The 217600-nt window shown below is 41.5% G+C and overlaps 18 protein-coding genes across 35 annotated transcripts; 12 read left to right on the forward strand and 6 right to left on the reverse strand.

The window, feature by feature from the left end:
* Positions 1-4041: 4041 nt before the first annotated feature.
* Positions 4042-6333, reverse strand: LOC129182617 (claudin-4-like). Its single transcript, XM_054778987.1, has 2 exons — positions 6107-6333; positions 4042-5849 (listed from the first exon to the last, which is right to left on the reverse strand). Exon 2 carries the CDS (start codon positions 5713-5715, stop codon positions 5053-5055), a length of 663 nt encoding a protein of 220 aa, XP_054634962.1. The 5' UTR covers positions 5716-5849; positions 6107-6333; the 3' UTR covers positions 4042-5052.
* A 252-nt stretch (positions 6334-6585) lies between these two features.
* Positions 6586-13645, reverse strand: LOC129183230 (GTPase IMAP family member 7-like). Of its 2 annotated transcripts, XM_054780246.1 has the most exons (3): positions 13102-13645; positions 12866-12937; positions 6586-12082 (listed from the first exon to the last, which is right to left on the reverse strand). In XM_054780246.1, the coding sequence occupies exons 1-3, from the start codon at positions 13109-13111 to the stop codon at positions 11151-11153; spliced, it is 1014 nt and encodes a 337-aa protein (XP_054636221.1). In that variant the 5' UTR covers positions 13112-13645; the 3' UTR covers positions 6586-11150. The 2 variants fall into 2 exon arrangements, with proteins under 2 accessions (XP_054636221.1, XP_054636220.1); XM_054780245.1 differs by lacking the exon at positions 13102-13645 and having other exon boundaries at positions 12866-13065.
* Positions 12003-31149, forward strand: mycbpap (mycbp associated protein). 4 transcript variants are annotated; one of them, XM_054780243.1, is made up of 14 exons: positions 12003-12120; positions 21594-21734; positions 21855-21952; positions 22040-22223; positions 22810-22925; positions 23902-24052; positions 24869-24987; positions 26862-26983; positions 28843-28951; positions 29021-29213; positions 29287-29474; positions 29671-29781; positions 30183-30278; positions 30928-31149. In XM_054780243.1, exons 2-14 carry the CDS (start codon positions 21641-21643, stop codon positions 31039-31041), a joined length of 1695 nt encoding a protein of 564 aa, XP_054636218.1. In that variant the 5' UTR covers positions 12003-12120; positions 21594-21640; the 3' UTR covers positions 31042-31149. The 4 variants fall into 4 exon arrangements, with proteins under 4 accessions (XP_054636218.1, XP_054636216.1, XP_054636215.1 ...); XM_054780241.1 differs by lacking the exon at positions 12003-12120 and adding an exon at positions 19063-19649; XM_054780240.1 differs by lacking the exon at positions 12003-12120 and adding an exon at positions 20007-20223.
* A 2416-nt stretch (positions 31150-33565) lies between these two features.
* On the forward strand, positions 33566-49437 carry epn3b (epsin 3b). Of its 3 annotated transcripts, none has more exons than XM_054780028.1 (12): positions 33566-33805; positions 37048-37269; positions 37366-37524; positions 38258-38341; positions 38547-38874; positions 39052-39173; positions 39935-40021; positions 42228-42351; positions 42434-42601; positions 45896-45988; positions 47054-47332; positions 47421-49437. In XM_054780028.1, the coding sequence occupies exons 2-12, from the start codon at positions 37201-37203 to the stop codon at positions 47717-47719; spliced, it is 1812 nt and encodes a 603-aa protein (XP_054636003.1). In that variant the 5' UTR covers positions 33566-33805; positions 37048-37200; the 3' UTR covers positions 47720-49437. The 3 variants fall into 3 exon arrangements, with proteins under 3 accessions (XP_054636003.1, XP_054636002.1, XP_054636001.1); XM_054780027.1 differs by having other exon boundaries at positions 37138-37269; positions 39055-39173; positions 47421-49436; XM_054780026.1 differs by having other exon boundaries at positions 33567-33805; positions 37138-37269; positions 47421-49436.
* A 1746-nt stretch (positions 49438-51183) lies between these two features.
* On the forward strand, positions 51184-72515 carry b3gntl1 (UDP-GlcNAc:betaGal beta-1,3-N-acetylglucosaminyltransferase-like 1). Of its 2 annotated transcripts, XM_054779743.1 has the most exons (13): positions 51184-51490; positions 52131-52247; positions 52342-52441; positions 54382-54446; positions 55074-55139; positions 56694-56789; positions 61473-61568; positions 62346-62470; positions 63291-63426; positions 63506-63574; positions 64433-64507; positions 65203-65315; positions 66955-72515. In XM_054779743.1, exons 1-12 carry the CDS (start codon positions 51281-51283, stop codon positions 65281-65283), a joined length of 1236 nt encoding a protein of 411 aa, XP_054635718.1. In that variant the 5' UTR covers positions 51184-51280; the 3' UTR covers positions 65284-65315; positions 66955-72515. The 2 variants fall into 2 exon arrangements, with proteins under 2 accessions (XP_054635718.1, XP_054635717.1); XM_054779742.1 differs by having other exon boundaries at positions 65203-72514.
* Positions 72516-74283: 1768 nt separating this feature from the next.
* On the forward strand, positions 74284-79530 carry metrnlb (meteorin like, glial cell differentiation regulator b). Its single transcript, XM_054779744.1, has 5 exons — positions 74284-74596; positions 75862-76045; positions 76125-76350; positions 78213-78272; positions 78376-79530. The coding sequence occupies exons 1-5, from the start codon at positions 74502-74504 to the stop codon at positions 78693-78695; spliced, it is 885 nt and encodes a 294-aa protein (XP_054635719.1). The 5' UTR covers positions 74284-74501; the 3' UTR covers positions 78696-79530.
* Positions 79531-81979: 2449 nt separating this feature from the next.
* Positions 81980-88756, forward strand: tekt4 (tektin 4). The gene is made up of 7 exons (XM_054780459.1): positions 81980-82981; positions 85103-85173; positions 86601-86744; positions 86813-86899; positions 86969-87104; positions 87182-87336; positions 87431-88756. Exons 1-7 carry the CDS (start codon positions 82457-82459, stop codon positions 87642-87644), a joined length of 1332 nt encoding a protein of 443 aa, XP_054636434.1. The 5' UTR covers positions 81980-82456; the 3' UTR covers positions 87645-88756.
* Positions 88757-89847: 1091 nt separating this feature from the next.
* Positions 89848-115255, forward strand: LOC129182798 (lysyl oxidase homolog 4-like). Its single transcript, XM_054779330.1, has 15 exons — positions 89848-89947; positions 90661-90923; positions 91008-91570; positions 92001-92212; positions 100793-100831; positions 100926-101133; positions 101883-102063; positions 106470-106624; positions 106703-106870; positions 107303-107465; positions 107542-107785; positions 108661-108776; positions 109031-109167; positions 111655-111766; positions 113646-115255. The coding sequence occupies exons 2-15, from the start codon at positions 90662-90664 to the stop codon at positions 113714-113716; spliced, it is 2631 nt and encodes an 876-aa protein (XP_054635305.1). The 5' UTR covers positions 89848-89947; position 90661; the 3' UTR covers positions 113717-115255.
* Positions 115256-115792: 537 nt separating this feature from the next.
* r3hcc1l (R3H domain and coiled-coil containing 1-like) lies at positions 115793-122447 on the reverse strand. Its single transcript, XM_054779333.1, has 7 exons — positions 122238-122447; positions 121456-121945; positions 120639-120841; positions 120060-120130; positions 119538-119633; positions 119290-119430; positions 115793-117911 (listed from the first exon to the last, which is right to left on the reverse strand). Exons 2-7 carry the CDS (start codon positions 121924-121926, stop codon positions 117859-117861), a joined length of 1035 nt encoding a protein of 344 aa, XP_054635308.1. The 5' UTR covers positions 121927-121945; positions 122238-122447; the 3' UTR covers positions 115793-117858.
* crtac1a (cartilage acidic protein 1a) lies at positions 122302-132310 on the forward strand. Of its 2 annotated transcripts, none has more exons than XM_054779332.1 (14): positions 122302-122334; positions 123394-123602; positions 123713-123909; positions 124185-124321; positions 124391-124547; positions 125158-125292; positions 125457-125593; positions 125670-125806; positions 128631-128713; positions 128872-128972; positions 129034-129202; positions 130994-131139; positions 131213-131252; positions 131323-132310. In XM_054779332.1, exons 2-14 carry the CDS (start codon positions 123406-123408, stop codon positions 131328-131330), a joined length of 1644 nt encoding a protein of 547 aa, XP_054635307.1. In that variant the 5' UTR covers positions 122302-122334; positions 123394-123405; the 3' UTR covers positions 131331-132310. The 2 variants fall into 2 exon arrangements, with proteins under 2 accessions (XP_054635307.1, XP_054635306.1); XM_054779331.1 differs by lacking the exon at positions 122302-122334 and adding an exon at positions 122377-122664 and having other exon boundaries at positions 123397-123602.
* On the reverse strand, positions 132281-136032 carry golga7ba (golgin A7 family, member Ba). 2 transcript variants are annotated; one of them, XM_054779334.1, is made up of 5 exons: positions 135885-136032; positions 134169-134294; positions 133943-134095; positions 133520-133621; positions 132281-133412 (listed from the first exon to the last, which is right to left on the reverse strand). In XM_054779334.1, the coding sequence occupies exons 1-5, from the start codon at positions 135894-135896 to the stop codon at positions 133308-133310; spliced, it is 498 nt and encodes a 165-aa protein (XP_054635309.1). In that variant the 5' UTR covers positions 135897-136032; the 3' UTR covers positions 132281-133307. The 2 variants fall into 2 exon arrangements, with proteins under 2 accessions (XP_054635309.1, XP_054635310.1); XM_054779335.1 differs by having other exon boundaries at positions 132281-133416.
* A 6083-nt stretch (positions 136033-142115) lies between these two features.
* On the reverse strand, positions 142116-151624 carry zfyve27 (zinc finger, FYVE domain containing 27). 4 transcript variants are annotated; one of them, XM_054779411.1, is made up of 14 exons: positions 151354-151624; positions 149997-150234; positions 149631-149701; positions 149366-149552; positions 148508-148603; positions 147322-147434; positions 147108-147226; positions 146322-146393; positions 146036-146056; positions 145830-145850; positions 144267-144408; positions 144131-144177; positions 143950-144031; positions 142116-143064 (listed from the first exon to the last, which is right to left on the reverse strand). In XM_054779411.1, exons 2-14 carry the CDS (start codon positions 150230-150232, stop codon positions 142994-142996), a joined length of 1278 nt encoding a protein of 425 aa, XP_054635386.1. In that variant the 5' UTR covers positions 150233-150234; positions 151354-151624; the 3' UTR covers positions 142116-142993. The 4 variants fall into 4 exon arrangements, with proteins under 4 accessions (XP_054635386.1, XP_054635388.1, XP_054635387.1 ...); XM_054779413.1 differs by lacking the exon at positions 146036-146056; XM_054779412.1 differs by lacking the exon at positions 145830-145850.
* Positions 151625-155127: 3503 nt separating this feature from the next.
* slc25a23a (solute carrier family 25 member 23a) lies at positions 155128-162255 on the forward strand. Of its 2 annotated transcripts, none has more exons than XM_054779410.1 (11): positions 155128-155322; positions 156470-156680; positions 157295-157418; positions 157518-157605; positions 158080-158191; positions 158325-158483; positions 158583-158735; positions 158809-158922; positions 159032-159199; positions 159282-159429; positions 160925-162255. In XM_054779410.1, exons 2-11 carry the CDS (start codon positions 156486-156488, stop codon positions 161134-161136), a joined length of 1473 nt encoding a protein of 490 aa, XP_054635385.1. In that variant the 5' UTR covers positions 155128-155322; positions 156470-156485; the 3' UTR covers positions 161137-162255. The 2 variants fall into 2 exon arrangements, with proteins under 2 accessions (XP_054635385.1, XP_054635384.1); XM_054779409.1 differs by having other exon boundaries at positions 155308-155451.
* Positions 162256-162440: 185 nt separating this feature from the next.
* khsrp (KH-type splicing regulatory protein) lies at positions 162441-171397 on the forward strand. The gene is made up of 19 exons (XM_054780297.1): positions 162441-162577; positions 162650-162807; positions 164670-164772; positions 164856-164909; positions 164995-165031; positions 165112-165170; positions 165253-165324; positions 165398-165455; positions 166250-166397; positions 166965-167063; positions 167154-167255; positions 167662-167764; positions 168112-168236; positions 168322-168612; positions 168695-168804; positions 168883-168971; positions 169062-169262; positions 170105-170301; positions 170414-171397. The coding sequence occupies exons 2-19, from the start codon at positions 162718-162720 to the stop codon at positions 170420-170422; spliced, it is 1947 nt and encodes a 648-aa protein (XP_054636272.1). The 5' UTR covers positions 162441-162577; positions 162650-162717; the 3' UTR covers positions 170423-171397.
* A 1577-nt stretch (positions 171398-172974) lies between these two features.
* Positions 172975-181517, forward strand: dcaf15 (DDB1 and CUL4 associated factor 15). 2 transcript variants are annotated; one of them, XM_054779234.1, is made up of 13 exons: positions 172982-173189; positions 173651-173748; positions 173865-174003; positions 176448-176554; positions 176654-176769; positions 176834-176995; positions 177203-177412; positions 177496-177587; positions 178452-178574; positions 179578-179654; positions 179730-179834; positions 179919-180034; positions 180895-181515. In XM_054779234.1, the coding sequence occupies exons 1-13, from the start codon at positions 173094-173096 to the stop codon at positions 180948-180950; spliced, it is 1497 nt and encodes a 498-aa protein (XP_054635209.1). In that variant the 5' UTR covers positions 172982-173093; the 3' UTR covers positions 180951-181515. The 2 variants fall into 2 exon arrangements, with proteins under 2 accessions (XP_054635208.1, XP_054635209.1); XM_054779233.1 differs by having other exon boundaries at positions 172975-173189; positions 179578-179834; positions 180895-181517.
* Positions 181518-182288: 771 nt separating this feature from the next.
* Positions 182289-196803, reverse strand: rfx1b (regulatory factor X, 1b (influences HLA class II expression)). Of its 4 annotated transcripts, none has more exons than XM_054779232.1 (18): positions 196664-196803; positions 195207-195585; positions 189861-189958; positions 188846-188935; positions 187624-187700; positions 187262-187544; positions 186991-187172; positions 186792-186911; positions 186593-186714; positions 184609-184727; positions 184407-184510; positions 184187-184338; positions 184014-184111; positions 183792-183941; positions 183510-183721; positions 183283-183436; positions 183153-183198; positions 182289-183062 (listed from the first exon to the last, which is right to left on the reverse strand). In XM_054779232.1, exons 2-18 carry the CDS (start codon positions 195556-195558, stop codon positions 182887-182889), a joined length of 2535 nt encoding a protein of 844 aa, XP_054635207.1. In that variant the 5' UTR covers positions 195559-195585; positions 196664-196803; the 3' UTR covers positions 182289-182886. The 4 variants fall into 4 exon arrangements, with proteins under 4 accessions (XP_054635207.1, XP_054635205.1, XP_054635204.1 ...); XM_054779230.1 differs by having other exon boundaries at positions 187624-187703; XM_054779229.1 differs by having other exon boundaries at positions 188846-188938.
* Positions 196804-197671: 868 nt separating this feature from the next.
* On the forward strand, positions 197672-198909 carry rln3b (relaxin 3b). The gene is made up of 2 exons (XM_054779235.1): positions 197672-198446; positions 198531-198909. Exons 1-2 carry the CDS (start codon positions 198272-198274, stop codon positions 198797-198799), a joined length of 444 nt encoding a protein of 147 aa, XP_054635210.1. The 5' UTR covers positions 197672-198271; the 3' UTR covers positions 198800-198909.
* Positions 198910-201346: 2437 nt separating this feature from the next.
* LOC129183083 (transportin-2) lies at positions 201347-217389 on the forward strand. The gene is made up of 24 exons (XM_054779925.1): positions 201347-201552; positions 202197-202296; positions 202468-202543; positions 202657-202806; positions 203000-203106; positions 203201-203334; positions 204209-204290; positions 206326-206448; positions 206529-206647; positions 206770-206830; positions 206910-207081; positions 207290-207442; positions 209858-210083; positions 210167-210338; positions 210417-210611; positions 210735-210893; positions 211521-211608; positions 211732-211830; positions 211926-212021; positions 212616-212691; positions 213118-213217; positions 213320-213394; positions 214036-214165; positions 215860-217389. Exons 2-23 carry the CDS (start codon positions 202198-202200, stop codon positions 214141-214143), a joined length of 2670 nt encoding a protein of 889 aa, XP_054635900.1. The 5' UTR covers positions 201347-201552; position 202197; the 3' UTR covers positions 214144-214165; positions 215860-217389.
* The last annotated feature ends 211 nt before the right edge of the window (positions 217390-217600 follow it).

The following is a 217600-nucleotide window of genomic DNA, read 5'->3' on the forward strand; positions in this document are numbered from 1 at the left end:
TAAAATAGCAATAGCATACCACATAAGTTTAGATCCCAGTTCTGATTAAATGGCAGGAGCTGATCAATCTGTCACCCGTCATCAGTCGTCCAGTCAGCACTAATATCCAACACTAATACTGTTGTGGCACTGAGCACCCATCAAAAGTGTCTGTCCTCAATTTGTTTGAGAGAAAGTAGGCAACCTTAGACATAACATTGGGATACCACGTCAAGGACACATTGTTGAAGACATCCTAACATCTCTCTCTCAAAGACTGTTTCATTCCACAAGAAGAGTGGCCACTAACAAGCTGTATTCCCAGTCAGGTGAAGGACCTATTGTTCTGCAGGATGGTTGCTCAAAAGCCACACCTGTCAACAACCACAACAACAACCCTATTGTGACTAGCCCCAAGGGACACATCCACCAGAGACATACCACAAGCCATGCTGAAGAAGCCATTTGGATTGAAGGTAAAATGTATTCAATGAACAAGAACAGTCCCGTTGCCTTGATTCAAACCTTTGCGGATTACCATGACCTGAATGACTGACAATCTACACAGACACATAAAACAGAGGAGTCAGAGATGATACACCAATCATTTAGCCCAGTGGCTAGGTCTCCCCTGGGAGACACAAGATGCAGCTTGATAAAATTAAAATATATTCTTTAAAACTGCTAAGATAACTTGAATTATGTTGGTTGTATGGTTGTAATTATGTTGGTGTATTTTATTTGGTATGTCACCAACATTGCACACTGTTGCAGCAAACTTCGGCTCTCTGGCCCCCTTTTTTAAACCTGATGTCAAAAATCTTGGGGTCATATTCGATAGTGGACTCAAATTCGACAAACAGTTCAGCTCTGTCATTAGGACGAGCTTCTTTCAGCTCCGTCTTCTGGCTAAAGTGAAGCCTTTTTTAAGTCAGCAGGATCTTGAGAAAGCGATCCATGCTTTCATCAGCACAAGACTGGACTACTGCAACGCACTTTACGTTGACCTGAGCCAGACCTTTCGCGTCTGCAGCTGGTCCAGAACGCTGCTGCCCGGTTTTTAACAAACACGCCCAGACGTGAGCACATCACCCTGGTGCTGTCATCACTCCACTGGCTTCCAGTTCACTTTAGAATCGATTTTAAAATTTTAGTATTTGTTTTTAATGCCATTAACGGCCTTGCTCCATCGTACCTGTCGGAGCTTTTAACTATCCGCAATCACGGCAGGGCCCTGCGTTCCTCGGGACAGCTTCTGTTGGAAGTCCCACGGGCAAAATACAAACAGTGGGGCGAACGCTGTTTCTCCGTCGCTGCTCCCAGACTGTGGAACAAACTGCCCACTGATATTCGCACCACTACTGAAGTCGGCCTTTTTAAATCTAAATTGAAAACTCATTTATTTAGACAGGCGTTCAACACCAACTAGGGCGGTCTTGTATTTATGTTCATTTTATGCATATTTAGTTCTTGTTGACTCACATTTTATGTACTTTTAAAGGCTTTTAGCACTCTGCAGCACTGATGCATTTTCTTATAGAGTTTTTATTCTGTGTTTACTTTATGTTCATGTTTTATGTATCGGCTTATTGTAAAGCACTTTGGGAGCCCGTGGGCTATTGTAAAGCGCTATATAAATAAACTTTGATTGATTGATTGATTGATTGATTGGTTAAAGGCCAGTTGAATTGCTTTTGTGTTCCTGCAGTCTGGGGTGAGCAGAAGATACACAGACTGACTGAGTGTGTGAATTTTTCAATTTTATTCTCTAATTTGTGACGGAGCCTTGGACCGATTTGACGCTGTATGCACGTGTCACGGCAGTAATGAGCATCGTTTGCACATATGGCCCCCTTGCAACACCTCGCGCGTGGATCACGGGACCCTACGCACAGCGCTTGTTCTGTGTGTTGGGAGGGCTGGCTCAGACTGTGCCAATCCACCTCTGTTGTGTTGCGGTTGCAACTGTGTGTTCCCAGCCCCGCCTTGGAGACAGTTACCGTAGTTGCCAAGGAAAGGTGCAGCAATAAATAAATAAACTAGTGTCAATCGGTTAATCGATTATTTCTGTTTTTTCAGTGTTTGGATGTTGCTGCACGGTTTCTGCAGTCGGCCACCGTGCTGGCTAATGTGAACCTTTTTTCCTCATTACCAAAACAAAAGTAACATTTAAAAGAAATCTAGCAGGTTTTGAATACAATCCGTTTGTTAACCATAACTCTTCCAAAATAAGAGTAGGTTGCGTTGCTCCACCAGGACTTGTTTTTGCATGTTTAAGAAATTCAGGAAGTGCACCGTGTCTTCCTCGCTCTCATAACTTTATTTAAATTGCCAACATTAAACACTCACTCTTAAGGTTGTACAGTCAAGATACTGTTTGAGAATTAAGCCATGTTAGAAATATACAGTACAAAGTTGTTTACAATGTTGTGATCCACAAAAGTTTAATCGAAGGCATCTGGAGCTCTTCTAGGTAGACCACAATGCCAGGAAACACTGGGTCTCCTCCTCAGTCTACTACTGCTTGGTTTTGGATTCATTTTTCGCTTCACTTTTGTAACTTGTGTTAACTAGTTAGCTCCAATTAAAAAGTACAATTGTCCAATTTTCTTTAATGATCTTTTGTGAATTACCATGACCTGGATAACTGGCAATCAACATATTCTTCTCATTCTTATGAATATCTGCAAGTCCCTTTTTTTATCAATAAGAGTTAACATGTTCACAGCCTGTGTGGACTTGAAAGCAGGATTATAGTGCTTAATTTCACTAGTTTTTTTCATGAGAGAGTAGAATTTGAGTGCTTGCTGCCCTCGTGTGTTTGCTGTTACTAATTACAATGCTAGTGTTATTTTATGGTCCTTCTGTGGTTCCAAACATTTATTTACTTAAAATACTGGAACAAGCATTGCAACTTACGGTATATGCTATTTTTTATCTGTGGTACAGGGTGTAGTGATGTGATGCTAAACGATATGGTATCATAACTGCATGAATATTTATAATATTTTAGTACCCTGACCACTGGAGTGAAAAATAACTGATAACAGTACAAGTCCAAATAAGACATGTGTTTTTACATATCTGCAGGTCACATACACTACAGGTCAAAAGTTTGAGAACACCCCAATTTTTCCAGTTATTTATAGAAATCCAAATCGCTCAAGTCCAATGAATAGCTTGAAATGGTACAAAGGTAAGTGGTGACACTCCAGAGGTTAAAAGAAACTGAAAAATAATGTGTATTTCTGAATTATATAATTATAAAGGCCTGTTTCAGGGACCACCAAATAGGTCAACAATTTAATGCTGTTCTGCAGAAATGGAGGTTGATCGAGCCTTGACAGTTGGTGCAACTAATTCCTACAGGTGACCCAAGTTCTGGAGTACCTACTACCTCCTCTGTCTGCATAAAAACAGTGTTCGGAATACACTGTGGGACTACACATTAGTTGAACAACATTGTAGAAAGTAATTTGTTGCTACAAAAATGACCGAGTGGTCGAGTGGTTAGCATGTTGACCACACAATCGGGGAGATCTTGGTTTGAATTTCCGCTTGGAGATATGCTGGGAGTTTGCATCTTCTCCCCGTGCGTGTGTGGCCTTTCCCCAGGTACTCTGGTTTCCTCCCACATTCCAACATTCCCACATTCCACATTCCAAAAACATGCATATTAAGTTAATCGGAGACTCTAAATTGTCCATAGGAATGAATGTGAGTGTGAATGAATGTGCCCTGTGATTGGCTGGCGACCAGTTCAGGGTGTACCCCGCCTCTCGCCCGAAGTAAGCTGGGATAGGTTCCAGCATACCTAGTGAGGATAAGCGGCATAGAAGATGGATGGATGGAAAAATGAATTAACAATGAGACAGACCATCTTAATACTTAAAAAAATACTCTCCTCCAGAGAAGTTCTAAAACATTTGACAAGTAGTGGACATGCAGGAAAAAGTAGAAATGAAAAGCAAACATGTTTATTTTTATTGAGTGAGCTACTAAAACATTCAGACAATTCATTGTCACTCACATTATAAAATTATTTTATGTTAGAAAGTCAACTGTTTACCCCAACAAAAATTGTATTAAACTTTCCAACCAAGAAAATAATCTGAAATTAAGAAATGCATGATAAAGTGTTTTAAAGTGTGTTGTATTGTGTTAGTAAAGGTAGTAAGCAACACATAAGAAAAAATGATATTCCTCCAAAAATACGAACAGGAATCAAAATGAATTAAAATCATCTTGAAAACTCAAATACACAGAATAAAGATTCACAGATAAACAATGGTGACGCTTTGTCTTTCTCATTCTTACACACACGAGCATACACACGCACGTTTAGACTATGTACAGTGGTTCTCTGTGTACATACCACCCACTATCTCACACACACACACACACACACAGGGGGTTGAGTGGAATTTCAGAAATGTATGTACACACATTAGTAATCATCACAGCATTTAACACCCTCCCACAATTTCCACCTACAATGACTTGAAGAAAACACATATTAATAAATGAGATTTCCCTAACATGAAAAACAACACTTAAATACTGTATAATTCCTATTGCAAGTGAAGACATTTTTACAATCTCAGCTTTTTTGAATAAAAAAAAAACAGAACAATCTGGCCTGAATAGCTAATGATTTGTCTTTCTTGAAATTTCCAGAGACTTCATACCTGTCAACATTTGCATTTGAAAATAAATCTATTTTTTTGGAAAATAAGTAAATGGAAATGCCATAATCACCATCGTCACCAGCAGTGTTGATGTTCCACTCTTTGTTGTAATGAAACCTAATAATGTTGTAACGAAACCTAATAGTAGACACTAGATGGCAATAAAAGCACATTCTCTGAACCTATTGTCAAGTTATGCCAACATGCAGTACTGGAGGGGATTTTTTTAAATTAATGTAGAATAGGGGAAATTTATAGGAAACTATTTAGGCAGGCAGGCAATGAGAAAGAAGGGCAAAATACAAAATTTTCTCTGGGGAAAAGGGAGGGTTGACAGGTATGAGAGACTTGCCACCGAATCCTACATCACATGTCCCATTAAAACTTACACAAAAGATTTTTCTTGTGTCTTCACCTCTCCTGCAGCCCCAGGGTTGTCTTTCGCTGCTCTTCCAATAATCGGCAATGTTCCTCCCCCTACTGCAGCAGAGCCAACATGCAGGAGAGCGCCCCCTAACAGGAGCAGCACACTGGCCCCCCAGCCTAGATACAGTGCTGGTCCCAACTCTCTCTTTAGGGGTGCTGCAACATTCGGGTCATAAAAGTCCCTAATTATTGCATAGGCAGTCCAAGAGATTGGTATCAAGAAGGCGAGACCAGCCACAATAAAAAGCGCCCCTGCTAGCCTGCCGAGCCGAGTCTTGGAGGATTGATTAGCTTTGCCCATGCAGTGGGTGCATTTGGCCCCAATCACCCCAAGTAGGAGGGCCAGTATGCAGAGCATCAGGGAGAGAACGGTGAGGCCGCGGGCAGCTTGGGTGGATTTGGGCAAAGCCAGCGTTGAGTCGTAGGTTTTACACTGGATCTGACCCGTGGTTTGAGACAGGCAGTTCATCCAAAGTCCTTCCCATGTCACCTGGGCGATCACCAGCTCCCCACCCACGAAGGCAGACACGCGCCACAGAGGGGCTGCACACACCAGCGCCCCACACACCCAGCCCATTACCGCCAACACCAGGCCCAGCAGCTGAAGACTCGTCGACGCCATGTTTGTTGAAGAAGCTGCACGACCCAAAAAGTACAAAAAAAAAACTTCAAGAGCTGTTGCGTGAAGAAGTCCTGGGAGGACACGAAGGCTAAATGTTCTGTGATGAATTGAGTCCTCTTCTTCAACTCAGTGATCTGCAGAAATGACATTTTTAGTGCATTGAGAAATCCCTCTTCATTCATAAATTGCATGGAAATACTGTGACATTCTGTTGCTTGGTGTTCAAAATGCCAAGAAATGAATGTAACCCCCAAGTACCACCCCTTACAGTTGGCATCATTGGTTGTAGTTTAGTAAATGCAAAGACATTACTGCCATGTACTTGCGTCTGTCCCGGATATTGTCTATGATTTACTTGCATAGTTATGAATGCAATAACAAAAACCCTTACCAGTTTTGATGTTGTGAAATGTCAGTGGGTTTCCTCAGAGAGTCTTTCTTCTATTATGACTGTCCAAATTGTCTGTGCAGCGTTCATATAGTGGCGTGTAGGTGGTTCGGCAGTGTGTCATACTGCATACTCGAGACTCACACGCAGATAGTTATGCCACAAATGACAACACAGGGACACTTTGTTGCAGACGTTGAAAGCAATGCACGATCCAGAAGAAAATGCTAATGATTCACTTACACGCCTGATCAAAATTTTAAAACCAGTTGAAAAATTGCACTTTGCACGGTTGGATCTTAAGGAGGTTAAAGTAGAGCCTCAAAATGCAAAAAGAATAAATGGGAGTGAGACAAAAACGTTTTTGAGTAAGCAATTTATTGCAAAAAACTATTCAACTGAAATGGGCGGAATATCAGCTGATAAAATGTTTAAGACCATAACTAAAAAAAAGAAACCAAAAACCCATAAAATAAAAATGAGAAATACAAATGCAATTTTCAAAAAATGACTCAGTAATGAGTAGCTGTCCCAGCTTGTTAATCACCTCAAAAAATGGTTTGCGCATGCTTGATGCCAGTGTTTCCAGGAGGCTAATGGAAATGTTGCCTCAGGTGGTGAAGATGGCTTCACGGAGGGCATCCACTGTCTGGAACTGATGCCCCTTTTTGTAAACTTCCCTTGCCATCCATCTCCAAATGTTTTCAAATGGATTTCGATCAGGGGAACACTCAGGATGGTCCAAAAGTGTGACGTAATTCTTCTGGAAGAATGGGCATTGTGAGCTGCAGCGTTGTCCTGCTGAAAAACCCAGTTATTACCACACAGACGAGGATCTTCAGTCATGACGGATGCCACTTGCAACATCTCCACAAAGCCAGCTTCCGTTTGACACCCCTGCGCAACCTGAACCTCCATTGTTCCATTGAAGTAAAAAGCACCCAAGATCACGATGGTGCCCCCTTCACTGTGCCGTGTGGAAAACATCTCAGTTGGGATCTCCTTGTCATGCCACTAACATTGGAAGACATCTGGACTGTCAAGGCTAAATTTTTTTCTCCATCCATCCATTTTTGATACCACTTCTCTTTAGGGTTGCGGGGGCATGCTGGAGCCTATCCCAGCTGACTTGCCAGCCAATCGCAGGGAACATATAGACAAACAACCATTCACACTCACACTCATACCTATGGACAATTTAGAGTCGTCAATTAACCTAACATGCATGTTTTTGGAATGTGGGAGGAAACCGGAGTACCCACGCATGCACAGGGAGAACATGCAAACTCCACACAGAGATGCCCAAGGGAGAATCGAACCTTCGAATCTTCCCAATCTCCAGACTGTTACTGTGTTGGCCAACATGCTAACCACGAGACCACCGTGCGGCCACATTTTTTTCTCATCAGTGAATAAAACTTGCTTCCACCTTTCAGTGTCCCATGTTGGTGCTCTCGTGCAAATTCCAAATGAGCAAAAGGAGACGAGTCCTTTGAAGACATTTTCTGTTCTGAAAACCCTTCTCTTGCAGATGCTGTCTAATGGTTATTGGACTGCACTCGGCACCAGTAACAACCACATTTTTGTGACTATTTTGGCTTTTAAAGACTACGGTCTTAAACCTCTGATCGACTGATGAGGCCTATTTCACTTTAATGCTTGTTTGTAATAAATTGCTTCTAATTTTTTTGGCTCACTCCTATTTCTTTCTTTTTCTTTTTCCGTTTCTTTTTTTTTTCTTTTCATTTTGAAGCTCTACTTAGAACCTCCTAAAGAGCCAACAGTGCAAAATGTAAATTCCTGCCATTTTTCAGCTGGTCTTTTGATCAGGCGTGTATTTGATCCCAAACTGAGGCCAGGGATTGCAGTAAATTATTAAGTGCATAGTAAAATTTTGAATGGTATCTGTGAATTTGAAGCAATCCAAATGTTTTCCATCCAAGAAAACACGGACAAGCACAAGGAAAACATGCAAACTCCACACACAGATGTCTGGCCTGAAATTCAAACCCAGAGTAATCTGGCTATGTGGCAGATGTCCCAAACACATGCTGTCGTCAATCGGAGATATGATTTTTACTTGCTAATGTGTAAGCAGGAAAAAATTAGTTTAGGAAAGTTCTAGCAATACCCCTAGATAAGTACAAATAAATGGTCATCTTGCAGAAATACACCTTTTTTTCCACAAATTTGTCTAAATTTGTTAGTGAGCACTTCTCCTTTGTTGAGATAATCCATCCACCTCACAGACTGTTTGGAGCCGGTCGATCCTATGTTGTGATAAAGGATAAAAAGCAAGGCCAAAAGCAAGTATAATAGACGAGTCTGCTCTGGTCATGCTATCTAACATGTGCCACGAGAGGCTTGTACATCTACAATTACATCTAACAATATTTTTGTAGAGTACAAGACGACCCCTCTTTTTCAAGATTGTTTTTTGGAAAAATGCACAAAATCAAAGGCAAAATAAATCTTTTTTTTTTTTTTTTTTTACTGTATATTCATGGTTGTTTTATATTTGTGTCAAAATGGTACTTGGATTCAAGATAAGGTAGTATTTGTAATTGCATTTGTCTTCATTTTAACATTTTCGTGGCTGAAGAAGAGGAATCAACATTTCTAAAGTCTACAACGATAACAGTGCTCCGTTTTGGTAATTAATTTAACACCATCTCTAATATTGTGATCACACTACTAAGTTACATGTAGGTCAAAATGTTACAACTACCCCTCCGTGCAAAATACTGCAATTCTACTTTCGGAAACAATAGCCTTTTTATTAACAGTGTCAATAAACTTTATATTATTACCTTTTTAATGCAGAATTTCTGCTACAGGTCCTGCATTGGATCTCGTTAGATTGTGCAAGGTGTACTTAAAGTTGTGGCTAGTGTGCTTAGATTCATTGATCTAGAGCAGGGGTGTCCAAACTTTTTCCAGCGAGGGCCACATACTGAAAAATGAAAGGATGCAAGGGCCACTTTGATATTTTGTAAACCAACACATTGAGATATGCTAAGAAGCTATATGTAGCTCAAGAAAAAACTGCATTTCACCTTTGTAATATATTTGTAATATAGGTGAAATGCTACTAAAAATGACATTTTTTCTATAATAATATGAGTTTATTCTTGTAAAATTGGCACTTCTGTTCTTCATTTCTGCTAATTTTTTTTTTTTATTTTCCAACTGTTTCATTTCATCCATCATTGTTTCCTCTTGTAAATTTATATGCAATTATGCAATTATATTTTTTTCTTTATTTCAACATTGTTACTGAAATGAGTTTATTCTCATATTTTTTCAAATTAGAAATCGATTTTTTCCTCGTAATATTTTGACTTTACTCTGGTAAAATTTCTGCTGTTGATTTTTTTAAAAATAATTTTCCAAATATTTCAACTTCTTTTCTCCTAATATTTTGACTTTATTTCCATGTTATCAATTTCCCCCCAACCTAAGTTTACAAAAATTGCAACTTTATTCATTGTTTTTTATTTTAAGAAAAATAACTTTAATAATTCAACATCATGCTGCTAATATGACATTTTTCTTCATACTATTACCTAAAAAAAATGCTTCTTGAGAAGTTATGACTTTTTTTCCTCGCTAGATTACAACTCTTCTCTTAATATTTTTGACTTTTGCTTGATTTTCCCATTTTGCTGCTGCTGTTGTTGTTTTTTTTTTAAGTTTCCTTGTTAAATTACATTTTTAGACTGTGCGGCGGGCCAAAAAAATCACAGCCGCGGGCCGCAAATGGCCCCCGGGCCATACTTTGGACACCCCTGATCTAGAGTCTTGGATAAGATTTCCAAAGAGCTATGGCCTCTCTCACAACACACATGCTGGCTCAATCTTTAACAGCTGGAAAATGGTGACATTTCAGGAAAAACATTTTTTGGTTGAGGATACCATGAAAAATGATGTGCTGAGCTAGCAGTGACATCATCGGAGTATAGAGTAAGGTTGCGCCTCAGGATGTTTCCTTTCTTAAATGGCTGGCGTGCAGACATTTCCCATTGTCTCTCATTTCCTTTCGGGAAGTGACCCCGTAATGTTTCTAATTATATAGACAGCGCATGACACCTACAGTAAAAAATACGACTAAAATCATCACTTGGGACTGTTGTGGCACATTTATTCTACTGTAATTAAGAGTCACACTGTTTGTAAATGAATCTCCATGTGGGAATCTCCATAATTAGGCTGCGTATTGGTAGAAAGCCCATCTAATCTGACACTGGAAAAGCTCGAGTCACACAGAACAAACATCAACAAGTGAATCAGCTTAATGTTTACACTTACACACATCAAACCAACAAGAGCTTATCAACCCAAATGCCTACCTCACTCTCAGTGCAACCTAAAATAACACGACAAGTCACACATATGGAAGATGTGTGTATGAGTATACCCTATCGAAATAGACGCTTACACACTAATATACATGCAAAACAATACTATTTCACACTTATACCCCGTAAAGCATGATGGAAAGCTCACACGCACACTTCTCCAACAGGAAGTTACCCAGCATGCCCTGCGGATTATGAAATTAGTATAAAATAGTATTGCTTTGCATGAATAATTAGTGTGTAAGCCTTTATTTTAATACCCACATAGTCTGTGTGGTGCAGTTACATTGTGTGTTCCACATGTGCTACTTTTTGTTAAATTTTTCTTTCACCGTGAGTGAGCGAGGCGTTTGGTTTGATGACCTCCTGTTGGTTTGTGTTAAAGTGTTAAAATAGGCGTTTATATGGTCATCTCAGTTACTTGTTTTCCTGCAAAAAGGTGGGACCAGCTGTATATATTATTATTATTATTAAAAAGTCAGCATCATGCCGTTGGAAGTATAAATGAGAGCATGTTTGTTGTTGGTGCTGCATACTTCTGCGGAAATGGTTTAATTCTGCAAATAGAAGATTCCAAAATGACATAATTCACTGATATAGAGTAAAAACAAATACTGTGTTTGCTGAACGTGCACACTGGGGGTCATATTCTGCAGATGGTACAATATGTCCTTAGCAATGACCTTCATCTATGCAGGAAAATCCGATTTAGCTTTGCATCTCACTCCTTTCCACAAACAAAAAGCAGCTAAGCCACATAACACTCCCAGGAGAAGTGTTGGTGCTCCAAGAGCCAGCGCCACTGTGGTATCTGCCCCCACTGCTATAACCACGCCAGCCAACACCAGCACCACAGCGGCCGCCGATGCCACGCGGACGTTCTTTCTTTTAACCTTGTTCTGCTTTTCCCTCTCCTTCTCTTGCCTCTCTCTCTCTGCATTCCATATTTTTCTCTCCTCCTGCTTCTTCTCTTCCTCCTCTTGTCGCTTCCGCTCCTCCTCCTCTTTCAGCTTGCTTTGCGCTTTCTCATACATTTCATTGGTGTAGTGTTTGCCGCCGTTGTCTTGTATCATTTCTTTGATCATGGTGACAAGCTGCTTGACCTGGACTCGATCGTCTGCGTCGTTGTTGTTGAAGGCATGGTATCTGCGTCCGAATGTAATGGACAGTCTGCGCAGTTCCTTGCACTCCTTCAGGGCGTTGTCAGCTTTGGCCTGGTCTTTGCACGTAAACAGCATGATGGTGTACATGGATGCATCATCGCCAAAGTTATCCTGGATCCACTTCACAGCATTTCTCTCCTCCTCGGTGAACCTCACGCCAAGCCTGATCACTAACAGGAAAGCGTGAGGGCCCGGCACTGACATCTTGACACATTCCTCTATCCTGGACTTCAACTCTTCTTCTGTGATGGCGGTGTCAAACAGGCCTGGCGTGTCAATGACCTGCACTGCTGTCCCATCCACTTCCCCGCTCTGCGTCTCACAGTGTTTGGTCACAGACACGGGGCTGGGATCCTCTCTGAAGGCAGCTCTGCCAAGTATGGTGTTTCCTGTTGCGCTCTTTCCTGATCCAGTTTTTCCCACCAGGACTATTCTCAGGCCTCCAGACAGATCTAGAGCTGGAAAGACGAGATAGATTCATCAATTAAGCTCGAGGGTATGTTTGCATGTTTGTCTGCTGTGAGTGTTCATTTGTGTAGTTAAGGATAGCCACGTTTTATCGCTAACTAACTAAAGAATTAGACTTGAAAAAGTATGATACCCATCTGCTGTGTACTGTGCACTTAAACTTTTGCATTGATCACTTTATTCAACTATTAAATAATCATCAACACACACTGACCAGCCACACCATTACAACTTGCATAGACGAATACAATCCAGTCCAGACAATGATCCTCCGTTTTGACTAACGAAGAGCTGTTGTAGTATTTTGAATCCCACGTTATGTTAAAACAGATTCCAGTTATTAGAAGCACTTCTTTGTACGCTACTGCAAATTACAACTACAATATTAATCATATTATTCAATAAATACCGCTCTAAAAGCGTAAACCAAAACTGAGCATTATTATCATTCAACTCTTGCACTGCAAGTGGTTATAATGTCAGTGAGTGCAGGTTTATTAAAATACACAATTCCGTCATTGTCAAAAAACAAGCTTTTTTAGTCAGCTCATGTAAAGTAAGTATGAGAACGCATATAAGACATATACTTACAGATTAGCTGTTGTGACCGTTAGGTAAGAGTTAATAGCCCATTTTTCAGTCTAGTAATCCCTCAAGCTAATAATTTAAGATAAATAATGCAAGTGTGTTTGAGCATAAAGTCATTAGTTCACGAACTTTTGGCTCACAAGAATTATACTGTCAGACGGAAAACAGACAATGAATGTACATACCATCAAAGTTATTCAGACCACACCCATCAGGTCGAGGTAGAGTTTTCTGCTTCTTTTCCCGCAGAGGTATTGCTGTGATAATAGATAATAACATGGACAGAGAAAGGGAAAACGCCCATAACATCATCATGTTTCTCTGTTGTTCTCTCGCCATTCTCACATTAACTGACGTAACTTGTCTCTTTCAACGTGCAATCAATTCCAATTTCTTATTTAGGATTAAATCCTTGTCTTACCTTCAGCCATTACTTTAAATTTCCAGTTAGCAGGTGGCCAAGTGTCTTATTCCAGGTCTGAATTGAGAATTTATTCAGCTTCTCAACTCAGCTCTCCCATTTGTTTGACTGGGAAATTTCTGGAAGTGCGGGTCCTGCACAGGGTGCTTCCTATTTCCACGTATTGTCTTTACATTGAATCTGAGACTGTGAATCCCCACACCGGCAATCTTAGGCTCTCTGTATACTGAGCTGTTTGGATTATGAAGACAATTATTTTAGAGAAACGAAAGGCAACACTTCAGCAGCATTCCAGCTCTTTCAGTAATTAATATTAGTTGATTTTCCCAGAGCTTTTGCTCGGACAGATTGTTTAAAGAGCAGGGAGGAGACATCACATCCTTTGTTGACATCGCCTTTCCTCAGAAGTGAGACACCTATTTGCATGATTGAGAGAGTCCACCTGATTCATGTTTTTGTACTTAGTTTCTTCTTCTCTTCTTCATGAAAATGAATAATCAGTCAATAACCTTGAGTGACACGCCATGGCCGAGTGGTTAGCATGTCAGCCACACAGTCAGGCGGGTTTGAATCTCCTTTGGGGGCATCTGTGAGTGCATGTGTGGAGTTCGCATGTTCTCCTCGTACATGGGTTCCTCTCACATCCTAAAAACATGCATGTTAAGCTAATTGGAGACTCTAAACTGTCCATCGGTTTGAATGGTTGTTTGTCTGAGTGCCCTGTGACTGACTGAGGACCATTCCAGTGTGTATCCCACCTCTCACCTGAAGACAGGTGGGACAGGCGCCCACTCACCCGCAGGTACAAGCGGGTTTAATTTTCAGTTGCAGCTTCACAATTACTGGCATGTTACATGGAGCATCACTACTGTTTGCTTTATACAACGGAAAGTCCAAAGTCAACCAATGCATTGGTTGACAATCTTTCCATAACATGTCATGTAAAGTGATTCAGTTCATGCCAGACTCGAACTGTTGCCATCATAAGGAGTTTTATGTAACATTTTAATATTCTAAACTGTCATGCAAATATAAATAGAAGTTAGGCACTGTACTGTACATGACAAGTAACTTTTACCCTTGAAGACAGAGCGATACTGCCCTCTTGTGGTACATTTCTGGTATTGCCGGAAAATATATATCCTACTGTATGTGTGTGTACTACATACAGTCGGTACTGGAGGCAGATGCACAGTGGAAGAAACAATTATTTGATCTCCTGCTGATTTTGTTTGCAGTTTTACAAAGACATTAACTGTCTGTAATTTAAACAGACAGGACATCAACAAAAGAATCCAAAAAACACTGCGCGGTTAGAATTTCGGCTTCACTCTTTCACGTTTTTTTTTCCAGAAATATATCAATCAATGAATTGTGCTGTTTTGTGGTTGAATACCGTCTATTATTAGTCAAACAATATGCATATTGAAGCAAATTTTACATATTTTCTGCCTAAATTAATCATTTTCACGCATAAAAATGGCAAAATGAACTAAAATATATATAAGGCATTCAGAAAACGCAATCAAAAAAGCTGTGAATGATATGTAGTATTCTACATAACAGTAATGTAACTGTAATGTTCAATGAGACACACAAACGCCAGACTTGATTGGAACAACACACTTGTAGGGTTGAATTATCTCAGAACAGGTACAATAACCCTAATAAAAACACGGGCTATTGTTTCTACAGTAACCCACGCTAAGCTAAAACTCAACTCTGAACCCCTGACATCATTTCCTGTCCTCCCACCACTCCGCTCCCCCTAGGGAACACATTTATAGCGACACACAAGGGCACAAGTCTTATTTACGCCTTACTGTAAATGGCTTATTTATTCATATTATGTCTACTACATTGGTAATACTACTGTAAAGGTGACTAAAGCGGTGTTAGTGCATGTCTAAAGGGCTCTAATAATGTTAGCAACTGTATTTACAGCTAGAATTTTAGTGATATAGTGACCACTATTGGCTCTATAATTAAAAAATGGAACAAATAAGACATAACAGTCAGTTTGGAGTTCCTTTGAATAGCTCACCTTGCAGGGTAAGGATGGGCATCTTCCATTTGCACATCTCTGTGTGGACTCTGCATGTTTTCTGCATGCATGCATATTTTTTTTTTTTTTTTGTCGTTGAACTTTGGAGGTTCCACTGTGTTATTTTATAGCATTGTAGGACCAGCCAGGACACCTCATGCTGTGTTAGTGACAGCAATAAGTGCAAACATTGCTGACTTGCGTGTAGTTCTAAAAAATGTCATGCTCCTGTGACGCATCTAAGCCATATACTATCCTAAGGTATATTTTTTACCTTTAAGGGCCTACAGTATGTCTGAGTATCTTTGCTGTAATTTGTTGCTGTTGATTTGGATTTAACACAGTGCCCTTCCAACAGTAGGGGGAGTCTAAGAGTTGCACGACCCCTACTATTGCTTGCTGCTGCTATGTTCACTAGAACCACTTTTAAGGTGCGTTCACACTTGTCATTTTTGGTCGAGTTCAAACGAACTCTAGGCCGTTTGCTCTGCTAGAATGGTTTGTTTGGCCAAGTGTGAATGAAGGTAGTCCACCGACCGAGATTGCCTGAGAGATGGGTGCTGTGTGAGTCAAATGTGAACGCAGACCTCACAAACGTATCAAAATATGACATATTTTGATGTCACCAAATGCAAGTGAAACCAGGTGATGTTTAGCAAAACCCAACAGAAAGCTGAGTGAAAATCATCCAAAAATAACAATGAAATGTAAGAAGCGTGAATACAATAAACAAATGTGTTTTGGAGGCTTGAGCCCCATTTGCATATCCATACGCTTTTCTGAAAAGCCAAGTGTGAATGCTAGCTGAACCACACTAAAGTGACCACCAAGTATCTTTTTTTTTTAACTTTTGGCCTGGACTATATGTACAGTATATGCACACGTACTCTGCAGTCGCATCAGCATCATTGTGTGAACCTGGATGACTGAAAATCTTCTGGTTCTCTTCTAACATCAAAAAAATGCAAGTAGAAAATAATTGTAATAATAATAATCTTGTGGAACCATATAGCGAATACAGTGACAATCGGCTAGTGGCAGATGGCAGTCTGTGTGTTTCCGTATGTTCTTGCTCCCTGCTTGTCATTTAGCTGCCCTTTCATGGACCTGCGTGACAAACTGCCTACATCCTTCCAATCATATCTCTGTTGACTGATCTCTCCCGTATGCCGTGAACTAGTGACTAATTACACTGTTGACAAACACAACTGGCCTCACAATGAGGTGACATGCTAACATTTCCACCAGATGTCTGAGGTAACGCAGGCACCCACAATAGCGCAATGACATGAAACCGTCATAAATGTTCTGAGGTGCCTGGGTATTGAAAGTAAGATGATATACAAAAATGGTGATTTAAAGATAATTACATGTAAAATATTGCAATGACATAAGCAGGATGTTGTGTTTCTCTGCCTCCAAGCTCAAAAGGTCAATTTTGGTCTCACCTGAGCACATCACATTCTCACAAGCCTTCTCTGAGTCATTCAGGTGTTCATTAGCAAACGTCAGGCGGGTCTGTCATCTGCCTTCTTCGGCAGGGGGAACTTGCAGGCACTCCAGGATCTCGATACTTTATGGCAAAGTGTGTTACCTATGTTTTTTTAGTGACCGCGGTCCCAACTTCCGCAGCTACAGTCTAAGCTCCTTTCGTGTAATTCTCGGCTGTTCCCTTCACCTTTTTCAGAATCATCCTCAACCCACGAGGTGAGATCTTGAATGGACCTCCAAAGCAAGGGCGAGTGACTGTTTTTCCATTTTTGCTGTGTGTTTTTTTTTGTTTTGTTTTTTTTAGTTTTCTTGTTAAATTATATTTTTAGGATGTGCCGCGAGCCAATAAAAAAAAGGCCGCAAATGGCCCCTGGGCCACACTTTGGACACCTCTGGCCTAAAGGAAAAAGTCATCCATCCATTTTGTCTCATGCTCAAGGTCGCAAGTGAGCTGGAGTCTATCCCAGCTAACTTTAAAGCAAGAGGAGAGGTACACTCTTGGACATGTCACCAGTCAATCACAGAACACATATAAAAAAACAGACATTCACACTCACATTCACACCTATGGACAATTATGGGTCTACAATTATCGTAGAAGAAACTACACTCGCTTGTACATTAAATCACCACATTCCACAGAGTTCCATAACAGTTATCCAAATAGAGCCACGTGAGAACAGAGGCGGAGTAAGGTGTAAAGAATGTGCGTGAGCTAGCAATTCATGACTGTTTTGTGGTGTTAGAAATCTCAATGATTCCATATTGCCAGCAGTGTTTTGTTTTGCTTTTCATGACAGTGTTATTTCACACACAGCCTTTTGCTTGTGGTTAACATCTAAGGCACAGGTGTCAAACACAAGGCCCGGGGGCCAGATGTGGCCCGCCACATCATTTTATGTGGCCCGCGAAACCTCGGGAATAATGCATATCAATAATGCACTTCACCTTTGTCCTTCTAAATGTATTTGATCCGTCATTTTGACAGAAAAATGTTGCTGCATGCAATTCTTCTGAACGCCAGTATTGTCTAATCATGCAGCAAGATATTCCACGCATTTTTCAAAAATGAATACTTGAATGCCTGCTTGTCACCATGAATTTCTCACTTTACTTCTCATTTCAAAGCAAGTTATCCATCAATTTGTTAGTACTAATATAATAATCTAATGCATGGGCAATTGTGTAATAATATCATGAGGTTGTATTCATATTTATTTTCATATATACTGACAGTTACAAGTGGCCCTCTAAGGGCAGCCGTAACTGCGATGTGGCCCTCAATGAAAATGAGTTTGACACCCCTGATCTAAGGTATTTTGAAACAAAGCTGATGAAATTAATGTCATCATTTAATAAATTAGGTTTTGTTGTTAAAGCCTGACAGAATATTCTGAAAATGTACACGCAGGGCTGTCCAAAGTACTGCCATTTTTGTATTGGCCCTCTGCATGCTGTAAAAATTAAATGAATTAATTCTTAATAAGACATATTATTAGATGTAAAACTAATTTGCTTTGTCACACAAAGCTAATATGTGGATGTTTTGTTGAGATAGGTTAACTTATATTGACCTACTGTACATTGGATTGGTTTTAGCATCTTTGATGTACAAAATGCAGCCTTTAGTTTTTCTGTAAGCGGCCCACACAGGACACACACACACACACACACACACACACACACAGTCATGCATACATACACAAGTAGAGAAAGGTGTGGGTGATGAGCAGTTGACTTTTGATTTCTGTGGGATTGATGCAAGAGATTTCTGGCAAGCACGGCGGCATGGTGGTTGCCACGCCTGCCTCGCAGTGAGGAGATCCTCTGTGTGGAGTTTGCATGCACATGTGCATGTCCTCCGATTTCCTCCCACATCCCAAAAACATGCATGTTAGGCTAAGTGGAGACTCTAAATTGTCCATTGGTGTGAATGTGTGATTGCTTGTTTGTGATTGGTGTAATCCGCCTGACTGGGATAGGCTCCAGCTCACTAATGGGGACAAGTGGTACAGAAAATGAATGGATGGACTCCATCACTTCACACACACACAAGGAAAGAGAGTAATGTGTGGGTGCTGAGAAGTAGACATTTGAATGCACAGTCGGTTATGCAACTGTCATCACAGTCAAATAACTGACTCAACATCCTCTCACAGTCTCCATGACACACACACACAGGATGGGTTTGAAATCAAGAGTTGATGAGACGACCACTGAGGGGACTATTAATAAGATTTATTTCAATATCATACAGTATGAAGTGCAATATTTACAGAATTCCATTATTGTCTGTTCGGTTTTTTTCATTAAATAAAGTAAGACACCAAAGCATTAGATTCACACTGCCAGTATCAGTCTCTCATTGAATGTGACATCTTTCTTGTGTTTTGCCGCCCTTTTGCGCACTTTGTGTGCTAATGACATGTCGCAGATCCGCGCTAAAGCTCGGCCTGCGGGCCAGTGGATACAGGACTCCACAAGCATCAACTTGTCCAGGCGACTGGACGCGGATGCGCCCCGTGCGCATTGCCTGATAACTACGGAGAGACACTTTGCGGTGCTGTGACGGCCGCGTCTCAGCCGGAAGTCCACCACGCTTCGCCAAAGCCTCGAAGACTTTATCTAGATTGGTGCTGTCCTTTGCAGACGTTTCAAAGTAGGCACAGTTGTCACCGAGAGCTTGGAGTACCTCCGCCGTTGAGACATCTCTCTCAGACTGCAGGAGATCCACTTTGTTAGCGCACACCACCAAGGCGAGTTCAGAGCGTTTTCTGAGTTTGGATTTGGCTGCCAGGATCTCCTGTCTGAGGGCGCAGACCTCTTCGAAAGAGCTTCTGTCATCCAGACTAAAGACCAGCAGGAAAATGTCCCCTGAAGCAACAATTACACATTTAATTTATATCTCACACTTTCCACCATGCCAAAAATAAAGGTACGCACCTGTAAGGATGGATAATCGCCGCTTGGCTGGGAAGTCCCTCTCCCTTGATGCATCCAGGATGTCAATTTGGTAAGTCTCCCCGCGGATACGGAACAGTTTACGGACAAAATCCTCGGATGTGGGCTTGTATTCCTCCACAAATCCATCTCGGAGGTATCGTCGCAGGATGGAAGTCTTACCGACCCGTGGCGCGCCAAGAACCACGATGCGCTTACAGTTCTGCGGCTTGGTGGAGAACAAGTGCTCCTGTCGGGGTACTTCACCTATTTGGCGACGCCAATTTTGGCCGTGGAGAACCAGAGCTGCCAGCTGGTCCAGAGGGGATCTCGTGCACGGATTGGTACAATGAGTGAATTCCCTCATGGCTGCATCTGGATCCGTCTTCTTCTTGTCCTGTTTCCACTGAGTCGTGGTCACTCTGAGGATGCCCACTTTGATCCCCGACGAGTTTAGGTGTTGCGATGCGTTTTTGTACGCCAGCAGGACTTTCGAGGACACGGAGCTCTGCGCCCCTCGATTGCCAAGAAGCTGGGGGCAATGCAAGGAGGAGCATCTGTCTTTGTGCGGGATGGAGGTGGTCTGTGCAGCAGTAGAGATGCTCCCAACTTCCATCGTGTTCTGATGAGTGTTGTGCGAAACTGTGGTGAGTGGTTGAGTGTCCATACATAGACGATCCTAGACCACGTGGTCTGATCTGCGTCATCCAGATTGACCTATCACTTCTATGAGGACATCAAGGCCCTTTGGTTAATGCTATCATTCTAGAATCGTTATTTCTTCCGCTATAGTCATTATGTTGATATTTGTATTTTAATTTTAAACATAAATGTTTAGTCAAAATGCACTCTATTTCTCCATAATATGTGAACTGATCTTTCACAATGACTTACAAATATATACCGCCCATCATATAATGTCGGTAAAATATTTTTCTAACATGTTTACTTTTATAATATATTGTCTGTGCAACCTCACTAACAATGTTATTGTTTTACTGTTCTGGCACTACTTCCTCTATATTCAAATTCTTATAATAACAAGATATTGTTCTTTGGCAAGCGCCACGTTCGTTTATTAATGCATGTGCATAAATATATAGCCACAGTAGGCTATCGGCTACAAGTAAATGTATTACGTGTCATTTCAAATTGGCTGACGTATTTAAAATCTGTTTTGTTAGTGTAAGTGTGCTTTGCAGTGTGAAAATCTAGCGTCGCTGCAATGCTAAGCATTACGGTAAGTGTTTGCATTGGTTGCTAGGCGCCGACTGCCTGACAAAAAAGTTGGCGTGAAAGAGGTACGTAACTGTTGCCCTTGTTCTTGTATTTTGTTTTTATGAGTGATGAAATTAACTATTCAAGGAGATTCCAAGTGAGTGTTTATCAAATCAGTAATATTTATTTAATTGTGGTTACAGGTCCACTCGATATCCCCATAAAGCTAAAAAGCTAAACAGTGGCAGGACACAATGACGTCATTAATACAAGTACTATGACAGAGTCATCATAGACATAGATAAACGCCGCATCGACCACTGAGCCTTTCGTCAACGACACCGCCATATTGGATGTGTCATGGCAGCGCTATAAATCCATCCATCCATTTTCTATGCCATTTTCTAAGTCCTGCGGGTATGCTGGAGCATATCCTAGTTGACTTTGGGCGAGAGGCGAGGTACACCCTGGACTCGTTGCCAGTCAATCGCAGGGGACATATAGACAAACAACCATTCACACTCACATTCATACCTCTGGACAATTTTAGAGTCGCCAATTAACCTAAAATGCATGTTTTTGGAATGTGGGAGGAAACCGGAGTACCCTGAGAAAACCCACGCGCGCACGGGGAGAACATGCAAACTCCATACAGAGATGCCCAACGGAGATTCAAACCTAGATATGACTGTGTGGCCAACATGCTAACCGTGTGTGTGTGTGTGTGTGTGTGTGTGTGTAGTTGTTGGGAAACATACTCCTCTGACACACTTTTTAACTGATGTTATTGCCATTGCAGAATACTACATCAAAGCCAGCCACCAAAGACCACAAAAAACAGCGTTCATGGCCCATGTGCTCAAAAATCAGTCAAAGGATATGAGCAAAAATGCTCATCCGGGAACTCTGCGCCTTGGATCTCAACCCCTGGCTCATACAGGTGTGTTCTTGTTGTTCTTTAACGATGACATGCTTCTCAGTGGTCATGTATGTCATTGATCTAGAAATTGTATTCGTGGAGCTTAACATCATGTTGTTTTTTGTAAATCTTTGGCTTTAGGATCTGAGTTTGATGATGGAAGGATGCTTCTTCCACACAGCATCCTGGGTAGTTTGGATGACTTTAGAAAGTATCTGGTGATGAGAGGAGAGACAGAGGTGAATTCTGAAAATAAATGTTCTTTTTGTCTGCATGCACCATTCCCAAACTATCCATCTAAGCACTGAATTACTTCTTTGGTCCAGTTGGTGAAGCAAGTACCAAATTCCCAAAGAGACCCTCCATCACAGGTGCTTAGGAAGAATCCTTCTGAAGAGGCTCAGAACAAGCAAGACATTTCTTTAGGTCACAGAAACTTTCAGGCAAAGGCCCTGCAAAATTGGGATGCATATATAAGACAGCGAAGGCGGCAGCAGAACATGTTATCTGGTGAGTTTGCGTATCAAGACACAGTCTATTTGGAAGTCATATTTTCAAAGCATAATTAATGCTGCAAGAGATTAAAAAAAATTAATCTAAAACTAATTAATCTCTTTAATTTCACTTAAAAATTGCTGAGAAAAGCCCTCACTTTGAGTTATTTTCATTAATTAATGCAGTCCTAGCGTTTTACCTTCCGCTGTATTTGAAACTATTATGACAATTGATGCTATAATTTGAAAAAAACATAATACTACACAGATGCAGCCACTGAAAATTCACATTTCTTAAAAACTTACACAGACAACAACCGGCAATCAATTGTTATTATTCAAGAACACTCTAATATCAAACACCTAAATACCAATATGGAAAGCTACTAAAGGCACTTATGTCAACTCTAATGGAGCCCTGCACTCTGGCAGGGGCTCTCAAACCCACATTCACAAGTCCCCGCTAAATGAGAGTTAAGTTCAGCAGTGAGCTGTCACCTTGTTCAGCACGGCCCTTTTGAGGCATCAGGCACTGCCCAACTAGCTGGCGTTCGTTGCACTTATGTGTTTTTCTGCATTGTGCTGGTTGCATCTCTGTCAAGGCCGGCTCCAAAGGCCAGTGGAGAACTTACTGATGAACCGAGATTACAGTTTCAAAGAAATCCAGGAGCAGAGAGAACTTCTAAGACGGGTCATGCCACTCATCCAGTCAGGATATGTATGAGCCTGTGTCATGTTTTCTTCTTTAGTATTATAACCTCTAAAGCAGGGATTCTCAACTGGCGGGTGGGGACCGAAAAGTGGGTCGCAGAGTTTTCAGTGGGTCACCGGTCTGGCCAAAAATGTCTCCATGTCCCTGAACGCATCTTGCCTCTGTGCTATTTGCTTACTACGCCACCAAGAGGTGCGTGCCATGTTTATGGCCGACTTGGCCAAGCTTGAGCAGGAGGGGAAGAACATCGAGTGTGAACTTAACGTGCCACCCAATCCGACACGCCGTTAGATCGCCTTTACATCAGATGGAGAAGAGAGCGTTATAAATATGAGACGAGGGTATCACCGCCCCAGCTCAGGTTGTGATGCGTGGGAAATTCCGCCCACAATGGAGACTTGCATGTACAGTTTCAGGCCCAGTTCGATCTATTGACGCAGGCAGAGGGATAGTCTACAGAAGAAATGGACCTCCTCTTATTATTAAACGTACCTGCTGAGTTAATAAGAAAATAAATAAATAAATAAATTTGTATATTTGGAAGTGTACTTTTTGCTTATCTGAGGAGTTGGATCATAGCTTGATTTTCTTAAAGATGTTTCACCTCATCCAGGTCCAAGTCCAGGTGCTGTCATTCAACTCCTCAGATATTCCATGTACAGAAAACCCTTGTGCACACTTTTTTGTTGAAAACATTTTTGAATTTGTGGATAAAAATGTATTGTTCCTGAGCAGGAAGAGGACAGGATATAATGCTTCCAACACATTGGAAAGTAAGCACCCTCTGCAAACTTGTTGCAAACAGGCCGTTTCAATATAAGATATTTCAGAAGTTTTTGTTGAAAAATATCTTCAATTTTGGTCTCCGCTTGTCATTGAGGAGCAATGTAAGGCCCGGAGCCAAACCAGTTGAGAACCGCTGCTCTAAAGCTTTGCTGTCATTGTCTTGACACGATCGTCACTCTGCTGTGTTTTGCCATAGGGCCACCGTGTGGGAAGTGAATTTTGGAGTCTCCCCCAGCACTATGGGGATGAAATAAGTGGCATCAGAGCCACACTGACGCAGACAGAACGAGGCAAACAGAAACCTGTCACACTTATCAGACAACCACGCAGCATACTCCAGGAATCAGGTATACTCAAACACGCATAACCAGACCCTTCAGTTTCGTGGTGCTTACTTTGCGCTGTTTTTAAAAATAAAGACAAGGCATGCTCTCAGATGAACTAAAAAAAAAAAGACTGTTAAATGATGTTTCCGATCACTTTAACTAGATGTGATGGAAAGTGTTCAGAAACTGTTTGAAAGTGAGTTTGGCCCTCGGAGAGAAATTACATTCTGCGCTCATTGGTTTTTCATGAGGAAACCACCCATCACAGTGTTTCCTACAGGACTGCAGTTAGATGACACCAATGTCTAATATGCATCACTGCCACATGACACATAACTCTAGCCATAGTGGAGATTTTCAAAAAATCAGACACTGTTTGTGTGTGGACGGGTAAAACTGAGCTTTTTGCTTTGTGTAATAAAAAATTTGCGACATTAGCTCATGTTTTTAAACCTTATTGAACAATAGAACATGAAGTTATTGATTTACGGGTGTTGTTTAATTTTGTCCAGCGGCTTACAACACGCTTTACAACACGCACGGGCAATTAAAAAAACATTGATGATGTTTCCTGGGGTCCATGGAAATGTGTGCTGATTTTAAAAACAATGTACATGTCATTGTACATCTAATATCGCACTATATTGATGAACAGATGCGTTGTAATGCACGACCAAGTCAGTTGTGTTAATGTGCATATGAGGTTTTTAAAGTAGAGTTGTAATGACAAGCTACATAGACCCATTATAGTGTGTTTGTCCCAAGGCAAAATGTTCCAAAGACTCTCAATAAAGAACACAGGTATTTATTTTTCTAATCCTTCTGGCCAATGCTTAGGAATCGCTTGTGCTGAGATGCTGCGTCCAGCCTCACAGATTTGGGACCCAAATACGAACCTGCATCGCCATCGTCACATCATTAAAGATCTTCTACGCGGCATAGACATCAACAAAACGGTAATGCGAACTCAATTTATGACTAAACTTCACTTTACACAATATGTTCCTGAATGCAAATGATGAGTAGTGATTGTACACTTTATTAGCTACGACATATATAGGAACTAAATCAGAGCAGCAATATACAGTATTAGCAACAACTCTCAATACTATATATTACAGTATATGTTAAAGCGTATCATTCTTCTATGTAGAGGCAAAATATTTCAGCTGCAGTTGTACCTTTGGTCTGAGCAGCCTGTAGTGTTTCAATTTTTTTGTAGCTTTGTGCAGCTTCTCAATTTTTAGATTTACTGGTGGTAGAGGCAATCTTGGGATCCTATTGCTCTCAGTTTTATGTTCTCTAATTGATCTTTCAAATATAACATACAACATTGTTACAATATAACATACTATAACATCATTTTATTTTAATAATTTTTTAAAAAATATTCTTCGGGGACCACAATGAAACTCAGGGCCGTTTCTTGCTATAGGCGAACTAAGCAACTGCCGAGGGCCCCCAAGCCAACAGGGGGCCCTAAAGCTGCATGTTCTCCTCATCTGAAGAGAATGAAAATGTCCTGTCTTTGTCTGTAGCTATCTCATGTGTTTATTGCATCTCTTGTATGCTTTGTCCTACTGTGATCTGGGTTGTCCAGTTGCCCTGGTTTGTGTCCACGCTAACCGTTTTTAAGCGCCGTGTCTGATTTGGGTGCTGCGTTCAGGTGCGCTGTGAAGCAAACACCACAAATGCTTGTGGGTTCAGACAGGGACTTTGGTAATCTTAATTTTCACTTTTAATACAAATGTACAGTCATTTTGGTGGCTTAGATTGCTTAGATTTGATTTTGTGTGTTTGTTTGCTCTGTCTTGCTTTGCGTGAATTGTTTTTGTAGGTTAATTTGTGGATTTTTCTTTTGCACGCACCTAGAAATGGCCCTGATGATATTAACCACAATAATGTTATAGAGGCATAATGTCTGAATTGAATAGTTATAAAAATACTAAGAGTTGAAACAAATATTCTTTGACCATTTGCCGGTCGGAGACCCCTGATATAGTGTATCCTAGTCCTCAGCAAGGTGCCAACAAAATGAGTCAGGGATGTACAAAATGTCAAAAAAAATTTTGAAGTGAAATTGGCCATGTAATAAAGTGTCATTGTGGCCTATGAGCAGAGGTGATTCTAGAGTCTTTTTGGGTACTAAGCCGTAATTCACAGGGAGCCCCTCTGCATAGCGCCACTGCTGCAGAAGTTCAAAATTTGTCAGCCCCCGGTCGCCCGCAACAGTTGCCTGCCTTGCCTGGTGACAAGCAGCGCCCCTGCCTGTGAGGTATCAGAACAAAAGGTCCATTATTAATGTTCTACTTTGCAATGATTATATCAGCATGGGCAGCCAGACAGGCTAATTTATTCATACTCTGTCCTTTTCAATTACCTTTACGGATGACATAAGCAAAAATGACAGCAAGGTGTTATGCTGTTGTGTGTGTTATGGTGTCATGCTGTTGCCTAATATGTTAATTTTGGGTGTGAAGGTCCTTCTTGCAGACCACACACTGTCAGAGGATGAAGTCAGATGAAAGCAAAGCAGAAAGAAAGCAAGTATTTGGATTGGCATTTAAAATCCCACATTAAAGTCACCACTGTCTGTCTGCCCAATTACTGTTCAAATAAAAATCAGTTACTATAAATTACACTGCACAACAAATTGTTTCACTTACCTAAATACAGTGAAGGTGCACCTGGATGAATGCATTATAGGCCTACTGTCAGACGGACGGTTTCAAAAGATGAATTTTATGGACACACTTTACTAGGTGCATTTGTGACTTACTCGTGTAGGTTGTGTAATAATGATGACCAGAATGTGCCACTTTAATTTTAGGACTTTAGCAGACTGGAGGTCATTGGCTCAAGCAAACCAGCTGCCAAAATGTGCCCCAGCCCCTTGTTGGAGGAGGTGGCGGTGGAGAACAAGCAGAGCTGCAAGATTGAAACTGAGAATGTGTAAGAAACATGATCCTACTGATATCTCTCAATGTAATAAGTTGACAATGCTGTTCTTTTAAAAGGAAGTTGTCATTTCATCAAAGTTGCATTTATTCTGTAGTTGCAGTGAAGAAACGTTTTGTTTCACTCTACCTACAGTTGTAAAGAGTGCTTAACGAGCATACATCAGATGTAAAATACTTTTGATGACAAAATTGACCCAGGTCAATTGTGTTGGATATTAAATTACTGACATGTTTTCTTAGCTTTCTTTTTGTGGTCAGAAGCTAAAGAAGCTCAGTCAATGAATGCGCATGCTAAATATGTACAAAACACAACAGGAGAAGTGCGCACCAAAGCAGGGGGATCGGAGATGCTGCTGTTGTCATTACAAGTCAATGTAGAAGCTAATTTGAAGTTGTTTTATTTTGTATTATTTTATATTGTTGTTATTGTTATTTATTTATTTAAAATGGGACAATGCATATTCATTGACATGAGGACATTAAAATTCCACATTTAAATATGCTAGATTTAGCCACAAAAGCTAATTTTCATCTGCAGTCCCATGACAGGTTGATGTAAAAGCATGACAGCACAACATATCTTATATGCAGGACATATAAAACAATCAGCAATTAAAACATACTTTTGCAGAAAGGTACTAAAAACAGTTTTACAATGAGTACAGAGACAAACATAATTCCCATTCCATTTTCTTCTGCTTATCCGGGTTTGGGTGGCGGGCGCAGTAGTCTCAGTTGGGAAGTCCAGACTTCCCGGTCTCCGGCCACCTCTTCCAGTTCCGCCAGGAGGACACCAAGGCGTTCCCGGGACAGCTGTAAGACATAATCCCTCCAGCATGTACAAGGGCTGCCTCGGGGCCTTCTCCCAGCTGGGCATGCCCGGAACACCTTACCAGGAAGGTGTCCGGGAGGCATCCAGACTAGATGCCCGAGCCACCTCAACTGGCTCCTCTCGATGTAAAGGAGCAGGGGTGCTACTCTGAGCCCCTCCCGGATGACCAAGCTTCTCACCCCATCTCTTAGCCACCCTACGGAGGAAACTAATTTCAGCCGCTTGTATCCGCAATCTCGTTCTTTCTGTCACAACCCAAAGCTCATGACCATACGAGGGTGTGGGAACATAGATCGACAGGTAAATTGAAAGCTTTGCCTTCCGGCTCTCTTCACCATGATTGTCCGATACAGCAACGGCATGACTGCAGACGCTGCGCCGATCCACCCGTCAACCTCACACTTCAACCTTCCCTCGCTTGTGAACAAGACCCCGAGATACTTGAACTCCTCCACCTGGAGCAAGACCCCACTCCCAACCCGGAGGGTGCAATCCACCCTTTTCTGACTGAGAACCAATTTGTGATTTTAAAAATAAAGGGTTTGTATGTTCTCTGTATGATGTGAGATTTTTTAATCTATTATGATCATTTATTTTCATTCACCCTTTCAATGTCCACTCCGGTCTATTTGTATTTGGTCATACGTATCCTTTCTGCTATTACCAAATAGCAATATTACCAGTCTTGTCACACTGGTCATATTAAAAAATAATAATAAAACTAATTCAATATTCATTCGTTGTATTTGTCAAATGCGTGTTACATTGTTAAAATGGCATTTTATTTGGGAGACACTGAACAGTGCTTATGACTCAAAAATTTCAAGCCTATGACTTCGTACTTGACTCGACCTGTCTTGTCCTGACTTGAGAAATGACTTGGACTTGTACGTCTTTACTTGAGACTTGAGATTAAAGACGTGGGACTGAGTTGAGACTTGCAAAACACTGACTTGCTCCCGTTTATGCCCACCACCTACCACCCTTCTCAGTGTTTGTTGTTTAATTTTCCTCCACAGTGATCCGTCGACACATTGTGATGATGATCAGTCTGATTTATCAGTCATTCCTGCTTTGATGTTTGCCGGGCAGCTTGCCAGCTGGACTGGAAACTCTCCTAGTCAGCAGGTACATTAAGGTTTTGCATTATTTGAGTATTGTGGTATCACCTTCATATCTTGTTTTTTTCTTGACCAGGGAGAGGTAAGAATCAACACAACAGTAATATTTGAGGCTCTTGTCGGCGAACAGGTCTCGTCTCAACTTAAAATACACAATGTGGGCAGCACAGCCATCCTCTTCAGCTGGCAGAAGCTTCCAATCCCACAGAGTTTCTCAAACCTACAATCACAATCAAACAGCCCACACTTCTACTTCAACACCTCTTCTGGTATAGACGCCAACACAACCATTATACGCTGCTTGTCTCTGTGTGTCATAACTTACGCTTTTTAATTCTCCAGGCGTCATCTATCCAGGTGGCACCCAGCAGATTGAGTTTATATTTAAGTCAGAGAGACCGGGCCTCCTAACTGAACGTTGGCAGCTCAACACCCACCCTTTACTGCTGCAAGGAGCCTCCATTCAGGTCACACTCAAAGGGGTGTCACTGTACCAGGACACAACTGAAAAACAGAGGGAATTCATACAGGTATGGCATACTGTCAAGAAAAAAAGCACCTCATATCTTCACAGGTATAGTGTGGGAGCATAGAGTCGCGCTGTACATTGGAGTCCATGAATTAGCTTTGTAGTAGACGTTGATGGGCCGAGAAACTGACTCATTCTCTGCCCCTTTTCCTGACAGTGTTTACTTTAATCTGACATTTTTTGTTGGATGTTCACAGCAAAAGTTGGAAGAGACAGTAAGTCAGGAAATTTGCCAAATGATAATGTACGATGTGCTTCGGGGGATCCGGACTCCAGTGAGATGCAACTCTCCTGCAGAGCCATTCAAGGTAAACAAGCAGCCATTCCGCCTGAACCTTCCCCTGAGTCATTCCATATTTAGCTTCATATATACTTTAATAGTGCATAACTGATAATATCTTCAACTTGTCCCAGTTGCTTCTACACTATAAAAGGACTGATGTCGCATGTTACCTAACTGGGTCGATTGAGAGGTTGATTAAATTGTATCAAGCCAATGTAGGACATTACTGTCATTCTCCTGTCCATTCTTATGTCCTGTCCGACAGGAAAGTCTGTCATGGAAAGGGACATTTTAATGTAGCCAAACATCATCAATCCTATAGCGGTATAGAAAATGGATGGATGGATGTTTGTTTTTGCATACACGTTAAATAAATGTGTTACATTTATCCAGGGCGAATAATGTTTTATCCATCCCTTGATTTAGTTTCAGTACCTTGATCAGTCGGAAGAGGAGCTAAAGAAGCTTTTGCAAGAAATGAATCCAGAACGCATTTGGCAGCCCTCTGAGTCACCTACACAGGTACAATGTTGATGATGTGCTGCAATTAATCTGTGAGATTTAACTTTTAGTAATGCGTTTAAGATTGTGCTTTCTTAGAGCAATGAAACTGAGCCATTACTAAGATGAATACTTTATTTGTGGTGACTTACTTTTCACCTCATGAGAAACACCGTTAGATGTGATGGGTCCGTTACACCTTTATTTATAATAGAAAATATACTGAGGAACACAGTCATGCATATGTGACTACATACGCTTCTGAGTGTGCTTCTCCTCTATGTAATGGCTGAGTCACAGGTAAGTTATGACTTACTGCTCATGAGGGAAGACCATGGTAAGATCAGACTTCTGTGAAAAAACTGCCCTGCCCACCGGGTTGTTGCTCAACCTCCCCCAGGGCAGGGCAGGACGGAAATATACACTATGTAATACAATACATATAATACATATATATGTATATATATAAAAATATATAAAATAAATATATATATATATATATATATATATATATATATATATAATCAGTATACCTTGTCCTTATTTTAGAAAATGGCATGTCTTTAATAAACTGTTTGGAAGACAAAGGTTGATTATCAATTACCTTGGACGGTTTCCTCATTTAAGCAGTTTGTAACAGTTCTGTATTCTGTCAATCTTTACTTGTCAGGACGAACCTCAGGTGGATGACCAAATGGACAGCCTGCGTGTGTCAGTGGATAAGTTCAATGATGGTGATGACCAAGACACCTACTGCGATGACACAATAGACACAGACGACTGAATGTACTGTACAAGTTGCAACATTAGGTACACCAACTTAAAAGAAATTCAAGACAAGAACTGTAAGAACTTGTTATGGATATCTTGTTATTGATATGGATATCTTGTTACAAAGATAATAAATAATATTATTTACGGTACTCACAAGACATTCATTTTAATGTTTATTAGTATAGTTTGAACTGGTTTGCAAATTGTCCTGCTTTATCTTTCAATGAAAACTGAGCAATATTTTCTTTGTGAAGGCAGAATTTAATACAGCTTTTGTAATGGAAATTATTGTGTGAATATAACACAATATGACAGACCCAAGCCTTCACACCAATATTCTTGTGCAGTAATTTTAAACTTCTTAATAGTAAAACCATTTCAAATAACTGATATCCCTGCTTTTTCCTCAGTCCAATCACTAATGGGTTCAAAAGTATTTTACATTTTTCTACAATAGGATCAAAGTTGAGTTAATGGAGAGGATGCCTGAAAATGTGGCAGAACATCAGAACATTTGTACTTATTAGTCATTACTATCCTGCCCATAGCCTTTTTCATTGTATCTGTGCATTGCTATGATATTTGTGAGCAGGCAGGAGAATCGGGAACATTCTCGGTGGGGCACGTCACTTTGGGGACGGCCGAAAAAAAAACACTGACGCGAAAGATGTTGACGCAATACATGAGATACTGTACTGTGAGAGGTTTCCCACCCTCTCAAACAGAGTTGGTTGCGTCCGTATAGCTTGGGTTTTCCAATTAGTTACATTCCCGGCAAACAGCTATACGAATCAGTGATGATGGACAAAAGGAAGATGCTAGAAGACGTTGAAAAGGCCATCACTGCAACCGCTATTCAGCCGGGGATGCGCCATTGGGACACTGCCAAATGTTCTACGTACAGAACTTTTTTTTTGTACAAATCAGACAATTAACTGATGATTAGCATTGAGCAGCAGAGGTAGGGATATGCGGCTGGCCCCAAAGTAAAGAAAAAATAGACAAATCTTTTTTTTTCCTATTTTCTGGGGCCCCCTGCTAGTCATGGGCCCAAATCATTATTTTCTTCCTGTATTTTCGTCCCTGTATAGGCAAGCTAGATTTCAAATTTCTCCTCTTCTCCTCCTCTATTTGTGTAGCCTTGGACCAGAAAATAAGTCCATATATGAGGAGGCCATGACTAGATAAGGGTTCTGTATAAGAATATAAGAGTAAAGAATATTAAGTTAGGGTTAGGGTTAGGGTTTCAGATCTGAACACAACATGTAGTTTTTAAATGAAACTTGTTATTATTAAGGGAGAAAAAAAACTAAAAACGTACATGGTCCTGTGTGAAAAAGTGATTGCCCCCTAAGCCTAATAACTGGTTGGGCCACCCTTAGCAGCAACAACTGCAATCAAGCGATAATTTCCAATGAGTCTCTTCCAGCGCTGTGGAGGAATTTTGGCCCACTCATCTTTGTAGAATTGTTGTAATTCACCCATACTGGAGGGTTTTCCAGCATGAACCGCCTTTTTAAGGTCATACCACAACATTTCAATAGGATTCAGGTCAGGACTTTGACTAGGCCACTCCAAAGTCTTTATTTTGTGTTTTTTTCAGCCATTCATAGGTGGACTTGCTGGTGTGTTTTGGATCATTTTCCTGCTGCAGAACCCAAGTCGGTTTCAGCTTGAGGTCACGAACACATGGCCGGATATTCTGCTTCAGGATTTTTTGGTAGACAGCAGAACATGGTTCCATGTATAACAGCAAGTCCTCCAGGCCCTGAAGCATAAAACTGAAATGCAGCCTCACCCTGTTTAGTCCTGACTCTGGACACCCGCAGGAGACCACTCCCTGAGCCTCTCAGAGTCCGAGATGGTTTATGTGGCTCTAACATGTCAGAGATGTACTTGACCATGAAAAGACTTGTACACAAGCAGAGCTGTTTTAAAGTCTATTCTCTGAGCGACAGGAAGCCAGTGAAGAGACCTGAGTACTGGACTTTTATGTTCATATTTCCAGGTTCTAGTCAGGACTCGAGCAGCAGCATTCTGGATGTACTGCATCGACACCGTTATGACGTGTCAGTCTGATCCTGTAGGTCAGAGGAGACGACCAACTGCATCCATTTGGGCCGGTGCTCAGCACTGCTTGAAGAGGGGAACAGGGGCTTGTGAGCCCCACCGAGCTGGTCGGGGAAGAATTCCCACAAGAACTCAAATATATGCCCCATCACATATCAAAACATACTGTATTTGGAACTGATGAAAGAGAGTAATTTTTATTCTTTCATGATTTTTTTAATTAGGCTTCAGCAGAAAGGGCACTTTGCTCATGCAGGGCAAAAGGGCAGGAGCTTTGAGCACCACTAGGGGTCTCTATAATTGTACAAACCCTTGCTCAAACGTCCTCATGATTACGTTCAGAAATAATACAACTCCAGTCTCTTAGCGTGGTTGATCCTGACTCACTCATTCCACGCAACGCGTCACTACCGCTGACATGGCAAAATAGACGCCCCCTTCGCACTCCCTTTACTCCACGCGCGCGCGTGTGTGCGTGCGCGCGCGCATTGGCGTGTCTCGGCGAGTGAGGTAAGGAGAGATAGAAGCAGTGGGTGTGCTTAAGCACGTCCTATGCGGATTCCTCGCCTCACAGCCCGGATTGGAGCACTACGATACTGTTGCATGATATCATCATTTGTGAGGATCGTTGTGCTCACGCGGCAGGAGGACATCATCCTGACGGAGGAGAGGCAGTTGCGGCGAGGAGATGAGCAATGGGAAAGGTAACCGGAATGAGATGATGTCATTGTTATGTGTGTATAAATAGGTTAAACCTATGTATGTAATACACATGACCTCGCACATTGGAAATACGCTGCATGAGGGGGCGTGTGTGTGATGTGGAGGTGGTGGGTGGGTGGGAGGTTGGCTGGCCGGCCGGCCATGATCAAGTATGATGTACTTTCTGAGGTTCAGCGTGGTGACGTATGACCACCATCAGTCCCTGGACTATACTGTATCACACTGGGTCATGGTGAACAGGTTTGTAAGGTCAAATCTGCCAGCAATGAAAGGATATATAATATACAAGGTGTCAGGAGGACAGACATGACCAATGCAGGCAAGATTTGACTATGGTTTTTAACTGACTGGCTTTGGTTATGTTGATTTGTGTTGAAATAACGTGTTCTTTGAGTTAACTTTCTAATGTGAGTCTCTTGACCTGATGAAAACGTGTGCTATGAAGTTCAGTACACGACATAGCCGTATGTGAGTGCAGCCTGTGACCAAAGGGCGCAATGCATGTAAATATGTTTTTAAGGATGTGATGTCATTGTCATGTCATTGACCCAGAGAAAGATGATCCCAGCCCAAGGGTCACCTTGGTAATCGTGCCTTTGAGTGGTTCTGTCTCCTACTGCACACGTTCTGAGACCACTAAGGGTGTACTCACATTTAGCCAACCCTACCGTGCGTGGACACATGTTACACCGAAGGCAACTTTTATCTGTGATCCGTGTCCAAGCTCGGCACCTCGTTTGGATCGATTGAAAGAGGCGGGAACGGCACAGTTCCATGCACAGACATACACATGCGCTGCTTATCCGAGTGATAGAATGACTGATGTACTCGCTCCTCGCAATTTCTTAATGATAATGGACACGATCCATAATAGAAAAACAATGACTCAAAATAATCCAAAAGTCAAACCTACCGCATGCTCGTTAACCCGTGACTACATTCGACATGTCATTTAATTAATGCTGGCCAATGTAATTGATGACAGCTGCCACCATGCACAAATTAAACACTCGAAATAAGATTGGAAATAATCCACAAAGTCTGGAAAATTGCAATAAAAGAGCAGGATCGAAGTGCTAGGAAAACACATGAGCCATAGCACGAATGCTCGGTGTGAGTGGAGGCCAAGGAGAGGGAGGGAGAATCACCCCCGAGTGTGAGGATGCCCTAAGTCACATCCTGTCGGCTTTGTCCGTACATTTATTTATTCCTTCGAGACAAGCTGCTGTGATAGTCTATTAGGTTGAGGAGGTTAAATAGGCTCTGGTTGGGGAGTTTTCCCGCAGGAGCACTTCATGATCCGATCCCATGTGTTCTCCCCGAAACAATTTTAGTTGGAAAAAATGTGTTGTGTGTTGACCTCAAAAAGCGAAGCTATGAAGAAGCTTCATCAGACACCTGAGTGCCTGGGATTCTGACCTACTTCTTCCTGAGTGTGCACCAAATGTGAGCCACCATTCAGCCACTATTCTCCCTCATTTTAGCAGCCATTAGAGAAATGTAAACCCCCAGTGTTCCACACCAGTTGGCTTGGGGTGTTGAATAAAAATGTTACATTAAATTCTACCTTTATATTTTCACTTAAGCTTTTCAATTTATACGGGATATATGCAACTCAGATTTCTTTTCACGGACCTGCCTGTTAGGCTAATGGAGACTCTTAATTGTCTCTTAACCTAACCTGGGCATGTTTGCTACTTGGTTTCAGTGGTGTGGTGCATTCACAGAATTGTCATGTGTTCCCCATGATGCCATAGGCTTTCAACTGCACAACTGTACAACTGCACCATTTTTGGTGTTGAGTCCTTGTCTGCTGCAGTGTTAACTTGCATTTGTGTGCAGTCACTAGCTGTACTTTACTTTTTTGCTCCTGAGATGAAGTACAGTGGAACCTTGGTTAGCGTCCGCCCTGGTTAGCATGTTTTTTGGTTAACATTGAAATTTTAAGCCGCTATTTTGCCTGTGTTTGCGTGCATTCTCCAGTTAGCGTACAATATGGCGCGTGTCTTGTCGTGTTATTAATACACTGCGTGAGTCCATCCGTATTCCTAACACTTTTTTTTTAAAATCAGAAAACATCCTTCCTTGTAAGCAACCTATCAGCTGGTGAACAAAATGTCAACCGGAAGTTATGTCACCCCTCTATGATGTAAATTCATTTTCTCCAGGTCAAACTATAATTGTAAAACTATAGAAACGTGTTTTGTGTTCACTTATTTGGCTTTCTGGAACAGATTAATTGGATTTACATTATTTCTTATGGGAAAAATGTATTCGGTTAGCGTCCATATTGGTTAGAGTCAGACCTTCTAGGACAAATTAATGCCACCAAGCAAGGTTCCACTGTAGTTGTTTGCAGGGCCGATCCTGGCGAAATTGGGGCCCACTATATCACGAAAATGAGCGCTGCCAGGAATTTTGGGCCCCATGAAAAAAATCACATTGCGCCTTCCCTGGTGGCTGTGGTCACCACATCTTTAGGACCCAACTGACCCATTATAAGCTATTTTTATACTATTTGGCCTGAATCTGAATTTAGTTAGATACATGTTTTGGGGTGCCCTGCGATTGACTGGCGACCATTCCGGTGTGTACCCCACCTCTCGCTCTAAGTCAGCTGGATAAGCGGCATAGAAAATGCATGGATGGATTGATGGATGGCATGTTTTGGGGTAATATGAATTCATGGGAAACAAATTTTTCAATAAATTATTTTTAGTGTTTAATAACAAATGAACTGGGCTGAACCCACACCCTCTGCCTTAAAAGGCAGCGGCTGTACCGTATCCTGTATCTTATCCTATGTGCTGTCATTCATTGTGGCACCGAACGCAGTGTCACATTACTTGTCTCTTTTTTTCTCTCCTCTCTTGGGCTGACTTGGTGCTCGATGTCTCACGGCAGCAATGCGCATTTGCTGAGAATGCGCCCCCTTGCGCAAAATGGGGCCCCCCGTGGATCGTGGGGCCCTACGCACAGCACATGTACTGAGTGTAGTTAGGGGCAGCTCCGGTTACTTGCCTATCAAGTACTCCTGCAAATGTATTTAAGGTTTACATCAAATGGTGAGTTGTGCTAAATAACAACTAGTGACATGCCAGCACCCTGAAATAAGATTGCAACCATCTTTAAAATCGTATCTGTTTGAGTTCCTACCATATGTACAGTCAAAAACGGGTAAATATAAATATGTCCTCTTCTGGCTTTCATTTCTTTCTAACAGGAGTCTCTAACATCTCCTGACAGAGACGAGGATCATTCTTTGCCCTAGTTGCATCTCCTCCTCTTCTTCAGTCCATGTTCTCCTTTTCAGCTTCACCTGTTGAAGGCCTGCTCTTCACTTTCTGTCACGCTGAGTCCCCCATCACCTGTCACCATGACAACATCAGCCCTGCGCAGGCAGGTGAAGAACATAGTACACAACTATTCCGAAGCAGAGATTAAGGTATCATCACTCAGCCATGATGTCTTCATGGGTCAGTGAATGTTACTGTTGAGAGTGGTGAGTGGAAGTCATTGTTCTACTGCTGTTGGTCTGCAGGTCCGTGAGGCAACCTCAAACGATCCATGGGGGCCATCCTCGTCACTCATGTCAGAAATAGCTGACTTGACCTTCAATGTTGTGGCTTTTGCTGAGGTCATGGGGATGGTGTGGAAGCGCCTCAGTGACAGCGGCAAGAACTGGAGGCACGTCTACAAGGTGAAAGACGCGCCTGCCTCTTGTTAAATGTATTTGTTAGCTGCCTTATTTTCTGTCTTCCCTCTGCTTGTTCGCCACCATTCCCCTACTGCTACTTCCCCATCTTATGACTTATTTAACCCTCTTCACTGACAATATTCCCTGCCTGCTGCTTGCTGTTCCAGTCAAATGCCTTTCTGAAGCCACTTTCTGAAGCAATCAGACGCTTTATATACTAAATATATTCCTGTTCTGGCACTGAAATATATGTGACATATTTGTTTATACAGGGCAGCACAGTGGCACATGTGGTTAGCAAGTCAGCCACACAGCCAGATGGTTCTGGGTTTTAAATCTCTGAATTTGAATCGCTGAGTGAAGTTTGTATGTTGGTAATGGTAACCAGTCAAGGTTTATACTTACTGTAAAGAAACAATACAACAGACTTAATGATAGTAATAAATTGATAATAGCTGATCAAATAGTTGACAGAGACACAGTTTGTATGTTTGCCCCGTGCTTGCATGGGTTTACTCCAGGGACTCTGATTCCTCCCACAGTCCAAAAACACATTTTAGGTTAATGAGAGATTAAAAATTCTCCTTAGTGTGAATGGGTTATTGTTGAGATGTTGCTCAGGAGAAGCAGAGTGAAAATTGAATTTCCCTTCAGGAAAATTCGAATAATAATTTAGCAAGTAAATATCGAATAGAAGTGTAATGAAACTAAGCAGTGTCTTATCACTTGACGTCAGGCGCTGACTCTGTTGGACTACCTGCTGAAGACAGGATCAGAGAGAGTGGCTCAACAGTGTCGGGAAAACGCCTTTACTATTCAGGTACAGTGGAACTTCTAAGCAGAGCCAGATGGCCCATTAGGCAATATAGGGAGATGCTAAGGGTGCTGTGGTTAAGGTTCACCACTACTGTAAGGAAAATGCATCTCATACAACTCATTCTTAATTACAAGAATTACAAGTGTAATATCATAACTAAACCAAGGTAACACAAATAATCCTCATCAGCGGCTTTTTCCTGGTTCAGACGCTTCGTGATTTCCAGTATGTCGACCGCGATGGCAGAGACCAAGGGGCTAATGTTCGAGAAAAAGCACGCCAACTGGTTTGTCTTCTTCGGGATGAAGAGCGTCTACGCCAAGAGAGGAGTCAAGCACTGAAAACCAAGGAGCGGATGGCAGGGGGAGGCAGTGGAGGAGGAGGAGCAGCAGGTGAAGGAGGAGGAGGAGGAGGGGGGATGTATGGAGGAATACCACCGTCCTACCACCCAGGTAGACGAACAAGCCAGCCCAGCATGGCTGTGCTGTACGGGGAAGAGTTCAGTCGCTCCAGAGGTTCTCCGTCGTCCTTTAATTGTGAGTGTTGAGTCGAATTTGGATATCATAACACTTTGATGTGCTCCTTCAACAAACATTCAAGTCAACTTAACCCTTCTGTCTTTGATTCATGCCTCCGAGCTGCTACGATTGCACACCTACTGTGCATGAACCTCACATAAAATTTCATCATCATCCTTCTCCATTGTCCCTCAGCAGCATCATCCTCATCTCCTCGTGGTGCCTCGGACCTGGAGCAGGCTCGACCACAAACCAGCGGGGAAGAGGAGCTCCAGCTCCAGCTGGCCTTAGCCATGAGCAGGGAGGAGAGTCAAAAGGTACAACACACTCACTCACACACCTCAATAATCAATACGGTCCAATACAGGTGGTGTGTCAAATATGATACAGTACTATTAGATCTGTATTATTTAACAGCATGTTTTGTCATCAGATTTGCATGAAAATATAGTGTAGTCTTAGGCCACCACTAATTATATTCTTTATATCGTAATTATATTATTTTGACACAGTAAAACAGTAAATAGAAGGGTATTAGCAGGAATACATTAAAATACATGTATTCAATTAGATTGCTGGCACATGGGCCGAAGAAGAAGCCGTAATATTTTGGTGAAGATCAGGGTAAAGGAGCTAATACAGGAACTTATTATTAGTTAGAGTCCCAATCAGCCTTGGTTAAGGTCTGCGGTCTGACATTCTTGTCAAGTAGTAAGACATTTGCACAGAGCAACTAAGGAGCCAGGTGCTTTGCCGTGGTGACAAACACATAGTGTTTCTATCATTTTCCAGCCAATATTTTAGTTGCGATTTGCGATGTAGAGCTGCATTGCTTTATACCGAGGTCTGTTTCTCGTAGCGCACCACTCTCATGTAGCTAAATAGCTAAATTGGCAGATTCGAGCCCCAGCGTGTACAGGGCTGTACTGTGCGGACGATCACTGTTACACCTGGTCATTTCTGCCTAAATGTCGTATCAGGAAAAATAATTGCCTTCATTTAACAGAGTTAAGTTCAAGAACATTTCACAAAGTCGTGCTCACGGCTGTAGTGATGTTGATGATGCTTCCCCCTGCAGGAGCAGCGCTGTCGCCAAGGAGACGAGTCTCTCTTACAGAAGGTCCTGGATGAGAGCAGGAGAGAGAGCCAGTCAGGGACGCAGGAGGTGAGTAAGAAAACATTTGTGCCTGTTTTACATATGTGGGTGTATGCAATATGAGCGTGTGTATTAGCATGTGTGTGCACTTAGTGCAACGTTCACTGTGGACTTGATATGAGGCAAAAATACCAGGATCAGCATAATGAGGATGGTTGGCAAGAGAAAGGGGAGAGAGGTGCCTGCTGAATGATAACAACTTTGGCGTTTTTAACCTTGAGCTCAGCATGACACTCCCCTCAACACAATCTCCATCTCTGCCTGAGCAGCAGCCACACGCTGATGTGCATATTGGTTTACGTGCATCCTCCTGTCGTTCACCTGGTTGAATGGCATTCATTTTTTTTATTGTAGGCAATGTTTTGAGAGCACTGTATGTCTTGTATTTGAATTAACTGGCAGTGAACCACATCAGACTATGATAATTGATGCCCAATGCAGGAAGTGTCAGTAGGTATACATTCCAGCATTAGATAAAGAATGCTTGAATCTCTGCTGTTATGGAACACCCACACAGAGGTTTGAAGCTTGGATACTGTTGCTACATGCCTAAAAACGGTAGATTCCTGTTGTAATCGTAAATTTAAAAAAGTGGCACTGCAGTAGAAGTGGCCGCTGTAATGCAGCACTTTCGAATTTTGTTAATGAAGTGAGCAAAGAATGCGTTACTCCTTTGTCCCCCAGCCTGCAATTGCTGCAAACATCATTACACTGCAGAACCTCTTCTCAAGGAGAGCTCAATTTTCTGTGTTAACAATCAATTGCTATGGCTCCCAGCAATAGTCACTTCACCGTGCTCAGCTGTGTCCTTACTGCAGATTCATGTGTTTTCATTTTGCTGCTCCACTGCAGAAAGGTTGGTTTCAATAGCAGGGCTGCTGATGCCAGTTGGTGCCAGATGGTACAGAGGAACGCAAGTCCAATTTAAATGACTTCCATTGAAAGCATGGATAGAAATCCAGCAATGCACACTGTGAAACAATGCAAATCTCTAAAAAAAAAATATCACAAAGATAACTAGAAAGGCACTCAGTAGAGACTCAGCAGACTTCCATCAAGGTGGAACGATTGTGGTCTGCATATCATTACCAAGGATTCCAGGCAAAGAACAGCTTCAAATTCATAATAAAATGATTTAATCATAGACAATCTAGCGTGATAGCACATTTTCTATTTTATATTATATGGGACAATATAAAAGTACAGTAGTCCCAATATTAAACATTTATTATTATTTAAGTAATGCTGGGGTTGTGAAAATGACAATAGATGATGTGAAAGCACTCTTTTAAGTCTTAAGGTGATGAAATAAGCGAGCACTTTTCACACCGCAGGGTGCCATAAGCAGAAGATACATGGAACATGTGAGGTGTTGTCGACTCCACAAAGTAACGCTAAGTGTTGTCAATAAGAAATAATTACATTTTTAGCACAAAAATATATAGAGTATATGGTATATATCCTCAGCTTTATGCAGCTCCTCACCAAAATGTAATAATGAATCTTTCTTGCTACAAGAATGAATTAATTTAGTAATTAATAATTGGCATAATTCAGAAGTGTTGACTTCATCCAACATCTTTGTTTTTATCTTAAAATTAAATGAGGAACCTGAAGATTCATGTACAGTATGATGAAAATTTTGGAAATCAAAAACCTTTTTTGCATGTACAGTGGTGTAAAAAAGTGTTTGCCCGCTTCCTGATTTCTTATTTTTTTGCATGTTTGTCACACATAAATGTTTCAGATCATCAAACAAATTTAAATATTAGTCAGTGACAACACAACTGAACACAAAATGCAGTTTTTAAGTGAAACCTTTTATTTTAAAGGGAGAAAAAAATCCAAACTTACATGGCCCTGTGTGAAAAAGTGATTGCCCCCTAAACCTAATAACTGGTTGGGACACCCTTAGCAGCAACAACTGCAATCACGTGTTTGCTATAACTTGCAGTGAGTCTCTTACAGCTCTGTGGGGGAATTTTGGCCCACTCATCTTTGCAGAATTGTTGTAATTCAGTCACATTGGAGGGTTTTCCAGCATGAATAATTAATTAATAATTAATAATAATTAATATTTAAATTTGTTTGATGACTGAAACATTTAAGTGTGCAAAAAAAAAGAAATAACAACAAGGGGAAAAACACTTTTTCACAGCACTGTACATAACCTGCAAAGAATGAAAACATTGTTGACTGTTTACTGCTTCTATAGTCGACCATGTTGGACCTAGTAGACTTATTTGGCTCAGCATCTGAGAGGCCACCTCCACCTGGTGATCCGTGGAACTCTGCCCAGCCTTCCTGTAACGTCACCTCTGACCCCTGGGATTCTGTAGGTGAGTGTGTCATAATGTCGTCAAAAACAAACGCCAAGAGGGTAAAGCGCTTAGCACAAAATATGTTTATACATCTGCACAGCGGCCAACTCCAGCACTCCTGTGGTTGGTAGCCCCTGGACAGCCCTGCCCCCTCCCGCCAATGCGAGTAATCCTTGGGCTCCATGTGCCAACTCACACAGAGAGTTTTGGGAGGCGGCGCCCATCCGCAGCCCAGCCAATCACATATGGGACGCAATGTCTGAGCAAGGTATCTTCCAAAATCCCTTGCCTAATTAACTTTGCATTTGTTACAAAATTAAAGGAAAAGGCTTCTTGAGACGTCATCTGTACTTCTGTGAAGAAGGTGTCGGACGTTTCGCTCCTCATCCGAAGAGCTTCGTCAGCGAACTAATAAGTGCTGGTAGCTTAGGCCTTAAATACAGTAAGAGTGGGCGGAATTGGTGTGCCAACACCCTCCTCCTATTGGTTCGTCACACTAAGCCTGGGCGGAGTAGTGGTATAATCCTATCCTGTTATTGACACCTCCGATAAAAGGGAAGTGTCGCTCCCTGAATAGGGTATGAACGACTCTGACGAAGCTCTTCGGATGAGGAGCGAAACGTCCGACACCTTCTTCACAGAAGTACAGATGACGTCTCAAGAAGCCTTTTCCTCGATGGACAACTCCTGTACGACTGAGAGCCTACACAGACGCATTGCTACCAACTTTGGGAGAGACATCCTTCTGCTGGTACGTAGCTTAGAAAAGGCCACTCTTAAATTAGCAGATTTAAGGAACCACCTCAGATTCAATCTTAGATGCAGGCAGAGTAGGTTAATCCCCAAATGCATGAGGCAAGCGTCCCTTGAGCAAGGACACTTGGCAAGGAAAATGCAACTAAACTACATCAGAAAAATACAGAATTTGAGAATTAGGAGACTTAACATAGAGATAAAAAATAAACAGTCTGAAGTAGAAACCTTCTATCAGAGATTGCAAACCAAGCTTACGCACGAAACCTATCAGGAGGTTTGTGAATTTACCAAATCAGGTTATATGAAGCACCATAGCAAAACCAAAGAAAGGCAGAAGGGAAAATTCCAGAAACTTCTATTGGAAAATCGACCACAGCTTGTCGTAAACACTAAGGATGGGGGGAATCAGATCAATACTAAAGAAAATTGGATCAAAAATCTGTCAGACAGAAGCCTCTCGGAGACAGAGAAGGCAGTATTAACCAAGGGTCTCAACTTCTCAGTGACTCCTAAAACGATACCCACAGTAGACTATATCACAGCAGCTGAATCGGCCATCAGGAACAATAACCTTTCTAGAACAGAGGCAGGGGACCTTCGTCTGAGAATATCGGCCCTTCTCAGTAGTGCCAAACCACCACCGTCCAATATCACGTTAGGTGAGAGGAAAGCATTAGCGGCTCTGCAGAAAGATGAGAGCATCACCATCTTACCAGCTGATAAGGGCAGATGCACAGTGGTTCTCAACACATTGGACTATGAAGAAAAAATAACAAGTCTAATTAGTGATGCCAACACATATGAGCAACTTAAAAGGGACCCATCCAGTAGGTATAAGAAAGAAATCATACACTGTCTCCAAAAGTTAGAGAAGGAAGAACTAATTGACAGACAGATGTATCATAGGTTATACCCTGGGGAGGCTACACCATGTATCCATGGCCTTCCAAAAATCCACAAGGAAGGGTTTCCCCTCAGACCCATTGTCTGTAGCATTGACTCTACCACGTACAATGTAGCAAAATATGTAAAAACAGTCTTATCCCCATTGGTAGGCAACACTGATCATCATATAGAGAACACAAAAGGGTTTGTGGCGAGCATCAAAGACCTCAGATTGGAGCCAGAGGAAACTTTGGTGTCTTATGATGTGACTTCACTTTTCACATCTGTCCCCACCTCAGCAGCAGTCTCGGTGGTGAGGAAGAGACTGCTCGAGGACTCAACTCTGCATCGGAGAACAAAACTTAGTGCTGACCACATCTGCCAATTACTGGAAATTTGCCTTAACACTACATATTTTCAGTTTAGAGGGAAATTCTACAGACAAATTCATGGTTGTGCTATGGGCTCACCAGTCTCACCCATAGTGGCGAATCTGTACATGGAAGAGATGGAGAAACAGGCTCTCACTTCCTTCTCAGGGACAAAACCAAGGCACTGGTTTAGATACGTGGATGACACCTTTGTCATAATCAAAAAACAAGAAATTCAGTCTTTCACAGATCACATCAATGCGGTGGACACCAATATCAAATTTACTCGCGAGGACACTAAAGAAAACCAACTAGCCTTCTTAGACTGCAAGGTAATTATAGGAAAGGACAGACAGCTACTTACAGAGGTCTTTAGAAAGGCCACACACACTGACCAATACCTGCTTTTTGAATCAAACCATCCACTACAACATAAACTAGGGGTTATTAGGACCCTCCAACATAGAGCGGAACAAATACCAACTAGTGCTGAGGGAAAGAAAAAGGAGACACAACATGTTCAGAGAGCGCTCTCAACCTGTGGGTACCCACGGTGGGCTTTTAACAAATGCCAAAAGAAGAGAGTAGGGAAAGAAACCCAAAAGCCCACAGAAGCAAAAAGGAGAGGAGTGGTAGTCCCTTATGTAACGGGGGTCTCCGAAAAACTCCAGAGGATCTTATGGCAACACAAAATTCCTACCTATTTCAAACCAGTAAATACCCTGAGACAAAAATTAGTGCATCCGAAAGACAAGGCTCCAAACCAGAAACAGAGCAATGTGGTCTATTCCATCCACTGTAAAGATGAGGAATGCAAAGAGCACTACATTGGGGAAACTAAGCAAATGCTCCAAAAAAGGCTTTATCAACATCGCAGGGACAATGCTAGTGGTCCTCAATCAGCAGTACATCTACACCTGAAAGCTACCAATCACTCTTTTCAGGACAGCGAGGTAAAGATTTTGGCCAAAGAAAACAGATGGTTTGAAAGAGGAGTAAAGGAAGCTATTTTTGTCAAACAACAGAACCCATCATTGAATCGGAATGGTGGTTTGAGGTTTAATTTGGACCCTGTGTTCAGCAGGTTACTGAGACCAAAACCCACAGCTCTTAGTCTTGCAAATGAGGTGAAGGCAGGGCCGAGCCAGAACAATAGATGCTAACTAGCCAGTATCAGAGTCGTTCATACCCTATTCAGGGAGCGACACTTCCCTTTTATCGGAGGTGTCAATAACAGGATAGGATTATACCACTACTCCGCCCAGGCTTAGTGTAACGAACCAATAGGAGGAGGGTGTTGGCACACCAATTCCGCCCACTCTTACTGTATTTAAGGCCTAAGCTACCAGCACTTATTAGTTCGCTGACGAAGCTCTTCGGATGAGGAGCGAAACGTCCGACACCTTCTTCACAGAAGTACAGATGACGTCTCAAGAAGCCTTTTCCTCGATGGACAACTCCTGTACGACTGAGAGCCTACACAGACGCATTACAAAATTAAAATAAACTGTTTGTTGTACCATTTTATTAATGAGATGCGTCTCATGCAGGAGGTGATGGAACAGATGCATTCAGTGCATACGAAGAGGAGAGGCAACAGGACATTCCTCAACTGTCTTCTCCTCAGTCTGCTAGTCCGACAGGTGTATGACCAGCACAAGCTGGCGTGTTTTCTTATGTTCTCCTGTCTCACACTCACACTGTGTGTGACCCCTATTCCAATTCATGAATTTACAATTACAGTATGTTCATTTTAAAATGCCTCCTATGATTAATATACAGTCAATCTGGCCTTGAAACTTGCAGCAATGTGAACACAAGTTAATATATGATCATAAGTTACTGGAATTACAACAGGCAAGCAGTGTGAATTATGTAGAAGCAGCTTAGAGAAACGCCTTCTCCGACGTGTCGCCTGATGACCAGGCTAAAGGTGAGACTGTGACACTGATTCATCTTTCATTATCATTCATTAATGGTCAGTATTGATACATTTTATAATTTAAAATGTGTTTAATAAGTGTGTGAAGCATATTAAGGGCTTAAACCCTGATGTCACTTTTTTGCATTTTAAACATTTTTGCATTAAAACAATGGCAATTGAAGCGTGAAGGGGAGGCCTCGGGAGCTGAATCTAATCTTATAATTAGAACTTTCATTTTTATTACAAATGTTGATCCGAAATTGCAGGAGATTGTCAACGTCAAGCTAGCAGTAGGCTTTGGGGGGTGGCAAGCCCTGTGTCAAAAAGAGACATTTTTATGGGCGTCTAAATTACTCACTTTTTTGTTATTTGATTGTCTCGGATTGTAACCCCCACCAATTGAATCTACTGGTACTGTAAACCCCATGTTAACTTCCATTCAATAATGCATTAGTGCAATTTAAACTTGTGAAACAATGGAAAACATTTTGATTGTCTACAAGCATGCGCTTGTTGCTGTAAAGGCAGAATTTGTATTGGACCGTGGAGGATGCCAAAATAACCTTGTGAAGTTTGTGGTCGTTGCATGTTTAGTACAGCAACACCATCCAAAACCAGTGAATGGGCATGACAAGAGAGCATGTACAGTGTACTTTTGGGGTTCGGATAGTTCTGGTTCTCCCTTGATGAAATGCTTGGCTTGCTTAATTTGGTACAAGGGTGAAAATGACATATCGCAGCTTATTAACCACCCTCATTTAATAAGATATCTATCCTCCTGCAGATTCTGAGCTACGTAGATCAGCAGATATGTTTTCTGGAGCTGATCCAAGCACAGATACATTTAGGAATGAACCTCTGGTGAAACCCCAGGAAAATGGACGTGACTCGACCAGTCCGGAGATGTTTGATCTATCTCGGCTTGCACCCCCTGTCAGTGCTACACGTGTGTGTCGAACCCCTGAGGCCTTCCTCGGACCTACTGGGGCCTCACTGGTCAATTTGGATGCCCTGATACCTGCAACACCCCCAAGCAAGACGCAGAACAACCCCTTCCTCTCAGGTAGCAGCTATTCCAAAACATGCTGACTGTATGAAATGATGCCATCATTTGATGTGGTTTTCTAACTTGCTGAGTGGCCTCTCCACAGGTCTGAGCGCCCCATCTCCCACAAACCCTTTCCACTGTGACCAGCCTCGCCTCACCCTCAACCAAATGCGTCCATCCTCTACATCTCCCCTGCCCCCCCACATGATATCCTACAGTCCGTCGCTTCCACTCCCTCTCCCTCACAGGGGGGCCGCGCTTCCCTCATCCCTCACGCAACCTCCCGCTGGACTCATGGACCTTCCTTCCAACCTCCCTCAGCCCCTGCTCCCTCTTTCACCCAGGCCGGTGGCCCATACTCAATCCCAAGCACAGACACACAGCCACAACCCTTTCCTCTGAGACTCTTCGTGTGGACTGTGGACTACCGGCCTGAGGATCTTCGTGCACACATGAAATAGGTCAAAAGTGGACCAGATGTACTTGTGTCTGTCAAAAGACGTATCAGCTGCTATATGTAACCTGAACTCTTGAAGAAATGCACACACACTGACCCATCACAACATCAACTGCACTGTTAGGTTAATAAGGATACAACACAGCAATAAATACCCTCATGAAGATCTCTTCTGATGGATTCATATAAATGAGGCCAAGGTGTTGCTGAACTGTACTATTCTTTAATGAGAGGGGCTGCTAATATATTGTGAGTGAAAGTCATATAGGATGAATCATGATGAAGGGAGATTTATTGCCAGTGTTGTGTGTGTGTAGCTAACACTAGTCACACTGAAAAAGTCTGAGCAAGTTTAAATATCTAAGTTTAATGAGTTTCAATGTGTTTTTGACACGACATTTTTTCTTCCTCCGTTAGACTAATTTGCTTATCTTAAAGGTCCCCTATTATGTAAAACTGGCCTTTCAATGGTGTCCCTAGAGCTGTTTATTACCACCAAAGGTATAAAAAAGAAAAAGCTATCACGTCCACATGATACATGATACTAAAAACACTTTTAAACTGTCGAAATTCCAATCAAGGCTAGATTTTGGCCAACACACTTACTGTATATATGAAGGTGTCACCTTTGAGACTTATTAAAAATGTTGAAAAGTAGTATAATATGGGACCTTTAAGTAATATGTACAAAAAATCTGAGGTATACTAAAAAAAGCAAAGTGCCCAGCAAGATTTTTTTTTCATTTGAGTTTTTGCAGTTCGCTGCTGTAATGTTGTACACTTTCTGTGCACACACAATGTCGGATGTCACATCATGCACAGGCATACACCGTGTCTACACGTATCTTAAACTCTACAGCCGCCACCCTGAGCACCATCTGACATCATTTGGTTTGATAATTAGAAAAGTCATACTTTTAGCTGTCTGCCGTTGTAACATTGCTGCTTCACCGACAAAAGAATGAATGCATATCTCCCCCATGGAGAACCCACTTTCTCCAACACCTTTTTTAAAAATTTCTTGATCTTAATTGAACTATATGTACGTAGGGTCCAAAAGCAAAATTGCTTCCAGCACTATTAACGTACTGTCACATATATACATATCTACTTTGCATTGCCTTATACGTAATTTATTTCCCTGTTAGGCTGCCGTGGCAATTTAAAACTGGACAAAACCAGCCAGATCCCACAAACTGATCACTGACTGTATCTAAATGGACCTGTGTGCATGCCTCTGCAGGAGGCCAGCAGCACATACTGTAATTGGTTTTGTTTATGTGGTTAGGTTGGATCTCAGGCCTGCTCATCTGGTGAATCGTACTGCTATTACAAGGGACCGTCGGGTCGGCTTTAGGGAAATCGTGTCAAGCTGTTGTGTAAGTGTTTGCCCCTATCTGTGCTTATACAGCATGTGAGGAGAATGTGTTTCAGAAAAAGATATTTGACCATCACTGCACAGAACCTGGATGTGAATGTGAAAAGCCTGCTTAAAGTCACTCACACAGGCTTAATACATCTGTATTTATTACAGTCATACCTATACGACATTATGAAGTAATATGCCAATAAACCAATGGTGTATGGATTATAAACATGAGTCATGTGAGTTTATATAGGAACGTGTTTGGAGTTCATTCGTGGCTTTTGAGGCTTCCCCTTGCAATACCGGCTTATACTGTAAATTTGATTACCGCTAGATGGCAGAATAGACCCAGTGAGTTGTTTTGAAGTCCATTCTAATCCATGAGCAAAAACATCAGCTCTTTTTTGTTGGGCTGCGACAATATAAAGACATACAATTACATCCCAATTGATCGATGTTACATAAGAATACATTTTGAAAATTATTCATATCAGTAATCTGTCCTTTGTGAAGTACTGACTGGAAGCCTGTGGGTTTAATCGCGTCCACGCGTCCAAGTGCACATTGGATTTTGTTTTGTACCTCAGTCAATGTTGCTTTTTTTAATCCATGACAATTATTGTTAAATTCGGTTGCAGTGTTTTGTGCTAAAAGTTACATCCCTGCATAGTAATGAGGCCAAGACACACTTCATGAAAACCCTTGACCTAATGATGGCTACAAAAAAACACTTTGAGTGTGCGACATACTTTTTTTCCACATGGGTATAGTTTTTCATTTGTATGGGTTTTGCGTTTCTCATTGCACTGCAAATTTTGGAATTTCAGGGTCACGTTTGGTAAATATTGCAACTTTTACTGCTAGCGGTGACACAATGATTTGTCTTACTGCTAAGTAACTCCCGTTTGCATGTGCACATTTCCTTAAAAACCTGAAGAAACTGAGAACGTTGAGTCATTCACTTGCAATCACAAGCCCTTTTCCTAAAACCCGGTTCAGTCTAAGTAAATAAATAAATAAACAGGTGCAGTCTGACCCCAAAACTCTACAGCTGCAGCCTGGATTGCATGCATCAGTGCTACATAGTGATAGTTTGATGGAAAGAGTGAAGAGAACAAACAGCAAGAAAAGACTTTGAGAACACCTGTGAGGCTTGAAACTTAATATTTTGTAAAGTTAGAGCACATCCGGTGAGCATTTTAAAGGCTACAATCATAATGAGAACAGGTTCGTAACCTAAAACTGAACCTCTGAGACAGAAATGTGAACAATATAACAATCACAGAAGTCCTTGTTCCATCTCTGTCTGCTACTGTCCATCTCTATTAGTCTAAATTAGACATCTGGTTTGCTTCTCTAGCCGAGAGCCAAATTCTAATGGTTTGTCTGGACTGTTGCTGTGTTTTCAAGGCCAACCAGCAGCACAGCTCAGCCAAAACTTCTCATGATTACACTTATCATGCATGCATGAGAGTATATTTCCTCAATTTGGCTTCAGTCCTTTGTCCCCTGGAGCTGTTTTTTCTGGCTAGCAAGAAGATGAACATGAAAAGTTTAAAGAAGCACTGTGATAAAGGTCAAACTGATCAACGTGGAAACAATTAGCCTCGCTCACATACACATAAACATAGGGCTTCTTTGTTAATTAAGTCTAACTCGAATCTCAAAGTGATGCCTTGATTTAGGTGGATTGGGTGTCCCAGTGCATATGGGGAAAGATGTTAATGAAAAACACTCGGAAACAGTAGAGAGGGTGCATGGTTCTAAATTGGCTCAGCCATCCTTGAGGACCTTTAATTGCACAATACTTGTTTTGTTATTGTTGGTCATTTCATTCCGCAGCTGTGAGCAAAGTGTACTTTTAAGTGCCAAGATTAATTCAATGATGGATAAAAGTCACATTCTGACATAACACTCGGGAATACTGTATACCGTAATGGAACTACGCATTATATGATTGACATTAGCAACGTCGAATCAGGTGTCGCAGGCTGTTTTCGATTAGCCAATCAGCATATGATGATGTTTGTTTGCGGAAGTCATGTCACCACTGTCTCAGTACATGAGGAATGAGCTCTCCGGGTCTAAAGCTGTCATTTTGACGCTTATTGCGGTTTAAAAAAGAACTTAAAATGATTCGATGAGTTGTGCATTTTTGACGTCAAAGTTACCAAAACGTCTAGTTTGGTGGTCGTCGCCCGTAATCGCCCAAATGAGCATGGAGTGTCCGGAGGGTTCAGAGCAAGAGTCGGGGGTGAACATGAACCCACCCAAGCGACTTTGCACCGCACACAATGGAGCAGAAACGGTATCGTCGGAGCAGAAAGAACGGTGGAGTGCAGTGGACGTGGTGGGTGCCAACACGCACGACTTCTTTTATGTAGTAGCTGTCATCAGTAGGAATAGCAAAAATGTTTCTTTTGTTGATAACTAGTTTTGGCAATAATGAGAGTCAGATATCCTCGCTATGGCAATGGTTTGCTTTATTTCTAACGTAATTACATTAAAGTACATCACCTGTTTACACTTGCAGTAATTTATTTAGTCCTACCCGTTCTCCATGTCATAGTAATTGAATTGTCCACTACCTGTTTCAGTATGTGTCAGTTTACCTATTTTTTTAAGAAAAAGGGTAAAGCTGTATAGAGTTTGTAGATACATACTGTATATAATAATACAAATAAATAAAGAAGTATATACAATAAACTACAGAATGTGTGATAATACTGTGCCTTATTTGATAATAAAGAATGAAGAGTAAATCACTACAGGAGCAGAACGAACATGAACATTGTATAATTAATATACAGTACTTGGCATAAACTTATATAATAAAAAGACACATACAGTATATAACAGGGGACACATAATAACTTATTTAATAATTAAATTCAGGATAATGGTATCAGACACTGTTCCTCGGTTTGCTAGGTATGCTGCCTTTTTGTTAACTATGCTGACTGAAAAGCATCAACTCTTGTGTATCTCAGAGTATCATCATGCCAGTGTACAACGCTTCCTGTTGGTTGGACGAGTGTCTGCAGGCCATATTAGACCAAGACTTCAGCGGGTCCATGGAACTTTCTGTTTTTGATGATGCCAGCACTGTATGTTTGACTGTGTATTTGTATAATCCACACGTGTACATTGTCTTGAAATCTGCATCGCATTTTAGCCTGTATTTTTTTTTTCATGCTTTAGGATGACTCCAGGAAAGTGGTGGAGGTTTGGAGGGAGAAGTTGGAGCGGAGGAGCATTTCAGTGGTGATCAGTGGCCACAATTCAGACCAACCAAGAGGAGGTCTGTTGTGTTGTGATGAGCTATCAGTGCTCTGCTGAAATGGAAATTGCCAAAAGATAAGAGATAAGATAAGCTCAGATTTAGGATTCAACCAGTTTTATTTTCCATGCTTGGGCCTGCATGCATACGCAATTTACGCTTACCATAGTCGGGTCACAGAGTGACCATAATGCAATCGCTCTTCGCATGTTCTCAATGATAACGGACACATTTCCAAATAAAAATAAATAAAGGACTTAAAATAATCCAGATTGTAATCCCACGGCACATGTGCTCACCTGCGACTATATTTGTGTGCGTAATAAAGACGTATCGTTTAATTCATGCGATCGTACCGCTTTCAAGTAGTTAACTCATTCAATCCCAGCCATTTTTCAAAAGACAACCCCTTCAGTAACGGCCATTTTAGACAATTTTGACTGATCTTTCAAGGCACAAAGAATAATGTGTTCTGTGGCAGAAAAAAGTTTGTTTCTGCATGTCTCCGTTCTTTAGTAATCAGCAGTAGAACATAAGTAAGTTTCAGAAAAATATCAGTTGCCGACTAAAAAAGGGAGAAAAACAGCTTTTTGTGAAAAGATACATTTCAAGCATAACTTTCACTTTTGACACAAATGTTTGTTGCTTTTGTGACAGCTGAAATATCTTAACTATGCCAACATAAACAACACAAACAAGGGGTTGCTTTACATCAAAATAACAATTTATTTACAAATGTAACACCATGAACTATTTACAGTTTTGACATTTGGAACTGAACCATGTGTGTGCACGTGTGTACGCTCATGTGTGTGCTTGTGCATGCGTTAAAAGTTCCCTACAATGTATAACCTACTGCACGCTACACTCCTCCACACTCTCTCACTTCCTCCTTCCTGTCATGTGTGATTCTTCATTAAAATTATCCCTGCCAAGCTCTCATCAAACGCACTTCTGCCACCTTCTGGCCGTTTTTATGGCTTAAAAGTGCTCTGAAATGTTAGCGCATTAGTGCAAACTTGCATCATCACCTCTTTCTGCCTCTCGTGCAAAAAAAAAACGTAAAAGACGTATAAATACGTCTTTGGGACCGGGCGTTTGGGATTATAAAAACATATAAATACGTCTTTGGTATTGAAAGAGTTAATGACAGACGTCATCTTGCACAATATAATTAATCAGAACAACTCAAAATAGTACTGGAAATAATCCACAAACTCGAGGAAATTGCAATAAAACAGCAATGTAGAGGTGATGGGATCAGCAAACGGGTCGCAGCACGAATGGTGTTCGTGAAGACCCTTGGGTGCCAGGAGAAGGAGGTGGACTAACACCCAAGTTGAGCACGATAGGAAAATGGCCTCGTGCGGTGGTTCTCCATTATTTTTACATCATTTTTTTCACACCTCCCTGATTTGAAATACTATTGAGAACCTGTCATATTAATTTATTTATATGTACAAACCACTGTATGAGTTGCTGGCACCAGCATGAGAAGCACTGGCCTCGTGTGCGTACGCCCTTAGTGGCAGGTGTCTTTTGATGTATATTTTTCCAAAATTTTGTTCCAAATGAAATGACCTTTAGGGTGTCAAATTTGGATCTGTGCATTGTTAGACAGATGTTGTGTATTTGAACATATGTACACACAATCTACACACAGAACACTTATTAAAATCACTGAAGGTATGAATCAGCAAAGACGTAGACCCATTAGTTGATCCCCAGAAACTTCCTTACCTGACAAAAGATCATACTTACGAATAGTAGAGTTACATTTCTTTTTCTTTTCTGAACTACAGAGGTCTGCAACCTTTGCTTTCTGTTTTTTTAATGGTAAGAAAAATGCATGAATACTGTAACAATACTGTAACAATAGTGTGCTCTGTGTCATGATTGCGTTTTAGATTGAAAAGCGCTTAAATGGAAACATGAAGAAACATTGTTCCTTTTTCTTTCAGTGGGATATGCAAAGAATAAGGCAGTAGCACAGAGCTGTGGAAAATACTTGTGCTTTCAGGACGCAGTAAGTGTGTGCATGTTTTTGGTAGTTGTATTGAAACGTCAGTAGTCTTCTGAGGTCCGACCTGTGAAAACTTAGAATCCAAAGGCCGCCCGGAGCCTTCTGACCTAACCTACAGTAAATTAAGTTAACCTCTCGTCACGACGTAGTTTGGCTTTCTAACTGCATGTCAAGGAACTGATCTTCTCTCCTTTCCAATCGAGCGTTTCCAGCATAAAAGAGTGCATGACAGCCAGATTGCTTTCTCAGAAAGCAACGTCCTCTATTAGCTCACTTGTACTTGTCTCTGCTCGGCTGCCTGGTCCTCCTGCAAAGTCCAGAAGTAGAAGAAGTAGTGTTTCTTTTGGATGTTGTCTGGCACATGTTAAATGTTTTTACAAGTGTGATCTTTTCCTCCCACATGCATGATTACATACATACAGAGACAATCAGTTCCAGATGAGGAGATGGGGAAAAAAAACGTCTGCTCTGACTGATTCCTTTATGTTAGGTTTCTGTCTTCTGTGACTAGCATGCTCTCACAAAAATATTTTCGATACGTAATAATACCTATAGATTATATTCTGTTTGCTGATTGCGTCTTGCCTCTCATTTGGCGTGAGTAATGAATTGATACTGCGTGTTTTGCAGGATGACGTCATGCTGCCCCAAAGGATTCGGCTGCAGTATGAGGCGTCTGTTCTCCACTCAAACTCTGTAAGTTATTTTTATTTTCACTCACTTCCTTTCCTTTTCCTTGCCCCGCCTTTCTTTTTATTTACTCTCCTTTCACTTTCCATCCACATCCTTCACGCCAACCCCACAGCCATACTGCTTTATTTTTATTTCTTTGCATTACGCTTTAATGTGTTTTGCAGACCTGCGCGTTGGAAGCGTATCAGACCCAAACATTAGTAATACATTAGCACAATGCGAGCAACTGTGTTGGCTGCCATGATGTTGGCACGCAGAGCGGTGTGAGTATCCGGTGTTGATGCTTTTTGTGGCCCTGTTGGGTCAGGGGTCCAGGGTCATGTGTGTGAGGGAAGTGAGAGAGACAGCACAGAGACAGCAGGCTTGCTGCTCTGCACAAACAGCCTGTCCCTTTCTGTTACGCCTGTCATTTTTCACTAGACGACTCTGAGTCAAAACACAAAACATCTTTTTTTTTTTTTTTTTTTTTAGTTGTGGAAGCTCGCCATTAATTAGCAGTAAGAACGGCACTCAGTAAAACACGGTTCTCTACCAAGGCCAAACAATCCTAATAAGGAATTGAATCAAATTGTACATCCTTTTAAGGTACTCATCTGCTTCAGAGGTGGCTGAAATTTGTCATGAAGCGTCACAAAAAAATTCCATCGTTCATGTAACCACGTGATGTTCCTTAATGTAGCTTGGTAAGCATGTTTGAAACAAATAAACCATACCACACAATGTTTACAAAAGTGATTATTCCTTATTATAGCAATGATTTCCTTGGCCCACGCCCCTCTTATCCACTAAGTTTAGTACATAAAGTAATAAGGCAACATTGATGAAAATGCATACCTCTTTGGCAAGGATGAATCTGTGATATGCACACATTCATTCATTTTCTATGCCGCTTATCCTACTAGTCACTGTCATATATAGGGTGTCCCATAAAATTTGACATCATTTGAAATATCAGTGTCTGAGTAACTACATTCCCGAGGCCGACGAAATCAAAATAGGCTTCATGTTGAAAAGTATTCATTTATTTTTCACAATGTAAACATATTCACGTGCAAGTAGACGTAATTACCAATTTGAAAAAGCTTCACAAATGTTTTGATATGCGCACCACCTGTTCGGGCATATTCGAACACACTAAATCTTTTCATTGCTATTGAATGTTGTACTTCACCCTGAAATAAATGGAAAAGGTAAAATATTAACCGTTGTTAGTTTTTACACATTCCGTTAAAATATTTGGCGATTTAAATCATTTGACTACGAAATTATGTCAGTTTTTATGTCAGAACTCCCAGCTCTTTTTAAACTTTCTGTTTCATGTATGGATTTGGAGGTTTAGCTAGACTGTTTTTTGAATATTTCTGAAGGGGAAAATGTATCAATGAATATTAATTTGGATTATTTACTGTACTTGTTGAGTCATTTTTTTAGGACACCAAAATCTTTTTGTTCTCTTCACCAATCACGCACCAAGGGGCCATGTTTCAACAATTGCTTCAGATGTTTTCGCAGGTTATTGAAAAGAAACCCTCTCATAAATGTGTGTTTTCATTATAGCTGATCGGTTGTAGAGTCCAGAGGCTTCCTGAGGGATCCACGGAACGTTATACCCGCTGGATCAACACGATCACTCAGGATCAGCTCCTAACACAAGTAAGCACTCTAGGCATGGTACACTACATTGTGTGTGTATATGTGTGTGTGTGTCTTTCTAAGGGGTCATGTGCCAGGCTGCTGACAGGTCAGCCTGAAACAGGATATGTACCTTCCCCCCTGCCGTTTCCACGGAAATGTGACAGCGGACTGGACGTACATTCAATAGTGGAAAGTGTTGGCAGTGGAATGGTTAGTTTTGCAAATGGAACCGTACTGAAAGTTTACTAAGCAGACGGATAGTCTTCCAGCTGGAGGGGCCATCTGGGTATGCTTACATGCTGCAATAGTACATGACGTTCACATCCACCGTGCCAAATATTCAAGTTTAATCCAGCTGGTGTGTATTTGTCTTGATGGATACAGGGTGAGCGCGGTGAGCCAATTAAACTAGAAAACTGTAAAAGACCAACCCTCCAACGCTGATTAGTAGTGAAGACATTCCGTGAGGAAAAAAACACAGGCAGTATTGTGCTGACGGTATAAACTGCTAAGTAGGGTTCATCTAAATAAATCCTGTTTTTACTCTGGCAGAACAATCCCAGAAAGAATCCAAGAAAGTTTGAAAGGTAGGCGTAGAACTGCGATTGGAGGGCCTTGGCCGTCACATATCCAAGATATTCTATCACAGTGAAGGTCCAGTTATTGGCACTATCAATTGGAAGGGTGAATTATGGGTCAGTAAGGTCGGAAATGTTCCTTTGTTTAAGTTGTAATAGTTTCTGGGTGTATTTTATGTCAGGAAACACAATTCAGTAGTAAATTTATGATGACCCTATTTTAGTGCAATGCTTAATTTTTGGTGGCCTGCACCGCCGGGTTCACATGTTGCGCAACAAATTTTGTCCCACATTTTTGCGCAGTCACAATAAAGGCGTACTATTTTATTCTGTTGTGTTATGTAGTTGTGTACATTTGTCAAATATTTACAAAGCAGCAAACTACCTATTAAGTAATGCGGCAATAAACAGTTTATAACGCTTTGAAATATTGTTTTGGTGAATGTACTGTTGCTCCCTGAACCACACACACTAGTGTCACCAGGGCTACAGGTCACTCTCTTACACAGTCTGCATAACTGGCTACCAAGCGTTCCAGGATATTTATATGATATTACATTTCATGGGGAATGAGATCATTCCTTGATTCTGGAGGCTTTAAAGCAGTTCATTTTCCTTCCTCTCCTCTTTCTTTGCACTCCATGTCTTCACCTCCACTTGCTAGGTAAGAAACGGAGCCGAGGTAGAGGTAAAGCAGAGTTTTACGGAGGGTGGTTCTTGTTTAACGTGATCCAGGCAGGACTCTTGAGTGTGCATCTGCAGGACATTAGGTATGGTTATCAATAACCTTCCAAACCCAGCTGACTACTCACATCCACAGTCTCTCTCCTGCTTTCCCACAGCATTCTTATTTATCCTATTCATGGTTTTGGCCATAGCTTACATCTGCAAAGTGTTGAAATATTGCGACAGAAGAACCACATGCACGTAGGTGGATGCACACACACACACACACACACCGATTTAGCAGATTCCGTCCAGCCGACTTGCAGAGCCCAGATGTGTTTTTGCAGTGTTCCGCATCTGTGATCTTTTTGAGTCATGCAGTTGTGTGTGTCCATAAAAGTGAAGCACGCATACATTCACACATCATGTGACATATTGTGATGCAGCGGAGGAAAGACGAGATTAACCTGAAACGACCCCCACACACACAACACGACCGTCACAGGACACCCGGAAGATGGAGGGAAGAACAAGGAGGGGTTGTGAAACGAAGGAAGGTGGGGGTGTGTGAAGATATAAATATAGTGCTAGTAATGGGGTCCTGGTGTGTTTTAAGAGATGCGGCCAAAGAGAAGAAGAGGCCAAAACAAAGTCAGTCAGAGTGTGCGTGCCTGTGTTTGTGTGTTTCCCTTGCACACTTCAGGAGGCATGCTTTTTAACGTGGGGTGCGGGGATGAAAATGATCCCAGCAGTTCCTTATTTTATTTCTTTGTTGAGCTGGCCCTTGCAACAATTAATATCGAGGTCATTGTTGTTGAATGTAGTCCTTCTAGCTGCAGGCTTCTCTCTTGTATGTTATATCCTCCATTATCATTATTGCCATAGTAATGTGATCTTTAATATGCATCCAGATCGCTGATATCTTGGACAGCAAGCACCCTTGCTTCTCCTGGACCTCCATTTAGTTTGATGTAGATTGTGCTTTCTATCTTTCCCAGCTTCCTGAAGTTTGGTGCTTTCTTGGCGATGTCGGCATTGCGTTTTGTCAGACGCTCATTCATGTAGACGCCTCTCAGCTTCTTTCCCTGTTTCAGCAGTGCAGTTTTGAATTGGTGAACTTAACAATGATGACAGGTGTGGTGTTGTTTCTGCCATATAGTGGGAAGCAAGTGTGGATGGTGTTGATATCTACATCCACTTCCTTTGATTGAAGGAAGTTAGCAATCTGTTGCTTTGTTGAAGGAACATATCTTGACCTGGGTGTATTTTGGAGCCCTGTGAGGACCACATCATTCATTCATTTGTGCATTATGATCCATCTCATCAGTTAAGTTTTTCATTTGCTTAGTGATATTCTCCTTTATTTCTTTCTCGTCGTCAAGGGTGGTGCGAAAGGCAGCTTTATCCATCAATAGTGCCTTGATATCATCCTGTAGAATGTTGATATCGTTGCATAATGCTCTATTTTCTTCCGTAGGGTCTTTAACTTCTTTAAGAGCAGCACGCAAGACAGCTTCCAGAGGGATTATAGCCTCCTTGAGGGCAGTGCGCAAGTCAGCGTTGTCTTCCAGCAACGCCCTGATATCATCCTGCAGTACCCAAACATCCTTGCATAATGCTGTATTTTCTTTAGGGTTTTTTGCTTTCTTAAGAGCGGAGCGCAAGGCAGCATTGTCATTCAATAATACCTTAATACCGTCCTGCAGAGCCTTAATATCTTCCATAGTGCTTTGATAGCTTTGCTCAGTGCTCTATTTTCTTCCATAATGTATTTTATAGCCTGGCTCTGTGCTATATTTTCTTGCATAATGTATGTGATAGTTGTGCTCTGTGCTCTTATTTCCTTCCATAATGCTTGTGACACCATTATTGACATCCGTGATGAATTCATAGAGGCTGCTGTAATTACTTTTAATTTCTGATACCAGAGGCGATATATCCATTCTTATATTTGAATTTGGTTTACAATTTTTGTCTGCTTTTAATTGCAGATTGTCAATTCCTTGCATTATTTGTAATAGAATAATCTGTGGTGCCTTTTTCTTGAAAAAATCTTCGAATCCTGGAGCTATTTTTTTGTCCGAGTCTGCTTTCTCTTGTGTCGTCTTCTTGAGAAAATCTTCGAATCCTGGAGTTGTTTTTTTTATCCGTAAATCCAGTGCCAGTATCATTTTGCTTTGTGTATGCCATTGTTGCTAGGCAACTGCTTTGAACTTCAGCAGTTACCCAATGAGCTTGACTTACTAGCAGGCATCGACACTTGTAACTACTTTATTTCAAGGAATCTGTACCCCTCGCTTATCCAAGTTAAAGTTGGGGGTTTCAGCAAGCAGTCCTCATCTTGTGTTCATGAAGTGTAGTCAGGAAATCACCAAAATAGTTACAATTTGCAGTCTTCAACAGAGCTCCTGCCATGCACGTCTTTCCCAGTCGAGGAAGAAAAAAAAAATTCACCTTACAATAATAGAATAATCATGTTGATAGCATATAGGCTTGTATGTGCCGCGCTCAAATCAAACATAATCAGTGTGGTCAAAGAGCAAAGGATGATCCTGGATTGTTGCCTAAAAAATGTATTTGTTAAACAGGAAACTTATGAAACGCAGCAAGTTGCACTGTCCAGATGCAGATAATTTAGCACCCACAAGTGATTCAGTCTGTTACCGGGTCCAAAGAGAGCGGCTTGCCATCAAAATTTCCAGCATGAAAGCGAAACTGTGTGTGAACACAGAAAATCCCACACTAAAAAAAATACCTATGACTGAAAAGAGAAAACATCCAAATGGCTTTGAGTGGATCAGGAACGTATTTGGGGGACAAAACACACATTGAACATACCATTTCTCCGAAAAGCTACGTACAAAAGAGGTGTCATGTTTAAAGCCAAGGAGCCACCTAACTTATTTCGATTCAAGACTGACAGAGTGTATGTTCAGTCTATTGTGTTGTTTCCTTAAACAGTGGGGCCTTTTCATTCTTAATTCATTCCAAAAGGTGATTAACATCACTTTTACTTGTATTGAAGACTCTTGTTGGCGAAGACGGCAAGGAGCGGAGGGGTTCCACACCAACAGCAAGTTCTCAACATCTTTGATCATCGGTGGTCTCTGTTTTGCTAACACCATTATCCCTTTCGCAACATTAGATTTCTTGTTCATTAGTTCTTTCTTGGATTCAATAGTGTTTCTCACCATCTTTATCAGACTGCTGGCACTCGAAACTCTCTTTGGCCCCATGGCGGGTTATATTGCAGTCACAATCAATGCAAAATGCACGGACAGTGAGTCAGCAATGCGTAGGGTGCTCTGTTTGGGAATGATACAACAGGGCAGACTAGTCTGTTACGCGCAATATTGTACGACTACCGAGGCAGTGGTCGACAACCGAGGCGAAATTTGGCGGAAAGTTCCGTCAAAACCTGAATCATAACATTAATGATAATGTCCGTCTGTCTTAGGTGTACACCTCCCATGGACCAACAGTCATCATGCCAACATGGTTCTGCTCAAGACGTTGGTTCTCAAATGTTGGATGGTTTAGTGAGGAAAGCAGGGTAAGGGAGCTCTTTACTTCATATTTTCATTCTAGAAAGTAGTCAAAAACAACAGCAAAAGCTTATTCCATAATCCAGATGCATTTTATGTTATTTTATGTTATATTATTACATTTTTATAATACAGATCAAACATACAGCATACATGCACCACTCTTAGAAAGCTCACAATCTGTACGTTTATGTCTTTATGCTTCGCTGGTCATGTTTTTTCATCAAGGGTTGAGATTTTGTACTTATTCGGCTGTCCGTGAACGTACCAAAGTCGTGCGCGTCTTACATTATCATTCATTAGTGGTGACTTCCTATACATATTATACTTTAAATGTGTTTAATATGTGTGTGAGGCTTATTTAGAGCTTAAGCCTGGATTGTGTCACAAGTGAACAATGGCAATTGAAGAGGGGGAGGCGGCTGTGGAGCTGAATCTAATGTAATAATTACAACCATCACTTTTATTGTAAATGATGATCCGATATTGGAGAATGTCATCGTCAAGCTAGCAGTAAGATTTGGGGCAAGCCGTGTGTCAAAAATAAAAATGTTCATGGCCGTATCAATTACTTGCAGTTTTTCGCCTTTCACTTGTGGTCCCAGAATGTAACCCTCACAAAAAGCAGGGATCTACCGTGTGATAATACCCCAGGAGTTAACTGAACTGTTCTGTTTGATCTGACGGGAATTTTTACTCCTAATATTGGAATGTAATCAATTGTATACTACCTCCTCCTATCACTTCTTCTTACATTGATCACTTCCACCTTTCTCTGTCTCCAGGGAGTCCCCGAAGATTTGATCTTCTTTTACCAGACTCTTCGTCAAGGAGGGGGTGTGGCAAGAGTCGACCAGTGCCTGGTGGTGTACCGTTACCACGAAAAGGCCACCACACACTCCGTGAAAGAGTGAGTTTTACTGCGCACCCCTCCTCCTCTTAGCCACACATGCTCAAGCACGCGTACTTGATCACGGTGTTGATCTGCCACCGGCTCGCAGCTGCCCACCGACATCCCGGAGTCTCTCAGTTCGAAACACACAAACGCACATTATGAGATGCTTCAAATTGCAGCTCCGTCACTTTCCCAGGATGTGAATCAGGGATTTCAGACTCATTGTGTCGCAATACGGTTGCAGTGTATGTGTATTTCCGAACGGATGCTTATCATATCGTATATGCGTGTGCAAATGTGTACAAGTGTGTAAAGGGAAGATGACAATCCTGCTGCTGGATCAGCAAGGTCATGTAGGGAACAGAGCGGTATCCTGTCTCCTACACCTTCTTTCTTTTCATTCCCTTTTTTGCCTATCCCTTTTCCACTGCTCCCCTTGCGCTTTACTGTATCTCAGTGTTTTAACACAGTCATAGGATTTTACCAATCATCTCCTTTCTGTCATCATCTATCATCCGTCTTATTCCTGGAAGCCTATTTAAAGCTCGCCTTGTCTACTTTCCACTCTCCCCCAGCTCCTTGACACCCTTTTCTATCCACTACTTGCTTGGAAAAGTGAAACCAACATCTTTGTCAGCCTTGCACACAAAGTAATTATAGACCATGTCTGTGAAGTAAGAAGTGCTTCTAAAAACTTCAGATGGTGCCAGATACTAACTGAGATGATTGTCTGTAATGACTATTTATGGAATGGGATGCGTGTCTGTTATGTGAACGACTTTCTTAACAAACATGCGCATACTGCTTAGAGTTCATGTGGTCCTCTGCTTATCAGGGAAACCATTTGGAACCTGCGAGTTGGATTCCTCCAGGAGAGGGTCATTAGCCAATGGGAGAGCTTCACCATATGGAATGCTGGGAAACAAGGCCGCAAATTGTACCGTTGCCTCGACGCCACCAATCAGAAGAAAGTATGTTTTCCTGCTAATTGCCTGAGAACTTCGGTGGTTGACATGAGAGCCACCATTTATTATGTCATGTTTTTTGGAGGTCAAAGCTTTCTGCGATGTGGACAAGAACAAGATCAGTAAAGGATTTTACACATATGAGCACTCTAAGGTGAGGTCAACACCAAACACTAGGGAGGACACACATTTTATAAACTATACGACTAACTACCGTGCTCAAAAAAGTAAAGGAGCACTTTAATCAGAGTATAGCATCAAGTCAATGAATCTTTTGGGAAGTGGTCAGTTAAGTAACAGAGGGATTATAGAACGTTATGCTTGTTTTGGGCGGCAGTGGCTCAGCAGGCAAAGCAGGTTGTCCAGAAACCAGAAGGTTGGCAGTTCAATCTCCACTCAGTCACTGTTGTTGGGTCCTTGGGCAAGACACTAAACCCACCTTGCCTCCAGTTGCCGTCAGTCTGCGCAGGGCAGGGTTACGGATGTCATACCACTTTTTTTGATATTGTAGAAATAAAATTAAACCAGAAAACCCAGCAAAAATGCGTAAAATAGAGCAAAAAGGCAAAGTGTAAAAAGAAGAAGCTAAAGGGTTGATACTAATAACTAATAATAAAACAAAGCTTTGTCTTTAAATTTTTTTTTTTTTGCAAAATTAAAAAAATACAAGTACATAAAAATATCAAAGTGGCTCCCCCGCATCCTTTGATTTTCAGTATGCAGTATTTTCAGTTTGGACATCCTGCCGTAAAGGGACACACATTTCTCTTCAGGCTAGACAATGGCAACCTGACTGCCATTAGGTATTGGGATGAAATCTTCAACCCATTGTTAGACCCTACGCTGGTGCAGTAGCTCTTGAGTTCCTCCAGGTACACAACAACACCCAATCTCATGTTACATTTATGCATACAAGGCATACATTCCCGATTATTTTTGTTTGAATTCCAATGCATCCATGTGCTTTCAATAATCTGTGATATAAATCATCCTTTGCTGACCCCCCCTTCAGGAACAACCGAAGCCAAAGATTCCAATTCTGCACTACAAGGATGCATCCCCTCCTTTTGTCATCTGTGTCAAACTGGTAAGAAAAAAGTGTTTTTGTGTGTTTGCTGTTTTGCAGGTCGCCCCGCTCTGCAATCTGCATTAACGACATAATGAGCGAGGGCGTGTGCCCGGCACAGGACATAGCTCACAGGAGCCCTGCAGGAAATGGGTAGAGACAGCAGCCTGATCTTTGATCACATTGTGCTTGTATAAACATCAACAGACCTGCTCATTTTGTTTCGTCAAAATATGCCCACATTGAAACGATCTCTTTAGCAATGCCTTGGAACGTGCACACACAGCCATTCAGGCTGCCAAATTGCAAATGGTATCCCGGTCATACAGATTGAGACAGCCAATCAACGTACTAATACCATACTAATTGCTCAATTATAGGAATTAGACCTCGAGTAAGTGTAATTTTCTTTGACAAACACCTGGACTCTATCCCGCGTTTGTCAGCCAAATGTCACACCACTCAAAGCAACAAAAGGATGTCTTTCAACTGTGCTCACAAGCCAAGGTTAAACCTAATTACAAGTTAAGGCCAAATCAGCTGATGTTTCTCACTGAAAAACTCCACAGAGATCACTAAAGGTACCAAGTGGTCGCCATTGCAGAGCTGTAGGAAAATATTGTCAAGCTAATAAAAGAAATAGCAATACTTCTAATGAGGAAACATTTTCATTTATAGTCTTTTTTTCTCCTCCTTGATGTTTGTGACGTGTGTAGGACATGACAGACGGCATTCTGGAGGAAAACCTCAAGTCACTGCAGTTGAAAGAAGGAACAGATTTCTTCCATTTCAACTGACGGTTAGGAGGATACTTCAGAGACAGAGACTGGTGCATAACTTGCTCTTTTCATTTTACAATTCAAAACACAAAATTACGCCGCTTTAGTTACTCTGGAGCTGTTTTGCTTTTCACCAGTGCCTCGACTCGGTTTAGTCTTAGGTGTTGATGTCAAAAGGTTGCGTTAAATTGTCTGCCAGACTCTGTGACAGGTGACAGACGGGTGGCCGGTTTTCCTTGTCGGACGTGCAAGTCACAGAGGGATATTTTATGCTAGGCACAGCTGAAGGCTTCAGTCTTGTCTAGTATCTCAGCTCTCGGGCAACACTGCAAACTGACTCAAAGCAATCATCCTTGAAATATGCCAGGCATGACAACAACCACCTCACTGGCCCTTTTTTTTGTCTTGTTCGTCCTTCCGCCATTACTTCACCCTCCCACGACACAAAGTCTTGGCATTCTCTCCAAAAACTTCCAAAAATTTGCTTAAAACTCTTGTGATGTACACAGAAAACACTATTCCTCACTTCATCCGTGTTTAAGAATTTAAGATGACCTTTTAAACAGACTTTTTACTAGGTTTATTTGAATAAGTAATTTTTCCGGAGTAGCTGTTTCCTGCAAACGTGGAGTGATGACACTTTTGGCGGGTTTTGTGCACATGCATGTAAGTTGGTTTACTTTTTGGCAGAAGCATGCCAGCTGTTGCCAGTGTTTGCCTCCAGCTTGGCTAACATGCACATTCAATTCAAGAGGCTTATTGTCATGTGCAACAGTAGAAACACAGTGGTAACACTGAGCAATGAAATTCTTAAGCTGCGATTTCCCGACACTAAATAAGAAATATGAACAAATTTAAAATATATATTGGGGCTGTCAAAAAGTGAACGCATTAATAACGAGTTAACAGAAATTCCCTTTAACACCACTATTTTTTAAGCGCGATTAACATGTCCTGTCGTCAGTCAAGGAATCACTTAAATAGCACCTGCCTGACAAAGTGAAGTAGACCAAAAGATCCTCAAAAGCTAGACATCATGCCGAGATCTAAAGAAATTCAGCAACAAATGAGAAAGAAAGTAATTCAGGTCTGTCAGTCTGGAAAAGGTTATAAAGGCATTTCTAAAGTTTTGGGACTCCAGCAAACCACGGCGTGAGCCATTATGGATAGATTATATACTTTATTAATCTCGAAGAGAAATTATCTACAAATGGCAAAAAAAAATGGAACTGTGGTGAACCTTCCCAGGAGTGGCCATCCAATCAAAATTACCCCAAGAGTGCAACGACTACTCATCCTAGAGGTCACAAAAGACGCCACAACAACATCCAAAGAACTGCAGGCCTCACTTGCCTCAGTTAAGGTCAGTGTTCATGACTCCACCACAAGAAAGACACTGGGCAAAAACGGCCTGCGCGGCAGAGTTCCAAGACAAAAACCACTGCTGAACAAAAACAACATTAAGGCTCCTCTCAATTTTTCCAGAAAACATCTTGATGATCGCAAAGACCTTTGGGATAAAACTCTGTGATCTGACAAGACAAAAGTTTTACTTTTTGGAAGGGGTGTGTTCTATTACATCTGGCATAAAAGTAATGCCACATTTAAGAAAAAATCATCGAAAAATCATACCAACAGTAAAATATAGTGGTGGTAGTGTGATGGTCTGGGGCTGCTTTGTTGCTTCAGGACCTGGAAGACCTTCTGTGATAATTGGAACCATGAAATCTGCTGTCTACCAAAAGATCCTGAAGGAGAATGTCCGGCCATCCGTTTGTGACCTCAAGGTGAAACCAACTTGGGTTCTGGAGCACGACAATGATCCAAAACACACCAGCAAGTCCACTTCTTAGTGGCTGAAGAAAAACAAAATGAAGACTTTGAAGTGGCCTAGTCAAAGTCCTGACCTGAATCCTATTGAGATGCTGTGGCATGACCTTAAAAAGGCGGTTCATGCTGGAAAACCCGTGGCTGAATTACACCAATTCTGCAAAGATGAGTGGCCCACGGTGCTGTAAGAGACTCATTGAAAATGATGACAAACGCTTGATTGCAGTTGTTGCTTCAAAGGGTGGCCCAACTAGTTATTAGTTTTAGGGGCCAATCACGTTTCCACACAGGGCCATGTAGGTTTGGATTTCTTTTCTCCCTTAATAATAAAAAGTTTCATTTAAAATCTGCATTTTGTGTTCAGTTGTTTTGTCATTGACTAATACTTAAATGTGTTTGACAATCTGAAACATGTAAGTGTGACAAACATGCAAAAAATAAGAAATCAGAAAGAGGGCAAACACTTTTTCACACCACTGTGTGTCCTTTTTTAACTCTGATGGCCTGTGGGTAGAAGCTGTTGTTTAGTCTTGTTGTTTTGGCTGCAACGCTCCTGTAGCGTCTGCCAGATGGAAGAAGTGTGAAGAGTTTATGTTGTGGGTGTGTGCCGTCTTTTATGATGTTCCATGCCCTCTTTGTAGCATGGCTGTCATAAATGTGCTGCAGCAGTGTGAAGGCTACTCCGCAGATGTGCTGTGCTGTTTTCATGACACGATGGAGAGCCTTCCTGTCCTGTATGGTACAGTTCCCACACCATACTGTGATGGAATTGGTCAGGATGCTCTCCACTGTGCATCTGTAGAAGTTGTTGAGAAGCTGAACTGTTCTTGCGCCCGATATGCTGGTGCCACCTCTTGACTTTCTGGGGTCTGTCTGCATGCATAGACGCATGGCCCATATTTTGTATGTGCGGTGTTGATCTTCATGGCTCCGACATGGAAATATTCGCCAAACCCCCACCCTCCAAAGTCGTTCCTTATCTTAATGTTGGACAAACATTGTTTCAAGGAGACACTATAATTACAGATGTGAATTATTGAAGGGAGCAAAGTTCAGCGTTGACCTTCACACTTAAACTTGTATAGACGTTTATTAAAGATGTGAGGGAGTGAGTACTGTATATCATCACAACATTGAGGTTATAATGGGTGTGGCATTTACACAAGATTTGCTACACAACACTGTCTGATGCAACCACACACACACATCTGCTCCAAACATGGACACTCTGTGTGCTTGTTCGGTGTTCTCCTAGCGGCCTATGAAACAATGTTCTCTCCGAGAGAGTACAGCTCTGATACATAAACACTCGCAAAAAGTTTATTTTGCCTCACGGAGCGTGACACTTTGCAGCCTGCAGCCAAACAGACCTTTAACCACAAATCTCTCTGAGTGTTGCTGCCTTTCTGTAAATCTTCACTCTGCAGCTTGCAGGAAGGCGACAACGACAATACAGAATTGTGTTCGGTGAATAGCTGTGATACTGCTAATAGTTTATTACATGAAAAAAAGCATGGATGTGTGATCCACAAGTGGCATCAAGCCTCCGCACCTATGATCGCTTTTATTGTTTTCAACAAGTTGATTCTTTGTTTGGTCTCTGAAACCAAAACTGACCAAAGACTACAAGTACAAACATTTGTTAAGAATAAATAAAATCAATTCTTACGATATTTACAATTTATTGTACTTTGATTATCCGTCACTGAGCCAGTCCACATTCCTGGTCCGGTATGATGCATTTCAACATCTGCAGGACGGATATCTTATCTGTTACGATATCTTATCGAGGGAAAGTCCTGGAAAGAAAAGCGATGACAGAGTGTTGTCACGGCGACGGTACCAGCTCAGCTTGAGTCACCTTTGTTTTGGAACAATAGACGTAGTTTGCAGGAAAGTGCAAAAAAACAAGTGGCATTGATCAGTCAGAACGACATACAGTAGGAACAATGGAGGAGATAAAGCATCTCCTGAATTTACTAAGACAGATGGCACTGAGGGCAGCAAGAAAATAGACTGTGGAGTTTAATACTGCAGGCACAGCAACAGAGAAACTGGCTTTCGAATGACCTGAGAAAATACCATGCGGTGGAAAAGGGGGAACATTGACACACAAACTTGCTAAACCTGAGATTTCTTTGACTTAACTGCTGAATTAGCTCAAAGCACCATTGCAACTTGCTGTTATATATGAACAACCCCCACCCCATTACTGAATATTTGAGTGAAACTACACTGTTGACGCGCCTCCTACTGCAATCTCCCAAGGTCAAAGTGTACAAAGTGAAGACTAAGGTGCCTTGGATAAATGCCTCTGCCAAAGTGACACAACAAGTAAAAACTAAAGCCAGCTGTTTGCTGAAGACCTTACTCTGTCTAAATACACACTCACCATGATAAAGCACTTGGTCGATGATCACAATGAACCCTAATGGAGAATTTATGAAAAGGACTCAAGTAGAAAGTAAACAGAGCTTTACTGTGTGTTTACACTCCATCTCTGTGTAGATATCAGTCGTGATAACACACACACGATAAATGACACTGGCCCCAGAGGCCGCTTGCCAAATAAACCTGCACCAAGCAGGACAGCAGATAAGAGTTGGGTGTGTTTGGGTGAGGAGAGTGTGCAGAGGTCAGACACCGAAGGCCTTTTAACACATTCCTTTGTGTCTTCATCCCCCCCCCCGTTGCTATGCTAACCTGCAAGACCAAAGTACACAACTGCATGGTCTGATAAGAGGACATCTGGCTCTATAAAGACCCTTCATGTTGGATATCGGACAGAAAGTAGTTCCAGAAAAAGAATCATTTGGATCTATTGGTTGAAATTCTGTTTAAAGACACTCCCCACAGAGCATGCAACCTTTTATGTTGCATTTTCGGCCCTGTCCGCACAAACACGGATTTTTTTGAAAACATATTTTTCTATGCGTTTTGTCCTCTCATCCACATGCAGACGTAGGTCTTTGTCTTTAAAAACTGAGCTTTTGGAAAACTCCAGCCAGCGTATGTGTGTGGAAGACGAAGACGGAGCTTTTGGCTTGTTGCTGACAGGTGACGTAACAATTATGTGTCGTTATTTCCACATTAGATAAGGATAATTTAATGTGTGCAATGGCAAACATAACATTGCTGCTTTTAAGCATACTGAAATGAATTTTAGTGTGTATTTTTGTAATATACTCAAGGAATGTGACCAGTCGACGGTGTACCCCGACTCTCTCCCAAAGTCAGCTGGCATAGGCTCCAGTTCGCCGGTGACCAAGTGATGAAACGCCATTTACGCCATTAAATTAAAGAGGCTGCCAAGCACCCGGCGTTTTGAATTACTGTTGCCAAAAAGCAAAACAAATGCACACAGTTAATCCTCTGATGCTTGCCGAGTTGAAGTCTCGTAAAACTGGGGACGTCACGCACAACGGCTTTCCAAATTCCCAAATGACTGCAACTTTAGAGGGCACATTTTCTCTGAAAATATAGGTTACATTCAAAAACTTCACAAGCATTTGACCTGAGGTTCCTCTGTCGTTCTGAATGTTCCTCTGTACGTTCCTTCTTTAGAATTTGTGTCTTTGGTTATAGATAGTATTTTGTAATAAAACAATATTCTATCCATACAGAGAAGGCATATGTTAAATGTATTGAAATTATAAGGCATGTTTGAGCAAGCTAAACTATAACTAAGGTATCATTTGAGCATCTCATTGCCCAGCCAAGTGTTTTTTCCGGTAATCAAAATATGGTTTCCGCAAATTTCCATAATGGGGACAAGCAGTATTGAAAATGAATGAATGTGAATTGCAATGCCATTTTTGGAGCATGTTCATATTAATCTTGCTGTATTTCAACCATAAATATTTTTGGTAAGATTTACACTAAATGCACCTTATAATCTAATCTTAATGCATCTGCAAGCACTGAGCACAACTTTGAACAGTAGCGCCAACACTGGTGCTCACACACAGCTGTTGTCTTAAGATAACATTATGGTACTACATACTGGTACTTTATCATTGAATTATCTAAAACCTGTTACATTTTGTATAATTTAAGAGTAAAACTTGATATATCTGAACCACCAACTGATGGCGATACAAGGCAGGCCCACCCAAACGTTGGAAGTTGGATTGTGTGGAGGTTAATAGTGCTGCTAAAGTACTGTCAAGGTGTCCTTGAGCTGGACACTGCAGACCAGCACAACTCAGATGTCCTCCTGGGTAAATAAGGTGTTTGCCAGGGAAAGAGTGTGCATTGAGGAAGTTAGGACCATGAAGGTTGAAATCAGAGATTGAGGAATGCGTGCGTGCGTGTGTGTGTGTGTGTGTGTGTGTGTGTGTGTATAACACCATCAGGAAGTAGTGTGCGGACAGACAAAGAACAGTACAAGGAGAGCGGGGTGGTTACGATTGAGCCCAACATATTCTGCTTAGCAACAAGTGGCCGCGCAAACTTGTGTCATGAGAAGGGAAAATAATCCAAGCAGTTTTGTTGATTTATATCACAGCATATGTTAGATATCATTTCGGTTGTGATGTTTTACTGTATAACGGGCAGGGCAGTGGAAATTGGTAAGCACATCTGCTTCTCCACCAGGAAGTTCTGGGTTTGAATCCAGAAGCTCGGACCTCTCTGTGTGGAGTGTGCATGTCCTCCGGGTTTAGTCCGAGTGCTCAGTTGTTCTCCCAGATCCACAAAATATGCATGTTATGTTCATTGGAGGCACTAAATTGCCCATAGGTGTGAATGTGAGTTTGAGTGGTTGTTATATGTGCCCTGTGACTGACTGGTGACGAGTGCAGGGTGTACCGCGTCTCTTACCCAAATAATGAATTCTTTTGTGATGAATCACAAATTGTTTTGTTGTCTGTGTGATTTATAACACTGCTGTTGGATAATGAACAACCATGATTGGTGCTCCAACAGAAGGGTGCCAAAGGGTGACAAAAATATATCATTTTGGGATTCTGTGCAACTTTTGATGATTCTAAAATGTGTAGATTACCAAAGTGAAAAGCAGCATTCTGGACGACGTCTTATTAAGTTCTCAATGTTCTATGAGTCCTCTGCTATTAAAGAAAGTTGCTTTCTGAGAGGGCTGCCTCCTTGATTGAATCAATGATAGATTTTACCAACACATGGTTAGCGTGTGTGTGTGTGCAGGGGTCTTAAAGGTCATCCAAATTCAAAAACATGGATAAAGTGAGGAAATAGCACACATTTTTGCATAAAATACATACAAATTTCATAGATGTAAATCAATACATTTTCAAGATAGTAAACTTTAAAGACAGCCCCTATACTCTGTAGACCCTTGAGTTGTGACATCATACCAGAAAGGCACCCTGCAAGGACACCTCATACCCAGAAGAACAATCTGGTGTATGCTGTCCGATGCACCAATGTTTACATTGGGGAAACCAAGCAGACACTTAGCGGGCGCATGGCACAACACAGACGTGCTAACTCTTCAAATCAAGACTCTGCGGTCTACCTTCACCTCAAAGAGAAAGAGCAGTCTTTTGAGGAAATAAACTGTACACATTCTGGACAGAGAAGACCGGTGGTTTGAAAGACAGTGAGGGAAGTAATCAACGTTAAGGTTGAGAAGCCATCTCTGAACAGAAGGGATGGGAAGGAGGGTTTACGACACCACCTTTCTCCCACATCCAATGCTGTCCTTTCATCCCTTCCTAAAGGATTCAGTCATTTAGCCTCTAACAAATAAACAAGGCACAGCCACCTTGGTTTCAGGTGGGTCCATGACCATCATTACATCTGAATGGGATGCTAACGAAGGTGATACCACCCAAACGACCATCGTTGGCGGGCAGAGGCCCCACTGCATTGTATCCTAACGATCGTCATTTGACACCACTGAAGAGCCAAACCATTCCTGTCTGGACCTGCCTCCTCCTTTAGAGGACAAATAGATCGGATCTTGCACCGAGCGTTCAGACTAGAGCTGTCCTACTAGCTGGGACTGGTGTCTGAACTGATGAAGCCAGATGAGAGGCGAAACGTCCTCGAAGACAACCTGAACAGTCCAGTTGCGATCAGTGAAAATATTCACAGGCATATCCCGCACGATCGCCTGTTGCCATATTGTTTTCTGTGAAATCGCATGGAAACAACACAAGAGTTTTAAGCAAATTTTGGGAAGTTTTTTGAGAGAATGCCAAGCCTTTGTGTCACGGGAGGGTGCAGTAATGGCAAAGCTCACGGTATTCGTCTTTTTAATTGGCCGAAAGACAAAAAAGTTGCAAAGAGCTGGACAAAATTAGTCAGGAATGCTCCTCTACGAAGTCACAGCTCTACACCAAGTTGATGAAACCCACCAACTTTGACATTAAATTAAAGTTCCCTGCAGCGTACAACATTTTGGAACCTGCTTACATACACGTGGGGATGTACGCTACACGTCCCCAGTATGTGTTTAAAGAAAGAAATCCTGTTTGGGATAACCTTTAAGGTATTTTCTCGAAATGCAGTTCATTCCTGTGGCACTCAGTGGGAATGTGACGAGAGAGCAACATGCTTGCCGTTCTGACTGTTTTCTCACGGGAAAACCAGAGACGTTTAGAGCACACGTGTGACTTTTTCTTGGGTCTTTTTTCCCACCGGCCCTCATCGTTTTGAAGGGAGTCATCACAGCAGCCATGGTGTCGGATACTGTATGTGCAATTTGCAAGCATTGACGGCTAGTTTTATTCACATAGCTTTATTCACCTGCTAGCTGCACTAATGTCAATACACGTAGTCCCTTCACTAAACAGTACCACTAATTTGTTGTTTACAAGACATTTTTTAAAAGCTAAAAAATCTGACATCCTTTTTTGTTGCAATTGACTACCAGTTGACATACTTTTTTTCTATGGTTAGTACATCTCACATTCAGGTGAGCCGGAGTTACCCTTTTCCACAGCAGGGTATCCACTCAGGTCATTCTAATGCCAGTATTCTAACAAACACACTTGCATGTTTTTCTCACCTTCCTCGTAATGTGGGGCTGATATACTACAGTATTGGTGATTTTCCGTCAAAGAACACTGGATAGTGCTGCTTGTTCTGCGTCGGCGTTCAAATTGCACGCAGGCGCACATCTTTCGGATGAAAGCGTGGGCGTGGCCTTGGAGCAACCGATCGCGTGTCCAGTCAGCTTTCTGGCACGCGCCCGCCGTGCACGTGCAGGAGGATGTTATTTAAACAGCCCCGTGGCGCGCGCGCACCATTAGTTGACAAAGTTCTTGACAAACTTCTCCGCCTTTGTTTGTTCTGCTGAAACGGAGCCAGAGCCTCGGCATAACCCGCCATGTAGGCTCCGCGGGTCGTTACACTATACGTGGATACTGGCTGTTGTGTTTCGGGGTCCGGAAAGCGCCGACTCCAGGGACGGACAATCCGGCATGATTTGGCCGTGGGCAGTGCACTGGGTTACGCTGGTGTTGGTGTACCCGGCCGTGGCTCAGTACTCCAGCGACCTGTGTAGCTGGCGAGGAAGGTAAGGATGGAGCCCAACAAAGACACGAACACGTTAACAAACGTTTAGCTTTTGTCTTTTGTTCATAGTTAGTGCTAGCAAAGTATTCATTTTCAAACAAGGACTTGCCTCCAAATGCTCCGTTATAAAGAGGTTGCCGGCACATAGAAGGTCTTTTTTATTTGCTTCTTTGTCTCCTAAGATACAAATTTGGCGGGCTGGAGGAACTTTTAAACACATTATGGAATATGTCATGTGTGCATATAATATGATTTGATGCAGTATAGTCAGAGACACTTTGTCTTCCTTGTGACTTTGTTATTCTTCACAATATTAATTCACGTAAACATCAATTCAGTTATTATTATTTCTGCAATTCAATTTACTTTTTGAGGGCTTTAACATACTGTAAAACTCACCAAATCTTGCAAACTTATGTATCCTAGCATAAATGTACAAAACTGCTCATTAGTGAAAGTGAGAAATACCCTCCTCCTGTGTGTGATTGACAGGACATGTGGTAGACGTGTTCATCATGACAGGACGTATGAAAGCCATCAAAGAGCCTTTACTGTAAGACACACAGGTAGTTGGCCATTTTGGTTTGCAAGTGCCATTTTTGGAGGCTCTGTGTTATTTCCAGCTTTTCTCTGTTTTCCGTGTAATGTTCTAATGCGGACAGCTACATTTTATGTGCAGAATATGCATCAGGCTAATAAATAAATTTTAAAAAGCTCCTGGCCGCAAATAGCCTCCAGGCCACGGTTTGCACACCCCTAGCTTAAACCAGTAATACATGATACACCTCAGAGATTTGACTTTCAGAAACTGTTGCGGTTTGCATCTAAAATAACCGAATCTTGTCTCTTATTAATTCAAAAGAAATGCATAAGAAAGCATGTCTCAGAGTCTTGAAACTGTTAGTTTTTCATCAAATATGCTTGTCTGTTATCATGTTGAAATGTAATCCACAGTGCCCACGACTGGAATGTCTAATCTCCAGTTCCTATCTTAAGTAAATAAAGCCACATGGAGTCTTTGATCGCTCCTCCACCTCCTAAAGTTGTAACAAATGACAGGCAGGACTTCACATGTGGCGCTGTAAACTTTATCTGTCTTCTAACAACTTAATAACGCCCCCATCGTTTGTGGGTGTTGAGGTGACCCATGCACATTGGTAACACATAGTAAAAGACAGAAGGCGTTTAGTTTTGTTGAAAACAAACATCATGAAGGTCTTTCTGAATTGTTTGCATGATTAACTAAGTGTATTATTTTTCCTACAGCGGTCTGAGCCACGAGTCTCATCGCAGAGATGTGGAGCAGATCTACTTACGTTGTTCCCAGGGCTCGATGGAGTGGCTCTACCCGACCGGCGCCATCATCATCAACCTGCGTCCAAACACAGAACCCTCACCAGGACACATGGCGGGTCTCCATGTGTGCATCAAACCCCAGCTTCACTCGCAGGTAGCGTCTTTACTTTACACAGAAAGCTCACAATCAATGTATCCGTGGATTCATGAATCCTGTGTATGCATGTATGAAGGGTTCACACTTGTATTTGGAGCGAGCTGGTGATCTGAGGCTGCTGATGGCTGAAAGTGAGCACCCTCAGGGGGGTGTGCGCTGCTTCAGCCACGCTGATGGAGCTCTGTTTGTGGAGGCCGTTCCTCAAACAGACATCAGTCGGAGGATTACCGCTTTCCAGTACGAGCTGGTGCCCAGTCAGGGTCCTGGGGCACACTTGTACCCACACCTAGAGCCTGGTTTTGGTAAGGAAATTCCACCATGTTGTCTTGGACATCTACATTTACATCTAAAATATTATATGTAAATCTTATGCCCCTGAGGTTTGAGTCCCATGTTGTCTACGTGACCTATTAAACTCCTAATGTGTGCTTTAAAGGTTAATTGCATGCAGTGAGATTAATTTTAGACACCATGTTTCATTGGCTCTTTCAAGTGATACAGTATGTTTGTTTCCCTTCATGGCAGGCGGGAATTGTATTCATTTCTATAGTATTGCACAAAAGGCTTCAGCCACCACTGGCTTTTTGGTTTTAATTGTGTGACATAGTGAAATAATAAATTATAGAAGAGATATTTTTAAACTCATCAATAAGGTACAGCAAGGGTCTCCAAAGTCAGGCTAAGGGGACATTTGCAGACTACAGGTGGACCTCGGGTTATGAACGATCCTAGACTGAATTACCATTTAAGTCACTCAGGCAGTACACATAACACACAAAGGACATAAAATAAGTCATAAAAATAGTAAATACAATAATTAAATGAAGGAGGAGGAAGCTGAAAGAGGCAAGATAAGTATTGATTCTGCTCTTCCAGCCAAAGCACTAGCAACTATTCCATTTCGATAAGACCGCTAAGCTGCATAGTTATTACTGTCGCTTTCGGAGGAGCAGATACGTTAACATGCACAAGGATACTGTATCGACCTGGAAGTTATGTGTAGCGTTTAAGAGTTCCATGATTTCAGACTGGCTGTGAGTCCAGAAAATGACAGACTATGTCCTGACTCTGTGTGTGTGTGTGTGTGTGTGTGTGTGTGTGTGTGTGTGTGCGCGCGCGCGTGCGCTCGTGCTTGTGTGTGCGTGTGTTTATTTTTAATAATGCCCACGAGCGTCCAGTGTTGAGACAAAGAGCGGCCAATATTGAGCACATAATTTTGTGCGTGTGCGCTGTTAACTACTTCCCAAGCAACTCTCGTTTTTACAGACCAAAATTAAGTTTGTAACTAATTATATTACAAGATGTTACACTAATACTAAACATTTGGATTTTTTTTCCTTTAAATCTACTGTATTTGCTGATAATATAACTATAACAATTATCGGACCAATATGAGGAATTATGACATCATACCAACAAAGTTGACAACATAAAAAAATAGCTCAGATAACCGAAAAAAAAAATAACGCTGTAATGAGGTAAGATTACCCGTACTGCGGTGGTGAGCAAATCAAGCGCTCCTTTTTTCCTCCTGCCCGTGACATTAATGGCCTGTTGTAACTCCCCCTGAGCTCACTTGTGCACAAACATTCACTGTTTCAGAGGAAGACATTTCATGAGATAGTTGCACCAAATGCTCTGCGATGAGAGAAAGACAAATCACCCCACTTCAGCACATCAAACCTTATTAGCCACCTGAAACGCCAGCATGGCTACGAGGCAATTGGTTGTTAAACTGCTTAGCATGGGCCCGTCTAGTCGGTGACCTGAGTGGAGGTGACAGGCCAGATTTTGGCTGTGAAGAAAAATTGCCCTCTCAGCCAACATGAAGCGCGCCCCTCCCCCGCCTGTTCTTGGCCAGACTTAAGAAAACAAGCAGGCCAATCGAAGGGTCATGCCGGTGTCAAGCACAAGAGTCAGCCAATCGTCTATCGGCTGTCAATCAAGAGCAGATGCCCCTGAAAGCAAGGCATTTTGGGTAGGCCACCCATATGAGTGAGGCAGTTTGGTAGAAAGACAGGAAGTGTGCCGTTTCCTTACACCTGGTCTTCCATTTGTCCGCTTAGCAGCACTTCAAAGTACTCGACAGACGAGCAGAGATGGAAACTGAGGTGTAATATGTTAAAGTTACAAGCAATGTCATTTATAATTTTTTCCTCTGCAGTCACATGTGAACCTTGTTCAGATGAAGAGGTCCTCATGGCAGTTTGCACCAGTGACTTTGGTAAATGCAAACACCAGACACACACAAACCATAAGACTGTTACACACATCAGCCAACTGATGCATGAAGAAAATGTCCCATGTTGTCGTTATTGTCTCTGTAGCAGGCAGAGGTGTCTTTCAAGGGGTGCTGCCAAGCACTGACGAACACTCTCAAACTGCCGCCGTGGTTCTGAGTCGGCTCCATCATCAGAAGAGCGGGGTGTTTACCGGTGGTGGGGGAAGAGTGCGGCACTGGACCGGACGGGTTAATGTTCCAGTACAGTGCGGCGTTCCCCCCGGTGGAGATGACTACCTTTTTACCGGCTCGATCCATTTTGGAGAGGCGTGGCTTGGCTGCGCACCTCGCTACAAAGACTTCCTGAGGCTGTACGTTGGAGCACAGAGAGCAGGAAGCAACCCCTGTCACATAGACGCTGACTGAAAACACAGTGGACAGTTTAAAAACTGTTAGAGAATGAAGCTCATCATCATCATGAAAGGACACTCCTGCAGGATGTGCCACCTATTGTTGCTGTGCAGCAAAACTGTTACAATGGACCTCTGCCAAGGCTTTGTCACCTGAAAAATCAATGAGTGCCTGGCTTCCACCGACAATGTTAAATACGGAAAAGCAGGTTCCTCCTTCAGGTTCCAACAGAAGCATTTATCCTTATAAACGACCTACACGGCTGCTTAGGACCCCTTGGCCAATAGTGACATCATCAGTCATGAATTAGCCATGGACCTGCACATGTCCAAAACTGCTGCTGGGTTTCAAGAGAATAAAACGTACAAAGGTCCTGCATACGTGCAACAAATAACAGCCTGCTTCTAAATGTTACTTTAGTTCTTTACTTTATTTCTCATGGTATTTTTAATTACTGACAAATGCGCAACCTTTGACTGTATTTGGCTGTCAATACACAGATTTTTATTTTTTTTAATGGCTTCATCAACGTTTGAGAAAAACATAACAAACTTGGTGGAGGAAACTGGACAATTAACTCCTTTGTCATATTTGAATGTACTCATTTGGCTGTTCACTCTTTTGTTTTTTGTACAGTAGAGACCAGCGGATGAATGTTGAATTTAAATTATTTGCCAAATTTTGGAGGGGCCTAATGAAATGAAAGTTTGCTTTGTAAAAAGCTTTCTGTAAAAAAAACAACAAAAAATCTTCTGACAGAAGTGAACTGTATGCAACTCTGTGAGTTTATATGCTGTTTGTGTTTGCTGGAGTCTTTATATTTACAGAAAATAAATGGAGTTCATTATTATCGGTTTTGTTGTGAAACAAACAATTTATCGGAAAATAGGCTCATCTGAGTTTGATCATTCAAACGGCAAAATGACGAATGTGCTAAAAGTGACAGCAGCAGCGTGTTGCCCGGTTTGGCATCTTTGATGGGTCTTTTAAGTGACGTAAACACGTCTGTTTTCCAAAACAAGTGTGTGTCCCACCCACCCCCAACACTTTTTCAACATTTTCCGTGAAATGAAAATTCCAATTTACGTTAGTCGGAAGTGCTTGCACCAATTTAATGAGGCTTTTTGTTCTGTTGATTTGTGTGAGTGGCAGACAAGTGACCGCTGCTGTTATGTTTTAGATGGAAATCGTGCAAATGCAGCAGAATACGGCTTCAACACCACCACATGACTGCTGTGACCAAGCAAAATCATCAAGACACATTCCAAATAATCTTGCCACAAAACATGGCAGATATGGTGCAAAATCTTGCCCAAAAATACATTAAATGCAGGAATTATTCATGAAATGAAATTGATTCATACATGATGATTAGTAGTGTAGTAGTTCACGTAACTGGGATAGGCTCCAGCTCCCTGCAACCCTGAAAAGGGAAAATGAAATCGGAAACTGATGGACGGATGAAGCAGATGTCCATTAGTAGCTTAGTGCTTCACACAACTGACTTATATGGGACAGACTCCGGCCCCTGATCAGAATGAGCGGTAATGATGGATGATGAAGAACCTGGTGAGTGTGGACAGTTGTTTGTGCCCTGTGATTGACCAGCGACCAGGTCCAGGGTGTGCCGCGCCTTTCACCCAAAGTCAGCCGGGATAGGCGGCAGGTCACTGGTGACCCTGTACACGACAAGCAGCTGTAAATGAATGGATGGATGTCAAAGCATAGCTACTACAGTCAATACTAAGCACTTACAAAGACATTTACCATCTGTAATAGTAGAATAGTCACATTTACCGTGGTGTTTTCTAATCATAATCAAGTAAAAGTGACATCTTGGTGAGACAGTGAATGGAACCCACCAAGAATAGACATAACACAGCTTGAAGGTTGCAGAAAGGCCCTGAAGACTTGAGAGGATTATCTATAAATAAGAGCCCCCCTTGCACACACTATTTGGCTTCATGTTGGTTGGTGTGTGTGCGTGTGTGTGTGTGTGTGTGTGTGTAAGTCTTGGCTCATCATTCAAGAAGACCATTGCACACGTGTCTTGCGTGTTGCCCGCATGCCAGCAGCAGAGAGCCAAACACTGCCTGACCAGAAACCACCTTTGGCAGCTCCCTCCTGGCAACAAGCCCAGCTCTCCTCGGCATCCTCGCTAATTCGGGACACACTTATCCCTCTGCTCAGGGTTCCTACTGTTAACCTTTGGGTGTGTGAGATGTGGAAACAGTTTGACATGCAGTATGCGAGAAGCACAGCTGTGTGGTCAGCTGGAGCGGCGGGAACGGTTGAGCTCGGGGAAAATATCAGTGCATGCTCTCAGCCACCGCCACCGCCACCACGCTATTTCATGATGCACTGCCCAGGCCAGGGTGGGGTCAGCAGTTTTAAAAGGTGGCAAAATATTTTAGGCTGTAAATATGTCTGGTTTCTACAGCGTGACCGAAGTAGCACAGGAAGACAGATGCACGCAATTAACTTGATGTTGACTTCCACAGAATGATTTAGTGCTGTAAACGTAGACGGGCTGAAATAGCGAGAGATATGTGAAATACTGTGGAGAGGCCGGAAGCAGTCGAATCATTTTTGCTTGCCATATTCAATGAGGTCCACAAGTATTTGGACAGATACTGGACAAAAAATGCTTCAATCACTAAACTCCAGTGAGACCATCCATTAGCAGCCATACATGCCCATGCTAGACCACTACATCCACCATGTTTGACACATGATGTGGTATGCTTTGGATCAAGAGCTGTTCCTTTTGTCCGCGCAACAAAAATCAGCTTCCGCATATTATTCATTGCAAGTACATTGAGTACATTGAGTGTGTCTAGACACACACTGTAAATATAACCGTTTTAATATGAAGCCCATGAATATATTCAAATTCTGAGCATTAAACATAATGTATACATATTCACATTTATGTCAGCTGAGCCAATGAAAATAGAGGTTATCTACATATCTACAAATTAAAGCTGAAAGTCTACACTTTAATGACAAGCTGGTTTATTTCTAATACATTGTGGTAAAGTAAAAAATTATTAAAAAAATATATATATATATATATCAGTCATCCAAACGACTGGAAAGCATTTTCATATTCATTTTCAACATTCTTTATTTTGGGGCATACTAAAATGTAATGAAATGGTGTATCGCTGGCATTTAAACGCACCAGGAGAAGCTTACTTGGTCCAGTTAGTATGTTGACGTACTAACGCTCATACCGTTACTGTATGTAAGGCCGCCCTCTAGTGGTAACTGCCTGTCGTTGCTTCTTTGTGCTTGAATTCACCAGGTTATAAAAATAGATTACTTATAAATGTTGAATTTTGCATTAGTGATGAGTGCAAATCGTGGACAAACGTGGGCTCCAGAGGCAGGCGCAGCGCTTCAAAAGCATCTCTTTGGTTGTGTAACGTCGTATGAAGGCAGAGAGGTTCGTGACAACATGTTACGTCGTTCATAGCAAATATAAGTGAGAAGTGTTTTGCTATTTGGTCCATTTTTTGTTGCTTACGCACACTGCATTGTGAAGTAATGGCCACCGACAAACAAAAGAACAAGGTCATCAGGTCAGAAAACGCCACATGTTTCAGTTTAATATGTGAATGATTTAGAACGTACATGTCTGGAATTCAATCCTCCTCGATGCTTCTGTATCTAAGCAACATGTCAACAAACGCTCACCTGTTGGACGAGTAGGCACTTATCTAGCTCTTACTATCATTTGTATTTCAATTGTTTGTAGTTGTCGTTGTAAGAAAATGAGCTCGGAGGTGTTAGTGTCAAAGCCGCAGTATGACAGAGCGGTGGTTCCGGGGCTCCTGGACGAAGGGGCCCCGCGAGAGCTGGAGGCCGCGCAGCCGTCCTCGGGCTTAGTTACCGCGGGCTTCCGCTCCGCTAAATACACCCCAGCCGAGTGGTTCTCCAGCTACCGTAGCCTCCTTCAGCAGGCCGGCGCCGACCATCTCTCGGCACAGACCATCCAACAAGAGTCTCGTATCCTCTGCGAGGACACAGAGACCACCACTGTCCACAACCAGACCAATGGGACGCGCCTGCTGGGGGAGAGGCTCCAGGACATCCATCGCTGGAAGTCCGAGCTGCAGGAGCACATAAACCGCCTGGTGGCCGACACGGAGGCCCTGCAGGCGATGAAAATGCGGCTGGAGAAGGCGCTGGACGCCACGGAGACTCCATATGCCATCGCCACGGATAATCTGACCTGCAGGAGCCGGAGACTGGGGCCTGACCTGGTCCTGGACTGTGTGGAGGAGGAACTGCTCAAGGTGAAAAGGATGTGTTCTTAAAGATGTACTGTACATGACTTGCAAGTCAAACTTTCAAAACATAATATCAATTGATTCATTTATTGATTAGACATCTTTGATTAGACCAACCGCAGTTGATCATGTATTTCAACAGTGTTGGGCAAATTACTTTTAGAAAGTATACTTTGTACACAGGCACACAACATTGAATAAACATTCATGACGCTGAACATTTCAACTTGAAACAACGCTGCTGACAGTGAATAAATGGCAGCAAATGCACATTGTTTCCACGTTGTGTTTGTGCTGCTCAACATGAGGGTTCAAATTTGGAACACGGGTTGAGAAGTGACCATGACCCAACGGTCAAATCAACGTCAGCAAACGTACGTTGTTTCAACGTTGTATTTGTGTTTCTCAACATCATGACCTAATTCAACAATTTATCAACGTTGTTTCAATGTCGTGTGCCTGCTGGGAATTAGTTAATAGTTATTAGACCAGACTAGATTGAATTTGTAACGGGATTCCTCCTTAGGGAACGTAATCATGTTACTTGTTTTGAAAAACCTTTAAATATGTAAAATACTGTAATGCGGATTTAGCTTTGTGGCGGTGAACCGCTGAGAGATACTTCGTGAGATTTAAGGCCACAACGCTAGGGGGCAGTGTTTTCCTGAGAAGGCGCAACCGCAACTTGTCGACGAGCTATTTAGCTCCCCTGTGCAGCGGTAGTGAACAATGGCGACTGTAGTCACATCCAAATCCTTGATTTAGATATCGATGCTGAACAACGCACCGATTTTCACCGTCCGGTGTTCGTAACACGGTTATTTTTAACGCCGTTACTCCCAAAGCTGATCTTCAACTCATTACACAGGTTGGCCACGGTGTTTCTGTTTCCAAGATTGTGAATGAAATCGGAGTGGATAAATGCCTGATAATGAACACGACAGCGGAACCTGCTTAAGTCGGGCCGGCTTAAGTCAACAACTCGTCTATGTCGAACGACTCATCAAGTCCCAGTCAACCGTGTCGTTGTTACGCATATACATACATACATGGTCGACCAGGTTTGGGTATCGTTTACATGTTATCCAACAAGGTGCCAAGTCGGTACTTTGAAAAGGTGCCCCTGCTTAACAGATACTTTAAAAAAAATGAAGAAGTACACATTTTGTTAAAAAAAACAATCTTATTTCTTATCTTTACAGAATTTTGTCCCACGCAAGTTGAACAAAATTGTACTTTATATACTTCAATAATGTAAATAAAATGATAACTGAGTAATAAATTCACTTATACCAAATGAAATCCACAATAAATTGACATAATTATCACAGCAAAACCAGCAGCAGTAAAGTACATATAGGGAATGTGCAAAAAAAAAGCCTAATTACAATGCTTTAAGTGCATACATCCCGCTGTTGAAGTGCATACATGCCACACAATCTGAGCACAAATTGATAATTCATACTCCATTCTGGCAACTTTTTGGTGTGGTTACTACCGTCTACATTGGTATCTGCACCATTACACTACGTAGAGTTTGTTTTTCTATGCCACTTGTCCTCACTAGGGTCGCGACGTGTATGCTGGAGCGTATCCCAGCTGACTTATGGGCGAGAGGCGGGGTACACCCTGGACTGGTCGCCAGCCAATCGCAGGGCACATACAGACAACCATTCACACTCGCATTCATACCTATGGACAATTTAAAGTCACCAATTAACCTAACATGCACGTTTTTGGAATGTGGGAGGAAACCGGAGTACCCAGAGAAAACCCGAAGAGAACATTGTTTATAAAATGGTTCCGTATATGTCGACATGTGTTGTAGTATTGTCAGCTTAGTGTGCCACAACATAAATGCTGTCTAGTCTAGTGACACGGCATTACAACGTGCACACAGGGACTTCCTGTTCAGTGCAAAATGAGTGGCTTGGCAACTCTTGTTCTCTTAGACTGCCAACTAGCAGGCAAACGTCACTGCCCCCATAGCCCAACCTCTGAGTTCTAGTCTCCGTTTCGATTTTGGCGATGTCGACAACTGCTTACGTCGACGTCGGTCAGCCAGTCGGAGGGGATTTGTCGAGATAAGCGGGTTCCACTGCCGTAACCATTTGTGTGTTTGAGTAGGAAGTGGACTTGATCAAGAGTGTCCAGGCTCTCCTGAAGAGAACCATGGCCCAGGTTGCCACTCAGATCAAGTGAGTGCCGCTTCTGTTTCCTGAAAGTGAAACTGTTGGTGATATGAAACAAATGGTGGGGAATAAACCACTAAGGTAGGCTTCACGCTCATGTGTTTCTTCTGTTGGATTTTACATTTTACGTTTTACATTTATTTGTGGTGGCCCGCCACAAATACATTTGGACCGCCGCAGATAAGTAACATTTCTACTGTTGATTTTTTTTTTTTTATAATTTTCCAAATAGTTCAACTTTCTTCTTGTATATTTTCTTCTCTTAATATTTTGGCTTTATTCCCTTTTATAAAATTTCCCCCAACCTAAGATTCCAAAAATGACAACTTTATTCATTGTTTTTGACAATAAAACTTTTTTCTTTAATATTTCAACTTCATGCTACTAAAATGACATTTTTCCTCATACTATTACTTTATTCTTGTGATATTATGGCTTTTTTTTCTTCTTGCTAGATTACAACTCTTCTCTTAATATTTTGACTTTTGATTGATTTTCCCATTTTTGCTGCTTGTTAAATTCAAATTATTGACTGTGATGTGCGCCGATAAAATCACAGCCGCGGGCCGCAAATGGCCCCTGGGCCGCACTTTGGACATCCCTAATGGAGATGGTCCTCCTAACATTCAACGCTAGCACTCACCTCAGCTCCTTTGGATTTTGCCACTGAAGTGGGTGATTTTATTAATGTGTGGTAAATATAGGTCTTCTGTTACAACACACATCATTTTCAATTCGTATTACCACAAATTAGGCTGTTTTTGTATCAAAACAGGCTATTTATAAAAAAGGCTATTGTAAAAAAAATGTATGCTCAGCAGCAGCCGTGGCCCCCTCATGCAGTCAGAACGGTACAATCTTGATGACATGACGTGTTTATCTGATTCGACGGGGAGATTGCCCGTCAAGACTCCTCCGAATCGAATCGGACACACCCCTAGTTCTGTATTAAGGAAGGTTGAAAAACATGAGATAATGGCAAGACATTTTTGAGGACACAAACTAAAAAGCTCTGTTTAACCCAAGAACTCAGTTTTTTGAAAATATCCACTCTGGCCAGAGTTTTGTGTCACATACATGCAACACAACGCCACAGCTAGATTGCAGTCCTGTGGGAAACACTGCAGCCATGTGACATTTATTATAAAACTTTAAATCAAAGCAGACCGCATTACATGCATGCATGGTCACTTGTTGCTAGGCGGAATACTGCGGTTTCCGCTGTATCTCAACAAAGAACCGGGAAATTTGGTAGGAACACCAAAACAATACTAAAAAATATCTAAAAAGCTTATTTATTTACAGTTTGAGCATTTTGTAAATGAATCACTCCTCCGTATGTAACATGAAGTGCAAAACAAAGTATTAAATATATACCTTGTTGGTGTTTCTAAGAGTTCAGAAAAGCATCTAGCATCCTTTGTTTGCGTCAGGCTGAACAGAGAGGCCAAGCAGACGCTGGAGTTTGATTGGTCAGATAAGTATGAGGCCTACACGCTGGACAACCAGTGTGGACGATACAACAACAAGAGCACAGACACGCAGCATCACGCTGTCTCCACCTCCATGCTGGAGCAGTGAGTACCAGTACACATCATCGACATTACTATCGCTTCGAGCCTTTCATGTTGATCTGGTCTTGCAGGATATCTAACATCCCGTCATGGGTCAACTTCACTCAAGACAACATCAACAAGGCCCTGAGGGAGGAAAAGGCCACACATAACCTCAGGTTAGAGTGCTGTTTGGATCAGACTGTTGGGAATCACAGGTACTAAATGTTGTTCTGTGTGCCTGTCAGAGAGCTGGCGGAGCAGGTGCTACTGGATACCACTAAAGACCTGAGAGTCCAGTGCTACAATGTGGACCAAGCCTTCCTGCAACGATGTGCAGAGCAAATGGACGCCAAGATCCAGCTGGAAATGAAGCTTAAGCAGGTAGACGAGGATACACAGACAATAACGTTGAGATGGTTTTGGATTATATGTGTGTGTGTGTGTGTGTGTGTGTGTAGACTTTGGAGCAGATTGGAGCTCAGGAGAGGAACATTGTGGCTCTGCAAAAGGCCATCCAGGACAAAGATGCCCCGCAGAGAGTGGCAGAGTCCAGGCTGTACCATCGCTCTCTCAGACCCAACATGGAGCTGTGCAGGGATGAGCCCCAGCTTAGGTGCACGCACGCACACACATACACACATACACACACACACACACCATTTATATCCGCGAGTCGAGTCTCATATAATTACCTGTCTTGAGTGCAGCTTGGAAAGGGAGGTGAAGCAGATCGGCGCCACCTTGGAATCTCTACAGCAGCAGCTCAGCGATGCCCGCCGATCACTGTCCCAACTAGAGGAGTCCCGCATGGCGCTGGAGAAAGACATCATGTGTAAAGGCCACTCGCTGTTCATCGAAAGAGAAAAATGCATGACTCAGCGCAAACTGTACCCGACAATCTCCACCCTCTCCGGGTATTGAAGAACTTCAAACTTTGATTTGAAACAGTACGTGGTGTGTTTACGCATTTGCAGTGTTACGTTGTTGCGAACCATGACCTCGTCCTGTACTCATTGATGAAGACGCACACTACTGTGTAAAAGTCTCGGGCCACCACTAACTTTATCGTTTTACAGTGGATTCCCGCATATTCACAATCGAGCGTTCGCATCAAAACATTTTTTATGCACACACATGCACACTTCCCCAGCAGGAAGTTGCCCAGCATGCCTTGCGGGTTACAAAGTAGTATTGCTTTTGATACCAGCATGTTCAGTGTGGTACGGTTACATTGTGTGTTCCGTTTTTGGCTGCACCGTGAGCGAGTGAGACGTTCCGTTTGATGACCTCCTGTCGGTTTGTGTTAGTTTCAAATAGATATCTTTATGGACATCTCAACTGCTCGCAGTTTTTCGGCATTCTCACGAGGCGCCGGAATGTGACCGCCCGTGAAAGGCAATTCAGTAGAAATGCATTCTGACACATTAAAACACAATTAGCAAGATTAGAAAGTAATCCAGAAATCCACACATTTTGGTGAGGATCTGGACAAACTGCAAGTATATGGGGAATCCACTGTACTCCTATTTTTTTGAGCCAAGTATCCCCTTACCAGTGAAAAACATTTTGGGTTGAAACGCTATCTGATTCATCACTTGTCAAAAAGAAAAGCTCATCTGTTGTGTTCTTTTTTTTAAACATTTGAAAATAAAAGTTGTAAATAATTACCTTAATTACGAAAAATGCTTTTAAAAGTAATTATCAGAGTTTAAAGTGCCCTCTTGAGATTATGAATACATGTTCTTAAATCCAAATACAGATTTATAAACTGTATTCAATATTGTTTTTACATTTTTTTTTTTACATTCCACACACCACAAAATACCACAAAAGTTATGTTAATATCTTTGCAAACATACAAAATCAGAGGGGATATTTTTATCACTACATAAAACAATCTACAGTAGGCACTGTAGAATCAAGGCAACCTATAAAATGTGAATGTGTTATGGATAACAGCTACAAATCCACCATACTACTGTGAAAGAGTTGTTTGTATTAATGAGGTTTCTTGACTGCTGTGCTTGTTTTAAATAAATGTGTCAATAATTGCCGCATTGATTTTATTTGTAGCTCCCCAAGTCCAAGCAGTCTTTTAAAGTAGCTTTATTTTAAGACAGATTTTATAAACAAGCGTTGAATGTTTTATATTGGTATTTATTTAGTCCACTAGAGGGAGCACTTGAGCCACGGAGCATCATCCCAATCTCAATTGCACATTCAAGCAGCGGCGAAGTTGCAAAAATGCATTTAAACTGCAAAATTCAAACATTCCATCTGTTATTTTAAGAATTTATTGCAAAACAATCTCTTGAGATTCATTTCAAGAGTTATATTAAACTTGGACTTTTACAAAGTAAAGCGCTGTTTTAATGAGAGGCGTACTTAAACATTGCATGAATTCTCACACGTGTACAAATTTGATTGTAAATACAGTACAATCATTTCAAATGGAAAAATGCCTGGACATTACATAAGCTTTGTTTACACCTTTCCCCGGGTGTTTTTCAAATCCAGATCCATTTTAAGTGAAGAAGTGCCACGACCGAGCATTTTAGGAAACTCATCTTGATGTTCTAGTGGTAGTGCACAGCACAACACACACACACCCTGGTCACAACAACACATACATCTTACTGTCCATTGGACCCCTGATGTGACACGTTTACATTGTGTATACGTGCACATATGCATTGTGTGGGAAGCACACACATCCTGAGAGTAGTATTTAAAGGTTGACTTGAGTGATTTAGTGAGGATAGATAGGGATTATATACAGTAGGGGTGCATGGAAAAAAAAACACCTCTTACAAAATCACGGACTTGTGTAAGTTGAATATACTCACGTGTACTCAGATCATGTGACCAGCCTGAAAGGGTGGGAGGGACCTTCAACTACCTACAGAAGAAGAGCATGAATATATACATAGTATGATACGCACATGTTGGCGAGAGCCAATTATAGAACAATGATTGGAAGTGGGGGGTGTCACATGTCCATATGTTTTCCCTTTGTTGCCACCAACTTAACCATTTGAATAAATGAGAATGAGTGTACAAATGGGAGGGATGGATAAAATCTCTCATGTGAGGGAGTGACAGAAAAGGAAAGAGGGAGGGAGATGAGGAGAATAGAGGGACAGCAGGAGCAAAGTCCCTGCTTTTTTTCCCTCCAGTGCTCCCTCACTCCTTCTCTTCCACCAACTCCAGGTTGAGAACAACAGGTAGGAGTTCATCTTCATCCATATCTGCTCTTTAATGTCTTCACTGTGCGTCTTCAGGGACGTGCGACTCCTTTTTAACAACGTTAATCCCGTTTTCTCTATAAGGGTGAATTATGCTAAATGTATATGCATATGCAGTCATTTCAATGCTGCAGGCAAGAGGTTATTCCCAAATAGATGGGAAAATAGACAGACCTTTGACCTCGCCGCCTCAGTGTGCCTCTTTTAGAGTTTCCTGTCACAATTGCCCATGGACCAGATGCATACCTGGTGTTTACTACAATTTCACGATGGTGTTTATTTGCTTTTGTGTCTGCTGGCTAAATGTGTGCAGCCAAACTAGAGGGTTTGCGGAAAGCCAAAGTTTCCTTTGGCTGGATAGAGGCGCTACTTTTAGCGCTGCTTCCATTGGTTCAAACTGTTTTTGCACCGTTTCTCAAGCTTCTCACTGTCCTTTAAACAACTTTGACTATCAATAAAGTTAAAAAAAACACCTATAAATCCGTCGCTCCGCCTCGGAATGCCACATTAGGGAAAGAGGAGCAGTTTCTAATTATACGCTGTGTCAAAGGAAGGAATGTCAATATGGCATGATTTGCATGATTTCAGGGAATTTTGTGGTGTTTTTATTCAAGGATAGCTCCTTCACATTCCCCTTTTCATCCTAATATGACACTGCTTCTCTTCTCCTCGTCACACTTTGCTTCCCCCAGGATGCTGTTCCTCAGCTCTTTAGCCACTCTCCTCCTGCTGCTTCTTCTCTACGCCGCTGAGCTGTCTGCGCAGGAGGTGCAAGTGCGGCTTGCAGGCAGTCGCAAAGTCAACGAAGGGCGTCTGGAGGTGTTGTACAACGGCGTGTGGGGCACGGTGTGTGACGACCAGGTGGATCTGAACCTGGCTAACGTAGTGTGCAGACAGTTGGGCTTTCAACACAGTTTCACCTGGGCGCCCAGTGCCAGGTTTGGCCAGGGACAAGGTATGTATCACTCAGATAGTCAGGTAAGATACTCTCGGACTCCTCAGTTTGTGTCAAATTGTCTTCTCACTCTCTCTTTCTTAGGTCAGATCTGGTTGGACAATGTGAACTGCAGAGGCAGTGAGCTCTCTATTGCAGAATGTGGCTCCAATGGTTGGGGAGTCCACGACTGCACCCACGTTGAGGACTTGGGGATCATTTGCAGCCCAGAAAGAAGGCCTGGTTTCTCCTCTGCTTCAGGAGGAGAGGCTCATTCCTCCTCCAGAAATGAGCCAAGACAATCAAGGCAGGAGTCAGGGAACCCACCACCACCTCAAGCCCCTTCTCACATTCCCTCTTCTTATGGCCGAGGTCACGAGATCGCACTCCATCGCAACCCACCCACTTCCCGTCGCAACAGGATCTCGCCGCAGGAGAACGGTCACGAGATACAGATCCTGCGACGGTATCGTGGCCCAACAGCCCAGATATCATCAAGGCCGGCAGCCAGTACAAACCAAAGACAGGAGCAGGACACGTCGAGAAGAGGAACGCCTGCATCAAGACGCCAGGCTGAGCGAGAGACCAACAGGCAGTCTGAGAGGCATCAACCATATAGTGGGAATCATGTCGAACCAGAGCCCGTGACTGATTCACACTCCATCCAGGTAAAACATACACTATACTCTAATAGGGATACAATGGTATCCTCCAAAGGAATGTCTTGGCACCCTTGATTTTTACATTTGTATTTCACACATTCTTTATCAAATTGCTGCCACTCGCAACTTTCGTTGGCCCCATGACGGGTTATTTAGCAGTCGCACTTAATAAAATGCATGAACACTGAGTCACCAACACCGAGGGTTGAGAAACACTTTTTCGAAAACCAAATCATACTGGGGTGTTTGACTGTCAAGAATCAGATAAAACAGCTGCTGTTTTCTTTCTGTTACCTTTTCTGAATACTCAGCCCAAAGCTTCCTGGTTAAGCTTTGGTGTCCCCGAGACGTAAGCCCTTTCAAATTTAAAATTTGTTCAGGATAAATGCAGCAGCCTATAAATCCTCACTCCGTGTCTTCAAATGTTCTGTGACAGAGTTCTGACAGTGTTCAGCTGACCGAGGCTCGCCTCAAGGCCGTGCTGTCCGGCAGCCGCGGCGGTTTGGTGAACGAAGGAGTGCTGGAAGTCAAGTACGCCGGGAAATGGCGTCATGTGTGCAGTCACGGCTGGGACCTCACCAGCAGCAACGTCGTCTGTGGCATGCTGGGATTCTCTTCTGCTGAGGCTTTTGATCAAAACGCCTACAGGTGAGTGCGTCAGCGTGTGTGAGAGAGCAGGCACGTGCATGGACACACATGTGTATAGCTATGAAAGGGATGGAAAAGTGTGGTCGGTGAACACTTCCTTTTGCGGAATGGTTGCTCCAATGCCTGGATGGCTGTTCCATCCTTCTCGGGAATGGTAACCTCAACTGCTACCGTTAGCGCGACCACACTTGGCATGACATTTGTTCACTGCGGCATTAGCCAAACCCAACTGTCCACCAGAACTGTCTGCCCCATTGGCTGAATGGTCCTCAATGCGTGTCTTTAAAATAGCCCAAGGGAGTGTATTATTAATGTCTGACCCAGAATACAAGATCCTTCTCATGATGTGTGTTAAGAAACTCTGACATTTGGACCACATGTAATTGAAAGGGAGAACTGTTTGAAAAATGTAGAAAAACACATGAAATAGCCATTTTTTAGGGCAAACAATCACCATAAGGCAGTGGTAAGCAGCAAAGAAAGCCAACAATACTCAGGAAAATATACAGGGTGTCCCAAGAAAATGTATACCGTCTGTCATGCCAAGTATTGGAGAAGACTTTACAGATGACGACTTTTATTTTCAGCAAGATGGGGCGCGCCCACACTACCATCGCGATGTTACATCCTTCCTTGATGAGATCTTGCCAAACAGGTGGATTGGAAGGAGGGGTTTCGTTGGATACTCTCCGCGTTCACCGGATCTCACGCCACTAGACTTTTTTTTTTATGGGGATTCCTAAAAGACAAAGTCTACGCTATGAGAGCTGCAACAGTCGCTGAATTGAGAGCAGCCGCTGAACTTGAATGCACGCAAATACCAAGGAAATTGTTTGCTGATGTGTTCTGTTAGACTTTGAAAATGTAACACATTATAATAATGACCTAATTTACAATTATTTAAAGTGTGTATACATTTTTTTGGGACACCCTGTATATATAATGAAATATATTCCAAGAAACTTATACAGTGAATCCTGGCATATTCGACATTCGCAACCCCACAAATTTATAGGGGTTTGACGAAGAACATTGTTGTTTTTTTTTTTCTCCAAACGAAGGTGATTTTTTTTCCTCAGAAAGCATTCACCCTAAGTCGGTAATAATTTATAAATACGTGATAATACAGGTAAAATGTAAAGCATACATGTATCACATTTTAAAAAGCCCGCAATGGTTCCAAGTGTCTTTATGCACTGATGATGGTTTTTCATCAAGCGTTGAGATATCGCACTTTGTTTGGCGGTCACTGAACATACCATAGCTGCTGTGAGGGCTGGAAGTGAAACTCCTAACTTTCTCCGACACTGGCACATCTTAATAGACCAACCAGATAGATAGTTCAATAGTTCTTTAAATTGAACACACACACCTAGAACTTTGCTACTCTAATGCTAAACCAGTTAAATCTTGTGAGACAAGTAGATGGTCTTGGAAATGAATTATACCAATATTTTAAAGGTAATACCAAGTCTTGTACTGCACTACAAAAATGTCTGATGATCATAAAACCCATTTGATTTGTCTGTGTTGTTAATTTTAAGTCCTTTCATGATTAACAGATAAAGCGCAGTGCCCTACAAAGTATTACATTTATATCACCTAACATAAACAAAGTGCTCTTATTAGCCAACCATTACCGTCTGGGCCCCATCAATGCAACTTGTCTTACTTCAACCCTGTGAACACAAACCTCCAAAACCCCAACACACACATACTAACACCCCTTGACTCCCCCATTGCAAAGCATCCTCCAAGACTTGACACAAACCGAATCCATGTATGCACACAAACAAACATGCAAACCTGCACATGTAAACAGTCGTCTGTGTGGCTGCCCACACAGTCTTTTTCTGGCCCTGGCTAGCCGGACAACTAGACTGACCGCCGGTCCGATCTGTGCCATCTGTCTCAAATGTCTCCAATAATTACCCCTTGTGTCCTGCTCGTCAGCTTAGCTGAGGGACACAGGCTGAGCCTTTTCTGGCGCCAATAGCCACAAGACTACCAATAACCACCTCACTGGACGTCTTCACAGCTGATCTATCATGATGACAAGGTTATATAATTCTACACTTTTTTTTATGATGGATCCTTATTTTGCTTCGGCAGTGGATAATTGGCACAGGTTTTTAACTTAAAAAAAGAAGAAAGAAAACACGAGGTTGAAGCAAGTGGTGTGGTGCGCTCCTTTACTAAGTGACAGTGCCAACTACTGGCCTGGCATGCATATTACATTTTTCCATGTCTTCATGAATGGGGACTACACTCCCTGGCAAAACAAAGGTCACACACTAATATTTGGTTGCACCACCTTTAGCTTTGACTATGGCACACATTGTTTCCACAAGATTCTGCAATATCACCTTAATTTCCAAAGGTGTGGCCTCGAGTCACGCGACTTGGACAATTTTAATGACTTTGGACTAGACTTGGCAATATTGTCCAAGACTTGCAATTTGACCTGGACTTTCACATCAGTGACTTGGGAATTGACTCTGACTTTAGTCTGATGACTTGAAAATACCCTCATCATAGTTCTGTGCACTGACAAAATCTTGAGTGCTACGTCAGCACTCTTTTTCTGTGGCTAAGTCTTGCCAGACTGTTTTTAATTCATTTAAAAAATAAAACAATTCCAAATTCATTCATTGTATTTCTCAAATTGAATCGTGTTACATTTTTAAAAAGGCATTTTATTTGCACTAAAGAGTGCTTCTGACTTGTAAGGACTCAAAAATTTCTTTCAGACTTGACTTGACTTCTCTTGTCTTGACTTGAGACTTAACCTGGACTCGTCTTTACTTGAGACTTGGCTCGAGACTTGCAAAACACTGACTTTCTCCCACCTCTGTTCATTTCTGTTCAAAGTTCGTTCTATTTTTGTCAAGATCTTGTATCGACGACGAGTTTCCCCGACTGTCCTTTTACCTTTTAATAGCGCGGTTCTTAACACGACTGCAGTTGTTTCAGCAATCGCCTTACATGTTTTCTGTGTTTGATGCGTGCCAATAATTTGAGCCGTCTAAAACAGACTTGTCGCCTCCTGAAACATAATCAGCCATGCAGTAAGGCCCTTATCTATTTGCTAAGTTAAATCCAGGTGGGGTTTTTTTGGCCAGGCAGTGGATTTTGACAATGTTGCATTTATGATGATCTGAAAAATGTTCCCCGCTTTTACTTTGTCGTCGTCTTGTAAATGTATTCTTCAGGCATTTCCGTGGCATTGATCAGTGTGTACGATGCCGTGGTCAGTTTGCCTGACAGTAAACAAGACAAACAAGACAGGTTAGATTTAATACATTCAGAAATGCAAATCCAATTAAATAATGCTGGCAACGATGTCATTTGAAAATGCACATTTCTATGTGGCACAAACATCCGTGTGAGAACAAAATAAAGTGTAAAGTTTGAACCTGGACTGATACAGTCAGTGAAATTATAAACCGGGCTCCTTCAGCAGGCCTCCAATCGCTTATTATTTTGTATTTAGTGTGCTAGCTGCGTGTGACTCTTGGTAATATTGGTCGGCTGATTTTATCGGACGTCCTTATTTTTTGGGGAAATAACTAGTAACTACAGTGATTGATTACTCTCAGTGAACCGATTACTTTCTTTAAATAGTTTGCCCAACACTACTTGTGACTTAACTTTGACTTTAGATGCTTATAATTTATATTTTATTTGTATTATTGGATTTCCAGTATTACAAATAATTTTGATATTTGTCAAATAAAATAAAATCAATTTTCATCCCTTTCATTTAGCTTCTCAACAAGAACGTTCATCAGTACCTTCTTTTATTTGGATTTTTTATGACATGCCCATTTGAGTTTGCGCTTTAATTAGAGTCTGAGAAATCCTTTAATCAAGAAATCTTCTCTCAAAGGAACATCTGGCTGCAGTGTCAGCACGATGTGGTCGTTTGGTGGCTTTTGCATGTCTTGCAATGTTGCAACGCTTCCAAAAAGTTGGGATGCCAAACTATTTCCAGCGTTCTTCCATAGCCTCCATAATCTGTTTGGCTCCTCTCTTTTAATTTCACCGAGCAGGTACATCTTCTTCAAGCCTTTCATGCCAATTATGTCTCTCTGAGTTGTGTCTGTCTGTGTGGAGTCAGTCAGACCTGCCACCACTTGACACAGCCAGTTGTTCAATTCTGGCAGCTTTCTGCTAACACAACATAATATCAGGTTATCTCTCCTCTGTTGACACTGAGCAACTCTTTTCCAATCTTGCCTTTGGGATTGTGGTAGTCGGGTTTGCACAGAAAAAAAGCCTGCTTCAAAGTAACCTTTTGAAACCACGGGACCCAAGTACAGTGGACAGAGTGGTTGCATTTGTGTTACAATGGTGACCATATGCTATACATCCGCGTAAACGGAAGAACGTCAGCTAAAAGCTCAACCAAACCAAGTTTGGAAAAGTAGACAGTTCAAAACAGATGCAGTTTAAATGGGTAAATGTTAAAAAAAAAAAAACAAGCAAGCAGTCCGAGACCAACATATGTCATGACTAACTTTATAAAACAAACCACAACATGTAACAAACCTAGCACCATTTGAAAGCTAACGCTTAGCCCTTCCAAATACAAGTACCATTCCTCTACTGCTTAAAGTCACTCATCAAGCAGCTTCATTTACTCGTATCCAAGAGCAAATATACACTTTATGTACATTTTCACATCTACAGCATCAAAGTCTCACCTTTATTTTGATACCAAGATCATCCATGTAGACTTGGGGTGTCCAAACCTTTTCACAGAGGGCCACATACTGAAAATCAAAGAATGCGGGAGGCATTTTGATATTTTTTTGTATTTTTTAATTATGTAAAAAGGCTTAAAAAAGTTAACTATAATTAAAAACAAAGCTTTGTTTCCATCCATATACCGCTTCTCTTTAGGGTCGCGGGGGTATGCTGGAGCCTATCCCAGCTGACTTCGGGCGACAGGCGGGGTACACCCTGGACTGGTCGCCAGCCAATCGCAGGGCACATATAGACAAACAACCATTCATAATTCACACTCACATTCATAATTTAGAGTCGCCAATTAACCCAAGCTGCATGTTTTGGGATGTGGGAGGAGTACCCGGAGAAAACCCCCCCACACACACGGGGAGAACATGCAAATTCCACACAGAAATGCCCAGGGGAGAATCGAACCCTGGTCTTCCCGACATCCAGACTGTTACTGTGTTGGCCAACACAGTATCAAAATGTCAACTTCTTCTCTTTACATTTTGCCTTTTTGCTCTATTTTTCCCATTTTTACTGGGTTTTTTGGTTTAATTTTATTTCTACAATGTGCCTCAGGCCAATAAAAAAACAACTGCGGGTCGCACTTTGACACCTTGTAGATGCAGAGAACATCATTATTTATTTTGGATATGCATTTTTCTATGAAGCCTCTCAGGCCCAGAGTCTAAAAGGTTAAAGAATAAGAAAGTCATTATTGTTCCCTCTTCATCAAATCTGCTACTTGACTAAGATCTCGACAAGCAACATGCCTTAGGCCCCAGATAGCGTGATTTTTGTTGAGGTTGGACGATGCCTATGAAAGTTCTGAGAGATCACCAGCCTCATGTTTCCAGCTATGGAGTCTCGACGCTGCGTAACCATGTCGTTTTGAGCTTTAAAGGCCTTTTACAGAGGTGGCAAAGGGGGAGGGATGATATGTTGATATGTACGTGCATATTTCCATGTCTGCTGTGTATGAACCAACATGCTACTGCTCGACCGCACAGCAGACACTAGCAGGCACAGCAGGCAATTATACGGGTGACACTCAACTCCTCCTCCTCCGCCTCCCTAACCTCACCCTGCAGAACTCCGTGAACTAACTCTCCACTTACTGTCCTTTGCTTCACTGCCGAGTTATGAAACATTTACAATAGTGCGGATAGGCTACGCCCACACACAAACACAGACACACACAAACACACACACACACACAAGTTGGCACGTACTGCAGCTTCCAAAAAGTAAGAGTTTCATTTGACTCCTATAATAGCTCTTCTGATTCCATAATATAATATACTGTACAATATACAATAATGGAATGTACAAAGTATTTCCACCAGTAGGGGGCACTAAATAAATTGCCCGTTCATTTTCAAAGGGAAAAATTGTCACAGAAAATGTTAAATTACTGTAAATGTGGGAATGTTTTCTTATAGGTCCTTATAGGTAGCCAACGTGTTCTGAATGAGCTGAACATTTTGACGTTGGAGTGGTTTGAATCGGATGAGAAATGTGGGAGGAGTTAGCGAGTAAGAAAAAGTAGAGGAATACTGTAAACATGCAAAAAATGATGTAGAATTGTATATACCGTAATTTACAATTAAAGTAAATGAAATCGTATGATGTATCATATCATATCGAACCAGAACGGAAAGGATGGTAGTACATAAGTCCATAAGGACTTGGCTTTAGGAACCATAGTGTGAGTCCTCTTACTGTCCACAATAATTAAACTACTACTGTTGTTGTTGGAAAGATTTTAGTCGACATCCTGACTGTCGAGGTGCCGTTGAGCAAGGCACCGACCCCCACAGTTTCATGTCAAAGGTGCGGTCACCGTTTGCATTGCTAATAACTCTGAAATCTCTGGCACACCATACAGAGATGATTGCCCTGATTGTCCCCTGGAGGGCTTCTAATTAGCGCAATACATTAAAAAAGAAAATGTAATGAGTGAATTAAGTGCAAAAGAAGTTGCAAGAATAAAGAATAAGAACAAGAAGAATAAATGTTGTAATGTTGCATGAATAAAGTTGTTATGTTACAAGAATCAAGTCTTAATGTTGGGAGATAAAGTCAAATAAAAATGAAAAAGTTGTAAAGTTACAAGAGTAATGTTGCGATTAGGAGAATAAAGTCTTAATATCACAACAAAAGTAATGTTCTTTTCGGCAAAACGTACATTTTCAAGAGCACGGCTGTAATGTTACAAAATAAAAAGGTTTTATTACGACATAATCAGAGAAAATAAGCCAATTAATACATAAATAATACTCGTGCTCGTGTGTGTTGCAGTAAATGTGTTCCGGATGTGTGGACAGGAAGTTCAGAGTTGTGTTTTAGCTTGGAGTGGCCTGTGTTATTATTATGATTATTGTTATGATGATTATTATGTTATTATGATTGTGCCTGTTGAGGGATAATTCAAACCTTCAATCTGATGCTTGTGTGCCTCACCGAACATTACGGGAACATTACTGACATCTGTTGACCACTGTAGAATACTACATGGCATCACATCTTTAAATGCGTCTTATATTTGAATTTGACATTATTTAGCCCCCCCGCGACCCTAATGAGGAAGAAGCGCTATAGAAAATGGATGGATTATTTAGCCATTTTTATGCTTGAAAAGGCATAATTTGCTGTAATATGACATTTTTTTTTACTAATAATAGGCCATATTCAACCACGAGACAGCATGATTTATTAATAAATATGTCACAAAAACCGTGACAGAGTAAAGCCACAAAAAAGTTGATCTATTCAACTTAAGCTGCTCTGGCGTTGATCTGACAAAACATTCATTATTTAATTTTTTGAGAAACTAAAGTGTAACTTAACATCAACAGTCCTCAATCTAACGCGTATATCTAAGGGCTCTACTTTATTGTTATACAAGTACTTTATTGTTATACACGTTCTCTTACATCTTGAATACGTATCTTGCATTCATTTTCCTTGCAAAATGAGGACTTTATTGTCATAGTTCATCATTATTTTTAGCGTATTTAGTGTGCTTTTAATACTCCTTGGTAGCGCTTCCGCTCTTCACACAGCACAACAGCAAACGTAAACGACTTTGGAAGAGTTTAATCACCTTTGTCGAAGATAGTACAGTACTGTGCAGAAGACACCATTACATTTGTTGCTTTAATCCGCTTTTTACAGCAGTTATGTTGACATGGAAAAAGAGTCCATAGTGGAACAGATGCTGTGAACAGGATTACATAAGAAATATGTAGAAAGCTTTGTAGAAGGATGGCCCATAGGCCAAAATAAAAGCTCTAAAGAAGCCCAAATCTATAATGGTACTTTTGCACAGTACTGTACAGAACAGGTTTTAAGCTGTCAGAGCCATCATGGCGTCTGCATAGGCGTTTGTCTGCCTCAGGATTCCTTATTTAGTAACCCTCACGTTCCATCCCTCACTTTAGTTTTCCCAATATTTACATTCGCATCATGAATATGCTTGTGCAAGTAACCACCTCTCCATGTGAGGTACACAGTGTGTCTGTTCCGTAGTCTTCTTAGTCGTGGAATTCACGAAGGGGCGTCCGTTGGGTTGCACCTGCTTGCGGTCACACTGGTTGATGCAAGTGGTCAGCTTTAGTGTAAGTGCGCATGACAAAATGCCACCCTCCAGACTCTCTCTGGTCTGTGAAACTTCACTTATCTTGAATGCTCTTTTTTTTCTCAACACTGTTTTGGTTGGGCAGTTTTTTGGGGGTGTTGTTTTGTCTACTCAAATTGAGTAGTTGAAGAGCCTGCATGTACTGTAAGTATGTGCTTAAGTTTTCAGTACTCATCCATTCAGTAGTTGCTGTTGTCTTTCAGGAAACTGTGGGACTCCAAATTAGCTGATCCATCATCCAGGTAAACTCAGTTCTTTAAAGCTTCTCATTCATACGTCCCTCTATTTGACTTTTAAACTATCCTCTTTCTTTTTCTGTGATGCCTTTTTGTCCAGACTGAGGACACAGATCACTAAGAAGGCCTACTGGGTGGAGAAGGTGCAGTGTCGGGGCGGGGAGGTCTCCTTGGCTCAGTGCCCTGTCCAACTGTCCCTCCGCAGGAGAGATGGGCCATGCAGGGGGGGCATGCACGCCGTTGTACGCTGCGTTCCTGGACCCCAATTTGCACGTAACGGCCGAGGACGTGCACCACCCACTGTGTCGGTCAGTGTGGAGCTAGTATTATACACTCACCAAGAATATAAACCGAACACTTTTTTCTTTATGCTTCCATCTTTCATGAGCTGAACTCAAAGATGTAAAACTTTTTCTAAGTACACAAATCTCTAATTCTCTCAAATATTGCTGCCAAATCTGTCTAAATCTGTGTTAGTGAGAACTTGTCCTGAATTCATTTACCTCACAAGTGTGGCATATCAAGATGCTGATTAGGCAGCATGATTAATGCACAGGTGTGTCTTAGGCTGGCCACAGTAAAAGGCCACTCCAAAATGTGCAGTTTTGCTGTACTGGAGGGAGCTCGGGAGGGGTCAGAAAACATGGCATGCATTAAAAGCCGTAGCGCTTTCAATACTTAGTGAAATCTTGCTAGGTGCTGTCATGCAAACTCTTAGCATTTTAGCCATGAATGGACCATTTTTCTCCCCTAGCATGCTCTATATTTCTCAACTGATTCAAACTATTCCATCATTAAGTCTACATGTCAACAGCATTTCAGTTCAGCTTCCGCTCGTCACCATTCACACGCAATTTTTACAGGAATTGCCTTCTCGAGTTGCCAGTTGCCATAAAACAGTACCTCTGCTAGCCTAACACGCTCTGACGATCTTCTCTCTTTTGTAAGAGATTTCCACTTGCATTCAAACAAACTCAATAATGACCATCATCTGGATGTAAAAGAACATGCTTCAAAACAGCAAATGTGTACTCATCTTTTTTTCTTTTCCTTCCAGAACAACGTGCGTCTCAAGGCGGGGCCCCGCGTTGGGGAGGGTCGCGTGGAGGTGCTGAAGGACGGGAAATGGGGCACCGTTGCAGACCACCTGTGGGACATCACAGACGCCAACGTGGTTTGCAGAGAGCTGGGCTTCGGAACGGCAAAGGAGGCCTTGACCAGGGCTCATCTAGGACAGGGTGAGACAGGGCACGGAAACACAAATGAACAAAAAAGTGTACAGCAGCACACTCATATAAGATCCATCCATTTTCTAGACTGCTTAGGTCACAAGGAAGCTGAGCCTATCCCAGCTGATTTAGGGTGAGAGGCGACAATGACGAGGCACATCTTGTCACATTGTCCAATTTTTCTCGGCAGACACTGTGAGGGCCAGATAATATTGTTAAACACACTAGCTAAAATATTTTTCTATTAATTATTCATCCATCCTCTACCGCTTGGGGGCAGCAGCATAAGCTGGGTAGCCCAGACTTTCCTCTCCCCATCCACTTCGTCCAGCTCCTTACGGCGGATCCCGAGGCGTTCCCAGGGCAGTTGAGAAACAGTTGAGTCTCTCCAAGATGTCTTGGGTCTTCCCTGAGGCCTCCGACCAGTCAGATGTGCCCTGAACACCTCCCCAGGGAGGAGTCCAGGAGTGCATCCTGACCAGATGCCCGAGCCACTTCATCTGACTCCTCTCAATGCGGAGGAGCAGCGGTTCTCGTCCGAATTTCTCCCAGATGACAGTGCTTCTCACTTCATCTCTAAGGGAAAGCCCAGCCACCCTACGGAGAAAACTCATTTGCTCAAGTAAACTCGCTTGTACCCGTGATCTTGTCCTGTCGGTCACTACCCAAAGTTCATGACCATAGGTGAGGGTGTCAAGTGCAAATGTAGACACCCTTATGCTTGAACATGGTGTTTGTTATGGACAGTCTGTGACGGGCACAGACGTCCAATAACAAAGCACCGCTCGGTTTCAGAGGAAGGCCTCTCCAGGTCTCACTGTCGCTGCCAACGTGACCGTTGACGTCCCCCAGCAGAACGAGGGAATCCCCCAAGAGAGCACTCTCTAGTGCTCCCTCTCAGGGTTGCTGTTTGGCGCATAAGCACAAACAACAGTCAGGACCCGTCCCCCCAACCCGGAGGCGGAGGTTACGCCTGCGCCCCCTGCAGAGCGGAGAAACAACTGCATGAATGAGCACTTCTCTCGTGAAACTGAATGGTTTATATTGTTTGGGTTGATGTTAGGCGGCCAAATGAAAAGCTTATTGAAAACGAACATACAAACTCTATCAAGAAGCCAGGATTCGAACCAAAAACATTTTTCCTTAGAAGCTTCAGTGTTAACCACTCAACCACCTTGCTACAACTTCATCCCTAATTGGCAGTTTTTTCACAAACATGATTATTAAAAGCACTATACAGTATTCTCTTAATAACAAGACAAAATTCCCGCATGGAGCGCTGTCGCTGTGCCTGCATGAGCACACACACACACGCACGAGCATGGCACACATGACAACCATGCTGTGCTGTTAACACTATATTTTGCCAGCATTTCAAAGTGGTTATGGTTAGGGCGTTATGTTTGGGGCATACTATTTTTATTCATTAATGTAAAGAAAAAAGAAGTAGGCAACCCCAAAATATGTTGGTTTTTGACTAATTACCCTTCATTACTTTTTTGTGTGAAATCCTACAAAATTCTCATGAGAACCGACTCAGACCAAACACCAGTCTAAATTTGTGCTTCTAAATGGTCTGATGCACAAGTGCAAGAACTGTGGGCCCATGCGGACAAATAAACACGTTTACTGTGGAAGCACAGCATCTATCTGAGACGCTGATGGTTGAGTACATTTTAGCCATGACCAGTTATTTGAGCCTATTATCTTGGAAACCCGTCCATGCAATTGTCCAACGCAAACAAAAAACCTTTTCCAAGCAAAACCTGACCTTCAATTGTTGAGTTATTGTCCTTTTTTCCCCTGTGTACTTCTGCAGTAATTCCATAATTACGTTCATTTCCTGCCATTATCTTTCTGCCTGAATGAGAGCAGAGCTTGACCCGTAATGGCAGCTGCATTTCCGTCTCTCCACTTGCCTTAATGAAGTAATTCATGGAACCCTTTCAGGGTTCTATAAAGGTAGGTGCTGTGCTAGTGTTATGTCGAAATAATGACTATGGTAAATGTCAGAGTGAAGCCTTGCGGGTTTTAATGTTTCTCGACAAAGTTCAGGCCTATTTAACAAGGTTGCGCAAACACAGGAGAGCGGTCTGGGCCTTTCTGGAGTCCTGTGACGGCTCATGGGTGGTGCAGTAAGAGAAGAGTGACCTTACTCAAGACTTGATGACATCAGTGGCTATTTGAGTGCAAAAATACAGGGCTTAATAAAGCTTTAGCCTCATACACCTTCACATGCTTACGCAAGTTCAAAGATTTTTGGCTGCGGTGTGCTGGACGGTGTGCAGTCATTTGGACAAAACGCTCTCTCTCAAACTGAGTGTGAGCCACATCAGAGGTCTGTGCATGTAGTTGGGCCTTTTAATCAAAATACACATCTGCAAAGCTATGAGGTTTTTGACTTTTGCCACTGCGCATGACTTTCTTTTTTTAATGTAACTTCAGTCCAAGTGCTGCCACATTCCAGCTTGTGCGGGTACCGATCGGGTTGTACGGGGGTGGAAAATTATAGTTAATTCATTGAATCTTTACAGAACCTTTTTTACTTTGACTCATTTTTTATAATGTTGTTTCACTGAGTAACAAATATGTCTAGTAAAAAATAAATGTACAACAACAGCTTAAAGCAGGGCTAATCAATGTATTTGTTCAGAGGGCCAGACTTTCAGAAATCTGCTGGAATTCCCCCCTTCATACACTATTATTTGCTTTTTTGTATATTATGTCAATGCAAGGGTCATAAAATTGTGAATTAAAACAAAAGCAATAAGCTTATGCTAGTCAGAGATCCTCTGTTTCAGTGGTTTTTAACAGGTTTGGCTGCGTGACCCACCATCACCCCTCAGTGACAAGCGGTGACCCAAATTGTTGGAATTTTCCAACTCAAACTTCTCATATAGCTTATATTTTACCAGACTGTTTTCAATACAACGTGAGCTGCAGTGCTGAGATGCTGTCTAGTGCATGTTAGGGCATGTTAAGTCCCCACTCGATGTCCGTCCTGTCCCACTCAAGCTTGACAGTCACAAAGAAACTTGACATGCACCTCACAGCGGTGTAGTAAGCAAATAGCGCAGACAAGAACATGAGGTGCATTCAGAGTCTCTTTTTTTCCAAGGCAAAGATCCACGACTCATGAAAACGCCTCCGCGACCCACTTGAGAACCACTGCTCTATTTGCTAGTCTGTTGTCTTTAAGGACGTACTGCGGAACACTAGTCTTATGACAGGACTGTGCTGTTTTTGTTAAGGACATGCTGGTCAAAGATCCTCTCTCCATACAAAAGAAGTGTTCTGTTGTTTTTAAAGGCATATTGCAAAAAACGCTGGTCAAAGATCCACTTCGTGACTAAAGTGCTTTTTGCTGCAAAAATGTTAGTCGCTCCAAAGTTTTGAATTGAACTCACAGGCCACACTGATGTCATTCATGGGCCGGATTTGGCTTGCAGACCACCAGTTGAGGAGTTTTGCCTTAAAGAATAAAGGCAACACATCAAAGGTTCATCCAACATCTGTCAGTGTCCTGAACACAACTCACAATGTGCCTCAGTAGTGTGTACAGTATGGCCTCCATGTGCCTGTATGTACTCCCTATACACTGTCGTGTCTGGGGACGCTTCTGATGAGAAGGCTGATGGTCTCCTGCTTGATCTCTTCCCAGAAATAAGTCAGACTCGCAATCAGTTCCTGGACAGTCTGTGTTGTTATTGCATGTAACAATACATGATGTCCCAGATTGGATTCAGGTTTTCGGGAACTGGCAGGCTAGTCAGTAGCATCAAGGCTTTTGTCACCTAAGAACTGTGACATATTCTAACTGCATTGGGTTGGGCATTGTCATGCACCAGAAGGAACCCAGGGCCCACTGAACCAGCATACCATCAGGCAATGGGTCTCATCCTGGGACGTACCAGCAGTTGTGGTACCTCTGTCCATGAATGACTCATCACTAAACCGGTCATGCTGTATGATATTCCCCACCTATGGCCACTTTCCACTTCTTCTGATGTACTGCCCTGTCTCCTGGTATCACATTCAAGTTGTTGACACCTTCTGGCCAAAGCACATGTGGATGTGCCACATGTGCCATTCTGGAGATGTATTACTTGAGCTAATTCATGCTCATGCTACCATGAGTAGTGAGAACACTGGAGAATGCAAAACTGCCCTTAAATCATCGAGAATGGAGAAGGAAATGGTCTACGTCTGCCACCTGCAAAATCATTCCTTAATAGAGATTCTATTCTTGCCAATTGCCTCCTCTATTACAGTTACACTGTGATTATTATGTACTATCTGTTATAGACTAACCAGCAGTTATTCAGTTTGCCAGTTTATGTCAGGTACATTTCTATATACTGTATGTACTTTAATATCTGACAATTACCAATAAAATATTCCAACTCTGACCCTAGGTTCTGGTCCCATCCACATGAACAGCGTGCAGTGCACGGGCCATGAGAGGTCTCTTTTAGACTGCTCCTTCAAAGAGGTGCCTCTGTACACCATCAAGCACAGCCAGGATGCAGGGGTCCGCTGCAACGTCCCCAACACGGGCACACAGAGCACCGTGAGAGACACATATCCACGTTTTAAGCATACATCAGTCTATGGCAGTGTTAATACACATTTCACCGTTCTCCATCAGGTGAGACTAGCAGGAGGCAGAGACAGAGGCGAGGGCCGAGTGGAGGTGCTGATGGATGTCGGAGGAACGAAGCGCTGGGGCTCAATCTGCAGCGAGAACTGGGGCATCAACGAGGCCATGGTGGTGTGTCGACAGCTGGGCTTAGGTTTCGCCTCGAGAGCTCACCAGGTGATCAGCACATCTTCTATCGCTCTTTGTGTCACTCCCTTTCTTGGTGTTTGTCCTGTGCAATCCCACATTTCCCTTCTCTGGCTCTCTCTGGGCTGCTGTTTGTGTATCTGTGCTGTGTTATTACCGAGGCCTGAGGTAATTATAGGTTTCTCAAAGGTCCACTTCCAGCACTCTGAAAATAAAAGAGAGAAAAGTGAGGCAAAGTGAAATCGTCAGAAATTCTCAAGGAAAAGGAGCTGAAAATAGAGCTGTGCACGGAAAGGGCAGGCTGGGTGTGTTGAAGGGGCCATTTAAACAGGCGGCTTTAAATTGTGAAAAAGAGTGGAAAATGTGATCATATGTACTGATAGGTTCATTTTAAGAAGTCCTACAGCAAGGAAAGATACACTTCTTCATGGGTTTTTTTTCTTTGCTTGTCTGTGTGTGCAGGAGACTTGGTACTGGACGGGCTCCAGTGACGCCCGTGATGTGGTTCTGAGTGGAAGTCACTGTGTCGGCTCTGAGATGTCCATCCAGCAATGTCGTAAAAACACACACGTCTACTGTCCAAGAGGTGGCGACGGCAGAGCCGCAGGAGTTACCTGTGTGGAGAGTAAGCAAAAAACACTTTTTTTCATATTTGTTTTGCAGTCACTGGGAAGTTAACTCCTCCGTGTGTACCCTGACAGCGGCTCCTGACCTGGTCGTGGATGCTCAGCTGGTCCAGGAGACGGCCTACCTGGAGGACAGGCCCTTGCACCTGCTGACATGTGCCAATGAGGAGAACTGTCTCTCCTCCTCTGCTGCCAGGATGCACTGGCCTTACGGACACAGACGCCTGCTGAGATTTTCCTCTCGTATCATGAACTTGGGTCGCGCTGATTTTCAACCCAAGGCCTCCAGAGAGAACTGGATTTGGCATCAGTGTCACAGGTACATTGTCCAGTACAGTAAGAGTCCATGCATGTCTCCCATTCTATAGTAATGTACCCCATTGAACCTGCTGTATGTTTTCCAAACAGATTAGTATAATCTCAAAGTGTTTAAATCAAGTATCAAGAATAGAAAAGCAGAACCTTGTAAGAGTACAAGACATAGTACCCCTAAAGGTACAATGATTTGAGATTTGGAGCAATGAAAAAACATTTCATGCTCTGAAGCAGGTTCTAGAAACATTGTGGCTCCATCAGAAAAAAGAAGATGCAATGCAGTGCTATTTTTGACATTTAGTCTATGACTAAAGCAGAAGTATTTTATTGTACACAATAAGCACACAATCTTGACATTGACTAATCATCCTCCTCATTGTTTACCTGGTTGCTAAAACAAGCGCTAACACTGGCCTCACTTCTTAACTCAGCTGTTGTGGTTTTGTGTCCAAAAACAAAAGAGGCAGAGCTCAAGAGTTTCTTCCAGCCTCAATCACTACCTCCCAAGTCCGTGTATGCATTGGTTTTGTTCCCCACTATTCCGAGTGCCTCTTCTGGGAATGGTTCTATAATGAGAGCGACACAGAAGAGATAAACAACCCGTTGTGTGACGCCTTCACAAGTGTACAACAGGATTTATGAGACTGTATTTCAGTGTAGAAATTACAGTTCCCGAGCAAACTGTATGTGAATGCAAAGTCTCAAAAGAAAGAGATGGTGTTTTCACAATGCTGTTTAGTATATCAAAGCATATAAAAGCATATTCTCGATAAAATGCAAATATATGCATGTACAGGGATGACAAAACAGAAAAAGTACATCAATTTGAAAAAAGTGTGTGTCATGCGGTGTTCTTTTATCTTTTATCCCATCTTTTAGGCACTACCACAGCATTGAGGTGTTCACTCACTATGATCTGCTGACCCTCAATGGCACCAGGGTGGCTGAAGGTCACAAAGCCAGCTTCTGTTTGGAGGACACCTATTGCCCCGATGGTTAGACTCTCTTAATCTTAAATTCTAGGAAACTAATTTGAATTACCGCTACATTTTTACTGTGCGGTATATATTGTGTTAGATGCATTATACTATACAGATTACCATCTTGCAAACAACAGGTCAAGAGACAATGACTTAGCACCATTACAGATCAATACACTACAGAGCAAAGATCTTTTTGTCTAATGTCAGCCAGACTTTGTGTCCATAAATACTGAGTCCCCCTCCCATACAACCGTTTTCCCTCCCAGGTATCCATAAGCGGTATTCCTGCTACAACATGGGACAGCAGGGTATCTCAATTGGCTGCTGGGATACATACCGCCATGACATCGACTGCCAGTGGATTGACATTACAGATGTGCGGCCCGGTGAATATGTCTTCCAGGTATATATTTCATATCAGAACTTTCATCCCAGCACGGGTACAAATATTGGTTTGGGGGTTTTTTGTACAGAGTTCACATGCAACAGTATAGTGATAGGGAAACTCGATTCCTTTGACTGACTCCAGTTCTTATGATTCGCTCATGAAAGTGAATCAGGTGAATCATTGTTCGTCGAGTACCCGCGAGTCATGAAACTTGAGTCTTTATCAGGCAACCATGAGTCAGTGAAACCTGAGACTTTGTCGAGTACCCGTAAGTCAGTGAACACGAGTCTTTGTTGCGCACCCGTGATTCAGTGAAACTCGAGACTTTGTCAAGTATCTGTAAGCCAGTGAACTTGAGTCTCCTCTGAGCACCCGTGAGTTAGTGAAAACTCGAGTCATCATCGAGTACTTGTAAGTTAGTGAACGTATGTCTTCGTCAAAGACAAGTTAGTCAGTGAAACTTGAGTCCTTGTTGAGCACCTGTAAGTCAGTGAAACTCTAATCTTTGTCCAGCACCCGTGAGTCAGTGAAACTCGTGTCTTCATCTAGTACCCGTAAGTCAGTGAACTGGAGTCTTTATCTAGTACCCGAGAGTCAATGAATTCCAGTCTTCGTCAAGCACACGTGATGTAGGTCGGGCAGGAAGTGGAAAGGAGCTGAGCTAACCGAGTTTGTGTAATTGTAACAGTTGCACACTTAATGACATGTTACCGGGTTTCCTTAGCTAGTGGCAGCAGAGTGAACGAGTTTAACGGAGATGAGTACGTGTGAGTCCCAATTAAGTAAACAACCTTTATAATTTTAAACTACTCATTCATGACTCGCACATCTCTACTACAATATCTGTACACATTCCTGCCACAGTCTAAAAACTGATTGGCTCATTGTAATCGGTTGTCTGTCTCTAAGATTGACTGGTGATCAGTCTAGGGTGACTCCAGCTTTCCCATGACACTGAGCAGGATAAGTGGTACATAAAATGGAAGGATGAAAGTTCAGCCATCTGGCAAATCCTTCCAAAATGAATGCATGCAAGTGTGTTGAAAAAAGAGAAAAAACAGAGTTTAAAATCTGCAATGTGGGATAAAAGCGATAACCAACTATAATTGTAGCTAAGTGGCTTTTGGCTGTGCATCCAGCCATTCAGGTATGCCGTATGCATGTTGTTTCAGGGCGTGTGTGTATTTAAGGAAAGTACATTTAATGTGGCTTTATATAGAAAGTAGACCTGCTATTAGCAAGTGGAGCGTATTGGCTAGTGGACAACACTGTCAGCACTTGACATTTTTTTCAATGTTGAAGTTGGTTGGACTTTGGAGTCTGTTCCTGAAAGTTCCAATCGACTGTGCTGACCTACTCATCTGTCCTCCCGCTCTGTCATTTGTTCTATTTTTGACTGCAGATGATGCTGATAGTTTCTAATTAGTTTCCAAGCTGATGCATTAGTCAGAGATGTTTTCATCTGACATGCATGCATTCTTCTGCATTGCACTCAGGGCATCAAAGCATGTACGTGACCCAGCAGCTGTCCAATTTAGTAAGCAGGGAGACAAAGAGAGAGCATTTAGAGGCTCGGTCAGCTTTTTGCATGGGATGGCCTGGACAAGAAGGGCAACCATTTTTAGGACTATGTACTGTACAGTATTTGAAGAGTCAGTTTGATTCTTCTTTGTGCTTACCTCACAACCTATACAGTCTCTACGGATGGTTATAACCTATCATGATACTTTCTGACATCACAAAACTTTATAGAACTAGAATAAGTGTGCAAAACTCTTCAGTCAATTTTTTCTGAAAGCTAAATCAAAAGAGTAACAATTACAAATAATTGGGTCGTGTAAGTTTCCCCACAAATGTAAGCAGAAATTTCACAAGATTAAAAGTCGGTTTATATATTGCCACAGTGTGTGGTCATGTTATCTGTTTGATGTGTGCATCGGGAAAATTCATTTACGTGCTCTGCTCCTACAGCAAGCAGGGCAGACAGGGTGGAAAACATCAAGTCGTGGCAACCAATCATGGCTATAGTCTAATGACAGGCTGCGACTTGAATCTAAACCAAGACCGTCATCTGCATCTCTGCGCTCTTTTTGTATACTGCACAGACGCACAGAGATAACAGTGGAAAGTGATGTCATTCATCATGACAACCCCCAATTGGAGCTATTTTGGGAAAGAGAGAACAATAATCCCGCGGCCCAGTCGCCCCCATGGAAAGTCACTTTTTCCTTAACTGTCACAAGTGTTACTTTCTCACGTCTTCTGTTACGGTATTAAAAGTAAAAAAAAAAAAAAAACTTGCGCTAGTCTAGACAGAAAAGCACTTTAAGGCAACAATGCTGCAGAGGACAACGTATGAACCCTGAATGTAATTACAGGAAACAACATGGAATCAACACAAAGACTAAATATTCCTGTCCATGTCCACACAGGAGTCTTTATTAGGGTTGGTGTTTGTTGACCTACAGAATATGTATATCACTTTCACCCTCCCTTGTACAGGTGGAGGTCAACCCATCCTTGGATATGGCTGAGTCCGATTTCAAGAACAACGTTGTCCGCTGTCGGTGCAAGTATGATGGATCCCGGGTGTACATGTTTGGATGCCATACAGGTAGAGTTTAAAGACAGAGATACAATGAGATGGGATAATATGGGGATGAATTATGAGATATGAAGGGATGAGATGTGAGGGAGATAGAATAAGATGGGATGGAATAGCTTTGGATGGGATGGCCTGTACAGGTTTTAAATGGAGGGATAATGAGATTTGATGAGATGGGGCAGGATGATATGGGATGAGATGGGATGAAGTGAAATGGGATGAGATAATGGCCTGATACGGGATAAGATGAGAGGGAGTGGGAAGGCCTGTGTTAAAATTAAATGGAGGGATGATGAGATGAGATGAGATTTCATGAGGAGAGATGGCACAGGATGGTACGAAATGAGATGGGGTCATCTAAGATGGGGAAGCACGATGAGATGGGGTGATATGGGATGGCATGGACTGGGATGAGCTGGGAGCGGGTGACATGAGGTGGGATGAACTGCAATGAAGTGGAATGAGAGTGGAAAGGGTGATGAGATTAGATGGATGAAATGGGATAGCAAATTGCGATAAAGTGGAATGAGATGGGAGAGGGTGATGATGGTAGATGGATAGGATGGTACGGGATGAGATTGTAAAGGGTACCGGGATGGGAAGGGATGACAAGATAATAAGCAATGATCTGTGATGAGATGAGATGAAAATGACGACCTGGCATGAGATGAGACTGGATGGCCTGGATTGGAAAAACTGGGGGGATGATGAGATGAGATTTGATGTCATAGGATGAGCAGAGAAGAAACTGGATTTGAAGGAATGGTATGATGAGATGGGTAAGAGATGGGACAAAATGAGCTGGGATAGGAAAAGGTAGCAAGATTAGATGAACTTTGATAAAGTGGGATGAGGTTATATAATATGTGGTATGAGATGAGATGAGATGGGATGACCTGGACTGAGTTGGTTTAAGCTAGGGCTCGGATAAGATGTGAAAGGGTGATGAGAAGGGACAATGAGACAAGTTGACATGGGGTGAGCTGGGGTGTGATGGGATAGGGGGTGATGGAGTTTGATGGTAGGGGATGAGATAAAACAGGATGAGTTGCATGGGATAAAATGAGATGAGATGGGAAATGGGGGTGTGATGAGATGGCATTGCACGACTCACATGGGATGAGATGGGAAGGTATGATGAGATGACAAACTGATATAAAATGAGATGGGATGGAGTGAAATGACTCAAATGAAGTAGTAGTAGCAGTAGATAAGACGGAGTTTTTAGGGTCACATTGAGAAAAAAAAATCACCTGAGATTTTGAGAATAAAGTCGTAAATTTACGAGAAATAACTCGTAATATTACCAGAATAAAGTTGTACATTTACGAGAAAAACTTGTACTATTGTGAGAATAAAGTTGTAAATTTACAAGACAAAACTATTAAAAATATTACAAAATAATACAAAATATTACGAGAATAAAGTCGTAAGATTACGTTTCGTGTCATACGTGTCACAGGGAAAATAGAGCATACCTTTATTTTGTCTTGGTCTGGCAACTGTCTTCAGGAAGGAAGGAAACTTTCCTCTTGCTTCAGGCAAGCTTTTATTTATAACCTAGCAGCAAACCAGAGCAGTTTAGCACAAACAGGTTAGCATGTCTAGCCCTTATGACTTTATTCTCATAATATATACATATTTTTTTTATTTACAACTTTATTCTCATATTATGAGTTTTTTCCCATAAATATACAACTTTATTCTTGTAAATTTACGACTTTATTCTCAAAATCTCAGGGTTTTTTTTTCCTCAATGTAGCCCTGATACTGTACTCTGTCATAAGTAGACCACTACTACTACTGCTACAAATAATACTACTGGCATTAGTAGTATTAGTATTTGCTGCAGTGTAATGACTTTGGTACGTTTCATTGTCTCCATCAGGTGATGCTTACAGTGCTGAGGCTGAGGACTTGTTTGACCACCAGCGTCAGATCACCAACAACTTCCTGTGAATGGAGGGCCACACAATATAAGGACAGAAGAACCGTTCAACTCCTCAGCACACCTCAACACCACAGGACAAAGCGGTTGAGAGACAAGGCTAAACAGAGATGAGGGCGAGAGGGAAAGGAGGGACTTCATGGAAATTTTGCTACCCTGTGACTATCTCTATCAGAGGCTGTTCACGTCTACATGATTAAGGAGAAATGTGGAGAAGTAGAAACAAAAAAAAGCAGGCATTAGATCATAAAATGTAGAGTAGTTTATTTACATTTTATAATCATTTGAAATGAATTCGATTTTTTTTTTCAAGATCATTCTAAAAGACATGAATGCACCACAAGGACACAGGTAACAACTGTTTGCTTGCTTTCACTTTCCAATTGCAAATGCATTTTATTTTACTGTTACACATGTGTGCTTTTTGGTTTTGAATGAGAATCAACTTTTTTTTTTTTTTTTACTCCATGGTGCTATTTTGCCTTATTTGAATAAATATTGTAATGTATTGCACATGTATTGTCATGTACAGTTTTATATTACCTCTCTGGAATAATATTTGTTAGGTCTCTAATTTATGCAGATTTTATTGTACTTTTGAGTTGGCATTGTCCCTGCGTGGTTGTGTTTTGTATTGTTAATTTTATGATGAGAGATCATTTGTTTGTTCTTCAACTGTTCAACATTGGTGTTATCCAATGGGATCTGGTTGCGCCACATTATTGCGCCTTAAACATTACTTAAATGGTAGACAAAGAATAAACATCAGAATGACACACTGCATGGTCAATTAAGGAATGGTTATTTTTCCTGGAGATTTTCTTAGCATAAAATATAGCTAAAAGGATCATTTTGATTTAGCTGAATCTGCTGTCAATATTTGCCTATCAAATGAAGATACAAATACCTGTACTAGTACTACTAAATAGTACTACCTATAGTCTATTAAAGTGCAGTTTTTACAATGCATTGTGCAATGAAATTGCAATAGCATTCAAACTCCTTTGTTGCCTTTTGCAACAACAAAAAACAATTGCTCTTGCCATCCTCTCCCAGGGAGCCTCAGCTAACCTATGTATGTTTATCTTTCCAACCACCTCTACTTACAAGCCGGGGAGTCTCCCAACAGCCTATTGTCCCGTGACTGGGAGTTTTTAAAACATTGCAATTATGACATTCAACAAGTCACATGACAAATAACATTTTGATGGTGGCAGCTCAAGGATTTTCCTTGCATAATATATCATATCTTCTCACAATGTCCATGTAGAGCGAACCCTACCTTTGTTCATTCGAGCAGTGAAATAGTCCACATGTTAAGAAAAGTTCAAGTCACCCCGCAGCACCCAGGCTATAATGCAACATTGCAAGTGAGAATGCACAGCCTGCTTTATTAATGAGGATCAGTGTGTTTTTTTTTTAACCAATGAGTCACATCATCCCAAAAGTACACTAAGTGTGCTGATTCTAAGCGTGCTGTATTTCTAAAGTCTTTCCAAAGAAAAAAGGTGTTGGCTCCATTGTTGTGATCAAACGGATTAGTTTTCACAATAAAAGACAAAAATAATTCAAGTGGACTGTGTCTCATGCATCACACGCTGAGGACCAAGCTAGTTGGAACCTTTGGAACATCCATCCTTTGCTGACTGATGGTTTTTGACTGCATGTGAAGCACCAAGCTGGCATCTCTGTGGTGTAACTAAAGAACCAGAAGTGAGTCAGGGTTTGGATCTCACACGATGATGATTCAGCTGCAGGAGCAAACGCGGACAGGGAGGTCCACCTCTGTTCTGGCTAATTTATGAGCATTTGTCTATATTTGTTTTAATTCCACACTGGAGAAAGCATGGGTTTGCAGAGGCGTGGTTGCAACAATTAAGGAATGAAAACAACCAGCAGAAACAAGACCATGTTGGTGAATGTCAAGCAAAGTCCCATACATGTCAAGATTAAGATTAATGACTGCCCTTAATCTTATTTTAAGACTATTTTTTTTCATCTTTAATTGAACTTGACTTGACTTTACACAGTTTACTTGCATGCGACATGCAAGCGTTGTGCACATGCCCAAAGCCCAGCAACAGCACTCTGTTAAAAATAAATAAATAAAATAAAATAAAATAAAATTGACCACATAACCCCTAAACATGTTAAATTTCTATTACAGTGGATCCCCACACATTCGCAATTCAGCATTCACGGCCCCCGCAAATTTGGGATCCAAAAAAAGTTTTTTTTAATATTTTTTTTTTCTCCAAAAATATGCTGTTTTTTTCTGCAGAAAACGCATCTGATAAATCCTCAACCATCCTTGAATACGCCATGCTGAGATGCAAAAGCACAGGACTGACAGGAATTTTGGGCCCCATGAAAAAAAAAAAACACATTGGGCCCCCTGGGCAGCTATGGTCACTACATCTGTTGGTCTTAACTGAGCCTTAAAAGCTAATTTTATGCGATTTGGCTCAAACCTGAATTTAGTTAGATGCATGTAATAAAGTAATAAGAATACATTGGAAATAACGTACGTTTTCCTCAAAAAAGAAAAATAAATGATGTTCTAAATATCTGACCACATAAATGCATACAATTATCATCGGCCCATCATTTTTAAACATTTGCACTTGGATGAGCTGAATTAAATGAGGGCATGTCATGAGACAAATATACAGTAGATATTGTGATGTCTCATCCAGCAAATTTGGATTGCGTAAAATGTTTTTCTAGTCTGCTTTTGGACCAACCAAATAAAGAAAAGGCAAAAACTGAACATTACTTATCTGGTTTTGAGGCAGCCTACAGTGAGCCATGTGGCACACAGCTTATTACACTGTATTACAGTCGCTCATCCGTTTTTCAGGACAGATGTCATGGTGATCAAACAAGTGAGGGTGCAGGTGAACGATCACCGTTGTACATATTTCATTGTATAGCCTTTGAGGTTAAATAGCATTTCTACGCCCAGATGTTGACAAAGCTAATTTTGAAGAAAGTTAATTTCAAGTTTAAGCTGAAAACAAGTAACACATTCACAGCTCATTCCTCTATTTTGCAAAACGAGGCTTAATTACTGGTTGAGGAGACGACTGAGATGCAGCGCCACATGGCTTGTGGTCACAGGGCCGAGCCTCAAAGAGGCAGCTGCTCGCATCTTTGGCCTGGAAGTGCATCTAAGGAGCTCCATGTTAAATAATGAAAACAGAGCATGGTTGATGTTATACTTTTCAAAGTTTCACTATCTAGTGAAAGATTTGCAATTGCAAATTTTTGACTGTCCAGGAATAAAAGCTACCCCGCAAGCGTACCAGATGATGCTGCTTTTAAGTGTATGCTAATACAAAATGTACCCACAGAGTCATAGGGCAAATGTAATGAAATACAGAGCTCATAGTTTAATTCACCTCATTATATTTACAGGGTTCTGTCATCCAGTGTTTATATAATCATGTTGCAGAAAATAAAAAATTCACCTCAAGTGACTGCAAGAGTCAATGGGAGGCTCCAGACTCCAGAGATTATGTACATGACATTACTACCATTGCTACCTCATTTTAAACTGATAAAAAAGTTGCTTTATAGCATTTGAACTGCTGGCCAGACATGTATAGGGACAGAATAACCAAACTATTGGACAAAAACCCTAAATTTAATAGTGATGTCAACCACTTCTAAGTGTACATACACACACACATAAAACCTGACATTACAATTAATTAATAAAAATCTACTGGAAACGACTTTATAAATACACTCAAAAAATGTAAAAAATGCAAACACGTTAATCCTGGCCTGTCAAAAGAAGATTTTTGTGTCATGTCCATTTGCGTATCATCACCAACTACATTCCTTTCCTTAACAAATCAAAATGTGATACACACAATAGTCCAACATGACTCAGTACCAGGAGTCAAGGAGAGCAGGAAATGGGTGCTGTATTGTTGTAGGTAACTTTCATTACGTAAATGAACGAACCTTTGAAAATGTTACATTGAATTCAGGTGAGGGTTGCAGTGACCTCAGCCAAGGCGTGGGAAGCATACAAGACATTGCATGTTTGGAAAATGGTGGGACTACATGTCAAAGAAGTGTGGCGGTGGGTGGGCGTGGCCCGAAATGAGTCAAGCGAGGCAACGCAGGCGAGTTTTCTCTCCAATCACCTTCCCTCCCAAGCATCTTCCCTCTGTTTGGCTGCCAGACGTTTTTGTTCTGGAGGATTAATCACACAGACCAATAGATGTATTGAACAGCATTTCAAAGTGGCCTGATTTGTGATGTCAAATCTGTATGGGTGTAGATTTGAGACAGACTGTAAATATAAGAGTAGACACAGTGACACGTGGCAGCAAAACTAAGGACAAAATGTTCAGGACATGATGGACTTCTTGCACAGGCTCTTAAATAAAGAGCATGGCAGGACATCCATACTAAGAACAAAGGAGCTTTTTTGCCTTCCTGGCTAGCAGTTCAGTGGACAGCCACTTGTGGTTTTTTAAGCCTATATACTTATGTTCCCTCTGTGAGGGAAAAGGCTGCAATGCTGATTATAGACCTGCTGTGGCCCAAACAACAGAGAACAGAGAGCAACTTCATTTTGCATCAGCTTGAGACCTCCACTTCGCACTTACTTTGCTACTTGGGAGAAGAGCTCCCACTTGTGGTGAAAGCATGCTGATGCAAACACGAAGACGATCCAACAATGCTCATGTTGTAGCGTACACATGTAAAAATGTACAATATATCGCTACATAACTCATTGATTTATCTATGGTATTGTCGTGCTGTTATTTTTACTATAATGATGGTGATGTTGGCAATGAGATTATTAACAGTTATTGTTAATCTTATTATGGTTAATATTTTTATCATTGTTATCACTACTAACAAGTATTGTCTCAATGCAGAATTATCACTGGGGCTGTTGATATTATATTAATACTTTTGTGAACTTGCTGCTGCTGCTGCTGCTGATTTCTTTCTCCGTCTTGTCCCCCCGACACCCTTAACTCCACACCCCCCCTACCCCCCCAGTCTCCTTTTCTCTTCTTCATTATCCCCGCCTGCTCATAATCATAATAAAACCTCAAATAAAGTCAAACAGAAACTATGTAACAGGAAAAGCGTATCTTACACTCTTCTCTGGCAGAGCAAATCTGTTTAGCACGTAAGGGCATCTAGATCAACAACACTATTTGCCCTGTTGGCTGGACAGGGCAGGTTGGAAAAAATATACATATATACTCTACATAATAAATTATCAAATGTGAAATGTACCAAAAGAATGGATATGTTCCATAGCATTTTTGTCGCCCTCTAGTGAGGTAACACAGCAGTTGTACGGTACCTAATGTAAGGTTGGAAAATTCTTCTGGATATGCAATGCTTCCATCTACCCATTTTCTATTGGGCTTATCCTAATTAGGGTCGCGGGGCATGCTGGAACCTATCCCAGCTGACTTTGGGCGAGAGGCGGGGTACTCCCTGGACTGGTCGCCAGCCAATCGCAGGGCACATATCTTATGAATACATAATTAACAGGCAAAGTGTATTCATTATATATACCATCAGTATTCAATTTATGATGTACCTCTTGCTTCCTGGAGCTTCTTCCTCTCTGTCTCCCGCTGCTCCTTTGTCACGTTGCTCTTCACACCGAGGGCACCAATGACAAGCCTGCGAGCCAAAGCAGCACTGGTCTGAGGTCTCTCCTTAGCAGGCAGAAGAGTTTCTGAATGTGGCAGCATAAAAGGAGGAAGAAAGTGGTCTTCAAATGTATTCCATGACATGGAATAAAAATGAAAAAGAGGCAGAGAGGTAAGGGGATTATATTGGTACCTGAGCAGCTACGAGCTTTGGCCTTCGTCGCAGAAGAGGATTTGGAAAGTGGTCGCAACTTCATCAGTGGATGTTTAGCTCTTAAAGCATCGCGGGCTAAATAAATAAAAACACAAGAAAGCTAAAAATTATTTTTGATGGTAATTGACAAGAAACGAGGAGAATAGTGTCTGCTGTTGCCATGGTAACCATTGATCACCTAACGCAGTACTTCTATAAGTACTCTTGCTGTGATGACATATATGAGGCATTTTCATGCATTTTCATATGTAGTGAGAATACAGAACAAGAGGGCCAACTGTGCCACACACTAAAATCAACGTTTTAGTGGTGTTAAGCAATTCGCTGATTTCACCCTCTGTCAATAAATCATCATTGTCGTATTTAGCACTGTGGTTTGGAGTAAATTAGTAAGCCCAAAAATGTGTTACATGAGTTACTGTGTGTGTTAACATTATTCAAACAGCACTGTGGTTTAAATACTGTTAATGTATAAACAGTTTTCCCTAAGTGCTTACTTACCTGCAATTGGGCTTGCAAAGAGACCAAGAGCGTGTGTGTCATCGATCCACTTGATGTCAAAGCCCTTCTGTCTGTAAAGACATTGCAGAAAAGCATGTAAAAGAAAAAAAAAAGTATTTTAAGTCTTTTGAGGTACCGGGAATGTATTGTATGATCCATAGCACACTAAGATGACTCATGTCTAGTATGTCAGAAGAATGGCCTTCATTCACCAGCAAGATCTGTATCAAAAAAGCTCATTTTACAAATAAAATGCTGTATTTATTTATGTTTGTATCATCCTGGTATCATAATCCTCATCTATGAGATCAAGAACAATATAAATACATAATACTTAGATTTAATAGGTAAATATTTATTACTGTGGGTGCCGGTAGCGGTGTGTAATTTAATCAAAGTGAGAGGCGTTTCTAATATTTTTTGGTTATGTTATTCATTATTAGCATGGGAGTGCCAAAAACTGAACTCTGAACTCGCTGAGAGTCAGTGTTCATTAAGGCAGAATGTTTGATGCATCTGTGGTAATGAATCATGTTTCCTAATGTTATGGATTTTTAAATTGTGATGTGAATTACATACTGGTAAGCCTGAAATAACTTGAGAAGATCCTCTGTTTTAAACTCGGGGGGAAAATCGTAGATCTCGATGATGTGAGAGAGCTCCTCCAGGTTGTCGTCCATGTCATCATCATCATCATCATCACCATCAAATCTGTTCATGTTGTAATAATCAAATCTGGCCTCCTGGAGTGACTTCTTCTTTCCCCCTTCACTCAAAGATAGCTGCGGTGAAGAGGACATGACAGCAACCAAATAATGGAATGAAAATAATTAACAGTGTTAGAACAATTCTAAAAAAATTACAGCCACAACTGTATTTAGGCATGCAACCTGAATAAATGCACTCGTGGGTAAACACAGCATTTTGCTTGCTTGTTGCGGAGGGAGTTTAAGTAATAAACAAAAGTATTTAATAAGGCCCACTGGAGGACACTAAAGTGTTTTCCCATTTGTAAATGATTGCACCATTGGAGGATGATGTGTATGTTAAGTTTTTTTTTCTGTGCCAAGTTTGCCAACAATATAGTTTTAGAATATTGAAAAGGGTGGACGAGTGGTTAGCTTGCTGACCTCACAGTCAGGAAATCGAGGGTTCGAATCTGTGTGGAGTTTGGATGTTCGGGATACCTGGAGAAAACCCACGCACAGGTTTTCTCCGTGTATCCCATCCATGTTGCATGTTAGGTTAAATGGAGACTCTAACTTGTCCGTAGGTGTTTGTCTTTTTGTGCCCTATGATTGGCTCCAGCTCACCAATGACCCTAATGAGGACAAGCGGGATGGGAAAGGCGATGTTGTGTTTGATAGCGATATATTTTAATGAGTTAAAGTCTTACCTCTTCAGGCAGCCGATGGCTGAGACAATCGCCATCATCATTAAATAAGGTGTCCCAACTCTCCTCTTGTCCCTTTTCTTCATGACAGGATGCCTCTTCGAGCCGGGGGAAAACATCTGTCTCAACATTTTCTGACTTGAGATGACCATTAGTGTCAACATCTGGACCATGTAGCTGCTCCTCCGCAAGAGGGTTGGTGAGATGAGTCTGCATCTCAGCTCCATCTGCTGGCACGGGCGACTGCTTATCCCCTGCTCCTCCTGCCTTGTCCTTCTTGTTCTTGGCATTCTTTCGAGCCTTGTCCGTGTAGCGAGGCCTGGGTCTTGGTTTTACTTCCGCTTCAACTTGAGGTTTGTCTTTAGAGGATGGGAGACGTTTCTTTGGCATGTACAGAGCCTGGCTCGGCTTCTTTGACTGACAAGTAGTAAGCGTGTGTGATGCACTGTCGTTCTTTGGTTGTTCCGTTTCCATAGCGATTTTGTCAAAATGTCTACAGCAGAGAGAAACCACAATTAATAATAGACAATGGCCAATCCGTCTAATATGTGACAAATTCCCAACTATATATGTAGAACCATAGAACCTGCTATGCGTTAGTCAGATTGTGCTAGCACAATCATGTGCTAACATAATAATGTGCTAAATTGTAGCTAGTTTAACCAATTTGACTGCCACTCGTGGAATGTCTCCAGCAAAACGTCATTGCGTATTGATACATAAACATTCTGTTTTTAAATTAACACCGTGGTTTACATGAGTTTACATGTTGTACTGGGACTTACCAGTGATTTGTTTAGCATCAAATTTCGTCGCAGGATTGACGCAAGCAGACTACCGAACGCAAAGGATTGTGGGAAGAAGCATTTTCTTCATCTTCTTCTGGCAAGTAGTGTTTAAGCGACACCGTGTGGCTAAACTTATACACTTGTTTTATTTCGTGCATCTTTACTTTTACTTTTATCTTTACTTCTACATGCCGTCGATTAGTAATCAGTAATCAGACTTTTTAAGTCCTCGCCCATTACACTACATACTGGAAGCTGATTGGCTAACACGCTCCACATGTTCTACATTCTGGACACTGATTGGCTAATATGTCCCCGTTTCGTAAAGCTAATGTTTTGTAATGTCTATGTTAGTGATGTAACGTTTTATTTGTTAACGTGCTGCATTGCCATTCTCACCTTCATTCACGGATAGAACTGTCAGGTAAGACATTGTGTTGTTTTTATTTAATAAATGCATGAGACTCAAAGGCAAGGATGAAGTTTCTACATGGATGCATCAGTGTATTTACTGTGATTTACTGTGACTTGATATTCACTGTGTTTTTGTTTGTAGTAGTGTAGAAATGCACTGCATCATAATGAGAGATCCATCCATCTATTTTCTATACTGCTTATCCTGTTCAAGGTCATGGGTGAGCTGTAGCCCAAGGCAGGGTGCATCCTGGACTGCCCCAGTAAATCACAGTGCACATGTAGATTAACAAGCATTGGCATAGTAATTGAATACAATCCCACACTGGTTGGATGAAAATCAGCTGTGCGAACCACTACAAAGAGGTCTCAGACTTTTTCTTATGATGCATCTCACAGGTGTATCTCATGTTGTGGATTGTGAGTGTGACTATACCATACACAGTCTACAGCAAGGGTGCTCAAAGTGTGGCTTGTTTTTTATTGGCCAACTGCCAAAATGGCAGCAAAAAGCTGAAATGATGAATCTAACAGCTAATCATAACACAAAGCTTTGTTTTAAATCTATATAACTTGTTTTGCCTTTTTACACGACTTTTTGACTTTTCGGTATGCGGCTCCCGGTGGAAAAAGTTCAGACACCCCTGGTCTACAGTATTATGGTTATACTCTATTAGTTAACTTTATAAGTAAATAAGTATTATCACCTATACAATCCATACTTTATCTTTGTGTTCACCAGGACTCAGCAATGTGGGCTTCAAAAGTACTGATCCTGCTGGTCGGTCTTTGGCAACACTCTCACTGTCAGAGCGGCGAGCGTATGTTTCAGGAAGTTACACAGACCATCCTTCCTCCTGACCGGCTGCACAATCCAACACAGCTCAACTATGGCATGGCGGTAACAGACGTGGATGGCGATGGTGATCTTGAAGTGGTGGTGGCAGGGTGAGACTAGAAGGGGTTTGAGACTGATGTCTTGTCTACGAGTCTTGACATTGTGAGACATTGACATTGAGTCTTGACATTGTTTCTAATTAAATGCTATCCACTTCCAGATACAATGGGCCCAACCTGGTCTTGAAGTATGACCGTGCTCAGGAAAAGCTGGTAAACATTGCCGTTGATGATAGTAACTCACCATACTACGCTCTGAGGGACGTGGCAGGGAATGCCATCGGGGTCACAGCCTGTGATGTGGATGGAGATGGACGCGAGGAGATCTACTTCCTCAACACAAATAATGCTTACTCTGGTAATTTTTATCATTTTTATTATTATGAATGTTGTTGGCATTATTATCAGTTGGCAAACATACCTGTAATCATGTAATGAATGAACAACTGACAGACACAGGCCTCTGTTGAAACAGTTGTATCTCTTTTCTTTATTATAGGCCAATAAACGAGTGAGGAACAATTAGCTGTGGATATTCTAACAAGTAGTCTAAGGGTTAAGAGATTTGCATCTTGTTTGCAAGGCCATCACTATGTTATTCATTGATTTTTTTCTTCCATTGTATTTATGCAGGGCGGGCGACTTACTTCGACAAGCTCTTCAAGTTTCGTAATGGTCGCTTTGAGGATCTGCTCAGTGATGATCTCAATGTGCGCCGTGGAGTCGCTAACCGCATGGCGGGACGCTCTGTGGCATGTGTTGACAGAAAGGTCAGCCACCCTCCACGCCCTTACGTTCCTGTTTCCTCTCACTTGTCCTTCCATGTTGTGTTTCAACAGGGAACAGGTCGCTACGCAGTCTATGTGGCAAACTACGCCAGCGGCAACATCGGCCCCCACGCTCTCTTAGAAATGGATGAGGCTGCCAGTGATGTGCAAAACGGCGTTATTGCCCTGTCTGATGTCGCTGCCGCAGCTGGAGTCAACAAGCTCACAGGTGCGACAATGAAGTTTGTTATGTTTTGAGCCTGAGCGACTTTCGGGTGTACCGCGGTGTACCACACTTCACACCTAAAATCCGGCACATTTGGGTAGCACAGGTGTGAGTGTTCTGGTCTGTGCACAATTTATGTATACTTCCCCTCCTTGGGTACAATTGGAAGAGTGCCAGAGTGCATGCAATGTAGCCGAGTCATAGAATGAATGTAATCCAATCGCTCCTTGCAGGTTCTTAATAATAACAAACACATTTTATAATAGAAATAAAATACTCAAAATAATCAAAAATTCCAATTCCATGGCACACTCACTCGCCCGTGATTACTATCATGTGCGTAATATAGATGTGTCCTTTACTTAATGCAGTTGCTCTTCTCGCAAGACAGAGAATAATGACAGCACCACGGACTAGAAATAAAGTTAACAACTAAGTTAAGGACTTTGCAGCAATACAAAAGTGATGGGACACGAAAACGGGCAGAAGCACAAATGCTCAGTGTGAGCGCTGGCCAGTGATGGCCAGGACAGCGAGGGGATTTGTGTCATCCAGCATTGTACGAATGGCCGAGTGTGAATGCGCCCTTAGTCACAGTTGCATTTTGGTGCAGGTGGACGCGGTGTTGTGGTCGGACCCATCCTCAGCGATACAAGGTCTGATGTTTTTTGTGACAATGAGAGAGGACCCAACTTCCTGTTCAAAAACAACGGAGATGGGACTTTTGCTGACGTTGCCAAGCAGGCAGGTGAGACTGACATAAAGCAAGGCTGCCGTTAATTTTGATAACACCTACAGCGTGTTAGTACTTCATTTATCTGTTTATTTCATTTAGCTACTTTCAGTGCAGTACAGTACTGTAAAAGACTGAATGAATGAACTGAAGCTTCACCTCTGTGTGTACCTGTAAAGGTGTGGAGGACTGGCACCAACATGGTAGAGGAGTAGCACTGGCAGATTTCAATGGCGATGGAAAGACAGACATCGTCTACGGCAACTGGAATGGTCCACACAGACTTTACCTGCAGGGCAGTGACTCTAAATTCCGGGTAAGGAAAGAGGGTATGCTGTAGAAAGAAAACGTCTAAAAAAAAGTGCCAAGTCATGCCAATGTTCTTTTTGCAGAATATTGCGACCACGGGGTTTGCATCTCCTTCCCCGATTCGCACGGTTATAGCAGCTGACTTTGACAATGACAGAGAGCTTGAAGTGTTTTTTAACAATATTGCCTACAGAGGCAACGCCCCCAACAAGTTATTCAGGTGAGTCCGCATTTTAAACCAAAAAAGGGCTTTCAACATTTAGCAAATACTTGTCATGGTAATAACCACACAAATATAAGCTATTTCAACACAAGAACACACTCCTGATCAAAATTTTAAGACAAGTTGAAAAATTGCAAGAATTTACATTTTGCACTGTTGGATCTTAAAGAGAACTTAGTAGAACTTCAAAATGCAAAAGGAAGAAATGGGAGTGAGACAAAACATTTGAGTGAGCAATTTATTGCAAACAACCATTAAACTGAAATAGGCTGTTCAACAGCTGATCAAAAGTTTAAGGCCGTAGCCTATAGCGGGTTCCATGTTTGGCCAGATTATTCTGTTAGGACTGGCTAACAGCCGGTGGTTGCACCCCAAAGCAGAGACAATAGAGAAAATGTGTAAAAACAATGTTTAATACCAAAAAGTGCACACAAAAGGACAAAACAAAACAAACAAAACTAAGTTGAACACAAAAACAGGGTGAAGCCACAGGCTACAAAAAATACAACTAAGAGAGCTGCTGAAAAAGCTTGCACATGAACTCACAAAAGACACCCATCTGAAAAATTGCAAATGGGCAAGATAACGTATTTTCCGGACTATAAGTCACTCCGGTGTATTCGTCGCACCAGCCAAAAATGCACAATGAAGAGGGGGAAAAAAGCATATATAAGACTCACTGGACTATAAGTTGCATTTTTAAATGTATTTTATGAAATCAGAGACCAAGAACAGACAGTTATAGTAATAACAATAAAATGGAGAACAACAGGCTAAATAGGTGTCTGTTAACGTAACGTGAATAGGTGGTATGTTAATGTAACATACTAAAGGTTATTCAGATAACTACAGCCTAAACAACACAACATACCTAGTTTGCCAAACTCACTCCAAATCACAACCAAATCCACTGAATTCTTCATCCTCTGTGTCGCTTCTGAACAACTTCGCCAACTCCGGAAGTAGGGGGCGCTTCCGCTTCCTGAGTGGCTGTCGTCAGACTCAGCATCAGTCCCAGTTATTATTCTGGCCTTTCTGAATCCTGACAGTATGGTTGTGGTTGTCACTGAAGCGCATGCTTTGTCGATCTATCCAATGACTTCCAGGGAAGTGGCATGGCGCATCCTCCCGGTTGCCGTGAAGTTGTTGTTGTTCTCCATCTGTATGTTGATATACAGTCATCCCTCGCTACATCGCAGTTCAAACATCGCTCCCTCACTCTATTGCGGTTTTTCAAATGTTAATTAATTAATAAATGATGATCACTCTTTTGTGGTTGACTACGAGCTATTAGTCAGAAAATATGCATCGTTAAGGAAATTGTACAGTATGGATTTTTTGCCAAAATTAAGCATTTTAAAACATAAAAATGGCTAAATCAACTAAAATACAAATGCACTATAATCCACGAAGACCACCAACTTGTGAATGTAATATTCTACATTGGTCACAAGTTGACAGTAATTGTTCAGTGAGACCACACCAAAGCGCCGAGACTTGAACGACCGGATTTTATTGCAGTTTTAAATTATCTCATAACAGGCACAATAGTGGCACAGTAATAATAGGATCCATCCATCTATACTGCTTATCCTCACTAGGGTCGCGAGTATGCTGGAGCCTATCCCAGCTGACTTCAGGCGAGAGGCAGGGTACACACTGGACTGGTCGCCAGCCAATTAACACACTGTATAGAGTTGCCAATTAACCATACATGCATGTTTTTGGAATGTGGGAGGAAAACCCACGCACGGGGAGAACATGCAAACTCCACACAGAGATGCCCAATGGAGATTCGAACACAGATCTTCCCGATCTTTTGACTGTGTGGCCAACATGCTAACCACTAGGCCACTGTGCGGCCATAATAATCACATAATAATCAGAATAATAACACGGGTTACTGTTGCGGCCGTAGCTCACAACAAGCTAAAACTCAACGCTAAACCGCCAATATCACTTCCTGTGCACCATCAATTCTGTTCCCCTACAATGTAGACTGTCTTAAATGGCTTATTTTCTCTAATTATGTCTATTATATTGGGTAATACAAATGTAAAGGTGACTATAGGGGTGTTATTTCATGTCGAGAGGGCTCTAATAATGTTTAAAAAAAACATATTTAGAAGATCGTAAACAGGTTTACTATGCCATAACTACAAAAACATTCCCTTTATAAAGAAGGAACCCTACTTTACCCTACTAATTTCACTTTTTGCAGTCGGGTCTGGAGCCAATTAAGTGCAATAAACGAGGGATTACTGTATGTGCCTTTTTGTGGCTTTTCTTTCAAAATGACACTGAATAAAAGTTCTGTCAATGTGAGTGTTTTATTGTTTTTATGTTTCACTAATAGCAGTGTTTCTTTTTACACTTGAATATCTGTTAAGAATGTTAAAACGCTATTTATAAAATAAAAATTTCTTGCACAGTTAATAAAGGTTTTATAATGGTTGCCGTTTGGCTTAATAGTTGATTTACAACGTGATTTTTCCCAAATATAATGACGGGAGTGAGATGTAAATGACATTATTAAATGTATTGCAAGAAAATGATATTAGAACGTTGTTATTTAGTAAATATTTTTATAAATAATGTTAAAGTGGTGTTACGTATTTTGGATTTCCAAATATTATGAGTGTCAAATACACGGTTAAAATCACTCCAGTTTGTATTTTGAAATTACCGCAGTGGTTCCAAAGAAAATTGTATAGAAAAAATGCTTCAATATTGAGTATTATATCGCAGTTGAGTTGGAGCCTATCTCAGCTGGTTTCTAGCTGAATATGGATATAAATAGGGCTGTTATGTGGGTTTTCAGGGTTTCAAGAAGAGTCAGTGTTGACCCTTTAATCCAGGAGCTTGATGCAGGAGACGCTGTCGAGCCTCAAGGGAGAGGAACAGGTCAGAATGAGATTATGTGCCACCATATTTTCCCCATAGTGGTGCTTTAGCTTCCTGTCTGATTAGATGAGATTTTCAGTGTCGCATCTGTCTGTCACACATCACACGGAGCTTTTCTAGGTCAACATACTGAAAGCTCCTTGCCTTTTTTTGAACAGGCGGCACTGTGACAGATGTGGATGGAGACGGCCAGCTGGACCTGCTACTAGCACACGGAGAGAGCGCAGCACAACCCATCTCTGTCTTCAAAGTCACACAGGTACATGTGCGTGTTTTCTTCATGATAGCCTGACTCAGACTAACTTGTCACTGTTTGTTAGGGCTCAACCAATAAATGGCTTCGAGTCGTCCCTCGCACCCAGTTTGGCTCTTACGCACGAGGTGCTAAAGTAACAGTCTTTACTAAGCAGAGTGGAGCTTATACGCGCATCATTGATGGAGGCTCTGGGTACCTGTGTGAGATGGAGCCAGTTGCCCACTTTGGTTTAGGTAAGTTTATTTAATATATGTGGACACATCTCTTAATGCTGTCTTAACTAGACCAAAAAGGGGTTCAGTTCAGGATCACCACTTTTTTTTTCATTTTCTCAAATTGTACATTCCATCCATCCATCCATCCATCTTCTCCTGCTTATCCGAGGTCGGGTAGTGGGGGCAGCAGCCTAAGCACTTCGTCCAGCTCTTCTCGGTGGATCCCGATGCATTCCCAGTCCAGTTGAGAGACATAGTCTGTTCAACATGTCATGGGTCTTCCCCGAGGCCTCCTACCAGTCGGACGTGCACTAAACACCTCCCCAGGGAGGCGCCCGGATTCATCCTGACCAGATGCCCTATCTAACTCATCTGGCTCCTCTCAATGTGGTTTTTTTCCCGGATGACAGTGCTCCTCACCTTATCTCTAAGGGAGAGCCCAATCACCCTGCGGAGAAAGCTCATTTCAGCCGCTTGTACCCGTGATCTTGTCCTTTCGGTCACTACCGAAAACTCATGACCATAGGTGAGGGTTGGAACGTAGATCGACTAGTAAAATTGAGAGCTTTGCCTTCCGCCTCAGCTCCCTCTTCACCACAACGGACCGATGCAGAGTCCGCATCACTGCAGATGCCGCACCAATCTGCCTGTCGATCTTGTGTTCCATCCTTCCCTCACTCGTGAACAAGACGCTGAAGTACTTGAACTCCTCTACTTGGGGCAGGATCTCATCCCCCACCCAGAGATGGCACTCCACTCTTTTCCGGGCGAGAACCATGGACTCGGACTTGGAGGTGCTGATTCTCATCCCAGCCGCTTCACACTCAGCTGCGAACTGATCCAGTGAGAGTATAAGATCACAGCTCGGCATTGTGCTTACATTCACCCCATAGTGTCCCATATATACAGTGGATCTCCACACATTCCCAATTTAGGATTTTGGTCATTATATTTTGTATTTTTGGTTAAAAAAAAAAAAATTCTGTTGTTTTTATCCAAAACTAAGCTGCTTTTTTCCACAAAAAACAGATCATTCACCCTAAATTGGTAATAATTTATAAATACGTGATAATATAAGTAAAAGGTACAGCATACATGTACCACTGTTTAAAAAGGCTACCATCTTCACCACGTTCATGTCGTATGCTTCACAGACAATGTTTTTTCATCAAGCGTTGCGATCTCGCAATTTGTTAGCAGTCCATGAACACACCACAGTTGCTGTGAGAAGTAAATGTGAAAAGTATGTCAAAAATAGATATTTTTGTGGGCGTATCAATTATTTGCAGATTTTTGCCATTCGTTGGTAGGCTAGGAATGGAACCACCACGAAAGCGGGGATCTACTGTGTCCCCATTGTATATTCAGAAGCAAAGGAAAGATAGATGGATAGGTAATCAGCTAACAGGGTAAAGTAAGTAAAGTTAAATGTTATTTATAGAGTTTAATAAAAGAGAGTTAAGGGAAGAAAAAATGCATAAATATTAATATCCATTACAATTCACCTAAATGCAAAAAAACATTCTAATTATTGTTTGTTATTTACAAACAGAAACAACAATGTACAAGATGCGCAATCAGACATTATAACTACTACTCAACATTTAATTTGTATATAAATAAACATAGGATAAGCTAATAGCCTCTTTACAATTGCCAATATTGATGTTCTCAGTAAAAAGAATAATTTAAGCTTCTAAATTCTAGTTTCATATATTGTGACATGATTAAACTTGCATTGTTATAATTGTGTATCTAGTTTATTGGGTTACTTTTTTTGTATGTGGCACTGTGGTGATGTTTTTGCAGGAGACGATGACGTGTCAGTGCTGGAGATCTCCTGGCCTGATGGTAGCTCCATTACTCGTGTCCTTCAGCTTGATGAAATGAACTCAGTGGTGGACGTGTTGTACCCCAGTGAAGGAGAAATGTCCACGCTTCACAATGACACACAGGTATACTTGTCTTGCTATAAAATGCAAATAAAGCAGCGTGTTTTGTGTAGAAAGCAATATGTTTGTCTTGCAGTGCGGTAAAGGCTTCACTGTGAAAAACGGCCACTGCACAGGTAGGCCAATGTCACAGTTAAAGTGTTACATTTTTTATTTTAATTTTGTTTTATGTTGATGTATTTACAGGCATCTGAGGATTCTTGCATCTGCTGAAACATCCAAACTGTTTTCTTTTACTCTATGAGTATTATTTCTTATTTGTTACATGAGAATTTCTTTGGTTCCCAAGTGTCAAAAGTGTTTTTTCCACTGTACAAACTCCTGGAACCAAATGTTTTAGTGGACCTACAGATTACATAAATAAGCCGTATCTTCTACCAGTGATTGATTGTCCATAAATATTCCTTTACTGCCAAGTTGTGCCGTCCTTACCTGATGTTTTTCCACCTCTTGTATTTTCTTGCTACCATCCATTCCGTATAGTACTGGCTTCATTGTTCAACTCCAACTCCAGGTTTGAGGCCTCTGATTTTCAGATGGTTTTATTAGTATTCTTTCTAAATTGGCAGAGAAGGGACTAGTTTGCCAGTAGTATTACAAAGAGGCATTTTTCCAGCATTTCTGCATGTTCCAATCAAGCATCTGCTAAGTGGTTGTCTCATTCAGTCATCAGGAGTTATATTAGCATGTCTTGAACGATTGTGCATCCAAGCTGCACAGGAAAGTGAATTAGATGCATGATATCACAGTACTTGATGCAAGGGAATGCTAACTCTTCAAGATGTGCATGCATACCATTTGGCTGACAGCCCGATTATCTGAATGAAATGTATTTTTCTTTTTCACTATGCAGTAAAATATGCTACCGATGACGAGCGTTAAATGTTTTGTAAAATTGTACTGCTTGCTTACACAGGTGTAACCTGTGTCCATAGTAAAACTGGGGGGGAAAAAATTGAGTGCGTCTGGCAGGATGGAATATTCTTTTGCCAGATGAACCAGAACAGTGGTTAATGTTCTTTTCACATTTGTGGAACCTTATGTTACACATTTGTTTTGTAATTTTTTATGTGTTTTGCTCTTCACTATCCCTATTCATTTTTACTCGTCGCTGTTTAGTCTGTCAAGACAGAACAAAATAAAGACACTTGGATGCAGCTGTGTTGACGTTGTATTTATTTGACAGCATAATACTTCATCGCCATGTGTATCAAACACCAAAGCTGCACAAAATGTCACCAACGTAACACACGTTCAGATCAATGAGCCTTTTTTTGGCAATTATTTGTCTTTGGAGGTTGAGTCAAATATCAATCAAGGGTCTGTGTGATTCAGTTAGTTAAGATTTAGGAAGACTATTTGACTCATACTTGCTACGGCTTGCATAATTCAAATTTTGGAAGAGATCATCTCGCTCAGGTTTGTGTAACATCTGAGTGGAAAATTGGAAGACTTGTGTTACATATTATAATGACAGATACTCATTTGCTACAACGTCATATCCATCCATTTTTTATACCACTTGTTCTCATTAGGGTCACGGGTGAGCCGGCGCCTATCCCAGCTGAATTTGGGCGAGAGGCGGGGGATACACCCTGGACTGGTCACCAGCCAATCACTGGGAACATATTGACACACAAGAACTGACACTCACATTCACACCAATGGACAATTTAGAGTCTCCAATTGTTTTTTGTTGGAATGTGGGAGGAAGCTGGAGTACCCAATCTCCTGACTGTGAGGTCAACATGCTAACCACTAGGCCACAGTGCAGCCACAATATGGTCTAATGCTTTGATATACAGGAGATATGGGCTAAGGTAGTTGTTATGTGTACTTGTGCCTACATCATCTACAATGTCAGAGCTACATATCAAACATTTATGCCTGGTTAGTTGTAATGAGTACCTTTCATCCCACTTTCTTTCATCCTCTCACTCATCAGATGACACATGGCTTAAAAAAACAATCAACCACAGCAAGATGTTTTTGTTCATCAGGTGCATTGCAACAAATGACTAAAGTGCATGTTGTAGGTGTTGACAAAGCTTGATAAGGAGTAACATGTCTTTCTTAGGGAACATCTTGTGGATCCTTTGTGAGAGTGAAGTGGAGGGATGAGCTTGGAGTAGGGTTGGTTTTCACGGCCGCAGTCGTGTGATGATGAGTGATCAAGGGGATGTTGTTTTCAGGCGGTCATCGAGCCGTGCTGCTGGACACAGAGCTGCTCCCAGAGCTGCAGCCGCTAGAACCCCTGTCTTCATAGATGGAGATCTCTATCTGGCAAAAGTCGTTAGGGACTAACAACTTGCTGCAAGAGGATGATTATAGTAACTTGACATGCTCATTTCTGTATCCATGCAGAAACACTGAGTAAGGATACAACACGCATTCCCCTCTCTATAGGATCGGTGATGAGCAGGCCCCTAGGGGCGTAGATCTTTTCATTCTGCTCCTGAATGTACTTGGCAATTTTCTTCAACACCTGATATACAGAGTACAAATATCAATGTAGAATGGAATGTTAAAACGGAATGACGGTTGCCATTTTGATTCTAGGCTGAGTTCATGCTTTAATAGATGCCACATCCCAATCATTCGCCAGGTACTTCCGTACTGTAATTACCATTAATGTGAGTGATACCACCATTTGTTACGGTAGATCCAGCAGAAGTGACATCATAAAGCGGACGTCGACCGTGTTTGAAGAGAATGAAGCATTCCACAGCAAATGCTGCTAAACATTTCATTTCGGCATTTAGGCATTTAGGACCGGAATATTACAATTCACTAGATGGGAGTTCACCTTCTCATAGCGCGTCTCCATGCAGAGGAAGATAAGATATGCTGTAGCACAAGCGAGACAGCCTTCTAGGTAAGACTGGCCTCCAATTTTTTCTGCCTCTGCGTAGTAGTTATTGAGCGTCTTCACAGTGTCCTCAAACAGAGTCTTCTCAATCTGTACACATGAGCAGGGCACATTTAGAAATTGCAGGTGTCGCAAGGCACAAAATATTGTTTTTTACGCTCACCCTGCTCTCTAGCTCTGAGGGAAACTTAATCTGGAACTTGCAGGTTGTCCCCTCACTGTAGTCTCTCTGGATGAAGACTTTGTTGGCAAGAGATGCACTGTGCCTCAACTCTTGCAGATTGTGGAACTGAAGAAACACACCATGTCAAACAACAACAAAACCTTGTTTTGGCAAGTAACTCATGTTTACCATATATTGTGTCTTGTATACAGTTGCATTCTGATCCACTTTAGTCCAAAATTATTTTTACAATGACATAGGTTGCTTTTATCCATGACACAATGAGTACGAAAAAGACAAACAAAGCAAGTGCCAGAACATAAATAACAAACCGTGACAATGTTTGAAACTTTATCCACATCTTGTTTGATCTCAAATCCGCTGTGGTGGTGTATTAGTGCACAAGTTACATAACTGCATTATACTGAGCCAGAAATATGAGTACAGAAGTACGCAAATACCTCTGGACCCACAGTAACTGTACCAGGAAGAGGTCAATCTACTAGCATTAAAAAAAACAAACGGATATACCTTTAAATTGCATTAATTTTCTTCTCCAATGCTCATTTTTATTCTTTCATACGCCATTTCATCTTTTCCACATTATGCAAAATATGGAATTTCCCCTTAACAGACAATTAAGGATAGGTCAATAATGTTTAAATAGGCGCCTAATGCTCCACTTCTACAAAACACGCCACACGCAACACACACGCACAACACACACATATTCATTCATCCATTCTCCATGCCACTTAATCCTCATTAGAGTCACGGGGGCATGCTAGAGCCTATCCCGGCGGACTTTGGCCGAGAGGCAGTGTACACCCTAGACTGGTCACCCACCAATCGCAGGGCACAAGCCATCTATGTTGTCGGCAAACAATAGCCATTTGGCAAAGTTTAGCTACTACTGTTAGCTATCATGGAATAGCTTGTATAACTTGACTCCAAATTGTTGGTCACTTCTCTGAGACTGTGTTTGTGTGTGTGTGTGTGTGTGTGTGTGTGTACACCCCATGGACATTTTTGGTTGAAAAAAGTGTAGTTTGGCGCCAAAGAAGGACAGCAACTTATCTTTTTGTTCATCTGATCAACAGTATTGTGTGCAAATAGTGGGTGTTGTTTTGGTGTTGTAAGGTGTAGGATGTTATAGGAGAGGCGGGCGGAGTGTGATCAGCCATTTGTGCTCTGCAAGCTGCTGGAGAGAAGCCCAGCTATTGGATACACTGTACTTACCCACTCACTTTCAGAGTCTTTCTATTGAGTTAGGAAGTAACTCAATATATTTTAAGGCTATTTCAAGCCACTGAGACATCCATACATTTGCTTTTCAACAAATAGCGGTTATAATGTCCTTGATTTGTCTAATCTTAAAGTCTTATAGTGATGTGGCCTCTGTCCGTGGTGCTGAACGGGTTATATAAACGTGTACATGCACACTGGTCACGCTGTCATCGGTTTAGCCCTCAAACCTGCTTTCAGCCATGACTGTTTCCATTCAGTACATTGATTTACAACACTTGTAAGGGCACATTTCGCAGAACTAGCTTAAAAAGGAGGAGGATGCTGTGGCGTGTCCTGATTCCACTGACTCTGTGTAGCTCGTTTCAATCCCGTACACTCGAAATGGCATCATTTTTTTTATTGTACACAACATACTGTTGTGGTAGATTTTAAAAGCAGGAAAATGAAGAAATATTGTAGCAGGCTTACCTCAGTCGCCATGTTTAAGGGACGAGTCCCCGCGTGCGCTGATGAGTGACACTGGACAGATTAAATGATGGGGGAGGGGCGTCAAAGGGCGGGGCTAGCAGAGGACAGGATTTAGCTGTCCCAGTCACAATTATGTTTTTTTTCTTAGACACATCTAAATCACTCTGGCCTCCGGGAAACTAAGAATGTATTTTGTTCATCCGCACAACTGTCCAGCTATTTAAAGCAGGGGTGTCCAAAGTCGGGCTCAAGGGCCATTTGGAGCCTGCAGCTTGTTTTTTTGTTTGTTTTTTTTGGCCTGCGGCACATTCTGAAGATATCATTAAACAACAAAGCAAAGGCCAAATTAAAAAATGACCCCAAAAATGTAATGAAGTTGAAATGTTGAAACGCATAAAACGAAGAATAACAATACACTTGTGATATTTTCTGAGCAAGCCGAGCACACACCCGTCTGGATCGCAGCCATCTTGACCCTTTATTGAACAGTGCCTCCTACTGGCCATAGCCTAGATTACATATAACAAGATTTGAAAATACTGAACATACTGCATCATTATTATTACACTATGTAACCTCTGTGAGGCTGTTTTTATTAGCATTTCTACATTGGATTGGTTTTTAGCCTTCTAACAAAATTACAAATATTAAATTGGCCCTACAGACGTGGGTTTGAATCTCCGTTGGGCATCTCTGTGTGGAGTTTGCATGTTCTCCCCGTGCGTGCGTGGGTATTCTCCGGAGTACCCGGTTTCCTCCCACATTCCAAAAACATGCATGTAAGGTTAATTGGGGACTCTAAATTGTCCATAGGTATGAATGTGAGTGTGAATGGTTGGTTGTCTATACTTGTATGTGCCCTGCGATTGGCTGGCGACCAGTCCAGGGTGTACCGTGCCTCTCGCCCATAAGTCAGCTGGGATAGGCTCCAGCATACCCCCGTGACCCTAATGATGAGAAGCGGTATAGAAAATGGATTGATGGATGGTTGATACCACCATCAACTGCCTTTTGATGATATCTCTAATATTATTAGGATGGATATTAGTCATTAGCATTATACAGTAGTCTGGAGATCCGGATTCATGTCTCTGTTGAAACATCTCCGTGAGGAGTCTGCATGCAGGTGTTCTATGGAATGCATGTTTATGCTAATTGTATGCTCTAAATTGTTCACAGATGTGAATGTTTTTTTGTCTGTATGTGTCTTGTGATTCACTGCCGACCACTTCAAGGCGTACCCCGCCTTTCGCCTGAGGTTCCAGCTCACCCACGACCCTAATGAAGAAAAGCGGTATAGAAGATGGATGACTGAAAGAATTAATTAATAGTAAAAAATAAGAGCACTTGTGAATAAATTTGCCTAATCCTGCAGTTATTATCCAATTATCCCATTTGGGGGCAACTGAGCAGTCCACCCCTCTGTTGCAAAGGAAACAGCACCGTGAGCAATAGTGATCATTTGTCACAGGGAATAAATAACGGTGTCCAAACAAACCAAGGAAGTAATAACTGTTCCTGAAGCAACAAACTTCATAGTTCGTATACACTCCTGATCAGATGAAAAATTGCAAGAATTTACATTTTGCGCTGCTGGATCTTAAGGAGGTTCTATGTAGAACTTCAAAATGCAAAAAGAAGAAATCAAAATGAGACCAAAAAAATGACTAAGCAAATGTATTGCAAACAACCATTAAACTGAAATAAGCTGTTCATCAGCTGACCAAAAGTTTAAGACCACAGCCTTTAAAAGCCAAAATCTTAGGGAAAAACGTGGACTCAGTGTCACTTTCTGTCAGGTATTCACACTGTCATGATCTCGTGATGGCAAAGGCAACACAGCGTTCTCTGAACACGGTCGGATTGTTGCGCTGCATAAGCAAGGCCTCTCGCAGCGCACCATTGCTGCTGAGGTTGCACATAGTAAGACGGTCATTTTAAACTTCTTGAAAGATCCCGAGGGTTATGGAACAAAAAAGTTGAGTGGTAGGCCCAAAAAAATGACACTGGCCCTAAGCCAGTGGATCCGACTGGTTGTCCGTCTAGACAGGGGACAATCGTCGCCCAATGAAGGTTGTTACTGGTGCTGAGTGCAGTCCAATAATCATCAGACGGCATCTGTGAGAGAAGGGTTTTAAGGACAAAACAAAAAAACGTTTTCAAAGGTCTCATCTTCTTCAACACCACAAAATTGCCCGTTTGGAATTTGGAATTTGCACATTGAAAGGTGGAAAAAAGGTTTTATTCTCTGATGAGAAAACATGTAACCTTGACGGTCCTGATGGCTTCCAACGTTACTGGCATGACAAGGAGATCCCACCTGAGATGTTTTCCACACTGCAAAGTGGAGGGGGCGCCATCATGATCTAAGGTACTTTTTTCTTCAATGGAACAGTGGAGCTTCAGGCTGTGCAGGGGCGTCAAACGGCAGCTGATGATGTGCAGATGTTGCAGGGGGCTTCCCTCATGACTGAAGGCCCTTGCCAGTGTGGTAATGACTGTTTTTTTTAATAGAACTGAGCTGCAGTTTACAACACCTACCTGACAAAGGACTTCTTCCAGAGGAATAACCTCACTCTTTTGAAACATCCTGTGTGTTCCCCTGGTCTACATCCACTTGAAAACATTTGGGGATGGATGGCAAGGGAAGTTTACAAAAATGGACATCAGTTCCAGACAGTGGATGCCCTCCGTGAAGCCATCTTCACCACCTGGCGCAACATTGCCACTAGCCTCCTGGAAACCCTGGCATCAAGCATGCCCAAACTAATTTTTGAGGCGATTAACAAGAATGCCACAGCTACTCATTACAGAGTCCTGTTTTTGACATTTTTATTTCAGTTTTGGCAGGGGGACAGAGGGTTTTGAGCAATTGTCTTAAACTTTTGATCAGCTGATGAACATCTTGCTTCACACTTTAATGTTTTTTTGCAATAAATTGCTTACTTAAAATGTTTATTGTCTCATTCCCATTTCTTCTTTTGGCATTTTGAAGCTCTACTTAGAACCTAATTAAGATCCAACAGTTCAAAATGGAAAATCTTTCAACCGGTCTTAAAATATTGATCAAGGGAATACGGCAGTGGAAGTGACGCTATGAAGCAATAACACCAACTCACAGATAGGGGGCAACAATGCACAAGGCCGTTGCCCAGTCTGCCGGAAAAGATGGGAAAAAAAAACAGAAATAGAAGAAGACGTAGACTAGGAAGGGGAAGAAAAAGAAGAAAACGTCGCTGTTTTCTTTTCTCCTGTTAGTTTGCGAGCTAAAATTGTGTTTGTGGAGTTTTATCATGAATCACGTAGACTTTTTATTGTGCGTGAAGTTCGGTAAATTGCCGTTGGAAGACCAATTGGAAATAAAACGTTTGGGGCCGCACAGACCAGAAGACTTTGTCCTGCTTCAGTATGGAGACATGGTGACCCGCACCTTCAAGAAGGATTGGTTTGAAAAAAAGAAATGGCTCACGGCGAGCACGGCCAAACGCGCGCTCTTCTGTTTCCCCTGTCTTCTGTTCGGTGGCATGGACTCTGTGTGGGCATCTATTGGATTCAAAGATGTCAAACACCTGTCCGAAAGGACAGCCAAGCATGAAAGCTCCTCGTCGCACCTGAAATGTGCCATGAAGTTGGGTTTACTTGGGCTGCCCGCCGTGGAGGCACACGCCGATGATGCTGATCGGCTGTGCATCGAGGAGCACAACCGACAAACTGAGGAAAATCGGTACGTTCTGGAAAGGCTGATCACTTGTGTCAAGCTTTGTGGGAAATGCGAAATGGATTTGCGTGCTCACGAGTCAGCCGAACCACTACACCCAAGCATTTTTAGCTGTATTTTTGAGACCATGTGTGAGGGAGACACACGACTCAAAAGACATTTTGACGCTCAGGCATTCTTTAAGTTGGCTTTAAGCTCTATTCAGAAGGAGCTTCTGGACTGCATGTTTGAGGTCTACCGGGAGGAAGTGGCTAAACAGTTAAAACAGACCCCCTTTGTCGGTGTTCAAGTATATGACGTCACTGACATGTCATCCGCTTCCCAGGTGGCCATTGTGTTGAGATATGTGACAGCTGACAACACTGTTGCTGAGCGGTTCCTGCAGTTTGCACAAGTGGAGGATAAAACTGCCACTGGCCTGTCCAACGCCATCCACCAGGTTCTCGAACCCTTGCGGCTGACTGAGAAACTTATCGCACAAACCTACGATGGGGCTGCCATGTTGAGTGGTGGTGAAGGCGGTGTGCAAACGCTTCTGGGTTTGAGATACCCGAGTGCAGTGTTTGTGCATTGCTACTCCCATCAATTAAATGTCACCTTGCAACAAGTATGTGCATCCAGACTCAGTGAGCTGAAGGTGTTCTTTGCTGATTTGGCTGGTTTTGCGACCTTCTTCACCTCGCCCAGAAGAGCAGTTGCCCTGGCTCGGGTGTGCGACAACGACATCCAGCGGCCACGGTGGAACTTTAAAAGCAGGACTGTGAACGCCGTATGGGACAGTCAGGAAGCCATACTGGAGTGTTTGGATAGTATTCGTACTCAGCCAGGATGGGACAGTGTGAGCGTCAGTGAGGCATACAGCCTCTCTATGCACTTGAAGGAGCCTACCTTTCTCCAGCTTTTGCATTTCTTCGCAGAAGTCATGCCAGAAGTGGACGTTCTCCAAAACATTCTGCAGAACCGGGAGATAGACGGGTCAGTCGTGAGTTGCGCTGTGGAGAACTTCATAGCCAACATGAAGGAGGTGAGAGAGAGAACAGACGTGATCGCCGACCAAGCCGGCGAGGGCGAAGCTAAGCGGAGGAAAACCAACACGGCCGAAGTCATGAAGGAGGCCTGTGACAGCATGATTGCACAGGTGGAGGACAGGTTCTCCAACAGCGACTATCTCATTGCAGCACAGCTGGTGGACTGCTCATTGTTCTCAAAGTTCTCAGAGTCATTTCCATCAGCCCAACTCAGCTGTGCTATCAAACTATGGCCTGCAGTTCTTAAAAACAAGGAAAAGTTGCAGAGTGAGCTGAGTATTCTCTACCAACACAAACAGCTTTATGTGGGGAAATCCACACTCTCTCTCCTGCAAACAATTTGCGATAATAGTCTGCTAGAGATCTTGTCAGAAACGTGCACCCTGCTCAACCTCTTTCTCGCAACTCCCATGGAAACCCCCGAGTCTGACAGGAACCTTTCCACCATGGGAAGGATTATGACTTTTGCGAGAAATACAACGGGAAAACAGCGATTGAATGCTCTTTGCATGCTTTCCATTGAAAACCAATTTATCCAGGGACTGATGGATTTTAACGTTAAAGTCATGGAGAAGTTTGCACGTTCAAACCACCACCACATTTCATTCATATTTAAATGAGCTGCAATGCTTATGTGTCATGTTGGACACATGTACAGTGTGCAGGCCACTGTAGACTGTATGTATGTGGACATTGAACTGTTGGCAGACTGACGGGTCGCTTTCAGCACCGTGGACAGGGCTTCAGCTCCGTGTCTTTCATGTGTGACTTGTGATATGTTGCCTCTGCTTTCTGATGGAGCAAAATGTTTTTGTTTAAAAAACTACAACATGTCATTTTTTTCTAACATATGATCGTTGTCATGTACTTACTTGGCGTTTAACATACAGCGGAGGAGAAATATCCAGTGTGCATTATTCCTTTAATATGAACCAGTCAGCTGAGGTGATTATTCAAGTTGTACACACGTTAAATTGTGTGATGTTACAACTGACATATCTGCTATACAAAATCAGTCCACTTCGAGTTGAAACGTAACATGTAAATGTGTACATGAAAAGCATCTTTAAATTAATAATTTGGCTCACTCTCATTGATATTCTATAATGCACTTCTTTGCTTTCAATCTTTGAGTTTTTTCTGAATCCTGATCTGTGGAAAGTGCTACATGGACCATGGTTACTCACACGCACACTACTACAGTGTATGTTTATGCTGCTGTTTTTTTGTGTTCAAAGCACATCAGAGGGTAAAAGAGTACTGTCGTGTTCCAGGTAGCTCAAGTGACTGATGCTTCACCTTTGTCCATTTAAAACTGTCATTTTATATTAAATGAAGTCAAAGATTGTAAAAGTTATCAGCTATAGGACATTTGTTACACAGTTATTTAAATTGAACTATGCAGCTGTAGGTACATTTTGCTATATGGTGTTCAGGAGTGTTTTTGCTTGCATTCTGTTTAAAGTTTAGGCGGCCATCAACATACCATGTGGGACTTCAGAGTTTATTTCAATAATGGTAAATTTCACTCATAAAAGATGTAACAATATATACAGAAAAAATATAATCAGGTCAAATAACTTGTATTTTCTGTAAATTTAAATTAAATATATTAGCTTTAGAAGAAGGGATTACAGTAACAGTGTAAGTATGAGTCCAATAAAAGCAAAGCAAACAATTACAATCATCGGTGTCTGCATAAAGGTTAAAACAACATTGCACCCAGGGCCTGTCTTAAGTTAAATGCCTTCACATCAATCTTTTAAGTCCCGCTTGTAAGTGTGAGGCTGTTGTGTCCAATCAAATGACTCCAGTTGACTTCTGATCCAGTAAAAATGTGACACTGAGGCTGCCGCTCACTCCTTAAAGGCCAAACAGCATGAGGCAAAGCATGCTGGTTGAAATATTTATACTGTACATTAAAAAAAAAAAATCCAGTGCACTGCTACACCTTGTCAAGCAGGTCACTCACTGCAGTTTTTTAAGTGTAAACCTCCAACATTTTATGGCAGAGTAAACGTATTTTTCAGTGCAACACAAGGCTGCATTTTCAAGACATTCAAATTTGATCTTGTTGGTGGCCAGTCAGAACATTTAAAACCATTGATCTAATAAGCGACACCTAATAGCGCCAGTGTAAGCCTGGCCTCTGCCGTGCATGCTTACATGTCCCTATGCTCAGCAAAGGGACACGCTCAGGTCCTTCAGTCTACATCCAGTGACACAAGGATGGATGGAACATTAAAAGGAAAGCGGTCAGCATGACAAGTATCTAGACTTGTAATGTTGAGGGTTTAGTAACTTAATGAGGAGTTTAGAAGCAAACCGTGAGGACCATACTGCTGGGATACACGGCTGACGTGTCATTGTAACTTGATGAGAGAGGAATTGCAGGCAGCACAAACGAACACAGTCTCTCTCTGGGCCTCTGGAGCTGAGGGGAAAAAAATGACAGGGTAAATGTTAATATTGTACAATCAGGATAATGCGCTACTCTGAGCATCAAATGCAGTGGAAGCTCAAAAGTTGCTCACCCTAAATCCTAAATGTGTAAACCAAGAAAAATTTGGGACGATGAAAATACACGTGAAAATTGAAAAATGTTGTCGGTTGAACCTTTACACGTTAGCCAGTCTGTAAATATTCTCTTTCATTCAAGTCACAGTGTTCTCGGGGCATTGAATCCATCACCACTGGACTGCTCAAGGGCTGTCCTATTGAGCTGTGAGCATGATTTCAGCATATCATGTAAGACTTCAGTCTTGTCATTCTTCCCTCTGCAAGTGTGTGTTGCTTTTCTGTGGGGGTTTTTTGTAAGGGCACTACATAAGGGTATAAGTCAAGGCAAAGCAGTAAAAAGGTGATGTAGAATACAGCACACATCCCTTCCCTGACTTCTGAGTAACATACTATATGCAGTAGATGAAGTAACAATAAGTGGGAAGTGAGGAATATACATATGTTTAAGTTTAAGGGGGAATAACTTATTTTTACACATATATGACAAGAATGTTAAAAAAAAAAAGCTCAATTCATCAAGTTGACTTCAGCAAACCTCTGCGCCTCTGTAGTTTGTACAGCTGCACAGTATTGCACAACGATTAACATAACTAGCTAGTAACTAGCTATTCTTATTCAACTTGTATGATAGTTAAGAATGTTGAAGTGTTACTTAAAATGTTGCCTGTCCAGTTAACAATGGCTGGTGACTCTAAAATGGATTACTTAGGAAAAAAACTGTTTCAAACTATAATAATACATTGGATGACAACCAACATCCTTTAAGGTTCCACTGTATTTGACTCTTTTCTTGGCATACCTGTGGCTCCCATGCAAGACCTCGGCACCTTGAAAGAACAGCATCGCGAACAAAAGCTGTTGCCACAGTTACTACAGTTCTTCTATAACAGGAAGAGAAACCCATGTGTTGAGGCAAGACTAAATACAATGTCTTAATACAATGTCTTAAAATACCGTACTACAATTCTTTCAAGTCTCACCCTTTTCTTCAGCACTGAGAAGACAGCATTGCAGCTGGCACAGTTGCCTTTGTAGTAAAAAGAAAGAGCAGCCATTTGTAAGAGCTCATATTCATATCAGCTACCTTGAAACTAATTATAGTCACAGCACACTGACCTGCACCAGTGGTGGGGTAGCGCTTGCGCAGTTTCTCTGTCAGCTTGGACACTTTGCTGCGTATCGGTTCGTTACGACTAAGCAGACCGTTTTCAGAGACGGTGTCAAACTCGGGTGCTCCAAGAGGACCATCATCGTCCTCCTGAAAAGTGAGGAGGCAAATACAAGAAAGAAAAACACAAAGCGTGAGACAACTGCAGGTAAAGTTATTACAAGGAAGGGTACGGAGGGACAAATGCATTTTCATGACTATTCAGAGCATACAGTGGAACCTCAGTATTTGAATTCCTCCATGTTCGTACAATTTGGAAACAAACTGATAGTTTTGGGGGGGAATGCTTGCACAGTACAAGTATTTAGAAACTGCTGAGCTGAAGCCTATCCCAGCTGAACTCGAGTGACAGGCAGGTTACACCCTGGACTGGTCGCCAGCCAATTGCAGGACACATATCGACAACCAACCATTCACACTCACTCCTACAGACAATTTACAGTCTCCAATTAACCTAACATGCTTGTTTTTGCAATGTGGGAGGAGGCCAGAGTACCCACAGAAAACCCATGCATGCACAGTAAGAATATGCAAAACTCCACACAGACATGCACAGGTGGAGATTTGAACCCTCCATCTCCTGACTGTGAGGCCAAAATGCTAACCACTCTCAACCGTACGACCCCACATTTGGCAGGTACTGTACATGTGTTCTTGTCTTTTAAACAAATGTTGTAAATCTTAATAAAGGTTTTTATGATGACAACAGCTTGATCCTGGAATGGATACACTTAATTTTCATATTCTATGGGAACATTTGTTCTGAAGTACAAATTTTTCATTGCCCATCCTCCCAGAATGGATTGTGATCGACCTTCGAGATTCCACTGCAGATGTTTAGCAAATATATAGCATATAATAAAACAATGCACAACCATTGCAGTGATAACAGACGAGATACACACCAAAAAATACAAGCTCATGCATGGTAAGAGGATCTCTCACACATAAGGAACCACTTATGGTGGGTTAAACAAACTAATCCCATATTCCGTTTTACTAAAAATGCTTTTATAGGTGAGAAATGCCAATGTCACGACACTATCCAAGACCTGGAATAAAACTCCTCATGCAGACAAGATCCACGACGACACACTCTTTCAATACAGTTGCACTTGAAATTATTCAACCCCCATTGTAGCTTAGCTTAACTGTAACTAGTAGTAGTAGCAATAAACCAACAAAAAAATAGCTCCTCTATTATTACAAACGGCCACATCTTTTTCAATTTTAAATCAGCACAGGTTAGGTGTTCTCGACAGCCTTGAAGTCTTGGGCCTGAAGCACCTCCATCGGTGCCATGATGTCGTCTCCCCTCTCTGCAACTGCCTGCCGTTGTCCGTCCTCCTCAGCCATAGCCAGCAACTTGCCTTTTCAATAAACGTAATTTACGACCATGGTGGAATGATTTCAAGTGCAACTGTGTACCCAACATTAAATATCACCGTGGGCAATTTCAAAGCCAAAGTACACAACAGATTTGGAAGAATGAATGAATACGAGGGACTTACCACTAACACCAAAGGGGTTTCCTTTTTGGGATGCAGGATAACACAGAGCACAACTTAACCCACAAGCATCCATGTTACTACGAAAAAACATGCTACATACAGGCTTCTAAACGCAGGTCAGCTCACAAAACATGAATGACAAGTACATTAGAACAGCCAAGATTACTAGAGAGACACTAACAGACAGCCGTGGGGGCAACACTCACTTGCAGGGGAATTGAACTTTCCTGTGTTCAAAGGAAATCGGGGGAAAAAAATAGGAACGACTTCATCAATGTGTTTTTTCCTCCCATATATGAGAAGGTCTACAGCATTTTGTGTTGTGGCGGCAAATTATATTTATTATGTTAAATATGGTTAGTATGAACATGATAGTCTAATAGTGAACCATAATTGAGTGTAATATAATCCATACAGGTAATTCCATCACAGAATTCAAATGTTCATGCAGGGTCTGCCCATGAAAAATGCAAAATCATGTAAATGTAATACCTCAATTGCATCTTTAAATTCATCATCAGGCTCAGCCTCTTCAGCTTCCTCGACACTGCCAGGTGACATGTCCTACAACAGACACATTCATTAATTCATTACAAAACAGGTTACTGTCACAGTGGTGTCCAAAGTGCAACCAGCCTGCAGCTTGTTTTTTACTGGCCCTTAAAAAATGAATTGATTATTAAGTCTTTCAATACCAAAGATGTATTTATATGTTTTTATAATCCCGAACGGCCAATCCCAAAGACGTATTTATACGTCTTGTACGTTTTTTTTGCGCAAGAGGCAAAAAGAGGTGATGATGCAACTGCACACTAATGGATGCCACTTTTAGAGTAGTTTTAAGCCATAAAAACGGACAGAAGGTGGCAGAAGTGCATTTGATAAGAGCTCGGCATGTGAATTTGAATGGAAAAAACACATACAAGTAGAAGAACGTGGAGGAGTGTACTGTACAGACGGTTACGCTTTGTAGGGAAATTTTAACGCAGTGCAGTGCAAAAGTCGAGCTTGTCGATTTAATGACCTTTTTCCAAAGCAGTCATTTTGTAGAACAAATCAAGGATACAAGTCATTTTCAAAATGTTATTTTTCATTAATATCCAACTCGACAATCAATTTTCTGACGTCGTTTCAATTCCAGTGATGAGACTGACTAATAATGATGACGTAAAATACAACAAATCTAATAATGGCTTAAGTTAAGACTTTAGCACAGTACTGTACGTCACATCCACTGAACGCTTCAGTGCACCAACCCTCCATCGGAGTGTCTCTCACCTCCAGACTGGTTGGTGTGGGTGTTCTGTCCACTATGTTGCTGTGCTCCTGTTCTTCACACACTGCCTCTGAAGTGGGGTCCTTGCCGAAATGGAACAACTTCTTCAGGTCCAACAAAACTAGAGGCCGAGAAACAACACAGTCACAACTGTTGTTTACAAAATATTTCAAAGATATGATGTTGCTGATCTTTTTTTTCTAAGGATGAGCTGACCTCTGTGGAAGTCTCGATTCCATAGGAAGATGGTACTGTTCAACCCAGCGAGCACCCAGCCCACAGGAGCAAGGTAGAGAAGACACACCACTGTAAACGTTCCTCCATAGAATCTGCAGAGAAGATCTAAAAGTTGAATGATGATGACTGATAACATGAAGGACATTAATCATTTTGGTTGTGGGTTGCCTAAAAACCAGAGAGCTGTCTATGGGTGAAAACCAATTAAGAATCTGAGAGAATGGAAAAAATGGAAAATTAATCAGAAACATTGCACAAATATTATCATAAGCACGGCAATCATTGGGAATGCCCTGAAGAAGAAAGAAATCACCGGTGTACCAAGTAACAGATGTCAAACAGGTAGACCAAGGAAAACATCAAAAGATGATGGCAGAATCATTGTGAGAGATGTAAAGAAAGACCCTAAAAGCAACAAACAAAACAAACAAAAAGAGCAAGAGTGAAGCTATCACCATCTCCAGTTCATAAAAGACTTTATGAAAAAAAGTACAATGGACACCAGAAGATGCAAACTACTCATTTGCAAGAAGAATAATAGAGGCAGGCTGGATTTTGCCAAAAAGTACAGAGATAAGCCTCAAAGTATAATAGCTTCAAAAGTTCATTAGTACACAAAACGTTTGAATTGCTTGGGCTCATCTCTGTTATTTCAACAACAAAAAAAAACATAGTATAGTTTTTATAGTGTAATTATTTAACATAATTTTGCAGATAAATTTAAATACCAGAAAATTCAAGTACTATCTGCAGGGACTTCAATGAACAAGCTGCAAGTGTTGGGTTTCTTTCTTTGAGCACAAATCCTTCCAAAAGACACTACAACCAGTTAGTTAGTAGGGGTCACTTGTGTGGACTGTGGAAAGCGACAACGGAACATGTAGGAACTGAGCACTGCTGTTGCCGTTTTAAGGTCGGCGATAAAGGTTAAACAAGCGTCACTGTCAGGATGCTACTGACAATGCGTTGCAACCTGTTGCAGCTTATTATGATCACCATAGTACCATAAAATGATTGTTTATACTGTTGCATTGTGTAATTGTTTCTATTGCACATTCTTAATGTGCATTTATTTACTTGACTTCTTTACTCTGTGTGTGTGTGTGTGTGTGTGTGTGTGTGTGTGTGTGTGTGTGTGTGTGTGTGTGTGTGTGTGTAGTCTGACCTTGATGACGTGGTGTGATTGTCCCAGTACAGGACCTTGTAAAGTGTTTCTGCTGAATGACAGGCCGAAGAAAGCATGTCATCCAGGTGCTTCAACCTGATGGAGACAGGACATATAAGCCATCAGCATCATCTAAATTTCTCTCCCACTTTAACACATCACACTATTTCTTTATGCAATATTGCGGTTTTAAGGTGTAATATTCAGGCTACATGATTACTTCTATTTTTTTTATTTCTTGTTTGTTGTGTTCCTCTTTATACATTTATAAATGTATTATTTGCATTTTATGTTGCTTTTAAATGAGTACTCAGACATTGCCTTAGTAATTGTGTTGTACCATTGAGTATACAAGGACCTCCTTTCATTCAATACTGCAAACACTATACAAACAAAGACACACCCCAACATCCCTATGTGTACATATACTGTACTTAAGATCAAGTGAGCTCTGTTTGTTATACCTCTCGGGTGCTGTAGAGCAGTGGTTCTCAACTAGCTTGGTTGCAGGACCCACCATCACCCCTCAGTGACAAGCGGCGACCCATATTGCAGAAACTTTTCAACTAAAACTTTTTAAATAGCTTATATTTAAAGGGCCCGTTTGCAGGAAGTTGGCAGAGGGTGCTTACTTTCTAATGTGTTGCAAGCATTATATCCCGCCCAAATACTGCGGTGTAACAAATTTGTAAAGTCACAAGATTACTCTTTCTATTTATGAGTGGAATGTACTGCATGGATACGAAACAATAGTTGCAATTAACTTTATCAGTTCTGTGTATTGCTCACACATTCTAATATGTCAAAATTCCATTTTGCCTTCATATTTTGAAACAAACAGAAAAATGTGTCTCTTACAGGTCTTTGACTTCCAGCATGGCCTCCTGTTTACTGAGGTGCACCGTCTGCAAGTCTCTGCGGTGCACGGTATGATAGCGTCTTCTCTGGAGCTCAGCTTCTGAGGCTCTGCCCCAGCACCTGTCCTGCAGGTAGCCCAAAATAGCAGGCACCGTGACTGCCACCAAACATACTGACATCCAACCCACTGATAGAAAAGAGGAAGCCAGACGTGAGTAGATTAACCAATAATCCACAGCTCAAGACAGCTGAAGCCTTTTCTTACCTTCGTTGATAGTGCAGAAGAAGACATTGAAAAATACGCAGACAAGCAGCGAACACAGGGGCATCTTCCACCTAAACAATAAAAATATTTATCTTCTGCTAAGTGAGCAGCGACACGATTCATTCCACGGTTGACTCCAACAAAGAGGGGTGCTTAGCACCCACCAGGCAGCCATGTAACCGTTGCAAACAGCCCCTTTTTGAAAACTATAATATAATATTGCCTGTGAAGTTAATACAAGTTTTATGATGGCCGCAGTTTGAACCCGAAACAAATGAACTGTAACTGCTATTTTTTTTATCTGATTCTAAATTTGAAAAGTGTGAAATGGCTTGTGCTCAACCTCACTGTAGTACAGATACATACCCGAGCAGGAAGCGAGCCAACTCCATTGCATCTGTCACTGGTTCTAAGAAGAGCGCCATTCTCTTGTACGACACAACCATGTTGAGGAGGTCAAAGTTCAGTGTAGATCTTGGGCTTCCCAGCTCAGAAGCATCTGGAGATCCCAGAGTCTCCTTGGAAATTGTGTGTACCAGCTCCCCCCTTTCCCCTACACCATGGGAGGGGTCCTGTGATGCCGCTGTACTGTGCATTATCATTCCTGTACAGAGTGAAGAAACCAAAATGTAAATGGCTAAAAAAAAAGTGCCATTCCCATTCTGGACATGCTATAGAACAGCTTTGTAAAGTTCCTATAAAAGCTGCTTTTTTTGGCTACAAGCATCATATGAAAGCATATGATATGGAGGGCCCATTATCATCCTGTAGTGTGTCTACTACTGCAAATGCTACATAAGTCATTATATGTAAAGTTCCTCACAGTTAATTTGGGTTATAACTGAGATTGGCTTTGGAGAGAACACCTCTTCATGAATGATGCCATTCATTTCACAACCACTGAAAATGCACCATGCTCTTCATCATTCATGTGATGGATGCTTTTGAGTATTAAAAGGCCTCTCTGATAAGGATTTACATTAACAAAAAATAGACAAAATACACTACTCACACAAAGTTAGGGGTATTCGGTTTCGGGTGAGGTGAAACTTTACTTTTGAATTTAGTGTTTAATGTTTCAGTACTTTTTGCAAAAATTGCTGTTCTCTAGCAGAAAGGCATACTGTGCGCCTTAGTGTGACTCTTCCATTTTCTCTGTACCTCTCTTGCAACCTTCTGATGACACTGTTAAAAAGTTACAGTTGGACCCTCAAAAGTTTAGAAAAGGCCCGTTTAAGTTCACCTGCAAAGTTTGTTGTGCATTTTAGGTTTATCCTGAAATTCCCCCCGAAAGCCAAATACACCATTTTTTTGTAAGCAGTGTATATATACTGCAGTAACTGTAAATCAAAGCAATAGAATGTAAGGAAGAATGAGGTTTCATTTTGTACATATTGACGTTAGTATAAAATGGCACTTGGACTCAGATATGTGCCAGACAATGTTGTCCCACAACCTACTTTGTCATGCACAAATACTGTACGTGTATTTTCCCCGCTTGCAATAATATTCAAGTTTAATCAGTTTGGTTAAGGAGCCAGGTAACCAGGCAACAGACCAATACAGTACTGGCAACGTTTATAATACTCAAAACAAAGTGTTACGGTAGGCAAGATCCGGACAAATTGAAAAGTTAATATCAAAAATACTTCATTATTATTATCATTATTATGAGTTGAAAGTAGTTTTCTACTCGCAGCTGGACACGCATGAGATAACTTACCCCGAGCTACGTGTCCAAAAAGAGCTAACTTGAGGAGAACGAGCAGCAGGAAGCTCAAACCAGACTACCGAGTCCCGCCGACTTCATCCTCCTCGAGGAAGCAAAAATCCTCCAAATTCGCTGACAACATGATAGCAGTCTACCCGACTACAGGAGCACCGACGTGTGCAAACAAAATCATTTACTACAACGTCGAGCTGTTAGCAGACAGTTTTGCCTTCGAGTGGCTACTTCTTCCGGATAGCTATGCTAGCTCTGCCGTATCCACTTCCTGTTCTTCCAGGTTGAACAATCGATAGTCTAAAAGGTGTACCGTCTATACAGTCGATAGCAGAATGGCATGATTGATTGAGTGAGGGGATGACGTTGGTATATGCGCGCAAAGTACAGTATACATTTATTATTACATTTTAATATAGCTTAATTTATAATATAAACAACATAATATAAAACATATAGCCTGTGTCTCACAAAAGTGAGGACACTCACATTATAGTATATATCCAGTATACAGTATATACAAATGAATATATTTTGTTCCCCAAATGCTGTTTACGTCCATAAAAAATGATATTGTAGAAAAAAAAAACTAGTATAACGTTCTTTGCTGAGTTATTAGAAACCACACACTAACATTGTGCATAAATTATTTTTCCCATCATACAAAAAATACATACACAATAAATACATATATTTAAGCCAAAAGATTTAAATGAGGGCTGATATTGTTTGCTTTTATTCAGTTATTTTGAACTATTTACTCTTTGCTCAAACAATTGTATGTAATAAGACAATACTGTAATTGTTTTGTTGATATTGTCACATGGTCTTATACAGTGGCTACGGGTGGCCAGGGGCCACCCCCACGGCTGGGGGACAATTTTGACGAACACGGCTCTGTGGTGCAGAACATTAGTTCAGCCTAACCGCCGTTTCCGCTTGGACGCATTTCACTGCAGCAAACATCGGAAGCGAGCTGCCTATTTTGAGGAGGAGCAGTCAATAAAACCACATCTTACATGAACTGAATGAATTGGAAGCTCTCTGTAGCAGCATGAATGGGAATGTAAACCAAGGAGTCTAGAGTTAAAGCAGGAGTGCTGATCAGCATCCACTTCTGTATTATGCCCTGCGTGGGTTTAGCCGCCATGATGGTAAGCATAATCTAGAAACTATGCATTGAAATCATGTTCTCAACCCACTGCTCAGCTATTAATTGCTGTAATAGACAGTCCAAAAGCAGTGTCGGAGCTACGGTGTGGCCACCCTGGTCACTCTCCGGCCACCCCACTGGCCATCTAGACAATTCAGTTATCAATTTATTGCCCCCTTCTATGTGAGCAATGGTCCCACCTTGGCCACCCCAATGAAAAATTTCTGGCTCTGCCACTGGTCTTATATTGTATTTTATACAGTTAAATTGTTCAAATAAGTTTGATCTTTTGTTTACCTAAAATATTTGTTCTGTGTTTTATTCCAATTCTAATAATGAACCAATTGAAGGCAACACTCATACAGTGGCCTGGTGGTTAGCATGTCATCCTCACAGTCGGGAGATCAAAGGTCCAAATCTGTGTTGGGGCATTGGTGTGTCTCCCAGTGCATGGGTTTTGTAATTGTACTCTGTCTTCCTCTCACATTCCAAAAACATGCATGTTAGGTTAATTGGGGACTTGCCCATAGGTGTGAATGTTTTTTTCCTTTTGTGTCCTGTGATTTTCTGGCAACCAATCCAGGGTGTATCCTGCCTATATCAATGTCAGCTGGGATAGCTCACCTCTGACCTTAATTACAAGTTGTATAGCAAATGAATAAAGGAATCCCCAAATCATTCAATGAGCTACAACATTTTAAAGTACAGCATCAGCAATGGAAATACTGGTCATGTATTTACTGATCACCCACCCTTAATTCGGTCACCGAGTCTGGCGAACTGCAGCAGGATGTCAAACAGCAAACAAGGTGCAATTTAATACATATTTATTGGGGTTACTAAACGTTCATGAGTAATGGAGAAGACATTGGCTTTTAACGTGTACAATCTTTGAACAGACAGCTTTGTGTCAGTCACAGCTTTTATAATAGTCAAGGTGAGCGAGGATCCATCCTGAAGGCCCCAGGGTGGCTAAAGCCAACACGGTCAGGACAAACGTTTTTTCCTGAGAAACAAATACACACTTATTTATAACTTAGATTATTTATACATAGTCAATCAATTCTCATTGGAGGGGGTAAAATATTACATTGATCATGCTTTGTTTAATTAACTTACCGATGTGCCAATTTGACATTGAGGAGGTTTGCTGTGGATTAAGGTAGCCCGCTGTTGGATCATCATCCTTGACCTCAGAGCGAAGATCTGTGGTATCTTCAACAGTCCAAACATATCTTATAAAAAAAAAAAAGTCAAGTTCCACAGATATGAGCTAAAATGCGAGCGCATTTGCGTCAATTTAAAGACAACAGTAGTACTATACACACCTGCTTCAACGCCTTGCTTTAATTGTGATGCATTCAAGTGCTGTAGGAGCAACTGTGTTGCACATATTTTTTATAAGTATTGTTAGAATTTTTTTTTTAGCTTGAAATTTTTCCAAATCATTGAATGATTTTGTGGCTTTACCGTTAATTTGCTGCTCATTAATATCGTCAGAATTAAGAATTAAGAAAAAGGAGAAAGATTTAATACAAAAAAAATATTTTAGCAACAAGCATATTTGTGAACAACTGAGCAATATATAAATGCAGCAAGCAAGCTGAAATGAAGAAATGTCTACATTAATGAGCATCTTTATGTATTTATTCTATTTTATCCTCCAAGTGTGCTCTTAATGGGCTGGATGCTCTTTATTCAGCCATCCGTTTGGCTCTGGTGTGACTTTTGCAGCCCACCATTGTGATCTACATAAGCTGATAGGCTAGCCCTACCTCCACACCAGGCAGTTGTATCACTGGCTTCTCTTCAAGGGAAAACACTTCAATACTTCTCTAACCTCTTGCACCTTTCCCATAACAACTATCACCTGAGATCCAATGACATCATTGCGATGTGTATTCCAAAATCCTACGCTGTGGAAGTCCTTTATTTTTGCTGCAGCATGTGACTGGAACTCGCTTCAGCACTCCCTTAAACTTTCAGCTCTTCCATCACGCCACCTGTTTAAACAGAAACTGCAACAGGCCCTAGCTGACTGTTATAAGTGTTGATTCCCCTCCTGGTCTTGACTTCATTGTCTTTTTGTTTTTACTGTATTTGTTTTGTTTTTACTTTTGCTGGGGCTTCTTGCCAGGTCATCGTTGTAAATGAGAAGCAGTTCTCAATTGATCTTGCCTGGTAGAATAAAAGTTGAATAAGTATGTAAATTCTCAATGTCTTTGCTTTACTTGTCTTTATTTAATGTCCCCACTTATTCTGATTTATTTTCTATTCATTATGTACACGTTATTCCTATTTTAATACTTTTATTAAAGTCTAATCTTTTTCACATTTTTGTTTCTTCATTTTCCTTAACATGGCACAATAGTGTCATTTTCTATGATGTGAATGAATTATCAGAAATATACATGGACAAGGGGTAGGATTAATACTGTATACTGTATATATATTTATAACAATATCAACAATGCAACAATATGAACAACACAGCCAAAAATACTGAGATACTGTACATAGAAAAACACTGCAAACATGAAATTGAACTGAGAATGTAGTAACGATCCCGATACTGATACTACCGTTGGTATCGACGCTGTCGATATTTGGATCGACCCGCCAACAGCAGTAAACATGGTCGATGGTTTAGCATCACGAATGATTTCACAATACATGTAATCATCATATCAGCTCCAACGTATGCGCCCCACAGCTTCCTGCCCTGAGAGACACCATCAAGGGCATCTTCTTTTATTTAACCTCGGAGGAGTGACTCTTGCTTCATTCGCTTCCTGGTTCGATGGGAGGAGTCGCTGGTAAGTCTATTCGACAGCGGAGCTTCATTTTGGGCTACACACAAACACCTTGCCTGGGCTGAACCACCATCATATCACAGATATGCTTGTCTGGCGTCAAATGTGGTTTCAAGGCGGATTCGGGTCCTGGTGAGTGTACAGTAGATCCTTTACATCCTGCCATGAAAGTCTGGAGGTAACGTCAAGTCAGTGGTGTCAGTGGTTTTATTATTAGTCCGAGAAGATCAAGTTCCATGCTTTTTGTGTTAGAATGTACAAGTTATTTTTGGTCGGTTCATGTAATTTGCTAGTGAGACACATACAAACTTAACTCATTTATCATTGTGATGAAATGACCTTCTGTTATAACTTCGAACAGCCACAGTTTGACACTCATGAAACAGTAATGCCCACTTCACAAACACATATAGTACAATAGGAGTCTACAGTAATATATGTATGACAGTTGATTAGTAACTATTTTGCTAGGGCCAAAAAGGTACATGTATGTAGTCAAGTGTGTTAAAGTTACCACACTAGTGACAAGCCATTACACTTGGGATATCCAAATACTTCCTGTGGTTAATTATAGAAATAAAAAAAACAGTTAAAATGTGAAAAATAGAGCAAAAAAAGCACAATGTAAAGAGAAAAAGTTGAAACCTTAATAGTAATAGACTATTATGGATAGTTATAGAATCTTTAAACATATGTATGGAACTTCTTTTTAGCCTTTAAACAAATTTTAAAATATATATAAAAATAACAAAGTGGTTGGCCCCTCGCAACCTACGATTTTTCAGTACGCAGACCTCCTTGGAAAAAGTCGCCACTTCTTAATAATTTGGATGATTGTAACTGACAGCTAATAAATCCTCAAATTCAGTATCTCTTAACATTTGAAAAATTGTCAAAAAGTCCAGTAGTGTACACTACTGGTTCATGCGCTAATCAGCAAATGAACTGCAAAAACTTCCTGTGCTTTTAATTGGCGTCTTAGTCTGAGCTGGACTTCTGAAATCAAATACCTTTTGTACGACATTCTAATTCACTGAGCTGCACCTGTACACTGATTTTTTTTTTTCTCAGGGTGATAAAATGAATTTTTCATAGATGTATGGTGTTCAAAGTTAGGCTCTGGTGATTGACTTGCTCCCTTTACATTCAGTTAACTGAAGGCCATCATGGCCCCTGCAAGGACTTTGCTCCAGTGGGCCCGCTGTCAGGACGGTGCATCTCCAAGTCAGGACCAGGAGAGGGAGGAGTACTGGGGAGAGCTGTTTGACCAGCTGGATCTCAACAAAGATGGATTCATTGACATAGATGAACTGCGAAAAGGGCTGGCAGGTCGAGGACTGTCCAAAGCTTCATTAGAGAAGGTTAGATTGTTGTTTACTCGCAGACGCCTGCATTCGAAGCTGACTATAAAACTTCTTAAAACTTCAACAACACTAATCCCCAAATAAATCCTGTAGAGCGAAGGCCTTAATGATGACTTACGACATTTAAGTGTGAAAATGAGCAGCTGTCCACAACATATACAGCCCAAGTAAACATTACGCTTTATGCTATTTGTTTTGGCATAAAGCATGTGGGTCACACAGTTGGCTCAGTGTGTTCAATTGTGTGCAAATGTAAAGGGCAACATGATGTCTATTTTGGTTGCAAGGAGCAGGACTTGGTAAGATGAGAATCACATACTAGCACAGGAGACAAACGAAAGGCTGCTAGGGTAGCTCTCTCTTTGAAAACAAAAATTAGAAGTTGCACAAATTGTCCATTTGTACACATTCCACCCAGTAATGTGTGTTAACATGTCGTAAATCAAATATACCGTACTCTTTCTACGAGCTCACGTGCAGTAGGTGGATAAATCTGTGTAGTTGATCAAATTGCTTATTAACAATAAATCCTACGTACACTGCAACAGTCATTTTTATATGTCCATAAGAGAGGCACAAATGCTGTCTCACCTATCTGTGTGTGTTTTTAGATTGTGGCGGCAGGAGACATCAACCAGGATGGTGTGCTTGACTTGGAGGAGTTCATCCAATACCTTCGTACGCATGAAAAGCAGCTCAAACTCATGTTTCGCAGCCTTGACAAGAACAATGACGGTCTGTGGCTGTCGCCCGAGCACAGCTAGAATGACCATTACTGTCCCTGTTTGTTTAATATGGTAACATAATGTGTGTCTCTGAATGGCTACCATCCAGGTCAGATAGACGCTGCAGAGATCCAGCAGTCTCTCCACGCTGTTGGCTTAGACATCAGCCTCAGGGCCGCCACCAGGATTTTAAAAAGGTGTGTGATTAATGTGTCCAAGTCTGATTGTATCATCATAAATATGGAGCAACCACCACAACAAGACTACAACCAACTACAGGGTGATCAAGCCTGAGTCTGTGTCCCATGCCCAATCATGAGTAGAGTTGTTGATCAATCACGACTAGCATATATAGTCATTGTTTTTTAGCATGTAAATAAGTGAACTTGGTCTATTTGGCCCTTGGTGTAATAAGTGTGGACATCCCTGGTCTAAATTGTTGTTTTCAGCTGATAGCTAGTACTGTGTTGCTTTACCGTAGCTATCGATCCCCAAATTACAGTGTCTATCGAGCTGTACTCCCGATAGCAATAGGAGTACGTATTAACCATGTCGGGTTTGAGCCTAAGTGCTGTTGCTTTGCTGAATGTGTGTTTCTGTAAGGCAAGACTAAACAATAAATGTGTTTTCCAAATTTAGTTCTCAATTCCATATGTATGTGTGTCATCCAGTATAGACAAGGACGGGAACATGACCATTGACTGGAATGAGTGGCGTGACTACTTCCTGTTTAACCCACTCACTAACATGGAGGATGTGGCACGCTATTGGAAACGTTCAATGGCAAGACTACACGCACACAAACATATGCCACAATTTGTTGTTGTTGTAACATCCAAGGACATACAGTATGCCATTGAAAAAGATCCATAATCTTTGTAAACAACCTTCTGTTCTTTTAATTTTGTTTGGGTAGATGCTGGATTTAGGCGAGCAGCTGACAGTTCCAGATGAATTTTCTGAAGAGGAGAAGAAATCTGGTTATGTGTGGCGACAGCTAATGGCGGGAGCCTTGGCTGGATCAGTATCACGGAGCGGGACCGCCCCCTTAGACCGCCTCAAAGTCTTCCGTCAGGTCAATTTTGAAGTATTACTGTGACTCTTCTGCCAGAACTAAATCATCATCAATGTGTCTATTCATTGCCTCATAGTGATAGTAGCTTCTTCATGACAGGTTTATGGTTCCTCTGTGTTTCGAGGCAATGTGCTGAGTGGTTTTCAGTACATGGTGAAAGAGGGAGGAGTGCCGTCATTTTGGAGGGGCAATGGAATCAATGTTCTTAAAATTGCCCCAGAGACTGCAATCAAGTTTACAGCTTATGAGCAGGTGTGAACTGTGCCAACAACCAAGTTTTAACGGTGCACCTCTCTCAAATGTAACATTTATTTTGGTCTTCTAGATCAAGCTCCTAGTGTGTGGCAGGAAAGATACCAAGAATCTAAGGGTTCATGAGAGATTTCTTGCGGGCTCTTTGGCTGGGGCAATAGCTCAGACAGTCATCTACCCATTAGAGGTAGTATCAAGTCAAATACACATGCAAACACCACAATACACATACACTGTCGCCTGGAGAAAATAATCATCCTAACCATTTTTGCCGCTTCTGTGCCTGTTCTTGACAGGTTCTGAAGACTCGCCTCACACTAAGAATAACAGGCCAATTCTCAGGAATGGCTGACTGTGCCAAGCAGATCCTGCAGAGGGAAGGTGTTGCAGCCTTCTACAAGGGTTATGTGCCCAACATGTTGAGTATTGTGCCTTACGCCGGCATCGACCTGGCCGTCTACGAGGTCAGATCAACATCACGGTGGCATGTGTCTCTCTATATATACACGTGTTGTTGAATTCCTTCTAAACGGCTCCATTCCTCAGACTCTGAAGTTTGCATGGCTAAATAGGAACAGAGGGGTGGCTGACCCAGGGGTTGTGGTACTGGTTGGTTGTGGTGCCATTTCCAGTACATGCGGGCAGCTGGCAAGTTACCCTCTTGCACTGATCCGCACCCGAATGCAAGCTCAAGGTTAGGAGTGCAGTCAAATGTTATATCTGCCTTGTATCTGTTTACGTTTTCACTGCTAACAGTGTCTGCAGGTCTCTGTGGCATGAGTAAACACATCTTAACCATGATTTTGTAACTGCTAACCTTACCTACAATACAATTTTGTTTATGTTTGTGTGAAATTCCACCACACGCCCACGGGTTTTACTGGTAAAACATACAGTATAACCTACAATAGAGTCATAGAGTCTCCCAACTTGACATATTACTGTATTTTAAATAATGCATTTGCCCCCGCGACCCTAATGAGGATGAAGCGGTATAGAAAATGGATGGATGGATGGAAATAATGCATTCAAATTACACAAAAACTAGACTTACATGATGTGGTTTGACATTCATGCTATACTTTCTGCATAGACAGACATGGCACATGTAACTTGCACACGTAACTCAGTGTAACTTGCAACTGTACTGGTTGCAACAGGCATGTACCACTGAGGTGATAATTGTAGGTTGTGCATGAGAGGGGATAACATCGGTTGAGTTTGCACATATTTTTAATCATTTCAGATGCAGAGAGCAACTGTTTCTCTCCACACATTCATGATTCCGCATTCACGGCCGTTTTTTTAAATCCAAAAATTATTTATTTATGAATGAATTTTCTCAAAAATAGGCATTTTCTTCAGCAGAAAACATCTCTTTCACCATACGTCAGTAATAATACAAGTGAAATGTACAGCACACATGTATTTCTACATGTTTATGTCTTTGTGTTTCACTGATAATGTTTTTTTGGTAAGCGTTGAGATTTTGCACTTTGTTCAGCCATTCTTAACGCACCATAGTTGCTGAGACGCAAACGCTTGTTTAGCTACGGAAGCACTAGCTTGGAGTCATCGATCATCTAACATTATTATTCTTTAGTTTTGAGTACCTATGCATTTTATAACTTAAATGCATTTAACAAGTGTGTGAGGCATACTCAAGGCCGCAGGTGAACAATAGCCATGGAAGAGAGAAGGCTGAATCTGATGTAATAATCGCAACCGTCACTTTTAGTGCAAATGTTGATCTGAAATTGGAAAATTTCAACATCAAGCTAGCTCGCAGGTTGGGTGTGGGGTTTGCTTGTGGTACCTGGAATGTGACCACCCCCCACCGCCACCTCTGAAAAGCGGGAATCTACTGTAGATAATACACTGTAAAATCCATTAGTTAACCTTACATTAAAAAAAACATGCAAAGTGATTGCCTTGAAAAAAACAAGTAAATGGAACTTAATAGTTATAGTTGCCCACAATAGATGTTTACGTTTACTTGGTACACTCATGTGAGATTAACTTTTTTTTTTTTTTTAAATAAGTTTGTTCTACTTTTTTTTATCTTGAGCTGAGAGTGCTATAGGATTTTAGAGTGTAGTAAAGTAGCTGGATGCATGACAACAATAGTTACCTGGGGGGGTATGTTGTAAATGAGCATGCTTATGGAGCTTTTTCTCTCTTCTCCACAGACTCAGTGAAAGGATCCCCTAAGCTCTCCATGTCCTCCTTGATTCACAATATTGTGACCCAAGAGGGTTTGGCAGGCCTTTATCGAGGAATTTCCCCCAATTTGCTGAAAGTCATCCCTGCCGTCAGCGTGTCCTATGTCGCATATGAATACACGAGGATAGCCCTGGGAGTGGACGTGGAGGGTAGGCGGGGAGGTAGAGGGAAGGTGTAGATGGTTTGTTGTGGCTGGCACATACAGAACCTGCATGAGGAAATGGACCTTGACAGTGGATGAATTCAGAGCCCTGTGATTGCAAGTCAAAGAGACAAGACATCCCTGCCTTTGGATGACCTCACCTGACCTGGCAAGTTGCTGTGAACAATTTAATGTTTGAGTTGCATTGCACGGCATGCCCAGCAGTCGTTGCTGCGTAATAAACTAATGAACTTGCCGTCAAGAATTGCATGAACTTACTTGAAAGGCGGCAGGTAGAGGGTGTACCATAAGGAATGGTGTGTTTTGAAAATGCCAGAGGATTATACAGATTTTTCTCCACCTCGCAGGTGAGCTGTAGAGAAGATGGATGCCTGGCATGAGGACCAATCCAGCATCCCGAGGTCATGGCAAACTTTGACACTTTTAATGTGGACTGAAATGTCTTAAGCAAATGGTGTAAACACTGAAGGACAGAAGGGATCATCAGACAGTGGCTATCTGCTCAACTCAAAAACAGTGATCATTCAGAGGGTAAATAAGAACATGTTTTTATGGAAGTATTACAATAACACCTCTAGTCTCTATAACCTTACACAAAAGGATCGATCAAAACTAATTCCTTGAATCCTGACTTGCCGGGAGAATTGTTGGGTTATCTTTCAAAAACACTTCAATGTCAATTGTCTTTTTACTTTTACTATCTACCTACAATACAACTTCTGGATTATAAATGAGAAAAATATTTTTATAATGGCAATAAGTACCGGCCAGTATTTATTTTTGAATGACTGCATTTTGAATGTACTGCATTTTATTTGTCATGATACTTGCATTGTGTTGGGCCTGTCGTTGTTGTTGGGTTTGGGAGAGTTGACCATTTTACTTTGTTGGTTTCAGTGGGAAACATCAACTCGATAAATAAGTGCAAAGCTACCTGTATTTATTTTTTAACGATTGATTTCTAAAGCACTGTTTTTTTGATTGGCATTATGCTTGCATTGTTTTGGCCCTGTGGTTGATTCAATGGGAAACATCATCAAAATAATTAATAAGTGCAATTAGGTCGTTCTGAATTGTCAGTTAACGGGGTAGATGAGAACATGATAATAAACCAATCAGTTAAAATAACATGAATTTGTTCAAACTTTATTGAAATACACACAATATACAAGAACAATGCAACACACCAGGATGAGAAGTTCACACAAGACTAATAAACGAATGTAAATATAGGACAACAAACAGATACGTACGTCATAAATGAAGTGCAGCGGCCATGTTGGAGCGGTATGGCGGTTTGTCGATAACGTGATTGCACCCCAGACCAGGAGGTGGCGCAGTTCGTGGCGGTAACATTATAGCTCAAACTAGAGGGAAAAGGCTGAGGAAAGGCCGGACGGGGGAGGGCCGAGGGTGCATTGATTGGTTATTTTAAGCAGGGAACTTTGCCGGCGTGGTAAGTGATCTCCCTCACATTGGTCTTCTAGTGTCGCTCCGCACCAGCTTTGGCCTTCCCGCTTCTGCGCAGCCCGACCCGGCCAAAGCCACCCGGCCTGCCCCTAGTGTGTTTGTGTCAATCTCCTTCTTGGAAGCAGCATGTCCGACTACGGATCTTTGCCGACCAATGGCGTCGGCGCCGGAGCTAAAAAGGATGCGTTTGCAGACGCTATGGAACGAGCCAGACAGGTAAAGCCAATTGTTAGCACGCTGGCGAGCAGGTTAGCTTGTGGTAACAGCAGCTAGCTAGATTATCCTTGTCGTTAGCTTCCGTTGACTAGCTAGCTTGTAACGTCGTGCCACCGGCGTCCCGCGGTAAGTTAAGGCTTTGTGAGGTGTGCTGCGTTTTACAATTTAGGTTATAGTATTTTTAATGCTATAATCCAAAGTTATACCATTACAATACTTCCAACTTTTGCGGTTTGAAGTTTAGCAACCCCGTTTTCTGTCGACAAGTTTCACCCCGACCGCGTATGTTTTGATCCAATGTGGTCATAAACAATTTTAGTGCCGTTATTATAACGACAAAATCTAGTGAAGCTAAATAATACGTTGGCGTACTAGTTGGGAATGAACTGTTATAACTTCTATTAAATATAAACAATAACTGTACGATTTTACTAAATTGATTTGTTTAGCACCACAAACAAAACCCGAGTGTTTTCATTCTGAGGAGACGATGCCATTTTTTAACTGTATTGAACTGCATTGCAACATAATACTTGTTTTTACAATAAAATATCACTAAGATCTAGAATTGAATATATATATATATATATATATATATATATATATATATAGAAATATCTAGAATTGGATACAATACCAGAGTTGTGTACAAGTATATTGAATATGAATATCAAAGATGCTTGGTTTTGCTTGTTTATATATATATATTTTTTTAATATTACGGGTGTAATTACATGCCATAATCATGGTTTGGTACATACCTCTGGTTTAAGGTAATGATTCGTTTCATTGTCAGTAAAATCCCAAATACAAAACATAAAATTGTTAACTTTTGCGTATCCAGTTTTTTTTTTAATGACACACAAAACTGCAAAACTAATGAATACAATTCTCAGCAAAAGAATACAAATATAGATATAGCACACAGAAAAATGTAAGGATTTCAGGGAGCACTTTCATACATTTTGTGCGAAAAACAATCCAATGTACGTCAGTGTACTGTATTACGGTATAAGCATTGTGTTGTAGGTGGCTAAGCAAAAGCGTTCCTCCTTGGTACTATCCCTAGTAATGACTTGTGCGAGACAGGCTGGGCCGCACTGTTTTCGCCCGTCTGGATTTCTATTTACTCCAAATGCCTTGCCTTTTCGTCCACTTATGGGCACACTCCCTGGTCTGGATGCACATTTTCTGTCTCTAACTTTTAATATGTACCGTGTGAGGGGAATATCTGTACATCGCTGTATCGGACAGAAGGTTCCCCCAAATACCTATGTACTCTTACACCCATATAAATGACAATATATGATTAGCATGCTAGCCACACAGTCAGGAGATCTGGAAGATCGGGGTTCGAATCTCCGTTGGGCATCTATGCGGAGTTTGCATGGGTTTTCTCCAAGTACTCCAGTTTCCTCCCACATTACAAAAAATATGCATGTTAGGTTAATTGGTGACTCTATATTGTCCATAGATATGAATGAGTGTGTGAAATGTTGGTTGTCTCTCTATTGTCTAATTTACACAAAATGCAATGATGCTCATTAATTGTTGCAGCTTAAGATGGATATAATTCTAGTGTTTCATAGACTCAAGCCTGATTTATCGTTTTAAAAAATCCTAGTGCTTTGTTTACATTGTTCCTAAGTTCCAAATATGCTAATGTCATCATATAGTGTGCATATTTGCATTCAACCTGATGCAAACAATGTTTTTTATTTATATATATATATATATATATATATATATATATACACACACACACACACACACACACACACACACACACACACACACACACACACACTTGTCCAAAACCTGCTCTCTGAAATTGATCAAGCTTGTATTCCATGCCTTTCTAGATCGCAGCTAAAATCAGCGGTGAGACTGCTCACCTGGCGAGCAACAATGGAGGTGCGGAGGGCTACCCGTTTGCCGCACAGAAACGATCCCTGGAAGGAGCAGGTTTGGAATTAAGCTCACACTGTCCTTTTATTTTTGTCTGAAACTGCCATTATTATAAGGCTTACTTTTTTCCTTTTATTTAGACGAACCAGACGCCAAGAAGATGGCGTCACAGATTGAAAGAGATCCTTCATTGTGTACGTTGAATATGCACATTGATTCCTCACAAATGCTGGATCATCTCACTTTCCAGCCACTCAAATGTTTCTCCTTCTCTTGCAGCCATCGGAGCTCAACTGGCCGCCCTGTCTCAACAAAGGTACAAACTTGGTTTCATCTTAATGTTTAGTCTTTTGGCACCCAGTGATGAGATGCACTGTGTATAATTACTATCTACAGTATCAGGCCTTCTACAATGACAGAAGAGTGCAGGGTGCCTGACGCCATGGTTGGTCTCAGTAAGTACACTTATTCAAGCCTTAACTGTGTCGTCGTACAAGCGTTCAACCCAAAAATGTAATGGTCTACTTTCCTTTCAAGTCATCGGTAGAGGAGGTGAACAGATAAACAAAATACAGCAGGACTCTGGCTGCAAGGTCCAGATTGCACATGGTAAGATGAATGACAGCATATTTCCATTTTAAGTATATTAGTTTTAATGTGTTTTTCGTATGTGTTTCCACAGACAGTGCTGGTCTTGCGGAACGAAGCGTTTCTTTGACAGGTTCACCTGAAGCCATACAGTACGTTCAGCTTCATGTGTAAAACAAAATGAAAACCCAAAGTTTTAGTTTGAGCTGTCCTCATTCATGTTGTTTAAATGTCATTAGTCTGCAGTTCTGGAGAAAGAAGTGGCGGGAAGGGGTTGTCATTGAAAACTCATTAAATCTCGCCAGACATTTTCACAGAATCATGTATTAAAAGTCAAGGTCAACGCTTTCCTGTTGACTGTCCTTCCAGTTGCTACCTCTCCCGCTGTGCCATATGTCTGTAGCTAAATTCAAAACTGGGAATATGACTATGAAGGCCACTTTAAGGATTATAATGTCATTCAAATAATGTTTATTATTGGTTATCTAAATGTAACAGATCTACTGTATGTAACATGTTTTTAAAGATGACTGAACTAGCAGATTCATAATTGAGGTAAAAATAAACATTGTGAGATTCTGTTATTTTGTTTAGCAGTTTTGTCCGTAATTGTCTCAAAACTGAATCTGCTAATCCAGTGTAGGTGGAGAAAGGCTCTTTACACAACACAGTTAAGAACTGACTCATTTTGGATCTTCATTTACTTTACAATAACAGTGTGATATGGTCGAGGAAAGTAGGTCTCAAAGTCAATTGTCAAAAGGCTAGTCTTTTTAGCTGTTTCAGGAGTTTAGTCTTAGCATGTGCATGAGTACATCAGAAACAACAATGGCAGGAGACAGAACAGTTTACATTTGAACCTTTTCCGTACTTATACATCTTATGTCTAACCTTACGGTTTTTACCAGGTTGTTGTCCTGTAAATGAACGCATTGTCTGCTTCTAGGAGAGCCAAGGCACTCATAGAAGACATTGTCTCAAGGGGCCCCGATTCGAGCAATGGGCAGACAGGTTCCATGCAGGAGATGATCATCCCTGCGGGCAAGGCTGGCCTCATTATAGGCAAAGGAGGAGAGACCATCAAGCAGCTACAGGTCCGATAGTCAAATGTGGTTTAGTGTGGAGTAGGGTTGGGTATCATTTACATATTATCCAATACCGGTACTTTTGAAACGGTGCCGGTGCTTAAATGGTGCCTGAATTGGTCCTTAAAGGAAAACATACAGATGTTGTCCGAAAACAAAGCCTTTGTATTTTTACGGAATTTTGAGAGTACCACAAAATTCTGTATTTTGTTGAACAGAATGTAAATATGTCAATAATATAAATTAAATCAAAGGAAATAATGGAACATAAATTGTTCCAGGATTAATCGATCACCATCAGAAAACCTTAGTCTTTGTAGTTTATAAAATGAGTAATTTCACATTTAAATGAATTGTTTAATAAATCATAATTACCGTTAACTTAACAGTCATGCAGGTGTACAAATAAACGCTATTAATAAAAGTCACCCACGTAAATTTGTGCAAGGTCATAGGCATATTTTTCAGAACCTTTTGTTGATTTCCATATTGAAGGATTACGAGCATTTAATTTTAGAGGTTCCCTCCTCTGGTTATTCACCTGTGTCTCTCTTCCCATTGTGTTCAACATTAAAGGAACGAGCCGGAGTTAAAATGATCCTTATTCAAGATGGATCCCAGCCACCCAACGTAGATAAACCACTACGCATCATTGGAGACCCTTTCAAAGTGCAGGTTCTTGAAAGCCCTCTCGGATCCTAGAGGAATGTTTTCTCATTTTCTTTCATTCCTCTCATTTGGTTGTCTGTAATGTTGTTTTTTCAGCAAGCGAAGGAGATGGTTAATGAGATTCTACGGGAGCGAGATCACGCTGGTTTTGGAGACAGGAACGAATATGGCTCGAGAATTGGAGGAGGTGGCATTGATGTAAGTGTGATCCATGGTTTTTGTTAGGCAGGAAAACCGTGTAACTTTTCCCATCCAGGCAACAAAGACAGATGGTTATAATGGTGGAAAAAATGTATTAATGGTAACAACTTACAAAAAGTCTAGCAATGTACTACAATACAAGAGGTCCTCAGTCTGTAAGAGTTTTGTTCCTATGATGGTGTGTAAGCCGAGTTTTAGTGAAAGTCGGAACTCCGATTGACTCCAGGCTATGGGCAGGGGCTTGACTGGCTGACTTAAGTGTTTGAAACTGTCACGCTGTCTCTCACTACAAAGGTTTTAACTGTTAATTTTTGTTATGTATATATTTGTTTGAATAATAACCTTAAAATGACCTTTTGCGAAAGGGTGTTACTCACGTCAGATACATGTTGGATGTTTACAGATAGCTGTTCCCCGCCACGCAGTGGGCGTCGTAATTGGACGGAGTGGGGAGATGATTAAGAAGATCCAGAGTGACGCTGGAGTTAAAATACAGTTTAAACCAGGTGAGTTTTAAAAAGTTTTTACCGTGTGTGTGTGTTAATTTGCATTTCCTGCAATTATTTTCAAATGGCGCATATATATATTTATTAGTGGTGGGTGATTTATTGTGCATTTATCATTATCAAGGTAAAACTGCCCAATTTATTGTGATATTGATGAGGTCATATTGCCCAGTGTGTGTGTGTGTGTGTGTGTGTGTGTGTGTGTGTGTGTGTGTTTTGTATTTTTATTTTTTCTTTTAATTATAAAATCAGAGTAGGTATTGTCATTCTACGGTCCTATGCAGTTTCTCTGTTGGCTTTTAAAACACACGCCCCTTACTTACATTTTCTTAAACCGACCCTTTCAGATGATGGCACTGGTCCTGAAAAAATTGCTCATATTTCGGGTCCTCCTGACCAGTGTCAACATGCAGCCTCCATCATCACAGATCTGCTACAGAGTATTCGTGCACGAGATGAGGGGGGCCAGGGGGTAAGGAAGCAATGGGCAGAGACGGCCTATTTTGAAACAGTTCTTTGCTGGTGAGCATTTTGACTTGAGACTGTTTGTTTCACAGGGTCCCCCTGGTGCAGGGATGCCGCCTGGAGGACGAGGACGGGGCAGAGGCCAGGGGAACTGGGGTCCCTCGGGGGGAGAGATGACCTTCTCTGTCCCTGCTCACAAATGTGGACTTGTGATTGGCAGAGGAGGAGAAAATGTCAAATCGATCAACCAACAGACCGGCGCATTTGTTGAGATGTTACGTCAGCCACCACCAGATGGTGACCCAAGCTTCAAACTTTTCACCATCCGTGGATCCCCACAGCAGATAGACTATGCAAAGCAGCTAATAGAAGAGAAGATTGAGGTACAGTCATGGAATTCCAACAAAAAATGTGATTTCTAGATTGCCTTACCTTGAACAATGTATTTTTTTTTTTTTTTTTAAGGCGCCTTTGTGTCCTGTGGGTGGTGGTCCTGGTCCAGGAGGTCCCAGTGGTTCGATGGACCCCTATAACCCCAACCCATATAATGCTGGAACTCCTGGTGGTGCACCACAGTATGTCAACACTTAAATGTGGGAATTTTCTGAAATGTTATCCGGGATTGACTGCCTGAACAACATTGTCTTTTACAGTGGTGGTGCACCCAGTGGCCCACAGTACCATCCTCAGGGTTGGGGGAACAACTACCAGCAGTGGCAGGCCCCAGGGCCACATGACCCTAGTGAGTACCCTTTTTCAAACACTTAAAAAAAAAAAAAATTTAACTTGTCAGATGTACAGTAGTGATTCCTCCTATCCCGCTTGCCACCAGACAAGGCACCAGCAGACCCCAATGCAGCATGGGCAGCCTATTATGCACAGTACTACAGTCAGCAGCCAGGGGGCGCCATGCCAGCCCAGACCCCAGGTGATCCTGGAGCACCAGGGGACCAGAACCAAGCAGCACAGACTGCTGGTGGCCAGCCAGACTATACAAAGGCTTGGGAGGAGTACTATAAGAAGATGGGCATGGGTAAGCAGGCTTATTGTTTTTCAGTTCTGTAAGAATTTATTGGGTATGTGTTAATTGTAGCCAACAAAATGTCAAATGGATTCGAGTTACTTTTTTTTTTTTTTTAACTAAAAATTAATGATTGTAGATGACCATAATGTATATTCCACAGTGAGTTTTGTACGACCATACATGATCTCAGTAGGAAGACTCTTCTAAAGATGATGCACAAGAAAGTCTGCAAACAGTTAGCTGAAGACAATCAGACTAAGCATGTCATGTGGTCTGATGAGACCAAGATAAACTTCCTTGGTTCAGATGTTGTCAAGCATGTGTGTTGGCAACCAGGTGAGGAGTACAAAGACAAATGTGCCTTGTCAGCAGTTAAGCATGGTGGTTGGAGTGCCATGGTATGGGACTGCATGGATACTGCCGGCATTAGGGAGCTGCAGTTCATTGAGAGAAACATGAATGCCAATATGTATTGTGACATTCTGAAGCAGAGCACAATGCCCTCCCTTCACAAACTGAGCCACAGGGCAGTATTCCAACATAAGATGACCACTGACTACTTTACAGCGTATGCAATTGTTTTTGTGTTGTCCAATGAATAGATTTAATAAACAATTGCAGAAATTTGAGGGGTGTACTCACTTTTGTGACTATCTCTATATCATCTTCAAGCGCAAAGGCAAATTTGTTCAGAATAAATCATACCAGTATGTGTCAGGAACCTTTTGGTTCTTTAGCATTCAGCATAGTACAAGTGGCACTGTATCTTTACAATGTGGGTGGTGATATTGATAGTATTTTGCCAAATGAGACACAAGCTATAACTGTGCATTGTGTTTTTGTTTTTTCAGTTCAGCCTGCAGGAGGCGCAGCGGCTGCTCCAGGAACAGCGGCTGCTCCAGCAGCAACAGCTGGAGGAGCAGCAGCAGGAGGCCAGCCAGATTATAGTGCGGCCTGGGCAGAGTACTACAGACAGCAGGCTGCTTACTATGGACAGGCAGGGCAGGCACCTGGGCAAGCAGCTGCTCCACAGCAAGGACAACAGCAGGTACCTTTTTTAACCCTCTGAAAAGTTAGCAATGAAATGTTTTAGTAATTCCTCACTATAATAACTCACAGAACTTTACCAATCGCATTGCATATGTGATTTGTCATTTCAGGCCCAGTAAAGCTGTGGGTGTGTGTGGATGGTTTCGTTGGCTCTTGGGACTTCTGCTGATAGAAATTTCCATTTTGGCTTCAACAATTCAAGACCATGATTTCGCAATCTCCCTTTTTATTTTAAAATCAAAATTTGCTAGTTGACCTATTATCCCTCACCCTAACCCCTCCAACGAAACAAGGGGAAAACTTTTTCTCATGCAACAAGGCACTAAATAACTATGTTGATAGAATTTTTTTTTTTTTGCTCCTTCAGCTCACACACACACGTATAATAATAATAATAAGTCTGATTTACTTTTTCAAAACATTGTAAAATTATAAGTATCTCTACTGCAGAGGGTCTACAATAAGATTTTGGGTTTCACATTCAGGTTAATAGTTTCACTTTGCAATATGTTTTATGTTGAAATTCTAATTTGATGGCAACATTTTTTCTTACTTTTGGTACCTTTTTAAACCTCATTTAAAATATGTATCAGTGTTGAAATTGCAGTTGTGATTCACCATGAAATTCTTTTTAATTTTATTCACTGTTTAAAAAATAAAAAAAAAACACAAAACAAAACAAAAAAAAAGTTTTCCAGAAGGGGATTGTGCGTGTGTCTGTACGCAACGTATGCTACTGAACAGGAGAACGTGTGCAAGTTTGCTGTAATATGGCATCTCATATGTTGGTTGTGTATGCATGTATGTGTGGGTGTGTCTGCCCTCTGCTTATTTCTACTACAGTAATCGATGGACAATTTTTTTTTTTTTTTTTTTTTTTTGTTCCAATAGGCTCTGTCATTGTATTTTGTTATTTTTTACAGCTTGTTTTTAAATACCTAAAATAAAACATTCAGATCCAACAATAGCTTGGAATTTAATCAATTGTTTTGCTTCATGAGCGTTAATGCAGGTGTGTCTGAATAAATTAGAATATCTTTGAAAAGTTCATTCATTTCAGTAGTTCAATTCAAATTTATTGAGGTGGACCTGTAGGTATTAGTAACACCGTTTTTTTTTTGTTTTTTTGTTTTTTTCAAATAAAGTACTTCTTACTAACAACATGTAGATTGGCGTGACACGTACTTTGGCTATATGTGCCCTGCGATTGGCTGGTGACAGTCAACGTTGTATCCCGCCTCTTGCCTCAAATCAGCTGGGCTCGGCCTCAGCATACCCCCGCGACCCTGATGAGGATTAAGTGGCATAGAGAATAAATGTAAAACTATAAAACGTTTTGTTTTAACATGCTTGGCTTTCTGGAACAGATTTTGATTTCAATTCTTTAAGGGAAAGCTTGATTTGGTTAGCAGCCGTTTCGGTTAGTCTGACCAAGGTTCCAATGTAGGTGGTGTTTTCTGAGGGGAGGCTCAACTGTGCCACACTTGGAACATCCCTCAGTTACAGCTTTTACTACCAGAACAAACAATACATTTGAACTCCAATATTGAGGCCAACAGAAATAGAAAAGGCTTTTTAATTCGACCCTTTCGCAAATATTGAAACAGGATATTTTTAACAGTATTACATACTGTGTATATTATGTGTATTCATACACAAAGAACACTGCCACTGGTGACATCAGACAGGAGGGAGGGCACATTTATTGTGGCTGTACTCGGCAAGGACAAACTCATTTATGGGTCCTTCACCCTCTTTGAGCTTTGTGTCTATGTAGTTTCCCCCTTTAATTCCTATCGCGTGAAGCGCCTTGCAAATTCCGTCTTGACTATTGCCTGCCCAAATAAAGAGCAATGTTCTTTCAAGCAGTTGAAGCCCCTCTGAACGTGCTCTTCACCGACTCGAGATCGTCACAATTGTGTAACTGATTTCCCGGCAAATTGCTGAGTTTCCCCAGCCTAGTCAGTCTCGTGCAGCAGTGGACCAATCAGCGGCGGCCTGAGGTCAACACGGACAACATCAAGGACACTGGACTTAACGGGTTGCGTAATCCACCGTAAATGAATGGAACAGAGTGTAGTACGCTATAGCGCAGACAATCCGCCATGATGGTGAGCAAGGCAGGTGGGCGGGGCTAGACGGACAACTGCACAATGTATTCGAGTATAAAATAAAGTTATACGCTGTGCGTACACTTTGCTGAAACAATACATCTACAATACATGTAGATGTCAATAAAAACCTGAGCGTCAGTATATAATAAACTTTTCCTTTATTTTACTTTTTTCCTTCTTTACAGTGTTACCAACGCTTAACAATTAACATACAAAGTAGTAAAACTTATATGGATAATTAACTGAAGTATTTACACAATGCAACATTTATTTCAGTAATGGCATTTGATAAGACTATAGCCTACATCATCATCATCACTGACTTGTCATAGATTCAACTAATCACCCGGATAAACTAATTAGCTTTAAGCTATATTGTGTGGGAGTCTTTGTGAGTCTTGACCACTGTCCTGTTTATTTACAAACATTGTTATAAATCTACAATATTTTTATACACATACCTGTCTTTGTTTTTGGGGAAACTTAAAAAATAACAAAACCTGTCTCTTGGACAGTCTATTAGAGCAAATTAATGGCTGAGCAGTGTGCAGAGGACATGTTTACAACACAATGTGTCTGGATGGCGGCCAAACCCGCGCAGGGCATACTACGGAAGTGGATGCCGACGGACTGTCCCGTTCAAGTCTAGTGTCCTTGGACAAGTGTTCAGTCAGTGATGGCGCCCAGCTCGAAATCAGAAAAGAATGATAGCAAACACAAACCACAAAGAAGACATAAAGACCATATCGTAAAGCTTCTTGTTCGAGGGAAGGTAAGCAGATCATTATTTTAAATACCATAATACTGGTTTTGAAGTGCTACAAGGCTTCTTTGAGCCGAGCCTCCTCGCTTTCATTAGCGCCCGAGGCTAACTTCTAGCTGCTACCTAGCTTGTTGGCTAGCTGGTAAGATAACGCTAATTAACAGAAGATTGCGCGAGAAAAGCTTCTCCCCTTTTTTCTATTATGTGCTGCACGTAGTCATATCGTGGCTACTTGTTGTGTTTGCTGATACAAACGTGGTAAATGTCTCTAGGAGATAAAGTAAACGATAGGTAAATAGCTATAGTAAATATATTTTGGATGGGACTCTGAAGTTCAGTTGTTTATTTAGCTCATTTAGCCGTTGCAACGTCGGGCCTCAACATGATGATTACACGCATTGTTATGCATATTTTAAACATTTAAAAAGAAACGTCACTCATACTGCCTTAACAATTTTCCCTTTCTGCAGATCACAGGCCAGTTGTCTCAGCATCTTTTTAGAAATCTCCCACCTCGAGTGTGTGTCCCATTAAAGAACATTGTCAGCGAGGAGTTCCTGAGAGCAGGGTAAGTATGTGGCCCCTGACTAGTGAAGTAGGCCTACTAGTTGCTCTCACTAGCAGAAAATAAACAAATCAGTCTAAGGCGTGTGTTACAGTGGTGCATTCCTTGATTGGTTCCAGGCACATCTTTCTCGGCTTCACCAAGTGCGGCCGCTACGTTCTGTCCTACACCAGGGACTGGGGAGAGGATGATGATTTCTCTTTCTACACCTACTATCTCTATTGGTGGGAGTTCAATCTGCACAGTCGACTCAAACAGGTACAACAACGAATGACACGTGGACTGTGCTTCGTCTTTTTGGTGTACATATAAATCAGTGGCGGGCGGTGCATTTGGGTACCTTGGCCTTCAGTGGGGACTTGACCAGCCAGAATCTTGGCAGACACTGAGGGCCAGTATTGTTAAAATAAAAACGACAATATATGTTGCCATCTACCCTGGATTCGAACTAGGGTTGGGCAATAATTTTTATATGCTGGTATAAATTCTTCCAATAATAAGAAAATGACATATACCGGTATAAATGATCATTTTAAATGGGGGGAAAAAAGCAGACTTGATTACTTGTTTTACCTGTGACTGCATATTGCAGCGCACTGTATTGTCGCATTGGCGCTTCACGTGTACCACAACATGGTCCAGCGGTGGAAATAGAGAGAAAATGAGCATGGCTGAAGGCGGAGGAGAAGCGAAGACTATAAGCGAAGAAATTGTTGCTAAACGGGGAGGTACCACTGTAACATGGAAGTGGTTTGGTTTTGATAGAGCAGATGTGGAGCTAGAGACCATTGTATGCGAAGTTTGGAACGCAACGGTGATGGCAAAAGGTAGGAACGTGACAAATTTGTTCTACCATCTCAAGCGCAAACACAGAGTTCAGTACGAAGAGTGTCATAAAGTGTGAGACGAGAGTCAGCATACACTTACCCAGTCAAAAATGCAAAATGCTTTTGCTCAAGGACTTCCTTTCAAGAAGAAAAGTAAACGATGGCATGAACTGAATGATGCAGTGTCATATTATTTCGGCAAAGACATGATGCCTTTATACCCAGTCGAAAAGGACAACTCAGTCGAAAAGGCCAATATTTAGCTGTATTACTGTTTTGCAAGTTGCAGTTGCTGCTAAACTGTATACTTGAATTCTGAGTCCTTTGCACTGATCTAGGTTGGTAGACACTAAATGCACTCGCTGTATTGCAGCTTGTTACCAATAAATCAATAAATGTGCTTTACAATATGAGAAAAGTGTATTTAATTATATGGGTTAAGGTTTGTAGCTTTTTATGCAAGATTTTGCTGAATTTAATAATATCGTCATATCGTGATACGTCCCAAAAATATCATGATACACGCTAAGGTGCATATCGTCCAACCCAAGCGCTGACGCCCACTATGCCAATCAACCACTTAAAAAAAAAAAAAAAAAAAGAACCTGTATGTTCCTTGTTGGCTGAAGTGCAGCATAATAGTTCCAGTTTGTAGTTGAACAATGCCAGCTCACTGTTTTTGTCTCATCTACTTGTCTATTTACATCAGTACTGATCAGGGGAGCTTCTTTTGATATGGCAAAATAAAAGCCGCCACACCTTAAAAATTAGTTAAGTTCTTTTTGGTTACTTAAAAACAATACTAAGTAATGCATTTTATGAATGGACACACAGTATATGCTATATTACGGCGATCGCGAAAGTATTCTGGGCCAATCGTGCGTGTGACCCACATCATAAACGTCACTTTGTAGATGTAACATGACATCAGTCAGCAGACTTTGGTATAGGAATCTTATGTGAAGAGAAACGGAACAAAGCACTATTACTACTACTACTGTACCAGACTTTCTTTACCAAATGTTTGGCGCAGCTTGTGTTGGGCAACATGACATCACGCGTTAAGTGAGTAGATAAAGCCCAGTTAAAAAAAAAAATCTAACTATTTCAGATATAGTCTTACAATGTGGTGAAAAGACATTTAGAAGGGGGGAAAAAATTGTGTCAACACAAACCACATATCTCAGAAGTGTTGACACACACGGTGGTGTCAGGCAACCTGGCCTACCAGCATATTAGACGCTCAATGCAAACTAGAACAAGAAAATCTGAAAGTATGTTGCTCCCACTCACTGTACTATAGTGTTGTCATGCGCACTGTTTAATCGTAGGTTACCACATATATATGGTACAGTTTGTACATCAGCGATGGCCGCTTCTTCAGATAGACAGGCAGTTATGGAAGGTTTGAGTTATTATAAATGATTTTATAATGAACAGGCCAATTTTGTTAAGTCCAGTTGTACACACATCGCTTGGTCCATCACTTCACACAAACACGTGACATTAATGTTCTACATAGGCAGAGATGTACAGAGCCACACACATCCACTCGACCAGTTTCCCTTCTTCCTCTTCTTGTTGAAATGGTGGACACGGTGTATTACCGTCACTGCTAGTGTACAACAAGAATTGCAGCTGCTAAATTTTCCACCTCGATTATGCGGCGCAGGTGCGTTGGTCTACCACAAGATGGCCTCCCGCTCATCTAAATCCATGATTTGTCAATCACCTTTCCTCTCAACAATGTATCAACAAGTGTGACGTGTAATCAGTACCACAAGCATCAGCACCCTTGACTCTGGTTTAGAACTGAGGAAATAATTTCGACAGATGCTGTCTTCTCGCTAATATATGCTTTTTTCCCCACACTAGGTCCAATATGTGCGACTGTTTGCAGGTGAGGAAATCTACAATGACCTTTACCTCACTGTGTGTGGGTGGCCAAATGACCAATCTAAAATTGTCATCTTTGGCTTCAAGTAAGAAATTATTTTCATCAGTTGGGGCAGCAATCTGCCATGATTTAAATGCAGACTGTGTGAAAATTAACTGTTTGATTATGTGGCACTGCCTGTCAGCTCTCTCCTGATGGCTGAGAACTACAGAGATATCTACATTACCATCGTCTCAATGCCTTCTCCTAAGCCTTGCCCTGACTGCTGCAAACTACCCTCAACCCTATCCATACGCAATGGTAAACAAATGAACTCATCTCCTCCTAGCACTTCTCCTCTTACCTGTCTCATGTGTCTCTGCAGGCAGTGGAAAGTGTCTGGAGCACGGCTATGTCCTCAACAGCAGGTACCAGGTGGTGTACCCGTTTCCCACTTTCCAGCATGCTTTCCAGCTGAAAAAGGACCAGGTCATCCTGTTAAATACAAGCTACTCTCTGGTGGCTTGTGGCATCTCTCTCTGCCAAGGTAGCATTCTTGCACCGCTAGCTTCATGTACAGTACACATTTGTCCGACAACATTTCTTTGATCAGTCATGCGAATAATTAAAAACCAATAGATTTTTACCTCCAACAAAGATCTGATGTCATGTTTTCATTGATATAGGTACTTATGCAAGGTGAGGAGAAGCTGTATCAGACTGAGTTTTGTCATGTTTTATGGCTTTGTTTCAGGGAAGCAGGGTGACTCTTCGCAGATCCTCTACACAAAGAGAGCACCTTTGTCATATCAACCGTCCTCGTCTTCTTCCACTACCTCATCTGCAGCTTCCTCACTGCCTCATGGGGTAGAGCCTAGTGAGCCTGGATATGTCAACTACTCCCGTCTGCACTATTGTCACCAACAGCCGTGTTCCGTAGAGCAGAATACAGGAGCTGCAGCAGGTGACTTGTGTTGACCACATTGAGCACTTTTTGTCAGGTTGTAATGTTTAAATGAGGTCATTGATCCTTTTGATTTTTTTTAGGCTATGAAGATGATAAAGTACAGCTGCCTTTCACTGTGACAGATCTTAAAGGACAGACCCTGCAGCTGGTCTGCGAGCCACACAATGGACAGGTGAGCGACACACAAATATCACAAGGTTTTTTTCTCATGAGTTGCTTTATACATGCTGCATTTCTAAGTACACGTACAACCCCCCTGACCTAAGACCTAAATATAATTGTAAGTGAAACACTCTTTGATGCAGCTTGTCAATACAACTCCAAAGAGAGTTTTTGAAAACGTCCGGATTGGTTTTCCCAAGAAGAGATCAGGCAGACACTCTTTTCAGTCCTTTAAATCTTTTATTGAAAAATGTCTGGAAAATGATATAAGTAGAGGATGCTGGACTCCCGCTCACATTAGCAGGCAGTGATGAAAACTAGGAAGTTCCTAGGCTAAATGCTAAGCTTGAGACACGCCTACGCAGAGGTGTGTACTCCTTCCTGCGTGGGTCAGTATGTGATTTATGTGTAGGTATCTAACTGGTTTGAGCTTGTGTCCATCAAGGGTGCATGGCTGTAAACTAGTGTGCAAGCAGCAAATGTGATAAGGTTGCCGGGCAACCTGTGTGCCCCATTGGCCTCCACCCCTGCACAGAGAGGCCTTGAAGCAGCCTGCCTGCATAGTGAGCGCAATCCCAGCGCAACCACAGAATACCTCCAGAATGCAACTCCATCCATTTCTATCAACTCTAAGAAAGTGAACTGTTAAGACTATTGTGTTTTCACATTGTGATTTAAGAAAATTCTGTCTGAGGCTTAAAAAGCAAAAGACTATTTTTAAATTACACGATTCTTGCTGATGTATTTGCAGTAGAATTGTTCTTTCAAGTCGTAAATCACAGTGAAGTAACATAATTCAGTGAGTGGATTATGAAGTTCCATGGTTGATCCTTCAAGAGTGTGACTATAAATACATGCGTGTTTTCTTTTACAGAGTGTGTGTGTGGAGCAGTTGACACTGGACTTTGAGTATCTTATTAATGAGGTGATCAGGAGAGATGCTGCCTGGGCACCACAGTTCTGCTCTTTCAGTGACTACGATGTGGTCATATTAGAGGTAAATACAAGGGGTGTTCCCGCGAGATTAAAATGTGTTAAGAGTTCTTGTTTAGAAAGAAACTTGCAGTAATAAATGAATAACACGATATATGAAAATGAACTAAATAATTTGGCCGGACTCCAAATATTGCCATGTGCATGTGTGTCTGTTTTCCTCGTCTCTCACCTCTAAACAAGAAGAGGATTCACTGTGCATTGGTTCAGCATACACACACAGCAAAAGAGTTGTAGAAATTAGGAGGGAAAAAGATGCTTGCCAAGCCAAATGCCGCAGTCCCTGTGTGGGAATATTAATGAGCAAGGTGAGCTCATCAACATGAACGAGCCAGTCTGCCGAATTTATTCGAAAGCGGTAGCAACATGAAAGACAACAAAACGAACCTGCCCCCTCAAGCATGTCCACCACACCCGGTTTTCTCATCTGGGAGAAAGAAAAAAAATCACCCGTCAAGATGCAAGGCCTTTGTCCTGACAGTCAGATGTTTGGTCGGCAAAGTAAATATAAACGGGACGGCGCAAAATGGTGTGCCTTCACAGAAAGTCTTTGCAAAAGAAATACTGCTGTTGAAAAGCCAGCATTTCAAGAAATGCTGCAAATGTTGGATAGACAGTGCAAATTCCCTGTGAGAAAATACATGTCAGAAACGCCAGTTCCGCAACTTAACAGAGTGAAAGATGCCGTCTTAAAGGAAATACTGCATAAATATGACATATAACATTATTAGTTTATTTGTTCTCAAAAAATGTTGACATTGTTTAGCGTCAATTTGTGGCACAATAAACAGTTCAAAACGCACCTGCATTGTTTTGTGACTCGATTAAATATAAAGGTTGGTTTGTCCAGTCATATTTTTTCCATTGTACTTTTCTTAATGTTAAAATCTCGTCTCGTCCTCGTGCATCGTCTCGTCTCGTAAGTTGGGTGTCTGGTGACACCCCTAGTAAATACACATCGTAGTAAACATTTGAACTGGCAGCTAATTTTCTGTTCTTGATGTGAGGTGTGTCCAGAGACCAACATTGTCATGATCAGCATCGGCCTGCTGCTACTTGCCCTCTCCGCATCAGATCATTGCAGGTATTGGCTAACGCTTGGCCTCTTGTTTCAAATTGGATTTTTAGCTCCTTTTTGTAACGAGTCTTCTTCTCTCAGGCCCAACACCTACCATTCCAACCTGCAGGTCAGCTGGGACCTTAACACGGGTGTCTGTTGCACAGTGGGAGTTGGTGGCCTGACCGAGGTCAAAGGTCAGACCAGGTAAGCTAACAGGTGCCAAATACACGCTTGTGTCCACTCTTGCCACGCCTTTTGTTAAGGCCAGCGGCTGTCTTGTGTTGTCAGCGGGCGCGTGTGGAGTTCCTACAGGAAGTCCTGCGTGAACACGCTCATGAAGTGGCTGGTGCCTGAGAGCGGCTCTCGCAACATCAATCGAATGACCAACGAAGGGCTACACAAAGGTCAGCTGAACACATGCACAAAACACAGGGGTCATCATTATGCCTTTTTCAGTTTCTGCTTGTGCTTTTAAAGTGAGTGGATTTTGGAGAACAGAGGCCATGTCCATACGAATCCGGATATTTTGCATTTTGGCTTTTCGTCCACAAGCAAATGTTCATTTTTGTCTGTAAAAACTGAGCTTTTGGAAAGCCAGAGTGGAGATTTTCAGAAGTTCCAGCTTTAGAGTTTGTGCGTATACAGGTAAAACACAGCTTTTTGATTTGTGTCATAAGAGATGTGCGACTTCAACTCATGTTTTTAAACCTTATTTAACAGAACATGAAACTGACTTACAGGTGTAGGTTTCATTTCGTGCAGCGTGTGTGCGCCTTGTAGCACACACATCACTCTTGCATATATTGTATCATCACATTTGTTTCCTGGCCTCCATTTTAAAGGTAATGTTCATATTATAGAATATCTAATATGTCACTATATTGATGAGCAGATATCTGATGATGTGCGACCAAGTCAGCTGTGCTTGCTTTTTCAGGCTTCTGATTTGACAAAATGTGCATGACAGCCGCTGAATGTGTGATGTGGACAGGCATTTTTTTTTTTTAAACACTCCATAAAACTTTATGGAGAATGTTTTAACACTGGATTGGATATCAGTGTTTGCGTGTTTGGAGCAGGTAGTAATCTTGTGGCAAGTTTTGGCGAGTTATTTTTTAACTGCATGGCATTAAGGAGGCATTATGAGTGCATTGTGGTCAGGAAGGAAGTGACAACACGGAATATCCTCCCAGCTTTTGTGTTATTTTACACTTTTCCATATTTGTGGCAGATCATTTGAGTCCTTCCTTCTCTCTCCCTACAGGATCATCTCTTCAGGTGTTGGCTGACAGCGACAGATGCACTTGGATTGTTTTGTGATAACGTCACAAAACACAACTGATACGGAATGAGAATTCAAGGATATGCTCCATCCTGAAGTAAAATGGGCTGAACTGCACTGTGATGACATGTACACACATCCAAACTGAACTGGAAGTGGTATATAACTTTGTACATATTTTCATTTGACACATTTCATTATTTGTATTTGAGTAATGTTTACTTTGTTGTAAGTACAAAATGGACTGAACAAAAATTCTTATTAAGATTTCTTTTTTTTTTTTTTTATACGTAAGAGCGTACGTGGAATGTTTTGTCTACTATTGAGTACACGTGGTAACTGCACCTGTCAGTTTGTTGGGTACAATGTGACCGATTATTGCGGCTTGTGAATGACTTGTTTCCTCATGGCGGAACCGGATAGGCCCCCCACTGTGTTGACCTAAAGCTGCAGTATTTCTCAAAATATGACAAAGTGAACCCACGTGACTCTAATATCTGTGTGAACTTGTTAGTTGATGTCACACTGTATGTTACTGGCAAGGAAGGAAGACTCGTAAGATATTTTGCCAAAATAAAACATAAACAATATTTGCTGTGAATGTGAACTCTTAAATTTGAATAACAGGGGCAACGTTGGCTGATGTGACAATCTTCAGATTCAGTTGACACAAGACAATATACACACATTAGAGAATGCAATCACATCCTTTTAACAATGAGAATAAAGCTACAAAGTATCACAGATTGTACAAAGGTCTTCAGAGGGACACCAAGAGGATGTCTTGTTAAAGGTACAGCAGCATAAGCTTGAAGATAGAACCACACAACAAGCACGTTTAACTTTTTATCACGTGGTCTCGGAAAATAATTTGGTGAAAGCCTGATACACTCACAATTCCTGATATAACTTTTACATTGTCTGTGCTCTTTGTAAAGGGTCCGCTTTAGAAGGTCGGTACATCTCCAGTCCTGGTCCGTCATCACAAAAAGAACTCAGTACTCAGGATAGTAGGTATAATTACCACAACATGTATCCTAAGGCAGTTATGGTTGAACATTACATACAGTTTAAATATGACGCAAAAGGATATGAAGTAAACTTCAGCACAACAAAAAAACGTGCACAGCTGAAGCTGGTACACAGGTAAGCATTGATACAGCATAGTAAGTGCTTCTGATTGGCTGTAGCTCATTCAAGTTGCCTTGCGTCTAGTAAGAAGGTTGCATGCCTTGTTTTTGTGCTATATCGTGAATTGGTGAAGGAAAGAATGGATGGATGAACAAAGATGACAAATGGCAAAGGTGGCATACCAATCACAAGGCTTGGATTTTTTTTTTAATAGCTACAAAAGTTCATGACGACACAGAGACTACTTCACAGAACCCCCATTTATTAATCCAACAATACAGAATATATAGAATACAAGCTTCTTCAGGCTAGGAATCTCAAAAGGCACAGCGTATCAAGTTAGTTGGCCAAATTATAAAAAACGTACATGAAGTTGATAAAATATGGCATCCACAACCAGTTGCCCATCAATGTGCCCACAAAATCTATGATTTCTGATGTGAAAACATCCCTGCATAGACATTGCTTTAAAAGGCAATGTGATATTTTACAAGTTATGACAGCAATTTCTCCACATCAGGTCAGTGGTTAAGGCGGAGCAGGGGAGACTCACGAACATAGATACTATACCAAGTAAATTTGTCAAATTAGGGCAGGGCTGGCCACCGAATGCTCTGGGAAGGCACAGGGATTGTACATGATTGAAGGAAGAGAAACAAAATGGCAGCACAATAAGCAAAGAATACGTCATTGGCATAAAGGGCACTCACAATCGACAAACACTCAACACCAAACTATCTTTTTGGAAATTCAGAAGACCACACAGGACAGCAGGATGCAGAATGGGATGACTTGATGATGTCAACGCAAAAACGTGTGTGTGTGTGCGTGTGTGAATTCCTCTTAAGGCGGCGTGTTGTGCGTCTCTGTCAGACTATGCAGATTTAAAGTTGTCCTGGGCTGCTTGGCAGGAGGCTCCAGGAGCTCCTTCTCCTCCAGAATGCTCAAAGAGTTGGACTGCAGCACCAGATCTCCACTCTCCTCCTCGCTCTCCTCATCGTCGTCGTCGTCTTCCTCGTCTGATGGAGAAAGGCATTGACACATGAGTGGTCTTCGAAAATGAGCAGCAAGGCTCCACACTGACTGAGGAGAAAGAGTGATCATGTTACCTTTCTCCAGGTCAGGAGTGGATCGGCTCTTGATGGTGCTGGCAAACTGTGGCACACGGGAGGAAAGAAAAATGCGTACACATTAGACAAGGTAAAACGCTGTCATCTTAGTTGATCTGCAGACACGCACTTCTCCCATGACTGCAATCGGAGTCTCTCCTTTAGCCTGAGCCACTCTGTGCTCGATCAGGTAGTACATGTACTCGTCATACAGCAAGCGGATCAGGTGGAAGGATCCGAAGCTGGCAGCACTGCGCAAGGTCAGGTCTCGTATTACCATGGAGCTGGTGGCAAAAAACAAGTGATCAACCTCTAACATGTAACACGTACGGAATAAGTGTCTTCGCTGCCGCTCACCTGTAAAAGGACCAGTTGAGCAGAAAGACTTTAGCAGCCTTCGGGAGAGCGACCGGGTTGGCCTCATAAGGTTTGAGGACCTGAGAGACAACACCATCCAGCCAGGAGGCCCACTGCTCCAAGGAATTCTGCTGCTGCAGCGTCATTTTAAAGTCTTGTTCCAGTCGCTGGACAATGCGATCCTCACACTGACACACCCAAGATGCTTGCTCCTAAGGTGGATACCCAGGTGGAACGGCGTTATCCTTCTGTCGTCTGACTCCGTTAGCAATGCTGGCAAACCTGAACGTTGGTGAAGTCAACGCGGTTGAGGTCAGAGAGCATCTGGTTGATCTGGGCGGAGTTCTGGAGGACAGCACGGGCTGCCTGGGCCAGGTGGTTGAGGCTGGTGTAGCGACGCAGTGTTTGGGAAAAGGAACTCACACACACCACCTGGAGGAAAAAGAGCAGGATGAAGAAAGCTCATCATGACACATGTACAGTACATGCTGTCCACAAACATACCTTGATGCGGACCATCTCTTCTGGGATGTTCATCATGGCGCCTGACAGCCAGCTCTCCAGACTCTTAGCAAAATTACGGATAGCCTGAGTTAAGGCACCTAAAAAAAAAAAAAAAGCATATTCTTAATTTTCTGTCTTTTTTGGGGCCTTTTTGCATTCCTTCGCACACTTACTAGGGATGGGTCGGAGCACATCAGGGATGAGGATCTCCACTAGTGTCTGATAGAGCAGGTTGTCACACTCTCTAGTCCAGTGCAGCACAGGCTCAAACTTACACAGCAGCACCAAGCATGACTTGGGCAGACGTTTCTCTGACTCATTGTGCCTAAAAAAGCAGATGGTTTTTACACTACCGTAGCACCAAAGCTAACAGACTTCACTTTTGACACTCACAAGTTGAGAGATTCTGGGTCGCCACCTTGGCTGAACCTCCAGAAAGACTTCCATAGTGTCTCCACCAGCGTGAACTGAAGGTTAACCATCACATCCAGAATGGCCTGTTAGGATTAAAAAAAAAAAAATACCTGATGAAATGGATTGACAACAGAAAGCTGAGATGACATTACGAGTACATCATGGCTGCCTTGTGCCTTACCTCGCAGTGTTCTCTGTAGAGTGCCTGAAAGGCCTTGAGGTGTTCGGGGAGGATCCCATCAGGCAAGCTGCGCTCTTGCAGATGCATGTCAACAAACTCAGGCAGCGGCCGTGATGCTTCTACAGAAGATGGACACACACACACACTTGTCACACCTGACATGAAGTCACCACTATCTTTCAGTCTCCTTTGTCTCACAAAAACAAGCCTGTTAGAAGTAAATTTAAAGTCTGTAATGTTTTTAATTCAATAAATGATACATTTAAATTAATGTAATGAATTACATTCATTTAAGACAAACACACTCCTGATCAAGTAAAGCTTAAAAATGCAAAAAGAAGAAATGGGGGTGGGACAAAATTCTTTTTTGAGTAAGCCATTTATTGTAAACCAGCATTAAAATAAAATAGGCTCTTCATCAGCTGATCAAAAGTTTAAGACCATGGCTAAAAAAAACCTGAAACCCTCTAATATAGAAATAAAATGTTCAAAAAAGGACTCAGTAATGAGTAGCTGTGCCATTCTTGTTAATGACGTCAAAAATTGGCTTGGGTATGCTTGATGCCAGTGTTTCCAGGAGGCTAGTGGGAATGTTGAGGATTAAGCTGCATTGAAACTGCATGGTTGGATAGTGGAAATGTTGCTCCAGGTGGTGAAGATGGCTTCATGAATGGCATCAACTGTCTGGAACTGATGTTTGTTTTTGTAAACCTTCCTTACCAGCCGTCCCCAAATGTTCCCAATTGGAAATAGAACAGGGGAACACACAGGATGGTCCAAAAGAGTGCTTTGTCAGGTGAGCATTGTGAACTGCAGCACTGTCCTGCTGAAAAACCCAGTTGTTATTACCACACAGACGAGGGCCTTCAGTCATGAGTGATACCCCCTGTAACATCTCCACATAGCCAGCTGCCGTTTGACACCCCTGCACAACCTGAAGCTCCATTGTTCCATTGAAGGAAAAAGCACCACAAGATCATGATGGTGCCCCCCCACTGTGCCGTGTGGAAAACATCTCAGGTGTGATCTCCTTGTCATGCCAGTAACGTTGGAAGCCATCAGGACCGTCAAGGTTAAGTATTCTTCCTCATCAGAGAATAAAACCTTCTTCAACCTTTTCATGTGCCATGGTTGGTACTCTTGTGCAAATTCCAAACAGGCAATTTTGTGGCGTTGAAGGAGACGAGGTCTTTAAAGACGTTTTTGTTCTTAAAACCCTTCTCACGCAGATGCTGTCTGATGGTTATTTGACTGCACTTAGCACCAGTAACAACCGTCATTTGGGCCAAGGATCGACCTATGTCTTGACGGACAGCCATGCTCCGGCTCAGGGCCAGTGACATATTTTGGGTCTACCACTCGACTTTTTTGTTCCATAACCCTGCGAACCTTTGAAGACTTTTAAAAGCAGCAACCTCAGCAGCAATGGCACGCTGCGAGAGGCCTTGCTTATGCAGCTCAACAATCTGACCACGTTCAAAGAAAGAAAGCTTTTCTGCCTTTGCCATCACAAGATCATGACATGTGAATACCTCACAGAAAATGACACTGAATCCAATTTTTTGCCAAGCTTTTGGCTTTTAAAAGCTGTGCTCTTAAACTGATGATCAGCTGATGAACAGCCTATTTCACTTTAATGGATGCTTGCAATAAATTGCTTACTCAAACTGTTTTTTGTCTCACTCCAATTTCTTCTTTCTTCTTGCATGAGAGGCAGGGAGGACTTTCAATATTAGAGTCGACCTGCCAACATGTATGAATTTGTTGTAATTTGATTCCTGAATATGCTTGTATGCTTCACTGCTCTCCATTTTATTGAATTTTGATGGTTTCTGTTTCAAATTCAGTCTGTACAGTACAGATAAATAAATACATAATCAGTTTCTCAATGGTATTTCAAATCGGAGGGATTTCTGTCCCCTAGTGGGGGCATGACAGAAAATACTTAGAACCACTGCTTTAAATGAATGCTCCAATGCCTCACCCAGGAACTGTTGGTACTGTTGTACCTGGGCAGAAATATCGCAAACCACTGCTGCCTGCTGCTGGGCCACCCCCCCAGATGTCCCATTGGTGATGCCCTGTGTTTTCTGAACTGGCTTTATCCTATTGGACAGAGTACATATCATTGAGAGAGTGCATTTTTGGTGAGACTCTAAATGTGCTATGCCACAGGTGGATACCTGTTTTTCTGTGAGAAAGGCTGCTGTCGCATTGCCATGTGCTGCTGTTCATCCATCAGTCTCAGCAGAGGAGAACCCGATTTGATCCTGAGACCGTAGTAGTGGTACTTTGAGTTCCCGCTGAAACAAGCAAGTGAAGGGTTACAAGAAGGTGGTGTCAAAGTGAAGTATCAGTAATTAATAATATGAGTATACGTACCGGGTCCCGAGCCTTCTAGTGCGGAGGCCCATGAAGACAGACCTGATGAGTTTGCCAAAAGAGGCAGCATTGACTGGCTCTAGCTTCTGCTCCTGGCAGTGCAGCAGATAGTGGTAGTAGAGGGTGCAGCGAGGTAGACTCACACCCTCCGCCCCCTCGTAGTTGTCACACAGCCACTGCACCTAAAGAGAATGCACAGCCGTATGACTGTTATGTCCTGCCATAAACAAACAACACTAATATCCCATTCACATTTAACAGCAGTACTCACGGTGGCTGGTGGGGCACGTGAATTTGGACTGGAGTAACTCTGTCCCGCTCCTGTTCCTGCCCCTCCTCCTAACACATAAGCCCCCTGAATGACATAGCCTCCTCCTCCCGCAGAGGTGCCCCCACTCGTAGCACCTGCTGCTCCAACAGAGACCGTCTGCGAGGTCACAGATCCGCTGATGTCAGACTCCGAGCTGGACGTGGCCTCGTAGAAGTTAGAGGAGGATGTGGGAGGGGTCTGAGAGTAGAGGGGCGAGTCGGAAAAGGAGTAGGTAGCCGACCGACTGCAGGGAGAGATGCAAAGAATGGCAATGGGAAGGCTGCAGCATAAGTTAGGACAGTGCAAATTCTGTTCAAACTCACAGAGCGGATGTGTTGAAAGCTGTGTCAGCACTTCCCCCGTCCACATACTGCACCTGGCCCGAGTACACCTGCTCCACCTTCTCAACAAGTCAAAATGTACTCATTTCACAACAATTAAACCTTCAAGTGTTTCGGGTGAAACCTGTTCATATTTACTTTAGCATACATTAGGAGTGCCACGAGATCTCACGAGATTTAACGTGCCAAGATTTCTCGTTTGGAGAAAAACTGACTTGCGACAAAGGGGTAGCCAGAAGCCAACAGACTGAACTATGGCATTACTACTATGAATAATAACTGTAATGTGGAAGTGGAAGTGGACTAGGCATTATTGGAACCGTACATTAAGTGCTTTACACACACCTGCCTTGGTGTTCTCAATATGGTGAACATAACTCTGCTTCATAACACACCTAATATGTAGAGGAGATCCGAGCATTAAAGTGAAAGAGAGGAAATGTTTCTTGCGTGATGCATTTATTCGGTATTTAAACACAAGCGGTCAACAAAGGTGACGTATCCGCCGTGCAGGATCGCCACCGCTATTTGTGCAAAAGCAGTGCAATGCCAGTCTGGAAGCTCTAAAACCTCCAAAATGCAACCAGACAGACACACTCCTCGTTCGCTTGGCAGCACCTCGTCTTGCTGACAAAACACATATGGGTGTCCAAAGTGTGGCGCAGGTGCCCTCTGTGGAACTTGGCTCATTGCAGAAATAAAATAAGATAATAACAAGAACAGACAGTATGACTTGCCTGTGAGAAAATACATGTCAAACACCAATTCCGCAACTTGAATGAAAGCTGACATAAGAAAGAAAATATTGCAATATTATAATATTCTTTACATTATTATATATTATCATAACAGTGGTTTACTTGGTCTCAAAAAATGTAGACAATAATATCGTTTAGGGTCAATTTGTGGGACAATAAAGATTTCAAAATGCACCTGCATGGTTTTGTGACTTGGTTAAATAAAAGTTTGTTTGTCCAGTCATATTTTTTTATAGTACTTATTGTTAAAATCTCATCTCGTCTCGTGGACCCAATCTCGTGTATCATCTTGTGACACCCCTAGTATACACACATAGGATTATGTATAATCCAGTTTGGTCACAATTTGATAGGTTATGTACTGCATAAGTCAACAATAAAGTGAGACCAAAAGGCCCTTGCTGCAAGAGAATAATGATGGTGATGGAAGAATATTCATTGTTTACCTCCTGGTTGATATGCGTGGTCTGTAGGTTGTTGATGGGTGTTGACTGGATCCTCTTGCCAGCCTGTGAGACCGCCTGCAACACTGACCTCTGCTGGTGCATACAGACACGTCACCTTAAAGTTTACTTCCGAGCACTGTTTCCCAACCTTTATTGAGCGAAGTCACATACAAGTGGTCCTCGGGTTACAAACGAGTTCTGTTCCTAGACTGTGATGTAAGTCGAGTTGTAGTGTACGTTGGAACTTATACGCAATTTATACTCATTCACACTGTACACAGAACACATATATAAAATACAGTCATAAAAGGATTAATCACAAGAACTAAATAAAAGTGATAAAAGGAGTCATCAGTCATCAGTTCATGCTCAAAGACTAGGTGAGACACACACCAGTCAGACTAGAAAGGACTGCTGTAGTCTAGTCAGCATGAACTGATGAAGCCTGCTCGAGGCGAGTCGTCTTCTAAGATAACCTGAACAGTCCAGTTGATTGAATGCCCTGAGAATACAATGACCTGAATGAATGAGAATATTCAAAGGCATTTATCCATAATGATGGTCGCAACACTCAAACAGTTGGGACCAAAAGAGGAACCAATATCGGTGGGCTTTTCCTCTCTCTCTGAGCTTTGTATAATACTCATTTTCACTTTCATGATGATGGCTTTCCTTTTCTTTGGCGCACTGCCACTTGGGAGACATAATGCTATGCAAAACATTAACTAATAAGCAATGTTATCCTTTCTCCGTGTAGCTGTGCAGACACACACTGTATTGTTCTATCATGCCTGCTTTAACTAATGATCAAGCAAGTCCCATATATACACACCAAGATTATGTTTTTAATTAATTTATGGGAGCGTTTGTAACTACAAAACACTGTAACACGGAACATTAGACCGCTTGTACTTTACAGTCGAAAAATGTCACAGCACACTGTCATGGCACATTACACTGGTTGGGAATCACGTTAGAGATCATTAGCCTGCTAGGAGATAGTAGAGTGTCTTACTTGTGAGGTTGTCTGTACTGGCTGGACCACCTGTGTAGGCACACCTGGGACTGGAGAGCTGGAGTCTGACAGACTGTCATTGGAGTGAGCAGAACCCTCTGGCCACCAAAGAGGGAGAGAAAAGAATCAGATGAATGAGCGCATCTCAGCTTAAAAGGTCAAGCACGCACAATAACAGTACTCACTGGATACAACTTCCAAGTTGAAATAAAAGCCACTACAGAACATTCTACATATATAGTTTTGTTCAGCTAAGGAGAAAGTGATAGTGAGCATACCCTCCTTTCTGCCTTAAACAGTATCTTACCTATGGAAGAGCAGCTTTGGACAGTTAATCCCTCCAGATGGAGAGAAATCCCTCAATTTTGTAAACATCCACATCAGATGCAAGAAGCGCACACACGAGGGGTGTTGGAAACAGTTCAACAGAGGATGTGTAGAGGGGAGGCTCAAGCTCACTTCCTTCTAGCCTCTTACGCTAATTATTTTTTTCTTTGGCTACACTTTTCCTTCTCCAACTTCAACCAGTCATAAAGTTAACTATGCAATACCTCACTCAATTTAAACGCAATTAACTAATTGCTAATTCCCTATTATAGATTTAATTGTAAAACAGTGTTACCACTAGATGACGCACTTAAAGACACCAGACTACACCCACTCATTGGAGGGGGCTGCATCTTGTGACTTGTGGAACAAACCTTAACGACTTTCCTGTGAGGACAGAGACTGTATCACCCAATGGACTCCCTCTGCTACTACTCTTCTCAGTGAATGGCTGACAGATGTGATAGACCTTCTGCTGCTTCTAACTGGTAATAAATCTGAAATGAAAACATAGCTGTGCTGTATACAGGTCATGAAATATGGATTGACTGGTCATGGGGCCATGCCCATTCTTGTCAACAACAGAAACCAACACACTAAGATAAGCTGCATTAAAATATAGGATTGCATATATTCTCTCAACTATGACTCAACTCTGTTTCCCAGACATTAATTTATTTGTGCCAGCCCGCCACAAATACATCTCGCCCTTGCTCATAAATACATTATAATGGGACTCTCTCTGACTGTAGCTTGTCACTGTATTGTGTACAATAGATGGCATCGTAACTCTGCTTCTTAACACGCCTCATACGCACTTGGTCTGCCAAAGAGTAAGTGACATAAAAGGAGGGTTCAGTGTTGCCTGACTTTAGCAAGTAAAGTAGTCAGACCGCCCTAGATTCAGTTTTTTAAAAAAAAAGAGACTAGCAAAAAATCTAATGACTTCCTCCTCTCTCTACCAAAAAGGCTGAATGACAAGTGAGTTCACTCTGTGCACCTGTCTCAAAACCTGGGCGCATTGGTTCTATAGTGGAATGAACGCCATGGGTGAACCCTCCTGTCAGTCATTTGAAGCCATGAGTAACTATACTGCAAACATAATCAGGGGAAACACTGTCCAATACTTTCTTCATGCGTGTTGTGTGTAAAACACGATCTGATGTCAGATTGCAGCCTGTTTGCGCATCGTCATTTTGTGACATGAAAAAGTTTGTGCCAAAAACAATTAAATAAATAATACAAAACGGTGGAACTTCCGTTTCAGCTGCCGTAATTCCCGAACTATAACACCTCATTGTGCACCATACGCATTTTGCTGCATCCAAAACATGTACTTGTACAAACTCCGACCAAACATTACATCTCATGAAACGTAAAGAGCATATTCCACACACAATGTTTTGCGAAAAGTGAATCAAGGAAGTGTGTATGCAAATTAGCTGACATCTGACATTGCCACACAATGTCAACTTCAGAGTATTTGCGTGTTTCTTCTGTTTTTTCTTCAACAATTCAGACGATAATGAAAGTGACACTGATTCAGAAATATGGCATAGTATCCATGATACACATTATGTTTCAGTTTTCTACTTATCTATTTTTTCCTAATCCATACATTTTGGTGAACAATACTTGGTGTACTTTACTTACTTGGTGTACTATACTTGGTGTGCTTTTGATACAGTGTAGTCGCATTATAATGCCATATATTGCCAATCATTATAATGTCAATCCCATAATAACGCCATATATTATTACATTAATGAAAAAACTGTCTCATAATAGTGTTGACAATAATATCGTTTATTGGAAATATTTTGTAGGACAGTTATCATTCAGCAAAATTTGTTACTGCGACAGGCCTACTTATGATATTAAAAAAACAGGACAGAAATCCACTCAAACCGTCGATCTCATGACTGTGAGGTCAACATGCTACCCACTCAGCCATCGTGCGGCCCAAAAAAGATACATTTCTATTAAAAGCTACTTTTGAGTTTGTCATGTGAGTCACTGTTTTTAAAACAAGACAAACCTTTTAAGTTGTATGTATGGTCACTCGGGGTGTAACAAGATCTCATGCCACACTGCAAGACATTTATAAATCTCGCGTCCTACAAAGAACACACAACCTCATCAAGGACAGCACACATCCACAACACTCATTATTCACACTCCTACCGTCAGACAGACGCTACAGGAGTTTGAAGTCCAGGACCACAAGGCTGGCAAACAGCTTTTACCCACAGGCCATCAGGCTTCTCAACGAAGCACTCACACACGCCGCACGCAACACATACACACTCATAGCACTATATATATATTTTTTTTTTATTTATTTGTATTAATGTCTCTTCTGTTGTTGTTGCTTAATTTATTGGTATTTATGTTTCTGATGTTCTTATTCTTTTTCTTGTGTTTTTCTTTCTTTTTTTGGGAGAATGAACAGAACAAGAATTTCATTGCATAGCAGAACTACCTGTTTTACTGTGCATATGACAATAAAACTCTTGAATCATGTCACTAGGCCAAGAACAATAATAAAATAATACATGAAAATGAACTTGACAATTTTGCCGGTTTTAATACATTTCCATGTTCATGCGTGTCTGTTTTCCTCATCTCTCGCCTCCAAACAGGGGGGAAGACAGTTCACTCTGTGCATTGGTTTCAGCACATCGGCGCGGTTGTTCCATAGAACAACGGCATGTATGGAGTGAGCCCTTTTATCAGTCATACAGTTTCTTTGTCTCAGTGGGTGGAGGCAGGGCAGGTTGCATACACACAGAGTGCAGAAGAGTGTAACGTAGTAGAAATTATATTAGAAGACTGCAATACATTGTCATATATTTTTTCATTCAAGTTTTCTTCAAGTAAAGTTAAAATCTTGCTTCGTCTCGTTCTCATATACCCAATCCCGTGTATCGTCTAGTAAACTGTCTCATGACACCCTTAATGGTCACACTAAAGTCAGAAATTCCGTATTAAGTAGCCTAATATGCTATTAGAAATTTTATTTGATTCATGAATGTACTTAAATGAGAGCCTCTCCTGTGAATTTTTGCAACAGCTTCATGCTACATGCATTAGCTGTAATGAGATAATCTACTCGAATAAATGTTCCATTTTAATATGCACAGATTTCAAGATGATTTATTAGGCCTTCTCAATAGGAGGCAGACAAGGACCCCCTGCCCTCTACCCTCACTTGTGACTTGTGGGCAAGAGTACGCTGTGTTACTTGATACAAGCAGGCTCAAATATCTACTAATAGACAGACCTAAAATAAACACCCAGGCAAACTTAAGCCTAAAGCTCCATTCTCTTTTGGTAAAGAGCAGATTTTCAAAATGCCTACTACTTTCTTTGACATTTCGGATTATTTTTTGGGGTTGGCTATGCACACTTAAAGAGCACCGGGCTACATTCATTTTAACCTCATTGCGGGAAACTACTCTGTAGGCACACAGTAGTTGCCATGGAAACAGACTTTTTTTGTTAATAACTTAGAATTGATGATATTTCACAGGCCACATCATTACACCACCTTTCCCGCAAAAGCAAAAAAGCTGCATTCGATCCATCAGATTTGGTACAATGTAGCCTAGCAACTATATCCATCAGAATGTATTGTCTTGCTCGCCTCCTCACTCACACAAACAAAAACACACACAGTATCTATAAGACTAAGAGACAGACTAACAAAAACAAATACACGCCGCATTTTTTTTCCTCCATTTTGTTAAGAATTCTGCCTTGGTGGAAACAATTAAAAAGGAAAACGTAACAACAAACAAAGTAATACACTGCTCATTCAAATCCAACAATCCATACAGCACTGCGGAAAAGTCTTACGCCACCTTTAGATATGTTGTTTTACTTTAAATGGCCACAAATAACTATGTCACAAGGCCAAATTGTTAACACCATTTTAAAAAACAATAGTGTTTTTTGGCAGCCTGCCATAAATAAAAGATATTTAGCTGGCTTGTCACTTCTGGTCACGTGACGGCGATGGGGCAGTGATGTCAGTGTTTTCAGAAAGCAGCGTTTTGCTTGTCTACACGGCAACAACAAGCCAGCGTTTTCAAATTTCCACACTCTGTTAACCGTTTTTTAAAAAAAATACAGTTTCACGGCACCAGGAATGCCATTTCCATGTGGACGAACGGCTGAAATGATAAAATGCTTTGCCGTTTTGACCTGAAAATGTTTCTGTGTGGACAGCCCTTCAATGAGCGTTGGGTGCTCAAGGCACTCAGACGCGGCTCTGTCTTGTTTGTGACATTTACAAAAACAACAGAAAGTTCATTTGTACTTCTAAAACATATTTGTTGTGCTTTTCGCTGTTTTTGTACTCACTTTTTGTCTCATACAAAGTTATTGCTCTCTACTACAACGTTCATTACAATTACATGTAAATGAGTCATGGACAAGTATGCAAATTAGACTGTGACATCATTACAGCAAACACTTGCTATTTAGACACTTCATCCACATTGCCTCCAAGCACCCACACTGGTGTATAAATTTAAATGAGGCAGTGAGGCACAAATTGGCAGCCACAATTCTGTCAGTATGCTGCAGGGCAGCTGTTGCTACAGATGTAAGTTACCAACACAAATGCGTGACTGTGGAGTGAATGACTAATGGGTTGATTCTCAGGATACACTTTGGGTATAAAATCCAAGAAATTATCATTATTATTATTATTATTATTATTTACTGTCATACTGTGTCAAAATAATTTCTAAGGAAAGGTTCATTAAAAGAATCAAATTAGTGGCGAGGCTTGGTACGAATAGGAAGGTTCGGTGCATTTTTCACACTTTTTTTTCACAAAAACTCTACACACATATCAATCCCTTTACACACTATAAAGTGACAAAACAGCCATGATCATGTGTGTTGCTGGCACCACTACGACATTCTCGTGGGAAAAACTGAAACATGTCTTCATGTCATGTCACATCCTCCTAATGATTGTGTGAGCCAGCCAATGAGAATGTCTCTCACCTGTAACTGTCACAATGATGTACTGGGGCGAAGTGCTCTGACCATTACTCTTTTGGGCCACTGTGTGCTGTATCTCGGGGTTTATGTAGTGCTGTGTGGGAGCAGTCAGAACTGTTGCCTTCTGGCTCTGGGCCTGGGTGGGTGGGACTTGAGAAGAAAGTGCATCCTGTCCAGTTTTGGAGCCCATGGCGGATTGGTTGGCTGATGCAATGCTACCAGAGGTTAGTGGTAGTCCGGCCAGGAAGTGTGCTGCTGTCTTGGCAGATGAGGGTGTGGTGGCAGCCGGTGTTGCTATGGTTACTGCGTTGGTCTGCTGAGGCTGGAGGTCTTCTGAGTATCCAGAAGTTGCCATGGCAACCAATGCTTTCAGGCACTAATTCTGTAGATAAAAAGAGGGAGAGTCTTGTCAGTGGTGAATAGCTATAAACATGTCTTGGAAACATATTCATTCACTTGTGTGTTACTGCCACATGAACCTCTGTGTGTGTGAGTGTAACATGAGGAGGAAGTGGGTCTTTCTTTCAACAGCAAAGCAATATTTTTGAGTTTCCTGCTTGAGTCCAGCACACAAAGTAGACCCTCAAGCGACATTCAAGCAATGGGAATTGAAAATAGATATGTTTTCCAGTCGTATTAATGTAAGCATGACCGTTCACATATAAAATAACATGATAAACGTAAATATTGGTGTTAGAAAACCTTTTTAATGGCTATTATGATTTTAGCAATCTCTTCGATTGGGGATTGATTCACATGAATTATTGGACCTAGTGCCAGTCAGGACTTTAGACCATCCCACTGGAAGATAAGCCACTCCTGTGTGCAACCCACACGGTAAACACCACGCACAGATGACCACCAAGCACGTTGTGTCCACCGGAGTGACTTCAATGTCACACTCAAAACTTTTCCCAAGTCGCTTCAAGAAATATTAAACGCGACACTCCTAAATATACACATTTTAAGCACATTATCGATGTAAGTGGGTTCTGTTATATGATGTTTGTTTGTCTCATAGCTTGCTTGAAATGTCTGCGGAGTTAGCGAGAGTGGTAGCTTCGGTGCTAGCAGCTCATGTCAGCCTGTAAGCTCCATTGGGACTAGCTAGCTGTTGGCTAGCGACCAGTTCTAGCTTGTCTGTAAATCTTCCGCCGCAGCGCCGACCGCGACTTGAAACTTGCGGAGTCCGAAGTTACATGTAAAAGCCAGGCAACTGTGACGACTGCTGTGGAGAAAAGTACGGGAGTCATAAGCGTCACAACGCACCCGCCATCTTGTGCTCCTATCAGAGATCTGACATCGCCATAACAACCGCCTGCGCACACAAGAAGCTAGCAACCACTTTCATCAGCGACACGCTCAACCACTTTCACGTAGCACAGACGAGTGCTCAAAAACAATACACAGGTAACTTTGGGGAACAGAAAATTATTTCAAATCACAATTTAATTGTTCACCTTTGATTTTTCCCGGTATTGGCTTTTTGGTCCTCAGTTTTTCCCCTTAGATTTGGGTTGTTGTTGAGTCCCGTTGCTTGGCTCTTGTCGCCAGGACTACCGTGACTATGGCGCCTTGCCTTCACCGGGGCAACTGTTGCTATACTCTTATCGAAGCCCCGCCCATCACTGCATGTTAATTGGACCATTACGGAGGAGGTCCGTGCGTCATCTAAAATACTCTTTGCTGAGTGGTCAATCGACCCTGTCTGTCACTGTGACCGAGGACAAGCGTCTCATGACCACTTCCAGCTTGAACTGCGGAATCACCAATTGGCCTCAGAAATGCCTCTGAGACGGAATATAACTCTTAAAAAGATCATAATAGGCACCTGTGCTTTCATTTGATTTCTTTTTATGTCACTTTGTAATGATTTCCTATCAAATCCCAGAGAGAATGTTGTAACACATCACTGAATGAGTTGCATAATCGGAAATTTTTTTTATTCCAGATTAATTTCTGTAAACCAGTCATAACAATTACATAGCTAATGGTTTATGGTTAATTTATTTCTAACATTCAGATTGTTATATTGAGGTATCACATGTTTCCACTTGCACAATTCAACATGTCCCAAAAGGAGTAGGAAGAAGCAGAGCTAATTTATTATAAAGATTTTTTTTAATATGGTATTCTGATCAAAACCAAAAAAACATGCTGCTCATTGTCTATTTTCAGAATTTGAAATAATAATAAAATAATGGATTTGATTCGCATGTACCTTTCATCAAACTTCTTCCATCCATCCATCTTTTATGCCACTTATCCTCACTAGGGTCGCGGGTATGCTGTAGCCTATCCCAGCTGACTACAGGCGAGAGGCGGAGTGCACCCTGGACTGGTCGCCAGCCAATCGCAGTTCATCAACCTCAAGCACGCTTTATAGCAATGGTTTAAAAACAACAGGTAAACCATGGGAGTTGATGCTTCTCATCCACTCCAAATTTCACTCCAGTTTGACATCCTTCATTCACAAGTAATGTTCTTTCTTCTGCCCTTCCTTTCTAGTACGATACGTTGTAAGTATATTTTGTAGGTGCCCCCTCCAATCCTATGATTTAATTTTCGTATGATTTTCAGTACAGTAGTGCAAGAGTTTACTGACATTCACCACAATCATTCACCACTGCATGTGTGTGTACAGAAGAGGGAGTCGAAACAAAAGATAATGCAGTCTACAGCGATGAAGCTCATCTTCATCCATGTCGTTCCCATCGAGGAGATACCGTGATGGGGATGCAGTATTGTTGTGGAACAAGCAAAATACAACCTAACTAACACTGGGAGCAAAAAGGCCAAATAAAAGGTCATGGACGATACGATTGCAGAAAAGTCTTCATCATTTGCTACGTAATCACAACTTTTCTGTATTTTCATGTGTATTGTTGCCTCGAAAGGTCTCAGCTCTTATCTCCGGGTATGACAAAAGCTGGAGGTGCTTCCCAGAGATGACGAGGCCTATATAAGAAGTCTCAAATGAAACACAAGCCACACCACAGATAATATTTGTGTTTGTTGAGCCCTTTCCGGTACTCTGAGACATCTTCGGGGGGGTTGTATTAAGTACCATGTGGAAGGCAGCCGTCTTTACTCTTGGTCTCTTAGTGGTGCTGGTGGACAGGGTGCGGCCCAATGAAGGACATCCATCTTTATATGGGATGAAGCTGTGTGGAAGAGAGTTCATACGTGCTGTCATCTTTACCTGTGGGGGGTCTCGCTGGAAGAGAAGCATTGGAGATTCAGGTAAGGCTGCATTCAAAGTAAATGATCAATGAAAAAATGTATTCTAAGAGCTTTAAATTGACTTTTTATCAACTCTCATTGGAGATGAGGCGTTTGACCAATGGAATGCAAATCCTTTCTCTCAACTGGCCGGTGAGCAGGATCCTGCAAAATCCAACGTATGGAAAGATCAGACTATAGATGTGGCATCTGTGGCTGCGGGATTTAGCCGCTTGGCTCGCTCGCCAATCTCGGAGGAGGTCCTGGAGGCTCTAAGAAGTGCAGATAGAAAAGAACGGGATGTGCTGGTGGGCCTGTCCAATGCTTGCTGCAAATGGGGCTGCAGTAAAAGTGAAATCAGCTCCCTGTGCTAAACATTGCCGTCTCATACGGGGCTTTCATCTTTTTTCATCAAGGTCAGACCTTGTGTAAATAAATGTGTGAATTCTGGCCTAAATGCGCTCATCGTGGTTTCACAACTAATATACGGTATATGTTTAATAAAAATGTTTGTCATTGGTAAGAACGTCTCATCATTGTGGTCCTCTCCATATTTCTTCAACTCCTCAGCAATGCTGTGTTCAGTCTGACAATAATGGTGGCGTCTTCTACATTTTAATTCCCGATATATACCTTTTTACATTTTAAATTGTCTTTGTATTCTGTTTATTGTAATTTTATTGTAATTTGTATTGTAGTTTTACTGTAACTGTAAAAATGTAATAGAGTATCATTAGTATGAACTTTTCCCCATTTTTGCTGTTGTTGTTTTTTCAATTTTCCAAATATTTCCACTTTCTTCTTAAATAATCTTCATAAAATGTATTTTCGTAATATTATGACTTTATTCCCATAATATTATAACTTTTTCTCCAACGCCATTTTTCAAGAAGGACAACTTTATTTTGTTTTGTTTGTTTCTCATAATTGACCGCACAGTGGCCTAATGGTTAGCATGTTGGCTACACAGTCAGGAGATCTGGAAGATCTGGGTTTGAATCTCTGTTTGGACATCTCTGTGTTTGCATGTTCTCCCCGTGCGTGCGTGGGTTTTCTCTGATTACTCCGTCTTCCTCCCACATTCCAAAAATATGCAGGTTAGGTTAATTGGCTCTAAATAGTCCATAAGTATGAATGTGAGTGTGAGTTGTTGGTCTATATGTGCCCTCTGATTGGCTAGCAACCAGTCCAGGGTGTACCCCGCCTCTCGCCCAAAGTCGCCCATGACTCTAGTAAGGAAGGACAAGCTGCACGGAAAATGAATGAATGTTTCTCATAATACAGGTATTGCAACTTAAAACAAACATTTTTTTAAATATTTCAACTCTACACTACTAAAATGACGCTATTTTTGGTTATAATATTAACAATTTATTCTCATAAAATTCCAACTGTTTTTCTCGTTAGAATGCGACTTTTTTTTGTCTTAATATTTTGACTTTATTCTTGTAAAATTACAGCTGTTTTTTTCATTGTCTCATTTTCATTTCTGTTGTTTTTTATTTTATTATTTTTATTTTAGTATCTTCTTGTAATTATGATACCCATATTTGGACTTCTATTCTCTATTCTATTCTATCTATTCTTGTAACGTTGTAACTTTTTCCACAACCTAATTTTCCAAAAATGACAACTTTATTCGTTGTTTTGTTTGTTTTTCCTAATATTACGACTGAAAAAAATAATATCTTTCTTTAATATTTCAACTTTATTCTACTCAAATTATGTTATGTAGTCCAAATAACATTACAATGTTATTTTGTGTAAAATTATGACTTTATTGTTAGATTACTACTTTTTTCTATTGATATTCTTGTAAAATTACTATAAGATTAATGTAAATTTCTTATGAAATTTTCTTATTAAATGATATTTTTAAACTGTGCCATGGACCAATAAAAAAAAACAGCCGCGGGCCGCAAATGGCCCCCAGACCCCACTTTGGATACCACTGAATTAAGTACTATTTCAAACGTTACAATTCCATTACCGTTACTGACAGTAAAATATAATAGGTTAGTTTTGTAGAGTCCCGAGAGAGTCACACAGAATCTGATTTTTTTTTTTTACTTTATCCTGACCTTAACACATCAACAGCAGTGCTCAGTTCCAACAACTCCCACTTGCACACCCTATCTGCATGCTTGTTTTATATTGTTGTGTTAAATATTGTTGCATTTTTCACTTTCCCATGTAACTAATTACATTTATGAAAGTGTAATTGCGTTACACAGTAAATTACTTTATTGGGAAAGTAACTAGTAGCTATAACTGCAAAGAAATTTGCCCAAAACTGTCCTTGGACACATTGTCAAAAGATTTGAATGAGAGCCAGTAGTACTTTTTGCTTTTGTTTATTTTGCACTATTGACTTTATTTTGCTCAAACAATTGTATGTAATAAAAGGAAACTAAATAAAAGGAAAATAAGGGCAACATTTTATTACCGTGCTGTTATTTTTACATTGTCTTACATAGTCTTATTAGATATTATTTTTTACAAATAAGTGTTGATACAAGCATTTTTGCCTACAGTCTTTGTCCTGTGTTTTATTCTGATTATAATTAAAAATAAAAATGACAAAGTAATTGAATTATCATAATTATTGAATTGGTCGGTATCGGTATTGGCATTACTGGTCCTGTATCTGCTTGGTATCGGTTTCATATCAACATTTGCAGTATCGTCCACCTCTACATAACAAATAAGCGTATAAAACAGACCCCATCTAGTGGCCAGATATGGAGCACAATGAAAAACAACTTTTAATATATGCACATAAAGGTATCCTAATAACAGAAACGCTAGAAGGACAGGTCAAATGTCCAAAAAAAGTAAATAAGCGGATATTGAAAGTGATTTAGTTGTCAAATCACGTCGTAGGCTGTGCTTGACGACCCACCCCGTACGGAAGCCGACTGTATTCATGCTGATCACCGGCTTGATAGCAAGGCATGCAATCTCTGTCACATAGCAGCTAGCAGCATAGCGCTCACATAGATCTCAAGAGATCTGAAGTTTGTTTCCAGTCAAACAAATCCTAGTTATATGAAGTTAATGTTCGTCATTTTAGCATAGCCACAGGATTGCCTAGAGAAACCTACGCTTGATAAATCGGACTGACCAGGTAACATTTTCGCGGTACATTCAAGCTGATGCTAGCTCGCCTTGCTACTAGCTGCCGGAGGTTTGAATTCGCGACGGCTGTTATGAATATTAATGCGTTCCATTTGTACAGGCTTTGTGGCAGCGATTTCAGTCAATATTCCGAGCTGCTGTAAAAGTGGTGAAATGATAGTTAACACAGGATTGCCTTCCACTATATTTTCTGTAAATTACGTTTTGACGGTTATAACGACGCTAAGCTAGTTCGCGAGACATTTGCTTCTGTGTTGTCTGGGCCGCATGTTATAAGATTAACCCGGTGGTAATTTCATCTTCTTTGTCTACTCAAATGGGTAATTTACCATAGAAAGGTGGGGGAATGATCCCGGGAGGTAAATCATGAACCGCTCATAAATGTAACCTAAATGGAGATGCTTGTTGCGTCACAGTGGGTCATTCGCAGTGTATGGCTATTCTGGTTTAATATTCATTTGAAAGTAATCCATTATCGTTGTTGCTTTATAGCAAGAGAAGCCTTACATGCTACTTGGAATCCTAAGTGCTCAAGTATTTACAAGTGTATTCCATGAGAGCATGTAAAGGTAACAGTGTGATGTGTGTTCTTCATAAACTTCATAAAAATTCTCTTTTGTTTTTGTGCTGCAGGATGGAGTGGCAACCAGATGAACAAGGTCTGCAGCAAGTGCTCCAGCTCCTCAAGGACTCCCAGTCTCCGGACACAGCGACTCAGAGAGCAGTGCAAGAAGTATCCTTACATTTAGTACTGTATGTCTGTGTTGCTCTGAAACAATGTGAGACTAACTATTTGCTTATAAGGCCCGTCTTCAAAATTCAAACAACCATGCACGGTATGTGAGGGAGTGTGAGCTTTTGGAACGTGCGTCTGTCTGGTTCAACTCCTTAATGCAGCCTGCAGAAACTGGAGCAGCTTAACCAGTTTCCAGATTTCAATAACTATCTCATCTTCGTACTGACAAGCCTCAAATCTGAGGGTGAGTATTGTCTTGTGTGAATATACCTACACAAAAATCTCAAGTAAACCTGCCACCATAGTATTGTGCTAATATTGATATTAATTTTTGTCTTGGTTGTTTTACTTCTCTAGATGAGCCCACTCGTTCTCTCAGTGGCCTCATACTGAAGAACAACGTTAAGGCTCACTACCAGAACTTCCCTCCCAATGTGGCTGACTTTATCAAACGTGAATGCCTCAACAACATCGGTGACCCTTCGCCACTTATCAGAGCTACAATCGGTAAGTGCTGTGACAGATCAGAGGGAACGAAAGATGGCGGAATCTGTATTTTGTAGCCGTTGTGAGTCAGAGTGTAGGTGGATGGATTTATGCAGGTAATGTGGTAGTGTAACTCTTGGTTTTTTTTCAATATGCTTTGAATTATGTAAACGTTTTATTTTTGTGTAACTTTTTTTTTATTCCTGCCATCAAGGTATCCTGATCACAACCATTGCCTCCAAAGGCGAGCTGCAGACCTGGCCTGAACTGTTGCCGCAGCTTTGCAATTTGCTGAACTCGGAGGACTATAACACTTGTGAGGTCAGACTGGCATGACTGCACATACAGTAAAAGTTTTTGTTTCAGCAATTAAATATTTTAAAAGCACGTTGGGTTTCTTGAATCAATCTTTCAGGGTTCTTTTGGAGCATTGCAGAAGATCTGCGAGGACTCGTCCGAGTTGTTGGATAGCGATGCACTAAACAGGCCACTCAACATCATGATTCCCAAGTTCCTGCAGTTTTTTAAACACTGCAGTCCCAAGATCAGGTCTGTTGGAACAGCTTCAATGTGACTTTAAGGGGGTTTTCAGACATGCTTGAAATGAATGAAAATGCTTGAATTTTAATGTAACATTTTTGTTTTAGAGTCATGAATGTCTGTGAATGAGTCAGGACTCAAATCACGCAACTGTCTCTCACTACACGTAGGACTAACTGCCAGGTTTCTTCAGTATGTTTGAGCATGTTAAAGGATCTGCTCTTATGAACGTGACTGTTACAACTAAGCAGCATAGTGATCTTATCATTGAGATGGAAAGGTTGCTAGTGCTTTGGCTTTTACTTTGTATTACTTTTTATTACTGTTTCATTTAGTTCTTATATTTGCTGTTTTGTTACTGTATATTATGTCCTTCATGTGAGAACCGCAAGGTGGCTTACTGGTTAGCATGTTGGGCACCCAGTCAGGAGATATGGAAGATCAGGCTTTGTATCGTCGTTTGTGTGGAGTTTGCATGTTCTCCTGTGCATGGAAGGGTTCTCCAGGTACTCCGGTTTCCCCCCCACATTCCAAAAATATGCATGTTAGGTTAATTGGAGACTCTAAATTGTCCATAGGTATGAATGTTAATGTGAATTGTTGTTTGTGCCTTGCGATTGGCTCGCGACCAGTCCATGGTGTACCCCGCCTCTCGCCCGAAGTCAGCTGCGATAGGCTCCAGCATACCTCTGCGACCCGAGTGAGGATAAGCGGCATAGAAAATGGATGAGTGTTCATGTGTGAGTGATGTAGAAGTTAAATTGGAGTGTAATTTAGGTATAAGATCCGACTTCCATCAAAACTCCACTTGCATCACAGTCAACGAACGGAACTTGTACGTAACCTGAGGACAGTATTAAACCTGAGTTTTTCGTCCCCTCAGGTCCCATGCTATAGCATGCGTGAACCAGTTCATAATTGGCCGAGCTCAGGCTCTGATGGATATTATCGACACTTTCATTGAGGTGAGTATTTATTTTTTATTTTTTTTTGCATGAGCTTCCGTTTTTGTCCAACTTCCTGGTAAAAACATAATGTTCTGTCTGATTTAGAACTATATCATCCCCAGCCTAGAAAGATGATACATGGTAACAATATGTGAAGGGCATTTGGTGAGAGAGGTTTAATGCAGTAGAGCTTGAGTGCATGGTTGTGCTAAGGTTGGTAAGCGAGTGGAAGATAATTGGGTATTTTGAGTGTTTTCTGCAGTGCGGAGTGAGTCACCCTGTAATGCATTAAAAATGAGTCTCTGCTATGCTAAAAAAAAAAAAAAAAAGGATTAACATTTTTTTTATTTTTTTTTGTATTTTTTACTTTTTGTAATGTTTTTTTAGTCTTAATTGTGGAGATGCTTGACATCGACGTTTCACTGATATCTGATATTGTCCAAGACTATTGGCAGCAGCTCTTCCATCAAACTAATGTCATGTCACAGCATATGTAATGAGCACATTATACTTCTTTTACTGTAAGGCCACTGCTTGTGAAAAATAGGACACATACTGCAATATGCAATGTAATTATAAGTTGTAGATAGTTATAGAAAAAGGTTAGATAAAATTATAGAAAAATATTTATAAAAATATAAATATATAAAAAAAAATATTTTATTTTGTCTCAACAAACTAGTCATTAAAACAATCATGACTAATAGTCAGCCAAAATAACTACTATCAACAAGTAAGACAGGCTAGACTTAATAGATTCACAAAAAAAGAATCCAATTAGAGAAAAACTCAGCGCAGATCTCCGCCAAGCGCCATAGTTCCCCCCCATAGTGTGATTCACACCAAAATAATACATTTTTTGGATCAGACTTTGATGTTTTGTTGCAAACTTCTCCTGTATTTTTTTTCCAAGTTCTCTGACCATTTTTTGTGGAGATACAGTACATGCAGAAAATGGTCCTATCTTGCAGTGTAAAAAAAAAAATCCTGGATCCATAATCCCAAAATGTAATCAGTTCTTCCGTATCCCATTTCTGACAGTTCCTGAAAATTTCATCCAAATCCATTCAAGTTATTTTGAACACAAACAGATAAACAGCCGGCAAAACCATAACCTCTGCGCAGCGCTTGCGCATTGTGCTCCACATGGCGAAGGTAATCTGGAAAAACGACACGAACCAGTATCTAATTTTTATGCTCCTATTGATATTGGCCTTTAAATTTATTGCAGCTCCAAGAAAATGTTACAAAATATATTATCCTAATGGTCTGGATTTTTTAAATTCTCTCCTGCAGGGGTGTAAATGCTCTTCATAATTTCACTTTACTGTGGTTGCTTTGACACAAAAACAGAAACGTGATTAATATATGGGGAGAAAACTATACAACCAGTCACAAGCTAGTTCTGTGTTTATCCGTCAGTACTGGTTTGAAGACTATGAAGAAACTGTCATGATGGTAGAAGATGAGCTCACATTTAAATTAGTGCAGTCGAAGTCACAAAGACAACCCAGAGCCCAGAGCTCTACAGGTGCACAAATCATTCAGCTGTTCCTGTCGCATAGATATGTGGCACAAAAGTGGAACATGTCATTTGTGAGCAAAGAAACCGCAATTAAAGCTTGGATCAGCAGATTCCAATCCTATAAGGTAATATTGGCTATAACGAAATATAAATAACGGTGTGCTTTTCCCCCCATTGCATTATTTCACACCACTGATTGGTGGGTGGTGAGTGTGTGAATGTGTTTTCCACCATTACTTTATTTCACTGCAGCAAAAATGTGATTCATGTTCCTGCAATAAAGAATTTAAGTGGGTGTAACTGCTGTGATGTCAGTGACTTCAGTTTTACTGATGCAAACTTGGTCTGTTTTTATGCTTAAAAGGTCCACTGTAACTGATGTTTTTGTTTCTGTGACCAAATGTCACAATTAATGTCACATTGTTGCTGTTATCTTTATTTCGTCTTTATTATTTTTCGCTCGTCTCATCTTTAGAACCTCTCCAAATAATTCAGTTGCTTTTCTCTGCTTGTCTCTTTCCTGTCCAGAGTCTGTTTGCTCTGGCAGGTGACGAGGACAGTGAGGTGCGCAAGAATGTGTGCAGGGCTCTGGTCATGCTGCTGGAAGTACGCATAGATCGCCTCATCCCGCACATGCACAGCATCATCCAGGTGAGGGTGTGACCTTCATTAACCACTCCAGCCTTCCTATGCTCTTCCTCATCATTGTCCTGTGGTTGTTTACCCATCAGTACATGCTGCAGCGTACCCAAGACCCAGATGAGAATGTGGCTTTGGAGGCCTGTGAATTCTGGCTGACTTTGGCCGAACAGCCCATCTGCAAAGAGGCCCTGTCTGGCCACTTGCTCCAGTAAGTACTCACATGCCAGCAGCTCAATGGACTGGATTAATGTCATAACAAAGAAGTAAAAATGTCTGATATGCAAAACAACAGCTAAGAATTGTGCTTGTCTGTCTGCTCCTGTTTTTTAGACTCATCCCAATTTTGGTGAACGGGATGAAATACTCTGAGATTGATATAATTCTTCTAAAGGTGAGACCGTCAGCCCTGCATGCAAATACCCTCCGCTGCTTTTGTCTGTGACCTCCAAAGACGCTCTGTGGTCCTCCAGGGTGACGTTGAGGAGGACGAAGCAATTCCAGACAGCGAGCAAGACATCAAGCCTCGCTTCCACAAGTCCCGCACTGTCACTCTGCAGCACGAAGGAGGGGAGGGTGAAGAGGGGGAGGACATTGACGATGACGACGATGATGATGACGATACGCTGTCTGACTGGAACCTACGTGAGTAGTACCTTTTTATTTTCTCTCAAATTAATGGTAAAGCTTTTTCTTTTTCTGAGTAATAGTTTTTTCTTCAAATACCTTCAAACTGATTGACTTTTAAAAAAAAATTATCTTAGGTACATGATTTTCCAACTTTTTTATACTATGGGGTCCAGGGACATTGTTACCATTTCAAAACTGAATATAATGTGATGCCTACTTCCAGGGAAATGTTCTGCTGCGGCACTGGATGTTCTGGCCAATGTGTTTCGAGAGGAGTTGCTTCCTCATCTCCTACCCCTGCTCAAAGGCCTGCTCTTCCACCCTGATTGGGTCATCAAAGAGTCTGGCATCCTGGTCTTGGGGGCCATAGCTGAGGGTGAGTCCTGCTGTAGTAATGTTTTTTTTTGTGTGTGTGTGTTTCTGAACACGCTAGGTCACGCTAGTCACCTAGTCTTTGAGCATGAACTAGACTAGAGCTGTCCTATCTAGTGTGACTGGTGTGTGTCCCGCCTAGTCTTTGAGCATGAGCTGATGAAGCCTGGTCGGATGAGAGGCGAGACGTCTCCTAAGACAACCTGAACAGTCTAGTTTCACTAGGTCACGCTAGGTCATTCGTGCAAATGTCTTGTCTTTGTCTTCTTGTTTTGAGGGAAAGCGGGGAAAAAAAACAACATTTTTCAGTTGGTTGGAGCTTTGTGTATGAGTAGTGGGAAGTGTCGTATGCTGCTTTGGTATGGTGTGTGTGTGTGTGTGTGTGTGTGTTTCTGTTTCATCTGGACACTGGACGAATTGGCAGATGTCTTCCTTGGAATTGTTACAATTTTTTGGGGGGGAGAATATTGAATAGAATATTGTTTCTTTTGGACAATTAAAAAAAAAAAGTTTTCCACTGAGAGTAGCTGAGTAGCAGTGTTTTAAAGCGCATGCAAAGGTAGATAAGCGGCTGGATCCTGACTACTCAGGATGCTACTGCCATCTTGTGGCTCAGGAGGTTGCCTACAGCCACAGCTGTCAATGTCAGAGTTTTTCGACCCTGTGCTAATTAGAGACGGTGGAGATTTGTGTTTGTAGACCACACACTCTGCGACTATATGTTAATGAAATCCTGGGAGCTTCTTTGTATACCAATGCTTTACAGATAGCATGTTTGATTTGAAGGCTGTGTTTGTCATAGTAATGTAGGTCAGGGATCCCCACACTTTTTCAGCTCTGCAAGCTACTTTTAAAATGACCAAGACCAAAAGACCTACCTCCTCCTATAAACAGATAATATATATATTTAGACTTTTTATAAATATGAGTATTTATGTCTGTGTAGGCTCTCAGTCGTACAGGACTTGTCCATCGAGGGAAAGGCTTCTTGAGGCTTCTTGGAAAACTACATTTAGCCAGGCTGTATTCTCATTTAGAGCATCCCATCAATGGAATACAGTACCACAATCAGTCAGAGAATCTTCATCATATCACTCTTTTAAACTCAATGCTAAGAATTGGCTTGTTGAATCGCAAAGATGTGTGCACTAGCAGTATCACTGGTACTATCCATTATTATACCAGTGTCAGGTAGAGAACAAATTAAATGTAAATGGTAAGGTAGCCAATATGGCTGGCTTGGCGGTGTTTGTATTATAATTTTTCATTTTGGTTTTATTAATTTTATTATATAATTTGTACTGTGGGGAAATGTAATGCTGACTGTTTTTCTGTCTATGTCTGTTGTGTATGGTGTCTTTTTTGTTGTTTTGTTTTGTTGGGTCTATTACCATCTGGCAAAGGGACTGCCGATGAAAATTAGCCTTTCAGCTAACTCGGGTAAATGTTGATTAATGTACACTGTCCCTTTTTAAAAATAAAGAATTTGAATTTGAATTTGAGACGTCATCTGTACTTCTGTGAAGAAGGTGTCGGACGTTTCGCTCCTCATCCAAAGAGCTTTGTCAGCGAACTAATAAGTGCTGGTAGCCTAGGCCTTAAATACAGTAAGAGTGGGCAGACTTGGTGTGCCAACACCCTCCTCCTATTGGTTCCTTACACTAAGCCTGGGCGGAGTTGTGGTCTAATCCTTTCCTGCCATTAGCACCTCTGATAAAAGGGAAGTGTCGCTCCCTGAGTTGGGTATGAACGACTCTGATACTGGCTTGTTAGCGTCTATTGTTCTGGCTCCGCCCAGGCTTAGTGTAAGGAACCAATAGGAGGAGGGTGTTGGCACACCAATTCCGCCCACTCTTACTGTATTTAAGGCCTAGGCTACCAGCACTTATTAGTTCGCTGACGAAGCTCTTCGGATGAGGAGCGAAACGTCCGACACCTTCTTCACAGAAGTACAGATGACGTCTCAAGAAGCCTATGAGTATTTATGTACATTGTACATGTATATCGGGGTACAAACAGTTTTTCAGCATACAAGGTACAAGTCAAATTATCTACCTATAAAACAGTAAAAACATAATATATCAAACTATATCATACATAAAATAGTTCATATAGTCTAATAATTCAGTTTAATTCAGTATGTAGTGTAATGTTAGCATTTGCTATTAAATATTTCAGATATACAAGAAATGAAAATTATTATGCCAAAGACAAGGCAACATATTATTAAAAATTTTCAGCAATGTGCACATTTTCAAATTAATCATGAAATAATAGTTTTACAAACACAAGTGTCAAAAACACACATTTCTGTAGTGGAGTTGAGGAAGCGAAGCCGAGCCATCAAACAATTGACTGTAGCCCCATATAACAGAAATAAAGAACTAAATAAAATAACTATATTTTCCGTCTTCTCCAGGATGCATGCAGGGTATGGTACCTTACTTGCCTGAGCTCATCCCCCACCTCATCCAGTGTTTATGTGACAAGAAGGCCCTGGTCCGTTCCATCGCCTGCTGGACCCTGAGCCGTTATGCTCATTGGGTGGTCAGCCAGCCCCCTGACGCTCACCTCAAACCTCTTATGACTGAGCTCCTCAAACGCATCCTGGATGGCAATAAGAGGGTACAGGAGGCAGCCTGCAGGTACGGGTTGAGATTGTTTCTTGCTCCTTTATCCCCATGTGCTGCTCCTACTTCTGCCTCACCCACCACCTCTTTTTGTAAAGTGCATTTGCCACCCTGGAGGAGGAGGCGTGCACAGAGCTGGTACCTTACTTGAGCTTCATCTTGGACACGTTGGTGTTTGCTTTTGGGAAGTACCAGCACAAGAACCTGCTCATCCTTTATGATGCCATAGGAACGCTGGCAGACTCTGTGGGACACCATCTGAACCAGCCTGTAAGCTCCACAGCCCTTACATATATGTTTCTTACTTTGTGAAAGAAAGACTTCACTAGCCAAAACCCTTGCTTGTAGGAGTACATCCAGAAGTTGATGCCTCCGCTGATCTCCAAGTGGAATGAGCTGAAGGATGAAGATAAAGATCTCTTTCCATTGCTTGAGTGTCTGTCATCTGTAGCTACTGCTCTGCAGAGTGGCTTCCTCCCCTACTGTGAGCCCGTCTACCAGCGCTGTGTCACCCTTGTCCAGAAGACTCTGGCACAGGCCATGGTGAGTCAGGCCCACCTGGCAGAAAGTGCATTGACTTTTCAAAGCAAACTTGAATGTTGCTGTTGATGTTTGCTGACAGTATATGATTTCCTCATCTTCACACATAAATGTGTGTGTTTTTAGATGTACAGTCAGCAGCCAGATCAGTATGAGGCACCTGACAAGGACTTCATGATCGTGGCTCTGGATCTCCTGAGCGGCTTGGCTGAGGGACTGGGCGGTCATGTGGACACACTTGTGGCTCGCAGCAACATTATGACTCTGCTCTTTCAGTGCATGCAGGTAAGGAGTTGCCTTCTATTAAACATGGAATAAGGAGGACATGGGCCACCCGATGCCCTAGAGGTTATAACGCATGTTAGCCTCAGTCAGGAGATTGTGGGTTCGTATCTCTGGAGTTTGCATGTTCTCCCTGTACGTCTCCAAAAATATACATGTTAGGTTAAGTGGAGACTTTAAATTGTCCATAGGTGTGACTGTGAGTATGAATAGTCATTTGTGTATATCTCCTCTGCAATTGGCTGGCGACCAGTCCAGGGTGTATCCCACCCCACGTGCGAAAACAGCTGGGATAGGAGCCCACATACAACCATAGAAAATGAATGGATGTCAATTTGCAATGTTGTTGACTTACAGTGTGTGAACTACACTGGCTGGACCATCTATAATGTACATCTGCACAAGTACACAATGTTAAATTAATCGTTCTGCAGATAGTTAATATAACAATTCTGATTTTATCAGCTCATGTGTTAGATCTGATTGGAATGAGGGGTTTTTCAAACGATCAAACAATATTTAAAATCCTCCTATTATAGTTGGTGCACGTTCTCAAATTAGCCACATTTTGTAAAAAAAAAAAAAAGAAAAATTTAAGCACACTGTCTCTCTTTCTCTCTGTTTTTTCAGGATACAATGCCTGAAGTAAGACAGAGTTCTTTTGCTCTACTGGGTGACTTGACTAAGGCTTGCTTCCCGCATGTCAAACCATGCATTGGTAATGCATTCATTCCTAGAGTACAAGGAGCGTGCCTCTTTTTTGTGTGTGTGTGTGTGTGTGTGTGTGTGTGTGTGTGTGTGTATTATTTGTTGATCTGTCTTTGTTCCTGTTTCCCTCCAGCTGAATTCATGCCTATCCTAGGAACCAACCTGAACCCAGAGTTCATCTCTGTCTGCAACAATGCAACCTGGGCCATTGGAGAGATCTGTATGCAGATGGGTAAGCTGTAGGAAATCTATTTTTTTTATTGTCTGCATGGTTACATTTGAGATGCATTTCAAATGACTTGTGTTTAAATGTCACGCTTTTTCCAGGTGTGGAGATGCAACCGTACATTGCTATGGTTCTGAGCCAGTTGGTTGAGATTATAAATCGACCAAACACCCCTAAGACCCTACTGGAGAACACCGGTATATGAAGTCTCAAACACTTGAAAGAGGACATTATTTTTTGTTATTGTTAGTTTTTAACATTGAATACAGAAGTTAACATTTGAAGAAATGTCCTTGATCATTGATTTTAAAGTAAATCTTCATTACAAGCTATAACTGCCTTATTAAATAATTTCAGGAAAAAGGAGTGAAATCAAACGCAACACAGCCAGAGCCTCAGCTACAAATATTTTTATACTAAATGACCCCCAAAAAATTATGACAAAATCCAGCCTGCTGAGCAGCCGCCAGAGCATCCTGGTTTGGGATTAGAACACCGTTTTGTTGTTGCAGTAACTGATCAGATAACTTCACCAGCATGGGAACCCAACTCCATTTTTTTATAATCATTTGTGCCCTCTGCTGGTATTTTCTAGTTACTTTTAGATTAGGTCATTTATGTCTCAGTTGCAACTAGACTTAATGACCTCACAATAACCAGTTATTACGTACAAACATATATAATTTGGCACATGATAGAATATTCATAACAATCAAAGCCATTTGGTATGCCGTCCCCTTTTGAAATTATTGTTGATTTTGCATACCTTGACTCCCTTTGTTCTTTTGCAGCAATCACCATTGGACGACTGGGCTATGTGTGTCCTCAGGAAGTTGCACCCATGCTGCCTCAGTTTATCCGACCTTGGTGAGTCTGTTTAAACTCTATAGTTGTGTTTCATTGGCATGCTGTAGCTGCACAGTGAGCACCAGGATCTTCATATGGGCTCACCACGTCACTCTGTCTTTTTTTTTTCCTCCAATTCTGCTCACAATTGTGTGCTCAGCCATCAGCCAAACCATTTAGCAAGACCCACATTTTGGAAGTTGTCTTTTCCCATCAGGCAGTGCTCATGAATTGGTTGGTTTCTATAACATTCTTTCCTCTTTGCCTCTCCATAAATGAATCAATCGCAGCAGTACACAGTTGCATCATTATTAAGGCCACACACAGTCTTGAAATAGATATTCATGAAAGTAGTGTGAGATTTGTGTGTCTTCATTTTGACTTCGCCTCACGTTGAGATCACTATACAATTGACTTCACAGACTGATAAATAATTTTGTACGGCAGGTGTACATCACTGCGCAACATTCGGGACAATGAGGAGAAAGACTCTGCTTTTCGCGGGATTTGCATGATGATTGGTGTAAACCCTGGAGGTGTTGTGCAGGTGAGACTTTTTTCACAGTTTGTACAAAAGGTCTATTATGTGTTCCCTTAAACCCCTTTCAGAATATCCTTATTCTTGTTTTAAATTTGTATTTATTTTCAGGACTTTATCTTCTTCTGCGATGCAGTTGCTTCTTGGGTGAATCCCAAAGATGATCTGAGAGATATGTTCTATAAGGTAAGTGACCATTATTGTAACATTCTAACCATAATTGCAATGGCTTGGTTTTTCCCACAACAAAGTACACAGTGTACATCCCAAACAACACAAATTTGCACATACAAAGAGAAGGGTTACATGCATTTTGTGGATTTCAGTCATACACTTCCGATCTCCAGGCAGAAAGCTAAAGCTGTGATTGCTAATTGTAGAACTCTGTGTGATAGCTGTTTGCCCATGTGACGAGTCAGTGTGAAAAGTAGGGCAATTCACTTTAGAATTGTGAATGCCAGTGTGTTCCTTGTGTAAACAAGGTTTTCTTCATGAAAATTGTGCCAAATGCAGAGAATTGTGTGGAGTGGTTTGAAAATTTGTGTAAAGCAGGAATTGTGCTTGCAGTTTAGCAGAATTGGTTCAGGAAGTTGGTGCATAAGTTACATGATGTGGTCATTGTCTGAAGTACCAATATTTGTGTGTACACAACTGACAAAAACTGTAATACATACAGTATATATTAGGAAATTGTATTGAAAATGGATTACGCTGATGCCAACAGAGAACCTCCAAACTGGCTTCTTAGAGAAGACTACCCAACCCTATCTGGATTAAAAAAAAAAAATACACAATCAATTTTCCTATCTGTCCTCGCCTCTCAATAGATCCTTCATGGTTTCAAGGAGCAGGTTGGAGAGGAGAACTGGCAGCAGTTCTCAGAACAGTTCCCCCCTCTGCTGAAAGAGCGACTGGCAGCCTGTTACGGTGTTTAGAGCCTCCACACCCATCCAAGAGGTAACTCGACTCATGACATTATTTAATGTCAAAACTAGAGTCCTAAAACAAACTATTTACAAATGTTTCTTAGCTGTGACACTGAGTTACAGATACAACTTATGATTTTAATACCGAAAAGGAGGTACAGTGACTTCTGGATCAGAGGTAAGATCATAGTCTTACAGCCTAAGGTAGTAAGAGCCTACTTAAGCAACACATAACATTATTGTGTTTCGCCTGCCATTATATTAGAGGGGTGCCCCTCACGTTTGCTCACTCAACAGTACATTCATGCACATAAGTCAGTTCAGTGTGAGTCCTAAAATTAAAATGGCAGCAGTTGTTTATGATGCAGCTTGTTACGTAAATTTTTAAAAAATGTTCTCATTTAGAAATTAAACACGGTAGTAGTTATTTATTTATTTATTTTTTTGTGCTGCTGTCTGTATGACAGCAGTGGCCGCTTGGTACCCCAGGCTGTCATTGGGGACTTAGGCCCCAGTCCATCTCATAAACCCACCACAATCACGTCACATCACATCGCAATTATACAAACCACCAATATTAACAAAACAGCAATATAACAAAGCGTTGCATTACAGAATTGGGGATGATTACTATTATTATGAAAGCAAGAAACCTAGTTAACCCTTACTCTTTGAATACATCGCCTTTAAACAACTTCAAACCTAAACCTCTACACTACAACGTGATCTGGAGCAGTTCATAATCAATAACTTTATCTAATAACATGACACAGACCCACTCATCTTTGCAGAATTGTTGTAATTCAGCCACATTGGAGGGTTTTTGGACATCCATTACATCTGGCATAAAAGTAATGCCGCATTTCAGAAAAAGACCATCAATAGTAAAATATGTTGGTGGTTGTGTAATGGTCCAGGGCAGTTTTACTGCTTCAGGACCTGGAAGACTTGCTGTGATAAATGGAACCATGAATTCTGCTGTCTACCAAAAAATCCTGAAGGAGAATGTCCGGCCATCTGTTTGTGACCTCAAGCTAGAACGAGCCTGGGTTCTGCAGCAGGACAATGATCCAAAACCCACCAGCAAGTCCACCTCAGAACGGCTGAAGGAAAAACAGAATGAAGACTTTGGAGTGGCCTAGTCAAAGTGAACTTTTTGTCATCCAGCCTGTTTGGAAGAGGGAGGAGGAAAACAAACACGCATGCACACGCAAAAATTGACTTCCATTTTTATTTATCTTGAGTGAATTGATTATTGTGACAGTCCTACACACGGCAGATATGTTTGGTTTGACGCTGCACACCTGTGCAATGTGAAGGAAAGGGGGCGGGGGGACACTACCCAAGACATTAGAGCAGGACAATACACTGCACACAGGGGTCTCTACAGGCTGCAGTAGTACGAGCCACAGATTGTATTTTTTTTTAAATATTTTTTTAATTGGCATATGCCAGTCACGTACTTCTCCATGGAAATCGGCTCATACTGTTCGGTGGCTGATTGATCGGCGCATCCCTAAGTAAATGTAATGGAAGCATCCTTGGAAAAATACCTAAAGACCTTATAATATCAATGATACATTATCACAGGCTGAGGCTAAAGCTAAGCAATTGATAATGCACTTATTTCATGGTATGAGATACAACTAAGCTATGGGAAATAATATCACCTTTATCTTTTGTTGAAGTAACGCATCTTTCCGTGTGTTCTTTCTATCTGTGCAGGTGAGCCAGCAGGAGGAGGGTGATTGGGAAACTCATCCATCTGTGTATTGCACTGCCCTGATCTGGGGGGAGGGAGAGGGACGCTATTGGCCGCTCCCCCTGATGGACGGCCCCCACGCCCTTATGTGTTTGTCCATAGAGGGAGGGTGGGCGGGAGGGAATGGGAGGGACAGGGGGACACCTCTAGATTAACTAGGCAGGGACCTGACACAGAAAAACTAACCGGTAGGGACAGCGAGAGGGACCTAGAGACGAGCTGGAGGGATAGAAACATGAAGTACGAGGGAGCCAGGGACAGAGACCGGCATCGAGAAAGTTCAGGGAATGAGAGGGAGAGACTTTATTAACAAGGCAGGGACTAAGAGCCACAGACATGGCTGTTACTTGGCTGGGAGGAGATTTTATCAGGATTCTTAATCGTAAGAGTAGCTAGACCATCAGACAGACCAGACATTTACAGACTCTCAAACACTTCTTGCACATTTGCTGCGCATGCAGTACTTGCAAATTGACTGTGGGTGGCACTATATGACTTTTTACAACCTATTGCATGCAGTTAGAGACAGACAGGTGTTTAACTATCTTCACTGTCTCTGTGATATCAGACTTTTCCAGGGGAATAGCATTCAAAAGGAATTACTTCAGCTGTTGCCACCGAATTCCGCTTAGCTGTACTATAACCTCGTGAGCTGCCATCAATGTTTGTACCCTCATTCTCAGTGCTGCTTCACACAAATATCCATTGTCTGTATAATGTTGTCATGTTTTTTACCTGATCTGACGAGAGAGAATAGGCTCTATTGTGTCTCTTTGTGGCTTCACAGACACCACTCCTCCATGAAGGGAGGATTAGGGCTAACATATTATTTTCTCACCAAAGGGGAGGAAATTGTAGAGAGAATTACACCCTTGGTTGTCTCCGAGGGTTATTTGTGTGTATATAAATATGTGTGCGTGTGTGTGTGCGCGCGCGCGTGATGGCATGTGCAGTTTGTAAACCCTTACTTTGTTCTTTGTCCACTCTGTGAATTTTGTATTGTTTTTGACATGGTACTGAGCTTAAACTTGACTCCCACCACAATGTCCTTGGCACCTGTTAACTGTGACTGTGTTTGTGTGTGCATGTGACGGTGTGTGTTAAGTTCTACATTTGTATTGATGTCCATTTGCTGCCATAATACTTTAAGCAATGATCTTTATGATGTTTCACAACTGGTCCACATTCTTTTTTTCTTTTTGCTGCTACCCATGTCTTTTGTTAATATGAAATTACACAATCGTCATAATTAGCACAAAGGCTACTTACAGTTAATATTGTTTTTGCACTTTTAGTTAGTTTTTTTTGTACAGACTTATTTTGTAACTGTGCCCTTATGATACATGTTTATCCTAATGTCAGTGTTGTCATCCTACACTGTGAACTTAGTGTCTTTGCATTGCAAAAAAAGAAAATATCCCAATACTAAATGGCAAATAAAACCAACTTTGTGAAACTGCGACTAATCCGCACTTTTACAATGACTAACCTTGCCATATTGCTTGTCTGAGTCTGCGTGCGGCTATTGGAGAGATCCTGCATGAGAAGTTGTTTGCCTTCAAGCATGTTTTGGATAGTTCGACAGCGTTCATATGATAGGTGCAAATTAACTTTCATTTTCCAGGGGTGACTGGCTTGCCCTGGCCCAATTTTTTAAGCATGCCTTCTGTTTGTGTGTGTGTCTGTGTGTGTGTGTGTTTGTTT

This window comes from Dunckerocampus dactyliophorus, chromosome 6 (assembly GCF_027744805.1).
Source record: "Dunckerocampus dactyliophorus isolate RoL2022-P2 chromosome 6, RoL_Ddac_1.1, whole genome shotgun sequence".
In the NCBI taxonomy this organism is placed as follows: Eukaryota; Metazoa; Chordata; class Actinopteri; order Syngnathiformes; family Syngnathidae; genus Dunckerocampus; species Dunckerocampus dactyliophorus.

Coding starts and splice junctions, on each gene's coding strand:
- LOC129182617 (XM_054778987.1), bottom strand. CDS start 5,715: ATGGCGTCGACGAGTCTTCAGCTGCTGGGCCTGGTGTTGGCGGTAATG.
- LOC129183230 (XM_054780245.1), bottom strand. CDS start 13,019: ATGGCGAGAGAACAACAGAGAAACATGATGATGTTATGGGCGTTTTCC. Junction 12,083..12,865: donor TGGTCTGAATAACTTTGATG/GTATGTACATTC, acceptor TCGTCTTTCCAG/CTCTAGATCTGTCTGGAGGC.
- mycbpap (XM_054780240.1), top strand. CDS start 20,118: ATGCAAGGAGGAGCATCTGTCTTTGTGCGGGATGGAGGTGGTCTGTGC. Junction 22,926..23,901: donor CACTCATCCAGTCAGGATAT/GTATGAGCCTGT, acceptor GTTTTGCCATAG/GGCCACCGTGTGGGAAGTGA. Junction 29,475..29,670: donor AACAGAGGGAATTCATACAG/GTATGGCATACT, acceptor GGATGTTCACAG/CAAAAGTTGGAAGAGACAGT.
- epn3b (XM_054780026.1), top strand. Junction 38,875..39,051: donor TTCTCCGTCGTCCTTTAATT/GTGAGTGTTGAG, acceptor ATTGTCCCTCAG/CAGCATCATCCTCATCTCCT. Junction 47,333..47,420: donor GAACAACCCCTTCCTCTCAG/GTAGCAGCTATT, acceptor GCCTCTCCACAG/GTCTGAGCGCCCCATCTCCC.
- b3gntl1 (XM_054779743.1), top strand. CDS start 51,281: ATGAGTTGTGCATTTTTGACGTCAAAGTTACCAAAACGTCTAGTTTGG. Junction 52,248..52,341: donor TTTTTGATGATGCCAGCACT/GTATGTTTGACT, acceptor TTCATGCTTTAG/GATGACTCCAGGAAAGTGGT. Junction 62,471..63,290: donor ACCACACACTCCGTGAAAGA/GTGAGTTTTACT, acceptor TCTGCTTATCAG/GGAAACCATTTGGAACCTGC.
- metrnlb (XM_054779744.1), top strand. CDS start 74,502: ATGATTTGGCCGTGGGCAGTGCACTGGGTTACGCTGGTGTTGGTGTAC. Junction 74,597..75,861: donor CTGTGTAGCTGGCGAGGAAG/GTAAGGATGGAG, acceptor TTTTTCCTACAG/CGGTCTGAGCCACGAGTCTC. Junction 76,046..76,124: donor AACCCCAGCTTCACTCGCAG/GTAGCGTCTTTA, acceptor GCATGTATGAAG/GGTTCACACTTGTATTTGGA.
- tekt4 (XM_054780459.1), top strand. CDS start 82,457: ATGAGCTCGGAGGTGTTAGTGTCAAAGCCGCAGTATGACAGAGCGGTG. Junction 85,174..86,600: donor CAGGTTGCCACTCAGATCAA/GTGAGTGCCGCT, acceptor TGTTTGCGTCAG/GCTGAACAGAGAGGCCAAGC. Junction 86,900..86,968: donor AAGGCCACACATAACCTCAG/GTTAGAGTGCTG, acceptor TGTGCCTGTCAG/AGAGCTGGCGGAGCAGGTGC.
- LOC129182798 (XM_054779330.1), top strand. CDS start 90,662: ATGCTGTTCCTCAGCTCTTTAGCCACTCTCCTCCTGCTGCTTCTTCTC. Junction 106,625..106,702: donor ACACGGGCACACAGAGCACC/GTGAGAGACACA, acceptor GTTCTCCATCAG/GTGAGACTAGCAGGAGGCAG. Junction 109,168..111,654: donor CCGGTGAATATGTCTTCCAG/GTATATATTTCA, acceptor TCCCTTGTACAG/GTGGAGGTCAACCCATCCTT.
- r3hcc1l (XM_054779333.1), bottom strand. CDS start 121,926: ATGGAAACGGAACAACCAAAGAACGACAGTGCATCACACACGCTTACT. Junction 120,842..121,455: donor GCCATCGGCTGCCTGAAGAG/GTAAGACTTTAA, acceptor TCTTCACCGCAG/CTATCTTTGAGTGAAGGGGG. Junction 119,431..119,537: donor CAAAGCTCGTAGCTGCTCAG/GTACCAATATAA, acceptor TGCCACATTCAG/AAACTCTTCTGCCTGCTAAG.
- crtac1a (XM_054779332.1), top strand. CDS start 123,406: ATGTGGGCTTCAAAAGTACTGATCCTGCTGGTCGGTCTTTGGCAACAC. Junction 123,603..123,712: donor CTTGAAGTGGTGGTGGCAGG/GTGAGACTAGAA, acceptor ATCCACTTCCAG/ATACAATGGGCCCAACCTGG. Junction 128,973..129,033: donor CTGTCTTCAAAGTCACACAG/GTACATGTGCGT, acceptor ACTGTTTGTTAG/GGCTCAACCAATAAATGGCT.
- golga7ba (XM_054779334.1), bottom strand. Junction 134,096..134,168: donor CCTCAGAGCTAGAGAGCAGG/GTGAGCGTAAAA, acceptor TCATGTGTACAG/ATTGAGAAGACTCTGTTTGA. Junction 133,622..133,942: donor TGGAGACGCGCTATGAGAAG/GTGAACTCCCAT, acceptor TCTGTATATCAG/GTGTTGAAGAAAATTGCCAA.
- zfyve27 (XM_054779411.1), bottom strand. CDS start 150,232: ATGATAATGCACAGTACAGCGGCATCACAGGACCCCTCCCATGGTGTA. Junction 144,409..145,829: donor AAACCCCTTTGGTGTTAGTG/GTAAGTCCCTCG, acceptor CTCACTTTTCAG/GAGGACGATGATGGTCCTCT. Junction 144,178..144,266: donor CTACCCCACCACTGGTGCAG/GTCAGTGTGCTG, acceptor TTTACTACAAAG/GCAACTGTGCCAGCTGCAAT.
- slc25a23a (XM_054779410.1), top strand. CDS start 156,486: ATGGCCCCTGCAAGGACTTTGCTCCAGTGGGCCCGCTGTCAGGACGGT. Junction 157,606..158,079: donor GCCACCAGGATTTTAAAAAG/GTGTGTGATTAA, acceptor TGTGTCATCCAG/TATAGACAAGGACGGGAACA. Junction 158,192..158,324: donor GCTATTGGAAACGTTCAATG/GCAAGACTACAC, acceptor TTGTTTGGGTAG/ATGCTGGATTTAGGCGAGCA.
- khsrp (XM_054780297.1), top strand. CDS start 162,718: ATGTCCGACTACGGATCTTTGCCGACCAATGGCGTCGGCGCCGGAGCT. Junction 165,456..166,249: donor GGTTCACCTGAAGCCATACA/GTACGTTCAGCT, acceptor GTCTGCTTCTAG/GAGAGCCAAGGCACTCATAG. Junction 166,398..166,964: donor AGACCATCAAGCAGCTACAG/GTCCGATAGTCA, acceptor TCAACATTAAAG/GAACGAGCCGGAGTTAAAAT.
- dcaf15 (XM_054779233.1), top strand. CDS start 173,094: ATGGCGCCCAGCTCGAAATCAGAAAAGAATGATAGCAAACACAAACCA. Junction 173,190..173,650: donor AGCTTCTTGTTCGAGGGAAG/GTAAGCAGATCA, acceptor CCCTTTCTGCAG/ATCACAGGCCAGTTGTCTCA. Junction 176,996..177,202: donor TGGCATCTCTCTCTGCCAAG/GTAGCATTCTTG, acceptor GCTTTGTTTCAG/GGAAGCAGGGTGACTCTTCG.
- rfx1b (XM_054779228.1), bottom strand. CDS start 195,558: ATGGCAACTTCTGGATACTCAGAAGACCTCCAGCCTCAGCAGACCAAC. Junction 184,511..184,608: donor TCTACAGAGAACACTGCGAG/GTAAGGCACAAG, acceptor TAATCCTAACAG/GCCATTCTGGATGTGATGGT. Junction 183,942..184,013: donor AAGAGATGGTCCGCATCAAG/GTATGTTTGTGG, acceptor TTTTTCCTCCAG/GTGGTGTGTGTGAGTTCCTT.
- rln3b (XM_054779235.1), top strand. CDS start 198,272: ATGTGGAAGGCAGCCGTCTTTACTCTTGGTCTCTTAGTGGTGCTGGTG. Junction 198,447..198,530: donor GAGAAGCATTGGAGATTCAG/GTAAGGCTGCAT, acceptor CTCTCATTGGAG/ATGAGGCGTTTGACCAATGG.
- LOC129183083 (XM_054779925.1), top strand. CDS start 202,198: ATGGAGTGGCAACCAGATGAACAAGGTCTGCAGCAAGTGCTCCAGCTC. Junction 210,894..211,520: donor TGCTCTTTCAGTGCATGCAG/GTAAGGAGTTGC, acceptor CTGTTTTTTCAG/GATACAATGCCTGAAGTAAG. Junction 213,395..214,035: donor TGAGAGATATGTTCTATAAG/GTAAGTGACCAT, acceptor GCCTCTCAATAG/ATCCTTCATGGTTTCAAGGA.